The sequence below is a fragment of the Microcaecilia unicolor genome, chromosome 7 (assembly GCF_901765095.1).
Source record: "Microcaecilia unicolor chromosome 7, aMicUni1.1, whole genome shotgun sequence".
Classification (NCBI taxonomy): domain Eukaryota; kingdom Metazoa; phylum Chordata; class Amphibia; order Gymnophiona; family Siphonopidae; genus Microcaecilia; species Microcaecilia unicolor.
The window spans coordinates 18,506,966-18,792,424 of NC_044037.1; the positions used below are offsets into that span (position 1 = coordinate 18,506,966).

Genomic DNA, 285,459 nt, shown 5'->3' on the forward strand with positions numbered 1-285,459 from the left:
CACCAACCAGTAAGAGATCTGGCCCCTACAGACCAGGTAGATGCTCCAAATCAACTCGTTACCTGCATGACAGACAGCTGTCGGCAATGGTCACCTGTATGAAAGACACCTGTCCACAGACTCAGTGAATCAGTCAGACTCTAACCTCTACAAAATGGCCAAGAGCAAGGAGCTGTCTAAGGATGTCAGGGACAAGATCATACACCTGCACAAGGCTGGAATGGGCTACAAAACCATCAGTAAGACGCTGGGCAAGAAGGAGACAACTGTTGGTGCCATAGTAAGAAAATGGAAGAAGTACAAAATGACTGTCAATCGACAAAGATCTGGGGCTCCACGCAAAATCTCACCTCGTGGGGTATCCTTGATCATGAGGAAGGTTAGAAATCAGCCTACAACTACAAGGGGGGAACTTGTCAATGATCTCAAGGCAGCTGGGACCACTGTCACCACGAAAACCATTGGTAACACATTACGACATAACGGATTGCAATCCTGCAGTGCCCGCAAGGTCCCCCTGCTCCGGAAGGCACATGTGACGGCCCGTCTGAAGTTTGCCAGTGAACACCTGGATGATGCCGAGAGTGATTGGGAGAAGGTGCTGTGGTCAGATGAGACAAAAATTGAGCTCTTTGGCATGAACTCAACTCGCCGTGTTTGGAGGAAGAGAAATGCTGCCTATGACCCAAAGAACACCGTCCCCACTGTCAAGCATGGAGGTGGAAATGTTATGTTTTGGGGGTGTTTCTCTGCTAAGGGCACAGGACTACTTCACCGCATCAATGGGAGAATGGATGGGGCCATGTACCGTACAATTCTGAGTGACAACCTCCTTCCCTCCGCCAGGGCCTTAAAAATGGGTCGTGGCTGGGTCTTCCAGCACGACAATGACCCAAAACATACAGCCAAGGCAACAAAGGAGTGGCTCAGGAAGAAGCACATTAGGGTCATGGAGTGGCCTAGCCAGTCACCAGACCTTAATCCCATTGAAAACTTATGGAGGGAGCTGAAGCTGCGAGTTGCCAAGCGACAGCCCAGAACTCTTAATGATTTAGAGATGATCTGCAAAGAGGAGTGGACCAAAATTCCTCCTGACATGTGTGCAAACCTCATCATCAACTACAGAAGACGTCTGACCGCTGTGCTTGCCAACAAGGGTTTTGCCACCAAGTATTAGGTCTTGTTTGCCAGAGGGATCAAATACTTATTTCCCTCTGCAGAATGCAAATAAATTCATATACTTTCCACAATGTGATTTTCCGGATTTAATTTGTGATGTGCTATCTCTCACTGTTACCAATAACCTACCCTTCAATTATGGGCTGCTCATGTCTTTGTCAGTGGGCAAACTTACAAAATCAGCAAGGGATCAAATACTTATTTCCCCCACTGTAGATTAGCCCCTTGACGCAGCCCTATCGTTGGGCGAAACACGGCCTGTGTCGGGCATTTGTCTTACATAAGGTATCTTCAATAAAGTTTTTTGGATATTATATTGATCTGCTAGTTTGTTTTCCTAGTTATAAGTATATCCAGCACAGAGAGCAAGTAGCACTCCCAAAACTGGCTTTCTTGGACCTACCTGCAGTTCGAAGATAAAGTGCTTGGTTTTGTTTTTTCATTGTTGTTTTGCTTCCTTTAACGATAGTGTAATTTAAAAGATTTTTCACGCTCTGATTTTTCATTATAAAAATGTTATGAGTACTTTTAAGGAAGGTTCTTTAGCCTATGATTGAATTAGAACTGATCATATGTTCAGCCAATGTTCTGAGGCTTTTTCCCTTCCTTTACAATATTTATTAGATTGAATTTATTTCTTGTACAGACACTGGTTGGTGTATTTTTTTTTTTTTTAATCCAATTTACCTTTTTTGTTTTGTTTATTGAATGTTGATCATTTCTTAGGTTAGTGAGGGGGAACATTTTTGAACTCAAATACCATGAAGTGCCAAACACACAACTTTATGAACGTCAATAAGGTAGAACTTAATTCAGGCCTTGTGGCTCCTACTGTCTATACAGTGTGCTGAAGTGAATACAGCTCTCTTGGGCCTAAGACACGTAGCTAAACCCTAACATTTACACAAAAACAGGAGTCTTGGGAAGATGGCAAGTTTTATGCATCCAGAATGCACTGTGCTACCATGTTTCGTGACTCCAGACCACAACAATTGAGACCAGAATTTTCAAACACTTAACGCAGGACACCAAGAAACTAACAGGTTAGTCATCAGCCAAATGAATCTACAAAATGTCATAATCAATGGAACCAGCTGTACAAATATATGGCCTCCTACATGCCAACTGCATAGCTCTTGTCATTTTATGGATTCTTCAGTTTTTCACATTTCCATTGAATCTGAAACCAGCCACTAAAAGTGTAGGCAATTTTTAGAAAAACATTCATGGCTGCCATTTCACTACAGTCCTTCAATTAACGGGAATTATAGGTAAAGTTCAGAAAACCTGGCAAAAGTAAATTCATTAAATAATATTTTGTGTATTTTCTTTTTTCAAGGTTATCAATAGAAATCAAACAAAATAAAACATGGAAAAGAAAATAAGATGATACCTTTTTTATTGGACATAACTTAATACATTTCTTGATTAGCTTTCCAAGGTTGCCCTTCTTCCTCAGATCGGAAATAAGCAAATGTGCTAGCTGACAGTGTATATAAGTGAAAACATTCAAGCATTACTATGACAGTAAAATAGATACTATTGGAGATTCTACATGGAATGTTGCTACTATTGGAGATTCTACATGGAATGTTGCTATTCCAGTAGCAACATTCCATGTAGAAGGCTGCGCAGGCTTCTGTTTCTGTGAGTCTGACGTCCTGCACGTACGTGCAGGACGTCAGACTCACAGAAGCAGAAGCCTGCGCGGCCACATTGCTGATCTGCAAGGGCCGACTTCTACATGGAATGTTGCTAGTGGAATAGCAACATTCCATGTAGAATCTATAGAAATCAAACAAAATAAAACATGGAAAAGAAAATAAGATGATACCTTTTTTATTGGACATAACTTAATACATTTCTTGATTAGCTTTCGAAGGTTGCCCTTCTTCCTCAGATCGGAAATAAGCAAATGTGCTGACAGTGTATATAAGTGAAAACATTCAAGCATTACTATGACAGTAAAATAGATACCATTGGAGATTCTACATGGAATGTTGCTACTATTGGAGATTCTACATGGAATGTTGCTATTCCACTAGCAACATTCCATGTAGAAGGCTGACCAGGCTTCTGTTTCTGTGAGTCTGACGTCCTGCACGTACGTGCAGGACGTCATACTCACAGAAGCAGAAGCCTGCGCGGCCACATTGGTGATCCGCAAGAGCCGACTTCTACATGGAATGTTGCTAGTGGAATAGCAACATTCCATGTAGAATCTATAGAAATCAAACAAAATAAAACATGGAAAAGAAAATGAGATGATACCTTTTTTATTGGACATAACTTAATACATTTCTTGATTAGCTTTCGAAGGTTGCCCTTCTTCGTCAGATCGGAAATAAGCAAATGTGCCAGCTGACAGTGTATATAAGTGAAAACATTCAAGCATTACTATGACAGTAAAATAGATACCATTGGAGATTCTACATGGAATGTTGCTACTATTGGAGATTCTACATGGAATGTTGCTATTCCACTAGCAACATTCCATGTAGAAGGCTGCGCAGGCTTCTGTTTCTGTGAGTCTGACGTCCTGCAACATTCCTTGTAGAATCTATAGAAATCAAACAAAATAAAACATGGAAAAGAAAATAAGATGATACCTTTTTTATTGGACATAACTTAATTTCTTGATTAGCTTTCGAAGGTTGCCCTTCGTCAGATCGGAAATAAGCAAATGTGCTAGCTGACAGTGTATATAAGTGAAAACATTCAAGCATTACTATGATAGTCTGACAGGGTGGGAGGATGGGGGTGGGTAGGAGGTATGCTTGATTGTTTTCACTTATATGCACTGTCAGCTAGCACATTTGCTTATTTCCGATCTGACGAAGGGCAACCTTCGAAAGCTAATCAAGAAATTAAGTTATGTCCAATAAAAAAGGTATCATCTTATTTTCTTTTCCATGTTTTATTTTGTTTGATTTCTATTGATAACCTTAAGAGTGGACTAACACGGCTACCACACTCCTCTACTTTTTTTCAAGGCAAATGCTTCTCAGGCCTCACCTGAAAGGAAGAGTTGTCACTGGATTTCTGGCTGTAGGCCGTACTAAGACCAACATTTCCCAGGAACTTCTACAGTTTCCAGAAGTCAACCCAGTAACCACATGCAAAACTTGTCAAAAAAAAAAAAAAAAGCTTGCCTGGAAGATTACACATCCCCTTTCACAGTCTTCATTCCTAAAATCAGGTGAACACATTCATCTTTAACACGACCAAGAAATGTGCCAGAACTTGTGATGGAGGCTGAGAGCCGCTGAGCTAAATTTGTAACCCTCTGAGATCTCGATCTTAGGATGCAAGTTATTTTGGACAGCGATTTCATGACTTGCAGGTCAATATTCCAGCCAGCAGCGATCAGCAGGTCTTTAAACACCGACCATCACTGCCTAAACTTGATCTGGATATTCAGGGGGTCTTTCACAAGGGCACGGTGGCGTTTTTAGTGCGTACTAAACGCTAGAGACGCCCATAGGAATATATGGGCATCTCTAGAGCTTAGCGTACACGTAATTTTAGTGCGCCTTTGTAAAAGGACCCCTCAGTGAGGGTCTTATCTGGTTATGGCTGATATTCAGAGGCAAACCTGTTTGGTTAATCGGGCATAGTTAGGACTGCTTTTTACGTGGTCTAGCATGTCTTGTTGAACGTTGCCAATGTCCATCTAACCCTCGGCTCTTACCCCCAGCCTGGAGATTGCTGTGGCAGTCAAAGATGATATTCAGCTGTACTATTCAGTTAAGTGCAACTGACTACTGGGCCAGCCAGGCAACTTAACTGGCCAGGAATCCCTCCTGCCTGGTTAAATCATTTTGAATACTAACTTCTTTATTTTTTACTTTTTTTTTTTTAAATAACTTTTTCTAAAAAAAAAAAGCCTGTTGAATCCCCTTCCATCGGCAGCTGCATCATTCCCTTCTACACAGAACTGCACTGGGACCCTTGAAAATGCCACTTACACATTGATTTGTTAACAAAATTGTGTGCTTTTGTGTTGGAAGGCTTAAGAGGCTCAGTTTAAAGACATGTACATCTCATCTTGCGAAGTCTTGATTGCGTGCATGGCAACATACCATCCTCAGAGCAGACTAATCAAGGGAACCTTGGTATGGGGAGAAGTTGGAGGAGGGTTTCTTCCTTCCTGAATTTTTTTTTTATTATTATTGTTTGCAAAACAAACAAACAAAAAATATCACACCAAAGCAAAACATCGGAAATAGCTATACAGAAACCAAAATGACAAAATCCACCAAGAGTTACATTTTAGATGCCGCGCTGCACCCATGTGACTTATATTTTCCAATGCACTTTTCTGTGCGTGTGCTGAGGGGCAGAGTGGTACAAGGCTAAGAGCTCTGGGGAGGTTAATAGTTACTGTGCCACTTCCTCGTCTTCAAGATAAAGTCTGTGGTTAGACAATTCCTGAACAAGTTCACGAAATCACAGTTGGAGGAAATTCTTTCCTTACCGAAGTCTCTACTTTAAAATGTACTTTATTCAAAAAGGCAAAGGACCACCTTGAAAAGGGTTTGTGCACCCAGTCATTGGAAAGATTATGCTGGAAACGTTTGGTTAGCTTTGCATTACCTTTCTCTATCTTCAGGACAGTCAGAGGTGACGGCTGGCATCCTACACTCCCAGTTCTGTGTCTGCAGCTAGTCTCAAGGAGTTCGGAGATGCGGGAAGAACTCGTGTTGAGAGACACAGCGCTCTTGGGCTGCTACCATTTGCTGTCCTGTTCTGGTCTGCCCGTCTGCCGCCATGGGCGCTGAGGTTTTACAGAATGTGTTCAGTCTGCGGGTGCTGGAATGAGGTAAGGCTCTCTGTGCTAACGGCTGCTGTTCTTAATCGCTTCCTTTGCGGCGATGATCAAGGGAGTGAGGCTGGAGAGAGGCTTAGCTAATTTTAAAAATGAATGCTGTAGAAGAATTTAAAAAAAAAAAAAAAAAAAAACAGAAAATTAATTTACACACACACACAAAAAAAACCCCATCCAAAAATATGTTTTCATTTCACCAAATTTTCATCAATTGCTATTCTTCAAGAACTGTGCTTCTGAAAAGTTACCCTACTGGGGAGAGGCAGTTTTCTGACTGTCCCAGTTTCAGGTACACACATACTTACATAAGCACATAAGTAATGCCACACCGGGAAAACAAGGGTCCATCGAGCCCAGCATCCTGTCCAAGACCAATCCAGGCCAAGGGCACCTGGCGAGCTTCCCAAACGTACAAACATTCTATACGTTATTTCTGGAATTGTGGATTTTCCCCAAGTCCATTTAGTAGGGGTTTATGGACTTGTCTTTTAGGAAACCGTCTAACCCCTTTTTAAACTCTGCTAAGCTAACCGCCTTCACCATGTTCTCTGGCAACGAATTCCAGAATTTAATTATGCGTTGGGTGAAGAAAGATTTTCTCCGATTTGTTTTAAATTTACTACACTGTAGTTTCATCGCATGCCCCCTAGTCCTAGTATTTTTGGAAACTGTGAACAGACGCTTTAGATCCACCTGTTCCACTCCACTCATTATTTTATATACTTCTATCATGTCTCCCCTCAGCCGTCTCTTCTCCAAGCTGAAAAGCCCTAGCCATAAGTACATAAGTAATGCCACATTGGGAAAAGACCAAGGGTCCATTGAGCCCAGCATCCTGTCCATGACAGTGGCCAATCCAGGCCAAGGGCACCTGGCGAGCTTCTCAAAAGCACAAACTTTCTATACATGTTATTCCTGGAATTGTGGATTTTTACCAAGTCCATTTAGTAGCGGTTTATGGACTTGTCCTTTAGGAAACCGTCTAACCCCTTTTTAAACTCTGCTAAGCTAACCGCTCCTTTCAACCGAGTCGCACACAGAGTCACTTCAACTAAGGTGCTCAGTGGCTGACTGGAGCTGTGTTTGATTATTATGGACCCAGGTTATATCTGCACGAGGAAGAGATTAATATTCAAAGTGTAACGATGGGAGAGCAGTATGGTGTCAACTCATTTTATTGGAAAAAAAAATCATCAACAATCCTGACACAGCCAGGTTTCGGCACACTGCCTGCATCAGGGGTATAAACAAATCCTTCAATGTTACCTTAGCTATTTTTCACTAAAGGAAAAAAAAACAATTCTCTGAGCAGCACTTGGAACTGGTTGATAATTGCTAGCAAAACTTAAAACCTCCCCTAACTCAAAAGAGATAAGACATTTACAGTTTTGGATGGAAGCTTCTTATTACACCAACATTAAATTTTTTTTTTATTTGTACCCCGCACTTTTTCCCACTCATGGCAGGCTCAGTGCGGCAGGCAATGGAGGGTTAAGTGACTTGCTCAGAGTCACAAGGAGCTGCTTGGGCCGGGAATCGAACTCAGTTCCTCAGTTCCCCAGGACCAAAGTCCACCACCCTAACCACTAGGCCACTCCTCCACTGTTGCTACTATTGGAGATTCTACATGGAATGTTGCTATTCCACAGAAGGGTTTAAAAAAGCCAGTCTGAAAACTAGAGAAGAACTGTTGAATACTGGCGCTAAATCCTTTTCTAATCCAGATTTAGTCTGTGCTCTTAGATTTTCATCCTTAAGCCATTCTTTTAAAAAAATTATTTTAAAACACTGGCATATCATTCAGATCCATCCATGTTTCAAAGAAGTCGTTCCAATTTTTGCGCTTTCTAGAAACCCTAATTTAAGAAATCATTTAGTTCCATCTTTCCTTCCAATGATCAGAGATAATTCTATTCATAAATTTGGTGGACACAGGCCATGCAATTCTTGCACTGTCTGTGCCCACTCCCTCCAGTTAGATTTATTTATACATCCCTCTACAGGTAAAAAATATGAACTAAGATTTGATAGTGATTGCAATTCTGATAATGTGATTTACATGATTTTATGTCCTTGCAACATGATCTATATTGGTAAGACTAAAAGGAAAATAAAAACTCGGATAATTGAACATCGTAGTTGCATCAGGAGGCAGGTTAAATCCGCTCCATTAGTTGAACATTGGATCGATGCTGAACACAGCATTGATGATTTAAAATTCTTTGTATTACAGCTTATTAAACAAAATCCCCGTGGTGGAAATATTGACCAGAAACTATTAAGAGCAGAACAACGTGCTATATATCAAGCTGAATGTGTAGCTCCAAAAGGTCTCAATAAAGAAATTGAATATTTACACTTTCTCTGAAAAAATCTTTTCATTAATTCATCAATTATTTTGATCTATTTTTTGCTATTAACTCATATATATACATATTTTGATATTATTTATATGTTTACGTTACGACCAGTATCAATTTTTTATGTCAGTTTTCATTTTTTAATACTTCATAATAGCAATCTTAATATTTCATTATAGTAATTTATTGATAATTCTGTCCATATATATCCAAAATATAAATTTTAATATTATTTTGTAGTAGAAGCATAAAACCACTTTTTATTTTTATTTTCATTTTTGGATTAGATTTATGTTCCTTATAATGAAATTCTATTTGCGATAACAGACCTCTTTTTATTATTAGTATCATTATTTTTATTTTTATTCCATGATAGTAATTTATTGATAGTTCTGTCCATGTGTATCCAATATATTCTATTGCAATATATGACCAAATCATTTTTAAATATTATCTCTTAGCAGAAGCATTAAACTATTCTCTTTCTTGGATTAGATCTATGTTTCTTATAATGAATATTCTACTTTGTTTGTGATGATAGACCTATTTTTATTTTCAATTTTTTCTTTATTACTATTTTGTCATTATAGGATTTTAACAGCCCTATAACCCCTTTGTTTCAATAGAGAAAGATATCTGATGTTATACAAATAGGTACTAATGTGCCTGTCATCACGAATATTCAATTAACAATTGTTTTAACGATTTTTCGTTTTATATATTGATTCCAAGGAGCTAATTTATAGGCTTATTCTTTCTTTTGTTAGCTATTGGTTCAAAATACTATACATTTATTTTTTATCTGATCTTTTTCCAGTACTATTACAATTAATTAAATACCTTGGTTACTACGTCATGATTTTAACCATTTACCACTGCTGCTATATGTACTTACATTTTCTGTCGAGTCCTTCAGAGTTGTACTCATCCCAGTTTAATTTCTTATGACATTTCTTACTAATAGGCTGACACATCGCTTACAAATTTTGGCGTCTTTACATATGTATTGTTTATGTTTAAACTGTTTTATTAACAATTCTCACAATACAAAGTAATGTAGAATATGCATATAACATTGTTTGATATACAAAACAGCATTTTTACAACATATTCAACTTCGCCAAACACTTTTCATCCCCATTTTTTCCCCCTTCCCCCTCCCCTCTTGACAATTCCTTGGCCCATGCTAACAATAGGTTTTGAGTGACTCTTGTTCCTAATATCATACTCATGAATACTTCATTAGGTAAAATAGTGCTTATCACAAAATATCAGTAACTAAACATCAAAGCTCTAGATCACTGCCAAGCTTAGCCATTTACGTCTCACTCAACCCCTCCAACCCCCCACCCAATACCTCCCCCCCTTGCAAGCAGAATTCCACTTTAGATTAAATTAACTACTCCAGGCTATCCGTACTCTCTATTATTCTACTATTTATCAGGCATTAACAAGCAGACTACGTCCCCTTGGACTAAGCATTTGCAGGTATGGTTCCCAAATCTGCAGAAATCGCACTCTACGTTTAGGCGATCGTTTTGAATCCCTAGCCTCCCAAGAGGCCAGGAGATGCACCTGATTGCGCCAATGCCAGTAAGCTGGCCCTTCCGATGAGACCCAGTATTGCATAATGCATTTTCGCGCTACCAAGCTCAGCTTTCTGCATAGCATTATAGCGGGGGCTCCTAATGGGGCAAACGCTCTTGGTTGATCCAACAGAAACTGCCGCTCCGTTCCTTGAACTCTGTTCCCCAATCGAATCAAAAACCCTCTTACCCTCTGCCAAAACATGCGCACCTTGGGGCATTGCCACAATGCATGATATAACGAGCTGGGACCCCCTCCGCATTTAGAGCATCCCGAGTTGTCCGGCCCCAACATATGAGCCAGTTGTGTTCTAGACATATACCCCCGTAAGACCACTCTATAACCACACTCCCTCAGCCTCTCATCTGTTACCAACGCCCGTATGCCCTTCAAGGTAGCTGACACATCCCATGTTGCCAGGGAGATCCCCATATCTTGTTCCCATTTTCGCTTAAGATCAACGTATTGCCTCTGAGGCCTACGCCTAGCCAGTGCCCCATACAGTGCTGATACAGACTGTTTCTCTATCTGCAACTCCTCAATGAAAACCCTTAGCAGCTCTCCCATCCGCCCTCTCAGGGATATTTGGCTCAGGGACTTCACATAGTGTCGGACCTGTGCATAGGCAAATCTATTACCCCAAGCTGATCCCACTTTATCTTGAAGAGCGTCAAATGTTATCATTTCCCCATTGTCCAACAATAGGTGTTCCAATCTTGTGATGCCCAGCCCTTGCCACCTGCCAAATGTCGGGTTATCTATCCCTGCCTCAAAAACAGGATTGCCTACGATTGGGATTTGATCTGTAACGTGTGGTTGGCCCCCCATTTGCCGCATCCACCACTGCCACGCCTCCCGAAGGGGTTGTAGTATGATACTTTTTTTAAGTTTAGAGGGGAGCTGACTTCGAGGTAAGTGGAGCAATGCTAATATATCATAGGGAGCAAAAAAAGCTTCCTCCAAGCCCATAGGTGTATAATACTGCGTGGCATTCACCACATCTACTAAGTGGCGCAGCAAACACGCCTGATTATATAGGAACACATCCGGGATACCCATTCCCCCCTGTCTCCAGCTCCCTATTAACTGATTTTGGCTAACTTTAGGCTTTTTGCCTGCCCAACAAAATCTACTGAAAAGGCGCATCATCCGCTTCAAATCAACTCGCAATAGACGTATGGGTAAAGTTTGAAGAACGTACAACCAGCGCGGAAACAACACCATTTGTACTACATGTATCCGTCCCATTAATGACAGTGGCAGACTCATCCAAGAGTCCAATTTAGTTTTTGTATATTCCAGTAAGATTTTAACATTCAACTGATATAAATCTAATGTATTCATTGTGAGTCGGATTCCTAAGTATTTAAAGGACTCTCTGGCCCATCTCAACGGAAATTCGGGAGCCCAGTCCCTCTGGTTCACCTCTGGCGAAGCCAGCGCTTCTGACTTGTCTAGATTAATACGGAAACCTGAGTAGTCGCCATATTCACGGAAGGTTTCCAATAACGTATCTAAGGATTCCCTTGGGTTTGTGAGATGTACCAAAATGTCATCCGCAAATGCTGCAATCTTAAACATGTGTGTCCCTAAGCCAACTCCCCGGATCAAAGGGTTTGCCATGATGTCTCTAATAAGGGGATCTAAAACCAAAACAAAGAGAAGAGGGGACAATGGGCACCCCTGCCTCGTGCCCCTCCTAATACAGAAACTTTCCGATTCTATCCCGTTTACTCTCAGAGTGGCACATGGGTTGGCATATAAAGCATGTATTGCCTCAACAAATCTCCCTGAAAATCCATATTGTTCCAACGTGTCAAAAAGAAACTTCCAGTGAACCTTATCAAAGGCCTTTTCCGCATCAAAGCTGATCAGCAATGATGCTACCTTCGCCTGCGAGCTGTGTTCTAGTGATGTCAATATTGCTCTCAAGTTCTTACTCACAGCTCTACCTCCCACAAATCCTACTTGACTTTCATGAATCAACCTTGGGAGCAGCCTCGCCAATCTATTAGCCAAGATTTTTGCCAATAACTTGGTATCATAATTTAACAGGGAGATAGGCCGGTACGATGTCGGCTCTAGAGGGTCCCTCCCCGGTTTCAACAAAACTATTATTTGAGCCCTATTCAAGTCTGGGGGTAACCTTTGTCTCTCTATCACTTGGTTCAAAAATCTAGTAATTGCAGGTATAACCCCTCCTTCCATTAATTTATAGAATTCTCCCCTTAACCCATCTGGTCCCGGGGCTTTTAGTCGTGGGCTGTGAGCAATAACCAAACTGACTTCATCTTCAGTAATTAATTGATTGAGACTATCCAGCTCTTGTATTGTAAGCTTTGGTAGAGCCAGATTTTCTAAATACATCTGGTTTAGCAGACCGTCTTCCTCTGGGGAAGCGTACAGCTCTTGATAAAAGGCCCGAAAAGTTTCACATATTGCTTTGTCTGATGTGTGGAGCCCTCCCCCCCTTTGTCTCAGTGCCAAAATATTCTTAGTCCCTCCCCGGGGGCTAATTATTTTTGACATCAACTTGCCTGTTTTATTACCATGTTTATAGAGCATATATCTATAGTATAACTGTGACTTGTGTGCCCTTTCTTGCAAAAGTACATTTAGGGCGGTCTGAAGTTCCAGCACTTGTTGTTTATCACCTATCGCGTGTGTCTCCCCATATCTCTTCCGTGTCTTACAAAGTTGGGTACTCAAACGCAAGATGTTTCTATCTCGTGTCTTCCTCACAAAGTGTGCATGACTTATCACTTCGCCTCTAAGAACCGCCTTAGCCGCTTCCCAAAACAAAACTGGGTCTTCTATGTGTTCTTGATTATGAGTACTATATTCCGCCCAGCAAGCTTGTAACCTGCCTTTAAGCATTGGATCTGAACTGAACTCCAGGGGAAATTGCCATTTGTATTCCTGTGGAGTTGTACCGCTTGGTATCCATTCTATCTTAACCCAGGCATGGTCCGACACCATGTACGGTCCTATCTCCGCTGTTGTCACTTCCCCAAACATCTGACGTGATGTCAGAATATAGTCAATTCTCGACTGAGTGGAGTGGGCCCGCGACAGGTGTGTATAGTCTTTCTCACCTGGGTGCAGCACCCGCCACACATCAACCAGGCCCAACATCTGGCTCAACTGTAAGAGGCCTCTATTATTATAACATGAAGAGGCCGTCTCCGGGGCTGATCTGTCCAGAGAGGGGTCCCAAGTTGCATTTAAATCACCCCCCAGCACTATAGCTGCGTGCAGTTGCCTAAGCAAAAAGTTTATCAAAGTTTGATAAAACTTCCGATCATATCTATTTGGAGCATAAACATTACAGATAAGCAGTTTCTGTCTCCCAACTACCACTTCCAATATAACATAGCGGCCTTCAGTATCAATCAGAAGTGGATTAATTACAGAGGCTATGCCTTTTCTAATTAGTATCGCTACTCCTCCATTTTTACCTTGTGCATTTGCTGCTATACAATCCCCGACCCACCAGGTGCTGAGCTTGGCATGTTCAATCTGGTTCAGATGCGTCTCCTGCAAGAGTGCTATGTCTGCCCTTTGCCTATTTAATTGCTGTAAAATCTTAGAACGTTTGATTGGCGAATTAACTCCGCCTACATTCCACGTTAGTATTCTTACTATTCTTGGATTTGAAAGTGTGTGCCTTTCTCCATAAATGTCCACTGTTGTACTCGAGGGGGACATCCCAGCCTCTGCCCCCCCCCCACTTGCACCTCCACTGTGTCAACTTCATTGTTATGTTCTACATCCTTACTAGTTAAGACTTGTGCCCTGCTTGCATCCCTCTTCCCTCCCCCCCCCCAAACCCTATATCCCTTATTCTCAGGTCCACCAATTAGGACCTTAACTTCCTTACGTCTCTCCCTCCCCCCTCCGCATTATACATTGTTACAATAAACATAAAACATAACTTTCTTGTCAAGCTGAGCAGACACTTACAGGGTCTCCCCCCTTTTACCAGGGGTTCAAATCGGTTCACCCACAGGCCATGTCTGCCATATAGTGTCTTAATTAACAGCAAAAAAAAAAAAAAAATCAACATTCAAGTCTAACTCACAAACCATAGGACCTTAACTTTCCAACTGCAGCCTTCTTGCCAAGCTTTCTGCTACTATAAGTGGTCCATCTTTGTTCTTGGCTGGGAGATTACTGTAGTGTCATATCTTGACCAATCAGGTCTCCGCTGACCTCTCTGTATGACATTACTCAGTGTTCTCAGAGTGTTCTCTTTCTATGCTGTTCAACTTGCATCTGAAGATAATGTTCCCAGCTGTTGTAGAAATTCTTTAGCCGCCCCTGCCGTCTCATATGTCTTAGTAATACCATTATGCGTGACCCGCAATTTGGCAGGGTATTGTAGTGCAAATCTTATTTTCTTTTGGAATAGCGTTGAGCAAACCTCCGAAAACTGTCTCCTCCGTGTTGCTACCCCTGCTGAATAATCTTGGAAACATCTTACTGGGATTCCTTCATACTCCAATGCTTTCCCAGCTCTCAGCAACTTCATCACTTCTTGTTTTTGCGCATAGTTCAAAAATTTTAGAATTACCACTCTTGGCTTATTGGTGCCAGTCATTTTCATCCCGATGCGGTGAGCCCGTTCTATTTGTATCGGCCCCGAGGCTTCTGGGTATTGTAGTTCACTGGCAAACCAGCGTGCCAAAAAAACCTCCAAGCCCCGTTCGGGTAACGTTTCTGGCAGGCCCACCACTCGGATATTATTTCTCCTGGACCTGTTTTCTAAGTCCTCAATCTTTTCCTCCATCGCCTGCAGCTTTTTTTGAGTTATTTCTTGTATTGTCTCCACCTCCGTTACTCTATCCTCAATTTCACTCACACGTGTTTGAAAGCCTGCACAATCCCGAGAAAGATCTGTGAGCTGTTCTTTTACCTTTTCCAGGTTAGTATTTATGGGGGAAAGCCGGCGATCCAACATAGCTTCTAACACTGAGGACATTTCTGAGGTTATTTCGGCGATCCAAGCCGATGACACTGTTGGGCCCGGCGGACTTGCGGGCGGCGCCATCTTGTCTTCTGCTCCTCTACCACGGAGCTTATCTTTATGTACATTTTTCGCTGCCATTACGCCGCCAATTAAGTTAAAGTGTACGTTGCCGGCCTCTCTGCCGTTTCAGGCTGTGGCGAATTTCGTTTTTAGATCGCGGTTTGTGAGCTGATCATGCGGAGGGGGGATTGAAGCCGGAGAGATCTTTTTCCTTCAACCCCTCACGGTCATGACGTCACCGGAAGCCCATATGTATTGTTTAAATGATCGTTTAAGTATTACTTGATTAATTATTTGGTTATTACTCTATCATCCCTTATTTTTGGTTATTTCCTAAATATTAATTCATTAATTTATTATCCTATTGAGCTCTTCAAAATCGTTTTTTCGATTAACTTTTTAATTTCTATGAATTCTTTTAGCTTTTCATCTAATTATCTTTTAAATGATTGTGTGACATATTTATCACCTTATACCTCCATCCATTTCATTCACTTACCCCTACAATGATTGTCTAATGTAATTGTTACCCGTTTTTCATTAGCTAGTATATGTGCCAATCCTTATTTTGAAATTTGAAATACCCTATCCACGGGTTCCACGTTACATCATAGCGTTATTTAAATAATGTCTTTTTTGGCGCCCTTTTCAATACAATTTCAAACTATACCTGTTGGTACGAGGCTACATTTTTTCTTCATTCAAGGTAAGGTATTCTTCTTTTCTGATTCTATTTAGCATAACATCTTTACTCGACACGGAATCACTGATATATATGTAGCTGGCTTTCATTCTGACTACATGATAACTTTACTATCGATATATCTTTTCTGTTAGAACTTTGGGCGTTTTTAAACGTAAGGTACATACTGATATATCTATCTATATCTCACATACTAGCATGGAGTGGATCTTGGCATTTAGTTTTTTATTACCTTACCAAACTGAATTCATATACAAGTTTTTTTATCAAAACACGACGACCGATTGATACAACACCATGAATATATGTATATATTCCTTAGTTGTTGCCCTTTCTGCCAATACCTTCGGTGCTCTTTTCGTTAGGGATGTGCACATATACACATATCTTATGCGCTAGCATAATTTGAAGTATATAATTTGTATTGACATGTAGTCCTCTTTTAGATTTGCTGGAATGTGTAAGTGTAGACCTTTTCTGTCCTCTCAGATTTTGGAGGTTAGGTTTTTTACGTTTGTTGATAAAATTACCGACATTTGGATACACATGTTCAAAACCTTTTATTTTTACTTCATGATTTCATAGATGGTGAATTTTTATATATATTTTCACTTAATATGATAAAAAATTTTTTTGCTATCATGAGTTAGTTATATATCTTTTAAGCATAACAAAATTTTTGTCGTTAAACGTTTTAATACAACATATTATTATAATATTGATTATGATTTTTAATTATTAAAATTTTTTTATAGAGACCACATTTTCACAAGCTCCTTTGTCTGTCAGTATATCTCCTGTGCTACTACTGATTGGTATGTTCAATTGATTTTTTCTTTCCTTTTCATTTAATATATATGCATTAAGAAAATATCTGCTGTAAATCTTCTGTTACTTACCTGTTATTTATTTTTCATTCAGCATATCATTGCTTTTTCTCATTAAGATAATATCTGCTGTAAACTTTTTGTTATTTACCTGTTATTCATCTCTCATTTAGCATATCATTGCCTTTTCTTTAATACATGACATTAATGCCTTCTGTTAAATTCATGACATTTATATATATTTTTTGTTCTTCCATCCATAGACACCAGTTCTGTTATATATCATACATAATTTATACACTATATTATGGGTCATATTTATACTTAATCAAATTATTTTAATACATAATATTTTTGGAAACGGTTTTATAATGTTGGTTTAATTACATATAATCAATTTACCAATTGTCTCATAAATTAATTACTTATAATTGATTTACCATTTGTTCCCTATGACATCCATTTGATAGTAACAATATATATATGGATTCAGTCTACACTTTCGATCAATGAATTTGATTCATAATAGGAAAATTTTTTTAAATTCTTTTTATTTATACATTATGTTTGTTATATGTGGTGTATTTTTACATTTCTATATTTGTTGTAATGTATTTGATTTAATTTGTTTTTATTTAACAATATATATGATTGATTGTTATCTTTTAGACCCCTGATGAAGGTTTTTTTAAAAAACCGAAACACGGACCGTGTTGGGTCCTCAATAAAGTTTTTTTTGGAGCATCTCAACCCTGATCCTGGCTTGATCTCTTGAAACTGTGTTTCCACTTGCTTCTCTCTTGTGTTGAATTTCTGTGGAAACTTTTGGACCTTTCATTGCTACGGCTATTCCACTAGCAACATTCCATGTAGAAGTCGGCCCTTGCAGATCACCAATGTGGCCGCGCAGGCTTCTACATGGAATGTTGCTAGTGGAATAGCAACATTCCATGTAGAATCTCCAATAGTAGCAACATTCCATGTAGAATCTCCAATAGTATCTATTTTATTTTTGTTACATTTGTACCCCGCGCTTTCCCACTCATGGCAGGCTCAATGCGGCTTACATGGGGCAATGGAGGGTTAAGTGACTTGCCCAGAGTCACAAGGAGCTGCCTGTGCCTGAAGTGGGAATCGAACTCAGTTCCTCAGTTCCCCAGGACCAAAGTCCACCACCCCAACCACTAGGCCACTCCTCCACTGTTGCTACTATTGGATATTGGAGATTCTACATGGAATGTTGCTATTCCACTAGCAACATTCCATGTAGAAGTCGGCCCTTGCAGATCACCAATGTGGCCGCGCAGGCTTCTACATGGAATGTTGCTAGTGGAATAGCAACATTCCATGTAGAATCTCCAATAGTAGCAACATTCCATGTAGAATCTCCAATAGTATCTATTTTATTTTTGTTACATTTGTACCCCGCGCTTTCCCACTCATGGCAGGCTCAATGCGGCTTACATGGGGCAATGGAGGGTTAAGTGACTTGCCCAGAGTCACAAGGAGCTGCCTGTGCCTGAAGTGGGAATCGAACTCAGTTCCTCAGTTCCCCAGGACCAAAGTCCACCACCCCAACCACTAGGCCACTCCTCCACTGTTGCTACTATTGGATATTGGAGATTCTACATGGAATGTTGCTATTCCACTAGCAACATTCCATGTAGAAGTCGGCCCTTGCAGATCACCAATGTGGCCGCGCAGGCTTCTGCTTCTGTGAGTCTGACGTCCTGCACGTACGTGCAGGACGTCAGACTCACAGAAACAGAAGCCTGCGCAGCCTTCTACATGGAATGTTGCTAGTGGAATAGCAACATTCCATGTAGAATCTCCAATAGTAGCAACATTCCATGTAGAACCTCCAATAGTAGCAACATTCCATGTAGAATCCAATAGTATCTATTTTATTTTTGTTACATTTGTACCCTGCGCTTTCCCACTCATGGCAGGCTCAATGCGGCTTACATGGGGCAATGAAGGGTTAAGTGACTTGCCCAGAGTCACAAGGAGCTGCCTGTGCCTGAAGTGGGAATCAAACTCAGTTCCTCAGTTCCCCAGGACCAAAGTCCACCACCCCAACCACTAGGCCACTCCTCCACTCCTAATATATAGATAAAAATATTACAGCTGTATCGAACAGCATATTTCACTATTCAGCTGAATACAAATAATGAAAAATATTATGTTGCTGAATACGAACAATGAGCATCGAGCTTTAAAACAATAAATAATAAAAGAAGAAACATTAACTCGGAGATCAAGTGTTTATTTCAATAGGATTTGGCACAGTAGAACCCCAGATTATTCGTATTCAAACTTAAATCACTATCTGGCTGAATGTGAATAATGTATTCGGGGCACTATTCGGGGCCAAATCAAATTGAATACAAATATTTGATACATCCCTAAAAAAATAAACTTTTTTTCTACAGTGAAATACAGCGGAGGCAACATCGAAGGAATTGTTTATACCCCTGCTGCAGGCAATGCGCTGAAACATGGCCACATCAGGGTCCTTGATGCTTTTATTCCCAATAAAATATTCTGTTGACACCATACGGAAATAGCTATACAGAAACCAAAATGACAAAATCCACCAAGAGTTACATTTTAGATGCCGCGCTGCACCCATGTGACATATTTTCCAATGCACTTTTCTATGCGTGTGCTGACGGGCAGAGTGGTACAAGGCTAAGAGCTCTGGGGAGGTTAATAGTTACTGTGCCACTTCCTCGTCTTCAAGATAAAGTCTGTGGTTAGACAATTCCTGAATCACGAAATCACAGTTGGAGGAAATTCTTTCCTTACCGAAGTCTCTACTTTAAAATGCACTTTATTCAAAAAGGCAAAGGACCACCTTGAAAAGGGTTTGTGCACCCAGTCACTGGAAAGATTATGCTAGTGTTGCATGCCATGGCACTCTCATCTTTGTGCCCAGGTTATATCTGACAGAATCAGTATCATCACAGTAATCCGTCCAGTTCACCTTGCTACATTTTTCAACATCTTCATCATCCCAAAGAGTCACCATTTCATTGAGACTAGTATTAACGCTGCTCAAAAACCATCAACTCTGCAGCTCTAACAGAGCCAGCTCTGGAGTAGGTGATGCTCTTAGAAGTAAATTTGGTTTCTAATCTGTGCCTGATCAAGATCGACCCAGCAGTAGATTAACTCATCGCTGGATTACTGACCCTGATGTCATCTTGTTATGGCAGACATGCCTCCAACAGCCGAAGCCCTTTGCCTCGGGAGACAAGTGGAGAGGGTGTAGCAGTGGCGTAGTTACGTGGGGCCTGAGGGGGCCTGGGCCCCCGTAGATTTGTGGGGACCCCCATCCCGGCGAACCCGCCCCCGCCTACCTTCCTTTTTGCTGGCGGGGGACCCCACTCCCCGCCAGCCGACGTCCTCTCCCGTAGAACGCAGCGGCACTGGCAGAGAAAAGTCCTCTTCTTCCTTGCATGCTGACGTCCTGCACGTTGTACGTGCAGGACGTCAGACTCAGAGAACAGAACGTTCTGTTCTCCGAGTCTGACGAACGTGCAGGACGTCAGCATGCAAGGAAGAAGACTTTTCTCTGCCAGACAGTGCTGCTGCGTTCTACGGGAGAGGACGTCGGCTGGCGGGGAGTGGGGTCCCCCGCCAGCAAAACGGAAGGTAGGCGGCGGCGGGGGAGGGTTCGCGGCGGGAGGGGGGTGGCTAAAATGTGCCCCCTCCCCTCGAGCTGTGGACCCCCCTCTCATGCAAGTCTGGCTACGCCCCTGGGGTGTAGGGTGGTAATAAAACTTTACCAAGAGGCGTTATCACTATAATAAGCCTGTGACAGTAAATTTTAATAAAGCCAGTAAAACTGCTCTTGTTAACATGATTTTTCTTTTACTACTTTTATTAGGGAAGTCAGAGTTTCAGGATATCTACAATGAATATTCATGAAAGATTGGCATGCAGTGTAGGCAGTACATGCAATCTCTCTCATGAATATTCATTGTGGATATCCTGAAAACCCGACTGGCTGGGATGCCTCCAGGACTAGGTTTGGGAAACACTGATTTACACTAAGGTATACTCCCACAGCAGGGGCCATGTCATAGCTGGTTTACCCTCACACTGCATTTCCACATAGTGCTGACGACTGAGGTGACCTGAAAGTCTCTCGTACATGATTTTCCCAGAGTTCCTGAAGGACCTCGAACTGTACAAAGGGAAGCCCTTCCATGGTTCTCACCCCCTCCTTTAACTCCATTGATTAAAACATCATTAATCTCAGCCATCCCACCTGCAAAAGATCCTTGGCGGACCCTCGCCTTTCCACATCCATCTCAAGACAGCAGTTCAGGAAGTCTCGGAAAACATCCGACAGTCTCTCAGGATTTTGGAGCTCTGGGGTTCCGTTTGTGGCTATCAGATACAAGGCCTGAGGAAATAAAATAGGGAGGAGATACAGAGGCTTCACCTTTCTCAACATTTTCAGCACCTGCTGGCTCATGGCTGTGTTCAGAGGCTTCTTCCTTTTTAAAAAAAAATCACACTGAGCAGTTCAGAAGGTGATATGCAGTGGCACTTACATGAGCAATGCTGCTGAAGACCCCCTCCGATTGTCACTGCACTCTCCAGTATTTGACAGGGCAGTCCAGGGCGAAATTTCATCAGTGCTGGAAATTATTTGGGCACCAGTGGCAATCAGTACCGGTGCCTGTATAGCTAACTGGACAACAGGACTACCGTTGCCTGGTTACTGATGTGGGCACCAGCACTGAATACTGACTGGGACCCGCTAACATACTACTACTACTTATTTCTATAGCGCTACAAGACGTATGCAGTGCTGTACAATGGACATGAATAGACCGTCCCTGCTCAACAGAGCTTACAATCTAATTAGGACAGACAAACAGGACAAATAAGGGATACGTTATTACTAAGGTAGGTACTGAACAAGTGAGTAGGGTTAGGAGTTAAAAGCAGCATAAAAAAGGTGAGCTTTTAGCCTAGATTTGAAGACGGCCAGAGATGGAGGTTGACGTAGCAGCTCAGGAAGTCTATTCCAGTTATTTGGTGCAGCAAGATAAAAGGAACAGAGTCTGGAGTTAGCAGTGGAGAAGGTTGCAGATAAGAGAGATTTGCCCAGTGAACAGAGTTTCCGGGGAGGAGTGTAGGGAGTGGTAAGAGTGGAGAGGTACTGAGGAGCTGTAGAGTGAATGCACTTATAGTCAATAAGAGGAGTTTGAACTGTATGCAGAAACGGATAGGGCTAATGTGAATATAGCAACACTGGCAAAATATAAGTTGTGTAGCAGAATTTTGAACAGATTGAAGGGGAGAGAGATGGCTTAGTGGGAGATCTGTGAGAAGCAAGAGGAGATAAGAGGATAAGTGAGAGGAGATAAGAGTGTGGATAAGGGTTCTGGTTGTGTGATCAGAAAGGAAAAGGATGAATTTTGGTGATATTATACAGAAAGAAAGAAACAGCAGGTTTTAGGGAAAAATTAATTCTTACCTGATAATTTTCTTTCCATTAGTCCCAAAAAATTAATCCAGAGACTTGTGGGTTGTGTCTCTCTCTACCAGCAGGTGGAGATAGAGAGAACCTCCGAGGTTTGCTATATGTGGACCTGTGCAGCCAACTGAACCTCAGTATGAATGATACCAAAGCAGTGGAATGGAAACAATATAAAACTCTCCTGACATTGTCAGACCAATTGCCCAACATACTTCCACCACTTCTATATTTATTTTTTAATCAAATGAAGGAACATTCAGAACAACGGAACCCGAAAAAAAACTAACCAACCGCAACAAAACCGCAGACAGTAAACCCAGGGGGGGGGGGGGGGCCTCTGGATTGACCTGTTGGGACTAATGGAAAGAAAATTATAAGGTAAGAATTCATTTTTCCTTCCATGGTGTTCCACAGATTAATCCTGAGACTTGTGGGATGCACCCAAGCAGTCCTCAAGTAGGGCGGGACACCCCCAACCCGGCAGAAATCACCGATGAGCCAAACACCGCATCTGGATGAGCTGCCACATACACCCGATAATGACAAGTGAATGTATGGACCGAAGCCCATGTAGCTGCCCTGCAGATACCTTCCAGAGAAACCAAACGGGACTCTGCATAGGAGGAAGCTTGAGCTCGTGTAGAATGAGCACGAACTTGCAAAGGGGCTTGCTTGCCCAATGCCACGTATGCCAAAGAGATGGCCTCCCACAACCAACGGGCTATTGTGACCTTGGACACCATATAACCCTTCTTACTGCCTCCAAAAAGGATAAAGAGATGGTCAGAAAGTTGAAATTCATTCATCACCTCCAAATACCTGAGAAGAGCCCGTCTCACGTCGAGGCAGCAAAGAGCTCAGGGTAATCTTCCCAGTGGAAGGCCGGCAAATGCACGGACTGCCCCAAGTAGAAACGAGAAACCACCTTGGTCAAAAACGAAGGAACTAACAGGTACCCCCGCCTCCGTAAAACACAGGAAAGGGTCTCTGCAAGAAAGGGCCTGCAACTCTGAAATTCTCCGAGCGGAAGTAAAGGCTACATTTGTAGTCAAACTAAGCTAACAAGGCTTGGTTTCAGATATGCACTGGTGAACACAGTTTAATGGCTCATACATTATATCCCAGGTGAGTACTGGAGGGGTATCAACAGTCAGTCTCAGCAAATAAGACACTGTAGCTTGGGACTATTCCTAGCAGAGTCCTCCAAACTGCTTCCTGTTCTTAGGAACAGGCTCCTAAAGACATGTTGTATTAAATTTTCTTCCTGCTCACTTGTACTTATTAAAAAAAAAAAATTCTGTTTTGCTTTGTTCCTAGGAAATGCTCAGAAATAGAATGGTGCATGCTGAATACTCAAATCAAAAACTGAGAAACTTCAGCAAAAACCCTGTAACTAACCAAAAATATATTTATTTATGACGACATTTCTACCCCACATTTTCCCAAGAAAGCTCAGTTCAATAAAGCTTACATAACAAATTAAGAAGAAGAATTACAAGACAATATTAATACAAGAACACAACTATTTAAAAACATATATGATATTGATTACAAAACAATTCAATCAAAATAATGAGGAAAAAAGAACTGAAAAGTCTAGATAATGGTATCTGTCATATCTCATGTGACCAAAATCTGTGAGACTCCATTCTCATCAGTGGTCTTAAAAAACCTCCTTCATATTTTTAATCATATTTGTGCATGAAAATCATTCAAAATAATCATTAAAGGGCCCTGTTTACTACGCCATGCTGTAGGAATGCTAACTTTTTAGCGCGCGCTAACCCTACAGACATCCATAGGAATATAATGGGCGTCTCTATCATTAGCGCGCACTAACGCCTACAGCGTGGCTTAGTAAACAGGGCCCTAAGTGCTTGCTTTAAACATTTAGTGTCCTATGTTCCCATCAATCTGTTCCCATATGGCTTATTACGGGAACATTGGACACTAAAGATTAATTGACTTTTTTGAAATTTTGCTATTTTTCTTCATTATTATTTTGAATTTTGATTGAATTATTTTGTTATCAGTGTGCCAAATAATGACATGAGAGTAAAATGGGTTTTTTTTTTAGATATATGATTGGATTTTTGGATTAATTACATATTGATAATGAATGTGATCGTGCTGCCGCCATAATAATAAAACTCTTTGGACTATCAGAATGGTGAGAACGGCTTATATGTGACAGACACGGTGACAAATTGCTGACTTCCGTAATTGTGACGCCAGCATATCATGAAAGAGTGTAGCCTGCTCGGAGTGGCTCTGGGATTGATCATGCAGGTCTTTACCTTCCGTCACTTACTGTGTTACAGTGTGTTACTGTATTGTTTTAATTAGTCTGCATTTTAATAATAAATATGCGGGTTTACAGTTTTTTCTATTTTTAATTGGGGCTGGAAATGTTTAAGGCCTGTGGCCCTTGTTTGCTAAATATTCTTTATTGTGTTTTTACTGCTGTTACTAAATGAGCTAATACTGAAAAGGTGGGTAATCCATATAAAAATTAATAAAAAAATAAAAAAATAAAAACTTACCCCTTAGCCTAATCCTGCCAGTGCAAAGGGAGTTCATGAAGCAAGTCACCTTTTAGCTGACTGAAATTGAAAGCCTGGTTCCAGTACTCAGCTCTCTTAAGGATTTCTACATACAGTTGATCATGGAAAGCTAAGCACACTGCATACCAGGGCTCGTAAGGTGGCCAAACAGGTAGAAAAGGTGACGGCAAAAGCCAGGATGCTTGGGTGAATAGGAAGAGAGATGGGCAACAGGTAAAAGGCGATAACGGTGCCTTTGCACAAGTCTCTGGTGAGATCTCGTTTAGAATATTGTATACAATTCATAGTACATAAGTATTGCCATACTGGGACAGCCCAGCATTCTGTTTCCAACAGTGGCCAATCCAGGTCACAAGTACCCGGCAAGATCCCAAAACAGTACACTACATTTTATGCTGCTTATCCTAGAAATAAACAGTGGATTTTCCCCAAGTCCATTTTAATAATGGTCTATGGACTTTTCCTTTAGGAAGCCATCTAAACCTTTTTTAAACCCCGCTAAGCTAACAGCTTTTACTACATTCTCTAGCAATGAATTACAGAGTTTAATTACACATTGAATAATAAATTCTGGAGAACATTCCTTCAAAATAATATAAACAGGAGTCAGTCCAGAGGACAGCTATTAAAATGGTCAGTTGTCTTCACCATAAAGCGTATGAGGCCAGCCATAAAAAGATTTCAACTGTATACTCTGGAAGAAAGGTGAGAGAGGGGAGATATGAGAGAAAAATGTAAATACCTTTGTTTGCATAGAATTGAAAGGAAGCTATGGAATGAGATAGCACAGGATGAAGGTGAAAGGGGACAGACTCAGGAGTAATCTAAGGAAATATTTCTTTAGGAAAGGGTGATGGATCTGTGGAACAGCCTCCCAGCCAAGGTGGTAGAGACAAAGACTGCATCTGAATTCAGGGCGGCTTGAAGCAAGGACAGAGGATCTCAGGAGGAGGAAGAGAAAATAGAGCTAATTCATTGGTATGGTTGAGTAGAGGAAAAGGCCATATTATCTTTATCTGCTATCATTTTCTATGTTTCTAAGAGTTGCCTGGGCAATCCTTTCATTTTCTAGGAGACATATGCTACTATCAACATGTGATCCCACATCTCTGACAGCATCTTAAACTGTTCACACTCATCCAAAAATCACCTGGTGATTTACTGGCTACAGTGGTGACTTCAAGTGCAGGAAGCCTTACAGGCGAGATCTATTCATGTCTGCCAAGAGACAAAGCCGGGCCTGGGGCAAACAATGCATCCCCCCCTCCACCCGCTCAATATCTCTCTCAACTTTCCCTCGGCAGTGTTCCTGCGGGCAGACAGGAAGATTAAAAAAAAAAAAAAAAAAAGAAGCAACTTGCTTCTGGCTGGCCTCCGAAATGTTTCCTCTGCCAGGTACTGCCTGCGCAGACACAAGAAGCTGTGTCAGAGGAGGCGGGGCAAAGCAGAGAGAACACTTCCAAGACCAGCCAAAGGCAGGCTGCTTCCTTTTTAGATGCTGCCAGTAGCCTTCAGGAATACTGCCTAAAGGAGGAGGGAAAGAGGAGAGAGATACTGAACAGGGCAGGGGTGGGGAGAAATGCCAGCATGTAAAACTGAGGTGGTGAAGTCATTTGTGCCATCCTATAAACGCTTACTTGGAAGCCGGGCCTGGGGGATCTTGTCCCCGACCCCCCCCCCCCCCCCCCTCGGCTGCCCTGGATCTATTCACTGACAAGTGTCATGCTACATGGAGAATTTTACATTTGGTCATTTATATTCCATTTAAGCCGAGGTTAATACAATAAAAAAAGCCCTCCTTTTTGATGCTGCTTTTAACTCCTAACCCTTAACTCACTTGTTCAGTACCCAATGTTTTATCATTCCCACCTTAGTAATTCCCTTATTTGTCCTGTTTGTCTGTCCTAATTAGATTGTAAGCTCTGTCGAGCAGGGACTGTCTCTTCATGTTCAAGTGTACAGCGCTGCGTACGTCTAGTAGCACTATAGAAATGATACGTAGTAGTCTTTGGGATTCCGGAATCTTGCTACTCTTTGGGATTCCACACAGAATCTTGCTATTCTTTGGGATTCTGCATGGAATCTTGCTACTCTTTGTCATCCCTTATTTGTTCTGTTTGTCTGTCCTAATTAGATTGTAAGCTCTGTCGAGCAGGGACTGTCTCTTCATGTGCAGTGTACAGCCCTGCGTACGTCTAGTAGCGCTATAGAAATGATAAGTAGTCGTCTTTGGGATTCCGGAATCTTGCTACTCTTTGGGATTCCACACAGAATCTTGCTACTATGGGATTCTGGAATCTTCCTACTCTTTGGGATTCCACACAGAATCTTGCTACTATGGGATTCTGGAATCTTGCTATTCTTTGGGATTCTGCATGGAATCTTGCTACTCTTTGTCCTAATTAGATTGTAAGCTCTGTCGAGCAGGGACTCTCTCTTCATGTTCAAGTGCACAGCACTGCGTACGTCTAGTAGCGCTATAGAAATAAGTAGTAGTAGTAATAAAAGCATTAATAAAAATTGTAAAACAAACTGTATATAATCTCTACCTTTATCATGTCACCCATCTCTTTTCCTACAGGCCCAATTGCATGTTCTCAGCTCCATGATCAAATACCCCAGAAAATTAAAAAAAAACCTGCCCAAATCCGTCGCCTTGCATTGACTGCATTTATCTATGCCCAGTAGGCCATGAGTGGCCATTGTTGCAGTTGCACTCACCCTGAGTGGGTTTTCATTAAGGTACGGGGGTTCTCCTTCCACCATTTCTATTGCCATAATCCCCAAGGACCAGATGTCCACCTTGGGACCGTACGCTTTCCTGGTCACCACTTCGGGCGCCATCCAGTAGGGGGTCCCTACCATTGTGCTCCGTTTACTCTGCTCAGGGGTGATCTGAGCACAGAAACCAAAATCAGCTGGAAAGAAGAAAGCACGGTTAGGATGACTTGAACTAGGTAATGACTTAATGTCTCTGCAACTACTAGAAAACAAGAGAACTTTATACAAAGTAATACAAGACAACAATGAAGTGAAATGTCGGCTTTTGTACAATGAACAAAAAATTGGAGCTAACGTTTATAAATGTATATATAGTGCCAGATTCTATGTAGTGCGCCTAGATATCCGATTCCAAAATCCAGGCGTATTCTATAAATGTGCGTAACTTAATTGGCTTAACAAGCTAATCAGCATTGATAACAGCACTTAAGCAATAATGAGCACTAATTGTCAATTAGAATTTACACGCACAACTCGCTAAACGTATTCTGTAATAAACTGCGCCTAAATTCTAATGTGTGCAGTTCAAAAAGGGAGTGGCTATAGGTGGGGAAAGTGAAGATACTTACCCGTAAGCAGGTATTCTCCGAGGACAGCAGGCTGATTGTTCTCACATGTGGGTCGACGTCTGTGTCGGCCCAGGAATGGGCATTTTGCAAGCAAAATATTTTTAAAAAAAAGTTTTGCCAGAGTCTTCTGGTGCGCGTGCAGCACGCATGCACGGACTGATTTCCCGCCCGTCTTGTGAGCACTTCTCTTCAGTTAAATCAAAAAGCATATAGAGAAATAAATAACTCCAAAGGGGAGGTGGGCGTGTTTCAGCTCCCGGTACCGTGTGTCGAAGGGGAACGATGACGGTGCTTCTTAGCCTTTGCTCTACGCCCGTCATCGAGATTCCTCGGTACCGATGAGGAGGACGTGGAATCCTCATGCCTCCTCGGGGCCGGGACGAGGGGCCTGCACAACAGGAGGCCTCGAGGCAGGTGGAGACCCACTCGACGCCTCACTGCTCCCAGCACAGGTTGGTCTCATAGCAGCCGTTACCTCTCTTCGATGTCGAAGGACCGGACTGAGCCCCAAAAAGTTTTGCTCTTTGGGCCTCTCGAGACTCTTGGGTCCGTTTCTTCATACGAAGATACAGACTACAAGCGGCTGGGCTATGCTTGGGCCCAAGGCACTGAATACACCAAGCGTGGGTATCGGTACCTGAGATAGTCCGGTTGCACCGAGTACAACGCTTGAAGCCGCTGGGAGTCTTCGATGACATGAAAGGAAAAACGGCTTCGGCGAAATCAAGAGACGCGATTGTGCCTAAAAACAGAAAAAGGCACAAAAGAGAAAAGGGGAGAACCTGACCGCGAAGCCTAAAGGCCGGCCGCGACGAACAAGAAAGAAAACTAAAAATAGGTGAAAAAACTAAAAGGAACCTACGGAAACCTTTTTTTTTTTTTTAAATCTTGTAAGAAAAAATTAAAGAAATAGAAGCGAACGAACTCGCAATCATCTTCCTGGGCCTGAAGAGGAGCAGAAACGAACGCTGCCGCACCTCAACACTTGAGAAAGAAAAACTGAAGAGAAGTGTTCACGCGACAGGCGGGAAATCGGTGCACGCTGCACGTGCGCCAGAAGACTCTGGTAAAACTTTTTTTTAAAATATTTTGCTTGCAAAATGCCGATTCCTGGGCCGACGTGGACGTCGACCCACACGTGCAAACAAGCAGCCTGCTTGTCCTCGGAGAAATGGGCATTTCGTGGGCATTCTAAAATTTATGAACATAGTTATAGAATAAGGCCCAGTGCGCATAAATCTACACGCAGGGGTTTATACAACGTTTTCATTGGTGTAAATGGAGGCGCGTTGTTTTAGGCACTTGGATATCAACTGTGCGTATTCTATATATCACGCCTAAATCTAGGTGCCGCTTATTGAATGCGCTTAGGCGGAAATGTTTACTGCACATATTTTTTTTTTAAGACGCTCTATACAGAATCTGGCCCATAATGTGTAAATCTCCATTAATTTGTCTCCAATCCCATATAATAATTCTCACCTCCAACGTTCTAATGTAGCTGCCTGTGTCCGTGGCTCCTGGAGTTGCTGAGCTAGGCTCCGTAGCCAGGCTGACCACTCACAGCTGATTCCCAGGCAGGGGGAGGAGTAGGGAAACACTCGGAGCAAGTTGCTCCGCGTGTTTCCCTACTCCTCCACCTGCTTGGTAATCAGCTGTGAGTGCGCCACTCAAACACCCCCTCGGCGCATCACCCAAGCCCCCCCCCCCCCCCCCCGAAGCACATCAACCCCCTCGCCACCCGCAGCTGCCACTGGTAACGCTGTCCGGCCGCTGCTGCTTCTCCTGTTGAGCAGCAGCGGCCGCTATGAAAAGAAAAAAAGCAATAAATGTTTTCAAGCCTCAAACGCGGCACCGTAGACAGCTATCAGGCACTGGCTGTCAGCTCTGCAGCTGCTTCTCCTCTCGTCTCCACGTCACTGTCCCTGGAGTAAGACCCTGGAGGAGTGCAGCGACGTGAGAGGCGAGAGGAGGAGCGGCTGCAGAGCCGACAGCCAATGCCTGTCTACGGTGCCGTGTTTCAGGTTTAAAAACATTTATGGCTTTTTTTTCTTTTTGTAGCGGCTGCTGCTGCTCAACAGGAGAAGCAGCAGGCAGCCGGACAGCGTTACCAATGGCAGCTGCGGGTGGCGAAGGGGTTTGATGCGCTGGGGGGGGGGGGGAAGGGGAGGGTTGCTGTACATGGGTGGCTGGAGGGGGGGGCAGGGGAGAGGGAGGTGGGGAGGGGGTCCTGAGACCAGAGAGGTGGGGGTGGGGAGGAAGGGGGGCCCTGCGAGAGGGGGGGGCACACACTCACTCTCTCACGTACACTCTCTCTGACACACTATCTCTCTGTCACACACACACACAGTCACTCTCACACAAACACACACCACTCTGTCTCTCTCTCTTTCATTCTCTCTCTGACACACACACTCCAAGGAAAACTTTGCTAGCGCCCGTTTCATTTCTGTCAAACGGGCCTTTTTTTACTAGTATTCTATAAGTCCAGATTTTATGTATGAATTTTGCTCACATCTTTTTCAGTAATAGGAATAAAGGGGTCGGAGCAGACACGGTGGTAAGAACACATAAGACTATTGATAAACAAATTTATTTAAAAAGAGCACCTAACACGGATGTGTTTCACCCTGCAGGGGTTTCTTCAGGGGCTAGATATTACTGCCAGCACCATCATTCCTTTTCTTGCTAGTCTGTTTTCTGGCAAATCTTACCTGTTAACAGTATCATTCTCTTTAAAAAAAAAAAAAAAAAGTAGGTGCCCACTTTCCTTTTTACAATAGCCACCTGAAAATAGCGCCCCTTTATAATTCACATTCTAGAAGAAAGTTACCCTGCTTTGAAGAGTAATGCATCAGGCCACAAGGTTTATGCCATTAAGATCATTTTGCACTACAGTAGAAATAGCTGATACCTTATACCATCATTTTGTAATGAACACTGTGCAACACAAGACAGCCACACCGTAGCCTCCTAGCCAGGAATATACCTACTCAATTTGACAGAGCCGTCCATGCCAAGGAGAATGTTATCGCTCTTGATGTCTCTGTGGATCACCTGGTTCGAATGCAAGAAATCTAATGCTTGGAGGCACTTACATAAAGACAGAAAAAAAAAATTTAATTCAGGACATAAAATCACATTGAATAGATTAATTTACTGTACGGTGGTGTTGACAAGTGGATTAAATTGCTGCTCAGACCCCCCAGTTAGAAAGCTTTTTAAATTAAGACCCACCTCCCCGCTCCCCCCGTTTTCTATTTCTGTTGATGGCTCTCTCATTCTCCCTGTCTCCTCAGCTCAAAACCTTGGGGTCATCTTTGACTCTTCTCTCTCCTTCTCTGCTCATATCCAGCAGATTGCCAAGACCTGTCATTTCTTTCTTTACAACATCCGTAAAATCCGCCCCTTTCTTTCCGAGCACTCTACCAAAACCCTCATCCACACCCTTGTCACCTCTCATTTAGACTACTGCAATCTGCTTCTTGCTGGCCTCCCACTTAGTCACCTCTCCCCTCTCCAGTCGGTTCAAAACTCTGCTGCCCGTCTCATCTTCCGCCAGGGTCGCTTTACTCATACTACCCCTCTCCTCAAAACCCTTCACTGGCTCCCTATCCGTTTTCGCATCCTGTTCAAACTTCTTCTACTAACCTATAAATGTACTCACTCTGCTGCTCCCCAGTATCTCTCCACACTCGTCCTTCCCTACACCCCTTCCCGTGCACTCCGCTCCATGGATAAATCCTTCTTATCTGTTCCCTTCTCCACTACTGCCAACTCCAGACTTCGCGCCTTCTGTCTCGCTGCACCCTACGCCTGGAATAAACTTCCTGAGCCCCTACATCTTGCCCCATCCTTGGCCACCTAAATCTAGACTGAAAGCCCACCTCTTTAACATTGCTTTTGACTCGTAACCACTCGCCTCCACCTACCCTCCTCTCTTCCTTCCCGTTCACATTAATTGATTTGATTACTTTATTTATTTTTTGTCTATTAGATTGTAAGCTCTTTGAGCAGGGACTGTCTTTCTTCTATGTTTGTGCAGCGCTGCGTATGCCTTGTAGCGCTATAGAAATGCTAAATAATAGTAGTAGTAGTAGTAATGAAAATATGTATTATTCATAGGGGCTCTGTAGGCACGTTGAGATTTCAGAAGCTGAGCTGAAGCAAACCTGGCCAGTGGTTAATGGGAAACCTCCGAGGCGGACGGCTGTTGCAGGGAATGGTGTTTTTGACTCTGTGGAAGAGTGGAGGTGGTGGTGAGGGGGGTAGGGGGAGTCAAACTGTTCCTTCTATGCCAGTAGGAACCTGTTAACTACACTGTATATCCTACCGAGCTCCACAGTTCTTTCTGCAGATATACTGCATGTTTCATTTACTAGTCACAGCACATACGTTTTTACTTGTTCAACAAGCCCCATGAACGTTATGGGTAGGATAGTATTGACTCCGAGGGGCATAATCGAAGGGCGCCGGCCACCTACCTGGGCGGCCATCTATATGGCCGGCGCCGCAAACAGCGGTCCCAAACCGTATTATCAAAAATATGGTCGGCCATCTTTCATTTCGATAATACGGTTGGGGCCGGCCAAATGTCAGAGATGGCCGGGTTTGAGATGGCCGGCCTCGGTTTTCGCCGATAATGGAAACCGAGGCCGGCCATCTCAAACCCGGCCAAATCCAAGGCATTTGGTCGTGGGAGGGGCCAGCATTTGTAGTGCACTGGTCCCCCTCACATGCCAGGACACCAACCGGGCACTTCTAAAAATTAAAAAAAAAAAAAAAAAAATAGCTCCCAGGTGCATAGCTCCCTTAACCTTGGGTGCTGAGCCCCCCAAATCCCACTCCTCACAACTCTACACCATTACCATAGCCCTTATGGGTGAAGGGGGGCACCTACATGTGAGTACAGTGAGTTTTGGGGGGGGGGGGTTTGGAGTGTAACAGGTAGGGGGGGATGGGCATGGGTCCACCTGCCTGAAGTGCACTGCACCCACTAAAAATTGCTCCAGGGACCTGCAAACTGCTGTCAGGGAGCTGGGTATGACATTTCAGGCTGGCATAGAGGCTGGCAAAAAAGTTTTTTGTTTTTTTTTTTGGGTGGGAGGGGGTTGGTGACCACTGGGGCAGTAAGGGGAGGTGATCCCCGATTCCCTCTGGTGGTCATCTGGTCAACTGGGGCACTTTTTTGAGACTTGGTCCTCAAAAAAATGGACCAAATGAAGCCGGCGAAACGCTCCTCAGAGCAGGCCTTCTTTTTTCCATTATCAGCTGAAGCCGGCCATGTCTTAACAACGCCCCCGTCCCGCCTCCCAAACCCTTCCGAAACGCCCTCTTTAACTTTGGCCGGCTATGCGACGGAAAGCAGTTGGATCCAGCCAAAATCGGCTTTCCACTATACCGATTTCGCCGGCTTCAGGAAATGGCCGGCCATCTCCCGATTTGTGTCGGAAGATGGCCAGCGATCTCCTTCGAAAATAAGCTGGTCCATTACCTAAGGCAACAGACCTGGATTTGTCACTGCCGGCAAGATTTTGTCCATTAGCTAGCATACCACTCTTTACTAAGCTACTTGAAACCTAGGTTAGCAGAAACTTTGCAGAATATTTAAATACTAGTAAAAAAGCCCCGTTTCTGATGCAAATGAAACGGGGGCTAGCAAGGTTTTCTTCTGTGTGCATGTGGGAGTGTGTGTGTCCCTGCCCTCTGTCCTCTCTCCCCTCTGTCCTTCACTGTTACAGAGAGAGCTGTTTGATTCCGTGCTTTGCTGTGTTTTCCTTCACTGTTTGTGTTACAGAGAGAGCGAGGGCGGGGCAGACACTCATGGGGAAACCGGATATCTCTCCCCCTTCACACTTCCGGCTGGAGGCTTCATAGAACGTTGGTGATGTCTTTTATATAGAGAGAAGCTCTCATGTTTATATCTCTTGCAATTTGGTTGCGGTCCACCCACAGTACGGAAGTGCTACTATTGGTTTTAACATCTCGCATTGAGGCGACCGAGATTGGGTCGACTCACCATAATAATAGGACATCTCTGTACTGGTCCCCAGGCTGTGGTGCCACAGGGGTCGCCACTTTCTCCCCTGATTTTTAATTTTTTTCATGTCCTCGTTGGGCTCTATTAAATTGAATATGGACGAGCTGCTTCTGTCTTACGCGGACGACATTTTTAGGTTACTCTCTGTTTTAGACAAGTTGGCCGATACGATTAGTGAATTAGTGTCTGGTGTAGACAGAGTACAAGACTGGGCCGTGAACAACGAATTAAACTTGGAATTCCAGTAAAACAAAACTTTTACGCTTTAAGAACCCTGGAATGGTTGTTGCTAGAACTAGATGTTGGTCATGTCTCATGTGGACCACTGTAATGTGCTGTGTTTGGCTTTGCCCTCTAAACTGTTGACCAACCTTGCAACTTATTCAAAATACCTCAGTTCAGTTGATCTTTAAGATCAAGAAATTTGATAGTGTGTCACCTCATTTGAGATCTCTACATTGGTTTTCCCATATGTCGCAAAATACTGACACATACTCAAAGCATTCTATGTTACATTATAGCTCGTAATATTCTTCTTAATGAATGTAATTGTAATTCTGTTTACTATGTAGGTCGCATTGTACCTGCTTCTGTGGGAAAGTGCGGGGTACAAATGTAGTAATAAAAAAATAAATACATAAATATCTTTCAAAGCTCTGCGTTTATTGTTCCAGGTAGGTTTTTTTTTGTTACATTTGTACCCTGCGCTTTCCCACTCATGGCAGGCTCAATGCGGCTTACATGGGGCAATGGAGGGTTAAGTGACTTGCCCAGAGTCACAAGGAGCTGCCTGTGCCTGAAGTGGGAATCGAACTCAGTTCCCCAGGACCAAAGTCCACCACCCTAACCACTAGGCCACTCCTCCACTGTTGCTACTATTTGAGATTCTACATGGAATGTTGCTATTCCACTAGTATGTGCAGGACGTCAGACTCACAGAAACAGAAGCCTGCGCAGCCTTCTACATGGAATGTTGCTAGTGGAACATTCCATGTAGAATCTCCCATAGTAGCAACATTCCATGTAGAATCTCCCATAGTAGCAACATTCCATGTAGAATCTCCAATAGTAGCAGCAGAATCTCAATAGTAGCAACATTCCATGTAGAATCTCCAATAGTAGCAACATTCCATGTAGAATCTCCAGTAGTAGCAACATTCCATGTAGAATCTCCAATAGTAGCAGCAGAATCTCAATAGTAGCAACATTCCATGTAGAATCTCCAATAGTAGCAACATTCCATGTAGAATCTCCAGTAGTAGCAACATTCCATGTAGAATCTCCAATAGTATCTATTTTATTTTTGTTACATTTGTACCCTGCATTTTCCCACTCATGGCAGGCTCAATGCGGCTTACATGGGGCAATGGAGGGTTAAGTGACTTGCCCAGAGTCACAAGGAGCTGCCTGTGCCTGAAGTGGGAATCGAACTCAGTTCCTCAGGACCAAAGTCCACCACCACTAGCCACTAGGCCACTCCTCCACTCCACTCTTCAGAATTGTTATGCAGCTTACTCAATACCATTTTATTTGGTTACTCGGTTTGTCTACGTCACTTCTTAATCTTTCAATCTCCTTGTTCTCGAGGAGTTCGTTTCTTGCATATTTTTATACTTTGTATTCTTTTTCTATAGTTGCTTTATGAAATGCTTTACATTCTCTGATTAGACTGGAACCTTCTTATTCGTTATTTGGCAAAAAAACTGAACTCTTTTCTATTTGACAAGAGGTGATTTAAGCTGCTTAGGGCTGTTTACACGAGCCACGTATAGACTTAAATCCGATGTACTTTTTCTCTTTCCTCTGGTTTATCTGTTATTAGTTTTAGATTTGCTTTTATATTTTGTATACTGTGGAGCCAGTGCCTCATTTTCATATGAAAGTCTTACTATTGGTCTGTGCTGCCCTCCAAGTACTACTGGACTGTGGACCCCCCCTCCCCCAACCATATCCGGTCTAAATTATCCCCGTGGTATGCAAAAATGAACACTTTACTCTCAATCAATATGATCTGCCATTCTTGGATGACTGTCTGACCAGGTGGGATGGGAACATAACGTAACTGCAGGCTGAGGAGTAGCCTCATAGTTAATGCAGCGCCCCGAGAACCAAGGAACCGGTTTCAATTCCTACTGCAGCTCCTTGTGACTCTGGGTAAGTCACTTAAGCCTCCATTGCCCCAGATAAGAAATAAATACCTGTATATAATTATGTAAATAGCTTTGATTGTAACCACAGAAAGGGGGTACTTCAAATCCCATCCCTTTCCCTCCATTAAAAACAATCCGATACTCAGCGTGTAGCAGTCAGCATCTTGTTAAACTCTGGCTATCGTAGGCCAGAGTTTAAGATATTGACTGCCACACCCAAATACCAGCACGGAATATCCGGATCTTCAGTTAACTGCCAATAGTTATCCTGGTACCACCCAGTACCCGGATAAATAATTAAGTTTATAAATTAGCTATGAAAACTGAGAAAACAGACAAAGGGATGTCCAATCAGAGCGTTTCTAGTTTTCATGTTGCTGCTGTACTTTGTATGACCGAGGCACTTTTTAAAATAAAAATTGAAAACACAAAATATAATGTACCGAACAGTTATTAGTGGCTACAGTGGTATATATTACTGTTTTAAGACTATCCATGTGCTCTGAAATCCTCTCATGATCCCCAGCGTCAAATCTGAATGTGGCAACTCTGTACATCAGGAGCAATACATATGCACTTGTGAAACATCGACTTTCCTGGATGGAAAATACTCATTTGGTGGATCTCTACAAATTTACTTCCTTTTTTTTTAAAATATGCATGGGGTCACCACTTCTCTTAATAAAAGCACACCAGGATGAGATTCAGCATTAAGAAGAGAATCTTCCATCCTGCCCCATCATGCACCCTGCCTCTTACCTCTCTGCAGACAGCTGCTATCTGTCCCTCATCCATACACGTCTCGGTAACAACATCCGTCAAGGAGCCTCCAGCCAGGTATTCCATAACTACCCAAAGTTCATCGCCTACTAGGTAACTGAAAAGAGAGAAATAAATATATTAGCACGGGCCACTTGACTATTCTTCTTTCTAGAGTCTAGCTAAGACCTTCTCTAATCTGTCCTGGTGATTCTACAGCTTCATGCAGAAAATAAGATACCCATAGAAAGAAACAAAGTTTGCCAACGTTGGATGCCTGGTATATGCAAAATTATATCATGCATGTTCAATGAGAATAGCCTGAAAATCCGACTGGTTGTAGAGTCCTCAGGACAGGTCTGGGATGCCCTGGTCTAACTGAATTCTAAACAAACATCTTCCTAAGCCACTATGTACAACAGGAATGCTTGAGCTGGTCAGATTAAGTCATTTGGGATGCGAGTCAGAGGTTCTATGGCAAATGCAGGTTTCTTGCTAAAAATTGACTTAGATCAAAAAGACTGCAAATCGTTGGTGAGGCCCCACTTGGAGTATTGTGTTCAGTTTTGGAGGCCGTATCTTGCTAAAGATGGAAAAAGACTGGACGCGGTGCAAAGAAAAGCTACAAAAAAGAGGAGAGACTTGCTGACTTGAACATGTATACCTTGGAGGAAAGGAGAATCGGGCGACATGATACAGACGTTCAAATATTTGAAAGGTATTAATCCGCAAACAAACCTTTTCTGGAGACGGGAAGGCGGTAGAACTAGAGGACATGAATTGAGGTTGAAGGGGGCAGACTCAGGACTAATGTCAGGAAGTATTTTTTCACGGAGAGGGTTGTGGATATGTGGAATGTCCTTCCACGGGAGGTGGTGGAGATGAAAATGGTAATGGAATTCAAACATGCGTGGGATAAACACAAAGGAATCTTGTTTAGAAGGAATGGTTCCATGGAATCTTGGGTGGTGACGCCGGTAATTGGAAACAAAACAGGAGCTGGGCAGACTTCTACGGTCTACACACGGATCATGACTGATTATATAGGGATGGGCTGGAGTGTAAACTTTAAGGTGCTTCAATGTTAGCTTCAGAACTTAGTACAAGAACAGTACTAGGCAGACTTCTACGGTCTGTGCCCTGAGAATAGCAATGACAAATCATACCCAGGTATACACACAAAGTATCTTGTTGGGCAGACTGGATGAACCGTACAGGTCTTTATCTGCCGTCATTTACTATGTTATATGTAAATCCAGAAATATGTTGCTTGACGCATCACTAACACAAATCTTCCCTATTAATTCCCATTTATTTTATGGGTGTAACAATAATTGTTTGGGCAACTCTTTCCCTTGCAGACGGTTAATTCTTTTGATATCTAGCAAGCTTGTTCAGCTGTTGGAAAACAGTGAGCTGAAAACGAACAAGCAGGGAAAGCATGCAAGAGAATGGCTTCACGAACGCTTTCCAAAGGATCTATATAAGAGGTAGGTGGAAGGTTTGTGGTGGAGGTATGTTTGTGCAAAAATAGAAGAACTGGGTGTTTGTGGGATTTTAGGAGGAGAATGGAAGGGCAGGTATGTGCGTGAATTGTTGAGCTTATTTATGGAGGATGTTATGTGCGCACAATGGGTATCTGGGTATAGGAATGAATGTACAGTTAGGTGCAGTGTATGTATGGGGGTGTATATATAATAGGGGTGCAGAATACGTGAGTGTATGGATTGTACGTATAGGGCAAGTACAGAAACATATATGGATTGGGGGGGGGGGGAGGAGAGCAATATAGGGTTATGAATGTGTGTGGATGTAGGAACGTAGGGGGAATGTGACTTTGGAAGGATGAGGGAGATGTCTGAAGCCCTCTTTGTGCTTCACTTTTTTCTAGTCTGTCTTCCTGTGTTGGAGGGGTGAGTAGAAGGCTGTCTGACATGGAGTATGGTCATGATTTTACGCCTTCTGTTTCCCATCAAAAGCACGGGAGGTTCTACGTGCAGGACATCAGACCCACAGAAACAAAAGCCTGCGCAGCCTTCTACATGGAATGTTGCTAGTGGAATAGCAACATTCTATGTAGAATCTCAATAGTAGCAACATTCCATGTAGAATCTCCAATAGTAGCAACATTCCATGTAGAATCTCCAATAGTATCTATTTCATTTTTGTTACATTTGTACCCCGCGCTTTCCCACTCATGGCAGGCTCAATGCGGCTTACATGGGGCAATGGAGGGTTAAGTGACTTGCCCAGAGTCACAAGGAGCTGCCTGTAGCCTGCAGTGGGAATCGAACCCAGTTCCCCAGGAACAAAGTCCACCACTCTAACCACTAGGCCACTCCTCCACTGTTGCTACTATTTGAGATTCTACATGGAATGTTGCTATTCCACTAGCAACATTCCATGTAGAAGTCGGCCCTTGCAGATCACCAATGTGGCCGCACAGAAACAGAAGCCTGCGCAGCCTTCTACATGGAATGTTGCTAGTGGAATAGCAACATTCCATGTAGAATCTCCAACAGTAGCAACATTCCATGTAGAATCTCCAATAGTATCTATTTTTTTTTAAATTTTCTATTTATTATGTTTTTATTAAAGTTTTTGTCATACAGATAATACAAAGGAAACACAAAAGCAAACAGGAACCCCCCCCCAAAAAAAAAAAAAAAAAAAAAAAAGATCAGCATAACATAATCAGAGTGCCATGGCAATACCTGGAGACAAATAGCAGGAATACACCAGGTCAATGAGTGCTATGTGGCTCCTGACAAAAGAGGTCTAAACGAGCCCAGGTCCTCAGAACAGACTTAATGTTTCAACGCCTATGGGCCAAAATTGTTTCATATTTTCTGATCACACATACATAACTCCACCATTCATTATAATTCAGGTACACACTATTTTTCCAGTTGGAGACAATTAAATGCAAGGCAACAGCGAGCAGTATGTTGTACAATTTCTTATCAGACTCCAAAAGAGAGAGAGTAGGACAAGAAGCTCGTAAGATCACAACCTCATAAGTGAGCGCAGTGGACTCAGGCAAGTGAAAGATAAGACACATTTTTGTCCAAATAAGCTGCCATATGCGCCAGCGAACCATCTCTTTCCTGAGAAGACCAGCAGTTGAAGTTGACATTCTTAGTGATTCTGGCCACTCGAGCAGGAGTCCAATAGGCTTTGTGGAAGATGAAGTATGAGGATTGGGATATTGCCGCTGACTTCGTAGGATGCATGGAGTTAACCCAGAAAGTGGGCCAATCAAACTCAGACGCATCCAAACCAAATTCCGCTTCCCAAGACATCCTCAACCACTAGGCCACTCCTCCTTTGCAAACTTGGGTTTCTGCTTTTCAAACACATTCAAGATAATCCTATTTTTTGGGTGAATTTTGATCCCTGTTTTGGAGAGTTACTGGGCTAAGGGACAGACATTGATCTCCCTTTTATATAACACAGTTTCTTTCCATAATGGACAACGCCAGATGCATTTTCTACGATGATAACGAAGACAAAGCACAATCTCTTACCTGTCTAAATAATTGACGATATTGGGGTTCTTATTTTCCCTCATGACCAGGATTTCATTAATAATTAATTCTTTTTTGGGCTGCTGTTGTAAGTTCATTTGCTTTATTGCCACCTGAAAAAAAAACAAAACAAAACATTTCAAAAGGTTCAAGTGAAAAGTAGAACTTGGGATAAGATTTCAGGAGAGAATACCAGACTGCAAACTGAGACACCTCGATTCTGTTTCCTCTCCCGGTGACCTCTGGTAAGTCCGTAAAATGCTTTCTGCTCTTTTATTTCAGAACGGACAGTTTGTTTAGGAAGAGGCACCAAAGTACAGAACCTGCGTTACCGGCCGACGGGAGGTGATCCCTTCCACCACTGGGAATCGACATCATGGAAACAATTTTACACAGCATGAGCAGAAGGCCTCCACTGCCTGCAAGTCCCAAGTGAATACATAGCCTACATGCAAACCTTTTTAATTCAACATGCTTTCCTAATTTTGAGGCCCTCAAAATTCTAAACAATGAGTCAGGTAAATAAAGTGTTACAGTTTTCTACTATACCAAGGCCGCTGTGGGCAAAAGGTCTGAATAAATTCCTTAGGAAACATCAAGAGAACTTCAGGAGCTTTTAATCCCCAGGTTTCTTTCCTTAACTGTACCAAGCACATTGAGTCCAAAGATTTCCTTTCATGCAATTAAGAACATAAGCACCGCCATACTGGGAAAAGACCAAGGGTCCATCAAGCCCACCATCCTGTCTCCGACAGTGGCCAATCCAGGCCTCAAGAACCCGGCAAAAACCCCAAAACAAAACTGTAAATTAATAATGTTCAATGGACTTTTCCTTCAGGAATCTGTCCAAATCCCCTTTAAACTCAGCAAGGCCAACTGCTGTCACTACATTCTCCGGCAACGAGTTCCAGAGTCTAACTACGCACTGAGTAAAGGAAAAACTTTCTCCTATTTGTTTTAAATCTACCATATTCTAGCTTCATCTTGTGTCCCCTGGTTGTATTATTGTTAGAAAGTGTAAACAAACGCTTCATGTCTGTCCGCTCCATTCCACTCATTATCTTGTAGACTTCTATCATACGAAAGCGGGAAAAGTTCACACAATAAAAAGTTTTAAGAGCGGTTGCGGTCCAATGCTTTTAAAATATAACACTTTTAGAGGCCTAAAGTTCTCCAAGAAGTGCTTCGTGCACAAGTTGAATTTTCTACCCATTATTTTTCCACTTCCCATAGTGCAGGGCATAAAATCTTTGGGTGCAAGCAGTGGCATTTCGAGGGGCGCTGACACCCGGGGCGGATCGCCGATGCGTCCCCCCCCTCCGGGTGTAGCGCCCCCCCCCCCGGCGAAAGAACCCCCCCACCGGGTGCACGCCGCTGGGGGGGTGCCACGCGCCGGTCAGCGTCGTTGGTTTCCATGCTCCCTCTGCCCCGGAACAGGTTACTTCCTGTTCCGGGGCAGAGGGAGCATGGAAACCAACGACGCTAACCGGCGCGTGGCACCCCCCCCCCCCCAGCGGCGTGCACCCAGGGCGGACCGCCCCCCCCCCCCCTTGGTACGCCACTGGATGCAAGACCTGATTTCAAAATGCCAGTAGCAAACTGACTCACAGGCTGTCTCTCTTATTTTTTGCGCCCTACAATCGCTCATTTCTTGCGAGCAGGACGTTCATGTCTTTGAAGACGGGGAACCCTACCACACACTGCCATATGGGAAATGGGGGAAATATGGCAAAATATCTAGCACTTACCTCTTGCCCCGTGGCGATGTCTATTGCCGTGTAAACAGTACCTGATGCCCTGTAACAAAAGCAAAGTCATACATGTAACCATCCCTTCCTCTACCAGAATCAATGAAACCTTCCACACCAAATGGCCAGTTTGGATTCTGACAGCACATTCGTAAAACAGATTTGGCTATTAGTGATAAGTGACAGATTATAAAAGCCAGGCTGAAACAAGACAGGTAGATTTTGGATATAAAAGTAAGTAATTATTTTTTACCCTATAACTGAGCATGACAGTTTGACTTGCTTCAGAAGCAGACTCACAATAATGAACAAAGGCTTGGACTGAAGGGCACCCTCGTTCAGATTATTTATTCAAACAAGATCCCCCAAAATGGCAGGGCCTTTAATCAGGACGCCAGTTCAGAGGAGAGATCTATGAGCATTGCTGGGAGCAGTCTTCCTAAATAAGAAAAGAAGCTGCTTGCTTGAACATTTCAAGCACGTTAAACAAAACCCCTGAGGAAGTCAGAAAGTATGGTGAAATGATGGCCTTTGTTGGGTTTGAAATAAGATGTGCTTAAGCCAGCTCATAGCTCATTCTTTGGTTGACGTCTATAAATGTTGAAATTGATTTGTATGGATCACAAAAAGTTACAAAAGGACTGTTTAAATATATGTCCAGGAGCTTATCCGAGATTGGATAGCAGAGCCGGTAGTGGGAGGCGGGGATAGTGCTGGGCAGACTTATACGGTCTGTGCCAGAGCCAGTGGTGGGAGGCAGGACTGGAGGTTGGGAGGCAGGGATAGCGCTGGGCAGACTTATACGGTCTGTGCCAGAGCCAGTGGTGGGAGGCAGGACTGGAGGTTGGGAGGCAGGGATAGCGCTGGGCAGACTTATACGGTCTGTGCCAGAGCCGCTGGTGGGAGGCGGGGATAGTGCTGGGCAGACTTATACGGTCTGTGCCCTGAAGAGCACAGGTACAAATCAAAGTAGGGTATACACAAAAGTAGCACACATGAGTTGTCTTGTTGGGCAGACTGGATGGACCGTGCAGGTCTTTTTCTGCCGTCATCTACTATGTTACTATGTCACTTAAAGTACTTGGGAAAAAACTTGAATCTCTTTGAGAGACAAAAGGAAAAAAAAAAGTTATACGAAGGTATTTTTGTCTTGCGGTTTCTGAGGTCTTTTCGCTCCCTTAATAACATGATGTAAAGATTCAAATTCAATTATATTGACTCTCAGTCCTTACTATCTATAAACCCCAATCGTACTCTCCATCAGAAGGGGCTGTTGTTAACAATCCCTACTGCAGTCATAGCAAGTGACGCACATTCCTCAATCTCCACTATCCTAACTGTAAAGGGCTAAAATATAAATCCATTTACGCGACCAACTTCTCATACATCTGCACGCAGCTATGGAACGCACTTACCAAAGATCATAAAAACAACGCAAAACTTAACCATTTTCCGAAGGCTACTGAAAGCAAATCTTTTCAAGAAGGCATACCAGAAACATCCATCCTAATTATCAAATAAGAACCATTATACACGATCCATACAACTGTTTTCTCTAAACACTTCTTTAAAAAAAAAAAAAAAAAAAAAAAAATTCTAAATTAATGTATTGTCAATTAGAAGAGGTTTTTTTCTACTTATCTTCACCTGGGAACATTTTTGGTGGCCTTTATAAAACAAAACATGACATAGGCACATTTTTAATATTTAAATGCAAGCTTAAGTAGAGGAGTGTGGTAGCCGTGTTAGTCCACTCTTAAGGTTATCAATAGAAATCATCAAACAAAATAAAACATGGAAAAGAAAATAAGATGATACCTTTTTTATTGGACATAACTTAATACATTTCTTGATTAGCTTTCGAAGGTTGCCCTTCTTCCTCAGATCGGAAATAAGCAAATGTGCTAGCTGACAGTGTATATAAGTGAAAACATTCAAGCATTACTATGACAGTAAAATAGATACTATTGGAGATTCTATATGGAATGTTGCTATTCCACTAGCAACATTCCATGTAGAAGGCTGCGCAGGCTTCTGTTTCTGTGAGTCTGACGTCCTGCACGTACGTGCAGCCACATTGCTGATCTACAAGGGCCGACTTCTACATGGAATGTTGCTAGTGGAATAGCAACATTCCATGTAGAATCTATAGAAATCAAACAAAATAAAACATGGAAAAGAAAATAAGATGATACCTTTTTTATTGGACATAACTTAATACATTTCTTGATTAGCTTTCGAAGGTTGCCCTTCTTCCTCAGATCGGAAATAAGCAAATGTGCTAGCTGACAGTGTATATAAGTGAAAACATTCAAGCATTACTATGACAGTCTGACAGGGTGGGAGGATGGGGGTGGGTAGGAAGTATGCATGGGGACATCAAAGCATATCATTGATATTCTAACAGGGTGGTTGGTCAACATTTTACAGGACCAGGACACTGTACCAGTGATTTCACAGTGAGAATCCTCAAAGGTAACTTTAAAACCATACAAGAACGTAAGACCTTTGAAGTCAGAATGATTGAATATTTTAACACCCAACAGAAAGGGCTTAACAAGGATCTGGGGTTCCTAGCCCATTATAAACCATAAAGCTGTAATTCTCTGTTGATCGCCCCTCCCCTCACCTATCCACACCCACCCTGTTAGAATATCAATGATATGCTTTGATGTCCCCATGCATACCTCCGACCCACCCCCATCCTCCCACCCTGTCAGACTGTCATAGTAATGCTTGAATATTTTCACTTATATACACTGTCAGCTAGCACATTTGCTTATTTCCGATCTGAGGAAGAAGGGCAACCTTCGAAAGCTAATCAAGAAATGGATTAAGTTATGTCCAATAAAAAAGGTATCATCTTATTTTCTTTTCCATGTTTTATTTTGTTTGATTTCTATAGATTCTACATGGAATGTTGCTATTCCACTAGCAACATTCCATGTAGAAGTCGGCCCTTGTAGATCAGCAATGTGGCCGCGCAGGCTTCTGCTTCTGTGAGTCTGACGTGCAGGACGTCAGACTCACAGAAACAGAAGCCTGCGCAGCCTTCTACATGGAATGTTGCTAGTGGAATAGCAACATTCCATGTAGAATCTCCAATAATAGCAACATTCCATGTAGAATCTCCAATAGTATCTATTTTACTGTCATAGTAATGCTTGAATGTTTTCACTTATATACACTGTCAGCTAGCACATTTGCTTATTTCCGATCTGAGGAAGAAGGGCAACCTTCGAAAGCTAATCAAGAAATATATTAAGTTATGTCCAATAAAAAAGGTATCATCTTATTTTCTTTTCCATGTTTTATTTTGTTTGATTTCTATTGATAAATGCAAGCTAAAACTATGTTACTGAATCCAAAACCCAACTGGCACCTGATCAAGTCTTCACGCATGAACCGCTAGCTATTTTCCACCTTTCGGGTTCTCTTTTCCCCTCCTCAACCCCCCCCCTCTCCTCAGTCCAGGCATTACAAGCAGACTGAATGAGTGACTCAGGCCACAGCTGTACCAAGTGCAGCCTTCAATGCCATCTGAGGCTCCCTCTTCCTGCGGATTTAATTTAATTTTAAACAGAACTCATATATTGTCACGGCCATGGGCTCTGTACGGTTTACCATATTGTAAATAAACCACTAATACAGAGAAATAGAAACAATTAAAAAGGCTGCTTAAATAACTACAGGCTGTGATGAAAAGGGCCCTGTGCTAGCGGTGAGGGCCGTTTTTGCCGTGCGCTGCAGGTAAAAAAAAAAGCCTGAAAATAGCTATGGCCATGTGGTAAGAGACCATGCGAGAGGGGGAGCATTTACTACCACCTACATGCGAGAAGGGGAGCATTTACTACCACCTACAGAGGTGACGGTAAGGGCTCCCACACTAACCCAGTGGTAACCGGGTAGCTTGCTGTGCTGTCTGATTACTGCCACGCTAGAAGTTACCTCCCTATTTTCCCTAGGGTGGGAAATGGTGCATGCTGGGGCTCGAATGACCACAGGCGCCCATGCTGGGCCGGCAGTAGTTGCAAATTAGCGTATGGTGAGCTCGCATTTGGGTTTACTGCCACTTTGTAGAAGGGGCTCCTAGGTTTTCTACAATTTTCTAGATCCGAGATAATTACACTGACATCTCAGTGCTAACGGTAGTGAATTCCACATAGCTGCAGCATCAGAAATTTGAGTGTATAATGGCAGAGAAATTTCGAACGACTGTCTCCACAAGAAAACTTTGGTTGCCTGTGGAAAGCTATCTCCAATCTTTTCAGGCAAATTGTTGCCCCAACGGTCGAGACTTATACAGTAGACATATAGAGGCGTATTTTCAAAAGTTCCATAGGTTTCTATGGAACTTTGGAAGGCTAAGTGCTTTGAAAATGAGCCCCACAGTCACTTTTCTCTCCTACCCTCTATATTTCTTTTTAGTTCCTCCTTCCCCTCCTTTACTGTTTTTATGTTACTGTTATATTTGGAAACCTAATAAAATATTTTGAAAAAAAAAAAAAAAGGAAAAACAGCACCAAACAATTTCTTATGGGTAGAAGCCAGATGCGAGACAGAAACTGAAGGAAGAGCAAGCTTGTTTTTTGTGAAGCAACCTTTTAGAAGTTTGACCCAAATTAGTCAGCTGTAATGACATCATATAGGAGGGAGCCTCCCCATAAAAGCAATTTAAACTTGCGAGCACTGCCTCTTAGGGACTCTCAAGTCTGGTAGAGTCTGAGAAACAAAGGCTAGGCCGCAATATAATACTTCAGTCACCTGCCCCGGTATAAGTCAACATCGACACTGTGCTCCTGCCATCTCCTCGACTGACTTACTGCCAAGGACCAGGGCCCACAGCCCACAAAGCAGTCTTTCAATGACATACTAAATAAATCTTTCTTTAAAACACTACACGAGCTAATGCCCGTTCTGACAACCATAACCAAAGCACAGAGGACACAGCAGTGCTTTTGTGCTTCGGACAGCTTTTTCGAATTCTGTTAACGTTTCATTATCGCTTCTGCATGACGAAGAATCATTTCTAATTCTGTATGTCAAACTCGGGAAATATTTGCAATTATGCATGGATCTCAAGGCTCCAGAAAGACTCCTTGCAAGTTCGCATTCGTGACTCCCATACAAGGCTATCGATGGACTACACAATCCTTTGTTTCAGTACAACCAACTTAACTGTATCTTAAAAACACAAATGCTTTTTTTTTTATTATTATTAATGCTAACTTCCAAGATAAGAATTCAGGGATGTTCCGTATGGTCCATAAGAATAATTTTCAAAAGGATTTCCACGGGTATCTGCTCAAAATAAACAGGCAAAGGTGGGAAGGACCAATGTATGTGACTTATATTTCTTTTTAGCTTTAAAATTTGGCTATGAATTCACTCTGCTGTCATTTACTGTGTTACTGTTTGTGTGTGTTACTGCTCTTTTAAATTGAGATTTTTAACAAGCTATATTCCTTTATGAATAACTAGTAAAAAAAAGCCCCGTTTCTGATGCAAATGAAATGGGGGCTAGCAAGGTTTTCTTCTGTGTGCATGTGGGAGTGTGTGTGTCCCTGTCTCCTCCCCCCTCGGAGTAGAGTCCTTCAGTGTTGTTTCCTGCTGTGCTGTGTTTATGTTACAGAGATAGTGAGGGCTTCTGCCCTCTCTCCCCTCCCCCCTCTGAGTCCTTCACTGTTACAGAGAGAGCGATTTGATTTCGTGCTTTGCTGTGTTTTCCTTCACTGTTTGTGTTACAGAGAGAGCGAGGGCGGGGCAGACACTCATGGGGAAACCGGATATCTCTCCCCCTTCACACTTCCGGCTGGAGGCTTCATTTAGAACGTTGGTGGTGCCTTTTATATTATATATAGAGATATGTGCATGTAGTCAGACTTAATCCTATAGGTATTGCTTTTTAAACAGTTGCTCCTCATGTTGCCTTGCTGTCTGCATTTATGGATGGGCACCAAACACCTGCAGCATTGCTCTGATGTACTGGGTAATCTCTTAGTTGGTACTTGCTAATAGAAAAAATCTTTCAAATCTTTCAGAATAAAAGCTAGCAATAGTCTCTTCATGTAATTCTCTCTTTCTTTATTGGAGGAAAAGACTTCAGATTCTCTGCGTTGCGCCCTGATTTGTACAAATTAGGACGCAACGCAGAGAATCTGAAGTCTTTTCCTCAGATGTACTGGGACAATTTTCCCCTGATGTGTCTACAATGAGAAATTCTGGGCATGATTGGGTCCAGAAAGAATGGTTGTCATTTGAACAGTAAAGCAAATCATACCCTATCCAGGTCTTCAAACCTCCAGCTAGTACCTACCCTTGACCGATTTTTTCAAATCTTGTGTATTTTTTCTTAGGGTCGCCAACACTCACAATGCTTCCTGCAAAGAATCAACATGTTAGAAAGTGGCTGAACTGATCATCAAAAAAATACATTTATAAACACATTATAATGTCTGCAGGAAAAACAACAACTACACTGTATCAGCTGACTGAACTTGGGACCCACTAGGTACAATGCAACTGTACTGAGACTGAGGGTCTCTGCTCACAGGGCCTATGAGCACTGCCTCCACAGTACTTTCAATACCCAGATTAGTGCAAGAGCAGAGAACTGACCGGGGAGTTTACGCAATGCCAATGAGCCACCGGGCTAGTGCGCTTTACCATTAAAGTCAACAGTAAGCCTGCCCTGTTCCAATGATAGTACATTTCAGTGGCAGAAAATCACCTGTTAGTGGCATTGGAAACACTTTCTCCATTTGTGAGCACTAGATCCAGAGTCGCCCCTTCCCTCATGGGTTCCGTCACCATTTGTCTGAGCACGACACTTTGACAGGCATCCACGATCTCTCTGCTTCTTTCCGATTCTGTCGACGGGACTTTCCAATCCACAACAGGCAAGTTGAAAATCTCCCAGCAATAGCACCTCCCCTTTCATACCAAGCTTATGGATATCTTCCATCAGATCCTTCAGCTTCTCCATTTGTGCCCGAGGTCTGTAGGTAACACCCATGCGGATACAGGTTCCATCTTCTCTTTCCAGGATGATACATATAGCTTCTTCCTTTCCCCAGGGTCCCTGCATTTCAGCCACTCTGATATTATTTTTCACATACAGTGCCACTCCTCCACCTGTTTGGCCCTTCCTATGTTATAACAATTTTATTGATGACAAACCAAAGTATATACATCCAAAATTGCAGTGATACACTGTTCAGATATGAGAGTGCATGTAACACAAGCAATAATGCCATCTGTCATCAGCCTTTTAAACCATTCCCCCCCCCCACCCCTGTATTGTATTATTCAACCATTTTTATTGATGACACATTCAATACAAACCATACGGTAAATAGCGTAACATCTGATTACATAGAATCAATTTGAGAAACTTCAACAATTATTACCAACTGAAAACAGTCATCAAGTTTTTTTAAACGAACAATTCAAGCCCCCCCCCCCCAAACCCCCCTTCAGCTCACCAGAAAAGGACATAAAAAGGGGAGGGAGGGGTTCCAACCAGGACGGGACCCGCATGACTAAGGCCTACCTGCCAGGCAGGCTCCAACACTCCTGACCCTGTTGTTCGGCCCTTCCTATCCTTTCTAAAAAAAAACATTATAGCCCAATTGTGTGTGTAATTTGACGATACAGAATTTACGTTTACTGTGCATCATTCTGCTACTTAACTGATGGTGACCTGGAGAGAATTACCCCCCCTTGTGTCGCCTTTCGAGGTTGCGTTAAATGTTATGCACCATCGGCTGCGTTAACAGTTAACATGCAATAGGCTTCTGCACCACAGCTGCAAGGTGCAGTCCATGTCCATTCCTCATCCCTTTCAACACAGGAATTAGCAAGTGCTAAGCGTCAGAACCACCACGTTAACTGCTTAATGCATAAAGAAGTCCCCCTAGTCCTTGTTAAGAAACATTTGTCTCCTCTGAAATCTCAAAGGGTCCAACACTAGTAGAAATCAGAACACTTCAGAGCAGCTGGGAAAGCAGAGCAGATAATAAGTTTTTATAAGAAGACATTTACCTCCTGCTGTTCTATGGTGTGATAATATACTGTAATACATATCCACACTTTCAAACAAATAATGACTCTCAGCTGAGCTGAAAAGCTTAAGAGGAAAAAAAAAAAACCTCAGCCCTTTGTGTAATTTGTAGTATTTGAAGCATGAAAAGTGACAGAGTGATACCAACGAAGTACGAATTAGCCTACATGTCGGACCGGAAAGACCTACCACCCAGGAATGCTAAAAGATCATCTCGCACATTCCTTAATCTTCATTTCCCCAACTGTAAAGGCCTAAAATATAAACTAATGCACGCATCAACCTTTTCCTATCTGAGCACGCAATTCTGGAACGCATTGCCACGTAACCTAAAAGCGACCTATGAACTGACCAACTTCCGCAAACTGCTGAAGACCCATCTCTTCGACAAGACATACCACAAAGACCAAAACATGTGAAATCCCCACACATATCTAATAATGTTAAGAATGCCTTATATTATATCACTATCATGTTTTCCATTACCATGAAACCCAAAATACTTCTGTAACACTAAATGTCAATTCTCCTCTCATTTCCACTAGCCATGATATATTGTAAGCCACATTGAGCCTGCAAAGAGGTGGGATAATGTGGGCTACAAATGCAATAAATAAATAAACTCACCACTTCTGGATTGCAAGACCCGTGCTCTAACCACTAGGCCACCCTTCCACTATAGCAACATTCTATGTAGAATCTCAAATAGCAACAGAATTTCAAATTGTAGCAACATTCCATGTAGAATCTCAAATAATTTATTTGGATTTTGCTCACACCTTTTTCAGTAGTAGCTCAAGGTGAGTTACATTCAGGTACTCTGGATATTTCTCTGTCCCAAGAGGGCTCACAATCTAAGTTTGTACCTGAGGCAATGGAGGGTTACGTGACTTGCCCAAGATCACAAGGAGTGGCAGTGGGATTTGAACACTCAAAGAACACATCACGTTCAAAGAATGTACCCTAGTACATAAAATCATCCATGACGAGGCCCCAGCCTACATGTCGGACCGGAAAGACCTACCACCCAGGAATGCTAAAAGATCATCTCGCACATTCCTTAATCTTCATTTCCCCAACTGTAAAGGCCTAAAATATAAACTAATGCACGCATCAACCTTTTCCTATCTGAGCACGCAATTCTGGAACGCATTGCCACGTAACCTAAAAGCGACCTATGAACTGACCAACTTCCGCAAACTGCTGAAGACCCATCTCTTCGACAAGACATACCACAAAGACCAAAACATGTGAAATCCCCACACATATCTAATAATGTTAAGAATGCCTTATATTATATCACTATCATGTTTTCCATTACCATGAAACCCAAAATACTTCTGTAACACTAAATGTCAATTCTCCTCTCATTTCCACTAGCCATGATATATTGTAAGCCACATTGAGCCTGCAAAGAGGTGGGATAATGTGGGCTACAAATGCAATAAATAAATAAACTCACCACTTCTGGATTGCAAGACCCGTGCTCTAACCACTAGGCCACCCTTCCACTATAGCAACATTCTATGTAGAATCTCAAATAGCAACAGAATTTCAAATTGTAGCAACATTCCATGTAGAATCTCAAATAATTTATTTGGATTTTGCTCACACCTTTTTCAGTAGTAGCTCAAGGTGAGTTACATTCAGGTACTCTGGATATTTCTCTGTCCCAAGAGGGCTCACAATCTAAGTTTGTACCTGAGGCAATGGAGGGTTACGTGACTTGCCCAAGATCACAAGGAGTGGCAGTGGGATTTGAACACTCAAAGAACACATCACGTTCAAAGTATGTACCCTAGTACATAAAATCATCCATGGCGAGGCCCCAGCCTACATGTCGGACCGGAAAGACCTACCACCCAGGAATGCTAAAAGATCATCTCGCACATTCCTTAATCTTCATTTCCCCAACTGTAAAGGCCTAAAATATAAACTAATGCACGCATCAACCTTTTCCTATATGAGCACGCAATTCTGGAACGCATTGCCACGTAACCTAAAAGCGACCTATGAACTAACCAACTTCCGCAAACTGCTGCAGACCCATCTCTTCGACAAGATGTACCACAAAGACCAAAACATGTGAAATCCCCACACATATCTAGTAATGTTAAGAATGCCTTACATTATATCATTATCATGTTTTCCATTACCATGAAACCCAAAATACTTCTGTAACACTAAATGTCAATTCTCCTCTCATTTCCACTAGCCATGATATATTGTAAGCCACATTGAGCCTGCAAAGAGGTGGGATAATGTGGGATACAAATGCAATAAATAATAAATAAATAATAAAGAAAAAGAAAAACCAACAACTTTATGGCAAAGTCACTCTCAGGTAACTTAGAAAGGCTTTCCATATGTAAAAGCTACTATTTCATGCAGAAAGCCAGCTATGCACAATTTGCCATAGTGTTCACTTGTAAAAGTAAATTGTGGGGAGCGATCATACATATCCTGGTTGGTTATGGGCTAGATTCTACATACGGCACCTGAAAAATCCACGGGGAACAAATTTCCACCTAAGCATATTCTATAAGTGGAACCTAGATGTAGGCGCGGAACATAGAAAATGCTTCAGTTGATATCCCAGCGCCGAGAACTATACGCATCCAATTACACCAAGGAAAATGTGGCGTGAATCCCGGTAGATTTAAGTGCAGAGGGCCATATTCTGTAACAGTGGGCGCAAATTTTGGAACGCCCACTAAACTCTCATTTCCCCGCCCATAACCATGCCCCTTTTTGACTCCACGCATTATAATTTAGGCGCCGTGAGTTACAGAATACGCTTAGGGAGTTGTGCACGTAAATTCTAATTATTGCCAATTAGTGTTTGTTAAGTGCTGTTAAAAATGGTGATTAGCTTGTTAAGCCATTTAAGTTACGTGTGCTTTTATAGAATACGCTTGGATTTTGGCGCAGAACGCCAGGTGCGATATATATAAAATCCAGTGGTATATGTGTATGAATGAGTCTTCCCCAGGACAGATTTTAGTAGAGTTTGTTGGCTTGCGCAGACATACACATGTGTATTTACTCTGAATCAGGATCATGCGTCTGCCGTCGCTGACTGCACTGTATAAGGACCAAGTTTGTACAGGAAAGTATACCATGTACTTTCCCTTTCTAAAATCACTGGGGTTAAACGGTTAGTACCGCTGAATATCGCATTCAACCAAATAAGTTCTGGCCAGCCACAGACACCCAGATAATCAATGCAGGGGCCTAGATATGAGCCAGCACTGAATATCCGGGCATAACATCAACAGCGGACAAAAAAAACAAAAACAAACACTGACTGCCGCCAGCTGAATATCTACATTACAATTTCTAATGTGTATCTGCAAGTGGTGTAGCCACAGGTGGGCCCAGGTGGGCAGGGGTCCAACGAGTCTCACTTCAGGCCCACCCAGTGGTGACAACACATCGCTGGTGCAGCTGGCAGGGATCTTCGGGCCTCACCAGCTGAAAAGTCCTTTCTACCTGAGTTCCCCGAGCAATCTCAACTCTGCACCAGTCAGCAGCATGCTTCCCAGCTACTGAAACTGGCACTGCCCTCCCCCCACACACATCTCTGAAGCCTATTGAAGTGGTGTACAGTCAGGTACAGTAGGGTATTTTTCTGTTCCTGGAGGACTCAAGTACAAAAAAAAGAGTGGAATTTGGGGGGGGGGGGGGGGGGGGGGGGCTCAGCACACAAGGGAGCTATGTACCTGGGAGCTTTTTCTGAAGTCCACTGCAGTGCCCCCTAGGGTGCCTGGTTGGTGTCCTGGCATGTCAGGGGGACCAGTACACTACGAATGCTGGCTCCTCCCATGACCAAAGGGCTTGTATTTGGTCATTGCTGAGATGGGCGTTGTTAGTTTCCATTATTGCCGAAAATCAGAAACGACCAAGTCTAGGGACAACCATCTCTAAGGACGACTTAAATGTCAAGATTTGGGCGTCCCCGACCGTATTATTGAAACGAAAGATAGATAAAACGGGTTTCCCCGCCCCTCCACCGGGACGTTTTGCGAGGACGTCCTCAGCAAAACTTGGGTGTCCCCTTCGATTATGCCCCTCCATGTTTCCTCAGTCCAGCACAATCCAAAGACACATCTCTTTCATCAATATACCAAAATATTCGTTGATGTACGAGTTCTAAAATTGTCCATCTACGTTTAAATAATCTTAGCTTCGTGCCTAAAAGAGGACACTCATCTTTGCCTTGTGTAGGGATGTCCACGTTTTAAAAATGCAGATATTGTAGAAGTGTTATCCCATTGTTCTGCTTCACACAATATTAATAAAGGCAGAAAGGCAACCGCAGCAAAGATTCCTGTGGCTTACAAAGCACTTTACTAACCAGAAAATAAACTCACTCAGTTTTTCTAAGATCTCTTCATCTGACATTTTGGATTTCTTGCGTTGCCGGTCTGTGTTTCTATACAAAGTGCTTGAATTTTCAGGCTGTGAAGACACTGGGGAGGTTGTGGTCTCTTTCACTGGTGCTGGTAATGTGACGGGTTCAATTACAGAGCGTGTGTAGATCTGAAAAACACAAGTTATTGAAGTTACTGTACGGTTGGAAGACATGAGGGTCTGGGGGTGGGGTGGAGCCTGGAGATCAATATTCTACAAATAAATCCTATCTTTAGAAACAAACATTTTTTTTTTTAATTCTTGAGTTGTGGGCATCTTATTTTGTATCTGTCTTTTAGCAAGGCGGCTGTGAATGCCTCTATGCTCGAGATACACACAAACCCATGCAAGGCAATTCTATAAGACAGACTATTACCATAGGTACCTACTTTCTTTTACAGAACAACATCCGAATCGAGTATATACATGCGTCAAACAGTTAGACGTGAAAAAGTATACCTGTCATAGAGCTGGTGTAAGTGTTCACATCTAACTGCCATAGATAGAAGAAGAACTTAACAGTATTCACTCCCCCCCCCCCCCAATGCAATGCAGAAGGGGAAGGGAAATGGGACTTGATATACCGCCTTTCTGAGGTTTTTGCAACTACATTCAAAGCGGTTTACATATATTCAGGTACTTATTTTGTACCAGGGGCAATGGAGGGTTAAGTGACTTGCCCAGAGTCACAAGGAGCTGCAATGGGAATTGAACCCAGTTCCCCAGGATCAGAGTCCGCTGCACTAACCACTAGGCTACTCCTCCACTAGCAACATTCCATGTAGAAGCCTGCCCTTGCGGATCAGCAACGCGGCCGCGCAGGCTTCTGTTTCTGTGAATCTGAAGTCAGACTCACAGAAACAGAAGCCTGCGCGGCCGCGTTGCTGATCTGCAAGGGCAGGCTTCTACATGGAATGTTGCTAGTGGAATAACAACATTCCATGTACAATCTCAAATAGTAGCAACATTCCATGTAGAATCTCAAATAGTAGCAACATTCCATCTAGAATCTCCAATAGTAGCAACAGAATCTCAATAGTAGCAACATTCCATTTAGAATCTCGAATAGTAGCAACATCATTCCATGTAGAATCTCTAATAGTAGCAACATCAACATTCCATGTAGAATCTCAAATAGTAGCAACATTCCATCTAGAATCTCAAATAGGGAAAGGGAAATGGGACTTGATATACCACCTTTCTGAGGTTTTTGCAACTACATTGAAAGCGGTTTACATATATTCAGGTACTTATTTTGTACCGGAGCAATCATTTAGGCAGAAGTTTGGTATTTATGCACCTGTGTGCACAAAATGCCATTATCCTAAATATTTATGCACATAAAGTGCACATCATTGCTGGCATCCTCATGGGGGCAGTTCTATAACCCTGGATGCAATTTGGTATCTGGGTGCCTCTATTTACAGGGTGAGGAAAAATAAAATAATCCCCTAGAGTTTATTTGCCGTTTTCTCAGCAACCACTCACGTCAACGTGAAATTTTACAGCTGTATTTGTTGTTACAATCTACAACTGCGTGGCACGTGGGATAAGATTATCTTTAAACATGGCAAAGTTACAGACTTTTTAGTGTGACCATCTGATGATTTTCGCGCGTTCAAACATGTTTGCATTGTAAAACTACAATTATTTGAAAAAAAAAAAAAGCTGGGGTACCATGTCACAGTGATGTAGACTTTTGTCTGGGGCGCAGTGTTGGAGGCTTATCACAGGCTGCACCCAAACCAGCAAACAATCGCCAAACTCAAGAAAACATAGCAGATGATCAGGAACAGCCTGCCACAGGGACTGATGGACAAGGCTGTTAAGAACTTCCCAAAGTGACTGAAGGCCTGTGTTAAAAGCTGGGCATGGACACTTTGAGCATTCACAGTGACTGCGAAATTCTGAAGAATTGTTAATGCTGGCCCTTTGAATGACATTTTACTGTGTTTTAGCTCTAACAATTTTAGGAGCATAGAAAGTGGGTGGCAACAGGGGTGGATTTAAGACGCTGTGAGCTGAATTGGTTTAAGATATTCAGTGCCAGATTTAATTCAAATCCTGGCACTAAATATTCAGGTCCAGCTGACATTCAACACTGGGGCCCAGATAACCAGCTGGTCCTGCTTGCTGGGAAGTTCTCTGGACAACAAAAGTGAATATCAGTAGGGCCCTGATGGCTTCCAGGGCCACCCTGACTCCAGCCCAGCTGCTACAGTCAGCGCAGATAATCAGCGGTACTCTCCAGTACAGAATGACACGGGGACACGCGGTAACCACAGGGACGGGACAGAGCCCGCGGAGAGGTGACGGGGACAGGAGGGGATGGAGACAGAGCCCGTGAGGACGGGGACAAACTTTGTCCCCGTTTGAAACCTGTTAGTGAACTGGACCATTATTAGTCCACATACCTGTGGAAAAAAGTGGGATATAAATGTGCAAATAAATAAATAAATTTATGTCTTGAGTAATGCAGAAAACGATATTTTGATTTTTTGGAAAAACAAGCAAACGTGCTGGCCACAACTGGCAAAATTTAAATGGGGATCCTGTACATTCCTGCTACCAGCACATCTTCTGAGAAGACATCTTCTATTGCAGGAGAGCTAGACAGAACCCTGAAGATTGTTGATAACTTATTCATCCATGGATTAAAAAAAAAAATCATAATAGTGTTTCATAGAGTATAATTCTCCACCGCTAGGGCACACTGAACAGGTTTGTATTTTGTACCCCTGGACATTTTAACAGGGTGGATTAGGATTCCTTGGGGTAGTAGAAGTCAGCTATTGTTGGGGTTGAAAGGGTAACATAGTAACATAGTAGATGACGGCAGAAAAAGACCTGCACGGTCCATCTAGTCTGCCCAACAAGATAACTCATATGTGCTACTTTTTGTGTATACCCTACTTTGATTTGTACCTGTGCTCTTCAGGGCACAGACCGCATAAGTCTGCCCAGCACTATCCCCGCCTCCCAACCACCAGCCCCGCCTCCCAACCACCGGCTCCGGCACAGACCGTATAAGTCTGCCCCGCACTATCCCCGCCTCCCAACCACCGGCTCTGGCACAGACCGTATAAGTCTGCCCAGCACTATCCTCACCTCCCAACCACCAGCCCCGCCTCCCACCACCGGTTCTGGCACAGACCGTATAAGTCTGTCCAGCACTATCCCCGCCTCCCAACCACCAGTCCCGCTTCCCACCACCGGTTCTGGCACAGACCGTATAAGTCTGTCCAGCACTATCCCCGCCTCCCAACCACCAGTCCCGCTTCCCACCACCGGCTCTGGCACAGACCGTATAAGTCTGCCCAGCACTATTCCCGCCTCCCAACCACCAGCCCCGCCTCCTGATCTTGACTAAGCTCCTGAGGATCCATTCCTTCTGCATAGGATTCCTTTATGCTTATCCCACGCATGTTTGAATTCCGTTACCGTTTTCATTTCCACCACCTCCCGCGGGAGGGCATTCCAAGCATCCACCACTCTCTCTGTGAAAAAATACTTCCTGACATTTTTCTTGAGTCTGCCCCCCTTCAATCTCATTTCATGTCCTCTTGCTCTACTGCCTTCCCATCTCCGGAAAAGGTTCGTTTGCGTTTGGGTAGAGGGTGGTGGGTTATTATAGCTGCTTGTTGTTATTATTTTCTATTTGTGATTTATAAACAACAGTTGCACAGCATATTGCTCCTTTTTATACTTTAATACAAAGATTTACATATAAAATCATAAGTGTTCGAGGATTATGCAGATGAGGACAGAGCCCGCGGGGATGGGGCAGGGATGGCGACATTATTTTAGTTCCTGAAGTGGCTCTGAACAATGTTCTCATGAGGGGTGAAGTTTACAACAGGGCGTCTATGTGGAAAGTCCAAGAAAATCACCTCTGCTACCCCCTTTTTCACAGAGGGGTCATGGGCACCTGTGTGCTGGAAAATAGATACCCGGAATCAGAAGCAAGAGCCAAATGCACACATGACCCAAATATTTTATAAAACAAACACAAGTTCCCTTCTGCTCAATCCAACCCCCCCCCCCCCCCTTTAAAAAAAAAAAAAAAAGGCCTATTGCATTCAGGGGCCCTTTTACTAAGCCACGCTAAAAAGTGACCTGCAGTAGTTTTAGTTGTGTGGTTTTCATGTGTGCCAAAGCCACTTTTAGTACGGTGGTAAAATAGCCGCATTTTTGCTTTTCCCCTTGATGGCTATACCCTAATTTCACAATTAGCATGTGGCCATTAGTGCAGGTGCCCTTATCTCCATCTATTTTGACGGCGCAGGGGGCTCCCATGCTAATCCGACACTAAGATCCTCCCAAGGACTTTCACTAACTACACCCTCTCCAAAAGACATTACACGATGTGATACCCGCAAGCGAGCCTTCTCCGGAGTAGCCCCCACACTCTGGAATGCATTGCCTGAAAGGCTCCGCTTAACACTTCAGGAAGCAGGTGAAAGCTTGGCTCTTCAATCAATCCTTTAATGGAAGAAGTAACTAACTCGTTAGTCTCACTCACACACACAAGGATAGACTTGGGCTGCACATACTGTAGTGGGACATGTTTGTCCACTCCTACCCTAGCTGAGATGATATTTAACCATCTCTCTGACCTCAAATCAATCACCTTACTTTCTAATTCTTCCTACTTTCTTACTCATCTATATGTTACAACTTTGCCTTACCCTTCAATACCAATTATAATGTTCTAGTACATATTGTGTTGACATTTCAAGTAGTATACCATGCCATACTTTGTATTGTTACTTGAATATTTTCACTGCTGTAATTGCCTACTGCACATGTTTGATTTTTACTGTACACCGCGCCTTGAGTGAATTCCTTCAAAAAGGCGGCAAATAAATCCTAAATAATCAATTAGTGCAGAGAACACCTTCTCTCTGCCCATAAACATGCTCCGTGCTAAAAACGAAAATCTTTTTGTAGCACGTGATTGGTGCGCAGTGATCAGCAATCTACCGCGGGATGCCTCAGTGCATCCTGCGTTTAGTGCCTACCACCCGCTTAGTAAAAGGGTCCCTCAGTGTAACAGGAGACAGTTTTCCAACATGTACACAACCAGCCATACAAGACCTCTCCTACATATAAATCAGACTTTACGCATGAAAACCCTTTTACAAAATTAACCCCGGAATGTACAGCACACCAACACTGGGCTTTCCTTATGACTTTAGGGCTAAGAAATGGCTGCCCATTATTACAAAATCATTTTATGTCATTGGTGTATCAACCTAAACTTCCGGAAATCATTAAAAACCAACCTGTTCAAAAAGGCATACCCTACCGACCCAACTTAAATGCCTGTACCCTGCAACACAACGAAACCAAAGCTCGTAATGGACATATAATAACTCTTCCTCTCTACGATTTCCTAATGTGTCTGTTACACACGAACCTTACTCTACCACAACATTACTGTATTTGTTCATACCAGAATTGGCGAACGCCTTTAAGGTACTATGTAAGCCACAATGAGCCTGCAAATAGGTGGGAAAATGTGGGATACAAATGTAACAAATAAATAAATATCTCACATAGGACCCCTTTTACAAAGCAGCGGAAAGCCCAACACGGCTTATGGCTCGCTAAAAAGGAAGTACCACAGCAGCCCGGCGGTGGGTCCCAACCCCGGTGCACCGTCATATCCGGTGTCTACCCAGCAGTAATTGGGCAGTGCCGCTCGCTGCCCAGTTACCGCCAGGTTAGTGTAGAAGCCCGCTCCCCCCCCCTCCCGAAATGCCTGTCACATTTCCTAAAGAAAATAAAGACCTACCTTTTACCCACTGAGGTAAAAGGGGGCCTCGGGGTTGCGTTGAAAACACGCGACGATGCCAGAACAAGTCCCCCTTTTGCCGCAGCTGGGTAAAAGGGGGCCTTACTTACTCTACTCAACTATCAGCAACAGCTACTACCAACTTACTGATTTCGTGTGCTCAGGTCGAGGTGCAATAACAGGCGGCAGCTCACCGTCATCCTCTTCTTCTTCCTCTTCCTCATCTTCTTCTTCTGAAACTGGGGGAGCCAACGGAGGCTCTGATGCTGTCTTTGTGCTCTGATGGGTGGAGAAAAATATTACAAGTATTAGTCAAGGTTCTCTTTATGATATAAGCAGAGGACTGACTTGAAATTCGAATTATCAGTGCAATCACTGAAACCTGATCGATGTAATTAAACATGCCTCAAAAAGCAGCGAGACGAGAAATACAAAATTTCACAAGTTTTCCAGGTCAAAAAATGTTACAAAAAAACCCATCAATTCAACAACGAAAACGGAAAAAAAAAATAGATTAAAATTCACAATTTCTTACACTAGGAGGTGTGAGAAATTGTTCTTGTTAGCTGAGGATATAAAAACCAACACACACTTTTATTTGGAACTAGTAAAAAAGGCCCGTTTGTGACACAAATGAAACGGGCGCTAGCAAGGTTTTCTCTGGAGTGTGTATGTTTCAGAGAGTGTGTGTGAGAGTGACTGTGTGTGAGAGAGAGAGTGAATGTGCGAGTGTGTGTGTCTGTGAGAGAGAGAGAGTCTGGGTGCAAGCGTGTCTGTGAGAGAGTGTGTGTGTGAGAATGAGAGTGTGTGCAAGTGCGTATGTGAGACACAGTGTGAGAGAGAGAGAGTGTGTTTCACACAGATACAGTGTGTGCGAGAGAGAGAGAGAGCGTGTGTGTGAGACACAGACTCTCTGTGAGACTGAGTGTATGAGACCAAGAGAGTGTGTGTGTGACTGTGTGACACAAAGAGTGAATGTGATACAGTGTGAGTGAGAGAGAGTGTGAGAGTGAGAGAGTGTGTGCGAGTGAGTGAGAGAGAGAGAGAGAAAGATATTGACTGTGAGAGAGAGAGTGTGTGAGAGAGAGTGTGTGTGACAGAAATACCTCCCCCCCCCCCCCCCCTCTGATGTCAGGCCCCCCACTCCCTCCCTCTCTCTGGTGTCTGAGCATTACTGTGCAGGACGCTGAGCTCTGGCTGTGCTTCAAGGAACTGACCAATCCTATTTAATAGAATGCACCTCCAACATTCTGAAGCCGAGAAACCTCGTGTGGTTGGTCACTTCTGCTTGTGACGAACCCAGAAGTAAGTGATGTCAATTCAGGAGATGGATACAGAGAGCAGGAATGCCTCAGCCATGCAGTCAGCTTCAGAATGTTGGAGGTGGGTGTTATTATATAGGATATCTCTTATCAGACTGACTAGAAAGTGCCTATAGTGAAGGGAGTTTTGAGAGCACAGCGCTCCCAGTCTGGAATGCATTCAAACATGCAATACTTTTATTTCCATTACTCCCATCTTTACAATCTGAACTTAAGTTCCAAATAAATGGATAAAAAATGAGACCTCCACAACTTTACACTGCCAGCTAGAATCCCAAGGAACGCACTCTATCATTCCAATCACATCTGTCTTCACAGTTTCATACAAACTTATTATTTATCTTTGTAAAGCTCTTCGCACAGCTTGATTTACTGCCATTTTAACTGGAAAGTGGTTAGAGCGAGCACATTTGGACCTTGGGAAAAAGAAAAAAAAAATTCCTCCTCCTTGAATGTGAGAAATGGGCCAAGTGGGTGTGGGGGAGGGAATGCCGCTAAATAACCAGAAGGCTCCGGGGGGAACAGTCATAGTACCACAGAGATGGATGAGATTTACAGATCAGGAAAGGTAGACATATTTGTGGTTAGAGTGGTGGATTTTGGTCCTGGGGAACTGGGTTCGATTCCCACTGCAGGCACAGGCAGCTCCTTGTGACTCTGGGCAAGTCACTTAACCCTCCATTGCCCCATGTAAGCCGCATTAAGCCTACCATGAGTGGGAAAGCGCAGGGTACAAATGTAACAAAAATAAAATAGATACTATTGGAGATTCTACATGGAATGTTGCTACTATTGGAGATTCTACATGGAATGTTGCTACTGTTGGAGATTCTACATGGAATGTTGCTATTCCACTAGCAACATTCCATGTAGAAGGCTGTGCAGGCTTCTGTGAGTCTGACGTCCTGCACGTACGTGCAGGACGTCAGACTCACAGAAGCAGAAGCCTGCGCGGCCACATTGGTGATCTGCAAGGGCCGACTTCTACATGGAATGTTGCTAGTGGAATCTCAAATAGTGGCAACAGTGGAGGAGTGGCCCAGTGGTTAGGGTGGTGGACTTTGGTCCTGGGAATTGAGGAACTGAGTTCGATTCCCACTTCTGGCACAGGCAGCTCCTTGTGACTCTGGGCAAGTCACTTAACCCTCTATTGCCCCAGGTACAAATAAGTACCTGTATATAATATGCAAGCCGCATTGAGCCTGCCATGAGTGGGAAAGCGTGGGGTACAAATGTAAATAAATAAAATAAATAAATGAAAGGGGAGAGAAGGGGGGAGGGCAAGATTAGTCCAGACTGTACATTTAGGATGAGTAGCTATCATGGTAGGTAGGGACTGACACTTATTAGTTTACTGAGGTATAAATAATTCTGATGCAGTATAAAACACAAAGTCTTCTTTTTTTTTTTTTTTTAAACTCTTGCATTTATTTTATTAAGATTTCACCAAAAAAGTGACCTATCTATTCCACAGAACTAACAGGACCTGATCATAAAAGATTTCGTTCCCTCATGTGCCTTAATAGACCGGGTCTTCGGCAAGACCCAATTTCTTTTATTCATACACGGCTACATAATATTCTATCACTCATTCTACAGCAATATCTGCCTTATTGCAAAAAAGGAAACAGGAGCCTGAAGTACTTCAACGATCATTACCGTGTCGTAAACACAAGGATTAAGCAAGCCAACGGGTCTATCCATATTACCTACTAGCCAACTCAACGTTTGTTCAGAGTTCCCGTTCAACCGGACCCAGTCCAGATCGGTAATTTATTCCATTTCTTTCTTCATTTTTGGTCATTTATATTCCACTTAAACCGAAGCGGATTAAAATAAAAACAAATAATTGTAAAACAAACGAACAATTTATACCCAATTGAGAGTAAAAACCTTGTATTCCAGGCTTTATACAGAAAAAAAACTTGCAACAGGGGTCCTTTAACTAAAGTTTAGTGTGAGCCGACAGAATTAGCATGCACTAAATGTTAAGAAACTCATAGGTATAAAATGGACTTCTTAGCGTGCACTCAGCTAAGTGGAGTGTAGCCTAGTGGTTAGTGCAGTGGACTTTGATCCTGGGGAACTGAGTTCGATTCCCACTGCAGCTCCTTGTGACTCTGGGCAAGTCACTTAACCCTCCATTGCCCCTGGTACAAAATAAGTACCTGTATATATACTCTGTAAACTGCTTTGAATGTAGTTGCAAAAACCATAGAATGGTGGTATATCAAGTCCCATTGACAAGATTCCATGCAGAATCTTAAAAAAGTAGCAACATTCCATGTAGAACCCCCAAGATTCCAGAATCCCAGCCTATTTGAGATTCTACATGGAATGTTGCTACTATTTGAGGTTCTACATGGAATGCTGCTAGTGGAGGAGTAGCCTAGTGGTTAGTAACATAGTAGATGACGGCAGAAAAAGACCTGCATGGTCCATCTAGTCTGCCCAAGATAAACTCATATCTTGAATTTGTACCTGTCTTTTTCAGGGCACAGAACGTATAAGTCTGCCCAGCAGTATTTCCTGCCTCCCAACCACCAGTCGCGCCTCCCATCACCGGCTCTGGCACGGACCGTATAAGTCTGCCCTCCACTATCCTCGCCTCCCAACCACCAACCTCTCTTCCCCCACCTGCTCCGCCACCCAATTTCGGCTAAGCTTCTGAGGATCCATTCCTGCTGCACAGGATTCCTTTATGCACATCCCACTCATGTTTGAATTCCGTTACCGTTTTCATCTCCACCACCTCCCGCGGGAGGGCATTCCAAGCATCCACCACCCTCTCCGTGGAAAAAGTACTTCCTGACATCTTTTTTGAGTCTGCCCCCCTTCAATCTCATTTCATGTCCTCTCGTTCTACCGCCTTCCCATCTCCGGAAAAGATTTTTTTGCGGATTAATACCTTTCAAGTATTTGAACGTCTGTATCATATCACCCCTGTTCCTCCTTTCCTCCAGGGTGTACATGTTCAGGTCAGCAAGTCTTTGGTCATACGTCTTGGAACGCAAATCCCATACCATTCTCGTAGTGCAGTAGACTCTGATTCTGGGGAACTGGGTTTGATTCCCACTGCAGCTCCTTGTGACTCTGGGCAAGTCACTTAACCCTCCATTGCCCCTGGTACAAAATAAGTACCTGAATATAGGTAAACCGCTTTGAAAGTAGTTGCAAAAACCTCAGAAAGGCAGTATATCAAGTCCCATTTCCCTTTAGTAAGAGGGATCCCACAGTCTTAAATGGCCAGGAAGCTGGTTCCACAACCAGCCCTGGAACAGAAAAATCACCAAGTCAATTTTTCTCACTGTGGTACAGCAGCGAAGTAATGAAAAATGAAGCCACAGACCGGGTCTACTTGCTGATGGAATTCTAGATAAGCCTAATCCTAAGACTCTTATTATTTTATTTTAAAATAATTTTAAAAAGCCACGATGCTAAAAAGTGCAAAGCACTCCAAAAACAGCACTGGTGAGGATATTTCTTCCTCAGAATGTTGGCTTCCAGTCTTGTCAAGGGCAACAGTCCCTTGAAGCTTATCTGCCAGCCGGGAGACTCGGAATCACGTTGCACATTGTAATAATAATGTTAGTTTCCATCCTGCTCCTGGAAAATGTTTTAATGTTAGCACTCCACTGTATCAGCACAGCATTATACCAACAACCTGCTGGTAGGACTCAAGTTATGCTCAATGAGGCAATATTTAGTGGGCCTTCCACCATATAAAGATAAGCAGATGACTTATCCACTAATTTTGATGCTATTTTACCAGGACCACAAAAAACCTAAAATGGATAAATTATCTATTTAAATTAGGATTGCTAGTTGTGATGTTCTACTAGATGGCTAAAATGTTATCCAAATAAGCTTTTTCCTCTCCCCATAGCAAGTATACAATCCCACTTCCTCCTAAATACACAGCTTTAAGTCAGACATTGAGTTGGCCACTAAAGGTTTTTGAGGCAACAGGACTTATGCAATTAGCTCCCCGAGCCTGACATCGTAAGACCTTTTAAACTGTTAACCCCGATGCTCTCTTCTGGAGTCACATCATGTTGACAGGCTGGAAAATAGTTTAATCCTCTCGGAATACTTTTTCACCAACCAAACTGCTCATAGCACTTAAGTGCTAGGATTTATTTTAAAAATATATACATAAATATTGAAGAAACATTTTAAATGTATAATTTGTAGGCTACCTTCGAGTCCTGTCTGGGTTCTAGGCCCCATTTCACCATGGGCCGTCCATCTCCTGCAGACAAGGCATCAACTGTTAATAAATGCCCTAACAATCAGAACTCCTACATAATTGCGGTCCCTACTCAAGGGCTAAAGTCCTCTTTCTTTTCCTACTGACACATGCCAAGGTTTTACTGCCTGGAAAAGCTTGAAACGCTGGTTAATCAAGTCTCGATGCACTGCAAACATGCAGCCTTATAAAAGGGCCAATTTGGGGCTCTTATTTTCTGTTAAACCCAATGTAGGTGGACAATGTAGTCTTAGGACAATAAATGCACAAACTATTCGGAGTACCTTCAAAGCGGTGGGAAGTTTGGAAAGGAACTTTGCTATTTTGTTGCAGATGAAGAGGGGGAGAGCAAGTTTCCCACAGGTTCAGGTTTTACCAAAATTTGAACAGCTCAAGCTACAACCTTGCTATAAACACACACCCAACATATACTAGTAAAACAAACCAACATGGCAAAAGCCCTTCAGATGACAGGATTTTAGGATGATAGGCCACAGAGACCTCAAAGTTACTTCAAAGAGCAATTTTTATTCTTTCCAACCCGACAGATGTTGGAAAGCAATTATACATAAGGGCTCAAGAACTTCTGTCTTTCTGAGGGCAAACTAACTCTCCAAATATTTAAGGGAACATATCAAGTTCGAAAACGGGGCAGATCAGACCGGGAGTTCCAGAGAAATAAAGTCCCCCCCCCCCCCCCCCCCAATTCATTTCTATGGGAAAAGCCGTACCAGATTCTACAGCATAGAAACTTTTGATACACTGAAACACAGCAGTTAGGAAATTGTTCCTTTCTAACTGCCTCTCCCCTCTCTCTGGGCTCCTGGTCACCAGCACACACAAGGGTGCCCTGATACATGCATATTCTATAAAGAAAAGTAGCTACCTAATTTCATTTACAGAATACTAGTGTAGCTGCAGGTACTTACACTATGTGTGCACCTAAGCACCAGTGATACACCTGCAACTTATAGTATTCTGTAAGTTAGATGCATACTGTAAATATACGCCCTCACCCACGCTTCACCCATAGCCTGCCCCTACCTATAAAATTCTATTTAAGACACATGTGCATTTATAGAATAGCGCTTAGGCATATATATGGCACGGACGTACTATGTGCTGACATATACTAATATTCTGAAAACAATTACGCGCATAACTGTTAGTGCTTATATATACAACTACCCTCACAGAGCCAACACATCCATACACCAACCAAAAGCAAACATACACTCATACAAGGATTAGAAATAATCCAATGAGACCTGCCCTACATACATTCCCTACTGCAGCTTCCCCTATCCCTGCTGGACCGCCTCTTAATGATTCAGACGGGTATTTCATTTTCTGTGTTATAAGTTCTATAGTGAAACCTAGTGACTGAACTGTATAGCTTTCTTAATGGTTGCTATGTATGGTGATATCTAGTGACTGAACCCCGTAGTATGCTAGTGGTTGAATCCTGCACTACCAACTGGTTTAAGTGAAGCACCTTATCACCTGTTGCCATGGGACAGCGACACCTTGAGGTTAAATTGGAAAAGGGCATCCTTTGAAATTATTGACAATTGCATTTCATGGTTTCCTAACCTATCACACTTGAATTTATTATTCTTTCCAAGCCAAACTGAATGTTTGGGTACTGCTCCATTTAAACCACCTTATCCCTCTTCCTTTCAGGTCCGAGAGACACACATGCATGTGCAAAAGGGTAGGAAAGAATTCCACGAGTCACGCTCCCCATGCTCTTCCCGCTTGTTATACAATGATATTGAAAGAGGGGGTGGTGCAGCAGAAAAGGAAATTCAATCGAAGAGCATTAGGGAGATAATTTTGGAATAGTTTGAGGGGAAGCAGAAAACCTGACCTAAATAACTAGAATCTTCCTTTGCCAAAAGCTGTAAGAAGCTTGACAGCCATGACAGCAATTACTGTATGCGAGTCCAAGCTGCAAAAACAGAGGGTCTTTTCTCTTTCTACGTCAAAACATTCTTACTGCCAGCAGGCCTGGAAAATCTGTTCTCTAGTATGTATTTAATATTTGCAATTGCCTGTAATTATTAACAAAAATCAAGATGATCACGTTGCAAATGTTACACTAGGGTCACATGTAGTGATAAATAATGCACATATGACAATATTTATTATTATTCCTAAGTAGCAGATTTAGATGCACCCAAAGGGTTTAAATTATTTTTAATTGGGTAAAACCCAAGTGTTAAAGTCTGGGTACAGACAAAGATGAGCTGGAAGTTTTATACTGGAGTGTAAAACCTACTTCAATACGCATTCTAAAAATGAAGTCAGATGAGTTTTATTCTCGAGCCTTGAAGATATTTGATTGTTAATTTTTTCCATCATTTCTTGATGTCTCGTCACATGACAAAGAAAAGGTGGTTCTTCACAACATTATCCTAGGCTGCAAGGAAGCTTGTTTTTTTTTTTCACAGCAGTTTCAGATACCAACGTGTGGTATTAGGCTTCAAAGACACCTTGTACTCTACAGTAAGCTTACAAAAGGTTAAGAGTGAGCCGTAAAAATCAAATCTGAAGAAAATGCTGCCAAGCAGCAGATCCAAGTTTGTGATTCCTCCCATGAATCCATCGGTGCTAGGAGAATACCAAAGCACCATGGAGAGAAAGGAGGCTGATGTCTGGTGATGTCAGCTTGATAAATGGGGCTCCCAGTAACCCCACAGACATAGGTGTTTGGAGGCAAGAGAAAATTCAAAGAAAAAACATACATAGTAACATAGTAGATGACGGCAGAAAAAGACCTGCACAGTCCATCCAGTCTGCCCAACAAGATAAACTCATATGTGCTACTTTTTGTGTATATCTTACCTTGATTTGTACCTGTCCTTTTCAGGGCACAGACCATAGAAGTCTGCCCAGCACTATCCCCGCCTCCCAACCACCAGTCCCGCCTCCCACCACCGGCTCTGGCACAGACCGTATAATTCTGCCCAGCACTATCCCCGCCTCCCAACCACCAGCCCCACCTCCCACAGACCGTATAAGTCTGCCCATCACTATCCCCGCCTCCCAACCACCAGCCCCGCCTCCCACCACTGGCTCTGCCACCCAATCTTGGCTAAGCTCCTGAAGATCCATTCCTTCTGAACGGATCCTCAGGAGCTTAGCCAAGAGATTCAGGTGTTATGCATGGAGGATAAAATTTACCCGCAGTTGGTGTATAAGTCTGCCCAGCACTATCCCCGCCTCCCACCACCGGCTCTGGCACAGACTGTATAAGTCTGCCCAGCACTATCCCCGCCTCCCAATCACCAGCCCCGCCTCCCACCACCGGCTCTGGCACAGACCGTATAAGTCTGCCCAGCACTATCCCCGCCTCCCACCACCGGCTCTGGTACAGACCGTATAAGTCTGCCCAGCACTATCCCTGCCTCCCAACCACCAGCCCCGCCTCCCACAGACCATATAAGTCTGCCCAGCACTATCCCCGCCTCCCACCACCGGCTCTGGTACAGACTGTATAAGTCTGCCCAGCACTATCCCCGCCTCCCAACCACCAGCCCCGCCTCCCACAGACCATATAAGTCTGCCCAGCACTATCCCCGCCTCCCAACTACCAGCCCCGCCTCCCACCACAGGCTCTGCCACCCAATCTCGGCTAAGCTCCTGATGATCCATTCCTTCTGAACGGATCCTCAGGAGCTTAGCCGAGAGATTCAGGTGTTATGTATGGAGGATAAAATTTACCCGCAGTTGGTGTTTCTCATCTGGCTGTGTGCTATTTGGGGAGGGGTTGCTGCTAAGAATTCAAAATAGTTCAATTTTGCTCCCCATTTGGTGCTTGCACACCCCTTCTCCCTTATAATGGGCATTATATTGTCATATCTTTATCAAACCTTTTTGAAGGGTTTTTAAAATGACATTTAATGGTGTCATATTTCTTTGTTTTATGACAACTTGTATGTATTAAAGTTGAATAAAGTCTAACCAGCATGGATACCGTTGGGCCACCATGACCCCACATGTTACGAGAATACTCACCAGCGGATGGGCTGCTACATATCCATGTGTGCTTTTATCTGAAAGGTGAGAGATGAAATTAGTCAGGATGGCTAGTGAGTGCATCAAGAGAACCTGGATCAACAAATCCTGAAACCTGAACGATGTGTCTGCCAAGACACATACCCTACCACCACCACCACAGTCCCTTGAAACAGCTTTAGTTAAATGTTGTGTTTCAATGGTCTCCCCTCCCCCCCCCCCCCCAAAAAAAAACAATTTCAGTATGCCCAGATTCAGAAAATATTTGCACGTTTTTGTTAGACAAAGTGACAATAAGCAAAAGCAGGCAATTTTCGGATCAAATATTTCCAGCCTATAAATTATCTGTGGGTTTAAAAGTATTCTTTTGAAGAAAACTACTTTCAAATGACGGACTGGAGTGTGAAACGCTTGGCTTGCTGCAGATGGCAAAATATGAAAGTTCTGCAAAATTAAGCAACAGAGGCTCAGTTGCAGCTCGGCAGGAATAAGTTCACAAGACTGGGACAATGGTGCTTCAATCTGTGCTCCAAACATGACAACAGAAGGTGATCAAAAGATTGAAGGCAGATAAAGGGGCATCAACCATTCTGTAAATGCAACCTGGCAATGATTTTGCATTAAAAATAAACCGGTCGATATTCAAAGCAATTTAAACAGACAGGAGAACTTCCTACCTGTTTAAACCACTTGTGCCCACCCAGCCACCAATATTCAGAGGTGTTACAGGAGGCAGAGCCGGCGTACGCAGATACTGGCATTATTCAAACCTGGCATCCACATAGCTAATCAGGCATGTAGGACCATATAAAAAGCAATGTTATCTTGGCCTTGTTAGCTAGGTGGCACTGAATATCAGTCAATACCCATATAACTTCTGCTACTGGCAAACACAAGTTTCCAATGTCCTTCCTTCCCTCGTACACCCCCGTCCACACCCCCAGAAAGGTCCGATTGCCCCCCTCACCCCTTCCAAGTAAACACCCCTTTCTCCCTCAGACAAGACCTCTCTCCTCCCAGCCCCTTGACAATTCAGAATAGGCCCTCCTCCCTCCCCTCCCCCAGTCCACCTCAACTCCCTACTGATCCAAGCAGAGCAATAGGGGAAGGAATGAAGCCTACTCACAAGAGGTCGAGGCAGCCATTTTTAACATGGAGCTGCAGGGAGTTTAGGTAGGACTGAGGAGGTTTTATTCTGATTGGAGGGGGTGGGGACATGGACACAAAACTTATGTGGGCCCCACCTAAATATCAGCCAGGACCCACATGAGATCCAGCAACTTGACATACTTTGGTCAGCTGCCGATATTCAATGCTGGTACCTAGAGATGGCCCAGCACCGAATATTAGGGCTTAATTCTGCCCATGGCCGTCTGAATTTAAAGAAACCGCCAACTGCCACCAACTGAATATTGACAATACAACAAAAAACATTTTCCAGACAGACTTTTTTCTTCTTAAAAAAATGTAAATACTGCAGATAAGCTGAATACAACAATTAAGGGTGAGGGTAGAGTCAAGCCTTAATATACTGCCTTTCTGTGGTACAACCAAAGTGGTGTACATATTATATACACTCAGGTCTATATATACTATTCAACTTAAACATGCATTAATTCATTGGTTAGCGCATGTCAAATCAATTTATGGGGAGAGTTATCAACATGGGCTACTGTTAAGCCACCACTGGCCCACTCTGTAGCAAGTTCCATAAGCCAAACAATTCAGGAAGGCTAAAATGGCAGCTGGTCCTGATAATTAGAGCTTCTTGGCATTTTTAAATTTAGGGATTTGCATTCATTAGTGCAAATTTGGCTCATTAAAGCACCTTAAAAAGTTTAGTGTGTTTAAGGGGCATAGATATCAATGTGGGCTATTAAGAAGTGTTATTTTGCCACCAACTCATGCTAACTTTATACAACGAGTCCTAGTTATTATTAACAAAGTCTCAACATACATACATAGTAGATGACGGCAGAAAAAGACCTGCACGGTCCATCCAGTCTGCCCAACAAGATAACTCATATTTGCTGCTTTTTGTGTATACCCTACTTTGATTTGTACCTATGCTCTTCAGGGCACAGACCGTATAAGTCTGCCCCGCACTATCCCCGCCTCCCAACCACCAGCCCCACCTCCCACCCACCGGCTCTGGCACAGGCACAGACCGTATAAGTCTGCCCAGCACTATCCTCACCTCCCCAGCCCTGCCTCCCAACCCTGGCTCTGGCACAGACCGTACAAGTCTGTCCTGCCTCCCAACCCCAGCTCTGGCACAGACAAACAAACAAAGTCTCAACAGTAGCTCACATTGATAACTTCCCCCATCCTATATAATAAAATGCACCTCCAACGTTCTGAAAACGAGAAAGTGAAGCCTTCAAGCCTTGAAGCATTCCTGCAACGTTCCGGAACTACGTGTCATCAATTGAGGAGATGGAGCCTTAGAGAGCGCACGAATGCTTCAAGGCTTGAAGGCTTCACTTTCTCTCTCACACACACACACACTCTCTCTCTCACATACACTATCTCTCTCTCTGACACAAACACACACACACTCTGTCACACACACACACACTCTCTCTCTCTCTCTCAAACATACACTCCGAGGAAAACCTTGCTAGCGCCCGTTTCATTTGTGTCAGAAACGAGCCTGTTTTACTAGTAATTAAATAAAAAAAGAAATGTCTCTAGAAATTGAAACTACTGCTATACGTAATAAAAGTGAGTCAAGTATAGGACAATCAAGCCATTGTGACATCACTGCTGAGGTTGGCTCTTAGGCATTGGTGGAATGAGGCATTATGACATCACAATATCAGCTCTGGTTACAAAAGACTGAAACCCTTCCCAATTATAGTGGAAGTTATCAATGTGGGCTACTGTTAAGACACATTATTTTACCACTAACATGTGCAATGAGACCTACCCACCCCCGTTTACTAAGTCATGCTAGCAGCTGATGTGCGCTAATGCCGACTCAGCCTATTCACTCTGAATGGGTCAGCATTACCCCATGGCTTAGTAAACAGGGGAGCTAGTACAACATGTCTTAACAGTAACCCACATTTATATCCCACATTATTCCAAAAAGTCTTGAGTTCAATGTGGCTTACAATATAGATTGAATAAATATAGAATGAAAAATTACATTGGTCCTAAACCGTTGGATTGAGTAACAAGGGATAACAAATTACTAGAAGGTATATAACAATGTACAATTTGATAAAGACATAATACAAGCAGAAGATAAGGTTGTCAACCAGTTAAATAGATTTAAAAAAAAAAGGAAAGAAAAACAAACTGATGTTGAAGAAATTTGAAATGAATAAGTAAAAAGATGAGTTTAACTTTTCGAAATTGATAAATTAGAACAGAATCTAACAGATTTAGGGAGAGTGTTCTAACATTTAGTTCCGATGTAGGAGAAATCTGAGGAAAGTACTGATTTGTAGCAGACATTTAAAAAATTTGGTGGGTGGAGTCTGAGGAAATCTTTTGCTCCAAGGAAGGCATTACGTGAAGGTAGTTCAATTAGATGGTGCATATAATCTGGAGCTAGTCTGTATATTATTTGAAAGATAAAGGTACATATCTTAAACGAAACAAAACATTGATAACTTCCCCTCTAAATTGATTTGACATGTGCTAACCTATGAATTAATCCATGTTAAGTTGAACAGTGCATGCTGAAAGGCTATAGGGGTATTAAAATTCTTCTGTTAAAATGTGTGAAACAAACCAACCACCACCTACAAATTGGGAAAATTAAGAAAAAATACAAAATCGAATCAATTTTTTTTTTGCCTGTGCATACCCCTATGCAAAACTACAGATACAAAACTAGAGATCCCTACACACCACGGGCAACCCCACTATTATCAACACCCCAGATTACACCCTCCCTATCTCAGGCAGCTTGAAAATCCTCGGCGTTACAATGGACCGCAACTTAACACTAGAGAGCCAAGTGACATCCACAACAAAGAAAATGTTCCACTCAATGTGGAAACTCAAACGCGTGAAACAATTCTTCCCGAGGGGAACATTTCGCCAATGGTACTAAGCCATGTAGACTACTGCAATGGAATTTATGTGGGATGCAAAGAACAAACCTTAAAGAAACTTCAGACTGCTCAAAACACAGCAGCTAGGCTTATCTTCGGAAAAAACGCCATTTGAAAGTGCAAAACCCCTTCGCGAAAAACTACACTGGCTCCCAATCAAAGAACGCATTGCTTTCAAAATCTGCACTCTGGTTTACAAAATTATCTACGGTGAAGCTCCGGGATACATGACAGACTTGATCGACCTACCAACTAGAAACACATCTGAATCAACACGAACGTACCTAAATCTGCACTACCCAAGCTGCAAAGGACTCAAATACAAATCAACTTACGTGTCCAGTTTTTCTTACATAAGCACACAACTGTGGAACGCATTACCAAAAGCCTTGTAAACTACGAACGACCACCTAAACTTCCAGAAAACACTAAAAACTAACCTGTTTAAAAAGGCATACCCTACCGATCCAACATAAATGCCTGATCTCTGCAACACAACAAAACTAAAGAACGTAATGGACACAACTCTTCCGCTGTACGATTCCTTAGTGTAGCTGTGCCACATGAATTTTATCTTACCACAACATCACTCCGTGTTTGTTTACACCGGAGTCTGTAACACCTCTCCGGTACTATGTAAGCCACATTGAGCCTACAAATAGGTGGGAAAATGTGGGCTATAAATGTAATAAATAAATAAACTGTGGTTTTGTAGCACTGCTGGCCAGACCAGTCTTCCACTTACCTCCAGATGTAAAGCTCATATACTTCTGGTTGTTTACAGTCTCTTTGGAATCATAGAATTTGAGGACATCAAGAACAGCCTGAGGGTTTTTCTTCTGCTCTAGTTTGGTGATGTTGGAGGTCTGCAATAGCCTCGCCCACTGCTCTGGAATTCCCTACAAATGTCCAAAGGTAAAGGATACTCATTAAGTGAAGCCCAGCATCAACCACCCAGCTCCCACCACTACTGTTCCTTACCAAGCTATTAGTTTTCAAAGCTTGGTCAGGCATCAGATGGATATTACATTAGACACCTACAGAAGTAAATGATTCTCAACTGAAACACACTGTACAGCTGAACCTCAGGATGCAACTTTGAAACATATGAAGATAGATAGATAGATAGATAGATAGATAGATAGATAGATAGATAGATAGATAGATAGATAGATAGATAGATAGATAGATAGATAGATAGAAGAAAGAGTATATGATGTCTTGAAAATCAACTCTGCTCTTCCATGGAACGATGGTGTCCAAGCTTAGGTTCTCTCTCCCTGAGATTCAGTACAGATATAACAAGACTATTCCATTTTGGTGGCCAACACAGTATATTTTATTTGTCTTAAACCGGGCTTTTACTGCTAAATAAAAGGAGAACCAGAGTATTCAAATCAAAATTCTGGTGACAGAAAAAGGACCTCCTCCAAGTACGTCAAGTTGAAAAATGGAAAAAAAAAAACCCAGTAAATGTAGCTGAGAAGCATACATTTAGCAAATGAAACAAAGGTTACAAGTTTTGGTTTTTGCCATTGAGAGATTTCTGTTTTGGGAAACAAGTTGTTTATAACACTGAGTTGTAACACTGCTACCAAGGAAGCCTGTTTCTTGAGCCTCAAGAGCTCTCTCCCCATAGCGCAAGCTGTTATACAAAGAAGGGACAGTGAAAACAGGCTCCAAGGACCAAAGTGCCAAATAAGTAGTCCATTATCTAATGGCTGAGGATGGCGTATCCAATCACTATAAGCTGCCAACCCTGTTCAGGAATACTCTTTATTCTACTTGTGTTCTGGCGTCCTAGGGCGATTTCTTTGGAACTCCACTGCTGACTTACAGAGTGATAGCCAAATAAAGATTGAAGGCATATTTCTGTGCTTAAAGTGTATCTCCAAGTGCCCTTACTACCACCTCAATCTAGATACATCTCTTCATGGTGTCTTCCTAAGGGATGCTTTGCAAAACAACGTCTGACGTAGACACTAGGGTTTGTGACTGAACGATAAAAAAAATGGGATAAGCCAAGCAACAAGTCTGTGGCAGACAAATTAAGTTGCTGCAAATTTCTTTTGGGCCTGTGAGGCATCTCTAGAAGCTTCTCCGTGCCCATCTGTGAACCACAGAGATCTGGCTCCAACCAATGTTAATAAAGGGAAATGGGACTTGATATTCAGCCTTTGTGTTTTTTTGCAACTACATTCAAAGCAGTTTACTTATTTGTACCTGGGGCAGTGGAGGGTTAAGGGACTTGCCCAGAGTCCACTGCACTAACCACTAAGCTACTCCTCCACTCGGCGCTCCAATCAATGTTAATAACGGAAAACAAAGTTAGAACAGGGAGTGGGACAACTTAAGCGGAGGCAAGGAAGTGGAGAGAAGGGGCCAAAATCTGGGAAAAATCTCCCACAGTAAAATGGGACAGTTAGGAATTACCAAAGGAGCAGGTAACGGAGGAACAGAATTTAGAAAACAGACACCACCACTGATCCCCAAGTCTGGAAGTATCTCACGAGTTCACAGATGGCAGGAGGGAAGTCTCCTATTATATAAAAGAGATCAGCTAGAGCTGTTTGGGCAACTGAACCTCAAAAGGAAGCTAGAACATCAACCGGCCCTCATGTAGGTCTTCTCAAACCCATCCTAGAGGCCCCACCGCCAATCAAGGTAGCCGAAATGACTATGCACAAGATCAATTTACATCCATTAGGTTTGTAGTGTTTGCAAATGTCTCATGCATAGTCACTGTGAATATCTTGAAATCAGACTGTTAGGGCGACCTCAAGTTTGGATTTCTACCCTATATCTCCAATAAAACACATTCATTACTCAATGTTTATTAATGCATGAAAGCACCTACAAATATCAAGCTGCTTAAATAACCTTCATTTAACCATAAAAAGAAATCCTTGAAGATGGGATGAAACACTTGCTACTAGTGTAGTAAATAGTGAATAGCAGGAGAGTAGACTATACTGTGACGAGAACAGAGTACTAAATTGTCTTCAGCCATCCAACCTGTAGGTGCATTGGGTCCAATAATAACCCTACTTATCGGTTATAGGCTCTCATCTAGAGGATGATTTGCACCTTTATGTGGCCCAAAAACACAAAGTAAGGTTTCTTACAGACGTTTGCTGTCAATATAAGGGAAGAATGCAAAGTTTAGAAAATATATATATATTACAATTCATTGGTAATTTCAATCTCTCTCATGCAAATTCATTGTGGGTATCCTGAAAACCTGACTGGTTAGGGGTGACCCAAGGACTGGGCTGAGAACCCCTGTTATAGAAGCATAACAGAAAAGTAAATATAAGGTTATAATTACATTTTTCTACCCTATACACAGGGCCTGAAAATATCCCACACTCTAGGACGGTCCACCCTTGGCATCTTTGGATCTGTCCAGCAGGGACCTAGGACACTAGATGTTCAGCCAACAGCATTGCAAGATTTGCAGCTGTCTGGATTAAACAGAGCTTAGTGGTAAGATACCGGGGGCGGGGAAGAAACCAATGCAGGGTTAAATATGGGGATCTTAATCCTTGACAACCCAGGATGGTACAGAAGCAATGATGAAAACACAGCCTGACTTGGATAAGTGGAGGAGTGGCCTAGTGGTTAGGGTGGTGGACTTTGGTCCTGAGGAACTGAGTTTGATTCCTGGCACAGGCAGCTCCTTGTGACTCTGGGCAAGTCACTTAACCCTCCATTGCCCGCCGCATTGAGCCTGCCATGAGTGGGAAAGCGCGGGGTACAAATGTAACAAAAATAAAAAAAAAATAAATAAATAAAATAAGTAATCAATCTTCCATGGCTAGCAGTTACGATACAGCTGGATGTTTTAGATTTATGATTTAGCTTGTCCAAACTCTAGCTCAAGGTGAGTTATAATCAGGTAAACAAAGTTATTTCCCTGCCCTAGAGGACTCACAGTCTAAATGACTTACCCAAGATCACAAACACTAGTCAGTGGGAAGAGTGGGATTTGAACTCTGGACTTCCTGGTTGCTCCCAGTGTACTTAAAATGGGAGAGCCAATCAATTGTTTTGTCATCATCTGCTATGAAAAGTGAAACTGACAGCTGCAAATGGAGTTGGTATCACACCACCAGAGCCAGCTTAACTATTAGGCAGAATACTCCCCTGCCTAGATTGGCAGGTACTGGGGAACAGCAGAGTGCAGCTACAGCCATAGCAAAACAACCACACAAACTCAAAGAACCATCAGTGCCCGCCTTTACCAGTGGGCAGTGTGGGGCAATTTTCAAATAATCCACTTATCAGGGTTAAATGGGTTTTGGAACTTGCCTTCATTATATGCAAATGTCTATAGGAAACTCATGTTTAATATTTAAACCTGCCTTTGCTAGGAGGGGTGGAGGTAGGATGATTATGATTTTACGATTGTTGAGTTTAAGTACCAAAACCTCAGGGGGACGGAGGGGCTGCAATGCCAAAGGTTCATCTAAGACTTGTAATTTAGCCTTGCACACCACTTCCTTCCCAGCTTCCTCTTTCTCTTCCTGTCAACCCATCCTGCACACTTCAGCAATTCAGGATATGAAATGCCTCTCATAGTGTTCTTTATTACCATATTAGTCTACAGAAACAAAGGGCCCAAAATTCAAAGAATTTACGCTCCTAACTATCAGAGTTATGCTCCTAAATTGGCCTCACTGGAAATTTACTAGGGCCAAGTACATATTTTAGTCAACTTTTCACTGACTGGTCAATATTCAGTTCGCAGCAGTCAGAATTAGCCCCGAGGTATGTCTGGGCTCCGGCACTGAATATGCAGAGCTAACTGCAGTTGTGCTGGCCCACTGGAGCTTATACAGGTCCTGGCCATGGGACCCACATAAGACCCTTATGCACCGGATATCAGCTGGGACCTGCATAAGGGATGCAGGTGCCCTCTGCTCTGCTGAACCTGTTCCCTCCCTCCTGTACTCACTCCCTCCCTCCTTCCCCTTCCCCAGAAGGACATCATACTCCCCTCCCATGATTCCAATCCACCCAGATCGACACCCCCCCCCCCCCCCCGATACCCCTGGAGGCATACAACTCCCATTCTGATCTCCTTCCCATCCCACTACAAGGCAAGATGCTCCCTCTCCTAGCTCCCCCCATATCGAAACCCGTTCCAAACACCCCCCCCTCACACATGATAGCTCCCCCCAGGCCTACTTAAAATCCCTGGTGGTCCAGTTGAAGAAGTGGAGGCAGAGGTGAATAGGGTTCACTCCTGCCCCCATCGTCCCCACTAGACCACCAGGGACTTTAGGTAGGTCCGGGGTGGGAGGGAGCCTATTGTGAATGAGGTGGGTGAGAGGGAGGGGACATTAGAAAGGGGGCTATGTGGTTCTGGGAGTAGGAGGGAGGGGTTGGCAACACTTAAGGCTAGAACTCAGAAGTAAATTGGGCACCAGCCAATTTTCAGATCAGTGTTTGGTTAACTCTGCATATAAGACACCCTAACTTTATGCAGTTCCTTAGCTGGGTAGCAGACTTTTTTTTTTTTAAAGCACTGACCATTGCCAGCTAAATTAGACCCTGATATTGAATGACAGATCATGTCCAGGCACAACACTGAACACATGTGCTGGCTGCTAGCACTTATGCGGGTTTTGGCCAATATTCAGTCAGGACCAGTCAAAGACACCTTTGCAGGTCCTGGCAGAATATTGGCGAGCATCTACATAAAAAGGTATTTGTCCATTCCCCCCCCCCCCCCCCCCCCATTCTGATCTCCCTCTTGACTCCCCCTAGAAGTTATGTGGGTGCCAGTCAATATTCAGAACTGGTACTCGCACAGTTAAGTGACCAAAGTTAGGACACTATAATTCTTGGCTCGTCCCCGACTTTGCCCTGGGTTTTGACGACTGGCTTGAGTCAACATTCAAGTTTATTAAGCATCTTGATATAAACCATCAGAGCAGGTTTATATCAAAGTCTATAGTAAGCAATAAGAATAGAAAAACTCCATAAATAGGAAACAGATGAATACAAAACAGGAAGAAGAAAGTAAAGACCACCACGGGTTGTGTAGAAGGCCGGGGTCAATGGCATCAGCAGTCAGCCAAGTACGGGTAGAGCCAAATGCTGCGGCAAATAAGCCTTAAGTTGGGTTTTAAAAGTAGGCAGGGAGGTTTCCAGCCGAAGAGCCAGGGGAGCTGCACTGCCTGGCGAAGCGCCACAGAGTATCAGCAGCCACCCATTCAGCACGGTTTAACCGGGGTTGGAGCCTCCCCTGCCCTAGGGCCCAAACTCAGGAGCTAACAGGAGCTCAGCTTTTGTTGATTATTGGGCCCATACAGACCAAACAGGTCCTGTGCAGGTAAGCAGTGCACCCAAAATAATAAAACAACTTGATGGCAAAGAAAATTTAAAATAAAATGTGAGCATCCTCGGGTATACAAGATACAATCAATAATGCAATTCTAGTTAGACAAAAAAAAAAAAAAAAAGTTAGTTTTGATTTTTTTTTGCCTTATTAGAATTGCATTATTGAGGTGTACATTCTTTTGATATACCCGAGGACTATTCCACTTGATTAATTTATAAGATTGTCCCTCAGTAAAATGTTTCTCTCCTTTCTTGTGGGAAACTGAATTTATATTCCATTACACTCCTGTCTCGCAAGAGGCAGGAATATTCTAGGCCTCTGGAACCTTCATGGCACTCTTGTAATCTGCGAACAAGTAGACCCCATTCTGGGAGACCCTTAAGTGGGTCACTCGATGCTGACTTTGCTGCTGCAGAATTTGGAAGTTCTTTTTCCGACTGCTTAGGATTGTTGAAATCTTATTACTTTATCATACAAAGAGAATTTGTTGTTCTCTCTCAAATCTTTTGGAACATCACAAGACTCCTGAAGCAGGCGCGCAAGCACCGAAACACGGCTGCTGTGTCGAGTCATTTGATTATCATTAATAAAGACTTTGTATCTACATACGTCTACCTGTGTTATCGAAAGAGCCAGACAATCCTACTCCTTTTTTTTGCTGTACTAATTCCACGTAGGTTTTGAGGGCCCCTCCACCTTCTGGTGGTTATACCTCATCTACAGATGTACATGGTACACGCCCTCCAGGCAGGATCTGCATATTTATGTTTCCCCAGGGCTACTGCAAAGATGGGCTTTGAATTCTGAAAACCTGTCCTAGATACACATTACCCAAAGGCCCAACTGAAGCAGTGGTGCACATAAAGCTATCAAAGTGAAAGATGAATTAGCCCTGTAGCTGCTGGTCTCATACATATGTTAATGACAGAAGGATAAAGGAGCTTGTTTACACAGATGCCTCAAACAAAATAACCTACAAACAGAGTCAACCATTTTTCTCTAAGTTTAAGGATCCAAGGCTGGTCCAGTGGCAGTAGGATTTGATTCCTTTCTACTCTGCAGGTCAGATAGAGCTGGAGTAGGGTTACCCTACGTCCGGATTTACCCAGACATGTCCTCTTTTTGAAGACATGTCCGGGCGTCCGGACGGATTTGGCCAGCCTGCCCGTTTGTCCGGATTTCTGGACAAACGGGCTGGCTGGCGGGGGCGGGACTCCTCTCCCCTACTCTACTATCCCTGGTGGTCTAGAGGTACCTCTTCGTCTTCGGGACAGGAAAGAGCCCCCTCTTTCCTGCCCGCCCAGAGCACTGCTGCTAGCTGCCCTGCTTACTGTGAGTCCAGCTCTCGGCGTTTCAAAATGGCCACCGAGAGTTGAATCAGCCTCGCGAGACTTCAACTCTCGGCGGCCATTTTGAAACGCCGAGAGCCAGACTCACAGGATGCGGGGCAGCTGGCAGGAGCTCCGGGCAGGAAAGAGGGGGCTCTTTCCTGCCCCGAAGAGGTACTCTAGACCACGAGGGATAGTAGAGTAAGGGGAGGGGAGGTGATGGGGAGAGGAGGGGGTGACCGGGGGAGGGGTATATGCGTCAGGGGCGGGGGCAAGTGTCCTCTTTTTATGAGGACAAAAAATGGTAACCCTAAGTTGGAGGAGCTGCGGAAGCAACATTCACAACCCCGGGGAGCTGCAGCCATTCTTCAATAGCGACATCTAGCCTGCCTCTGGTGTATGGCATTCTAACTCCTGGCGTACAGACGTTTAGTGTGATGACTGAGCTCAGTGAGTTGGGAGGGGATGTAAAATGGATGAAAATTCCCTACAAACGAAAACTCGTGATACCAGATCCGTGCCCTGGTTCTACCTCAACTGGAAACACAAAAGGAAAAGGAAGAATACTTTATCATTTGATACAGGGCTCAGGAAATCATGTACAAAGCTTACATGGTATTAGAAATTTAGGGGTTGACATTCTGTCCACTCCTGTCCACTTAAACCACGTTGAGCAAGCCGCCTGCCAATATTCAATGGCACTTAACCAGGCAATCCTGCTGAATGTCCCCCCCTCTGATTGCCACAGACTGTCCGGTTAATGCCAGGGGCGGAGTCAGGGAGGAGCCATATTCAGTGCCGGTCCAATTAGCTATGTGGGCATATAGGATCGCATAAAAGGCTGGCACCCATGTCTGTGGCTTAGCCTGATACTCAGTGCTGGTGCCCCTGGACTTAGTCACATCACTGACAATCCAGGTTAGACTCAGCACGCAGGTATCAGCGGCTTTAAAACCTCTATCCACCATGAGTTGAATATCGGGGGGGGGGTTACTTTTCATAACTGGGCCTTATTCTTATCTTGATCCGCATTTAATGTTTCAGAAAAACAATTGAAAGTGATTAAGTGTTAACTAGTTAGCCAGCCCTCCCACCCCAGGGCGGAATCAAGGGGTAAGGGAAAGGGAGGCATTTTCGTATTTATAAATCTTCACCATAGGATATTTTTTTATTTTATGTGAATTCCCATGTTTTCAGACGTTAACAGTAGGTTTGCATCACATCCTTCTAGAACCAGCTTAAAAATCAGCACAAAATGTGTTAGCCTGGAGGAACATTGTTTCGTAAAGCTCTGAAATCTCTTGATACATCCACCTGTGTGAGGCTGGGGGCAGGGTTCAATAGGTACAGCACACAAACCACCTATGCATCAAACAAAGCACATTATCTGAAGAGAGACAATGGAGGTATAAGAGGAAAGAGCATCCTTACCGTGAATTCACCAGTGATAGCATCAAACCCCACGTGAATTGTATGCTCAAAGTCTGAGGGAAGCGAGATCTCTGGGCGCTCTTTCTCCTTCTTCTTATTGGCTAAAGGCAAAAGATTGCACGCTTATTTCTGCGGTTTTGTCAGCTACATGCAACTTCTGCTCAAACGCTTTCATATTTATTGCAACATTTTCAGCTCTACCACACATCTGTATAAATAATTCTCACCTCAAACATTCTGAAGCTCACTCTGTGGCAGGGAAACACTGGAGCTCTGCACTTAGGCTGTCACCACTCACTACTCACTGTCACTGATAGACCCGCCCCCGCAGCCACGCCCCTTCCGCACATAATTCCCTAGCTCAGCGTTCTAATGAAGCTGCAACTTCCGGTTTGTGAGGCGTCAGAGATCGGAATTTATCCCCATTACTGTTTGCCCCGCCCTCGCGTCAAATGTGATGACATCGAGGGCGGAGCAATGACACTTCACCAATCGCACTGCTGCGCCCTCGACGTCATCACGTTTGACGCGAGGGCGGGGCATACATCGATCTACTACGTCAGGACGAACGGAGGGAGTGTGAGGCAGGCAGGCTGTAGGTCACACGCAGCGAGGGAGCCAGCCAGCCACTCTCTACGTCGCGGGGCGAGGCGCCCACGACCACCCTCAAGCACGGAGGGTAAGTCCAGCAACAAGGGGAGGGGAATGGTAACGAAAGCGCCTTGCTAGCGCCCGTTTCATTGGCCTCAAATGGGCCTTTCTTACTAGTCTAATATGATCAACTGACTGCTGGGCCTTTAGATATGCACAAGACCTGAATTTTTCTCTGCTGAAGGTTCCCAGCACCCTGGCAAATTCCTTGCAGGTCCAAAGTTAAGGAAAGTATTTTTACTACAATTTCTCATTAGAAGCTGCTCAAAATGTTTACATTTTCTGAAAAAAAAAAAAAAGGGCAAGGTGGTCATTTTCCGTACCCTGGTACAGTCTATGGTAATAAGTCACCTGGACTACTGTAATGCTCTGTACGCTGGCTGCAAAGAACAGACTATTAAGAAACTCCAAACCGCCCAAAATACCGCAGCCAGACTCATATTTGGAAAACCCAAATACAAAAGTGCGAAACCCTTAAGAGAGAAACTTCACTGGCTACCACTCAAGGAACGCATCGAATTCAAGATCTGCACGATCGTACACAAGATCATTCACGCAGATGCCCCACTTTACATGTTTAACCTAGTGGACCTACCGCCCAGAAACGCCGAGAGATCAGCCCGCAAATGCCTCAATCTGAACTTCCCCAGTAGTAAAGGACTTAAATATAAGCAGGCATACGCCACTACCTTCTCTTACAGAAGTACACAGCTATGGAATGCGTTACCCCCAGCCCTAAAAACTATGGAAAATCTAAGCAACTTTCACAAATCTTTGAAGACACATCTCTTCAATAGAGCCTACAAAAAGACCCCTTAAAGACCCCTTAAAGACAAATCACCACACAACCTACCCAAACAGCTAATTACACCTCCCACATCACCCCCTTCTCTTCATCAAATATCTTTGTCCTACCACCGAATATATCTAAGATCCTCTCATGAATATGTCATAATAACACTCTGTAAGCCACATTGAGCCTGCAAATAGGTGGGAAAATGCGGGGTACAAATGCAATAAATAAATAAATAAATAAATAAATAAACATATAGTAGATGACGGCAGAAAAAGACCTGCATGGTCCATCCAGTCTGCCCAACCAGATAACTCATATTTGCTACTTTTTGTGTATACCCTACTTTGATTTGTATTTCTTGTGAGTTCAACATTGATTTTATATAGTGCAACAGGAATTGCAAATCAAGTCATATTCTGATTTGCGCACGCAACTTAATTTTTTAATTTTATTTTTATTGTTACATTTATATCACACATTTTCCCACCTATTTGTAGGCTCAATGTGGCTTACATAGTACCGGAGAGGCCTTTGCAGGCTCCGGTGTGAACAAATAAAAGGTGATGTTGTGGTAAGATCAAGTTCATGTGGCACAGCCACACTAGGGAATCGTACAACGGAAGAGTTGTGTTATGTCCATTACGTGCTTTAGTTTGGTTGTGTTGCAGAGATTAGGCACTTAAGTTGGATCGGTAGGGTATGCCTTTTTAAACAGGTTGGTTTTTAGTGATTTCCGGATGTTTAGGTGGTCGTACATTGTTTCCAAGGCTTTTGGTAATGTGTTTCACAGTTGTGTTCTTATGTAGGAAAAACTAGATGCGTAAGTTGTTTTGTAGTTAAGTCCTTTGCAGCTTGGGTAGTGCAGATTTAGATAAGATCATGTTGATTCAGATGTATTTCTAATTGGTAAGTCTATCAAGTCTGTCATGTAACTCGGGGCTTCTCCGTAGATGATTTTGTGACAATCAGTGCTGATAATTGCCACTTCAGGCAATTATTGACACTAACTGGCATTAATTAGAATTTACGTACAGAACTTGCTAAGCGTATTCTGTAAAGGTCTGCATGTAAATTCTAAGACGCAGAACTGAAACGGGGTGTGGCCACGGGTGGGTCATGGGCCTTTCTAAAAATCTATGTGCACAGATATAGAATAAACCTGCCCTGTGCCTAACTTAGTCACCGGCATTTACACCTGTAAATACCTGCGACTAAATTTAGTCATGTGGACGGGCACTAGGTGTATTTTATAAACCCTGCCTAACTTTAGGCATAGTCTATAGAATACATTTTTTTAAAATCAGTTCTGATTTTTACGGCACCATATATAGAATCTGGTCGTACCAATTAGAAACGGATCTAAATCTTCTCGAACATACCTCAATCTACACCTTCCCAACTGCAAAGGTCTCAAGTACAAAACCTACTACGCATCCAACTTCTCCGTTATAGGCAGCCAACTCTGGAATGCCTTACCAAGACCCATTTGAACAGTTAGCGACCATCTACCCTGCCGGAAGTTGCTAAAAACGTACCTCTTCAAGCAAGCCTAACCAAATGACCCGACTTAACCTATGAACCCACTCTACACCACTCCTACCTCTACCTGCCTTGCCCATTTCACCTATCTCAACCTATTCTTAACAACCACATCATACCTCTACTATTGCTACAGCTATGTTCTTTTTGTGATACTTTGTAACCCATACTATGTAAGCCGCACTGAACCTGCTATCGAGCGGGAAAGAGCAGGGTATAAATGTAACAAATATATATGCCTTCCGAGGCTAGGAGTCAGTTGCTCTGGCTGCCAGACCTCCCTCACTATCCATTTCCTGGTTTTCTTATGCAGAAGATACTGTGTCGAGTAAGAATTTGAATCTCACAACTTTACCTAATTATGCTACATTATAGCCATCGTCAATTAAACTTTTACCTTCCAACCCATCTTTGAAATTTCATGTCCGTTCCTCAATTCTCCTTTATTTGGATTGGTTATGCATTTTGTTTTTTGTACTTAATATGATGTAATAACTTACGCTTACCCCACATATTATAACGTGCAGTGAATGCTGGTTTTATCAGTACAAAGGCTGAGATTCTCAAACCTACATTCTCTTTCTGCCATTCTAGGGTAGACTAAGAAACTCTCTCTCTGCTCTATGTAATGTAAGTCCCTCTTTGCATAGCACATCAAGGTACGAATAGGAACGTCAAAGTCAGTACATTCACAATTCCCTCGTTATTTCACAAAAGGCTCATCTGAACGCTGAATCTTTTGTAAAATAAGGAAAGCAGTAAATAAATACATTGTCCAGATTGTACAGTGAGAGCAATGATTTCACAAACCTAGGCATGCATAAAAACAGTGGAATCATTTGGCATCTTCCACATAGAGATGCCAGCCATTATGCAACGGACGTGCTCATTTTCAGCACCTCCACGTATAACGGCAACTATGATACAATTGCTGGAAGCAACCATGCTGGTGTAAATGCTTGCACCTAGGTTACAAAATCTTTAAGCCTACCTGTGCTGATTTGCAATCTATATACGTATGTGTCCCGCCTATGCTTCACCCAAACTCCGCCCATGTCAACGCCCACCAGCAAAGCCGGTGACATCACATGTAGGTACATACTTGCAAAATAGCACATAGCCAGAAACTGCCCATCTACACATGGGGATTTACTGTGTCAAATTTGCGAATGTTACAGGCTTTGCAGAATTATTAGGAAGGCCTTAAAAATGAGATCATGTATTCAGTACCGATGCCACCAGCACACTACAGAATCTTATTTAAATTGATGATGCCCGTAGATCATATTATGGGAAAAGTTCCCCAGACACTTGCTGGTGTAACACACCCATATAATCCAACTAGGGCATTGCGTTCTAAGGATCTGTTGTTGACGATCCCTCTGGTGACCTGTACTCGCCTTGCGGCCACTAGGAAGAGTATTTATTTTTATTTAGCGCCATTCTTGTGGAATGGTGCTCCCTTTGATGGTCTGTATGAAAAAAAAATCATTGAAACGATTTAAGCAGTTGCTGAAAGCAACCTATTTTACTCTTGTATTTGATGTGCATCTCTCTGAAGGTTGACAGAGATTGAGCCTTGGGTAAATGTAATGGTGGGTTATATATATATATATATATATAAACAAGTTGTTTTTTTATTTGCTGCACTTGTATCCCACATTTTCCCACCTATTTGCAGGCTCAATGTGGCTTACAAAATGTTATAGCAACATGTACACATTATAGGATAAGAATTTCAGAATATAGATACAGATGGGTTCATAGAATATCATAGCCATCATATTAACGGAATAATAATTTTACAATTGTTACAAATAAGAGTGCATACGTAAATCATATTGGATTGAAAGATCAACATCTAATATAATAAAACGCACCCTCAACGTTCTGAGGACAACGTTCTGAAGTCACTCAGACTCCCAGAACGGTTCGTAAGTTCGTGGTGGTGAAGCCACTGAACGACTTGCTGCCCCGCCCTCGCGTCAAACGTCATGACGTCGAGGGCAGAAAACCAACAGAAAAATGAAAGCAGGGACCGCATCAAGGAAGGGGGAGGAGTAGGGAAACAAGCGGAGCGTGTTTCCCTACTCCTCCCCCTGCCAAGGAAACGCTGGCTACCAACCTAGAAAACCACCCCCGCCAACAGAATGACCGAGGTCCAACACCCCCCGCCCCCCTAGCGCAACGCCCCCCCCCCCCAGGGCCGGTCTTAAGGCGAGGCGGCCGCATAGGGCCTCGCGCTCAGGGGGGCCCCGCGCCACGCGCCTCAGGTAGCCCCGCCCCGACCGCCCAAGCACCACTCTCCCTCCCTCCCAAGTTCAGCGACGGCGACGTGGTGGGGGCGCTCCGCCCCAGATGTCAGCAGGTGGGGGGTGCTCCGAGTCCGCTCCCGGCGCTGTCCTGCCTTTAAAACCCAATTTGAAGCGCTGGAGTAACAGGCAGCAGCGCCTCCCGTCTGCCCTTCTACTAAAAATCTCTTCGACGACGTCATTGGGCCTTCCCACATTGAGTCCCGCCCTCCTCTCAGGTAACTTCCAATTACCGCGAGGGCGGGTGGGACTCAATGTGGGAAGGCCCAATGACGTCGTTGAAGAGATTTTTAGTAGAAGGGCAGACGCGAGGCGCTGCTGCCTGTTACTCCAGTGCTTCAAATTGGGTTTTTTTTTAAGGCAGTGAGGGTGGTGGGCCTGGGCGGCAGGAGAATGGAGCTGGTAGGTGGGGAGGGACTCAGATGGGAGAAGGGTGTGGGGCTCTCAGGTGGGGGGGAGGAGGTTCTCAAATGGGAAGGAGACTGAGGTGGGAGGGGTTCATGGATGGGAGAAGCAGAAGGGGGTGGGGAGGAGGTTCTTGGATAGTTGAAGGGGACGGGTGGGGAGGGGACTGGGGTTCTTGGATGGGAGAGACTGGGGAGGGGGTTCTCGGATGGGAGAAGGGGACGGATGGGGAGAGGACTGGGATTCTTGAATGGGAGAAGGGGACTGAGGTGGGGAGGGGGTTCTTGGATACTTGAAGAGGACGGGTGGGGAGGGGACTGGGGTTTTTGGATGGGAGAGACTGGGGAGGGGGGTCTTGAATGGGAGAAGGAGACTGAGGTGGGGAGGGGGTTCAAGGATGGGAGATGGGGAGGGGGTTCTTGGATGCTTGAAGGGGACGGGTGGGGAGGGCACTGGGGTTTTTGGATGGGAGAGACTGGGGAGGGGGTTCTCGGATTGGAGAAGGGGACGGGTGGGGAGGGGACTGGGGTTTTTGGATGGGAGAGACTTGGGAGGGGGTTCTTGAATGAGAGAAGGGGACTGAGGTGGGGAGGGGGTTCAAGGATGGGAGCGCTTCATGAAACCCCACACACACACACTCACTCTCTCATCTGGCAGCGCTTCCTGTACCCCCTGCCCCCCCCCCCCCCCACACACACTCCCTCACTCTGTCATCTGCCATTGCTTCCTGAACCCCCCCCCCCCACACACACACACACACATACTCACTCTCTTACTTTCATCTGGCAGCGCATCCTGAATCCCCCACACCCCTCTTCTTCCAAGCTGAACCCCTCCAACACATCCCCCCCACCCCACACACACACTCTCTCTTCCTCTCCTCCAGCACACCAATTGCTTAGGTGCAGTGGCAGCAATCTCAGACACCAGAGAAAGAGGGGGGCCTGACACCATAGAGAGAGAGGGAGGGAGGGAGGTATCTCTGTCACACACACACACACTCTCTCTCTCACAGACAATGTGTTTCTGTCTCTCACTCTCATACACTCTATGTCTCACATTGTATCACATTCACTCTCTATGTGTCATACAGTCACTTACATACTCGCTTGGTCTCATACACTCAGTCTCACAGACAATCTGTGCCTCACACACACTCTCATTCTCGCACACACTGTATCTGTGTGAAACACACTCTCTATCACACTGTGTCTCCCATACGCAATTGCACACACTCTCATTCTCACACACACACTCTCTCACAGACACACTCACACCCAGACTCACTCTCTCTCTCACACACACACACTCACACTTTCACTCTCTCTATCACACACAGTCACTCTCACATACACTCTCCAAAACATACACATTATGAGGAAAACCTTGCTAGCGCCCGTTTCATATGTGTCAGAAACGGGCCTTTTTTACTAGTAACATAATGATATCAGGACAAGATATAATATTCAGTCGTGAGGATGTAATTAGGATGAACAGATAGGAGGGTTCCTTAATAGTTGTGATTGGAATAATTAGGAAGTCAGATCGTTATGGGGAATCTTTATTGTACGCCTTTATGAATAAGTAGGTCTTTAATAACTTTCGGAAGGTTGTCAGGTCGTGTGTTGTTTTTATGGCGATCGGTAATTCATTCCACAGTTGTTTGATTCTTTCCTATCCAAACATTGTAGTTTCTTCTAATGTTTTATGTTTTACTTATTTTACCATTATGCACCGCTGTGATCTTTTTCACGTAAAAACGCTAGTGTTAGAGTAAATTTAATTAACTGCAACTGCTTTCATACACACACGTGAATAACTAGAATACCGGCACTTATGCAAGTTCTTACCGCCTGAAACTAGGCGGCACTTTGTAGAGTAAATGGGGACTTAAAACTGCGCATGCAAATTTAGGCACACGTCCGATTTGTGCACGGTTTAATCGAGTAACTAATCTGTTAGCTCCAATAATTGGGAGCAATCAATTATTGCTGTTAACTGGCAACCATTTGCATTTACGCATTCATCTTGCTAAGCGCTATTCTATAAAAACGGATGCATAAATCCTTTAGCACTCAACTGAAAAAGTGGCATTCGCTAAAGATGTGTGCAGTATTTGGGGGATCTGCCCCAGGGTTCAGTTGGTGTAAATCTTTACGCCTCAAAGTTGGGTGCAGATCATGCCACTAAACGTTATTCTATAAACAGTACCCAACTATGACCTATAAGTGCATTCACTCTGCAGCTCCTCAGTACCTCTCCACTCTCATCTCTCCCTACATTCCTACCCGGAAACTCCGTTCACTGGGTAAAACTCGCTTATCTGCACCCTTCTCCTCCACCGCTAACTCCAAACTCCGTTCCTTTTATCTCGCTGCACCATATGCCTGGAATAGACTTCCTGAGCCGGTACGTCAAGCTCCATCTCTGGCCGTCTTCAAATCTAAGCTAAAAGCCCACCTTTTTGATGCTGCTTTTAACTCCTAACCCTTATTCACTTGTTCAGAACCCTTATTTTATCATCCTCACTTTAATATTCCCTTATCTCTTGTTTGTCCTGTTTGTCTGTCCTAATTAGATTGTAAGCTCCGTCAAGCAGGGACTGTCTCTTCATTTTCAAGTGTACAGCGCTGTGTACATCTAGTAGCACTATAGAAATGATACGTAGTAGTCTTTGGGATTCCGGAATCTTGCTACTCTTTGGGATTCCACACAGAATCTTGCTACTATGGGATTCCGGAATCTTGCTATTCTTTGGGATTCTGCATGGAATCTTGCTACTCTTTGTCCTAATTAGGTTGTAAGCTCTGTCGAGCAGGGACTGTCTCTGCATGTTCAAGTGTACAGCGCTGCGTATGTCTAGTAGCACTATAGAAATGATACGTAGTAGTCTTTGGGATTCCGGAATCTTGCTACTCTTTGGGATTCCACACAGAATCTTGCTACTATGGGATTCCGGAATCTTGCTATTCTTTGGGATTCTGCATGGAATCTTGCTACTCTTTGTCCTAATTAGGTTGTAAGCTCTGTCGAGCAGGGACTGTCTCTGCATGTTCAAGTGTACAGCGCTGCGTATGTCTAGTAGCACTATAGAAATGATAAGTAGTAGTAGTAACTCAGAGCAACGTTTATAGAATAACGTTCCGTGTGCAATTTTGGACACACAAATTTGGGTGCAATTTACTGAATTTAGTCCTAAATGTTCATTATAAAGCAAAATCACTGAAGAATACATAGTAGAATCAAGAGAAGTCACATAGGAGGGCATTGTATAAATAGAGCCAAGACTATCGCTGGAAAGGAGCACTATTCTATAAAAGGTACTCTGGGTCGAGCGCAGTTTATCGAATAACTCTTAGAGCCCATTTCCGTGCCAGAAGTTGGGCACCTGCTGAAACCTGCTGTAAATGCCAGCGCTCAACTCTGCATGCAACTTGTAAAAATGCCCACTCCCCTGGCCATGCCCCTTTTTGAGTTGCGCACTAAGGGATTTAGGCACGTGGGGTTATAGAATAGGGCACAGGGAGATGGTTGTGCAAATTTCAATTATTGCTCATTAACTGCAATAACAATTAAACGGAGTTAATTGGCTCATAAGCTAATTCATTTGCACGCAGATATTTTGATTAACGCACAAATATCTGCGCTATATATAGAATCCAAGGGATAGATACAAATCAGTTTGGACAGTCCGTGTCCAATCCGCTCCCCATTTCAGATCAAAAAGGGAATGAATATGAGGGGAAGTTATTAGTGTGAAACATGCAATCCAGGACATTGGGTTTATTGCCCTCAGTGGGCAGATCAATGGCTCTCAATGACTAGACATGAATAGAGGCTTATTCAGTTTAGGATATTCTGAACACAAGACTGGCCCTTTTTTTGGTTTACCCCGATATATAGTGCAATGCTCATTCTCCACTGAACTACTTCAAACTACTTATAGTAAATTAATGCATATCATCAAGAAAAATACAAAATATCTTAATGATTTGTTTGTTTCAACTGCCATTGAATAATTCTGAAAAGTTCTTTGCTGATGTAACTCCTTTAAAATAAGGCTGTCTTCTTGAAATATCTGAACTCTTCATTTCAAATGTGTCAGAGACAGGCTAATGATTAGAATTAAGCTAGAGGCTTTGCAAAAGGCTTTTTACAAGCTACACCATATAACCACTGATATTGCTCAACTTCTGACTTTCAGATCTGAGCTAACACAAGATAGGTGGAAACGTGAGGCAGAAAAGACAAGTCACCAAGAATGTAAGCATTACCAATGCTTTATTTTAAAATGGGCTCCAAAAGCATATCACGGTATACTATGGCTAGGGTTTCCATATGTCCGCCCGTTTGTCCGGATTTCTGGACAAACGGGTGGCGGGCCTATCCTAGCCTCCCCTCCCCTTACTATCTACTGCCCTGGTGGTCTAGTGACCTCTTCGGGGCAGAAAAGAGCCAACTCTTTCCTACCCTGAGCGCTGCCCTTGCCCTGCATCCTGCTGCTGTGATGGTCTCGGGATTCAAAATGGCCACCAAGAGTTGAAGCGGCCTCGCGAGACTTCAACTCTGGATGGCCATTTTGAATCACAGCAACAGGATGCAGGGCAAGGACAGCGCTCCGGGCAGGAAACAGGTTGCTAGACCACCAGGGCAGTAGATAGTAAGTAAGGGGAGGGGAGGAGAGGTGATGGGAGAGGGGAATATGTGACCCGGGGGGAGGGGACTATATGACAGGGGCATGTTGAGGATGCGAAAGGGGCATGGGTGGGGCAAGGGGAGGAACACATTTCCTCTTTTTGAGAGGACAAAATATGATAACCCTAACTATGGCCTAGCTGGAGCACTTCATGGCACGAGGCAAGGGCCATGCATAAAGCTAGACTGACCAAAGCCAAGTACCTGAAAACCACTGCATGTCCGTCTCTCAGTACAAAGCTCAGACCCGTTTACTTACCATGTCCAGCCACTCAGAAAGCAAAGGAAAAAGCAAAAAGCCAACACCCCCCATAATCAATGCATCAGGAACAATACCAAGAAAGCCAGTGCTGATGCATTACTTTTGTCGCCCCCTCCTGGGAAGATGGAGCGTAGCCTGGCCTTCTTATTCTTCTCTTCCGGGGCCATGGGGAGCGGTTTGGAGCCGTGGTTCAGTGCTGAAGAATCTCGATTGTTGCTGTTCATTCTCAGAGGAGGGGCTGGAGGTTTCTCTTCACCATCCACACAATCGGACATCTTCAGCAACTCTCACAACCTCCTGCAAAGGAGAGGGGGGATACATTTATTTTCTCCTCATCTGACACAGACACTGCTTTATTTAAGAGATGTGTAATGACGGTACAGGTTAAGCCCGTGCTTTGTTCAAATTCACTATTCAAAATAAAGAGAAGGCAATAAATACGCCAGCCATAGACAGGATGGCCATTCACATGAAAATTAAGAGTGCCAAGAAGGGGCATGAAAGACCATCCCAAAATTCCTTTGGACAAAGAAGCTAGGGCCATAATAAAAGTGACTAATACCAACTTTAATTGGAACACATAGATTTTCTTGCTGATATCAAAGATTTGCCATCTCCACAGGTACACCGGAGCTCACAAATAAAACACTTGGAAGTGGATTATCTTTCTGATGTCAAACCGAGTGCAAATTTTGAGCGTGCCTGCATTTCTATTATACCAGTAGGGAAATAGCGGAGGGTAATGTGGTTCCTCTAAGGCTGCTAATGGAATTTAATCTGCTGTATGCAGAAGTGCCTTGTTATCAAACAGAGATAAGCAACAAGAGGCAAGGTAGCAGAAATCCATCAATATTTAGAACTCGAATAGGAAGCTGGAGCGCACCAGGGTTTCACAGTATCTGAAAATGGAAAATTCTTACAGTCATTTCATGGCGTCACTTGGGTTCCTGACCCAATCCTCAAACCACCAAGCCAGTTGTATCTCAATGAATATGTGTAAGACAAAGGCAGCATGCAATTTCTCTCATGCATGTTTCATTACACTTGAAAATCAGAGTGTGTTTCAAGGACTAGGCTGAGAACCCAGCAGTGGTGTAGCTAGGTGGGGCCATGGGGGCCTGGCCCGCCCCCCCCCCCCCCCCCAATTTCACCCAGGCCCCTGGTTTTGCTGGTGGGGGTCGCCAGCTGAAGCCTTGTTCAGCCCCAGTCTCCAGCGGCACCACCACGTTCCCTGTCCTTTCTTCCCCCTCACGTCCTACACACTCCTTTAAGTAATACTGAGCACGCTCAGTTTCACTTAAAAGAGCGTGCAGGACGTGAGGAAGATAGAGCAGGGCAGGGAACTGCGGTGGTGGCGCCGGAGACCGGTGCTTCAGCTGGCGGGGATTGGGGACCCCTGCCAGCAAAGGTATTTGCTGCTGTGGGGTACGGCAGGGAAGCGGGGGGGGGGGGGGGAGCGAGGCGGCAGTAGGGCAGCAGACTAAAATGTGTCCCCCCACCTTGGGCTCTGGCCCCCTCCCCACCACAAGATCTGGTACGCCCCTGGAACTCAGGGTCTAATAAAATCAACAGTTTTCAAACCAAAAGCCTCTCTTGTCCTTCCTCCTGCCAGTCATTCCTGCCACAGCCTGGACATTTCTCCAGTAATTCAGAGTCTGAAATGTACATCTCAATATTATCCTTTAGTATCATATCAAATTACCCCTTTGAGTATAGCTTCATAAGTAACTTGAGTGTATAGAAGAGCATTTTACGTGCTGAAGCAGGTACATAAAAAAAATTGGCCAGGGATACAAATGCATAAAAGCAGATGCTCAGAAAACATAGCACCTACCCCGGGCGGTTCTATCATTAGGCAGAGTGAGGCAACCACCCCAGGCAGCAACGGTCCCATGCTTACTTTGCTTTTAGTAGTGCGGCAGACCCAGGAAAAAACATGGCATAATAGCAGTGTGGGAGGTGGTAGATGCTGGACCAGAGAGGGAGATTCTGGAAAACAGGAATGGAGGGGTGGGGGGAGGAGGAGATGAGTGACAGAAAGAGGGGGGAATTAGTGAAGACTGGGGAATAAGAGGCTGGGTGAAAAGAGAGAGAGAGAGAGAGAGAAATGAAAAGCTAAGTAGCTATATGTGGCAAAAAGAGAGGGCTACAGGACTGGATGGTGAGGAGGGTGAAATCTAAGTGAAAAGAGGGGATAAAAAGTAAATAGAAGAAAGTTGAAAGTGAAAGATCAGTATCAGAGATGGAGGTAGGGAGGAAGTGAAGAAGACCGGAGGACAGAAAAGAAATAGCATATGGACAGGAGACCCTGGAAACAGTTAAAAGAAGAGAAGAAACCAGAGACGGTGCGAGACCAACTGAAAAAAAATAAATCACCATACAACAAAGAATTTTATTTTCGATGTAGTGATTGTAATGGGTCCTTTATTTGAATTCTATACCTGCTGTCTTTATATTTTGCACAATAAAGGATGAAATGTGTCTGTTGCTATTACCCTGCATGCAGTCTAGCTTCCTGAGGTTTCAATTTAGTTTTCATTTACATATTTCTATGTTTACCTTGTGTTATTCTGTACTTGTTGAGGGTTTCTGTGAGTTCTGTGTTTGCGACTGATGCCGGATATTCTGTTAGCGTAGAGTTTCTACGTAAAGATCTGTAATAATCTGGCCTGAACAGTTTTCCCAATAGGTGTTCTCCAACATTTACAATACTGCCTATACTCCTCGTTACGTTTCAGATGCACACTTACTGTTATGCTAGAGACAGAGCCCAGCAGATACTCGAAGAATACTTCGACATTAAGGCTACATTGCATGCTGCTTTTCTTTTTACTGCAGAGAGTTGTAGGATCGTGTGGAATAGAAACTTTTTAAATAAATACGAGAAGCCCTATTTACGATTCACACGCATAAAAGTACCTGTATTTACATGTGTTATATTGCATACATCTATAAAAACTCTGTTTTAGAATGCCATTATTCACACATGCAAATCCACATGTGTAGATTAGAAGGGGGCATGGTTTGGGCAGGACTTGGACAGAACCAAAATCTACATGTGTATTCCCCATTTCAAAACAGAATGTACATGTCCCGATATATCAACGACAAAGAAAACAAAAAAGTGAGAAACCAACAGAAATGTGGTAATTGGACTTCCTTCAAACTTGAAAATTGAGCAGTCAACTCAGGAGTGCCACAACGGCAATACACAGAAATGACGCCAATCGTCTGTGTATTGCCGTTGTGGCACTCCTTAGATGACTGCTCAATTTTCAAGTTTGAAGGAAGTCCAATTACCACATTTTCTGTTGGTTTCTAATCGGACGTCAACCAAAAAAGATTTGTTTGACCCCTGATGCAGGCTTTGATGCCGAAACACAGCCGTGTCGGGTCGTTATCCGATTATCATCAAAGTTTCTTGGATCTCCTCTACATTTGTCCTCACTTTTTCGTTTTCTTTGTCCTTGATTTGCGTGAGGATTTTCCTCTCCGCTTTTTTGTCCCAATATATCAACACTACGATCAGCATCTACTCTTTCGCATGTCTAAGTTTTTTTTTTTTTTAAAGTGCTCCTTTGTACCGGCCCTTTACTAGAAGGACTGTAATCCCCCATTGCACGTTAGTTTTGGCTGTTGAAGTGTGGTAAGCAAATAAACAAGCCATACTTTAGTAAAAGAGCCCCACAGTGAGCCTTGGTCACCAATATCTGTTAAAAGTATGTGGGTTTCATAAAAGACCGCCCAAGTGACATGTCCAAAAAAAATCACCTGTTTTATAAATGCAACTGCTTATGTGCCTTTATAAAACAGGCTCTTTCCATAATCTCCAACAATGGACAAATTCTCTTGCACACCATTTACACATGTGCCTGTACAAATGTGTTTGTAAAACAAACATGCACTGCAACTCTGCACCATCTCCACCCAAACCGCATCCCTGGGAACACTGACATATAGGGTTGGATTCCATACATGTCACTCAAAAAGATTGGCGCTATTATACTTCCATACAGTCTGCTGTTGATTTTATCCCTGGGGAACCTTACTTCTGTTTTTCAGAGTTGGGCGAACCGTAGTCAAAGTATTAGGTCAACTAGTTTTTGGTACTACTATTATCCCTTTTGAAGCTCTCCGTGATGAGTTTGGGCTTCGGATTATTTTTATTATTGTCAAGTCCGTGATTTTCTGAGACGGAAGGTGCTTCCCCATTGGGTACAGGAGAATTCTCCTTTACTACAGGTTCTTCGTACAAGGGTTAGAGGGGGCATTTTATCCCATTTTTATAGGGCTCTTGATGTGTACCCTCTTAGCACGCACTTATGAGAACTGGGAGACCTTATTGGGTTCTCGGTTAACTCCTGTCCAGTGGGCGTCAATTTATAAGATCTTATTACAAACCTCTATTTCGGCCAATTTACGAGAACATAGCTATAAGATTTTGTACCAATGGTACAATACACCCCAGTTCACCTCTGGAAAATTTTTGGGTCAGGCACAGGCCTCTATTGGAGAAAGGTGCGGTCAGCCAGGTACTCTGGTGCATATTTGGTAGGAAATTCTTGGGGTCAGTTACATTGGCAAATGGTAATACGGTTGTTAAATGATTATCTTACATGTAGCTGTGCCTATGGATATGTCTATATTATTACTTAATGGGGGCTCCCTGGGAATGGACACTCCAGATCAGCAGTTTGTGGCTTTTCTTGCCACAGCAGCTCATGTGTGCTTGGCATCCTTTTGGAAGAAACCAGCCATTAAAAACTTACCAATCACCTGTGTCCGATGACCAAAATGACTGCTCTGAAACATGCAGATTTGGGTACTTTTCACAGGACCTGAAGTCACTATTATTATTTGTTGCATTTGTATCCCACATTTTCCCACCAATTTGCAGGCTCAATGTGGCTTACATTATGCCGTAATGGCGATCACCATTTCCGGATAGAGAAATACAAGTGGTATTGCATTAAGGTGCATAAATGGTAAAGTAGAATTCACAGTGGCATTGCTTAGAAGTTCCTAAAAGATAAAGTGAATTATAGAATAAGTTAGACAACTAACTATAGAAAGTTCATTTCCGGTATGTGAAATAAAGTGGTAGTGCTTATTGCGTAACTTTCATTAGAAGCACGTAGGTTATCAGTCTAGTGTGGAGATTTCGGTTTTGTCTAGTTCATGTAGAGTCTAGTTGCCAATACTTAGGATGGATCATTATGGTATGCCTTTTTGAACAGGTTGGTTTTCAATAGTTTTCAGAAGATTGCTAGTTCGTGCATTGTTTTTATGGCCTTTGGTAGTGCGTTGCACAGTTGCGCGCTTATGTAGGAGAAGCTGGATGCGTATGTGGATTTATATTTAAGTCCTTTGCAGCTGGGGTAGTGGAGATTCAAGAATTTGCGTGCTGATCTTTTTGTGTTCCTAGCTGGCAAGTCTATGAGGTCTGATATATAGACCGGGGCTTCACTGTAAACGATTTTGTGGGCCAGGGTGCAAACTTTGAACGCAATTTGTTCTTTTAGTGGGAGCCAGTGTAGTTTTTCTCTTAGGGGTTTGGTGCTTTCGTATTGCTGGTTGAGTTTGCAGTGAAGTTGGGTAGATCCTTCGGGGGGGAGGGTACGACTTTGCAGAGGGGGTGGACTGCGCCCTCACCTTTGCTCTTGGTTCCACTTTCTACCTCCTCCCTCCCCCACCCACATTTCAGTCTTTGCATATATGCAAAAACCAAGCATACGTGTGTGGGGAGGGCTGGTGCGGCAGCCCATGGAAAGAGCGACCGACTACTGGCATGTGAGAGTCTGACCACCAGAGGAGGAGCTCTTCTTGGTATAGCATGGGGATCCCTGCCAACCATTTCAATGGTGCCACAACTTTATTTTGGTGGGGGAGGGGCTGAGCCCAAAGCGTGGAGCCTCAGGCTCCCCCAGGCCCATCCCCCCCCCCCCTCATGGCTAAGACACTGATGCAAAAGTCCTTCTTACATTAATTGGTAAAAGTTATGCTTAACCCAGTCTGCCACTTCTCCAGCACTAACCCATGCAATTAAAAAAAATATGGATCCAATTGGAAAAAATATACATTAGGGCATAGGTTTGCATATTTTGGATATTACAGATTTAAAATAGTCATCCATAGCACAGGAACTGTTTGGAAGGTCTGTCATAGCCAAAAAAAATGTATATTAGTGAATTGGATAAAGTCTGAACCGCCCACTTTGTTAAGGATGGAGCGTATGATAGCTACGAGGTCAGGAGAGAAAGCGAGAAAACAATTTTTGGCAATTTAGGGACGATTCATGAAGTCTCTCTGAGAATGCACAGCTGTGAGTTTAACTAAGAAGGGAAAGGAAGGGTAGGGGAGTTCTGAATAGTTTCAAATTGAAAGAAATCTTGGACTGTATTACGAACAATGAATAGGGCGATATACGTTTATGCTGAATGCCTGCACTTTTTGTTTTTGAATTTCTTAATAAAAGATATTTCAAATAAAATCACAGGTGCTGTGATGCTTGCAGCAAAAAGAAGAAACGGGCATTAAATCCTCACAGACGCTACTGCAGAAGATCGTAAATCCTTCTACGCCTCCTCAGAACATTCAAGTACCTGCACTGTGTTCGGTATTCTTCTGCAGAGCCCTCTACATCGGAGTTCAATAGCTAATACCCTCATTACCATTGATTTTAGTATGCTTTGCGCAGGTATCCAAATCAGTGGTGCAGCTACAAGGGGGGGCCATGGCCCTCCAAATTGGATCTGGGGCCCCTGGCTGGCTGGGGTCCCCAACCCCCGCTGGTCTCACATTGCCTGGCACCTTGTCCCGTTTTCAGTCGCTGTGCACGCTCGTTTTAATGAAACCGAGCATGCTTTCTAGCTCATTAAAGGCAGCCTTCCATATAAGAGACTCAAATGTCTACATTAAAAGGCTACCAGCAAGCAAATAATTCAATAATTATGGACAAGATTGAAAAACACCACATTCGAAAAGCTATTTTGTTCAGAATTACAAGGCAGTTGCCAGGGTGCAATACAACCCCTTGCCCTGAGCTTCCAGTAGGTAAAATAACAGCCATGCTGTGGTGCTGATTAAAGAGGCCAAAAACGAACTTACATCAGCACCAGAGTTGATGTTTTCCAACCTCTGGACGAATGCTCCAAGGAAAAGAATCTTTGAGAGTCCACATCTACTTGAACATCAAATGAACCCTGAAGCAAAAAAGAGCCAAGGCAGAGAGCCGACAATACAGTGAGCGATATTTGGACAGCGACACTTCCAGGACTGATGAACCAAATCAAGAGGGGCCACAGAATAAGGTGCCGTGACCTAACCAATACTTTACCTTCAACACAGCATCCTAGAGAACTAGAAGTGGGGTTGGGGGCTAACCCTAGGAGGGGGCCTACTGCTTAGGGCAATGGGGCTGAGCAATGTTTGAATCCTACTTCCTCCACTTGGACTCTTCCTTACGACCTTGGCTGAGTCACTTTACCTTCCATTACCACATGGGTCAATTCCATAACTGGGCACCACAATTTAAGTGCACCGATGCCATGCAGTAAGCACCAATGCTATAAATAGAATCTGGGCACCAAGATGTCTTTATAGAAAACTAATGTAAGCCGGCATCAACACGCCTACATTTAGGCACACCCACCCATGCTCCGTCCACAGCCACATCCCCCTGTGCGTAATGTATAAAATGCAGCGGAGCGTCTGCTAGCACTGAGCCTTCACTAAGTGCTAGTATTCCCTACGTTTAACTGTGCAAGAAGTGCCGTTATAGAATGAGAGGGATGGAGGGTAACTTTATAAATGGGCATATCAAGAGTCCAGAAAGGCTCCTCTTTTATAACAGTATAGCCGGTGATGGGAGGCGGGGCTGGTGGTTGGGAGGCGGGGATAGTACTGAGCAGACTTATACGGTCTGTGCCAAAGCCAGTGGTGGGAGGCGGGGCTGGTGGTTGGGAGGCGGGGATAGTGCTGGGCAGACTTATATGGTCTGTGCCAGAGCCGGTGGTGGGAGGCGGGGCTGGTGGTTGGGAGGTGGGGATAGTGCTGAGCAGACTTATACAGTCTGTGCCAGAGCCAGTGGTGGGAGGCGGGACTGGTGGTTGGGAGGTGGGGATAGTGCTGAGCAGACTTATATGGTCTGTGCCAGAGCTGGTGGTGGGAGGCGGGGCTGCTGGTTGGGAGGCGGGGATACTGCTGGACAGACTTATACGGTCTGAGGCGGGACTGGTGGTTGGGAGGTGGGGATAGTGCTGAGCAGACTTATATGGTCTGTGCCAGAGCCGGTGGTGGGAGGCAGGGCTGGTGGATGGGAGGCGGGGATAGTGCTGGGCAGACTTATACGATCTGTGCCCTGAAGAGGACAGGTACAAATCAAGGTAGGGTATACACAAAAAGTAGCACATATGAGTTTATCTTGTTGGACAGACTGGACGGACCACACAGGTTTTTTGCTGCCGTCATTTACTTTGTTACACTGTAATATAGGTGTCTATGTACCATTTTTAAAGAGGCTCCTACAATGACCCCCCCCCCCCCCTCAACAGCCCAAAACAGCATTTATGTAAGTGTGTTTGTGTAATTCTATATTTAAACACATCATGAATTCATCTCAGCTCCACTTAAACTACACTCCGGAGAATGTCTACACCTGGGGGTAAATTCTACATATGGTGCTGAAAAAAAGTGCTATATGACTTCTGAAGACCTCTCTAAACTGACTCAACTTCAAGTACCATGGACCAAAAATATATCTGGTCAACAGGAAGGAGCCTATTTGCTAGTCTTCAGTAAGGTGTAACAGTTCTCACTTACTAAGTGACAAAATTAAAGAGCAGTAACTACAAAACCTCATGTTATCTACTGAGGGAGTTTCCCCAAACGTGGAGGGTAGCTCTACAACAAGGCGCTGGTTTCATCGCTATTTTAAGCCTAATCTTGAAAGGAGAGCAGGAGTCTACTTTCTTTATAGAATACTAGTGTGTAAACGGCCAAAAACGCATTTCCATAAGCGGCACGTCTCAAATGACAGCATTCTATCATTTACGTGTATACTTGTGCTTTCTGCCCACACTCTACCCATGTACTCGCCCACCATCAAATCATAGCACATACTATTCCACCAATCAGTATTCTGTAAGAGGCATTTACATTCCTTCCTGCTGTTTAAAACTAGGCAGCTCCTTACAGAATTAGCCTCACAGAGAATCAATTTATAAGGGGCCGCCAAGGTTAAAAGGACAAGGCGGCGCTGATCTTATAAATACGCATAGGCGTGTGTCTTAACACAAATCCTGCTGAAATGGTGCCTAGATTGAAGGCAACTGACATTATGTCCTGCTCGAGCTCCAGTGTAAATGTACATGTGTACAACACACGTGATTGAACCTATATAATGCGTGCATAAATTGCGACAGCTGACACTCTGTAGGTAAGCATGCCTACTGAGTATACACTGACTTGCACTCTGTGCGCTTTTAGCCATGGTCTAATTTTGTAAGAACTCATGCTTTATAAAATTATCCTCTAAACAGTGGAGGAGTAGCCTAATAGTTAGTGCAGGGGACTTTCATCCTAGTGACCTGGGTTCGATTCTCACTGCAGCTCTTAAGACCTTTGACAAATCACATAACCCTCCATTGCCCCAGGTACAAAAAAAAAAACAAAAACTTAGATTGTGAGCCCACTAGGGACAGAGAAAGTATTTGTATATAATGTGTATAGCACTGCGTACGTCTAGTAGCACTATAGGAAAGAGGATGGGACTTGATCTATGGCCTTTCTGTGGTTACAATCAAAGCAGTTTACATATTACATTATTATTATTATTACATTTGTACCCCGCGCTTTCCCACTCAAAGCAGGTTCAATGCGGCTTACATAGTAATAGGGATTACAGAGTATTGATGGAGAAAATGTAAGGTAAGAATAGCAGAATAACCAAAGAGATAAGTAGGTAGAGAAGGGCAAGGGTAAAGGGAGTAGGAGAGAAATAAGCAAGGGTAAGTAAGCGTTGGAGGAGGGGTAGAGGAGGCGGGAGGGGGATGGTATACGGGATAAGCATAGAGAATTCAGGTGGGAGGGGTAGTCTAGGTCATTGTCGTCTCCTGGATATGTGTTGGGTAGTCACATTCAGGTACTTACTTTGTATCTTGGGCAATGGAGGGTTAAGTGACTTGCCTAGAGTTACAAGGAACTGCACTGGGACTCAAACCCAGTTCACCAGGATCGAAGACCACGGCACTAACCACTAGGCTACTCCTCCACTGATTAGTGGTAGCAGTTACTGCACTGCAAACAACGTAATGCCATCAGCTTCACTTATTCAGGTGATGTTAGCCGTGCCACAGCACTGCTGCGTTAACATTTAGCTCAGAGGTAGTTAGCTGTGCGACAGCTATACAATCCCTACACATTTATCAGTTACATTTGTATCCCACATTTTCCCACTTATTTGCAGGCTCAATGTGGCTTACATAATACCGTAAAGGCGTTCGCCAAGTCCGGTAGATAACAAATACAAAGTGATGTGGACAAATAAGGTTCATGAGTTTAGGACAGAGTGGGGATAGAAGAGAGGAAGGGTTGTGTGGTGTCCATTACGAGCTGTGGTTTTGCTGTGTTGCGGAGTTCTGGCACTTATGTTGGGTCGGTAGGATATGCCTTTTTAAACAGGTAGGTTTTTAGTGATTTCCTGAAGTTTAGTTGGTCGTAGGTTGTTTTCACAGCTTTTGGCAGTGTGTTAATGAGTTTTAATTCTTATATTAACAGCTGACTGGTAGCACTTAACAGCTAAAGCAGCTTAGTTCTGACAAAATATTTGGGGCCTATTTACTATTACATAAATACATGCTGACTGGATCACAACAAATTAGATTGCAAGTGGATGCATAAGAGTGAACTACTATAAAAAAAATGTGCTATTCACTGCAGCTCCCTTTACTTCAAAAGACACCCATTCGTGAATAATGCAAGTTATCTTCCAGGTCTCCTGAACATTAAAATGGCGTAGCAACAACGGGTGGGCACAGGCCCACCCTTACCTGCCCCCCCCCCCAAAACAGGTCAGCAGTGGCCTCCTCACTCCCCTCTCTCCCTCACATTCAGATCTGCTTCTGCCTACCTGTGGCCCAGCAACTCCCCCCCCCCCCCCCGAACCTCCCTCTTCTCGGTGTACCTCATCACTGTATTTCCAAGGAGAAGGACAAGAGAAGAATGGGTAATAATTGAGGGAGTGAAAGAAGGGCACGGAGAAGCAGACAAGAGGCGGAGCACGAAATTTCCCTTCTTGTCCCAGTCACTATTACCGTCCTCCCCTGCCTTACCTGCTTCATACCTGTCCTTCATCCCACCCCACTCACAAACCTCTAGCAAACATATGAATTCAGGCACCTCTGTCAACACTTTTAATGCTGTGCCAAGCAGAATGCAACAGAGCTTTGGGGTTTCAGCTTGAAATCACCAGGCTCCAAATGAAAATGAGAAGAGTGGAGAGAAGCCATAGAGGGGAAGGAAGATAGGGAGTCAGGGAAGGGAAGAGAGAAAAGAGGAGGGAGGTAGGGGGGAGGGAGGAGGGAGAAAATGTTGACTGTAACCAAGTTGATCTGTTGGTATGTTTCCGCAAATGGTGTAACAATCTTATGACTTATATTGTTATGTAAACTGCACCAATATTTGAAAGTTGAATAAAAAATTTTAAATTAAAAAAAAAAAAAAAAAGAAATTACCAGGCTCCAAAGAATTGCGAATAAGAATTCCGAAGCATTTGGTAACCATCAAACAAAAAAACTACACTAAACTGCCAGCCTGGTTTTAAGGATGCTGAAAGCTGCTGCTGGATATAAATTCAGCAGCTCCCAGGTTGCTCAAGGAGAAATCAATATTTCCCTGAAATTTAGTCTGTTAAAAAAAAGGCAGCGTAGAAAGACCAATCTAGCGCATTCCCTTCAGTCTCTGTGTTATGGCTGAAAACCAGGCATCTGCTCCTCCGCTGAGCTGGCACAGCACAGTCCTGTACTCATTAGCTTTGCTGAACGCATGGAAAAACTGAAAAAATTAAAAGGGGACGTCATGCAATGTGTATCACACGTTGGTGCTGCAAGAGAGATCCAGTGGGATCCGTCATCAGAGTTTAGTTACGCTACCAAGATGTGGAAGTCTCGCCGATCCAAGCGAAATTCAGACACCGATATAAATTTCTTTCAAGAGAGCAGAAGAATGGTTTCTAACTTCACAAGTACACTGAGTCACCTGCACCTTTCCATTCATTGGCCGCTGTTCATAATAAAACATCTGCCACTCTCCCAGAATACTTCTGCTTCCTTACAGACCTACATAAAAGACTTTTTTTTTTTCCATTGGCACAAAAGCAAGGTAACATAATAACATAGTAAATGACGGCAGAGAAAGACCTGTACGGTCCATCCAGTCTGCCCAACAAGATAAACACATTTTACATGGTATGTGATACTTTATATGTATACCCGAGTTTGATTTGTCCTTGCCTTTCTCAGGGCACAGACCATAGAAGTGTGCGTAGCACTGTTCTTGTACTTAAAAGTTCTGAAGATTCTGGAATCCTAAAGTGAGTTACAAGATTCCGGAATCCCAGTTAGTAGCAACATTCCACGTAGAACCCCAAAGAGTAACATAGTAAATGACGGGAAAGAAAGCCAGCAGATCAATGTCACAACAAAAAGATTTTATTGAAGATACCGTGTATGAACAAATCGCTAGGGCTGCGTCAGGGGCTAATTTGAAACCTTCGTAAAGGGGCAAATATGGTGCATAAAAGTCAAGAAAAAAACCAGCTAAAACGGGAATCCTGTGGTCTCTAGCATACACAAATGGACACACCATTATTGAAGCTTCGGGCGATTTGTTCATACACGGTATCTTCAATAAAATCTTTTTGTTGTGACATTGATCTGCTGGCTTTCTTTCCCATATTGGATTTTGCAGATCCTTTGCCTTGTTGTTTTTTTGGGACCCACATAGTAAATGACGGCAGATAAAGACCTGTACGCTCCATCCAGTCTGCCCAATAAGATACTTCATATGTATACCCGAGTTTGATTTGTCCTTGCCTTTCTCAGGGCACAGACCGTAGAAATCTGCCCAGCACTGTTCTTGTACTAAGTTCTGAAGCTAAAGTTGAAGCCCCTTAAAATTTACACTCCAGCCCATCCCTATCTATTCAGTCACAATCAGGGCATAGACTGTAGAAGTCTTCCCAGCTCCCATTTTGTTTCCCAATTACCAGCGTCGCCACCCAATCTCTGCTAAGATTCCATGGAACCATTCCTTCTAAACCGGACTCCTTTGTGTTTATCCCACGCATGTTTGAATTCCATTACCGTTTTCATCTTCACCACCTCCCGTGGGAGGGCATACTCAGAAGGGCCACAGTAAGGGTATCTGATGTTCTAAGTGATCCTTCAGGTGTACATGCCCTGTCCCTTAGGGTGACTCAAAGCCCCAACCTCCACCCTGAAGTCCAGCATCTCCCCTTCTCATGCCTACCCCTATAGTCCAAACTAAAATAAACTGGATCCATAATTGCAAGGTAAGTATTGACATTTTTAAACGTGCTCAGAAAGTGCCAAAGAGGCCAATACGGGTTCACTGACTAAGGCTCTTGACTTTTCAATCATGCACATTTTGTTGCCAAATTTTAAAATCACCACTGTTATGATATCATCTGCCTTCCAAGTGCAGATATCCTCAAGTAGTGATCAAACAACTTGCTTCACATCGCATATGAATAAGCACTTAATCTTTCAAACAAAATGAAGGGTTCTGATAAGTGCTTATACATATGTGATGAGAAGTAAATTTTTTTAAGAGTTGTCTTGATCACTAACTTTTCTTGATTGATAAGTCAAGAGCCTTCAATCTTAGGGTCAGTGAACCCACGCTGGTCTCTTTGGCACTTTCTGAGCACATTTAAAATTTTCAATACTTACTTTGCAATTTATTTTAGCTGAGGGTTTTCTTTCTCCCCCCCCCCCCCCCCCCCCCCCCCCCCCGGTTATAGTGACATCCATTACCCATCAGTGTTTCTTCCAAAGGGCATATACCTGGGCAAAAGGGTTATCTGAAAACTTCCCACCAATTCGCGCAGGTAAATGTACACACTGATGGTTCTCGAGTTCATGAGCCATTGAGACCTATTGCATTGGTTTGAATGCAGCCGCTTTTTGCCACCCTAGGCAAATACCTAATCTGCCTCATGGTGAAGCTGACCACGATCTCCCTTATGAGATACATTGTTCCACTGTGGAAAGAAGCAGTCAGACCCCACAGGAGTAAGAAGATCTACTGCACTGCCTGAGGCTGATGGAGGAGGGGAAGGGATAAGAGCTCCCCATGTGATTAACAAAGGAGGATTTGCCTGGGAATTTTAATTTTGTACTTTTAATAAGCTCTCCTTAGGATATCTCATCATAGACTCAACACCTTTACAGAGTACGAGCTATTAACAGTGGAAATGATCTGATATAGGAAGACCTATAAAAATCGATGAGTAGGAGGGTTACAAGGATCAGACAATAATTCTGCTGCATTTCCTAAATCTGATTTCTAGGATTCTAAAGATTACTGGGCAGCAAACGGAAAGCGCGGAAGTTTGTATGCTAACAAATAGTCGTTAGGTTTAGGCTTTATTTAGGGCACACAACACCACAAACCAAATTGTCTTTTCTTTTCTGTGTTGTTTCCAAACATCAACAAACAATATTTTAAAAAAAGATATTGTTTTAAAGGATTCTACTGAGGGTTCTTTCAGATAACAAGGAAGGTGAACTTGGTTCCTAGTGGTTCAGCCAGCTCAGGATTTCTACATAGCTACAATACACATTCCTAGGGTTTATTTCCACTCCACATCTCCAGTTTATATTCTTTTTTTTTTTCTCTTTCCCTGAAAAAACAGATCAGCGTGTGACCTTTATGCACCAGAATTTGTCATCAAACCCAACAGATCTAGGCATGGGGAAACTGACTTGGATAATTTAGGGGCCCTTTTACTAAAGGTCTGCCATGTGGCAACCCAGAACTACCGCAGGCCCAACGCGGGTGCCGACGGTAGTTCTATCCCCAGCGCACCTCATTTCTAGCACTAGCGTAAATATTGAAAAAAAATTTCCGCAGTGGGTTATCCGGCGGTAACCGGGCAGCGGTTACCGTCGGGTTAGTCTGGGAGCCCTCTGATAAGTGCTCCCCCCCCCTCCCAAAATAGCCGCATGGCAAATGCAAACTTAATGCACAGCCATTTTTGGTATTCGCAGGGCCCCTTTAACTGCAGCTTAGTAAAAAGGCCCTTTAATGGCCAAGCTACCACCACCTCTGCTTATTGCAATAAAACAGGGCATTGCAGGTCCCAAAATTCATTCCAAGCAAGCTTGGTGTGTAAACTGCACATAATTACGTCAGATCGACTCAAAGACATATTGGAACATACAGTTACAAAAATGTCCAGACACACAACACACATACCTGGCAGAGTGCCACAATATTCTTGAACGAGAGTATTTTTAAACTTCTAATTTTAGAGATAATTGCTTACCTGCATTGTTCTCAAATTTAACCTGCTAGTGTTTCACAAAGGCTGTAATTTCATCCTGAGGCTTCCTGTGACTACAACTTTTCAAGCTCTCGCCTCATTAGGATCGAAGAGTCACGCCTCGGTGAATTTGTAACTTTATCACTTCTTTGGATTGGCTCTATCTGCACCACTTGCAAAACAATTTGAATATCGTAATTAGCAGAACAGGAACAGAAAAGTGCATAAAGACAAATCAAAAAGGGGGGGGGGGGGGGGGGAAGAAGGAAAAAACAATATTCCTCCCTACTAGCAAAGAACTCTTGTTAATGCTACCCTGATTAATAGTAGACTTAAAGGGGGGAAATGCTATAAATGGCACTCAAAAATGGGTACAAGGCAAAAAAGCACCAAGAGTTTTCAAATACGGGACAGGTCCTTTATCAGTCATGTAAATCGATGCTGTACACCACTGACCTGACATGGGCTGTGTTTCAACACTCATCAGGGGTCGTACAACAAAGGTTCCAAAATGGAACCACCCCAACATTGAGCTTCTAGTTAACTGACCTATTGAAGAGTTCAATGTTCTAGCGATCCGTTCTCTTTAGAGCAATTAACGGTGGAGTCCCCAAATAAGAAGGTAGAAGGTACTTATGCTTACTTTGGCGCTGGTAGAAATGCCGATGGACACATTTTTAAAATGCATGTGTATCACCAGTGTAATACTAGAAATAACCATATATTTTTGGACTGTCCAAACCATGTTTTCTTTACACCTGTGCAACCATATACACACAGGGCCAGCCCAACCATTAAGCACATTGGCCCAGTTTCCCAGATTACTCTGGGAGCTGATGTTGGGCTGATCGTGACTGGGGGAGGGGAAGAGGTTTAAAAGTTAATTTCAAGGGTGTGCAAAGCTCAAGGTTTGCCAATACCTTGCATTGGCTCTGTTTATATGAGCATGCTATTTCTATATGTAGATGACATGTAAAATAGGCACTTTCTTATCCTCTTAAGCTAGGCGACTTGTTATAAAATTATCCTTTTTGGGTCTGAATGTATTTCTTCTTTTCGGGGTTTAATGGGTGAGAAATTACAGGTAGAAGAAGATAATGCACAGTCATGCTTAGGGGGGGGGGGGGGTGAGGGGGCTACAAAACCCCAAAACAGCAGAATAGCATACAAGTGAAGGAAAACTCGGGAATGAGAGGGCATAGGATGAAGTTAAGCGGTTATAGGCTCAGGAGCAATCTAAGGAAATACTTTTTCAAAGATAGGGTGGTGGACTCGTGGAATAGCCTCCCGGTGGAGACAAGTACTGTGTCTGAATTTAAGAAAGCATGGGACAGGCACCTGGGATCTCTTAGAGAAAAGAGGAGATAGTGACTGCTGAGGATGGGCTGACTGGATTTGATTTTTAATTAATTACTTAATATACTGCTTAATACAGTTACGTTCTAAAGTGGTTTACAATAAAACAAGAACAAGTACAATGAATGTTCTAACAAGTAAAACTAAATAGCCCTTATCTGCCATCAAGTTTCTATGTTTCTATTTATTTATGGATATTTATTAACCACCTTTATGAAGAGATTCACCCAAGGCGGGTGTACAGATGGTACAGCTTAGCATTAAAATTCTTTAAAATTTTGTTAACAGTATAAGCAATAATAGAATGGCCAAATATAAGAATAAATATGATCAATGAGGTAAAACTTGGAGAAGGCAAATTGAATCCTAGTAATAGGACTAACATGAAAGACTATCGAAAATATAAACATTTAACAGCAATGTAGAACAATCATGTAACAGAAATGATGAATGTCAACAAAATAGGCAGAATGGAAGCACATTCAGATAACATGATACTCACAATGTCAGAACAATACAAATGAAACACCTTAGGAGGGATGAATTAGAATATTCAAACAAGAAGATATGATGCTAACGTTGTGTGTTCAATGCAGGACAATGAAACATACTAGACGAGAGGGCAAGTGCAGAAGAGATATACAGACAGCACAAACCGAAGGTAAATTATATGTATAGTTTAATAAGATATGAGGAACTGGTCTAAGTTACAGGGTGTGCACTGCAGTAAGGTAGCCAGGTGCAGAGAGTGGATAGTCAGTCATCCTATGTGAGAAGAGCCAGACTTTCACCTGCTTCCTGAAGTACTACTACTTATCATTTCTATAGCGCTACTAGCGCTGTACACTTGAACATGAAGAGACAGTCTCTGCTCGACAGAGCTTACAATCTAATAAAGACAGACAAAACAGGACAAATAAGGGATGACAAAGAGTAGCAAGATTCTGTGCAGAATCCCAGAGAGTAGCAAGATTCCGGAATCCCAAAGACGACTACTTATCATTTCTATAGTGCTACTAGACGTACGCAGTGCTGTACACTTGAACATGAAGAGACAGTCCCTGCTCAACAGAGCTTACAATCTATCTCTTGTTTGTCCTGTTTGTCTGTCCTAATTAAGGGAATATTAAAGTGAGGATGATAAAATAAGGGTTCTGAACAAGTGAATAAGGGTTAGGAGTTAAAAGCAGCATCAAAAAGGTGGGCTTTTAGCTTAGATTTGAAGACGGCCAGAGATGGAGCTTGACGTACCGGCTCAGGAAGTCTATTCCAGGCATGTGTTACAGCAAGATAAAAGGAACGGAGTCTGGAGTTAGCAGTGGAGGAGAAGGGTGCAGATAAGAGAGATTTACCCAGTGAATGGAGTTCCCGGGGAGGAATGTAGGGAGAGATGAAAGTGGAGAGGTACTGAGGAGCTGCAGAGTGAATGCACTTATAGGTCAATAAGAGAAGTAAAGGTAGTCTCAAGTTAGACGTAGCCCCTCTGGGAGTATGTTCCAGAGTGTGTATAGCCTGGAAGAGACATAGGAAAGGGGAGATTATGAGGCTCATTTCTGAGACCGAAAAAAAGTTCAAAAAGCGGCACAAAGCAGCAGATGGACGTTTTTCTTGCAAAAAGTTCCAAATTGCTATTTTTGAAAAAATTTTTTAAGACTTTCTATGCATTTCGTCTGCAGTGCATCCAAATCACACGGGGGATTTCTCAGGGGCATGATTTGGGTGTTCCCACAACTTGGATGTTTTTCTGTCATAATGGAAACGAGCAAAAATGTTCTGGGCCAAAAATTGGTCTGGATCTGTTTCAATCATACCTAAGTTATAAAAAGGTGCTACTGGAGGGATTAAGACATGACCCCCGCCCCCTTACTCCTCCAGTGATCACTGACCCCCCCCCCTCCCACCCCCCCCACCCCCAAAGATGTGAAAGAAACAGTACATACCAACCTGTAAGACAGCATCAGATGTTATGGCCAGTCCTATTAGAGCACCAAGAAGGTCCCTGGAGTAGCCCAGTGGTCGGTGCAGTGCACTGAAGAGAAGGTGACCCAGGACAATATCCCAACTCTGTTTCACTTGTGGTGGAACACGTTAGCCCTCCAAAATTCACCAAAAAACCCTACTGAACCCACATATAGGTGACACTTGCTGACATAAGGGCTATTGTAGTTGGTACAGTAGGTTTTTGGTGGGTTTTGGAGGGCTGAATATACAATATAAGGGGATAATGGTGAGATGTACACCTGGGTCCTTTTATGGGAAGTCCACTGCAGCATCCCCTAGGCTGCCCCACTGCTCTGCTGGGATGTCTATGTGGCCAGTCTACTAAGAATGTTGGCCCTCCCCCATACATCCTAGCGGCTTGTTTTTGTTTTTCCCTTGGACCATTTTTTTTCCTTCAAAAAAAACAATCACAAAAGAAAAAAACGCACTGAGCATAAAATGTCTAAAAACATCTAACAAATGGCCATTTTCGAAAGTAAAAGACACTTTCCGTTTAGAAAATGGCCATTGTTCGCCACTTGATTTTTGGATGTTTTCAGCAAAAAACATCCCAAGTTGGATTTGGACGTCATATCAAAAATGTTCCTTCGCATATAAGAAAACACAGCAAGATGGATGTGGGGCTGTACCAAGTAACCAAGGCTGACCAAAGGTACAAGGTATCCAAAAGTTTATTTGCCGGTGGTAAAACTGACCCAATAAAAAGTACCCAACACAGGCCGTGTTTCGGCTGGAGAGACTTCCTCAAGGGTTAAGTCCTTCAAATCAATAACTTCACAGAGTTGTATAAACATGAAGTACAATGTGCTCTTGTTAGCAACGGCTTGCCACGCTAGCAGGAGCGCTTTCTCCATAGTGATTCCATCACTACAGGAGTATGTTGTACTACATAGTAACATAGTAGATGACGGCAGAAAAAGACCTACACGGTCCATCCAGTCTGCCCAACAAGATATACTCTTATGTGCTACTTTTTGTGTATACCCTAACTTGATTTGTACCTGTCCTCTTCAGGGCACAGACCGTATAAGTCTGCCCAGCACTATCCCCGCCTCCCAACCACCAGCCCCGCCTCCCACCACCAGCCCCGGCACAGACCGTATAAGTCTGCCCAGCACTATCCCCACCTCCCAACCACCAGTCCCGCCTCCCACCACCGGCTCTGGCACAGACCGTATAAGTCTGCCCAGCACTATCCCCGCCTCCCAACCACCAGCCCTGCCTCCCACCACCAGCTCTGGCACAGACCGTATAAGTCTGCCCAGCACTATCCCCGCCTCCCAACCACCAGCCCCGCCTCCCACCACCAGCCCCGGCACAGACCGTATAAGTCTGCCCAGCACTATCCCCACCGCCCAACCACCAGTCCCGCCTCCCACCACCGGCTCTGGCACAGACCGTATAAGTCTGCCCAGCACTATCCCCGCCTCCCAACCACCAGTCCCGCCTCCCACCATCGGCTCTGGCACAGACCGTTTATACAACTCTGAAGTTATTGATTTGAAGAACTTGACCACTGAGGAAGCACACAATCAGAGCACTATGTTGAACAATAGTCTTTACTTTCAACAAGTGTGAAAAAATACAGTACTGTATTTGTAGTACACATACTACTGTATTTCTATTTTAAAAAAGGAAGTAATATTTAAAAGTAAAGCTCACTACAGTATCTGTTGTACATACTTTTACTGTATTTCTATTTTAAAAAACGAAGACATTCTTAATTGCTTCAAGGCCTATTTTTGTTTCTGTGCTGCAAAATCACACAGCCTAGCCTTTTCAGACAGAGAAGCTGGGTTGAACTGCTTTCTTCCTGCTTTTCTAGTCAAGCCATTGCTGTATTTAAACATTCAAAGGCTTCTGCACGTGTCTGTCCTACATCAGCATTAACCTGGTGATCATCAGTTTCTGATTCTTCGTGTTCCTTTTCCTGTACCGAATCCATCATCTGTTATGATCCGATACCCTGGATCATTAGCATCACTGCATATCCCATTCGCTGATCTTCTCTACATCACAATCAGAGCAGTCAAGAACCTGTAGAACATCCTTAGCAACGTTCTAAATGACATTTTCTTCTTCCTCTCCGTGTCTTTCCGATTTGGTAAGAATGATATTCCATGCATTCTTCAGGTTTTGGTTTTTAACCTGATTCCAAGCATCAGCAACCATGTAGAAACAATCTTTTATGTTCAATTCTCTTATGAATTATATCATGCGACATTCATTTTCAATATCAGCCAAAATAAGTTTTTGTAGCAATCGATTCCGGTAAAGTCGTTTTAGTGAAATTATTTCTTGATCCATTGGTTGCATTTCAGATGTCACATCTGGCAGCAAAAAAGGCACTTTGAATCGATCTTCTTCTCATATAACAGTGGAAGGTCATGTATGTTTTTGGTAAATCAAAAAATCCTTGTGCATTCAATCAGCAATAACTCCAACTTACCGGTCGCATTTCCCCCAACCAACAGTGTGACACATTCTGTGGATGACCTGAAACCAGGAGCAGGTTGCTCCTCGCGACTAACCAGCAATTTACTGGAGAGCGATTTCCAATTCAGACCCGTTTCATCTGCTTTATAAACACAATCGTGGCCATAGTTCTTGACAAGGTCATTAAATTGCACAAGAAAGTTTAACTGCTGGTAAATTCGCAGAAAGCTTTTCACCATGGATTTCTATTTGCCTTATTCCATGGCAATGCTTGAAATTTCAAAGCCACCCAGTGCTGTCTTCTGAATCTCCTCCCCCCCCCCCCCCCCCCCCCGAAGTTGATAACTGGAAAACATGTGCGTATTAAAGAAAGGGGCAGAACGCACGTACTTGGTACCTTTGAAGCATCCAGACAAGGTCTTTTTCAAAGCCAACCCACTGCGCTATTATTCGAAATGTATTCAACACTGGATATTCTCATATATCAGTTTGTTTGTAAGAGACTCCTGAAGCAGGCCTGTGGCCGAAATACAGTACTGTGTTGACTCTCCTATCAATAAACTCTTTTTAAGACTTCAAGATTGCCTCATTTGTCCCTGGAGTGCAAGGTCCACTTCCCTCTGTCTGTTTGCTTTAGCATACCTGTCATGGGACTTCAGCGTTCCTCCGCCTTGGTGGATCTTCTCTGGACGCCTAACTTTGAGCATCATTTATTGCATCTGGCCCTATGTGTACTGCCAATACCAGTTGCCATGGGACAGCAGCACCCTGTATTTTAACTGTAAAATACATCCTTTGAAATCAGCTGACAGTGACATAATGGTTTGATATATCATTACACTTGGTTTTATTTCATTCTTCTTTCCAAACCAACAGTACGTTTTGATACCATTCCATTCTAAATGCTCATTCCCTCTCCTCTCCAGGTCAAGAGATACACACAAATATCTATACATATACACAACAGGTTAGAAAGAATTTTATGACCTATGCTCTGCATGTTTTTCCCACTTGTTTAAATTCTACATAGCCTCAAATTTCCTTGATGCCCAGTTTTCAGTGCCGATATTTAACTCAAGCCTATGTCATCAACTAACGCTGCAGAGTGTCATGATTATTCCGGGTCTCACTATGAGCTAAGTTTGTTTAACGTCATGTTAGCTTCTGAGCCAACACTCTGGAACAAACCAAGGTGAAAAGAAATCCAACTATTTCCACCCTTTCTTGTAGAGGACTACCAGCTTTTCATGCACATTTGATTTCTAAGAGGAGTTTTCCCCGGATCCCTGCCGCTTCGGATCTAGAGAAAGAAATGCCGAGCTCCAGCTCCATGTTCAAGGAACATCTGGGGCTGAATTACTTACCCTAGGGAGAAACCATAGATGCTTTTTGACAGTCAGCTGAAGCCATGATCTGGGACAAAGAAAGCACAATAAAACAGGGGAGGAGGAGAGGGGCCTCACAATCCAGCAATGTGAGCAGGTGCCAAGATCCCCAACAGGAAGGAGGGGGGAGGTGGAGAATCCCTGCACTTCCAACTACCAAATTCAGCACAATACAAGCAAAATGCAAAGACATAACAAACTGAACACTTTCAGTCCTCTCCAAAGCTATATCTCCATCAATCTACTCTAGTATGAGAATGTAAAAACGTTGACCCAGCACACCATATTCCCTATGGAGTGTTTTGCTTTCCCCCTCCATCCACACACCGGGTAACTGCAGAGCAGAGAGAGGCGGTTCCTCTATTCACTGTACTGAGGGGCTCAAGATTCACCAACCACTTGTCAACCAACAATTTCTCCCCACTTGATGCAGATACCTAGAGCTGCTCAGTTCTGGCAGGTTGGAATCACTCATAGGCAGTCGGTGGCCCAACTGTTTGGGGAGGCTAAAGAGGGCGGGGTTAGGGGTGGGGCCGTGGGTGGAGCTTACATCCATAATTACCTTATTTACTTGTGCATCACCATAAATCTACTCTAGGGGAGCGAAGGGTGTCCCATCCCAAATGTGAAAAGTTACAAGCACCACTCTAGTGAGACTGAAGGTTAGCAAGTGAAAGTTTTCTTGCAGTGTATTCGGTATATAAATTTGTCATGGTGGAGAAGAGACTGAGTCCCAAGGAAGGGCTGCTTGTTATTGAAAAGTAATGCTTCTATGTGTGTGTAAAAATGGATTGATATATCATAAATGGCATATCATATTTTAAACTCAATTATTTCAAGCACTTAACCAACATAAAACCACATACACATCTATGGAACAAATCAACACCAGATCCTCCAATACTCTAAAACCAAACAATGTCTGGCGTTATGACAAAGTAAAATTAAAGTATTGATGTTTGTCACCTCAATAAGGCCAACAATCCCTCAACTGCAAAACATAACACTCAGAACCTTACTGTAGTATAAATATTACACTGGGCAGACCCTAATACACCAATATACCACCCATCACAGAGTGTCAACAATATGAAACAAGGGATCATATCACAATTCTCATGTACAGTTACAAAACATCCTTTTAGGGTGGATAGTATTCACAATGAGTTCCTTTTATTAACGACCAGATAGCGATAAGAGTTTTCAAATTTCAATTTTGGCACAGTAAGGGAAATGGGAAAGGGGAAAGGGGAATGTCTATAAGTCATCACAAACAAAATATAAGAAAATCAATGGACTGCATTAGGGGCTTATAGTTTATTTAGTTATGTTTAAATAAAAGATGTGCATGAAACAAAATATTTATTTTTTTATTTTGACTTATAATATAAAACCTGCCTCAGAGTCAGCACCTCTCCTGAAATCCATCGTGCAGCGTGCCACAATTTAGGTCTGGGAACACTAGTATTCAAGCTCAGACAGCCACATTGGGAGGATAGTATTCACACTGTGCTCCTTCTATTAACGACCAGATAGAGATAGATAAGAGTTTTCAAATTTATTTTGGCACAGTATACTGTAAAGTCATCACAAACAAAATATAAGAAAGCCAATGGACGGCATTAGGGGCTTATAGTTATAGCCCATTTAGTTATGTTTAAACAAAAAAAAAGAGACTCTTTTGTTTAAACGTAACTAAATGGGCTGAGATCTGCATGAAACGAAATATTTTTTATTTTGACTTAAAACCTGCCCCAGAATCAGCACCTACCGCTCCTTGCGTGCCACAATTTCCTTTTTTATGAATTTGAGTAGGTCTACCGTCGTGGACCCCCGTCTACTCTGGGAAGGAATACCTCAGACAGCCACTCTTCTTAGCCATCCTTCCCTACTCGGTGGCGGATCCCGCCCGCGCGTTCCCACCTTTGAGGAACAGGAAGTTGCATCAATTGACGGGAGCCCTGTAGGGAAGGCTGACTGGCTGAAGCAGATGACGAGATACAGTGGAGTGCTAATGGAATCGACGATCGCGATTCGCCGCAGTACCGGCGGTAGCGATTAAGGCGGGAGCACTCAGCAGGACTCAATCATGCCAGCAGCCCAGCCCTGAAGTGACGTCGCGCGGGGGAGGAAAAGAGAAGAAACCGCGGGGCACAGGCAGCGCTGCAAAGAAGAGAGGACTGGTCTGGAGGAGTAGCAGAATAAAGACGGAGAATGAGAAACGCTGATCCGGCTGCTGTTTGTTGAGAACTTGTGGCTGGGGAGGCTTAGCCTCCCCAAGCCTCTTATACCGGGCGCCTATGCACCTGGCCTCTGCACTCTCCATGCACTTAGGTAAACAAAATAAAGGCGCCCACTTTTCTTTAGACAATAGGCTTAAAATAAGTGACCCTGTTATAGAATTAACCCTTTATTGGTCAGTACCGAGGGCCAGACAAGAGAACAGCAAGGCAACAAGCACCCTTTTATCAGGGCTATGGAGGCAGTACACCAAACCCTTCAACTCCAGCTCTTACTAAGGGCCCCATTTATTTATTTATTTGTGGTACATTTATACCCCACATTTTCCCACCAGAGCGAGCACAATGTGGCTTACAATGTTACAAAAGGTTACAATGCAATGAGGGTAATGACATGACAAGTCAGAAAGACGGGAAAGAACAGGAGGATTATACCTTTGATGCTGGAGTTGGTTGGAGTAAGAAACGAGTATAGACAATTAGAGATAGTCGGGGATTAAGCGTTAATTGGTAGGATAACCTCTCTCGAATAAAAATGTTTTTAATGATTTCTTGAATAGCTGGTGATCTTAGTAAACTAAGCCGCGATAGCATTTTTAGTGCTCGCTAAACGCTCGAGTTGCCCATATGTTCCTATGGGCGACTTAATGTTTACTGCGTGCTAATCATTAGCGTGCTATAAAAACGCTAACACATCCTTAGCGCTGCTTAGTAGACGGGGCCCTAAGAGTAGTAAATTTGATTAATTACAGAAAAACAGGTTATTTCTTTATGTATAAAATTAGGACTAATACACCACAACAAATATTTATTTGAAGTTTGAACAAAGCACCTAAACAAAAAATATATATATACGTATAAAATGATAATTTTACCAAACGTTATAATGCTGCAAGTTTTTATTTTGAAGCTGGAGTCTGAGTTGGTACATTTTTACCAACTCCAGTTCCACCAAAAATGGTTTCTGACTCTGCAGCCCTGCCTATTATACACTTCTACGGAAGTATCTGAATTGGTAAGTTGTCATAAATTTGAAAATTATTTTTACTACATCAACTAAGAATCAGCTATTTCAGTGTCTAGCTTGCTGAGTCCCTGAGGTTTGTGTGTTAAAGGGTCAAAGGTCACTTGAACATTTTTTTTTATGAGGGGGCAGGGTTGGAAAACAGTCAATACAGAACTGGCAAGAATTTAAATATACTTGCAGGCCTGGAGAATTCCCAGTTATGGAGGAAGCAGACACTATCGGTCGCCTGAATCAGCCCTGCAGTGCCCTCTTGCATCCATATACTTTACAGTACAAAGAACCACCTAGAATGCGCTCTTACATTCCTCTTTATCAGGAGTGCATCATACAAAATAATTATAGCAATAATAATTTTTACTAAAGTGTTTTAATACCCTCTGATATCAATGAATATAAATAACCAGGAGGCACTTTAGCATTTCCATAATTCTTTGCGCAAATAAAGATAAGCCGCTAATAGCCCACAGACCTTCAGCTAAATGTTAATGTGATGATACATTTACGTCTATATCATAATGAATTATTCACTGAAGATTCAGTGATTTCCCTAGGGGGGCATTTTTCCCCTCAGTGCTCAGATTATAAATCAGCCTCCTTTAACCCATGTACCCAATACAGGCATGACGCTGATGGATGCTTCGGTCAGCCCGTCCACCTTCGTATCAAAAGGAAGTCAACACCTCCCCCTACATGGTTTTCCTCCAGATCAGCCCCTCAGAACCAAACAGAAAAAAAAAACCCAACTAATTTAGTGCCTAAAATAAATTTTTAAAAAGCATTCAATTTTTTAAAATGCAATAAACACCACTTGTGCTCAGATGACAGGCACGCTCTGAATTGCCACTTTCACCTGCCTACTTTTGAAAGTGATTAAATAAAAATTATTCCAGATGTTCCCAGGTCTCTTTAAGGGGTACAATGCTATCCTTTTCAGTTAGAGCAAAAGAGAGTAGTCCAGGTTCTGGAGACCTGAGGTAGGTTTCTAATGCGGCATGAGACGATCTTCCATTAACCCCATACACACTTTCATCTCTTAACACAGCCCTGTATGAAGTATACTGCGCGTTTCCTAGATTATCATCAGCCAATCAAATAAAAAGGAAATTGTAACCGAAGGACAACAAGCACCCTGGAGGTAATTTTAGAACCAGCTGCTCATGTGGAGGAGTGGCCTAGTGGTTAGGGCGGTGGACTTTGGTCCTGGGGAACTGAGTCCGATTCCCACTTCAGGCACAGGCAGCTCCTTGTGACTCTGGGCAAGTCACTTAACCCTCCATTGCCCCATGTAAGCCGCATTGAGCCTGCCATGAGTGGGAAAGCACGGGGTACAAATGTAACAAAAATAAAATAGATACTATTGGAGATTCTACATGGAATGTTGCTACTATTGGAGTTTCTACATGGAATGTTGTTATTCCACTAGCAACATTCCATGTAGAAGACTGCGCAGGCTTCTGTTTCTGTGAGTCTGACGTCCTGCAGGACGTCAGACTCACAGATGCAGAAGCCTAGTAGCAACAGTGGAGGAGTGGCCTAGTGGTTAGGGTGGTAGACTTTGGTCCTGGGGAACTGAGGAACTGAGGAACTGAGTGGGAAAGTGCAGGGTACAAATGTAACAAAAATAAAATAGATACTATTGGAGATTCTACATGGAATGTTGCTATTCCACTAGCAACATTCCATGTAGAAGCCTGCGTGGCCACATTGGTGATCTGCAAGGGCCGACTTCTACATGGAATGTAGGTTAGGGTGGTGGACTTTGGTCCTGGGGAACTGAGTTCGATTCCCACTTCAGGCACAGGCAGCTCCTTGTGACTCTGGGCAAGTCACTTAACCCTCCATTGCCCCATGTAAGCCACATTGAGCCTGCCATGAGTGGGAAAGCGCAGGGTACAAATGTAATAAAATAAATAAGTGTGTGAAGGCCATGTAGAGACCTATTTTTAACCTATTTTATACAGGCACAGAGCTCCCCACCAGCAGAAATTGCCTCAGGGCAGGCGTTAATGTTACATGTACAGGGGCAAAAAAAAAAGTACCCCCCCCCCCCCCGAGAGGGGTTTTCTTTGCAGTTTTCTCAGCAACCGGTTTGAATTTCAACAAGGAATGCTGTCATCATACTTACATATTACTATTAAACAACATTTCATCTTAAGCTATGCTGATGTTACTGATATTTTAGCGTTACTACCTAGTGATTTTTTACGTGTCAATGTTAGAAAACACAGTAAAATAATGTCATTCAAATGATACCATTAAAAATCTGTCAGAATTTTGCAGTCTCCGCGAATGCTCAAAGTGTCCACCCCCAGCTTTAACACAGGCCTTCAGTTACCGATTATCGATGCAGCAGGCTTATATATATATATATACAGTTTGAATTGAAAATGTCCTGCACTGCTCCCCGTTTTTATAAACTTTGAAATTGTTTGACTGAATTGAAGTACTTGATCTAGCTAATGTCATAGCTGAACACAGTGCATATGAAGTGAAAATTTGGTATAGATTGGTTGTTAACTTCATACCTTTTTGTGTGGTTTGAGTTTTACAATGCAAACATTTTTGAACGCGCAAAAACCGCCAAAATGTCACGCTAAAAAGTCTAACTTTGCCGTGTTTAAAGATAATCTCATTCCACTCAGCTCATAAATGTAAATAGTAATAACAAATATAGCTTTAAAATTTCACATTGAAATTCCAAACAGTTGCTGAGAAAACAGCAAAAAAAAAAAAACCCAGAACTCTAGGGGTTACTATTTTTTTTTGCCTCATTCTGTGTACGTAAGCATTTTTGTAACCCACTGTTATCCAAAAGCAAGTTTCAATTCAAAGTGGCTTACAATTTACATTTTGGTGAGATTACGATAGTTTTTTTATAGTTATGACATGTGGAAGGCATCGATACTTTATGTAGTTGTCCATGGAGTTTAAAAGATGTAGGTTTGAAGAGGTTGTCCATAGAGTTTGGAAGATGTAGGACGACAGTTCATGTAGTTAAATTGGGAGTTTTAAAGAGATCAGTTTGGATTCATTATTTTTTATTAGTTTTAAATATAACATCCATCCCAGTGCATTACAAAATATAGTATAACTTCCATTCCATTAGAAGAACCATATGAAACAAACATATAACTAGATTACTATCAAAGTTCATAAATTCGAAGTAAGTATACAACAGGTATACAAAAAGGAAGTTGTATAAAAAGAAATGATAACTTAAAGGGAAAGACTAAGGACAGAGGGGGAAATTAAGAAAGGGAAGAAAGGGGAAAGGGAGATCATAATCTGATTGAGCCTGCAATCAGTGGGAAAAAAGAGGGATACAAATGTGATAGATAAATAAATAAAGGAATAATATTGTGCTCAGATGGCTAACTAGTAGAATTTGATTCCAAATATTGCTGCAATGTTAACCAAACTTTGTGATGAGACATCTGGCAATAACCAGTCTTGACCGTACAATATTTATGGATTTGTAAAACATTATTCCATCAAAAATATATATTAAGTTGTGAATTATTCTTCCAGTTGGATAAAATATATTTGAGAGTTATTGCTATCAACGTGTCAAAAAGTCTAGAATCGTATTCATCCAAAGAGTGATCCAATGTTATTGACCCAAAAAATATCTTTGAAGGGGTTAGAGTTTCGGTAAAATTAAATATAGATGAGAGAATCTGCCATACTTTAGACCAAAATCGGTTAGTATCATAGCATTCAAAGATTAAATGGAGAAGAGTCCCTTGATGTTCCTTACAGGACCAACATAAATTATCTTTCAACAATCCTGCAACCTGCATTTTTTGAAGAGTCCATACGACTATGATGTAGAAAAAAAGAGAGATTGAAGGAAGGTTGATGAAGCAATGGGTTTGCTTGTTTTAGCCCAAAAAGTGTTCCATTGATGGTTAGTAAAGAAACATTGTAAGTCAGATTCCCATACTGAACGCAGACCGATCTTTTCCTTGAAAGTTGATTGAATTAGAAATGAATAAAGTTGAGATGCCACCTGCCCTTTTTGGTGAACTGTGATGATAAATTGATATATGGAAGGTTGAATAGTACATAATGAGCTGGGATAACGGTTGGACACCATAAAGTGTTGTAACTGTATCCACCGATATTGTTGATTTGGAGGCAAACCAAATTGCGTTTGTAGCATTGAGAAAGATTTGAATTTATTATCAAGCAAGATCTGATCAAGGGACCAAATTCCTTTATTCATCCATTCCTTCCAAAAAATAGGTTTTTTATTTATTAAAATTGTCGGATTATTCCAGACCATTGAATAAATATTGCGATCATATGGAATGTCCATTAGTTTGTCTAACTGTACAAGACAAATAAAGAGATCCGTTTGAAAGGTAGGCCAACGATAGTTTGTGTAGTCACTGGATTTTTAAGGAGGTACATTTGAGGAGGTAGGACGATTGTAGCTTATGTAGTTAGTTGCAGAATGTTTTTTGAAGAGGTAGGTTTTCATTTCTTTTCTGAATTGAAGGTAGTTGTTGATGCTTCTTGTGGCCCATCAAATATCACAATGTCACCTGCACTCTGCCCCAGAGCATGCTTGTCAGGAATGAAGTATGCACCTTGTTACTGAACCCGTGGTACTTTTACCTCCCCTGTAGCACAGAAACCTCCTCCAAAGAACACCACCTGAAAGCTCACAGGATTTCTTCATCACAAACACCAACCCACATACACCAAAACTGTTTATGAGCGTAGACATCAAGAATCAAGCGCCATCGTTAAACATGGATAAGCATGCTGATGAATAGAAGAAATGAGTGAGAATCCACCAGTGCACACAGGAAAGGAAGCAACAGTCTTTGCATAAGACAAGAGCGAAAACTCTTTAAAGAATTAGGGGGCCCTTTTACTAAACTGCGTTAGCACCTAATGCAGCTTAAAATGGAGTACCACAGGACGTGCTCAGGAGTCCTGTGGTAACTGCCAAATTAGCGCGCGCTAATCCAGGTGCTAAAAAATATTTGTTTTGGGGTCAGGGGGCCTGTCAGGGCAGTGGCGTAGCCAAGGGTGGGCTTGGGTGGGCCCATGCCCACCCACTTTGGGTTCAGGCCCACCCAGTAGCAGCATACCTATGATGTGGCTGGCAGGGATCTCCAAGCCCCACCAGCCAAAAACTCCAAACAAGTGTCCCTCCTGCATACCTTGTAAGTAGCAGATCTTTGCCTGCAGTGAGCAGTGACTGATACATACTGCTCGCATCGGCCCCACAGCCTTCCCTCTGATGTATTTCTGCCTAGGCGGAAACAGGAAGTTGCATCAGAGGGAAGGGTGTGGGGCCAACATGAGCAGTGCGTATTAGTTGCTGCTCGCTGCTGGTGAAAATCTGCTATTTAAAAGGTATACGGGAGAGGGGGGATGTTTGAGAGACCAAATCACCTGTGGGACAGGGCGAGGTTCTTCTGCCCACCCATCTTGGGGTCAGGCCCACCCAAAATTGGGTGTCTGGCTATGCCCGTGTCAGGGGCAGAGAGGGAGCATTCTTGCACTAAGCAGTTAGCGCAGCCACATTAGCCTGTGTTCGTTAGTTCAGGATTACTGCTTGAGCCCTTACGGCCCACAAAATGGGTGGCAGTAAGTGCTCACGTGGTAATTTTTTTTTTTTAATGACAATATTAGCAAATGGCCAATACAAAAAAATAGAAAATCCTCCATTTTAGGGCTGCAGTAAAAATGGAAAGATCCAAGGAAATGCTACAGCCACTTTTTACTGCACCTTAGTAAAAAAGACCCCTAGATTAGCAAATGAGAACAATAAAAAGTGCTAAATGCCCAAATCCAGTGGAAAATAAGTGTTATTTAGCAACATATATTGAGGGCCAGATTCTATATATGGCGCTTAAAAAATCCATGTGGAAAACATTTCGGCCTAAGCATATTCTATAAGATTTAGGCGCGGTACATAGTTGGTATCCCATCGCCTAAACCTACGCACTTCCATTTACACCAACGAAAATGTGACATAAATCCTTGTACGTAGGTTTACATGGACTGGGTCATATTCTATAACACGCATACATTTTGGAACGCCTACAAAACACCATTTCTTCGCCCATGACCATTCCCCTTTTCAACTGTGTGCATTAGAATTCAGGCGCAGTCCATTACAGTATACGCTTAGCAAGTTGTGCATGTAAATTCTAATTATTGCCAATTAGTGCTCATTATTTCTTGTTAGCTGCTAACAACACTGATTAACTTGTTAAGCCAATTAAATTATAGTAACATAGTAGATGACGGCAGAAAAAGACCTGCACGGTCCATCCAGTCTGCCCAACAAGATAACTCATATGTGCTACTTTTTGTGCATACCCTACTTTGATTTGTACCTGTGCTCTTCAGGGCACAGACCGTATAAGTCTGCCCAGCACTATCCCCACCTCCCAACCACCAGACCTGCCTCCCAACCACTGGCTCTGGCACAGACCGTGTAAGTCTGCCCAGCACTATCCCCGCCTCCCAACCACCAGCCCTGCCTCCCGCCACCGGCTCTGGCACAGACCGTATAAAGTCTGCCCAGCACTATCCCTGCCTCCCACCACCGGCTCTGGCACAAACCGTATAAGTCTGCCCAGCACTATCCCTGCCTCCCAACCACCAGTCCCGCTTCCCACCACCGGCTCTGGCACAGACCGTACAAATCTGCCCAGCACTATCCTCGCCCCCCAACCACCAGCCCCGCCCCCCGATCCCGATCAAGCTCCAGAGGATCCACTCCCCCCGCACAGGACTCCCCCATGCCCATCCCACACATGTTTGAATTCCGTTGGATAAGCATATGTGCGTTGTTATGGAATATGTTTAGATTTCAGCGTGGACCGCTATGCGCACCATATAGAATCTGGCCCTGAATGGTTAAGGAGAGGTAAACTGAAGCCTAAGAATTATTTATTTTTATTTGTGACATGTATGTCTCACAATATCCCAAACAAGTTTGAGTTCAATGTGGCTTACAATAAACAGTATAGGATACATAAGAAAGAATAACGCATAAGAAAGTAATTTGTTGTAAGAATCCAATTTTACAATACAGTATCATAAATGTACTTAGGGATGTGCATGTATTTGAAACGGCATGAGAAGTATCAACCCAACATTTCTGATGTTCTGTGCCATTTTTAATTTTTTTGCCTGAAATAAACTCCCAATTTTTTTTTAATCCCGCGTAGTTAAAAAAAAAAAAAAAATTAAATCCCAAACAAAATGAAAATTCCTGTAACTGACACAGGAAACTAAAACAAAATGCACACCCCTGCCAAGAATGAGAGTAGCAGCCTATGGCAGTGGATCATGGATGAGATGGTTCATGGTAGCACAAAAAGACTGGTAAACCAAACATCTATAGATTCTGTAGAAAAAGCTCGAAACACTTACACACTTCATAGCTAGCTGGCTTCGAAATTCTGATGAGACAAAAATCTACAGAAACAGCACAATAAGATGGCAACTCTCATCCACTGGAAACTTTGTAAACATTACAACATTGCTGTATTGGAAAAGACTTGGGATCACGACCCTAAGAAAGTAAGAGAGAATGAAGAGATTGTGATCACCTTGGAGAGTCCATTTCAAGCGATAAAGAAGGTCAACACAAGGGAACCAAAGTGGTAAAGAAGAAAAACAAGAGAAATGCTATCAGCAACAAAAGTGTTCATACCAAGTCATTCTCTGTGCATCATGTGGAAAGAGAAGACCCTCAAATGAGAAATGTAATCAGGAACCAAGAAAATGTGGAAGATACTGAAATTTCTCTCAACAAACTGGGTACCACAAGCTTGATTAAAAGCAATTTTCTAAGCACAGCCCGACAGGTCGCCTATATTTATTACATTTGTACCCCGCGCTTTCCCACATATAGCAGGTTCAATGCGGCTTACAAATGCACTCAGTCTGCGGCTCCTCACTACCTCTCCACCCTCATCTCCCCCTATGTTCCCGCCCGCAACCTCCGCTCACAGGACAAAGCCCTTCTCTCAGTACCCTTCTCCACTACTGCAAACTCCAGGCTCCGCTCATTCTGCCTTGCCTCACCCTATGCCTGGAATAATCTTCCTTTACCCATACGCCATGCCCCCTCCCTCCCCATCTTCAAATCTCTGCTTAAAACTCACCTCTTCAATGCTGCCTTCGGCGCCTAACCGCTCGAGAAATATAAAATACCCCAATCTATCCACCCTATCAGATTAACTGTTCACTCGTCCTCTAGATTGTTCACTTGTCTTTAGTTTGTTCTCTTGTCTTTTAGATTGTAAGCTCTTTGAGCAGGGACTGTCCTTCTATGTTTGAATTGTACAGCGCTGCGTAACCCTAGTAGCGCTTTAGAAATGGTTGTTGTTGTTACATAGTAAAGAAAAGCATTACAAAGTACATGTAAGAAGAATATTATAAAGTGTAGTAAATATAACGGCAACAATGCCCAAGAATAATGAATTAGAATAGGGGAGATAGACAAGGAAAGGATAGGTAAAGGTAAGGAGATTGGGGGGGGATATGGTATAAAAGATGGAGAATAGAAGAGTGGAGATTGAGTATAAGGGGATTTGGAAATTAGGTCAGAGGTGTAATCGGTGCCAAATTTAGTGACATCTTCAGATCAGGAATAGTGTAGGTGGGCTGGTAGAATTAAGTTGGTTGGTTAGGGTAAACTTGCTTGAAGAAATGAGACTAACATTTTCCTGAATGGTAAATAGTTGTTAATTGCTCGGATGGGTCTAGATAGTGCATTCCAAAGTTGACTACCCAGAAAGGAGAAGCTGGATGCATAGTAGGTTTTGTATACATATTATACCTTTGGAATGCCAGAAGGTCACTTTCTTTGGCAAAATGCATTAACAGTAAATTTGAGAGATCGTGATCACACGCCACATACCCTCGCTTAGGTTCAACACATAAGTACATAAGTAATGCCATACTGGGAAAAGACCAAAGGTCCACCGAGCCCAACATCCTGTCCCCGACAGCAGCCAATCCAGGTCAAGGGCACCTGGCAAGCTACCCAAACGTACAAACATTTTATACATGTTATTCCCGAAATTGTGGATTTTTCCCAAGTCCATTTAGTAGCAGTCTATGGACTTGTCCTTTAGGAAACCATCCAACCCCTTTTTAAACTCTGCCTAGCTAACCGCCTTCACTACGTTCTCCGGCAATGAATTCCAGAGTTTAATTACGCGTTGGGTGAAGAAAACTTTTCTCCTATTTGTTTTAAATTTACTACACTGTAGTTCCATCGCATGCCCCCTAGTCCTAGTATTTTTGGAAAGCGTGGACACTTCACATCCACCTGTTCCACTCCACTCATTATTTTATATACCTCTATCATGTCATGTTTTGGTTTTCTATGCACAAAACTAACCCATTTGAAGTCATTGACCTCCAAAAAAATGTAATTAATACCATGTGGCAGGCATGACTGAGATCTTGCAGCTGGTATTAGCATAGGACTGACTTGAGTGGTTTCCTGCAGAAATACTGGAGGAATAGGCAACCTGAGAGGCTTGAAACTACCCCATACTCTAAACATCATCAAAAATGCAGATACAGTAAAAAGAAGCTACTCTACAAGATCTGAAACCTGCGACCGTAGGGAGAGAACCCATGCAACACTTCTTGTCCTGCCTACTGGTGGAGGATGAGATAACCCCCTATACAATGTGGGATTTTACCAAGGCCAACTCAAGTGCGCTGAAATGTGCTGATCAATGCAAAGAAATGGGCCTTTGGTAGACTTGTCCCAGATACAGCAGCTCAAGACCAACCCAAAGCCTCAATAATGTGCAAAGCCATGTAGAAGGTCCTTGGTCTAAATCCTGTATCGAGTTCTCTGCCACTGAGAAAACTGTAGAAGTAGCATTCACAGCACTGGAGGGGAACAGGGAACCATGGTCACTCTTTACATAGTAACTGGATTCTGCAAGATTCCCACAGTATGGATCCCGGGCTCAGGACTGTCACTGCAGTGACCAAGCTATGTGTGCTGGAGATGATAGGGAGATCCCAGGTCAAAGCACTAAATCTAGCAGAAAATAAAAGCACAGAAGCCTATTTGGGATTTTGCTAAAGGAATTCCTTCACGATCATACTGCAAGACGGATCAGATTTAGCCTGCCTGCCAAGAGCGGTGACAAAAGGATAGTTTCAATGCCCTTCATAGCTGGTCTCTCACCTAAAGCCTTAGCACCAGCAATAACCTTACAGCTGTCAAGACTCTGAGCGAGTAATCAACCCCTTAACTACCCCATCCTGACCTGATAAACAGGATTAGAAATGGGACAGACACACACTAGAGACAGATTACTCAGAATCTAATGAAAGCAGCCCTGAAAACCGTTAATCTACTGATCAGAGATTAATGATTTTTTTTTTAAATTTCACAATTATTAGCCAAGAATAGAAGAGACTAACCTTACAGGAAGAAGCATTCACTGCTCGATGTCTTATTTCACTGTTGAATATCATGTTAAGGAAAACAGTAACAGAAGAAAGAGTTGCTTAGAAATACTGCAATAATACTGTATTACTGGCTTTCTCAGCTTTCACCTTCTTTCTACTCACACTGTTCCTCATTGCAGCTTTGTGTGCCGAGCTGAATCACATTATGCAGGAGGCACACATTAGATCTGGAAGAGAATGAAGGTTGCACATTTTTTTTTCTCAACCGGCAGTATTAAAAGAGCAATTCGTGCAAAAGTGCTTCTTCTTTACTTGCATGTATTAAAGAACAAAAAAAACAAAAAAAAAAGGTGACAGAGGAGATGAAAACCAAACCATTGCATGGTCCGGACCATGATGTCATGCTTTCTCAGCTGGCTCAGGATTGGCTGCCTGGTTTGAGCATCTGCCGGATTTGCCGAGAGATAGGGCAGCTTTACGAGGACCGGTTGTCGTGACAACCTCCCCCCCCCTCTCATGTCATCCCCTGATCACTGAATAATGAAGTTGTCACGTAAAGGGAGTCCCACCATCCAACCGGTCAATTCAATGTTTCTTACAAACATGTCCCTGCAGGAAATGGTACAGGGCACATGAATTCTAAATTTCGTGGCTGGGAATACCCGATGCCAGATGCAGCAAAGGGCTTTTCCCATACATACAAAATAAAACATGGAAAAGAAAATAAGATGATACCTTTTTTTATCGGTATCATCTTATTTTCTTTTCCATGTTTTTATTTTATTTCTATTGATTACCTTTAAAAGTGGACTAACACGGCTACCACACCTCTCTACCCATACGGTAGATACAAAGGGAGGAAAAATCTTTCCTGCTAATAAATGTCTTACGGAATAAGTCAAGGCTGTTTTAACAATTGTACATGTAAGAGAGGCTCAGGGTCTGGCTCTTCCAATCTGTACACATTACTGGATCAGACACACACAGGCATCCAGTCCCACCCATGAAATATCCAATGAATTACAAAAGGATTTGCTGGCTTTCTCAAAGCAAGAAGCACGAACAAAGTTTTGCCGTTTCAGAAGAGGCCAGGGACCTGCAAGTGGATTTTCAAAGAGAAAATCCCAAAATCGTTTCCGAGACCGTGGGCTGGTGACAACTGTGGATACAAGACGATTTGCCATATACGCTTTCCAGTCCTGGCTCTAACTGTCTCTCTGATCCCATCCTTGGGGGCTGTCGAACAGTGCCTGCACATTTACCCACACTGGGAGCACAGACAGGTGGGAATTTTCTAATGGCCCCGTTTATCTGCACTGAAGTGTATAAATGTGATAAGGTCCATTTGAAAATCAGTCTCTACATCTACATCAGGAAAAAAAAAGGCTTAGGATCTCTCGCTTATGATGTGCTAGCTAAGTAAGCTATAAGCAAGTTGTGTATTATGTTGCATCACAGAGATGGCATATCTGATCCTGGAACAAGTCCCAAAGGAGTTATTAACCCCATAGGATGACTTCATTAGCTCCTGGGTAGAGCCATCAACGGTTCCCCAGGCTCACAGAGTTCAGATCAATGACGTTGTCACTTGTTCTTCTAAATATTCATACTGCCTATTGTGTTTCACCAAGACAAAATCATGACCTCCAAACTAATAGTAACATAGTAGATGACGGCAGAAAAAGACCTGCACGGTCCTTGCAGTCTGCCCAAGAAGATAACTCATATTTGCTACTTTTTGTGTATACCCTACTTTGATTTGTACCTGTGCTCTTCAGGGCACAGACCGTATAAGTCTGCCCAGCACTATCCCCGCCTCCCAACCACCAGCCCCTCCTCCCAACCACTGGCTCTGGCACAGACCGTATAAGTCTGCCCAGCACTATCCTCACCTCCCAACCATCAGCCCTGCCTCCCAACCACCGGCTCTGGTACAGACCGTACAAGTCTGTCCAGCACTATCCCCGCCTCCCAACCACCAGCCCCTCCTCCCAACCACCGGCTCTGGCACAGACCGTACAAGTCTGCCCAGCACTATCCCCGCCTCCCAACCACCAGCCCCACCTCCCACCACCAGCTCTGGCACAGACCGTACAAGTCTGTCCAGCACTATCCCTGCCTCCCAACCACTAGTCCCGCTTCCCACCACCGGCTCTGGCACAGACCGTATAAGTCTGCCCAGCACTATCCCTGCCTCCCACCACCGGCTGTGGCACAGACCGTATAAGTCTGCCCAGCACTATCCCTGCCTCCCACCACCGGCTGTGGCACAGACCATATAAGTCTGCCCAGCACTATCCCTGCCTCCCACCACCGGCTCTGGCACAGACCGTATAAGTCTGCCCAGCACTATCCCTGCCTCCCACCACCGGCTCTGGCACAGACAGTATAAGTGTACCCCGCCTCCCAATCTCGACTAAGCTCCTGAGGATCCTCTCTTTCGAACTCTGGCACACCTATAATGCACCTTAAGGTATCTTCTGCAAAAGCTGAACCTGCAAGTCCCAAGTCACTCAGTACCCTACAGGAAGGAGCACAAAGCAGAGTAAGAGGAAAAGGGAAAGTCACACAAGTACCCTCCTAGCATAGGCAGTGGCGGAATGGGGTGGGCCACTGGTGCCAATGCGCTACCTATACTTTGCCCATCACAACATCAACAAATGGAGAGCTGAGGGGTTGATTTGGCTCCTGCAACCAAAAAAGTGTGCCATTACTCCTGCAGTACCTAGTGCTTTTTCTCTTTAAGATGGTGGGGGGGGGGGGGGGGGGGTAGAGTACACGTAGGGCAGTCACTGCAAATACTGTACCAGTACTTGCAACACCAGCACACCTCTTACTGGGAAACAAGATCAAGTAGGACTGCTATCGATTCGTATATGAAGCAACACTTGAATATCTTCTCAGTCACAAGAAAAACATAAAATCGACCCTACCACTACTATTTAGCATTTCTATAGCGCTACAAGGCAGAAATGCCACGATTAGGCTAAAAGACTTCAATGACAACGTCAGAGCCAGGACCACAGACCAGTCTGCATAAAGTGGAGAGAGAGAGAGAGAGAGAGAGAGAGAGAGAGAGAGAGAGAGAGAGAGAGAGAACAGAGACTGTTGTGGTACAGTATAGACCAATTTTGTGAGAGGTCAATTCAAGGGCTTCTTTCCAAAACCCGCTAAATCCATTTTAGTTTCACAGAAAAATCAATTTTTCATTTCCCTGCAAGAGATGGAGTAAAATATACATTCAAAAAGCTAAAAACCTAATTATAAGTGCTGTTTAAAACCTTGCATGAGTTATGTGTTATGTATATACCATAAATGTTGAATTTTAGAGAAACCTATGCATTTCATTCTTCACCAGTCTTATTACATAAATCTTGAAATTGAATCATGTGGAGGGGCACTTTCGAGAAACTGTCTAAGTCCGATTTTTGAGGTTTTGCTAAAAATGTCCGAAAATCAGGTGGTGAACATAAACTTTTTTCAGGTTCGAAAATGGCTCTCTTTTTGGCTCAAAAAAAAAAAAATCGCCTTTTCCCTATATGTTTGTGCTCAGTGTGTTTTCTTTTGGGACCATTTTGGACATGACCGTCCAAGAGAAGAACAACCAAAAACCATTCATTAGGATGTAAGGGGGGAGGTGGGGCATCATTCTTAGTAGACTGGCTACACAGACATCCCAGCAGAGCAGTGGGGCAGCCTAGGGGGCACTGCAGTGGACTTAACATAAAAGATCCCAGGTACACATCTCACTATAACCCCCTTGTATTGTATGGCGGGTCCTCCAAAGCCCACCAAAAACCTACCGTACACCACTACAATGACTCTTATGCCCGCAGGTGTCATCTGTATGGAGGTGAGTAGGTATTTAGTGGTTTTTTTGGGAGGGCTCACACATTCTAACCAGGAGCGTAGCCAGACTTCAACGGGAGGGGGGTCCAGAGCACGAGGTAAGGGACACATTTTAGAGCCCCCACCACCAACAACTTCGACTCCCCCCCCCGACGATCCTCTTGACCCCCCTCTTGCCGCCAACCCTCCCCCGCCTACCTTTGCTGGCGGGGGACCCCAACCCCCACCAGCCGAGGTCCTCTTCTTCCGGCGCAAGGCTTCGTTCTGTTTCTGCGAGTCTGACGTCCTGCGCAAGGTTTCGTTCTGTTTCTGCGAGTCTGACGTCCTGCACGTTGTACGTGCAGGACGTCAGACTCACAGAAACAGAATGAAGTCTTGCGCCAGAAGAAGAGGACCTCGGCTGGTGGGGGTTGGGGTCCCCTGCCAGCAAAGGTAGTCGACAGCAACGGCAGGAGGGGAGGGGGGTCGAGAGGGTCATTGGCAAGGGGGTCCAGGGCCAAATCTGCAGGGGCCCAGGCCCCCGTGGCACCACGTAGCTACGCCACTGATTCCAACACAAGCGTACCAGTTAGAGTGGGCTATGGGCCTGGATCCCCTTTACTACAGTCCTCTGCACTGACCACTAGGGCTATTCCTGGGACCTGCTTGCTGCTCTAATAGGAATGGCAATTATACCTAAAGCTGTCATACAGCCTGATATGTACTGTAACATCATAGGGTGCTGGGAGGGGTCAGAGTCCACTGGGGGAGTAAGGAGGTTTATGCCTTAATCCCAACCAGTAGTCATTTGGTCACTTAGTCGTGTTTTGATACAGATCTAGCCAAAAATATCTTAATTTTGACACTAGACATTGTCATTTTGTTTCATTGTTGCAGAAAAACCATCTATCTTTTGGTGCCACCGAGATCGTGTTTCCACAACACACCCCCTTGAAATTTGGACGAACTGTGGAGCAAAACATCTACAATTGGGGTATGACAAGTTCAACGTGGACTTTTTTTGAGAGAAAAAAATATCCTTCTGCCACCTTATGACTTCTTTGGACATTCTTTTGTTTGTTTTAAACATGATCCCCATAGGAAGGGATTCAGTCAGCGCTGAAACCAGTGCTAAGTGTATTCTACAATCTGCACCTAGATTTAGGCACCAATTATAGGACTATGCTTAGTTGATATTTCAACGCCGATATCTGCATGCATCCATTTATGCCCATGAAAACCTGGTGTAATTCTCAGCGCATAGATTTAGGTTCACTGAGCCATATTCTATAACGGGGTGCTTAAATTTTGAAACGCCCATTTCCCTGCCCATATACACACCCCTTTTTACCTCCGTGCATTTAGACGTTCAGCACACAAAGTTACAGAATACGCTAAGCGAGTTGTACGCCTAAATTCTAATCAGTGCCAATCAGCGCTCATGAGCTTGTTAAGCCAAAGTTACATGTGGTGTTATAGAATTCACGCCGATTTTGGCCCCTAAATCTCAAGCATCTTACTGTTACTGCAACAGATTCAGCCATTGTTGCGGACATCAAGGAGCATTTCCAAACGGAGGAGTAGCCTAGTGGTTAGTGCAATGGACTTTGATCCTGGGGAACTGAGTTCAATTCCTACTGCAGCTCCTTGTGACTCTGGGCAAGTCACTTAACCCTCCATTGCCCCTGGTACAAAATAAGTACCTGAATATATGTAAACCGCTTTGAATGTAGTTGCAAAAACCTCAGAAAGGCGGTATATCAAGTCCCATTTCCCTTTCCCTATTTGAGATTCTACGTGGAATGTTGCTACTATTGGAGATTCTGTTGCTACTATCTGAGATTCTACATGGAATGTTGCTACTATTGGAGATTCTGTTGCTACTATTTGAGATTCTACATGGAATGTTGCTATTCCACTAGCAATATTCCATGTAGAAGCCTGCCCTTGCAGATCAGCAACACGGCCACGCAGGCTTCTGTTTCTGTGAGTCTGACGTTCTGCATGTACGTAAAGGACGCCAGACTCACAGAAACAGAAGCCTGAGCGGCCGCATTGCTGATCTGCAAGGGCAAGCTTCTACATGGAATATTGCTAGTGGAGTAGCCTAGTGGTTAGTGCAGCGGACTCTGATTCTGGGGAACTGGGTTCGATTCCCTCTGCAGCTCCTTGTGACTCTGGGCAAGTCACTTAACCCTCCATTGCCCCTGGAACAAAATAAGTGCCTGAATATATGTAAACCGCTTTGAATGTAGTTGCAAAAACCTCAGAAAGGCGGTATATCAAGTCCCATTTCCTTTTCCCTTCCCTTGACACTTATTTTCCTGTTCATCCATTACACAGTGTTGGTTCTTTTCTATACCCATGTGTAAATGACAATCTAATTATCTTCCCAGATGTAAAAACACAAGCAACCGAATCTTTAACATTGTACCAAAACTTGTCACGTCCCTCACCTATTCCGCGATGGGCCTCTGCTGTTCTGCTCTGCCTCGCGCCCCTCGCAGACTCCCGTCACCGCCGCCCAACCCCAGGAGGGGAGAATCGGGCGCCCTACTGTGTGGCAGGGCTGCCGCTCCCACCGTCAGACGCTCCACCGTGGCCCGGGCCCACTGAGTCCGCTCCTGAGCGCGCACTGGGGTCGACGCGGGAGCAGCGGCGCCATCTTGGTGGCCTTGAGCATGGGAGATCTGGCTCCGCCTCCGGCGACAGGGATTAGACCAGGGCCCTGGGCTCCGCCCCCTCTCTTGCTACCCATCAATCCCGGGTTGCTCTTCCCAGCTGATTCTTGTTGCTTCCAAGGGTGGGGGCTATTTAGGAGCATCTCCCTCTGTGCTCAGTGCTTCGGCTTCTACTTTGATAGAGGGGCTGGTGCTTCAGTGTGACTTTTCTTCGACTGTTTCGCCTGACCTGTTCTGACTTTGCTTTGAACCTGACTACTGCTTTGCTAGCCGCCTACCCAGAGACTTTGCTTTGAACCCTGACTACTGCTTTGCTAGCCGCCTGCCCAGAGACTTTGCCTTGAACCTGCCTCCTGCTTGCTTGCTTGGCCAGAGACTTTGCCTTGAACCTGCCTCCTGCTTGCTTGCTTGGCCAGAGACTTTGCCTTGTTCCCGAACTCCTGTGGCCTCAGCCGGCGCTACCCCACGGTTCCGGAAGTCCTGTTGGCTGCCCGCACCTGGAGGCTCAACTTCCAGGGAACGGCGGCCGCCGCAGGTGAAGACTTGGGGTTGTTCAGCTGTCCTTTGGAGGGCCGGTGTCTTCCTCCTTGCCAACCCTCCAGCAGGACCCAAGGGCTCACGAGATTTGCATCCGGGACAAAAACTAGATCAAAATGGAAGGCTCAAGTCCATCAACATCAACAACTCAGGATCCTACACAATCCGTATAGCATCACATCTGTGGAAGAGCCCCTCGCAAAAAGAATGAAAATGAATGTTAGCAGTTTTATGAGCTACTTTTGAGGAACAGTGTCTCCTTTGAAGTCTATTGTTAATGAATTGGACAGTTATTTATGTTTGAGTGATGCAGATATTTTGATTTTTTGGAAAAACAAGCAAGAGTGTTGGCCAAAACTGGCACATCTTCTGGGAGGATATTTTCTATTGCGAGGACTATGGAAGACAGGAGAGCTAGACTGAATCCTGAGATCATAAATAGTTTATTATTCATCCACAGATTTAAAAATCATAACAGTGCTTTATAGGGCATATTTCCTCCCTGCTAGGGCATACAGAGTGGGCTGTATTTTGTACCCATGGACATTTTTTTTTTGTTACATTTGTACCCTGCGCTTTCCCACTCATGCCAGGCTCAATGCGGCTTACATGGGGCAATGGAGGGTTAAATGACTTGCCCAGAGTCACAAGGAGCTGCCTGTGCCTGAAGTGGGAATCGAACTCAGTTCCCCAGGACCAAAGTCCACCACCCTAACCACTAGGCCACTCCTCCACTGTTGCTACTATTTGAGATTCTACATGGAATGTTGCTATTCCACTAGCAACATTCCATGTAGAAGTCGGCCCTTGCAGATCACCAATGTGGCCGCACAGGCTTCTACATGGAATGTTGTTAGTGGAATAGCAACATTCCATGTAGAATCTCCAATAGTAGTAACATTCCATGTAGAATCTCCAATAGTATCTATTTTATTTTTGTTACATTTGTACCCTGCTTGTACCCTGCACTTTCCCACTCATGGCAGGCTCAATGCGGCTTACATGGGGCAATGGAGGGTTAAGTGACTTGCCCAGAGTCACAAGCAACTGCCTGTGCCTGAAGTGGGAATGGAACTCAGTTCCTCAGTTCCCCAGGACCAAAGTCCACCACCCTAACCACTAGGCCACTCCTCCACTATTGCTACTGTTTGAGATTCTACAAGGAATGTTGCTACTATTGGACATTCTACGTGGAATGTTGCTATTCCACTAGCAACATTCCATGTAGAAGCCTGCGCGGCCACATTGGTGATCTGCAAGGGCCGACTTCTACCCTAACACCACTAGGCCACTATTATGGGGTCATGGCCACAAAAGACTTGAAAGGAAGCATATGTATGTTGGGGGACCATGACTCAATGGGGATTGAAGGGTGCAGGCTCTTGGACATCCCCTAGCCTCAGTGTAGCCAGTACTGCTACCTTCATTGAACTTATTGGGAGTGGGATAGGAGTGGGGCATGGGTGCATCAGGTGGTGGGTTTTTCAAAAAGTTGGCAACCCTAGTGGCCCACCCATCCAACCTGTTGGCCCTGCGTAAAATTGCCTTCTGGCCACACCACTGCCACCATGGTATACTGAGAGTAGATCTATGGAAACAAATTGACAACACAAATACGGTTCTTGGAGCATGAATAAAAATAACCAACCCGCAACAGTAACAAATTTGGCAGGAAAAGTGATTTTGCCACAATGACAATAAGCCTGTAACACACTAGGCCACTGCTACATTATAAGCCCACAACAGCTACAATTTCCAATTAGAAATGAAGTACGACGCTGATGTTTATCCTCCCTGAGTAATTCTAGTTTTGAGGCTCTTTTTAAATCACTTAAATGCCTTTTTCCATCCAAACTGAATCTCAATAAGCTTTTAATGATAACCCTACATTGGCAAAGGAGAATGCAGTCCACGGCCAGAGGACAGAGGCCTGAGCAGAAATCAGAATATGTGAAAAGTAATCATTTTCATTGTACGAGTCCGCACCCAAAGTGTTCTTCCAAATTTGCAAATTCACAAAACCATTTGCCCAGGGGAATCCACAGGAAACCACAAGACTGAGCTCTATGTATGCCCTGGACTCAGCTTGTCCAGATGGTTTGTTAAGCCTACACTCAAAACAAAACAGCAGAAAAATCAATAGCTGGAGTACTGTAGCTTTAAATGATTGTACAATCAGCATGAAACTCAAGCCCTTAGCTCCAGTTTTGTCACAAACTGCTTTTATAGTCTGGCAGACGGAAAAACTGTTTCCCAGCTCTGTTCAGACACCAAAAAAACTAATTAAGTAATGAATTCAGAAGACATGCGTCTGCTGAACGTATGTGCACTGTCAACCACCACAGAAAAAAATGTATTATTGATATTGCCAGTGTTATCGGATTACATGGAGGTAAGCTAAACGCCCACCTTTTTGATGCAGCTTTTAACTCCTAACCCTTATTCACTTGTTCAGAACCCTTATTTTATCATCCTCACTTTAATATTCCCTTATCTCTTATTTGTCCTGTTTGTCTGTCCTAATTAGATTGTAAGCTCTGTCGAGCAGGGACTGTCTCTTCATGTTCAAGTGTACAGCGCTGCGTATGTCTAGTAGCGCTTTAGAAATGATAAGTAGTAGTCTTTGGGATTCCGGAATCTTGCTACTCTTTGGGATTCCACACAGAATCTTGCTACTATGGGATTCCGGAATCTTGCTACTCTTTGGGATTCTGCATGGAATCTTGCTACTCTTTGTCCTTATCGCTTATTTGTCCTGTTTGTCTGTCCTAATTAGATTGTAAGCTCTGTCGAGCAGGGACTGTCTCTTCATGTTCAAGTGTACAGCGCTGCGTATGTCTAGTAGCGCTTTAGAAATGATAAGTAGTAGTCTTTGGGATTCCGGAATCTTGCTACTCTTTGGGATTCCACACAGAATCTTGCTACTATGGGATTCCGGAATCTTGCTACTCTTTGGGATTCTGCATGGAATCTTGCTACTCTTTGTCCTTATCGCTTATTTGTCCTGTTTGTCTGTCCTAATTAGATTGTAAGCTCTGTCAAGCAGGGACTCTCTCTTCATGTTCAAGTGTACAGCGCTGCGTACGTCTAGTAGCACTATAGAAATGATAAGTAGTAGTCTTTGGGATTCCATACAGAATCTTGCTACTATGGGATTCCGGAATCTTGCTACTCTTTGTCCTAATTAGATTGTAAGCTCTGTCGAGCAGGGACTGTCTCTTCATGTTCAAGTGTACAGCGCTGCGTACGTCTAGTAGCGCTTTAGAAATGATAAGTAGTAGTAGTAGGTGCTAGAGGTTAAAAGTGCTTCACAGTCCAGCTTCCTGCTGCCGCACACTGGGGGAATGGAATGAAGAATCCCAGAAATGTTGCTTTGCTCCCCTGCTTAAAAGAAAAAAAAAAATACTCATTCCGGGATTAGGACAAGAAGCTCTAGGTTTCTTGCCAGAGAGCACTCAGGCCTCTTCCTGAACCTCAGCAATGAGACTCAATAGTAGATTTTATATCATTCTTTCCACTCTCCACTCTGTTATTAAGCGGTAAGGACAGACAAGTAGTCTAGTTAGCGTCTTATAAAGGACTCCCTGGCCTGGTGATGGAAGAACAGCTTTGTTCCTCTAGCTCTCCTTACGCTACAGTGGAGGAGCAGCCTAATGGTTAGATCAGCGTGCTGAAAACCCAGTGCATCACTGAGATCGCAGGTGAGTCACTTAACCCGCCATTGCCTCAGAGACAAACTCACATTCTGAGCCCTCTAGGGACAGGAGAAATATCTACTGAACATAAACCACCTTGACCTGCGACTGTAACGACAACACAAACAAAATCCAAATCCCTTCACCATCACCCTTTCCTACATCAGATGGTTTACAAGTTCAAATTTTTCTGCCTTAGATGTTCAAATATACCCATCCCTGATTCTGGCAAAAATCATTCTCCGAATGAAAACATCTGTTCACTGAAAACTACTATTTCACCTCCCATCTCTTATTACTAAAGAGCTTTTTCAATAACAATAGCATCATTATATATATATATATTTTTTTTTTTTAATTAGGATTTATTTACTGCCTTTTTGAAGGAATTCACTCAAGGCGGTGTACAGTAAGAATAGATCAAACATAAGCAATAGGCAATTAGAGCAGTAAAAATATTCGAATACAAAGTATGGCATGGTATACTACTTGCAATGACAACACTACTACAAATAATTTCTATAGCGCTACCAGTCAATACATAATAGAACATTTTAATTGGTAGTGAGGAGTAAAACAAAGATGGAACATATAGATAGGTAAGAGAGTATGAAGAGTTAGAGAGTAAGGTGACTGATTTAAAGAAAGTTGCACATGAGGTCAGAAAGATGGTTAAATATCTCAGCTAGGGTAGGAGTGGATAAATCTATCCTGCTGCAGTATGTGCAGCTTGAGTCACTCCTTGTGTGAGTGCGTATTTATATATCAGTTCAGAAGTCTGAGATAAATACCAACTTCTTAGGAAAAGCCTATTTTTCGTTTGAACCCAAATTATTATTTGCACTTGAAACGCTGTCTCCATTATCAGCTGGAGAAAATACTATACATCCAGGACACGTTCAAGCCATAAATATTTTCCAGAACTGTCTGACTAAAAGGGAGAAAGAACACCATTTGTGTTTTCAAATCCTTGTGCCGAAATCCTGACGATAATATACTTAGCTTTTAATATCCTGTAAGCTACGCATTTGTGAGTTCCACTCAGACTCTGCCTACCTGCAAAATGCGTGTATTTATAGAATAGCACTTAGCCTGAATTTTGACTACGTATAAATGCGTTTTCCCCCACGTTTTATAAAAGTTGCTAAAAATTGCATGCAAATTGAATAATGAGCCAATTAGCACTAATTAGATATAACTGGAATATATGTATGTAAATTTGGGCATGGGATCTGCACCTAAATCTTACAGGAGAGTTCAAAAAAAGGGGGTGCAGAAATGGGAAGGTCATGGGTAGAACAGAGGCGTTCCTAAAATTAACATATGTAGTTATAGAATAAGTAACATAGTAGATGACGGCAGAAAAAGACCTGCACGGTCCATCCAGACTGCCCAACAAGACAACTCATGTGTGCTACTTTTGTGTAAACCCTACTTTCATTTGTACCTGTGCTCTTCAGGGCACAGACCGTATAAGTCTGCCCCGCACTATCCCCGCCTCCCAACCTCCAGCCCCGCCTCTCACTACCGGCTCTGCAATCCAACCTCGGTTAAGCTCCTGAGGATCCTTTCCTTCTGAACAGGATTCCTTTATGTTTATCCCACGCATGTTTGAATTCTGTTACCGTTTTCCTCTCCATCACCTCCCGCGGGAGGGCATTCCAAGCATCCACCACTCTCTCCGTGAAGAAATACTTCCCGACATTTTTCTTGAGTCTGCCCCCCTTCAATCTCATTTCATGTCCTCTCGTTCTACCACCTTTGTATCTGCGGAAAAGGTTCGTTTGCGGATTAATACCTCTAATTTAGGTGCAAAGATTTGCACCACGTTTCAGCTCTAACTTCTTTATCTTTCCTTCATACGAGAGTCCCTCCGTCCCTTGATCATTTTTAGTTGCCCTGGTCTGTATCTTTTCTAATTCTGCCATATTTTTTCTGAAATTAGGGACCAGAATTACACACAATACTCAAGGGCACACCATGACGAGACAGAGACATTATGATAGTCTGTTTTATTTTCTATTTCTCTCCTCATAATTCCTAATACTCTATTTGCTTTTAAGGGGTCCTTTCACTAAGGGGTGCTAACGGATTTAGCACGCGCCAATAAATTAGTTCCATTAAGTGCCATGATAAAAAGAAAAATGACAACAAAAAAAAACACACAACCCTAAAAATGAAAACAATTTCCTCCCACCCCACATGTCCCTAGAACAGGGGTAGGCAACTCCGGTCCTCGAGAGCCGCAGGCAGGTCAGGTTTTCAGGATATCTGCAATGAATATGCAGGAGATAGATTTGCATACCATGGAGGCAGTGCTTGCGAACCTATCTCCTGCATATTCACTGTGGATATCCTGAAAACCTGACCTGCCTGCGGCTCTCGAGGACCGGAGTTGCCTACCCCTGGCCTAGTAGTTAGTGCAGTGGAACATGGAATGTTGGCTATTGTTGGAGATTCTGTTGCTACTATTTGAGATTCTACATGGAATGTTGCTATTCCACTAGCAACATTCCATGTAGAAGTCTGCCCTTGCAGACCAGCAACGTGGCCGCGCAGGCTTCTGTTTCTGTGAGTCTGACGTCCTGCATCAGACTCACAGAAACAGAAGCCTGCGCGGCTGCATCGCCTCCACATGGAATGCTGCCAGTAGAGGAGTAGCCTAGAGCAGAGGTAGGCAATTCCAGTCCTCGAGAGCCGCAGGCAGGTCAGGTTTTCAGGATATCCGCAATGAATATGCAGGAGATAGATTTGCATACCATGGAGGCAGTGCTTGCAAATCTATCTCCTGCATATTCATTGCGGATATCCTGAAAACCTGACCTGCCTGCGGCTCTCGAGGACCGGAGTTGCCTACCCCTGCCCTAGAACATAGTGTTTTACTGACGCATTAGACAGAAACAATCCCTGCTTCATAAAGTGTACACTGTACTAACCCAAAGGTCTTCCCCCGACAGGTCTTCTGAGGTAGGGAAAAAAACAAACAAAAAAACAAACAAACCAGAGTCATCCAGCAGAAATCTCTGGGGACAAGGGATGGCTGATGGAAACGCATGTGGAAGACAAACAAGCCAGGGAATGCAGAGAGGGGAAAAAAAAAAAGCAAGAGATGAAAATGCAAAGAGGTACCAGTTCAAACTGAAGTCAGCAGTGATCCAATAGGGCTGACATTAAAATAAAATTCCTCTTTCACCGACACTGTAAACAAAACAAAAAAAATTGTTTTATCTCAGCTTACTGCTTGCATGAACATGTAAAGCCCGATGGTCCCCTAGCAACAGCAAGGCTTCATCCTTTTTGCAAATAAGGCACATCACATTCCCATTTGTAGCTGGTTGCTTGGTACATCTAAAAGAATACCGTGCCAGGCACAGTTTTACAGAGACATTCGCTTACCACTACGCATGTCTGTTAGGAAACACTGGCTTAAGATCTTCTAGAACAATTGATGCTAAAATATGATTTATCTTGTTGGGCAGACTGGATGGACCGTGCAGGTCTTTTTCTGCCGTCATCTACTATGTTACTATGTAAAAGACTAAAAGCAATTCCACCTGCTCAACACAGCTTTAGCCTGTGAAATGACACCAAAACAGGCTAAACATTGCAAAGGTCAATAGAAATCATCTGAGTTGCAGTTACCTTCAATTCAACGTTCCTAATTTATGAAACATTTCTCCCATCGGCAAATGTGGTATATATCATTCAATGTAAAAGTGTGAAGAAGGGTGCTACACTGGAGAAACCAGCCAGATGCTGAAGACGAGAGTCAATTTACATAGCTATCATATTAAACATCGCAATGCCAACCAAGATGTCACCTCTGTGGGACAGCACTTTACAAAACCAGAACACTGCATCAATGATCTTATGGTAAGAACACAAAAGGAAAACTTTAAGATGACACAAGAACGTAAGACCTTTGAAGTCAAAATGAGGAAACATTTTGACAGTAAACAAAATGAACTAAGAGGACCAATTCAATCCCAACACAAGGATCACCTTTAGCTGTGGCAAATCGTAAAATTAGGTCTTACCTGATAATTTTCTTTCCATTCGTCCCAACAGATCAATCCAGAGACTTGTGGGTTATGTTCCTCTGCCAGCAGGTGGAGATAGAGAGAACGTCTGAGGTTCACTATGTGTGGTCATGCGTAGCCACCTAAACCTCAGTATTATCGCTTCCAAAGCGGTGTGGACCAACATCCATTATGACACGAAAAATTCTTGCCTCCATACAACTCGTACAAACTCCTCAACCGCTCCCGGGGGAGAAAGACATGCAGTTCATGGAGAATAAAAAGAACCTGTCCATGTGGATCTGGCAATGCAACAGCAACCTAAAGCTGAAAAGCAGTAACAGTTTACATAACAACCACGATCAGAAAGGGCAGGCCTCTAGATTAATCTGTTCGGAATAATGGAAAGAAAATTATCAGGTAAGACTTAATTTTACCTTCCACAGCATCCCACAGATCAATCCAGAGATTAGTGGGATGTACCAAAGCAGTCCTCAAGTAGAGCGGGATACTGCAACCCCAGTGAACAGGACGGCAGCTCCAAATGCAGCGTCCTCCTGCACCACAACATCCAGATGATAATCCTTAGAAGAAGTGTGGACCGATGACCCAAGTCGCGGACTGACAGATCTCCTCCAGACAGACCAAGCGTGACCCAGCTGCCAATGTCGCTTGTGCACTGGTGGAATGTGCTTGTACCTTCACTGGCAGGTCCTTCCCTGAAGCAATGTACATTGAATAAACGGCCTCCCGCAGCCAATCGGCCACTGTGGCTTTGGAGGCCCGATCCCCTTTCCTGGGTCCAGCAAAGAGAATAAATACATGATCCGAATTGCGAAAGCCATTGGTAACCTCCAGGTAGCGGAGAAGAACACACTGCACATCCAAACACACCACAAAGCCCAGTAGGCAGCCAGATAATCCGAGGAAAAGTTGCCAATTTACATGAAAACGCAAGACTAACTTAGGCAAGGAGGGAACAGTGTGAATAGACACTTCCACTTTGGTGAAGTGGACAAAGGGATCTCTGAGGGACAAGGCCTACAGCTCTGAAACCCGCCTCGCTGACATAATTGCCACCAAAAACACAGTGTTCAGTGTAAGATCTTTCAAGGACAAATCGATCCAAAGGCTCAAAACAAGGACGTTGAAATACACGCAAGACCAGATTAAGATTCCATGCAGGGAGCACTGTTAGGCATGGAGGACACAGGTGATTCACTCCCCACAAAAAAACGTACAAATGTCTGGATGGGATGCCAGCGAGGACCCCTGAAGGCACCCTCTAAAACAGGCCAAAGCCACTATCTGCGCTTCAATGAGATCAAAGACAAATGCTTATCCAGCCTGTCCTACAGAAAAGCGAGGATGGTCAATATGGATGCTGAGAATGCAAATAGGCCTGCTGCCTCACACCAGGACTCAAAGGTCTGCCACACATGAGCGTAAGCCACTGAAGCGGAACTCTTCCGCACCTGCAGAATAGTGGTAATCACCCTATCCGGATAACCCTTCTTCTTTAACCATGCGTTGGTGAGGAGGCCAAATAGGAATATGCAAATAGGCTTCCTTGAGGTGGAGCAAAGTCAGGAACTCCCCCAGTTGCACTGCTGCAATGATCGACAGCAGGGTCTCCATCTGAAAATGCTGGGCTCGCAGTGCCCTGGTTTACACCCTTTAATTCGAATGCAGGATGAAATGTCCCACCCTTTTTTGGCACTACGAAGTACATAAGTACTGCCATACTGAGACAGACTAAAGGTCCGTCAAGCCCAGCATCCTGTTTCCAACAGTGGCCAATTCAGGTCACAAATAAGATCCCAAAAAAGTACAAAACATTTTATACTGCTTACCCCAGAAACAGTGGATGGAGTAACAACCACAATCACTTTCAGCCAATGGAATGGATGCTACCACCCCGCGGGTCCAGCAAGGTCATAAGAGTCTCTGACCACCACCACTTTGGCCATGGATTTGCAAGGGAACTCTACAAACAAATCCGCCAGTGGCATGAAGAATTCTAGCTTGTACCTATCCTAAACAACCTCCAGGACCCAGTCATCTGAAGTTACCCTGGCCCATTCCCCCAGGAAGTGAGACCAACACCCCCCTATCTCCAGCGAGGGATGGGCCAGGGCCCCATCACTGGGATCATGTGGCAGCTGCTGGCCAGGCTAACAGGCGCCTGAGTGACGCTCCCCCCCAAAGGGCTAACCTGGAAACGAGGCCAGAACAGCAAGGGCGATAACATCTTACCTCCCGGAATTGGACCCGAGAGGGTCCTGCATGAAAGCCGGGCTTAGGCTTATCCTTGGGTAAATGGCGCCCTTTAGCATCCCCAAGGTCTTTCACGATCTTCTCCAGGTAATTTCCAAACAGCAGGAGGAGAGATGGAGGTTACTAACGGCTGTCGCAGTTCAGATCATCTGTTGATGTGGGGTAGGTGAAAAAAAACCTATATATTATTTTTTTATATCTCCAGTTGGAGGGGGGGTTATGACATGGAAGGGCCCATCTAAGTTAACTCTAGGCCCATCCAAAATACTGGGTCTGGCTACGCCACAGCACTGGTCTAAGGCCTTAGTGTTTACCGCAGCTTAGTAAAAAAGGACCTCAAAGTTTGTATCTGTGGCAATGAAAGGTTAAGTGTTCTCCCCAACGTCACAAGAAGGGATTAGAACTGGGCTTCCCTTGTTGCCAGCCTGGTGTTCTGACCACTAGGCTGCTCCCTCCACACAGTACGTAGCATGCTTCAGCCTGTAAGGCTCCTAAATGTTAGTGGCACAATAGTAATTCAGGCACAGGCAGCTCCTTGTGACTCTGGGCAAAGTCACTTAACCCTCCATTGCCCCATGTAAGCCGCATTGAGCCTGCCATGAGTGGGAAAGCGCAGGGTACAAATGTAACAAAAATAAAATAGATACTATTGGAGATTCTACATGGAATGTTGCTACTATTGGAGATTCTACATGGAATGTTGCTATTCCACTAGCAACATTCCATGTAGAAGCCTGCGTGGCCACATTGGTGATCTGCAAGGACCGACTTCTACATGGAATGTTGCTACTATTGGAGATTCTACATGGAATGTTCCTACTATTGGAGAGTCTACATGGAATGTTGCTATTCCACTAGCAACATTCCATGTAGAAGGCTGCGCAGGCTTCTGTTTCTGTGAGTCTGACGTCCTGCACGTACGTGCTCAGACTCACAGAAGCAGAAGCCTGCGTGGCCACATTGGTGATCTGCAAGGGCCAACTTCTACATGGAATGTTGCTAGTGGAATAGCAACATTCCATGTAGAATCTCAAATAGTAGCAACAGTGGAGGAGTGGCCTAGTGGTTAGGGTGGTGGACTTTGGTCCTGGGGAACTGAGGAACTGAGTTGGATTCCCACTTCAGGCACAGGCAGCTCCTTGTGACTCTGGGCAAGTCACTTAATCCTCCATTGCCCCATGTAAGCCGCATTGAGCCTGCCATGAGTGGGAAAGCGCAGGGTACAAATTAACAAAAAAAAATAAAATTAGAGGAGAAGTATTTGCCCAAGAACATAGAATCCATGGTAGAGTATAGAGTTTAAATGGCTTCTTAGGGCTCCAGACTTTATAATGCTATGCTGGGACCCCTGAAGAGCACACTTCCTCTGATGTTTAGAATTCACATCAGAACCCACACACACAAAAAAGCAGCACCAAAAGACTTCAAAAACAGGACAAGTCCTTTTATTCCACAGTGGCCATCAATCTTGTACATCAATGACCCGACACGAGCCGTGTTTCCAGGAACTGTTTAATATAAAAAAAATCCAACATAAACCTGCCCATCCTCACAGCTGGAGACCAAAGATAGGGAGAACGCTACTCCAAAGAACCTAGCATGGCGTATCCTTGTGTTGGGTCATTGATGTAGAAGATTGATCGCCGCTGTGCAACAAAAGGACTTGTACCGTTTTTTTGTGTATGTTTTGGATTGAGCTCTGAGCTTTGAACCCTTCTCTGTGTTTTGTAAGAGTCACATTAGGCCACTGCCTCAGTCCAAGCACTGGAATCCAACTGTGTGGAGCCAGAGAGAGTAACTTTTAAATTGGTTTGCTCAGATTTGCATTTCTGTTTCTTGCAACCTGCTCAGTGATTATATTCATTTTAACCTTGGTCTCCCCTTTGGAAGCATCGATGCCCTCCTAATAAATTTTGTGGCTTGGCATGACACCAGGTTGCAATGCGTAATTTAGCAGAAAATAAGATACATAAAATCAAACAACATTAGCCACTAATTTCTTGGCGTCATTTGTACAAAGCATAATGTGCTGTGCTACAAATGGAGGATTTTACCTCTCCATCATTTACCGTTATTAAGATATTAGCAACACAGCACAATTTGCCTGGAGGAAAGAGCTGACAGGCAGTCTGAATAAAGTGATGGAAATAAAAATGAAACCCAAGTGTGATAATACATCTAAACCATTAGATGTCACTGTCAGATTTCAAAGGATGGAATTTACAGTTTAACCACACGGTACCATCGTCCCACGGCAACAGCTATTACTGAGCTAGTATTAGTTGGCACAACAACAACAGAGCTGCTAAGGGGGCCAATCCACTCAGTGGGAGATTTAAGGTCCGCCTCCCAACCCCGCCCATTGCACCACCCAACTCCACCCACAAATCCGCCCCTTTCTCCGCCCCAGCACAGCTGATTCGCAGCCAGTGGCTACAGGAACCGTCTCCCCGTTCAACGGCAGCAGGAAATGCCTTTATAAAACGTCATCTCCTGCTACCATGGGATCAGCGGTAGCAAGATACGGTGCTTTATGATGGCGCTTCCTGCTGTCAGTGAACAGGAGGCCATTCGGTGGGCGATCCCGATTTCACAGCAGGAAATGACCCAAGAAAGCGGGAGACTTGGCAGTTCTGTAACAAATCGGTAGCACACTACGGGGCCCTTGTACAAAGCAGAGATAAAAAGTGTCCTTAGTGTACCCTCACACGGGTTTCTCTCACACACTAAGGCCATTTTTAGCGCTGCAGTGAAAATGGCCGATTTTCTCTTTTTGGCATTAATGGCCATGCACTAAAGGATGCCATTGACGCCACCTATTTTACAGACAGTAAGGGCTCATGTGCTAATCGAAGCATGAAAATGCTGACATCCTAACTGATTAGCATAGACACACCCACTCTCCACCCCCAGACATACCTCCTCAGCAAAAAATTTAAAAATATTTTTAGCACATGGGTAGCATTCACACATTTACCGCAGGACACCTCAGCGTGCCCTGCAGTAAGTTCTTTTAAGCTGGGTCTCGCATTTCAATCACCACGAGGATACTTCGTGTAGCCGTGTTCAGGCACCTGTTTTAGATCAGTATTATGAAGACAAGTAAATATGTGTCTTTATAAAATACTAGTGCAAATGGGAGAAATCACACCTATACTTCAGGTGCAGTCATAAGTACGTAAGTACAAAAGTGGATTTCCCCCAAGTACAATTTAATAATGGTCTATGGACTTTTTCTTTAAGAAGCCATCCAAACCTTTTCTAAACTCTGCTAAGCTAACCGCCTTTACCACATTCTCTGGCAACGAATTCCAGAGTTTAATTACACGTTGAGTGAAGAAAAGGTTTCTCCAATTCGTTTTAAATTTACTACATTGTAGCTTCATCGCATGCCCCCTAGTCCTAGTATTTTTGGAAAGCGTGAACAGACGCTTCACATCTACCCGTTCAACTCCACTCATTATTTTATAGACCTCTATCATATCTCCCCTCAGCCGCCTTTTCTCCAAGCTGAAGAGCCCTAGCCGCTTTAGCCTTTCCTCATAGGGAAGTCGTCCCATTCCCTTTATCATTTTTGTCGCCCTTCTGTGCACCTTTTCTAATTCCACTATATCTTTTTTTGAGATGCAGCGACCACTGGAGCAAGTGTAAATCTATCATTAATATGTATGCTAATCTATGTACATGCATGCTCAGTCCTGTACACACCTACTACTACTACTAATCATTTCTATAGCGCTACTAGACATACGCAGCACTGTACACATTATATGCAGGTACTTTCTCTGTCTCTAGGGGGCTCACAATCTAAATTTTTTGTACCTGGGGCAATGGAGGGTTAAGTGACTTGCCCAAGGTCACAAGGAGCTGCAGTGGGAATCGAACCCAGGTTGCTAGGCTACACCTCTACTCAATGTATGCAGCATCATGTCAAAATGCATACCTTTACATCAGCTGATATAAGGAGCCATATACTTTATAAGGCTAAGGGGCCAATGATCAAAGCAAACGTGGGTACTACAGGCCATTAGCACTGGACTAGAACCCGTGTTTCATTTGTCCTATGATCAGAGCTGGCGTGTGTGTGCAACAAGCTCACTGGCTCTGAGCGCAAGTAGTGTGCAAATGCACACTAAAGAGGGCATTAGGCATCCATGACACAGGCAGAGGACTTGACAGGGGGCTTTTTGTCAAAAGCAAACCTCTCATGAAGCAAACAACTAGAGGCTACAGAGATGGGCTTACCCTCTACACAATAAGCATTAATTGCGGAAGATGAACCCTTACAGAGTTGGTCTTGAGACCAGACTCAGAGAGGTGGTAAGAAGGTATTCAAGCAGGGTCTGTGTAGGGCAAGAGAGGGGATCCAGGGCCTTGCCCTCATACTAGATGGCAAACTTCCTCTATTTGGAAGCCAGAAAGACTTTGGAGACACCCTCAGGAAGATGCAAGGAAGCAAATTCTAAGCGCGGTTGCCAGGTGGGCGGTTTTCCCACCCAATTGGGTGGGTTTCCGCGAGCGGCGGCGGGAAACTTTCGGCGGCCGTGGGGTGCGGGTTTTTGGGCGGTTTTTCCTGTGGCCACTGTGCGGGTTTGGGCGCTTTTTTCCGGGGCTTCAATTGGTCCAATTTGGTCCAATAGAAGCTTTTCAGTGGCGGGGGTGACATCAGGGGCGGGGTTAGTGACGTGGGAGGCGGGGTTAGTGATGTCAGAGGCGGGTTTAGTGACGTGTGAGGCGGGGTTTGGCTTCAGGCGGTTTTTGGGCAGGTTTATGGCTGGTTTGGGGCTCTGGAAAATTTTTCCCATCTGGCAACCCTCTCAACACTCAGGTTGTGAGGGCCAGAGATTGGAGGCTGGGATGTAGAAGAGATCCCTCATTCTGCGTAACAAGGGTTGGAAAATACTCCAATCTCAGTGGTTTTTACCGCAGCTTAGTAAAAGTACCCCTCACTGTTCTGAAACAAGTTTTTTTTTTTTAATTCTTAAAAAAAAAAAAACCATTTAGCACTTTTTTCTTTGCCATCTGAGGCAATTTAAAATTCATGGTTCTTGTACGTGTTTTCCATGCCCACTGCAGTACCTTTTAGTGTGGTAGCTTTACTGCTTCTTTTCCTGTGCTAAAAATTCTTACAGCATCAGCAGAAAGATTAGCACAGAAAAACCATGGTGTAGCCCTAAAAGAGAGCGCAGTTTACATCAGGGGCTTCAGTACTGCAGGTCACAGACCTTGCTAGTACTGCAGACTTCCTCAGGAACCAAAACCCAGCTACTGCAGCACAGGGAGAAGAGCGCTATGGACAGGGGGGTGCCAAGTTAGTCAATTAGTAACTTAGATTAGTTTAGTGTGGAGGGGTGCCAGCTGACAGGACTGGTCCTCTGTAATTTAGTTTTGCTTAAAGCTGCTTGACAGCAAGGTTATTATGTAAGCATTACTTCTCTGTTCTACGTCCTCCTTTCACTTCCTCATAGCTATCCTCACAGAAAAGAGAAATGCATTTGATCACAGCACAAATGCTTTTACCATATAGGGCCTGACACCTATGTGAGAAGTCCAAAAAGGCACCGATTTTAAGAATATTGATAAGACACAAAGTTAAGTGTATTTTTGAGCAGTGATCACCAAAGGAATTATGACAATATTTCAAAATCTAAAATAAGAGAGGGCTTTTATGCCGATGATAGAGTGCAGCAAGAAGAAAGTGCCTCGTATGATTCAGAGACTTAAATTCATAAATATAAAAGTTTTAAAACATTCTATATCTAACACTCTGGCCTTGTTGATAGCGGAGCTTCTGTTCATGTATTTTGATTGATTTTATAAAGGTGCCTATGTGCCTTTGGGGGTCAATACGGCACAAACGCGGATGCTTCTCTACAACAGGCTTGTCCAACTTTTTTCTATCAGGGGCCACATTTTATATTTTGTAACATTTGGGAGGGCCGAAACACGCACCGTCCTATATTGTCGCATGTTTTGTCAAATGGTGGCAAAATACCATACCTGCAAGTCTCCTGCATTCAGCCGGAGATTCTTTATTTATTGCATTTGTATCCCACATTTTCCCACCTATTTGCAGGCTCAATGTGGCTTACAGAGGTCTGTTATGGCATTGCCATTCCAGGGTGTCAGATACAATTGGTGATGCAAAGAGATTAAGGATGTAAAGAATTATTAAGAAAATAGGTATAGAAAAATGAATTTCGGGTTAGAGTGGATTGGTGAGGTGGTGTAGTTAAGCTAGGGGTCCTCTTTGTAGGCCTTATTGAAGAGGTACGTCTTCAGAGATTTACAAAAGTTGGATATTTCGATTGTTTTCAGGTTAGCTGGTAATGCGTTCCACAGCTGCGTACTCATGTAGGAGAAGGAGGTCATGTGTACAAGTTTGTATTTTAGTCCTTTACAGCTGGGGAAGTGTAGATTAAGAAATTTTCGGGATGATCTTTTGGCATTTCTGGGAGGCAGGTCCACGAGGTTTAGCATGTAGGTTGGGGTGTCTCCGTGGATGATTTTGTGTACGATCGTCAGTAAAGCACTCTTGTCATCCCATGCAAGCCCAGTTTTCTGCTGAGCCATCGTGAAGTCTCGTTAATTTGCTTCTTTTTCTCCATTGCCACTACAGTGAACCTTTGTGCCAGGGTACTCTTGCAAGGACTGTGTGTCTGCAGAGAGTCAACCTCCACCGTCTGTTGGCTTCTGCTAATCCAAAGAAGACAAGGTGTTGGGCATGAGCAGAGCTCATAGCCTGATTTCGGCAGCAATTGAAAAGGCTGGCATCTATACAGGCCACATAACCGACAGCCTCTTTCTGGTCTGGTTCCGCAGGATCCAAATTATAGGGAGAAGTCTTTGGGGCAGGGGGTGGGTAACCATAGTGACGGCCATCACCCCAGTTGGGTTTTCAAGATTTCCACAATGAATATGCACAAGATTTTGCACGTACTGCTTCCACTGTATGCAAATAGATCTCATGCATATTCATTGTAGAAGTCTTGAAAACCCAACTAGGTTGTGGCCCTCGAGGATAGTGGCTGCTTTAGGGGCTTGTTGTTTGACACATTTCACATCTGTGAAAATACAGCTCCCTTATACATGTGGAGAACAGGTTTTAAGGCTGGAGGTAACAAATTCTGTGTGTTTCCAATAGCAGTATGGAATCATTATGGATAGAAATTCCCATGTGTGAAGGGAAGGAGTATTCTTGTAGGGCTATACTACCATCCACCGGGACAAAACAGACAGATGAAGAAATACTTACAAAGATTAGAAAAGCTGACAAACTGGGCAACACTATAATAATGGGTGATTTCAATTACCCCAAAACTGACTGGATGTTAAATCAGGAAGTGCCAGGGAAATAAAATTTCTAGATGTAATAAACGACTACTTCTTGGAGCAACTGGTCCAGGAACCGATAAAAGGGGGAGCCATTTTGGATCTGGTCCTTACGTACAGGGCATAGCGCAACAGGTGGCAGTTTTGGGTCCACTGGGGAAACAGTGATCATAACATGATCAAGTCTGAGCTACTATCTGGGATGAACCCGCAAAGGAAATCTACTGTAGCTGCATTTAATTTTTGAAAGGACTGTAATAAAATAAGTACAATGGTTAAAAAGAAGCTAAAAGGATCGGCTGCTAAGGTTAGGACACTAAATCAGACATGGACGTTATTCAAAAATACATCTTGGAAGCCCAGACCAGATGCATTCCACGTATTTGCAAAGGTGGAAAGAAGAGAAAATGACAGCCAGCATGGTTAAAAGGTGAAGTAAAAGAGGCTGTTACAGCCAAAAGATTGTCCTTCAAAGAATGGAAAAAGGACCCAAATGAAGAAAACAAGAAACATAAGCACTGGCAAGTCAGATGAAAAGCATTAATAAAGAAGGCCAAAACAGAATATGAAGAGAAACTTACTGCAGAGGCTAAAACTTAACAACTTTTTCAGGTACACCAGAAGCAGAAAGCCTGTGAGGGAATACGAAGACCATCAGATCACAAAGGAGCAAAAGAGGCACTCAGGGAGGACAAGACCACAGCAGAAAAACTGAATAAATTCTTTGCTTCTATTTTACAGAAGAAGACTATAAGAGATCTGCCTGTACCGGAAATGGTTTTCAAGGGTGATGGTGCGCAGGAACTGAAAGAAATGTTGGTGAACCTGGAAGATGTACTGAGCTAAACTGATGAATTAAAGAGTAGTAAATCATCTGGACCGGATGGCATACATGGCATGAAATTGCTGATCTGCTCTAATATGTAACCTGTTGTTAAAATCATCCGTAGTACTGAAGACTGGCCGATGCGACATCAATTTTTAAAAACAGTTTCGGGGGTGATCCGGGAACGTCTGTGCCGGGCAACATAGTGGAAACTTATATAGAATAAAATTACAGAACACAGACAAACACGGTTTAATGGGACAGAGTCAGCATAGCCAAGGGAAGTGTATCTAGATTTTCAGAAAGCTTTTGATAAATTTCCTCATGAGAACTCCTAAGAAAAATTAAAGAGTCATGGGATAGGAGGCAAGGTTCTGGTGTGGATTAAGAATTTGTTATTGGACAGAAAACAGAGGGTAGGGTTAAATGGTCATTTCTCTCAATGGAGGGTGAACAGTGGAGTGCCGCAAGGATCAGTACAGAGAATGCTGCTATTTAACATATTTATAAACTAGTAAAAAAGGCCCGTTTCCGAAACCAATGAAACGGGCGCTAGCATGTGGCTTTTGTGTGTGTGTGTGTGTGTGTGTGTGTGTGTGTGTGTGTGTGTATGTGTCACAGAGTTATTTTGTGTGTGTGTGTGTGTGAGAGAGTGTGTGAGGGTGCGGTGTGTGTGCAGGTTGTTGATGTGTGTCTTTTGCTTGGGGGTTGGGGGATGTGCTGTGCTGTCCTTGGTCGCTGTTTGCTGCTGGCTGGGTCGCGGGTAATCCTTCCAGCTGGGCCGCAGCTTGTCCTGTTCGCCCACGTCCTAGATGGTGACGGGCACGTTGTTTTCCGGCTCCTCTGACTCCATGTCAAGCGATCCCAAATATAGTCTGTGCTATAGGCCCTCTGGCACTCTTCAGTACTGGCATTAGGCATTTAAAAATTTCTCTTCCCCCCCCCCCCCCCCCATATTCTTCTCTCGTTCCAGCGGTGGTTCTGTGCTCGCCGTGCTGCTCAGATAATGAGCCATTCTGCTGGGGAATGCTCCTCCCTTATTGTCACATAGTTTCCTCTGATTGGTCCGTCTTACGTTGCCTAGTGTTGCCTGGGAACGGTGTTGTGATGTTCCTTTGTGTTTCAGAATGTTGAGGGTGTTTTTTCTGATTGGTCCGTCATGCGAGGGCGGGGCAGAGAGACATGGTCAGTGTTGTGGCTTCACCACCATGAATCCATGAACCCTTCAGGGAGTGACTGAGTGACTTCAGAACATTGTTTTCAGAACATTGAGGGTGAGTTTTATTATAGTAGATGATATGAAAATAAGTACGACTGAGGTGATTAAATTTGCAAATGACACAAAACTATTCAACACTGTTAAAACACGTGTGGACTGTGAAATATTGCAGGAAGACCTTAGGAAATTGGAAGATTGGGCATCCAAATGGTAGATGAAATTTAATGTGGACAAATGCAAGGTGATTCACATTGGAAAGAATAATCCAAATTATAGCTACCTGATGCTAGGGTCCACCCTGGGGGCCAGCACTCAAGATAAAGATCTAGGTGTCGTCATAGATAATACGCCGAAATCTTTTGCTCAGTGTGCAGCGGCAGCCAAAAAAGCAAAAACAGAATGCTAGGAATTATTACATAAGTACAAAAGTATTGCCATACTGGGAAAGACCAAAGGTCCATTAAGCCCAGCATCCTGTTTCCAACAGTGGCCAATCCAAGTCACAAATACCTGGCAAGATCCCAAAAAGAGCAAAACATTTTATACTGCTTATCCCAGAAAGTGGATTTTCCCCAAGTCCATTTAATAATGGTCTATGGACTTTTCCTTTAGGAAGCCGTCCAAACCTTTTTAAAACTCCGCTAAGCTAACCGCCTTTACCACATTCTCTGGAAATGAATTCCAGAGTTTAATTACACATTGAATGAAGAAACATTTTCTCAGATTCATTTTAAATTTACTACATTGTAGCTTCATCACATGCCCCCTAGTCTTAGTATTTTTGGAAAGTGTGAACAGACGCTTCACATCTACCCATTCAACTCAACTCATTATTTTATAGACCTCTATCATATCTCCCCTCAGCCACCCTTTCTCCAAGCTAAAGAGCCCTAGCTGCTTTAACCTTTCCTCATAGGGAAGTCGTCTCATCCCCTTTATCATTTTCATCACCCTTCTCTGTAACTTTTCTAATTCCACTATACCTTTTTGGAGATTACGAAAGGGATGGTGAATAAGACCGAAAATACTATAATGCCTCTATCGCTCCACGGTGCGACCGCACCTTGAGTACTACATTCAGTTCTGGTTGCCATATCTCAAAAAAGATTTAGCGGAATTAGAAATGGTTCAAAGGAGAGCGGCCAAAATGATAAAGAGGATGAACTCCTCTCGTATGAGGAAAGGCTAAAGAGGTAAGGGCACTTCAGCTTGGAAAAGAGACGGATGAGGGGAGATATGATTGAGGTCTACAAAATCCTGAGTGGTGCAGAATGAGTAGAAGTAAATCGATTTTTTACTTGTTCCAAAAGTAAAACGACTAGGAAGTTACATAGAAATACTTTTAGAAACAAACAGGAGAAAATATTTTTTCAGTCAACAACTAGTTAAATTCTGGAACTCTGCCAGAGGATGTGGTAACAGTGGTAGGCATATCTGAGCTTAAAAAAAAAAAAAAAGGTTTGGCCAAGTTACTGAAGGAAAAGTCCATACTCTGTTATTGAGATAGACATGGGAAGCAACTGCTTGCCCTGGGATTTGTAGTATCGAGTGTTGCCACGGTTTGGGTTTCTGCCAGATACTTGTGACTTGGCTTGGCCACTGTTTGGAAACAGGATACTGGGCTATAGATGGACCATTGGTCTAATCTGGTATGGCTACTCATGTTCTTAAACCATTTTAGTTCAGTCAATTTCAGGGGGACCAGGGCATAGAGATGCCACTGAGTGCCAATGCCAAGCATTTCAAAAGTTGTTCTGCTGTCTTAAACAAACAGTCATAACTACATGCAAATTGCTATACCAAAGAAGGAAGGGCAAGCATTCCATGATGTTTACTTATCTTCTTGTCTTCTCTTAAGAATGTATAATGCTAAATTTTAACATGAAACACCCATGAGTATTTCCCTCTTGGCGGCTTTGTATCCAGTAGACTAAAGAAACATCCAGATGCAAATAAGTTATTAATGCATTGATGGTGCAAGATTTGTATTTCAACACTGAATGAGTAAGTGTGTTGCATAGTTCTGGCAGATGGATGAGTTTCTCAATTGTGAATGGTAGTATTTTCACTGCAACTGTATGAAGTGATACAGTCTTATGCGGGCAACACTTTTATCCTGAGAGCGAGGTTTTTTTGGAGGAAGGGGGTTTAACTATTAACATAGTAGTAGATGATGGCCAGGGTCGCTGAGAAGGGGGTGGGACAGGGGGGACAAAATTCCCCGGGCCCGGCGTCGGGGTCAGGCTACCGGTGCTGCAGTTCCCGGTCTCACCTGCCTGCCTCCTCGGCTCCGGACCACCTGCATTCAAAGTGGCAGTCACAGATCGCCTCCCTTCTGGCCTTCCCTCCGTGTCCCGCCCTCGCGGAAACCAGAAGTTACATCAGACGAGGGTGAGACACAGGAAGGGAAGGACAGAAAAGAGGCGATCTGCGACTGCCGCCTTGAATGCAGGGGGCCCGGAGCCATGGAGGCTGGCAGGTGAGACCGCGGACTGCAGCGGCGGGGGGAGCAACTGGGGGCGGCAGCGAAGGGGGGGGCGGGGCGGCCTTGCCCCGGGCCAGAGTCTCTCGGCGACTCTGATGATGGCAGATAAAGACCCATACAGTTCATCCAGTCTGCCTAACAAGATGGACTCATAGCTCTTCAAAGGCCTCAAAATACGCAAACTCTCTGTGGCTGTACAAGACATATCATTATAATCACTTTATTACATGTTTCTCCAACTACAAAGCTCTGTGTAAGTGCCAATAAATCAAAATTCACTGTTCTCTCTCTCTGGGGACTGGAATAAGTTTTGTAATCATATAAAAAAAGAAAAAAAAAAGGGCAGATGAAACTGGCCTGATAAATTTCCAGACAACCAAAGTTTTAAAATGACTACAATGGTGTACTGCTGTAATAAATATGCATAAGAGATCTGCATACAATGGGTCTCTAATGTATGCAAATCCATCTCTTGCATATTCATTGTGGTTAGGTATGCCTCCTGGACTGGGCCAGGAACCGTCAGTCTGTGGCAATGCACCAGAAAATAAAATTGAGCAGACATCACATCCTGTCTTGTTTCTCCGTTCAAAGTCTAGTTTAAAACTTCATCTTAATGATGCACAAAATGAGACTAAAAAAGCACTGAAACGCTTTACAGCTTTCCTGCCCTCACCTCTGTAATTTCCTCGTTGAGCTACAGAATAACTGGCCCTGCTGAGGAGACACCGAGCAGAGAAAAGCACATTGTGTGTCGCTCACAGACTGGAAATCAGAGTTTGGGAAAGGTGTACACAGTGTCACGCCTTGCAGCCGATGCAGCGCCCTTACTAATAATTCACATCATCGAGACCGCTGGGTTTCTCTAAACTCAAGATTTTCCTCTGATGCTGGAAGGAATTCAGTAGACGTGCTGTACTGTAGGCGGTCTTCAACGCTCTATGAATTATTTCAAAGCAATTGAGCTTTATGGTTAACAGGAAAAATATGTGTTGCAGCAGATAGATTGCCCTGAGCAGTCTTCCCTTGCCCTATATATAACCCCGTACGTGAGCTTTTTCTGCAAAGAAGGAGCCTCTAAACTCTCTCCTACACTGGCGGCCTCAGCAAATATTTACAATGAAAGTGTCAGAAATCAAGAAGGAAAATGTCAGAAAAAAAAAATCCACTGTGTGCAAGCTGGAATGTTTTCAATATCAAATAAGGGAATAAAAAGACAAAACTTACCTTGCAGTCTGCAAGTCTCCATGATACTCTACAAAATGGGAGGCATTTAATGGTGCAGCCACTGTTCAGTCAAAGCGCATCTTTATCTGTTCCTCTTTTCTCAAACTAGACTTCTCCTTTCCTGAACACAGCCCTCTCAGCAGTACTTTCCACAGTGTGACCGGTCATCACGACTCCATCATATTACATTTTCATGCAATTATCTACTACTAACTGAGAAAGTCTTCTGCAGAAACCCAGCATCTGGAAAAACAGTCAGTGATTTCAGACACACACAGGTACTCTGGAACTGTCCCAATCTGCAAAAAAATTCAGATTTGGTGCTGTTGTGCTTTAGGGTTTTATACTGCAAATTCCTGTATCGGCTACAGAAGCACGATAGCTCCTGGTGATCTTTGAACAAGTTGAGATATACCTCCCTCCCCTTTTCGATTTTCTCATGATAGAGTATTGAGGTTAGCACAGGAAGAATACATTTTCAGAATAATTTGTGCAGGAAACATGTGGCTTCAGCCACAGATGTGGTTTTTTTTTTTTTTTTTTTTAGCAACTTACGCATAACTTTACCTAGACAGAAACAGCAAGCTCTATTTCCACCAATCACCAACACCCCCACCTTTAATTAGCTGTAAGAAATACTAGAAAATAGCCCCAAGTTCTATGTATAAGGTCATGTTTCCTGATCTTTTCAAGCCCAAGGTGCCATCTATAGCTTCAAAAATGTGCAGCACTGTCAATATTAACACTTAAAACTCCACCAGAGGATGAAATGATTCAAAGGAGGAAGTCGAAGAAGTGCTGTGTGTGTAACGTGTGTACTGCAAAAAGCAGGGCTCCACCCAGCTCCTACGCCCAGGTCTCATGCTGTATACTAGGAAAAGGCGACACGTGTGAACGTCCAAGTACTCGGAAAAGAGATTCCTGCATGATTAAGAGACACTGCTGGCATCTCCTGCTGAAACATGCTAAGAGCAGAGCCCGTATGTTCAATGAAATAAATAAAATAAATAAATAAAACTGAATATGAGCCATCAGGCGCTGGGGACTTCATTTGTAGCAATCCTGATCAGGTCTGAAGGCAACTGGTTGGGAAATGTTGACACAAAGAAACCCCTCCCTTACTTTCGAGTCAGTTTCAACCAGCTAGTAAACCTAGGATTACATTTCTCTACAGCATCATTCATGTGATTTCTTTATAGACAGTCTGGAGTCCATGGAGGATGGGAAGGAATATCAATATAAACCCCTTCACCCTCAGTTCTGTAATATACTCCATGTCCCCAACAAAGGAGCTAGGCCATTTACTACTACTACTACTATTTAGCATTTCTATAGCGCTACAAGGCATACGCAGCGCTGCACAAACATAGAAGAAAGACAGTCCCTGCTCAAAGAGCTTACAATCTAATAGACAAAAAATAAATAAAGTAAGCAAATCAAATCAATTAATGTGAACGGGAAGGAGGAGAGGAGGGTACTACTACTACTACTACTACTATTTAGCATTTCTATAGCGCTACAAGGCATACGCAGCGCTGCACAAACATAGAAGAAAGACAGTCCCTGCTCAAAGAGCTTACAATCTAATAGACAAAAAAATAAATAAAGTAAGCAAATCAAATCAATTAATGTGTACAGGAAGGAGGAGAGGAGGGTAGGTGGAGGCGAGTGGTTACGAGTCAAAAGCAATGTTAAAGAGGTGGGCTTTCAGTCTAGATTTAAAGGTGGCCAAGGATGGGGCAAGACGTAGGGGCTCAGGAAGTTTATTCCAGGCGTAGGGTGCAGCGACACAGAAGGCGCGAAGTCTGGAGTTGGCAGTAGTGGAGAAGGGATCAGATAAGAAGGATTTACTACTACTACTACTACTATTTAGCATTTCTATAGCGCTACAAGGCGTACGCAGCGCTGCACAAACATAGAAGAAAGACAGTCCCTGCTCAAAGAGCTTACAATCTAATAGACAAAAAATAAATAAAGTAAGCAAATCAAATCAATTAATGTGAACGGGAAGGAAGAGAGGAGGGTAGGTGGAGGCGAGTGGTTACGAGTCAAAAGCAATGTTAAAGAGGTGGGCTTTCAGTCTAGGTTTAAAGGTGGCCAAGGATGGGGCAAGACGTAGGGGCTCAGGAAGTTTATTCCAGGCGTAGGGTGCAGCGAGACGGAAGGCGCGAAGTCTGGAGTTGGCAGTAGTGGAGAAGGGAACAGATAAGAAGGATTTATCCATGGAGCGGAGTGCACGGGAAGGGGTGTAGGGAAGGACGTACAAAAATATATGACTATTGAAACTGTGGTGTCACCTCAGGAATAACTACTCTGATCCAATGTTACTTCAAAGATCAATAAGTATTGCCAACACAGTGATTAAACTACGCAGCCAATTTGCACAGCTGAAAAACGCTGCCAAGACTCTCCAAACAACAAACCATTTATCTTACAGAATGGAGAGTCTTGGCAGCGTTTTTTTAGCTGCACAAATTGACTACTTAGTTTTAACCACTGTATGCACTGATAATACTTATCTTAGAAGAAACACAGGATCAGAACACGATTATCAAAGTAAACATTAATGACCTCTGACGCAGGTGCTTTGCTGAACCACGGCCAATGTGGTGTCCTTTAATAAATTTTAGATGCCAACCCATCCTTGGGAGGCCCATTGTGCTTTCTCCATTTGGCTTGCTTTCCTGTGCTTTGGATTCCCTCTCTTCTGTCCAATCACAGGAATAATAGCACACTCATGACTCATGTCACGCTGTATGAGAGGAAGACGAATGCTTGCAAACACGCAGAACCTTTATAGCAAACATCATGCAAAAACAGCACTAGAGAATGACACGAGGACAAAGTTTGTCCCCATTCCCATCCCGGCACAGGCAGCTCCTTGTGACTCTGGGCAAGTCACTTAACCCTCCATTGCCCCATGGAAGCCGCATTGAGCCTGCCATGAGTGGGAAAGCGCAGGGTACAAATGTAACAAAAATAAAATAGATACTATTGGAGATTCTACATGGAATGTTGCTATTCCACTAACAACATTCCATGTAGAAGGCTGCGCAGGCTTCTGTTTCTGTGAGTCTGACGTCCTGCACGTACGTGCAGGACGTCAGACTCACAGAAGCAGAAGCCTGCGCGGCCACATTGGTGATCTGCAAGGGCCGACTTCTAGTGGAATAGCAACATTCCATGTAGAATCTCAAATAGTAGCAACAGTGGAGGAGTGGCCTAGTGGTTAGGGTGGTGGACTTTGGTCCTGGGGAACTGAGGAACTGAGTTCGATTCCCGGCACAGGAAGCTCCTTGTGACTCTGGGCAAGTCACTTAACCCTCCATTGCCCGCCGCATTGAGCCTGCCATGAGTGGGAAAGCGCGGGGTACAAATGTAAAAAAAAAATAAATAAATAAAAATCCCTGCAAGCTTTGACCCTATCCACACTCCATCCCCGCAGGGACAGGATGGGGCTGGGGATAGAGAAATTAGGACTTACATGATCATTTTCTTTCCATTAGTCCTTTACACTATTCTAGAACTCGTGGGTTAGTCATCTCTATCTCTACCCGCTGGTCGATGGACAACACAGAAGTGAGCTGAAGCATATAACCCTAGCCAGGTAGCACAGCCCTTCAGTATTTGCCTAACCAAGCAGTACGAATACTAGATGCGTCTCAGGCAACAATTCAAAACCAAAAATTCCCCCCCCCCCCCCCCATCTCCTCCAAAAAACAACCTGCAGAACTGGTGCAACGCTTCAACAGCAGATAAAGAAGCAAGAAGGAAGTGTAGACCTCCACCTCAGCTGAATCAAAAGCATTGGAAGGACTAATGGAAAGAACATTATCAGTTAAAACCTAAAATTTCTCCTTCCATATCATCATCTTTACAATATTCCAGAACTTGTGGATGTCCCAAAGCAGTCCTCACTGAGGGTGGGCTCCTGAAAGCTCCGAAACACGGCAAACAAGAGGTAATAGCTACCAAGAAAAAGTCTTCAGTGTCAGGTCCCTTTAGAGAAATTTTCTTTAGAGGCTCAAATGGGGGCTTCTCCAATACTCAAAGAACTAGGTTGAAATTCCAGTCTGGGCAGACTGGACAGAAAGGAGGCCATAGATGGCTCGCCCCTTTCAAAAGTCTGACCATGTTTGGGTACGCTACTGAGGAAAAATGCTGCAGTGTGCTCCGGAATCATACCAAGGCTGCCATCTGCACCTTCAGTGGCCCCAGTGCCAAATCCTTCTCCAACCCTGACTGAAGACAGACTAAGATTGGAACCAGAGAAGGAGCGAAAGAGGAACTAGATCTGTCTGCACAACAACTCTCTAAAACCCTGCTTAGGCCACCAAAGTACAGTGCCTCCTAGCCTGCAGAAGCATTGTGATAACAGGGTCTACATAACCCTTGCACCTCAATCGTTTACTCTCAATGGCCAAGCCATAAGACCAAGGGGGACGGATCCTCCATTAATATCAGACACTAACGCAGCAACCTTCGCTCACAAGGGAGGGGAAGGGCCTGCCTGTCCAGAAGCCAAATCAGATCCACGTATCACGGGCATCTCAGACAGTTCAGAGCCACCAGAATGACCTAAGATGAGACAATTCTCCGGAGCACCCAGCCCACCATCGGCCATGGAGGAAAAACAAATCAGGCTGCCAATCAGCTACAGCAAGAGAAAAGGGGGGGGGGGGATGGGACTTGATATACCGCCTTTATGAGGTTTTTGCAACTACATTCAAAGCGGTTTAAATATATTCAGGTACTTATTTTGTAACAGGGGCAATGCAGGGTTAAGTGACTTGCCCAGAGTCACAAGGAGCTGCAGTGGGAATTGAACTCAGTTCCCCAGGATCAAAGTTTACTGCACTAACCACTAGGCTACTCCTCCAGAGCATCAAGACCCTGAATACCTGACTCCTTCCTGCGGAAGAAATTGGCCACCTTGGCATTGTTCCTGATGGCCATCAAGTCGAGCAACAGAAGACCCCAGTATCTCGTTTGGCCTCCTCGGACAACTCCCATTCTCTCAGATCCAAGGAGTTCCTGCTGAGAAAATCTGCTTAAACATTCAATGATCCTGCAATGTGCGCTGCTGGAAGGCAGAGCAAATGCTTCTTTGCTCAACTCATCAGGAGAATGGCTTCTGTTGTCAGCTGCGAGTACTTCCCTGCTCGTTGACATAAGCTACTGCCATGGCGTTGTCAGAAAACATTCTGACTGGGGACAATTTCAGAAGTGGGGCAAATGCCTCCAAGGAGTAGCAAATCATCTGAAGTTCCAGCCAATTGATGGACCAGGTTGCCTCTACTTGAGAAGATGTGCCCTGAGCAAGATGACCGAGGTAGTGTGCACCTCATCCAGAAAGGCTGGCATCTGTCATTACTATCTCCCAATAAAGGAAGGATAGCAAAGGGCACACCCCTGGCCAAGTTCCACTCCGACAATCACCACTGCATGCTTCGTTGGGTTGACTGCATCCCCCAGAGTCATACATTGTAGTCTTCAGATATACTGCTGAAGAGGGCAAACGTAACCCCGCACCCATGGCACAACCTCCATCGCTGCCAGCATGAACCCCAACACCCAGGTATAGTCCCAAGTCCGAGGCCTGCTCTGATGTAGAACTTCTTGCACTATCTTCTGCCTCCTGCGCTGGATGAGGAAGACCCTCTCCTGTTTTGTGTCGAAGAGTACTCCTAAATACTCCCAACGACAGAGGGAATCAGTCTGCTCTTCTAAAAACTGATTACCCAGCCTGACTGAAGATGGATTATGGTAGTTATCGCAGACTCGCTGTCGGAGAAGACAAGGCCCGAATGAGCCAATCGAAGTACAGGTGAATTCGTATCCCCTGAGGATGCAGGTGAGCCACTACCACCTCCATAATCTTGGAAAATGTCCTTGGGGATGTAGCGGGGCTGAAGGGCATCGCCTTGAACTGAAAATGACAGCCAAGCACTGCAAACCTCAGAAACCTTTGGCGAGGAGGCTAGATAGGAATATGAATACACACCTCCGAGGTCCAGGGCTGTAAAGAATTCTCCCAGGTGCATTGAAACTACCACCAAGTGCAAGATTCGCAGACAACAATTCAGGCTTTTGAGGTCCAATGCTGGTCAAAAGGTGCCCTCCTTTTTAGGAATGATAAATTAAATAGAGTACATTCCCTGGTGCTGCTCTTCACAAGGGACCGAAATGACCTTCTTTAAAGCAACTAAGGAATCCACAATTGCTTGAACTGCCAAGGCTTTATCACTCTTTCAGAAGGGAGACTCCAAAAAGAGCGGGGTAACTGGGCAAGAGCTCTAGCTTGTAGCCTTCCTCTGAAAATTTCTAAGGCTCACTGGTCTGTTGTGAGCAAGGTCCACTCCTCCATGAAGCCTTGAAGACAACCTTCCATAGGGAGGGGAGAGATGTGGGCTTGCATCGCCTCATTGTGTATTACAGGAAGCAATACAGGACCTCCCAGACTGGGGAGTGGACTTCTTGTCTGAGTGAAAGAAAACTGCCTGCCCAAAAAATGCACCTGTTGACCAAATTGATGATGGCCTGATCTGTAGCGCCTACTCTCCCGAACTCGCCTTATCCGCAGGCAGGCATTGTGGCCCAGAGCATGTCATAAATAGTATCCGCTAAGTAAGCCACTCCAACCTCCAACTAGACAGATTAATGCGTCCCCTGTACCACTGACTGCTGGTGCCACTTCACGCATGCTGGTGCTACAAACAAGCTGCAGATAGTCATCTAGAGATCCAGGAAGGTCCCCTTAAAGGACTGCTTCAGAGAGAGGTTTCTATTTTTCTATCCTGAAGATCCTTCAAGGAATTACCCCCTTCCACCAGAAGGGTGGTCTTTATGACTGCTATCACTAACGACATGACTAACCTACAAGTTCTGGAATAGTGTAAGGATGATATGGAAGAGGACAAACTTTGTTCCCGTGTCATTATTATCAGCAATCGTTGTCTAGGTTTGGTCCCGGGGTCCAGTTCACAGAGGCAGTGGGTTCCCAAAGAATACACAATCCACACGAGTTTGGATATATAAAGTATATTATATTTGCATATATGTATAGGCTCACAGCACTTAGTACAGGTAAATAGTACAAGGCTGTCTCTGGGTGTGTGTTTAAAGAGAGAAAGAAAGGATAGGGTGTTTGTTCAGAGGAAGAGAGAAGCCTTGAGGTTGTGCTGAAAGAGGTATATGTGTGCAGAGAGAAAGGAAGAGAGAAAAGGGCCTAAGAAAGCTAAGCCATGGGCTCTGGGAGAGGCGGCTTTGCGGAAGAAAGGGGGCCAGAGCCAGAGCTCTGGTGGCTGGAGATGGGTAGGTGCAGGGGGAAAGACAGAGAGAGAAGTAGTGCAAGACCATTTTCTTTTTCCTGCGGCATTTTACTTTATCGTACACACTACAGAGACTCCTGAGGCAGGCCTGTGGCCGAAACGCAGATCTGTGTCGAGTCTGTAATAAAATCTCCCGCATTTGATCCAGCTTTCCCAGTCTCTAGAGTCATTGGTCCACTTCCCACTTCCCTTTGCCATTACTTCCACTACCATAGGACTCGCAGCCAGACTCGGCAGGCTGATCGGGTCAATGTCCTCTACTGGTCTGTCTTTCTTCTTCTGATTAAATCTATCCTCTCTGTTCTTTTAACAGTTGGAGTTCTTTTTGCTTTCTTTTAACCACTGATTTTATTTGGTTAACCACTTTGATTTTATAAAAAGGCGGTATATTAAGCCAACAACAAACTAAACTTCTGAGGCTCTCTCTTCCTTCTTGCTGGAGAACCCTGGAAACAGGCTAATACCAACTTTCAAAGACAGGAAACAGACCCTCCTCACTTCCAACCTTCTGCTGTCACAGTCTCCTGTGGACTGAATGATGAATCCCTGGGCTGTACCAGTGTGGTCACTCCCATCACTCTCTCCTAGCCACATATGTCAGGAGCTGTCACGTCTGTGGCCGAGCCCCCTCTCAGACTCACCTTATTTCCTGTGGTCAGATTTCAGCCCAGTCCAGTCCGGATCTTCCAGGCTGCCAGATCTGCTTGTTTTGTTTGAGCCTGCACAGCACCCTTAGTTGCCTGGTGATTGTTGCAGCTGAGTCTCACAGCTGCTGCTGGGCTTATTAGCCATTTTGAAACTCTCTGCTTTGCCTTGCATCTAAGGCCCTGGTATGTTGGTGCTTTTGCACTTCAGCCTGAGTTGTTTCCTTGCTCTAGTTCTTTCCTGAAGTCTTGCCTGTTCTAGTTAGTCTTTGTTTAGTTTAGGGTATTGCTTGTTTCCCAGTCTTGTGTCTTGTTTGTATGTCTTTGCCTAGTTCTGGGTTTATCTGTGTTTGTTCCCTGCTTCAGTGGCTGCTCGCAGCTTTTCAGTCCTGTCCTTTAGCCTATCCTTTCCCTGCCTTGCTGTCCCTGTGCTGCCTAGCTGTTAGCCAGTCCTGCCCTGTCCAGTAAGTCCTGCCGGCCACCTGAAGCCTTGAGCTCAACTCTTGGTGGAAAGTGGCCAGGTGCAGGTGAAGCCTAACTGTTTGTCAGAGATCTGCCCTGTCTCTAGCATGGGGTGGTTTTGCCTGCCACTGCCGCTCCTTGGCAGTGGCCCAAGGGCTCACAAACTCAGTTTCCAGCTTTGAAAACGTGAGAGGAGCACAGGCATTAGTAAAGAGTGCAATAAAAAGGCTCATTTACATTTAAATATTACATTTTAAAATACCCTCACAATTTTTAGTCTCCTTTAAGAGCTGATGCTAATTAATCTTAAGCACATTTTTTAAACTGCTTTTGAAATAACTGACAGCTGTGAAAATAGCTGTTGGGTATTTCCCTGATGTTATCTTGCTCATCAGGATGTTAGTCAATTTATTAGAACAGCAGTGCCCAAACCTGTCCTGGGAGACTTCAAGCTAGGTCAGGTTTCAGGATATTCACAATGAATATACATGAGATAAATTTGCATTCAATGATGGCAGACTATATAAATCTCTCTCAGGCTGAGGGTCTCCCAGGACACGTTTGGGAGCCACTTAATTAGAACATTAGTTAAGGGAGAGCCAATGACATGAGAAAGTAGAGCTAATGTCATTATTTGGTTAATGATTCCAAGGCCTGAAAGCTTTGGGGGAATCACTAAGATACCGCTGGGGTTTTTTTCCATTCTGGTTTCTCAGATAACACAATTTATGCCAAATGACTGTTTGCAGAATACTGAGCATGTAGGGAAGAAATGTTCCAGACTGAGACATAATTCATGAAATGAAATGTCAATGAAAGAAAAATGCTTAGTAAATAGGACCCTTACAAGTCTACTTCCACACCAATTGAATGGGAGTCGAGTCAGTCAACTCCAAAGCACCACTGAAATAAAGAGGTAACCTCATGGCTGCCGCACCGGACGATTGTTGAAGCGCTCTGGATGTTATGAGCTGAAAACACTCTTTTTTCCTTGGTAAAATGCCTCATACTAAACGTAAGGGAGTGTTGAGATTAGTGCCTCTACCTACCTCAACCCCCTCCACGGCTCAAACATCGCTGGACCGTTTCCTCTCCGGTGCCTCCAGAACTATACGGGGAGAGGATCCCATTGCGGGAAGGACTGGAGAAGCAGCCCCCCTGCCGGGAGAGGAAGTCTCCCTGTCTCCACCATCTCTTTCACAGATCCCTCTCAGCCCGGCGTCGAGAGCAGCCCTGGAGGGAAACCCCATCGACTCTGACGATGTGTCGATAGAGGCTTCCAGTGAGGACCCAGGCATGCAGGCTACGACTCGGGGAGCTGGAGGAAGCATTGCTTCTGTAACACAGACCTCAGAGGTGACTCTACAAACACTAAAGGTGATGTTAGACCGGATTGCTACCATGTTGCAGAAGACTTCAGGTGATGTGCTTAATCTTAATACTAAGTTTGAAGACTTGAAAAACACCGTAGACTCTGTTAAAAATGATTTAACAACAAAAGTGCAATCTTTACAACAAGAGGTAGATACTTTAAATGCCTTTAAAAATGTTTCCACTAAGGACTCTATAGACCTTAGACGTAAGATTGAACAGATTGAGAACTTTAACAGACGCCTAAATCTCCGTCTCTTAAATTTTCCTATAATTGCGGGGGTAACTTTGATAGATACCTTTAAGAAATACCTGATAGAAATTTTGAATTTCTCTGTTGAGACAATACCCCCATTAAATAAAATATATTATATTCCTAAAACAAGAGAAGGAGGGCAAGGCTCTGAGAAAAGTATTCCTGACTTACAAAATATTTCTGATATTCTGGAACAATCCTCGGACATTATAATGAACAGAGCTACATTGGTTGTTTCTATGGTTTTTGAGCAGGACTACAATGCTATTCTAAGACTCTATTTTAGAAATTTGAAAGCTCAATTCTATGGCTCAAAAGTGTGGATATACCCAGACGTCACCAAGTCCACTCAACAAAAAAGGAAATTATTTCTTGCTTTAAAACAAAAGACAATAGATATTGGCGCTTCCTTTTTTCTTGCTTACCCGTGTAAATGTGTAGTTAAATTGGGTCAAACTAAATATATTTTCTTTTCACCGGAACAACTTAAATCATTTGTAGAATTGAAACAAGTGAAATGAAATTGTTTTTTTTTCTGGAGAAAAAGCAGCTTTTTCCTTAATTTGAATATAAGTTTATAAAAACTTCTCTTACTCTTTTCCCCCCTCATTTAAATTGGGGTCTAAGAAAGGTTTATTTGTTATATAGTTCCTAAAGATAATTAACCAGTCTAAGTACATAAGTATGTATATATATGTATATGTATACGTGTATGTGCAAATGTGTATATAAGTTATTATAATGCTTGAGAAATATGAATGACTGGATATTATTTTATTTCTTCCTGTATTTCTGTACAAGGTTATCCTTGAATAATGTAATTTAAAACTATAAATAAAGAAATAAAAAAAAAAAGAGGTAACCTGACTTGGGCAGTAGCACCCTACAAACCCACTCATCGATCTCTTATGGCTCAAATTTAAAAAAATTAGTACATCTAGGTCCACAGGGTTCTTTCCAACCACAACTTCACAAAGCTGGCGCTTCTCAGTGATTTGACTTCCAACTTCTTCCTCCTTTAAGTTTATATGTATTTTTCTACTTCATCTGCTTCAATAGGGTCTCTTATTCCCTTCTCTTTAATAGGGACAGGAGGAGGAAGTGACATCACTGAGCCAAATGGAGGTTTGAGCTTACGGCTCATCACCAGAGTAAGGATAATCTCTTTCCATCCATTGCCCAAATAGCTACTTTTTGTTATTTACTGTGGAGAGTCTCTTATTCAGCTGGTGAACTCCACTATTTTGATAGCTAACAAGAAAAAAAAACTGATGGATCGTCAAGAGTTTGCTTATCAAGGGGGCATCCGGCCACAACAAAAGCTGGAAAACATGGCGGTGGCTCAAGAACTAAACAGCAACTCTGCAGCAGCAACATTGCTATCTGAGTGAAGGGCACTTTCAGAGTCGAGCTTGGATGAATTGCGCGGCTGGTTCCTTTCAGAGTCGAGCTTGGAAGAACTGCACGGCTGGTTCCAAGAACTTAAAAGTCAAAATGGCCACCATGCATGCTGAGTTGACTGCGCTAGGTTCAGATATCACCCAAGCTGCAAAGGCCTCAAATACAAATCAACCTATGCGTCCAGCTTCTCCTATATAAGCACACAACTATGGAACGCATTACCAAGCGCCTTGAAAACAACATATGACCACCTAAACTTCCGGAAACTACTAAAAACTAACTTGTTCAAAAAGGCATACCCTAACGATCCAAATTAAATGCCTGAACCCTGCGACATAAAGAAACCAAAGCTAGAACTGGACATAACTTAACTCTTCCTCCTCACAATTCCCCATGTGTTTGTCACACATGAACTTTACTCTATCACAACCTCACTAGGTATTTGTTCAAACCGGTACTGGCGATCGCCTCTACGGTACTATGTAAGCCACATTGAGCCTGCAAATAGGTGGGAAAATGTGGGATACAAATAAATAAAGATATGTGAGCCAACATGATGTATCTTGGGCATGACATTGAGCAGTCGGAGACTCAGATGAGCAACCACCTCAGAGCAAAAACAATCCAAACTGTTGAAGCCACAAACTGAACTCTGATAAAATGGTAGAGAAATGTATTTATTTACTTACTGCGTTTGTACCCTACATTTTCCAATCAAATTGTCAGTTCAATGTTGCTTACAGTTTACAACAATTAAAGCATTTACATTGTCATTAAAAGTCAACATGGGCTTGGTTCAGTTTTGTTAGTGATTAGAGTTTCGTGGTATGTTGGTTAATGTTCAGTTTTACTGTGCAGGATCATCTAGTAGAAATTTTCTGAAGAAGTGGGCTTTCAGGTATTTTCGGAAATTATTTTTGAGAATGGTGAATCGCTTTGATTTTCCTTTGGAAAGGTGATATATCAAGAAATTTAATAAACATATATGCCAGTATTCTAATCATTTAGATTCGCATTAGGCACATGTTAGCGTACACTTTATGGAATTTATTTATTTATTGCATTTGTATCCCACATTTTCCCACCTTTTTGCGGGCTCAGTGTGGCTTACAATACATTATGAATAGTGGAAATACCTCTATGGTGCAATTCTGTAAGGAAGGTGACAGCATTAGGTGCCAAGAATGCATATAAATAACCAGAATACAGGCATGTGTGTGTACCAATGCCAGCATTCCAGCTATGCACTTCCAAATGCCATAAAAACAATGCACGACTTGATAGCCTTCCGGAAATTACTAAAGACCAACCTGTTCAAAAAGACATCATAATGATCCTTCATAAATGACCTGACTTCAAACTTCTACCAGAACAAGATAACATTGAACTCTTTATACTTGTTTACTTCAATTACTTTGTCACTAAGTGAACGTTATGCATTACCCCCTTATCTCTTCACCTGTTATGAACTGTTTATACACTTTATTTTATTACTGCTTGTACCCTAAACCTTATAATACCTAGTATTTCTCATTCCGTAAATGGCGATAGCCACTACGGCTTTATGTAAGCCACATTGAGCCTGCAAAAAGGTGGGAAAATGTGGGACACAAATGCAATAAATAAATAAACAAACGATAACATGGTGCCTACATGCAATGGCGTGCACTTTGAAGGTGGGTTATGCACGAGTAGAGTCTGGGTGATGCACTGGCAGGACACACGAATACACCCAGATTATAGAATATTATCATTTATGTACATTTTTAAGCTATCTAGGTGCAACCATTTACACCGGCTCTATGGCTGGCGTACAGTAAGTGTTTGTGCCTAAAATACAAGCAACATATTTGACCTGTTATGCTAAGTACATAAGTAATGCCATACTGGGAAAAGACCAAGGGTTCATCGAGCCCAGCATCTTGTCCACGACAGCGGCCAATCCAGGCCAAGGGCACCTGGCAAGCTTCCCAAACGTACAAACATTCTATACATGTTATTCCTGGGATTTTGGATTTTTCCAAGTCCGTTTAGTAGCGGTTTATGGACTTGTCCTTTAGGAAACCGTCCAACCCCTTTTTAAACTCTGCTAAGCTAACCGCCTTCACCACATTTTCCGGCAATGAATTCCAGAGTTTAATTACACGTTGGGTGAAGAAACATTTTCTCCGATTTGTTTTAAATTTACTACACTGTAGTTTAATCGCATGCCCCCTAGTCCTAGTATTTTTGGAAAGTGTGAACAGACGCTTCACACATCCACCTGTTCCACTCCACTCATTATTTTATATACCTCTATCATGTCTCCCCTCAGCCGTCTCTTCTCCAAGCTGAATAGCCCTAGCCTCCTTAGTCTTTCTTCATAGGGAAGTCGTCCCATCCCCGCTATCATTTTAGTCGCCCTTCGCTGCACCTTTTCCAATTCTACTATATCTTTCTTGAGATGCGGCGACCAGAATTGAACACAATACTCAAGGTGCGGAATAAGCTCCAAATAGTCGCCTTCTTGTGGAAGGATTATGTTCACTCTTTGCCCCTCGAGGATGCAAAGTAATATTTCGAACATAATGAAGGAATGAAGGAGTGGGGGTTGGTAAAGGTATGGTAGAAAACTTAGGAATCTAGAAGATGAAGTTTAGGGGGCTGGCTCTTGGGAGGGGGGGAGGGAAGGAGTGAGTTTTAAGAGCCCAAACCTCTAATGTCAATGCAGAGGGTAAATATAAGACAGAGTGGTTGGTAGGGTGGAAGGTTATAAAGAGAAAACTAAAGTCTTGGTGATTTTAATAGTGGGTGTTGTAGAATGATAAGCTATCCATGAAGTCTGAGCTTTTGTATTACATTTTGTTGCGAGGGAAATCACCAATAAGAGATTCAATATAAAAGCACTAGTGATGAATTTGTTATGAACTTGCGAGATCGACATCAAACCCAAAGTTTCCTGACTTAGTGAAGTTCATTGCTGCCATCGTATGCACACACCAACCCTTTTGGAGACTGTAGTCTTTCTGTATACCTCAGGAATTAAAATTTAGCACGTCAAAAGAGAAATTTGTTTTTTTGTTTTCAATGCTCCTCCCAAGTAAAATCAAAATCTGTTTCCTAGCACTGCTCTTTCTAGACACATGGCAACTCACTCCAAGGTGGCTGTATTTCAGACTACCACATGGAAGCCGTCTGAATGGATGAATCCCTAGAGTTTGTTCCAACAGCCATATGTTAGTAATAACTGACTGTACTTTCCAAACAGAGGCCGTTTCCTATATTTATTTCATAAGCAAGATGCCAATAACCTCAATGCCCCTTCTCCCAGTAGAATCTCTTCTCCCCATCTCACTCTTAGTCTGTGTGTTTCCAGTGGATGTCATGGGCTGACTCACCTTAAGAGGGGGAATGGGTACAAACATCACCCAATCAGAGGGTTCTAAACTGATTAAAATTTGTGCTTCTGTTTTTTCATGGTTCTGGGATTATACAGTTGCAAATGCCTTTTCTGTGCCATCAGTCTCCTAGTCTTTATTATTTTGCAAAGGTGCAGCAACCCCACGGTTAGTAAATAGACCCCACTGAAAATAGCAGGACCTGCATTATTTAACACGCATTGCTTGTTAATGCATGTCAGTAAATGATGCTGCAAAACTGAACGCTAAGTTCAACACCAACATGAACATACAGGGTGAAAGCTAAAATGCTGACCCTATGTGCTTACACGTCTGTATTTTTGAAGCCTATCCATTTCATTTGAAAAGGGGAAGAGTAAAGGGAAATCATCTTGGACCTTCCCCAAGTGGGTTGATTGGCCACTTTCGTCATCTGAAGTGCCTTGACCAAGGCATCAGAGAAACGTGCTGCTGGTAGCAGTTTAGGGGCAGCTGCCAAGTAAGAGTTGCATGGGATAGTAAGCCCTGGTGCAAGAGAAGCAACCCTTCTCCTTTGTCTCACTGAAGACAAGGATGGCAGCCAGAGAAACTGAAGAAGTGAATGTGCTGGGATTAGCTACAATGGAGGTTGGTACCATGGAGGAGACGAACTGAAGTTGAAACCAAGCACACGGAGTGCTGGAGCAGGAAAAGAATGAGTGTCCTGGACTCCGATGACTGACCGCATTATAGGCTGCCATAGAACGTTAAGAGCTCACCAGTACTTCCAGCTATAATCACCCTGCAATCATCCTAAAAAGTCCTTGTTTAAAGTTTCATAGGACAGACCTCTGACCGCTAGTGCTTTCCAGGAGGAGGGGACTCTCCATACTGAGAAATCCAGAGCTGTGGAGTCTGAGTGGGGAGCAATTTTGGGTAGAGTTGCAGTCTGTAAAAATGTACCGACTAGACTCCCGCTTCAAAATGTAAACAAAAAAAATAAAATAAATATGGTAAATTTGTGAGCTGGTCACCCTTCCAGGACCCAGCCCGGGCGGACCCTGCTTAGCTTCCTTCACACCGGGCTCTATCCTTCTCAGAAACTCTCCTAAGAGAAATATGCAGAAAAGTTTGTATCAAAAAATGTGCTGCACGAAGCTTCACTATGGATCGAAGGCTTTCATGAAAAAGACTTGAGACTTTGAGAGCGCTCTTGACAGCATTTAGAATTGAAATAGGAGGAAGGAAAATTCCTTCTTAGGAACTAGGTTCTTGTGATAAAGATTTGAGACATTGAGAGTCATTAAATCTTTGTCCTGGTACAAGTAAGTTATATTTACCAGTACTTTAGATCCTGAACAAAAAATGCAAAACCCATTATCAGTAGGAGTCGGAGTCAAAGCTGGACAGTAAAAAAAAAAAGAGAGAGAGTAGGAGCAGAAAGTTTGATGTACCGACTCCTCAACCCTGGAGAAATCCATGATTTTGTGCCTGTTCTACATATATAATAAAACTCACCCTAAACGTTCTGAGGACACCGACGTCACTGTCAGGTCCTCCGGGCACTTCCTTCCAGTTTGAAGCCTTCGTGGTGGTGAAGCCACCGAAAACACTGTGCTGGGGCCCCGCCCTCGCGTCAAACGTGATGACGTCGAGGGTGGAGCTATGTCAGCACATTGAAGGTGGTGCCGAGGTCCACAACAATGGCGGACGAACGCCATCGCCAACGGGGTGAGTAGCGATGGGGGGGGGGGGAGGTCCGGAAGGAAACCGTGCTAGCGCCCGTTTCATTGCCGCAAGAAACGGGCATGTTTTACTAGTATGAAATAATATTGTACAAAAAAAAAAATACTATAAAACGTTTTCACCTGAACTCCTTTGGTTCCTGAAAAGTATCTGAACTTCTATGTGAATTTAGTTAATATCAAAATTATAGATTTTTACTCATTTAAAATTAGGGCTGCATTTTGATTAAAATGTGTAATTGTAATTAATTGCACAATTAAAAAGTTATGACATTATGTAGGGATCCTTTTATATTCAATTCCTATGGGCTTCATCGCATTTGCTGTGCCTGAATTGCAAGAGCGGCTTTGCAAAGGGAGCCCTTAATATTTTTGTGCAGCTTCTTGCGACTCTGGGCAACGAAGGGTAAGGTGACTTGCCCAGAGTCACAAGGAGCTGCAGTGAGAAAAAATTAAACATACCTTTAATTGTTCTATTAATCCAGATCACAAATTTTAATCAAAATGCAGCCCTAAAAAAATAAAAATAAAAAAAAAATAAAAAGTAATAAAAAGATAAAAAATTAAAGACTCTAAAAACAGCATGCAAAATAGCTATAAAACAACCTTACAGTTTCCACAGCCTACTTCAGAAAAGCAAGTCTATTTAAAACGTGTTCATTGATTCTGAAAGGGAGGAACGATGGGAAATAGGCAATCTCCATGAGGATGCACTCCTGTAGAAGTGTTTAGAAATGTTTGTCTTCCAGGGTTACAATATTTGATCCATCATAATTCTTCTTATGCTCCTATATTACTATATATGATCTCTTGAATTCCCCACCACCTTTTATAGAGCTCATTGAAGTTTTATTGATACGACATGAGGACTTGTACTTAAACTCTCTCACTGTATACCTTTCCTATTATTCATGATTATCACTCTAATATTTTTCTAGGCCTATATACTTAAATTCATTTTTACTGCGTCAATAAAAGATATTGGAAGGGGATTGACAGTTTTTCAAAACACCTCACCTAGGTGCAAAGTCCCTTCAGACCTTGCATTGTACCTGTTTTCAAAGGGGAAGAGCCCATGGATTGTATACCTGCATTTTCTGCAGGTGAACCTTTTCTAGCAAACAAGTGTGCATAGATTTGAAAACCCACCCCCACCATGCCCTCTGGCTGAAAAGTACACGCTATGGAAACCTACCTCTACCAGATCACGTGACACCAATGTTTAGCCAGTTTATCAGGGTAAATAGCTTTAAAAATCATCATCTGTCTTCTGGATTTCCAGCCCATTTTAAAAAGTTAACAGTGGGTGCTAAAGTTTGCTTTTCCGATGATAGTTTGTGCCAGCAGGCATGCTAGCAACTTGCCCATTGGGGGTGATGGCAGGAGAGTGACTGCCTTTCTAGGAAGAGAGGTTAGAGATTGAGTATATTTGTGGTAATTTTATAAAATGTTTTTCTGTGTCTAAAATTGGTTTTGTGTACGGAAAACGGCCCTCTATAAAACTGAGTGGCTTTTTACGCGTGCGTGCGCGTGTGTGTGTAGGGCGCCTACAAGTCCACACACAGGTGTTCAGGGTATAGTGTGGGCGGAGTAGGTGTACACACACATACATACTCCAATTTTTGTGCTGTTTGGGCTAGCCTGTGTTGCCTTTATGACACAGACACCTATTTGCCACTTGGACATAAGAACCCTGTTATATAATTACCCCCATTGTAAAGAGGCTGGTAATATATTATGCCAGTATTTACCAAACTGTGCACCACATGGAGGCACGTGCAGCATGTCTTCAGCACCCGGTGGACACAGCATAACTCCAGCACACTCTGCTTCCAGAGAGGCACAGTGCCCCCTTGGGTGCACGGAGCCGAAGATAACATGGCGCCGTGCACCGAGGGGGCATGCGCGTTTGGGCCAGCGGGGTGCCCAGGTCAGGTACAAGGTGGTCGCGTGAAAGGGGCACCCCGCTGGGAGAGGGAGGAGAGAAAACGGGGCATAAAAGCCCCGGGGAGGAGCCCGGAAGCCCTCTTTCGCGTCACGGAGGCACGTGCAGCATGTCTTCAGCACCCGGTGGACACAGCATAACTCCAGCACGCTCTGCTTCCAGAGAGGCGCCGTGCCCCCTTGGGTGCACGGAGCTGAAGATAACATGGCGCCGTGCACCGAGGGGGCATACGCGTTCGGGCCAGCGGGGTGCCCAGGTCAGGTACAAGGTGGTCACGTGAAAGGGGCACCCCGCTGGGAGAGGGAGGAGAGAAAACGGGGCATAAAAGCCCCGGGAAGGAGCCCGGAAGCCCTCTTTCACGTCACGGAGGCACGTGCAGCATGTCTTCAGCACCCGGTGGACACAGCATAACTCCAGCACGCTCTGCTTCCAAAGCAACCACTTTCTCCCTTACATCAAGTAGCAAATTGAAGTGCAGAGGGGCTCAAGCTTCGGGCTTTTACAGGCTGCTCACATCTTGGGCTTCCTGACAGTTCCTCCCACTTTTCCCATAAATGGGGCAGGAAGGCGAGGGCAGTTTGCTGCTCACTTCTCAATGCCTCCTGAGGGCCCAGCACAGGCTAAAGGCCAGACACAGAGGAGAAGGCTTGGCTGTCAGTGGAGCCACAAGGGAAGTGAGATGCTTTGTCCCTAGACAAGGTAGGACTGCATGCTGTTTGGAGGGGGGGGGGGGGGCGGAAGGGAAGAAATATGAGGCTGAGGGAGTTGGTTGGAGGGGGAAGAAATATGTGGCCGGGTGGTGGGGGCACCGTGAAAAATTGCTTTGACACTAAGGGTGCCATGAACTGAAAACATTTGGGAACCACTGCATTATAAAAGTTCAGTGACGAGACCCGTCTCTTAAAAAATAAAAACCAACGTAAAGGAAATTTATTAATTTTCCCCCCAAACCACACAGGACCTTTGAATCACATTTTCAATGTGGAGTTTGATTTTTAATTTTATTCACCGGAGCTGTTCATTAACTTTCTGACAGAGTTCTATGTCACGGTTTTTGGGTAAATTAACACCTCCGACTAACACATATACAGCAAACTGTGGAGAGGTAACTATGTCTAGAACAGCCCAAATGCATTCCACAGGTATGTGTGTTTTCTTACTACTGGGCCACACAAGCAGTTATAAGGAAGTGGGTCAATGTAATGCTGCCGCTTGTTATGCGAGGGAGCCAAAGAGGTCTGCTAGTCTGGGATGCAGCCAGCACACAGCGCGCGAAAGACATGAAGAAATTTCTTCACGAAAGAAAAATAGATCAAATAATGATTCCCGCAGGAATGACAGCCTATCTCCAGACTCTTGATATTGCAATAAACAAGCCATTCAAAGACAATTTGCGCATGGAAATTAATGACTACATTGAAAATAGAATGGAGAGAAATCAGCGTGGGAACTTTGTGAAGCCTAAACTGCAAGAGGTTGTGACTTGGGTGAAGAATTCATGGGAGAAAATCACTGACAGTTGCATTGCAAATGCACTACGAGCAGGCTACCTTGACAAGAAGTACTCATTTAAGGACAGTGCTATTGCTAGACATGAGAGATTTGGGCCAATGATTCTGAAAGAAATGGAGTCACAAGAAATTCACCAGGAAATTCAGGGTTTGTATTGTGATGATGACGTTCCAGAAGATGATGACATCATTGTCATTGAATAAATCTTGCTTTGTGTTCATAACTATCGGGATCGATAAATGTACCATAGATTGTTGTACATGGAAATAAATGGTACCGTAGTAACAAGAAATTCTTGATAGGATTCACAGTTTGTCTGGTTATGCTGGTTTGTGATGACAACTACTGTATAGTATACAATAAATGTTCATTTTTTTTGTTCAACAATAAATGTGAATTCTTCTTCATGAAAAAATAAGACATCCCCTGAAAATAAGACCTAGCGCATCTTTGGGAGCAAAAATTAATATAAGACACTGTCTTATTTTCGGGGAAGCAGGGTACTATAAATCATTTCTATAGCACTACCAGTCGTACGCAGCGCTTTACAATTGAACATGAAGAAAAGACAGACCCTAGACTAATAACGATGAAACCAACAGCAGTACAACTTTACAAGCGTAAAAGAGCTCAAGAAACTATTGTTTACTTTTGGGACAATTTTCAAACCACCTGTCGCCCCCCAACAGATATCTGCATAGATTGTACATGCAAACTCCCTCCAGGAAGTATGTGCATAAGTTCAAGAAAATACTGCCTGAATGCACTTTGCCAAAATCCCACCACCTTGGCCCCTGCAATTTTCAAAAGGAAAAAGTAAACCCGTTTGCAAGCCAAAAACCTTTCTGACCATTGATTCCTTTATGTATCTTCCTGGTAAAGTTTCAGAAAGTACAGCCTTTTCTACAAAGTCACGGATATAACGATCACAGCATCTACGTCTTCAGAAATGACAATTTCTTCCCTCAAAAAATTTCCAAGCAGAAGTCATACTTGTGTTCTACAAGAACTGATTACGCGTGAAAGCCTGGTTAATAAGGTTTTACTCCGATTCGGTTTCTATAGGGAAAAGCTTACTAAATCAGGCTCCGTGTCTGCTAAATAATTCACCGGGATCTGCCAACGTGACCATACAGTGCCGTAATGAACACCCAGGCTGAGAGCAAGCACTGCCGCACTTGTCTGTAATGAGAGGATATGAATATTCATGAATCCATTAGGAGATACAGTTTATAATTCCAGTCAACGCTGAAAATGTGTTTGATCGTGAACGTGTTGAACAGCAGACTTTCGTGGAAGACTAAATGCTTTTTGTTCTTGGTGCAGAAGCTCCTTCTATGAATGCTCGTGGTTGGGATGCAGATAGTGAGTGCTAGGAACAGGAATTAGCAGACCATTTCTACAATGCAACTAGAACTTGAATTCTGTGATGTCAGAAGAGGCATAAGCAGAACCAATTAAAAAAAAAAAAAAAAAAATGATAAAGCTCAATAAGGAAAGTCAAAAGATCTTCATGTACATTCCTAAATTTCCACTTCCCTAGCTGCAAAGGACTAAAATATAAATTAATACATTCATCCAGTTTTTCTTACATAGGAACGCAGCTTTGGAATGCTTTACCACTTGATCTGAAAAAAAAAATAAGTGACCTAATCAATTTTCGGAAATCACTGAAGACCCATCTCTTCAATAGAACATATCATAATCATCCAGCACCTGAACTTTAGTACATTACTGTTTTTAATTATTTCATTACCAATCTTGTTATACCTAACATTTTATTCCACTATGTTACTCTTATTCGTGTATTTCTATTTTATTTTGTTACATTTGTACCCCGCACTTTCCCACTCATGGCAGGCTCAATGCGGCTTACATGGGGCAATGAAGGGTTCAGTGACTTGCCCAGAGTCACAAGGAGCTGCAGTGGGAATCGAACCCAGTTCCCCAGAATCGGAGTCCGCTGCACTAACCACTAGGCTACTCCTCCACTAGCAACATTCCATGTAGAAGTCGGCCCTTGCAGGTCACCAATGTGGCCACGCAGGCTTTTGCTTCTGCGACGTCAGACTCACAGAAACAGAAGCCTGCGCAGCCTTCTACATGGAATGTTGCTAGTGGAATAGCAACATTCCATGTAGAATCTCCAATAGTAGCAACATTCCATGTAGAATCTCCAATAGTATCTATTTTATTTTTGTTACATTTGTACCCTGCGCTTTCCGACTCATGGCAGGCTCAATGAGCTTACATGGGGCAATGAAGGGTTAAGTGACTTGCCCAGAGTCACAAGGAGCTGCCTGTGCCTGAAGTGGGAATCAAACTCAGTTCCTCAGTTCCCCAGGACCAAAGTCCACCACCCTAACCACTAGGCCACTCCTCCAGATTTCTATTCAGCTATGGCAATAGCCAGGGCAGAACAATGTAAGCCACACTGACCCTGCAAATAGGTGGGAAAATGCGGGATACAAATGCAATAAATAAAATATGCACTAGGAATTGAAGATAGCGCTCTTAAGCACACACACACTGGTACACGCAACCTCCCCCTTCCAAGCACACACACATACACATGCAAGGGGCTACACAACTTGTTTACATTCTGTCTTGGAATCTTTGCACCTGTTATTGAGACAACATGAAAGTTGCTGTAGGACAAGACCTTTAAGAAAAGGTGGGGGGTGGTTTATATTTATTATGAGCAGGTACCACCTACCCCCTAATTCTGTAATCTTGTGTGCTCATTTCTGACTTAGAACGTAAACTTGCACAAGCAGGTTATACGTAATTAAATGGAAAGCTTAATTGTAGGTACTAATTGGCATTGAGTACCAATAGGCTATAATTGGAGTTATTTGCTGCTAATTGGAACTAATTTGCAGTTACATGCATAACTGCCTTTAGTTGTAATTCTATAATATGAGCGCTTAATTCCTTTAGCGTGCAACTGTTATGGAATGTGGATGTGGGAGGGGCTTGGACAGATCATATTATAGAATACCAACAGCAGTATTGACATGGTGCAAGAGCTTGCAAATAAAGCTAAATGTTAAAATACAGACTTAGGCTGGTATTCTAGAAAGCCAATTATGCGTGTAATTGAAAATATAGAATTTGTACTTAGCACCCAGCATTTTAGCGGCTAACTTTAGGAAACCTTTATAGAGTTAGGGAATGGGACTTATATACCGCCTTTCTGTGGTTTTTCCAACTATATTCAAAGCAATTTACATATTATATACAGGTACTTATTTGTACCTGGGACAATGGAGGGTTAAGTGACTTGCCCAGAATCACAAGGAGCTGATCAGTTCCCCAGAATCAGAGTCCGCTACACTAACCACTAGGCTACTCCTCCACTATCACATTCCATGTAGAAATCTGCCCTTGCAGATCAGCAATGCGGCCGCGCAGGCTTCTGTTTCTGCGAGTCTGATGTTGAAATTCTAAATGGAATGTTGCTACTATTTGAGATTCTACATGGAATGTTGCTATTCCACTAGCAACATTCCATGTAGAAGCCTGCCCTTGCAGATCAGCAACGCGACCGCGCAGGCTTCCGTTTCTGTGAGTCTGACGTCCTGTGCTCTTAACAGCCTTGTCGCCTTTGCTTTGAAACGTTGTTTACATAGTGTCTGGATTCTCATTTTGTCCACTACCTTGCCCATGATTGCCATTCCGATCTGAAATGCTTAAAAAAAAAAATCACTGGTAAATCATCATCAAATACAAATTGTTGTTTACAAAAATCATCACTGTGTCATCACTAACAGTAATCTGGTATTTTTCAAATAGTAGTTTTCAAAATATTTGAAAGCACAAATATCACTGGGTGGACAGGCTAAGTCGTCTAACTTCACCGTGTTCAAAGATAATCTCATCCAACTCAGCACATAAACATAGACAGTAACAACAAATAAAGCTGTATAATTTCACACTGAAATTCCAAGTGGTTGCTGAGAAAACGGCAAAAAAAAAAAAAAACTCAAGGTGGCTACTTTTTTTTTTGCCTCATTCTGTAAATGGGATAAAGTAGTCTTATTATATACATTTGTTCACTTTGTATAATGAAGAGGTAGTGCCTTATTGTTTATTGAACTTTTTTTCTAAGATTTTGTAAAGACATTGATATAAAATCCTGCTAATATGAATTAGATTGTCCTGTGATAGTATTGCTGACAACACGCCTTCCTTTGATTTAAGCCTAATGAAACTGTACCATGTTCTGCTCTTCAATCTTTGATCCCTTGAGCTGTTAAATGTCAGAGGTTCACAGGTGTAAAAGCTTCTCTTTCATCCTAAAGTAAGGTGTAATATGTTATTGACGTCCATGCTATTCAGCTCTTTTTAATGGTTTCAAGACCCTGCATTTAAAACGTTGCCAGCTCAGACTCAGAACAAGATAGATTTGGCCAGACTTTTCACTGAGCCTCACAGACTGGCTCCTGCTGTTCATCGGATGTGAAAGAATGAGGGAATATCTCCCACACACTGAATGCGTCCATCGCATCAATAAAATGCTAAGTAAACTTTGTGTGAGATTACTAAAGAAAACCCCCCTTTCTTCTGTTCAATGTTTACTGTATTTAATTCATGTGACAAGGTGTTTGATTTTGCTTGTTTTATTTTTGGAAGGCCTTCTGATTTTCTACAGCTATAAAAGAACACAAGAGTGGATATGTGCAGATCGCCACCACCAATGCATACTTAACCTCATCTTTCTACATCCCAGGAATGCAGTATAAAGCTGGCGAATAATTTCAGAAAGTAAACAGGGGTGGTCTGGTGGCTATGCAATCCCATGTAAAAAGCTCCTAGTTCAGCCTCAAGTTGTCTTCCACTCCCTAGACTGGATGGAGCCAGAGATGTTGTAGACTACTATTCCAGAACCCGTGAGGATAATTGTGTCCACCAACCAGCAGGTGGAGATAGAGAACTGAACACGGAGCTGAAGAATCTCACTTGGAATCCAGTCCAGCTCCTCAATATTTACGTAGACAAGAAGTAAGGAGAAACTCACAATAAACACAACCAACCATAAACTCGCCAACCTAACACTAACCAGACAAGCAGACATGTGAACCTCTCACCTCTGGACAACTTGTAGAGAACAAGAGATGTGCAAGAAGCAACATGCAAGGTAGCAGTTGTTATTTAGTCTATTACTTCACGCCGACTAAACATCTCGAAACCTCGGGTGGGCCTCGAATAGTGGGAAGGACAAATTGGAAAGAAAATTATCAGGTAAGACCTAAATTTCTCCTTTCAGAACCTGTGAGGATAATTGTGTCCATCAACCAGCAGGTGGAGACAGAGAACTGAAAACGGAGCTGAAGAATCTCTCTCTTGGAATCCAGTCCAGCTCCTCAATATTTACGTAGACAAGAAGTAAGGAGAAACTCACAATAAACACAACCAACCATAAACTCGCCAACCTAACACTAACCAGACAAGCAAACATGTGAACCTCTCACCTCTGGACAACTTGTAGAGAACAAGAGATGTGCAAGAAGCAACATGCAAGGTAGCAGTTGTTATTTAGTCTATTACTTCACGCCGACTAAACATCTCGAAACCTCGGGTGGGCCTCGAATAGTGGGAAGGACAAATTGGAAAGAAAATTATCAGGTAAGACCTAAATTTCTCCTTTCAGAACCTGTGAGGATAATTGTGTCCATCAACCAGCAGGTGGAGACAGAGAACTGAAAACGGAGCTGAAGAATCTCTCTCTTGGAATCCAGTCCAGCTCCTCAATATTTACGTAGACAAGAAGTAAGGAGAAACTCAGAATAAACACACTCAATGTGGAAACTCAAACATGTAAAACCTTTCTTCCCGAAGGAAATATTCCGTAACCTAATACAATCAATGGTACTAAGTCACGCAGATTACTGCAATGGAATCTATGCAGGATGCAAACAACTCACAAAGAAACTCCACACAGCCCAAAACACAGCAGCCAGGTTGATATTCGGCAAAACAAGATTCGAAAGTGCCAAACCCCTCCAAGAAAAACTGCACTGGCTCCCACTCAAAGAACGCATCACCTTCAAAATCTGCACCCTGGTCCACAAGATTATCTACGGTGTAGTCCCAGGATACATGACAGACCTCATAGATCTACCAACCAGAAACAGAACCAGATCATCACGATCATGCCTGAACCTCCACTACCCAAACTGCAAAGGACTCAAATACAAAACAATCCATGCATCCAACTTCTCCTATATAAGCACGCAACTATGGAACGCACTACCAAAGCCATGAAAACAATTTACGACCATCTAAACTTCAGAAAATCACTAAACACCTGATTAATAAGGCGTACCCTACCGACCCAACATAAATGCCTCAACTCAGCAACATAGCAAAACCAAAGATCGTACTGGACACTATATATATAACCTCCCCAATCTTCGACCCCCAACATGCCTGAAACATACCTACCTTATCCGCCCTTAACATCACATTGTATTTGTCTACCTCATTCGACCTTATCACCACACTGTATTTGTTCTTCTACCGGACTTGGCGAACACCTTTACGGTACTATGTAAGCCACATTGAGCCTGCAAATAGGTGGGAAAATGTGGGATACAAATGTAACAAATAAAAATAAAATATTAGATAGCTTCCCACTATTCCAGAACCTGTGGGATGTCCAAAAGCAATACCACAGAGTGGGTGGGATCCTGGTAATGGCACCATCCTGAGTATCGAAGCCCCAAAACTGACTTCCAACCACTCCATAATGTCAACCCTGCAGTGCTTGGCAAAGTTATGCAGCATCAACTACATCACCACCTTACAAATATCTCCACCCAGGATGTCGCTGTACGCCTCATAGAATGAGCCCACAAGGCCTGAGGAGCCTACTTCCCCACAAGCAAATAAACTGACGCGATAGTCTCCTTGAGTCATCTAGCAATTGTGGCTTGGAAGCCATGAGGCCAACCCTCCGTTTAGCAGAAAGCACAGTCTGTCTGATTTGCAAAACTCATTCGTGACTTCAAGATATGTAACGAGGGCTCTATGCACATCGAGAAGCTTCAAGTAAGAATACCGAGCCTCTTCATCCTCTCTGTGAAAGGACAGAAGCTCCACAGATAAGCTGAGATGAAATGTTGACACCGTTTTCAGAAGGAAGGAAGGAACCTGCACAAGGAGTCCCCCGCCTCTGAAAAGCAAAGCAAAGTATCCTGACATGAGAGCCTGAAGCTCTAAAACCCTATGTAAAGACGCAACAGTCACCAAGGAAGATTTCAAGAGTAGCTAAAAGGAGGCTTCTGAAGATCCCGAAGGACTAAATTAAGGTTCCATTCTTGAATCATATGAAAGGGAGGCTGCAAGTGGCCCGCTACCCACAAGAAATCACACAATATCAGGGTGAGCTGCATGAGATGTCTTCTGTAGTTGGCCATTGAAACAAGAAAAATCCACAAACAGAACTTTTAGAGAACCCAACACCAATCCTTTCTGAAGGCCTGCCTGCAGAAACACTAGGATTTGCATGATCTGAGCAGAGAAGGGAGAAATTCTGCGCTCAGAACACCAATCCACAAACGTCTGCCACACCCTCGTATACGCTATAGATGTAGAGTGTTTCCAAGCCTGAAACAAAATAGCAATGACCGAATCAGAACAACCTTTTTGTTTCAACACAAAAAGGTTATTCTGGGATAAACATAAAGGAATCCTGTTCCGAAGGAATGGATCCTAAGGAGCTTAGCCGAGATTGGGTGGCAGAGCCAGTGGCGGGAGGCGGGGATAGTGCTGGGCAGACTTACACGGTCTGTGCCCTGAAAAGGACAGGTACAAATCAAGGTAAGGTATACACAAAAAGTAGCACATATGAATTTATCTTGTTGGGCAGACTGGATGGACCATGCAGGTCTTTTTCTGCCGTTATCTACTATGTTACTTTCAATGGCCAAGCCATAAGACCAAAGGGGCAAAGATCTTCCATGAGCACCGGACTTTGCTTCAGTAGGCCGTGTACCTGCAGAAGATGCCTTCCTTCTTTGGAACAATGAACTAGAGAGAGTATCTGCCTTGTTCCTATTTGGCCTGGGAAGCGGGAACAATGGCCTGGAGTGCCAGCAAGGAATCTATGGTGGCCTGAACCTTGACCTCCTTGGTTCCCTTTCGACAAGGAGACTGCAAAAGAGAAGCATGACCGTGCAGGAGAACTCCAACCTTGTAAGAATATCCAGAACCCACTGGTCTGACAAGATTTTGGCCCACTCCTCCCGAAACTGAAGATGTCCACCCATCAGAGGAAAAGAAGAGTGGACCAGCCTCACATCATGGTTAATTTCTGTAGGCACTGGGCACTCTAGCTGACTGAAGAGGACTGCATGAAAGGAAGATTGGCATGTCTGAAAGCAGGACTTCTGACCATATTGCTGACAACTAGACCAGTACCATCTGCCGTCTCAAAATCGAGAAAAAAAGAGTGCCCCCGGAAGACAGACAACCAGAGGCTTTCAGCTTATCCTACAGAAACAACTGTGGCTTAGTTTTCCCCAGCTCTTTCACCAAGTTACTGAGATCTTCTCCAAAGAGCCATGTGCCCCAAAAGGACAGTTTACCTAGATGTGACTTGGGCAGCAGATGCAGCTTCAAACGCCACAACCAGAGTTGCCGACATACCATGACAACTAAAAGCATATTGCAAGCCATAACCCATGTCATAAACAGCATCCACCAAGGCGGCCAACTCCGCTTCCAGCTGAGTGTTATGGTGCCTGTCTTGTGTTGCCGAACGCTGATACCACTTCAGACATGCTATTTCCATGAACAAGCTGCACATCGACACTCGAAGGCCCAAAGAGACCATTTCAAAGGCTTGTTTTAAGCGAGCCTTCTAGCTTCCTATCCTGTAGGTCTTTTAGGGCAATATCCCCTTCCACTGGCAAGGTGGTCTTCTTAGTCACCGCCATAACCAGGGAGTCCACTCTGGTAAGCAGCAATTTATCTTTCTTCTCAGGAGCCAATGGATAGCGGTGAGCTAGGGCTCTTCCCACTCTCAGCCCCGTGTCTGTCAAGACCCATTCTGCTGTAATGAGGTCCTGAATGTCTGGATGCATCAGGAAGGCCTTAAGAAGGACCTCTATGCTCCCTCATTATTAACGAAGATGGGACTCCTGTATGCCAAAGCAGAAGACTCCTAAATGGAGAGCACTGCCAGTGCCTCAGAAATAACAGTACCGAGCTTCTCTTTAAAGAACCTCCTCTAACAGTTCCTTCAAAGATGGTTCCTCTGAACAGAACGAGGCCACATCAGATGAGGGAGAAGTGGAGATATAGCCTCATTCACCCACTCCTGGAAGACTAAATGAGATCTTTTAAGAGCCAGAGGAGCAGCAGGGTGAGAAACTGAAGCACCTTGCAACAACTCTGGCTGTCCTTACTTCAGTAAATAGGCCTGGTATTAAGTATGATATAAACTTCAGAGAAAACAAAGATCCCAATGCAGCAGACTGCTCTGTCGGGCCCTGAGGCAGTAAAATGGTGGCTGTGCTCTGGGCATGATTAGACAGAGGTTGCTCCTCACTGCCAGTTGACCCTGACAAAATGGTGCCTATTCCTGCACTCTCCTGCATCAAACAGAGCACCAGCCCTGCTGGAGAACCCAAACACCCTGACATAGTCAGATGCCAGTCGACCCTGACAAAATGGTGCCCGTTCCTGCACTCTCCTGCATCAAACAGAGCACCAGCCCTGCTGGAGAACCCAAACACCCTGGCATAGTCAGATGCTGTGCCAAACCCAAACATGTGCTGCCACCGAACGCTTCCTGGCTTGCATGCAGTGCAATGCCCTGATGATGGCCAGTGGGTCCTGCAGGATAAGGTACTTAAAGACTGGCAGAAAATTACTAATACCGTGTTTCCCCGAAAATAAGACCTACCGGGGTTTTGCTGCAAATTTGTATTATAAGGCCTCCCCCGAAAGTAAGACCTACCTGAAGCAGTGCCGCAGAGAGCCGGACAAAGGCCGCCGCCGCCCCCGATGATCAAGAAATGTATTAAGTTATGTCCAATAAAAAAGGTATCATCTTATTTTCTTTTCCATGTTTTATTTTGTTTGATTTCTATGTAATTACCTGAAAACCAAAATTCTTCACAGATCCACGTTCCATGAGTTCTGTCTTGTCTCATACTGTCCTGCTGTCTCTATTGTTTTATGGTAGTCATATTCCCTGGCTACGTGACTATACTGTGGACATGCCCTACCATTTCCCTTCACCACTGTATATATTCTGTATATTTATCTGCATAGTCCTATGTATAATGGAATTGATTCAGAATGCCGCAGCATGATTGATAAAAGATATACATCACATTTCTGCAAAAACTTCACTGGCTACCAGTACAAATCAGAGCTAAATTTAAAACCCTAAGTCTACTCTTTAATACCCTTAAAGGAAATAGTAACATAGTAGATGACGGCAGAAAAAGACATGCACGGTCCATCCAGTCTGCCCAACGAGATAAATTCATATGTGATACTTTTTATTTGTACCTGTCCTCTTCAGGGCACAGACAGTATAAGTCTGCCCAGCACTTTCCCCTCCTCCCAACTACCAGTCCCGCCTCCCACCACCAGCTCTGGCACAGACCGTATAAGTCTGCCCAGCGCTTTCCCCGCCTCCCAACTACCAGTCCCGCCTCCCACCACCAGCTCTGGCATAGACCGTATAAGTCTGGCCAGCACTATCCACGCCTCCCACCACCAGCTCTGGCACAGACTGTATAAGTCTGTCCAGCGCTTTCCCCGCCTCCCAACTACCAGTCCCACCTCCCACCACCAGCTCTGGCACAGACCGTATAAGTCTGCCCAGCGCTTTCCCCGCCTCCCAACTAGCAGTCCCGCCTCCCACCACCAGCTCTGGGCCCAAGTATCTTGAGGTGCATAGAAGAGCCTGTTCTTCAAGGTTACTAAGGTCCTGACAAGGAATATCCCTAATCACACCAAAGGGCATGTCACAATGTGACACCCATCAAAAAACCTTCTCCGGAGTACCCCCAGACTCTGAAACAATCTCCCTGAAAGGCGTCCCTTAACACAACACTATCCCTACTTCAGGAAGCAGCAGGTGAAAGCCTTGCTCTTCTTCAAAGCTCATGGAAAAAGCAACTAGTCACAGACACAAGGACTAGCCCAGCTGCACATACTGTAGTAGGATTTGCTTATCTACTCCTACTCTAACCGAGATCATTTTCATGCACCTTTACCAATTTCAGTTTTTCCTTAAGTTAGAGTAACAGGAGTTAGATAGAAATAAAGGTGACTTATCCGTCTACCTTCCACCTCCGCTTACACCCTATGCTGTCTATTAAAACGTTCTACGTGTATTGTGTTGGCACTGTAAGTAACAGACTATGCCATGGTGCTTTCTGTTATCTGAATATATTTACTGCTGACATTTCTGTTGCCTGCGTTTGGCTTATTCTTGCTGTACACCGCCTTGGGTGAATTCCTTAAAAAAAGGAAGTAAATAAATAAGTCGTTCTTCAATGAACAAATAGCATTTGTTTGGCATTTCCATTTTAACGTCACTAGTGACTTTGCCATCCTGCTTTCCTGAATAAGGTTCGACCAATTAATCCAAAAGGGAGAGATTCTTGATCAGATCAAAACGTGCACGTTTATTGATCAAAAGTCTCTAAAGCACTTGCTTTAAGAAAAAAAAAACTGCACCGAAACAAAGACTCAAAAATGATATTTCTGCTTAGCAAATCAAACTGCATAGCTTCTGCGAGCACATTCACGTTTTAGATATCTCTATATATATAAAAGGCACCTCCAACATTCTAATGAAGCCTCCATAAGTCCCAACATTCTAAATCGGTGGTGGTGTAGATCAAAGTTTGCCCATGAGTGTTTGCCCTGCCCTCGCGTCCTGCAGGCACGCAGGCAGACAGGCGGCCAGCCTGAACGTCGGAGGGAGCCAGCCAGCCAGCCAACCAACCAACCAGCCAGCCAGCCAACACACTCTCATACAGACAGCCTCACTCTATGTCACACACTTGCACATTCACTCTGTCTCTCTCTCTCTCTCTCTCTCACACAGTCACTATCACACACACTCTCTCTCAAACATACACACTATGAGGAAAACCTTGCTAGCGCCCATTTCATTGGTCTCAGAAACGGGCCTTTTTTACTAGCATCTCTATATATAAAACACACCTCCAACAGTCTAATGAAGCCTCCATAAGTCCCCAACATTCTAAATCTGTAGTGGTGTAGATCAAAGTTTGCCCATGAGTGTTTGCCCTGCCCTCGCCTGTAAGGGAAGGGATGCTACTTTAGCTATCATAAGAGGGAGGGAGAGAGGGTGGTGCAAAGGGGAAGAGAGGAGTAGGAGGGGGGGAACACACTCACTCTCTCACACTCACTGTGTCTCACATACGCACTCGCACACAGTCATTCTGAAACATACACACTCACTCACAGATACACAACCACACAGACACAATCTCTCTCTGACACACAATCACACAGTCACTCTCTCTCTCACACACACAGTCACTCTCACACACACACTCAATCAAACATACACACTAGGAGGAAAACCTGGCTAGCTCCCGCTTCATTTGTTTTGGAAACGGGCCTTTTTTACTAGTAAATAATAAGAATGGAAAAGACAAAAGCGAGGTATTAAAAGACATTTATAAACAAAGTATAATCTGCTTGTACTTTGAAGTCAGCATGAACGTAAATGGAAATAATCCTTTAAAATCCTGTCTCATGTTAGCACTTGACAAAAAAGGTGCACTGAACGGAAACATAACAAACGGGATAAGAAAGCATTTCTTTTCTTCCGCGGTTCCGCCTAAGGAGTTTTGAGCAATTGCATCTATCAGCTCAAATGAAGCTTTTGCAAATTAGTTGCTTTATGTACAAGATGGAAATGCAAACTAACTGCGTTTCCACAGATAATAAAGTGGTCAGGGTAGATAGACTGGAGCGGTAGGATAACTGTAAATTGATTCAGCTGAGTAAGATAAGCCATCGATCAGAAAATAGGAAAGGGAGCCACAGGATTTTGGTACAGCAGTGGGGCAGAATACAGTTCAAAAGCCAGGATCAGCTCACTAATGGCGAAATGGTAGTGTCAGTAAGCAGGATTCAGTGGCCTCCAGTGACACAGTTCAGAACTGCAGCGAGGAAAAAAAAAATAGAATGGAATTAAGTTTTTGAGCAAAATTTCCAAGGTTGTTGCTTACCAATTCTTTTACCCTAGGCTAGAGAAGAACATGGGGACAAAATGTGCCCCCATCTCCACAACCCCAAACTCCAACGAAACAATTCCATCATCATCATCTCTCTATATAAAAAGCAACACCAACGTTCTATGAAGCCTCCAGCCGGAAGTGTGAAGGGGGCGAGATATCCGGTTTCCCTATGAGTGTCTGCCCCGCCCTCTCTGTAACACAGTCAGTGAAGGAAAACAGCAGAGCACGAAATCAAATCGCTGGCTCTGTAACAGTGAAGGACTCAGAGGGGGGAGGGGAGAGAGGCCAGAGGGCAGGGACACACACACTCCCACATGCACACAGAAGAAAACATTGCTAGCCCCAGAGGGGGGAGGGGAGAGAGGGCAGGGACACACACACTCCCACATGCACACAGAAGAAAACATTGCTAGCCCCAGAGGGGAGAGAGGGCAGAGGGCAGGGACACACACACTCCCACATGCACACAGAAGAAAACATTGCTAGCCCCCGTTTCATTTGCATCAGAAATGGGGCTTTTTTACTATCTCTCTATATAAAAGGCAACACCAACGTTCTATGAAGCCTCCAGCCGGAAGTGTGAAGGGGGCGAGATATCCGGTTTCCCTATGAGTGTCTGCCCCGCCCTCTCTGTAACACAGTCAGTGAAGGAAAACAGCAGAGCACGAAATCAAATCGCTGGCTCTGTAACAGTGAAGGACTCAGAGGGGGGAGGGGAGAGAGGCCAGAGGGCAGGGACACACACACTCCCACATGCACACAGAAGAAAACATTGCTAGCCCCCGTTTCATTTGCATCAGAAATGGGGCTTTTTTACTATCTCTCTATATAAAAGGCAACACCAACGTTCTATGAAGCCTCCAGCCGGAAGTGTGAAGGGGGCGAGATATCCGGTTTCCCTATGAGTGTCTGCCCCGCCCTCTCTGTAACACAGTCAGTGAAGGAAAACAGCAGAGTACGAAATCAAATCGCTGGCTCTGTAACAGTGAAGGACTCAGAGGGGGGAAGGGAGAGAGGCCAGAGGGCAGGGACACACACACTCCCACATGCACACAGAAGAAAACATTGCTAGCCCCCGTTTCATTTGCATCAGAAACGGGGCTTTTTTACTAGTTTTCAATAAAAGACAAAATCGCTCGCTTTTTGTACAAATGAGGTTTTGTTCTGCTGCAGGGATGGGGTGGGGGGGAAAAAAACTTTGTGTCCCTGTCACTCCCTACCCTAGGTTATTCCATTCCAAGGAGGAACACAGCACAACCTTCATTCATTCATATTCCAGATAGTCCACAGTTCCCAGCAGATTACAATATGACATACATAATCAAAATCTCTTAGGCTGAGGGAGCTCAGTTATCACCCACAGGCTTATGTGGCTTCTCAATGGCAATATCCATTTAAACACAGCCTTGGGTGAATCTATATAAATAATTCTCACTTCACCTCCAACGTTCTGAACCTCACTGTGTGGCAGGGAAACACTGAAGCCCTGTAGTCTTCTAGGCTGTCAGCACCACTCACTCTCACTCATAGACCCGCCCTCAGCCACGCCCCATCCACACATAATTCACAACCCCAACATTCTAAATGTAAATTTGTAGTTGCAAGATCCCATGAGTGTCTGCCCCGCCCTCGCGTCACAACGTGATGACGTAGAGGGCGGGGCTATGACAGCCAGTCGCCAGTTCCACCGCCCTCCGACGCTCCCCCCCCGACGCACTTCGAGAAACAGCGGCCCACGCAGGGCCCCCCCCCCCCCCCCCCCCCCCCCGACGCACAGCGACAAACACCGAGCTACGCAGGGGGAGGAGTGCCATCCGAACACCTGATCCGCCGGGACTCCGAAGCTGCCGCCCTCCAAAGAAAAAAAAAACCCCACCTGCACCCTGCCGACGCTGCCGTCCTGCGCCCTCCCGATGCTGCCGCAGGTAAACCTTGCTAGCACCCGTTTCATTGCTCAGAGAAATGGGCCTTTTTTACTAGTCTCTTCATAAAGATGCTTAATAAATCCCAATGCTGCCAATTCACGGATAACGTTAAATGGATGAGACAGCCATTTAAATTTCTACCTATTTGTGTAGCATTACTTCAATGGACACGTTATTGACCAGATTCTATAAATGATGTGCAAATTTTTGCATGCAACTAAACAGGCTGAGCCAATTAGCACTAATTGGGTGGTAAAAATTATTGGCGTTAACTGGCAACATTTTTAAATTTGCACATGCATCTTGCTAAGTGCTATTCTAGAAAGATCTGCATGCAAATTATGGCACACAACTCAAAAGGGGGGCTTTCACTAAAGACGTGTGCAGTATTAATGAATGCCGGGGATCCACATCTAACTCACGTGCTAGGATTTACATCAGGTTTCAGTTGATGTTAAGTCCTCGCGCTCGGCGCTATGCACTATTCTATAAAAGGGAGCTGATCTCAGAACGCCCGTTATAAAATGCCGTTCAGTGCCGATTCCTTCTGGTGCCAAACTTTGAGCGCTACTGAATCCAGCCCTATCGGTTTACAGGGCAGTTCTAAACACGGAAGCACATTCGTTTGCACACGTTATTACGCACGTAAATGTTTAGAATACTGGCACTTACACATGCGTGTTGCGTGCATATCTGTGTGCGTGCTACCAGGGTACCTAAGCAATATTTTGCAAACTCCTGCGCACCTTATGGCATGGGAATTGCAAGGGGATATATGTGTGGGCAGGACCGCCGCTTACTCATGTAGGTTACAGAATACTTTATTAAATTTGCTAGACCGCTCTAGCTGCCTGGGCACAGCAGAGCTATGTACGTAACTAAAGCAAAGAAAAAGGAAAGGAACTCCAATTATTGACAGCAAAGATATATAATCGCACAGAAGAAAACAGAGGAGAAATACATTCACACAAAGAAAAATCATTATACTTTCCTTCGCACGAATGTATTAAGCACACAGCCAAGAACAAGGGTCAGTTCACCTAACCACCTGGCAGCCACGTGTCCGATTGTTTTTAGCTGGGCAAGTTTAGGACCTGGCAGGATGAGACGATGATCGTTTAAAGAACAGAGGACTCTTGCTGGTGAGTTGGGAATAATAAGAGATGAGAGAGAGTCTGGTGTACCCCATCTAAAAGCGTTGAATATCAACAGAGCTATTTCGTAAGTAATTCGAAATTGTACAGGAAGCCGGTGATGTTTAAGTAAGGGGGATGTCCGATTAAAGCAACCAGCATGACAGAGTAATCTGATAGCCGTGCTCTGTAATATTTGAAGGTCCTTAAAAGCAGAACAAGGTAAACCTGAATAGATGATGTTGCAATAGTCAAGAAGTGAAGTAATAAATGCAAGAATAAGTGTGTGGAAATCCTTGTGATTAAAAAGGTGACAGATTCTAGGCACATCTCTGCTGATACCATTTATAATTTGCACCTTAATGCAATACCATTTGTAATTCTGTTACCTGGAAATGGCAATCGCCATTACGGCAAATGTAAGCCACATTGAGCCTGCAAATTGGTGGGAAAATGTGCGATACAAATGCTACAAATAAAATAAAAAAATACCAGGTTATACCTATATTCTGTAACAGAATCTAGGTTCTACTGTAGACCAGGCACCTAGCAGGCGGGTCTTGGGGAGCCAAAATGGAGACACCCAGCTGTAGGAGTGCAAACTAATCTTTTTCAGAGATGTGGGAGGCAGTAAAACTAGAGGTCATGAGTTGAGGTTGCAGGATGGGAGACTTAGGAACCATATCAGAAAATACTTTTTTGCAGAAAGGGTGGTTGATGCCTGGAATGCCCTCCAGAATTCAAGAATAAAAACACAGAGGATCATTATGTAGGAAAAAAAAGGACGGAATCCAAATAAAACAAATGACCTCATAACTGGAGTGAGATTTGACGGCAGCTTCAGAGGTTGGAAAATACGACCAGTGCCGGGTAGACTTCTATGTTCTGGGTCCCGTAAAGAGCAAAAAAAAAAAAAAAATCAGGGTCAAGGCTAGATTAGGCCTCACAGCAATTCCAGTGGTTGGGAAGCCAGACCGGTGCCAGGCAGAGTTCCATGGTCTGAGCTCCATAATTAGCAGGGAGAGATAGAGATTAAGAGATTAAGTATACCAGTGTTTAATCATTATGAAGTGGAACCTGTGCAGAGTGTCACATTTAACTCTGGCCACCTTGTTGGGCAAACTGGATGGACCGTGCAAAGCAGGGTGGCTCATTTTACAAATTAAACCCAGACCCATACTAACTAAAGGCTCTACAAAGCTCAGGCCCGTTTCAAATCACCCCATCCACCGGCCTGCATGCTGAACTACTACTACTACTACTATTTAGCATTTCTATAGCGCTACAAGGCGTGCACAGCGCTGCACAAACATAGAAGAAAGATAGTCCCTGCTCAAAGAGCTTACAATCTAATAGACAAAAAATAAATAAAGTAAGCAAATCAAATCAATTAATGTGAACGGGAAGGAAGAGAGGAGGGTAGGTGGAGGCGAGTGGTTACAAGTGGTTACGAGTCAAAAGCAGTGTTAAAGAGGTGGGCTTTCAGTCTAGATTTAAAGGTGGCCAAGGATGGGCAAGACGTAGGGGCTCAGGAAGTTTATTCCAGGATGCTACTATTGAGATTCTGTTGCTACTATTTGTAGATTCTACATGGAATGTTGCTACTATTTGAGATTCTACATGGAATGTTGCTACTACTACTACTACTATTTAGGATTTCTATAGCGCTACAAGGCGTACGCAGCACTGCACAAACATAGAAGACAGACAGTCCCTGCTCAAAGAGCTTACAATCTAATAGACAAAAAATAAATAAAGTAAGCAAGTCAAATCAATTAATGTGAACGGGAAGGAAGAGAGGAGGGTAGGTGGAGGCAAGTGGTTACGAGTCAAAAGCAGTGTTAAAGAGGTGGGCTTTCAGTCTAGATTTAAAGGTGGCCAAGGATGGGGCAAGACGTAGGGGCTCAGGAAGTTTATTCCAGGATGCTACTATTGAGATTCTGTTGCTACTATTTGTAGATTCTACATGGAATGTTGCTACTATTTGAGATTCTACATGGAATGTTGCTACTACTACTACTACTATTTAGGATTTCTATAGCGCTACAAGGCGTACGCAGCACTGCACAAACATAGAAGACAGACAGTCCCTGCTCAAAGAGCTTACAATCTAATAGACAAAAAATAAATAAAGTAAGCAAGTCAAATCAATTAATGTGAACGGGAAGGAAGAGAGGAGGGTAGGTGGAGGCGAGTGGTTACAGTTTTCACTGAAAACTAGTGAAATTTAGCAGGGATTTCAATTAAAATGGAAGGTTAAATTATCAGCCACAATGTTGGACAGGAAAATTTTCAGAGCCATTTACACAGCCAAACAGCTATATTCAAAGGGAAAACTGAACATCTGGAAATTGAGCTCCTTCAATACGACTCCAAATACAATTTTTTTAATTGCATTGAGAGAAAGTACTCCCGGGGGCATGGTTTGGGCATAGTCAGAAAACAGACAGGACTGTTTCCAGGTCCGCATATGTCATTTCTCATAGTAAATTTACCCGTACAGCAAGCAGGTGCCGAATTGCCACAGCAAGTTTCAAAAGGAAAAACTACACACCTACTTTCTCTTTCAAACCTGTGCGCCAGCTCCACAGAGTATCTGAAAATGGCTCTCCAAAACATTTTTATTCTGTTTTATTCTTGCTATTTCATGTCATTTGCAACTTCTGCACTGCCTCATGTCGCAAACCTCAGTTTGAAGTGTAAATCTGAACCCGGAAGCCATAGTTCATTTTCTAGCAATGACGTTGTGAGATTAATCTGGTCACCAGGCTTAAATCGTGTTTCCAAAGCCATTCAGATGTGTAATTACATTGAAACCAGATGCTTGGGAGACTTTAGACAAGGGAGGGAGCCAGCAGCACACAGGAATTACAATGTGTGCTACTGGATAAAACCATAAACGGAGTTATATGAACATACATAATTATAGCCAAGGAAAAGGATGCAATACACACACAGCTCAGGCCTATAAAGCAGGTCCCCCACCCTCCGATTCCGTAGCCATGGGAAGGGTAACAATTTATGCCTGCCCATGGTTCCTTGTTCCCCCTGGCATCACTGTGGGAGATGTAGGACCAAGTGGTGGCTCTGTCTTACTCTGGGTTTTGGGGGGGGGGGGGGGGGGGGGGGGAAGGGAGGAGAATAACTCAATCCCGGCTGCTGCCCAGTGTCTCTCCAGGGAAGCAGTGTGGTGGAAGTGCTACATTGTGGGCTGCATCCTTTCCCTCTGTTTCAGGCCGGATAACTGGGTTTGAACCATGTGTGTCAAAGAACCACCTCATCTCGGTCTATCCAGAACGGGGGGGGGGGGGGGGGGGGGGGGCAGAGACAGACAGGGCCTAAGATGGCACATTGCTGGTGGCCGCCTCCTCCTGTGGCCAAAAGGCTGAGTGAAAGATAGGGGGTAGGGTTGGCAACTGGAGCCAAATTCACCTGACAGGGTTGATGCAGTCGTGGGTTTACCCCATGGTATGCAGAGACTGGTAATCCTGCTTTTCTTAGGGAACGTAATGGGAAAATCAGGACTACAAGACAATGCATGCAATGGGGTAAACCCATAACTGGATCGATCCTGTCGGGTGAACCTGGATCCAGTCGGCAAATCTAACAGAGTGCAATGGAGAGCTTTAGATTGTAATCTCCTTCAAGCAGGGACTGTCCTTCTTTGTTAAACTGTACAGCACTGCGTAACCCTAGTAGCGCTCTAGAAATGTTAAGTAGTAGTAGCTTGTCCAAGGAAGGAGAGGAGGGGGACAAGGAGTAAGCTAGTGAGGGGAAGTGAGGCATTATGTAGTTTAAGAGGATGGGGGGGGGGGGCGTGAATGAGGATATGGACTGGAAGGCCTGTGGAAACAGAATGGACAGTTGTATTAAACTGAAGGGGTGTGGCACGTGAATCAGAAGGGATTGTTGTAAGGAAGAGGACGGGTGCGAGAGGATTGTCCCTTCCTCCCTCTCTCATCCTCCTCCTGTTCTCGATTCTCTCTTCCTTACCTTCCCTGCAATCACCCCTCTATTTCCTCCGCTGAAATCCACCCCCTCTTCCCAATCCCTATCCCTCTCTCTTCCCAGTACCAATCACTAAGATCCCTTCCTTAAAAAAATTTTTAAAAGGGAGGGTCAAATGTAACTGGGCAAACAAATATAAATTTATGAAAAATGTTACATAACTGCAGCATATTTAAATCTGTCACGGAATTTGCAAACTCATGTTTCCGAATCTTGAAACATCTGCCACAAGAAACGGTCTGTGCCAGAGCTGGTGGTTGGGAGGTGGGGATAGTGCTGGGCAGACTTATATGGTCTGTGCCAGAGCCGGTGGTTGGGAGGTGGGGATAGTGCTGGGCAGACTTATATGGTCTGTGCCAGAGCCGGTGGTTGGGAGGCGGGGCTGGTGGTTGGGAGGCGGGGATAGTGCTGGGCAGACTTATATGGTCTGTGCCAGAGCCGGTGGTTGGGAGGCGAGGATAGTGCTGGGCAGACTTATACGGTCTGTGCCAGAGCCGGTGGTTGGGAGGCGGGGCTGGTGGTTGGGAGGCGGGGATAGTGCTGGGCAGACTTATATGGTCTGTGCCAGAGCCGGTGGTTGGGAGGCGGGGCTGGTGGTTGGGAAGCGGGGATAGTGCTGGGCAGACTTATACAGTCTGTGCCAGAGCTGGTGGTTGGGAGGCGGGGATAGTGCTGGGCAGACTTATACGGTCTGTGCCCTGAAGAGGACAGGTACAAATCAAAGTAGGGTATACACAAAAAGTAGCACACATGAGTTGTCTTGTTGGGCAGACTGGATGGACCGTGCAGGTCTTTTTCTGCCGTCATCTACTAAGAAACTGAGGGCTGTGCCTATAAGGAGGAGTGAAGCTACAGCAGCATTAACTGAGCAACCCTTAAAAAAAAAAAAACCTAAGAGATGGAACTCCTCACAAGCATACAATACTGAAACGTAGTATGACATGGTCTCACGCTACCATTTCAGGGTTAGTTTGTGCATTCCCTTCCCTCTGAGGAACCCCATAAGCTGCTCCATAAAAAAAAAAAAAAAAAAAACTTATTCGGAAAGAGGGTGGCAGATTAGCTTCTAGAGGCAGAGCAGGACCCCGAACAGGATAACAAAACCAGCATTTGGGATTGCAACCTGTGTGGGAACTCCATCGGATGTCACCGTCCTGTGCCGCCCAAGGGTTGCATGCTTTGTACTGCTGTGTGAATTGATGTCACAGACTTCCAAAAATTCCATGAAAAAAAAAATGTTTCTTCCCCTTCTGCCCCCAATAAAGTATACCATAGCACCAAGTCAGATCCTAGGTAGCGTATGGTGAAATTTGACTTTTGAGTTTGGATAAGCAGAAATGCTCACGTCACTTTCAGAGGGAAACAGCTGAGTTTTAGCTGCAATGTTCCCTTTGAGCTTGAATCATGCTGGCCTACAATCCCTTTCCAACAATACTGTGAGTGGCAGCCCTCAAGTCTTTCATGACTACGGTACCCCTCTCAAAGAGTTTTATGTCTTATGCAGCCACGGTATACCTAGGGTTCTACGCACTAAGATGAGCTAAAATTGGCATGGCTTGGTGGCTGAGCAGCGGTGCTGTGCATTGCCAGGCAGAGGGATCAGGGTCCAATTCTGGTTCAAGTCTTCTGTTCTCAAAGTCAACTGGCTTCCTCACTCCTGTAGCAATACACCAGTAGATAAGGACCAGTAGATAAGGCCTACTCTTCCATTAGGACACAGTAGTCTTCCCATTATATGAGCTTCTCCTGACCAATTTACTATCATCTCCAGAAGAGAACAGACACCAATTTCTCATTCATTCTGCCCATTGAAATAGCTCACCTATGCGTTACAGATAGAATTCAATAGCTGCCGCTCTAGAAAAAGGGCAAGGTTTACCCAATTCTTCATTGCATTAGTTTGTGCCAGTACAGCGAACGTTTGAGACTTGCAGGCCAGCGGTGGATTGAAAGTTAGCAATCAACCCAGCCAACTGGCTGGCACAAACATTTCAGCGACCAGAAGAATGAGCTCTACTAACCGCCAGAGGCCACCGTCACATTTTGACAACACACCCTCTAAGAAACCCCCAGCAAGCCTTGCTCAGTGCACAGGGAAATGTCACACTGCAACAGCTCAGCAAGAGAAAAGAATAGTAAAGTCTGAGACTGAAGGGCTCACCACCTTCCACTTGCTGGAGACTGAGATTACTGGATCTTTCTCTAGCTGGCAAGGGCTCTTATTGGCTGGCTAGAGTCACAGTTTTTTTTCTCAGTCTCCACCTGCTGGAAGGCGTACACAACCCATCAGTCACATTCTGGGCCAGGCAGGAGGGATGCTAAGGAAATGGATGTTACAGCGGCTCCCATTGTTCCTAATGGACCTTCTTCACTGTGACTTACCACATCACAGGTGACAAAATAGACCTCTTACATTCCCAATTCTAGGCAAATGAAACTGTAGGCCTATATTTTGGCACCAAATTTATGTTACCAAAATATGAGAACCTTAAATAAACCACTGAGCAACCACTGAGCACCTATGACCTCTCAGCACAGATTGCCCCCTATAGGGTAATTGGAGTGGAGTTGAGGATGAGATGCAAAATGGTCTCCAAGTTCAAACCTCTGTCTCATTTCTCCAAAACCCAGGGCTAGTCATGGCATTATATGTGCATCACAAGTAAACAGACTCCTAAGTTTTTGCCTGGCCTTAAACTCCCCTGCTATAGTTGCCCAATTTTTAGGGCTAGCTCTCTAGAGAAAAATAGGCTCCTACAGTTAGATGTTCAGTCCTAGTCTGTTTTCAAAAGGGGCTGATTCAGTATACTAACCTCCTCCATAAAGGTCCTAAACCCCTATGAAAATTCATCCACAAATCACCTTGAGTGAATGAGAACATGTAGTAAAATACACCACTGTGTATATTCCATGTTCTTCCAAGGTGGGGGGGGGGGGGGGGGGAAGAGTATGAGCATGTATACGCCAAGTTTGTCTCCACCACCTCCACTGGGAGGCCGTTCCACAAATTCACCACCCTTTATTTCTGAGTCTATCCCCCCTCACGGAAATGGTGGTGAATTCGTGGAACGGCCTTCTTCGTGAAAAGTGGTGAAGACGAAAACTGTATCTGAATTCAAGAGAACTTGGGACAAGTACATAGTATCTCTAAGGAAGAGGAAGGGACAGTAGATGGCATGGATGAGCAGACTGGATAGGACGTATAGTCATAAGTTCTTAAGTACATAAGTATTGCCATACTGGGAAAGACCAAAGGTCCATCGAGCCCAGCATCCTGTTTCCAACAGTGGCCAATCCAGGTCACAAATACCCGGCAAGATCCCAAAGATCTACAAAACATTTTATACTGCTTATCCCAGAAATAGTGGGTTTTCCTCAAGTCCATTTAATAACGGTCTATGGACTTTTAGTTTAGGAAGCCGTCCAAAACCTTTTTTAAACCTTTGTCTTCATTTTTCTCTGTTTCTTCCAAGGTGGGGGAGGGAGAGAGTCTGAATGTAAATATACTGAGTTCTTCAAAGTAACCATATCGGTCACGTCAGAGACAGGATGCAGCACCCGATGAATCACTGGTCCGACCAAGAAGAAAATTCTGTCTACCACCAACCCACACCTACATTTCCAGCAGTGGAAGTGTGCACTAATCTCTCTCATTCATATTCATTTGTGGATTTTCTGACCAAGTGCGTCTTGAGGATGGAGCTGAAAACCACCGATGTAGAGTAATTAAATACAGTACAATTTGGTTGCTATATTTAGCTGCTCTGCCTAAGCCAACGCGTACTCCAGGGAATCTAACTAGATCTCTCTTTAGTTAGCCAGCTACACCCCTCTGAAAAATTATCCTTTTAATGATACAATTGTGAATGATGTTCTGTCCCTACCAAAGCCAGAGTCATCTGGAATGGAAATATAATATGGAGTTAGTCCCAGCAAATTAATTGTTAGCTGCATTGCTAGATTGTTTAAGATAAACTGACTATCTCCTTTGTGCTTCCGGAATGGTGATGCTCAGCAATGAGTAACTCTCCAGCTACTTCTGCAGAATACAAATCATTTATTTGCTCCTCAAAGTGTAAAGCGGCTGGAGGATGCAACAAATTAATAAAAACGCTAAGCGATACATCCCCTCTCTTAAATGCAACCTGCAAGGAGTGAAAGGAAACCTTCCCACTGGAGGAATTTTCAAGCCTTTCCTTTTACTTTAAACATCTCTAATTCATACACAATTATTAGCAAAAGAAAATGGAATACTGGTTCATACTAAACCGCTACTAAACGGACTTGGAAAAATCCACAATTCCGGGAATAACATGTATAGAATGTTTGTACGTTTGGGAAGCTTGCCAGGTGCCCTTGACCTGGATTGGCCGCTGTCGTGGACAAGATGCTGGGCTCTATGGACCCTTGGTCTTTTCCCAGTATGGCATTACTTATGTACTTATATTATACTAGCTGTTAAGCCCGTTAAAATGGGCAAGATTTCCGACTACCCTCCTCGCCACCGCTCCCTCCTCCCTCCGTGCCGGGCCCCCTGCACTGACCTGACAGTGCCTCTCACCTCCGTGTGGAAGCGCTGCAGGCAGCAGCAGGAGGGGAGTGGGAGCGGCGGCGGGGATGGGGGGGGGGGGGAGGGTGGAGGTTGGTGCGCGCGATGTTCGTTTCCAGGCTCCAGCGGCAGCGTCCGACAATCTGACTCAGTTTCCCTCTCTGTTCTGCCCTCTGACCTCATGACATCTTGACGCGAGGGCGGGACAGAGAGGGAAGTCTCTACTGCGCATTTGCAGGTGAGTTAGTCACTTGCCATTTATATGTTTCATTACAGTTTTTTATAAGTAGAGGTGGGCAACAATTAATGTTAATTGCGATTTATCATTCAATTAAAAATTTGAAGTCGCACACATTTATCATGCTTAATCAAGGTATGCATTTTGGGCATATGCTTTTCAGGGGGGTTTTTTTTTAATGTTGGCCCAAACATCCTTTTGAAGAAATGCTCAGCAAGGCCGATTATCTTGCATAGCATGCTATTCAATTAGGGGTAGGAAACAATAAAAAAATTTAACCAAATTTAATTGTGGCATTAAAAATGTTAATCATATGACTAATCGCACCTCTGGGCTGGATGGCTTAGTAGTAGTAAATTTCCACTGCATGGAAATTTTTTTAAACCTGCTGAATGAAAAATTGCATACACACAATTCCTTCACACAGTTTCTCCTCCCCTCCATACAGATACCTACCTACCTTCCTTCCTCCTCTCCTGCTGCATCCTTACATACACCCAAAAGTCTCACCTTCTGCTGCTAAACCTGTTACACCTGGACACAAACCCATTTCTCTGCTGTCTACCCCCCCCCCCCCCCCCCCCCCCGCCCCAGCACACAGGTCCAGCATCTCTTCCCTCCCTGCGTTTATCTTAATATTTATCTGGCTCTTCATCTCTCATCTCACACAAACTTTCAACAGACCAAAACTTAACAATAACTGATACAAATGGACAGAAACACCATGGACCGACCATTGCAAACTAAACCAGAAGAAGGGTTCACAACGAACACAAGAACAGACAACCTACAGCACAAGAGGTCAAGTAGACACGAAAACATTCTGGCAACTGATATACAATAACGAATGGTCAACACAAACTGACTCCAACTACCTCATAGAATGGGATAAAAGATGCAAAAGCATACTAGACGAAATAGCACCCTTACGAACTAGAACCTCACGTAAACACAAATCGATACCATAGTTCAATGATGAATTGAAAAAACTAAAAACACACACCAGGAAACTCGAACGAGCATGGAGGAAAACAAAAGATGAGCATACACTTAACACATGGAAACAAATACAAAGAAAATACAAATATGCAATAAGACAGACCAAAAGATCTCTCTCTAAAACTAAAATAGGGACAGATTACAAAGACCCAAAGTAGAGGAGTGTGGTAGCCATGTTAGTCTACTCTTAAGGTTATCCGATCTGACGAAGAAGGGCAACCTTCGAAAGCTAATCAAGAAATGTATTAAGTTATGTCCAATAAAAAAGGTATCATCTTATTTTCTTTTCCATGTTTTATTTTGTTTGATTTCCAAAGACACAAAGAAACTATACCAACCGGTGAACAAGCTCCTAAACACCAAGTCACTACAATGAACACAGACATCACTTCTGCAGATGAACTTGCAAATTATTTCAACGAAAAAATCGTAAACCTACGCAACACGCTACCTCAGAACACCACTGACATCGAAAACTTCCTTAATGAGCTAGACCCAACCACTGGAGAATACCCGGCTGATCAGACTTGGTTAAACTTCGCCCCCCTCACCGTCGAAACAGTCACCCAGGCGATCAGCAGGTTCTCCAACACACACTGTAAACTAGATATCTGTCCCAGGTACCTAATGAAATCCACCCCTAACCGCTTCATTGGAGACCTCACATCCCACCTAAATTTCATGCTCCAGCAAGGTCTCTTCCCTAAGGAAAATGGCAATATTCTACTCACGCCGATACCAAAAGATATCAAGAAAAAAACTAAATGAAATCACTAACTACCGTCCAGTAGCATCGATCCCACTGGCAGTCAAACTGATGGAAAGCATGGTAACCAAACAACTTACAAATTACATAAACAAACACTCAATACTACACGAATCACAGTCAGGGTTTTGTCCCCTCCACTCTCCCAGCCAAATTCAAACAGTAAATAGCAACAGGCAAAAACATCCTTCTCCTCCAATTCGATATGTCTAGTGCATTCGACATGGTAAACCACAACATATTAATAAGATTACTGGATAAATTCGGGATTGGTGGAAACATACTCAGCTGGATTAAGGGCATCCTAACCACAAGAACATACCAAGTAAAATCAAACTCAAGCATATCACCACCATGGCAAGCAGACTGTGGAGTACCGCAAGAATCACCGCTATCACTAACCAAGTCCTTATCCCTTCCATATATGCAGACGTCATAATACACATTCCATACAATACCATCTGACAGAAATCGCCAACGAAATCAAGCTCAGCTTGAACCTTGAACATCATGGACTCATGGGCAAATGCATTTCAACTAAAACTCAACAAAGAAAAAAAAAAAACTCACTGTCTTATCCTCTCATCCCAACACAGCGAGGACAACCCCGCAAACATCAACACCCTGACTACACCCTTCCTATATCAGACAGCTTGAAAATCCTCGGAGTTACAACAGACCGCAACTTAACACTAGACAGCCAAGCGGCATCCTCAACAAAGAAAATGTTCCACTCAATGTGAAAACTCAAACTCCTGAAAAAATTCTTCCCGAGGGATACATTCAGCAACCTGATACATGGTGCTAAGCCACATAGACTACTGCAATGGAATTTATGCGGGATGCAAAGAACAAACATTAAAGAAACTCCAGACAACTGAAAACACGGCAGCTAGGCTTATATTCGGAAAAACGTAATTTGAACCCCTCCACGAAAAAACTACATTGGCTCCCGATCAAAGAACGCATTGCCTTCAAAATCTGCACCCTGGTCCACAAAATTATCTATGGTGAAGCCCCGGGATGCATGACAGACTTGATCGACTTACCAACTAGAAACATCAGAATCAACACGATCATATCTAAACCTGCACTACCCCCAAGCTGCAAAGGACTTAAATGCAAATCAACTTACACATCCAGCTTTTCCTGCATAAGCACACAATTATGGAACGCACTACCAAAAGCCTTGAAAACGATGTACGACCACCTAAACTTGCGGAAATCACTAAAAACTAACCTGCTCAAAAAGGCATACCCCACCGATCCAACATAAATGCCTGATCCCTGCAACACAACAAAACTAAAGTAAGTAATGGACTATACTTAACTCTTCCAATGTACATTTCCCCAATGTGGCCATGCCACATGAACTTTATCTTACCATAACATCACTTTGTATTTGTTCTCACTGGAGTCTGCAAAGGCCTCTCTGGTACTATGTAAGCCACATTGAGCCTACAAATAGGTGGGAAAATGTGGGATACAAATGTAACAAATAAATAAACATGGTCTCCGGCAGCAATTCCCACATGCTAATTGCAACTAATGCCCATGCCTTCCCCTCTGCTACAATATGCCAAGATGAAATAGGATAGGCAGGGGAGAGAACGCAATAGCGGACAACAGAGGAGAGTTAAAAATTTTGATCAGGTTTAAAATATCTCTCTATATAAAAGGCAACACCAACGTTCTATGAAGCCTCCAGCCGGAAGTGTGAAGGGGGAGAGATATCCGGTTTCCCCATGAGTGTCTGCCCCGCCCTCTCTGTAACACAAACAGTCAGTGAAGGAAAACACAGCAAAGCAGTGAAGGACTCAGAGGGGGGAGGGGAGAGAGGGCAGAGACACACACACTCCCACATGCACACAGAAGAAAACCTTGCTAGCCCCCGTTTCATTTGCATCAGAAACGGGGCTTTTTTACTAGTATATATATATAATCATAGTTATCAAATTAAGAGTGCACTAAGTCTCCAACCCTAGAACTAACATTAATTTCTTTCCACTCTGTGCCTAAACATTTGTGATGACAATATTACGTGTTGGAGAACACACCTGAGGTTTTAGAATGTCACAAGGGGGGTGTGCCAAGGGTGGGATCTGGGCGTTACTAACACCTGGATGTTTTTCCGCCATAATGGAACAAAACAAAAATGTCCAGCAGTACAATCTAAACGTTTTGGTTTACATCTGTTCTTAGAACAATTCAGGCATAAAAAGGTGCCCTAAATGACCAGATGACCACTGAAGGGATTAAGGCATGACACCCCCCTTACGCCCCCAGTGGACAATGACCCCCTCCCACCCCAGCAAAGAAATGAAAGGAACAGTACACATCAGCCCACCCAGTGGCAATTCTAGGTCAGCTGCCACCCGGGGCGGATCGCCACCGCTGCGCACCCCCCCCCCCACCCCCTGGGTGCAGCGGCATCCGTCCCCCCAGGTTGCAGCACACCACCTCCTCCCTGGCGCAATGACACCTCCCTCCCCGGCGCATCAAGCCCCCACCGGGTGCAGAGAGCAGCCATGGCGCCTGTCGGCTCCACTGGCTCCCTCTTCCCCAGAACAGGAAATAACCTGGGGAGCGCCCCCACCGCCCTTCCTACGCCGCGGCATCAGCCTCTATGACAGCTTCAAATATCATGATCGGTCCCATTAGAGCAGCAAGCAGGTCCCTGGACTAGTTTAATGGTCAATGCAGTGCATCGAAGGGGACCCAGGCCCCTCTCTCACTAACCGAAGCAGCTTGATTTTTGGTTTGTATTTTCTTTTTAGTCTTTAGGCAGGTGTTTTGCAGTCAATATAAGTTTATCCTCAGTCCTGTATATTCTTTGAATACCAGTAAGGTAACTTTACTCTTAGGGTGCAGAAAAGGTTTTTCCTTGATGTGGGCTAGAAATAACTAACTGTGCACTTTTAAGATACTGTTTTCTTGTTTTTTTCTTCAATGTATTGTCAAATGCATTTTTAAAATTTATCATAATTTAAAAAACAAACAAACAAACCGTTCAGTGAATCCAGACTGCCCCTATCGGACCGACCGTTCACTTGTCTATTAGATTGTAAGCTCTTTGAGCAGGGACTGTCTCTCTTTGTTAAATTGTACAGCGCTGCGTAACCCTAGTAGCGCTCTAGAAATGTTAAGTAGTAGTAGTAGTATTACATATAGCAGTGATTTAACCAGAGCTGAGATTGTGATGTCATAATGCCTCATTCCACCAATGCCTAAGAGCCAACCTCATCAGTGATGTCACAATGGCTTGATTGTCCTATATTTGTCTCACTCTTATCTATTAGATTGTAAGCTCTTTGAGCAGGGACTGTCTCTCTTTGTTAAATTGTACAGCGCTGCGTAACCCTAGTAGCGCTCTAGAAATGTTAAGTAGTAGTAGTAGTATTACATATAGCAGTGATTTAACCAGAGCTGAGATTGTGATGTCATAATGCCTCATTCCACCAATGCCTAAGAGCCAACCTCATCAGTGATGTCACAATGGCTTGATTGTCCTATATTTGTCTCACTCTTATCTATTAGATTGTAAGCTCTTTGAGCAGGGACTGTCTCTCTTTGTAAAATTGTACAGCGCTGCGTAACCCTAGTAGCGCTCTAGAAATGTTAAGTAGTAGTAGTAGTATTACATATAGCAGTGATTTAACCAGAGCTGAGATTGTGATGTCATAATGCCTCATTCCACCAATGCCTAAGAGCCAACCTCATCAGTGATGTCACAATGGCTTGATTGTCCTATATTTGTCTCACTCTTATCTATTAGATTGTAAGCTCTTTGAGCAGGGACTGTCTCTCTTTGTTAAATTGTACAGCGCTGCGTAACCCTAGTAGCGCTCTAGAAATGTTAAGTAGTAGTAGTAGATATTCTGAAAACCCGAGTGGCTGGGGAGCCTCCAGGACAGGGTTGGGAAGCAGTGCCTTGAACCTAATCAGTTAGTTACTTTCTTCCGAGATGAAATACATTCTGCAGTGCAAAATCTTAGAAACCTTCCTCTTTAACCATTTTTTTTAAGCCCTGCAGGTTATCAGCTCCGTTTTGTGAGGCAAGGTCAGTTCATGCATATCAAAACAGGTTATTAAAAGCAACATTCATCTCATTAGAGTACTGATTGCATATAAAGGGGAAGGGGGTGTAACGCTGCTGTTTTGCATAGCCCGATATGGATGCCCGAGGCCTGAGCCCTAGGACAGCAGATGGTGCCAAACTAGCCAGCCACATTAGCATAAGAATGATGGCAAGCGGGTCACAGATTGCCCAGTAGCACATCTTACTGGTCCTTCTGGTCTTGCTTTGCCAGTCAAATGGGGCGACATCATTCCTATTGTTTTCAACATTTTACCATTACCCATAAATGGTTTTTCGTAAACACACTGCAAACGCTGAACTCATATTCAAAAGACTGTTGACATGTTGCCCAATATAAAAATTAATGACACACTAATATTTTTATTTAACCATCTATACTTCTGGGTGCTTAACCCCCCAGGCTTCCACATGCCAGAAAAAAAAAACCTGAATATTTTAGTGCTGTTCAGCACATTAACCCAGGAAGACTCTTGTAGATTAAAAATATACAGATGCTCACAAGCTATTAGGCCAGAAATCTCAGAGCAGAAGCGGGTACAGGGGCCTTCATTGTTAAAGGATATTTCGGGTTTAACTTTTCCCCCTCAAGATTTTACCAGTCTCTGAAAATCACTGAAGAGGTAAGATTGCAGGAGATGCTGCTTAGGTCTGCGGCTCATCACTACCTCTCCACCCTCATCTCCCCCTATGTTCCCGCCCGTAACCTCCGCTCACAGGACAAATCCCTCCTTTCAGTACCCTTCTCCACCACTGCCAACTCCAGGCTCCGCTCATTCTGCCTTGCCTCACCCTATGCCTGGAACAATCTTCCTCAACCCCTACGCCAAGACCCCTCCCTACCCATCTTCAAATCTCTGCTTAAAACTCACCTCTTCAATGCTGCTTTCGGCACCTAACCTTTCGAGAAATATAGTATGCCCCCCAATCTATCTGCCCTGTCAGATTGACTCTACACCTGTCTTTTAGATTGTAAGCTCCTTGAGCAGGGACTGTCCTTCCATATTAAATTGTACAGCGCTGCGTAACTCTAGTAGCGCTTTAGAAATGTTAAGTAGTAGTAGTAGTATTCACTTGTCAGAGTGAAAGGTCCAGAGGGGCCACTAGACCCTATGAGAAACTGTCCTTTTGACCGTTCTAAAGGTCAACGCTAAGAGAAAATTTTCAGGTACATTTCAACTGTGAAAATATATTTCAGGCTTCAACACACGTTTACTGTGATGGAAACAGAGCAGTCAGTCATTCACTAGTGTATTCCACCTCTCCCCGCTGCTTCTGCCGCTCCCCTTTAGCATGACTATTGCCTCTCTACCAAGCCATGCAGAAAAGGCAGCTCTGACTCTCTGGACCAGGGGCGTAGCCAGACACCCAATTCTGGGTGGGCCAGGGCCCAAGATGGGTGGGCAGAAGAACTCTGCCTTGTGCCACAAGTGATTTGGTTTCTCCCTCTCTCGCCTGCCATATGGTCTCTCAAATATCCCCCCTCCCCCCGCCTACATTTTAAATAGCAGATTTTCACCGGCAGCGAGCAGCAACTAATACACACTGCGGAAACAGGAAGTTGCACCAGAGGGAAGGCTATGGGACCAACATTATTATTATTATTATTTGTACAGCGCTACCAGACGCACGCAGCGCTGAACACCTGACATAGAGAGACAGTCCATGCTCAATAGAGCTTACAATCTTAAAAAAACTATTTATGCAGGTAACTCCAAAAGTTAAACTGTTTTGAATATCAGCCTCAAAGTGTACTAGGATCCCTTTTGAAAGGAGGTCACTATGCGCATCTAATTTATAGATGCCCATTGAATTTTGCTTCACCATGGGTTACAACAGAGGAAGCTTTAGACCAGTTGTCTTCACTAGTTTTTTTTTTATAACAATTTTTACAATTATAATCAAGCAAAGCTTGTTTTGAAAAGCAATACATTTCACTAAGAATGAAAAAAAGTACCAAATAGTACAATAAAAGGAAAGAAAAAGAAAATTTTTGAAACTTCTTGCTCAAGTCCACATAGTTAGGGCAAGATGTTAAAAAAAATGGAATATATTTCATAACAGAAAATTTTTTTTTCCATATTAGAGCTGAAAGAACGTCAACAGGATAACATTACACAGTGTTATTATCTAAATAACAGGGAAATTGATATTTAAAAACCCTCATTTCGCCTTGATGCTAAGAATACTGTTAACTGAGCCGGGTCAAAGAAAACATATTTGTTTGATTAATATCTCACCACACACTTACACGGATATCTCAAATAAAAGGCAGCACCCAGTTGAGTTACCCCTGGCTTCATTAGAAGAAATTGTTTTTTTTGTTACATTTGTACCCTGCGCTTTCCCACTCATGGCAGGCTCAATGCGGCTTACATGGGGCAATGGAGGGTTAAGTGACTTGCCCAGAGTCACAAGGAGCTGCCTGTGCCTGAAGTGGGAATGGAACTCAGTTCCTCAGGACCAAAGTCCACCACCCTAACCACTAGGCCACTCCTCCACTGTTGCTACTATTTGAGATTCTACATGGAATGTTGCGAATAGCAACATTCCATGTAGAAGTTGGCCCTTGCAGATCACCAGTGTGGCCGCGCAGGCTTCTGCTTCTGTGAGTCTGACGTCCTGCACAGACTCACAGAAACAGAAGCCTGCGCAGCCTTCTACATGGAATGTTGCTAGTGGAATAGCAACATTCCATATAGAATCTCCAATAGTATCTATTTTATTTTTGTTACATTTGTACCCTGCGCTTTCCCACTCATGGCAGGCTCAATGCGGCTTACATGGGGCAATGGAGGGTTAAAGTGACTTGCCCAGAGTCACAAGGAGCTGCTTGTGCCGGGAATCGAACTCAGTTCCTCAGGACTGAAGTCCACCACCCTAACCACTAGACCACTCCTCCACTGTTGCTACTATTTGAGATTCCACTAGCAACATTCCATGTAAAAGTCGGCCCTTGCAGATCACCAATGTGGCCGCGCAGGCTTCTGCTTCTGTGAGTCTGACGTCCTGCACGTACGTGCAGGACGTCAGACTCACAGAAACAGAAGCCTGCGCAGCCTTCTACATGGAATGTTGCTAGTGGAATAGCAACATTCCATGTAGAATCTCCAATAGTATCTATTTTATTTTTGTTACATTTGTACCCTGCGCTTTCCCACTCATGGCAGGCTCAATGCGACTTACATGGGGCAATGGAGGGTTAAGTGACTTGCCCAGAGTCACAAGGAGCTGCCTGTGCCTGAAGTGGGAATCGAACTCAGTTCCTCAGGACCAAAGTCCACCACCCTAACCACTAGGCCACTCCGACGCTTTTGCGTCTCTCTAGAGACGTCAGGAAATATCTGTACTTTCTGACCAAGAAACAACTTATCTTTGTTTTTAAAATAGACATTAACCATAACTTATCTGGTGACAAAGCCACCATCACAATTATATTTGTTGGAATAATCTTCACTAGTTTTTAAGTCGGGGACATTTTGGATCCAAATGAGCTGAAGGAGAGCCGCCAAATATCTACCAAGGTGAGGCCGCAACACTGCTGACCAGTATGTGTTAATGATATCGACCCCACCACCCAACCTTTAAACTTTTTTATTAAGGGTATTCTCAAAGAGGTGGGCAATTGCAAATATACCGTCCTGGAGGGGAGAAAAAGCTGCATGCATGAAGGACATCCGGTAAGAAAAGAGAGAGGGTTCAAAAGTACACAAACAACAAAAGAAAAAAAAAAAAGTACAAAACGGTCTACAAGACTGGAAACAAACGAGAGTACTTTATTCATAAAGAACAGACATGTTTTGGAATATTTTAAAAAAAAGCCTGCCTCAGGGGCCCAATAATCCTGATCCTCTCAAAAGTGAAACAAAAAGGCAAGCAGCGGAGCTTGAGCAGTCCTAACACCCGTTTTGAAAGTGCTTTAGCGTTTCTTATTAATCAAACCGTCCACGATAAGTAAAACTTGAGCGCTAGTAAAACTCTGCTGCCCGTCTCGTCTTCCGCCAGGGTCGGTTTACTCATACTACCCCTCTCCTCAAGACCCTTCACTGGCTCCCTATCCGTTTTCGCATCCTGTTCAAACTTCTTCTACTAACCTATAAATGTACTCACTCTGCTGCTCCCCAGTATCTCTCCACACTCGTCCTTCCCTACACCCCTTCCCGTGCACTCCGCTCCATGGATAAATCCTTCGTATCTGTTCCCTTCTCCACTACTGCCAACTCCAGACTTCGCGCCTTCTGTCTCGCTGCACCCTACGCCTGGAATAAACTTCCTGAGCCCCTACGTCTTGCCCCATCCTTGGCCACCTTTAAATCTAGACTGAAAGCCCACCTCTTTAACATTGCTTTTGACTCGTAACCACTTGTAACCACTCGCCTCCACCTACCCTCCTCTCCTCCTTCCTGTACACATTAATTGATTTGATTACTTTATTTTTTGTCTATTAGATTGTAAGCTCTTTGAGCAGGGACTGTCTCTTCTTCTATGTTTGTGCAGCACTGCGTAAGCCTTGTAGCGCATGATGAAAACCTCCGTAGTAGACAGGCTTTATATTATGCACTACTAGCGCTCAAGTTTCGAGAGCATCAGGATTGTTGGACCCCCAAGGCAGGCGTTTTTACACCGAAACAGAGCCCATGTCAGGTCTTTATGAATAAAGGACTCATTTGTTTCCAGTCTTGAAGGCCCTTTTGCACTTTCTTCCCTTGCTGCTTGAAGGACATGGCATTTCTCAGTAGGCGCTTTCTCCTTTCACGTCATGAGCTTGGGTATTGTGGCAAAGAGTAGCAGAAAAAAAAAAAAACACAGAAAGATGAAGAGGGCCTCCCCAGAAGTCTCCAGGGGCCGCCACTGGCCACCGGACCTTGCATTACACCATCAAGGTTGTTTTTCACCCTAACCAGCTACCTTTCTGTGTAAATGCGGAGCACTGAAGTCCATATTTACCTTCTAGTTCCTGAAAAGCACAGCCATTCATCTCTGCACTCACTGCGTCTATTCTACACTGTTGATTAATACCCTATTAAAGATTGAAACCAGAATATATATTATTATCGATTGAAGTACTCTGTCATGGGCTTTTCAGTACAAGTCACCAGAGACTCCGACTAATTACAGAGTGTAATATTTTCAACATTAAAGACTATATGAATTGCTCCCCCTTCGAGAAGTGCCAGCTGTCCACTCCTGATTTGGAAGTGCCGAGCTGTGCTAATTCAACATTTCCCCTTTATAAAAATTCCAGCGCCATAACACGTCCTTCTAAATGTACACACAGAATCAAATTTATTAATAACTTGTTGGAAGTCTGTGAAATTCACAGGTTAGAAATCCTTTTACTAACCCATGGTATATATTGGCTAAAGTGTGACCTTACTCGGGTTTTTCCTGCACACTAAGGTCATTTTTACCACAGCAGTAAAAACCCCAATTTTAATAGTCACGCCCTAATGTTGCTATTAGCGCACAGCAACTTTAAAGATTATTGCTATTAGTACACGGCCTGTTAAATATTAGGCACCGGACCTTAAAAACTATTTTACCTCGTTTCAAGATTTAAAAGCACAAAATATAGGTAGAATTAGCCGACTGCATCTCTGAGTCTCACAATTCAGCTTTTGCACTTCCTCCTGACACTAAAATATCTAAAAAAATAAAAATAAAAAAAGGCTTGTCCTCCCATTTTACCCTATTGGCTATTTTTTCTTCCATTTGCATCTTTGCTTTCCTGACTGCTCTACCAGCTTCTCTTAGCTTTTCCAGATATTGTTACCTGTCTTCCTCTTTCTGTGGTCTCTTGTAGTTTATAAAAGCAAACGTCTGTACCATACTTTGTAAGCCGCACTGAACCTGCTAACAACGGGAAAGAGCGGGGTATAAATGCTACAAATAAATAAATAATTTTAAACAAGAAGTCTTTATTGAAGCAAATAACAGAGCTCCTCTTCCTAAGGGAACCAGACCCTCACCAAGCCTGCGCAGCCTTCTACCTGGAATGTTGCTAGTGGAATAGCAACATTCCATGTAGAATCTCCAATAGTGGCAACATTCCATGTAGAATCTCCAATAGTAGCAACATTCCATGTAGAATCTCCAATAGTATCTATTTTATTTTTGTTACATTTGTACCCTGCGCTTTCCCACTCATGGCAGGCTCAATGCGGCTTACACGGGGCAATGGAAGCCACTCCTCCACTGACAGCTGATTCCCAGGAAGCTGTCAGGGCACACACCGTAGAAGTCTTGCCCAGCACTAGCCCCACCTCCCCCCATCGGCTCTGCCACCCAATCTCGGCTAAGCCTCTGAGGATCCCTTCCTTCTGAAAAGGATTCCTTTATGTTTATCCCACGCACGTTTGAATTCCGTTACCGTTTTCATCTCCACCACCTTCCGTGGGCGGACATATGTTGTTCTAACTTACTGAAGAACAAGTCGTAGCAAAAAATATGAAGTTGTACTTTTACTGTATTTTACTTTTTTACATTTATTTATATGCTGCAAATCTACAATTCTAAACAGCATACAATAAAACATAGGCAGGTCAATATTTACACTCACTGGTCACGTTCTTTTAAACCACTGGCCGTGGAGCTTAAACATATATCAGGTTTATTCAGCACCAGCCACTATCCGGATAATAGCGACAGTCAATGCCACTACCCAGACAGCTTTGGACAACTGTTTTCTGCCATAAGATACCTGGATGAGTGGATAGTTCCACTATTCAGACAGTGCTGGGGTGACCTGAGGGTAGAGCCTGAGCAGAACCAGAAAATATGCAGAGAGAACCAGGGCAGTCTATAATAATCATCAATGGCATTATTTAGACCAGGGAAGGGCAACCTCAGTCCTCAAGGGCTATAACCCAGTCGGGTTTTCAGGATTCCCCCAATAAATGTGCATCAGATGTATTTGCATAAAACAAGTAATATATATTTATTGGGGAAATCCTGAACACAAATCTGGATTGCAGCCTTCGAAGGTCGAGATTACCCACCCTGATCCAACAATGCCACTGAAAATCAGTGAATGGCCCCGGTCAGTGGCATTTACCCATCCTTGGCCACCTTTAAATCTAGACTGAAAGCCCACCTCTTTAACATTGCTTTTGACTCGTAACCACCTACCCTCCTCTCTTCCTTCCCGTCCACATTAATTGATTTGATTTGCTTACTTTATTTATTTTTTGTCTATTAGATTGTAAGCTCTTTGAGCAGGGACTGTCTTTCTTCTATGTTTGTGCAGCGCTGCGTACGCCTTGTAGCGCTATAGAAATGCTAAATAGTAGTAGTAGTAGTCTCTTGTAACCAGAGCTAATATTGTGATGTCATAATGCCTCAGGCCACCAATAAGAGCCAACCTCATCAGTGATGTCACAATGGCTTGATTGTCCTATACTTGGCTCACTTTTATTACATAGCTCTTTGAGCAGGGACTGTCTTTCTTCTATGTTTGTGCAGCGCTGCTTACGCCTTGTAGCGCTATAGAAATGCTAAATAGTAGTAGTAGTAGTAGTAGTAGGTGTTGCATCCCGGATAATCGGTCCAAGGGTTCTCATCCTGTTACAACCTATTAGGAAGCTAGAAATCTCCACAATGAAAGATCACCTGATGGTCATACAAGTAGGCTGCAGTCTTCAATATAGTAGAATTTAACATATGGTCACGAACAACTCAACATCTGGAACCTGTCCAAACATCTCTGTACTAAAGGCTTCCTCCAAACTCCAGGCTACTTTGTTGCTTCCAGACTATTTATTAGGCTGATTAAAAGTGGAGGACTTCGCAGGAGAATAGACCACTAGTAACAGATTTCATACAGACAAGCAGAAGTGACTGCATTACACGTGAGACTACATTACCCACAATACATCACTCATATCTTTGCAGTGAGGACTTGATCTCTGTACCTCTGCTTAACTGTTTGTTTCAAGATGCTTAAACCACTGGAAATTAAGAATTCTGACAGCCTCAACCATTGCTCAATTCCGACATCTACTGGCCAGAGTGTATATGTACCAGGTGTGGTCCATGGCAGAGATTATTATCACAGTATTTCAAAATTAGGCACAACTCTGCATACTACATTTATCAAAACAAAATATAACCAATATCTCAAGCAATAATTCATTTTAACTTCGACAGTAAAGTTCTCTCTCAAAGATGCAAAATTTAAATATATTTTGATGCAGATTTTCCCCAGGAATGCAGCTATATAGTGCACCCTTCTGGCCTTCAGCAATTTTTGTGTCAGCAATCACTGCGACCAAGGCTCTGAGCTGTCAGCAGTACCAAATTTCTCATAGCTGCCACTATCATGTTTTATCATTATCATGTTACCCAAAATCCTTCCGTTAATACTAAATGTATACTTTCTCATGTATTTCCGCTATCCATGATGTATTGTAAGCCACATTGAGCCTGCAAAGAGGTAGGAAAATGTGGGATACAAACGCAATAATAATAATTGTGGCAACCGAACAGTGTTCGTGGTTTATATTTCTTAATAGGTGTCAGTAGTTGAGGGGGTGGGTGGGTGCTGCCCCAGGGTCCTCTTGGACTCCAAACTTACCAAATGAGAATCCCTGAAAGCAAAAGCCCTAAAAGGCAATAGATCACTCTTCCCCTATTAACGCACACACTGTCTCCCTACCGCAGCTCACCACCCCTTCAACACATTCTCCTCCTCCCCCCCAGCTCATCTCGTCACCACCAAATATGTCTCCTTATTCCATCTCCCCCAACACATGCCTCCTTTTATTCCAATTCTCTCCAGCTCATTCTTACCCACATACATCCTCTTACCTCATCTGCATCAGTTTACCTCCCTCACTAAATGTGTCCCCAGTCCCCAAAATGTCTTCCCTTAACTCCCGTATCCCTCAGCTCATCCCTCCCCACACATCCCCTCCCCAACTTTCTGCCCCTCATCTCCCCATATTTGCCCTCTACACTCATCCATTAACTCATGTCTTCCCCCTGCATCCCCCTACCCCCATTAGCTGAAATTGTTTCCCCCACACACGTATCTCCCCCTGCTCATGACTCCTTCAGACATCCTCTCGCGGCTGTTCTTCTCCCTATGTGAATTTTAAAGCGTGAAGCTACTATGAGTTTGGTCAGAAACTGTACCATGATGAACACTAACGGCCAGTAAATAAAATAAATTTGGGGGTCCCTAAGCTAACCCAGCCACAATGATGATGCCTGGTAATATCACTACTTCATGTTTTTTCTGAGCACTGTTTCACTTTTGAAAGGGTGTCTCAACTGTTTGACATTAAGCTATCGCTAACTCAGTTCTTTTTAACCCGGGGCAGATTCTCTGTGGCTGAGCAGTAATCCTTACAGCTTCAATAGACCCCTACACTATGCAGCTCAGAACATCACTCCCTCAAGGTCCTATGGGCCACTGCCTCCTGAATGGCAGAGAACCTCCCTATCAAGCACAGTGTAAAAAAAAAATATATATATATATATATATATACACACCATAAGCTTCAATAAAAAGAGCTCTGATGTACTGACTCGAGACCCCTGCTCCTCTGCTTTTTTTTTTTTTTTTTTTTTTTTTAACTCAAGCAGCACAACGTACAGGTGCTAAGTTCCCTTTACAGTTTTCTCTTGGTACAAATATGTTTTCATTTTATTTTTGTTCCAGAATACTGGGAGTAGAGTTAGTTTTCTCAACATGTTAAATCTCTTAACTAAAAACTTTTTTTACGTATTAAGGAAACAATTCAAAAAAAAAATTTTTTTTTGACTGCGATAAATTTAGGCTGTTAGTTCAGGTCTTAACCTTGTCAAGATTAGATTACTGTAATGTTATATTCAGTGGTTGCTCTAAAACATCAGTAGGACGACTGTAGCTTATCCAAAATACAGCAGCGCGTCCAATTTTCTCAGCTGGCAAATTTACGCCGGCTATCCCTTTGTTGATTGAGCTGCACTAGCTTCCGGTAGAGGCAAAGATTAAGTTTAAGTTAATTACAACAGTGTTCAAAATTACTTCTTTATTTGTTGCATTTGTATCCCACATTTTATGGTGAGGCTCCACAATATCTATCTGATCTTGTGCAGCTACTACATGGCAGTTCGTCTACAAGCATGATAACTACCGTGTTTCCCCGAAAATAAGACACTGTCTTATATTAATTTTTGCCCCCCAAAATGCACTAGGTCTTATTTTCAGGGGCTGTCTTATTTTTCGGGGAAACATCGGGGTTGGCCCACCCGCCCTCCGTCGCTCCCGGAACTAACCTTAAACGCCTCCTTTCACCTTCGCAGCAAGCAGCAGCAGGGCAGGCCACTCCTTCCTTCCATGGCCTGCCCTCGCCTGACGTAACGTCCGCGAGGGCGGGGCACGGATGGAAGGAGAGGTCTGCCCTGCTGCTGCAAAGGTGAAAGGAGGCATTTAAGGTTAGTTCCGGGAGCGACGGAGGGCGGGTGGAGGGGGGGCCGGCGACCTCGGGTGGGGAGCCGCCCGGGGCGGCCTTGTCCGGCTCTCGGCGGCCCTGCTTTCAAACAAAAATTTGCTAGGTCTTCCTTTCGGGGGAGGCCTTATATCTAGCAATTCAGAAAAACTTCTACTAGGTCTTATTTTCGGGGAAACAGGATAGCGTTATCATGCTAGTAGACAAACTGATGTAGTAGCTAATTTTTAAGTTTCCAACAATTAGCTCAATAAGATTTAAAAAGCTATTTAACTCCTCCTTCTTTTTAGTTGCATCTTTGTGGAATTCCCTATAAGTCCGTTTGCTCAGGAATTATCAACTACTTCGTAAAGTTCTCAAAACTATGTTATGAATATGTTATTATATGGTTTTGTCTCACCTTCTTTTTTCAATCTGCAATGAACGTATAGGTATTGCGGACAACGTGTCCTGTGTAACAACATAACATCAGTGCTCCCAGACACACGAATTCCAGAGTTTAATTACACATTGAGTAAAGACATATTTTCTCCGGTTCCTTTGTATTTCGTGCCCCCTAGTCCTAGTATTTTTGGAAAGAGTAAACAAGCGATTCACATCTACCCATTCCACTCCACTCATCCTATATAATAATTTACACCTCCAACGTTCCATGTCTGGCTGCCTGGGTTCGTAACATCTCCTGGCTGCCTGGGTTCGTAAGATCTCCTGACATCAGCCAGCCTCCAGTGTTCCATTCCCCTTCACTGTCCCAACTCGCGTCAAGACGTCAGAGGGTGGAACAGCGAGAGAGAAGGAAACGCTGGAGGCAAGCTGACGTCAGGAGGGATGTTACAAACGGAAGCCAGCACCAGCCAGCGAACATTCAGGTACAAATCAAGGGGAGATGGCTTTTCCTACCATCTCTATGCTGATGACTCCCAAATCTACCTTTCTACCCCTGATATCTCACCTTGCATCCAAACCAAAGTTTCAGCGTGCTTGTCTGACATTGCTGTCTGGATGTCTCAACGCCACCTGAAATTAAATATGACCAAAACCGAGCTTCTCATTTTCCCCCCCAAACCCACCTTCCCGCTCCCCCCGTTTTCTATTTCTGTTGATGGCTCTCTCATTCTCCCTGTCTCCTCAGCTCGAAACCTTGGGGTCATCTTTGACTCTTCTCTCTCCTTCTCTGCTCATATCCAGCAGATCGCCAAGACCTGTCGTTTCTTTCTTTACAACATCCGTAAAATCCGCCCCTTTCTTTCCGAGCACTCTACCAAAACCCTCATCCACACCCTTGTCACCTCTCGTTTAGACTACTGCAATCTGCTTCTTGCTGGCCTCCCACTTAGTCACCTCTCCCCTCTCCAGTCGGTTCAAAACTCTGCTGCCCGTCTCGTCTTCCGCCAGGGTCGCTTTACTCATACTACCCCTCTCCTCAAGACCCTTCACTGGCTCCCTATCCGTTTTCGCATCCTGTTCAAACTTCTTCTACTAACCTATAAATGTACTCACTCTGCTGCTCCCCAGTATCTCTCCACACTCGTCCTTCCCTACACCCCTTCCCGTGCACTCCGCTCCATGGATAAATCCTTCTTATCTGTTCCCTTCTCCACTACTGCCAACTCCAGACTTCGCGCCTTCTGTCTCGCTGCACCCTACGCCTGGAATAAACTTCCTGAGCCCCTACGTCTTGCCCCATCCTTGGCCACCTTTAAATCTAGACTGAAAGCCCACCTCTTTAACATTGCTTTTAACTCTTAACCACTCGCCTCCACCTACCCTCCTCTCTTCTTTCCCATTCACATTAATTGATTTACTTTATTTATTTTTTGTCTATTAGATTGTAAGCTCTTTGAGCAGGGACTGTCTTTCTTCTATGTTTGTGCAGCGCTGTGTATGCCTTGTAGCGCTATAGAAATGCTAAATAGTAGTAGTAGTAGTAGGGAGGACAGAAGGGAAGGAAGGGAAGGGCAGGGCAGAGAAGAATTGCTGGACATGGGAGGGGAGGGGAGAGAGAGAGAGAAGAAAAAACCTTACATGACAGCTTTCCTAGGGCCAGTTTCATTGTTGAGGAAACGGGCATGGTTCCACTAGTTATTTTATATTTTTATCCGGTTTCGCTTATGCAGTTAAGCGCTGAATATCACACTTAACCGGATAAGGGATATCGGGCATACAAAACCATTTTCAATGCTGGTGCCCGGACGTGGCCTGGCTTAACACTGCCAGCGACCAAAAAACCCTCCAACCGCCACTGTCTGAATATTTACTATAAGGTCCCTCAAAGAGGGTTATTCAGACAGTACGTACTGGGAAAACATCCACTATTCTTGCTTGATTTTCCAGTCATGTGTAGCCTGCGTCTTGCCAGGTGCCTCTCGTCAGTTTTTCTCCACTCCGTGAAACCCTTTTGGGTTGAACAAGACAAGGCGAGGTGCTCCTGGGCCTCCAGCACCTCCCTTCTCTTTGCTGGCCCCATGGCGGCTCAGGGTAACAGCATCCGAGGGCTCTAGAAGGGATGCTGTATTGCTTTCGCCTCTGCTTTCTAGTTGTTTCACATAGGTGAGTTCTTTGGAGAATGTTCTGTCTCCCCTGGGTGCTGTGCCGAGGCATGGCAACTGCTTGTTAGCATAGTTACACATCGCCCCTGGAGAGCTAGGAATTAAACTAATACTGTTCCGAGTGCAGCATTGTTTTCCTTGTAGGCCAGAGCTGCTCAAATGCTCATAGCTTTCCTGTGGCAGGTTAGTAAGCTAGCAGGATGAAGGCATGTATTTCACTCGGATCTCAGCTGCAGCCCCACAACACTGCTTTTATCATGGATTTCCAGCACGGTGACTGATGAAATTACAGTACTGCAGACTTTTGTTTTTTGGGGGGGTTTTTTTGTGCCAGTAGATCCTTTGCTTTATGCTTGCAGCTTAGTCAGAGCCAGCCTCCACTGAGTTCTTTTACATTATTTTACAGTCTAAGTGGAGTATAATGCTATGTGCTCACGTAATTCACATCGAAATACGATACAACACAAAATCATCTATATATATATAAAAGGCACCGCCAACATTCCAATGAAGCCTCAAGCCGGAAACTTGAGGCGCCAGAGATATCCGGTTTGGCCTGCAGTCAGTGTAGCTCCGCCCTCGCGTCTAAACGCAATGACGTAGAGGGCGGGGCGGGCCTGCAGTCACTGTACCTCCGCCCTCGCGTCAAAACGCGATGACGTAGAGGGCGGGGAAGGCACAACGCACGAGTTCCACAGATTCTGCGACTGCAGCGGGGAGAGCGCTGCGAACTTTAATCACAAACTCGCAACCAAGTGACTAAGGGACGGAGGGAGGGAGAGGGGGGTGTGGAAATCGGAAGGGAGGGACGGAGGGGGGGGTCTGGAACTCGGGAGGGCATTTCTCACTAGTCATATAATACAAAAAGATGGTAAAAGCAAACTCTTAAAACACAGTGTAGCACATTTATGATCCTCGTACTTGTACTGCTTTAGAGCAACGTCCCCCAGCAATCTCCAAGATTAATATTCCCATTAATTAAATAGCAATCAACAAATCTGATCAGGATGAGGTTGCTGAAATAATTAGGCCCTCGACTTTCCCCTAAACACTACTACTACTACTTAACATTTCTAGAGCGCTACTAGGGTTACGCAGCGCTGTACAAATTAATGAATAAGGACGGTCCCTGCGCAGAAGAGCTTACAATCTAAAGGACGAAATGTCAAGTCGGGGTAGATGAGATTTCCTGAGAAGAGATGTAGTGATTAGGTGCCGAAGGCGACATTGAAGAGGTGGGCTTTGAGCAATGATTTGAAGATGGGCAGGCAGGGGGCCCGGCGTATGGGCTCGGGGAGTTTGTTCCAAGCATGGGGTGAGACGAGGCAGAAAGGGCGAAGCCTAGAGTTGGCGGTGGTGAAGGGTACTGAAAGGAGGGATTTGTCTTGAGAGCGGAGGTTACGGGTAGGGACGTAAGGGGAGATGAGGGTAGAGAGGTAAGGAGGGGCTGCAGATCGAGTGCATTTGTAGGTGAGTAGGAGAAGCTTGACTTTCCCCTAAATGCAACAGTCTTATAAATAAACCTCAAATCCCACTACTGAGAGGGCAATGCTGATGAGTCCTGTCCTCAAAGTGGCATGCCCCTGCCACTTTATGCACAGCTGGGTTCTGCAGAGATTGGAGAGCTGCATTATTCAGGCTCCCATATAATTGGTTACAAAAATGTAAGGGCCCTGTTTACTAAGGCACATCAGTGTTTTTAATGCTAGTACAGGACACTAATGTGCCTATAACATGGCTTAGTAAATGGTAAAATTATGTCTTACCTGATAATTTTCTTTCCTTTAACGTAGCAGATGAATCCAGGAACTAGTGGGTTAAGTCTGCCTACCAGCAGGTGGAGACAGAGATAAACAAACTAAAAGGCAGTGATGCCAGACGGACAGCTCCTTCCTCAGTTAGTATGTCATTCGTAAGCATTTGCTAAAGCCAAAAATTTGAAACCAAACAACCAGAAACCATCCTCACCATGAAAAACAGAGAACCAAATAAGAACACCGAAATAACTGTAACTTGATCGAGAAATCAGAATCCTTTCCGTGTTCCCATATGTCTGAACTCTGCAAAAAAGAGAACCCAGAAGGAAAAAATAGCCACACTGCGCGGAAAATGTAAAAAACGTCAGCTGAACTAGGGAGGGATCATGGATTCATCTGCTGCAATAAAGGAAAGAAAGTTATCAGGTAAGACATAATTTTACCTTCCTTGTCACTTGCAGCAGATGAATCCAGGAACTAGTGGGATGTACCAAAGCATTCTTAAGTAGGGTGGGAAGCCGACGCTCCCCGTGCCAACACTCCCGCCCCAAAACTCACATCCTCCCAAGCAGACACGTTGCCCCTACAGTCTCACAGCAGAAACACAGTTTAACTGCCTCCATGGGAGCTGCCATTCACCCCGACTACCACCAGCACAGCACAACGTGTCCCAAGTGGCGAGATAGACGGAATGGAGTCTGGAGTTAGCGATGGAGGAGAAGGGTGCAATTAGGAGAGATTTGCCTAGTGAACGGAGTTCTAGGGAAGGAGTGTAGGGAGAGATGAGGGTGGAGAGGTAGTGAAGGGCTGCAGAGTGAATGCACTTATAGGTCAACAAGAGGATAAATATTTATATTCTGCACATTCCATAGGTCATGGATCATGAGACAATTCATAGTTTTAGATTTACATTCATAATTCCCTCTGTACATCAGGCCTTAATTTAAAAAACCATCATGAGAAGCTAGCATAACAAACCTACTCAGGTGTTTATTATCTTTATAGAGGGACACACAAAAGTCAGATAACATCCCGTAACCCTATGACATCACAATGTTCAGGGATTCTCTTGTGGCTGTGTAAACAAAAGGTCTCAGTAGAATTCAAGCTTCCATAAAAACAAAGAATCAACATTAAGGGGCCTATTTATCAAACAGCGGTAAAACTGAGGAACTGAGTTCGATTCCCACTTCAGGCACAGGCAGTTCCTTCTGACTCTGGGCAAGTCACTTAACCCTCCATTGCCCCATGTAAGCCGCATTGAGCCTGCAATGAGTGGGAAAGCGCGGGGTACAAATGTAACAAAAATAAAATAGATACTATTGGAGATTCTACATGGAATGTTGCTATTCCACTAGCAACATTCCATAAGCTGCGCAGGCTTCTGTTTCTGTGAGTCTGACGTCCTGCACATATGTGCAGGACGTCAGACTCTCAGAAGCAGAAGCCTGCGCGGCCACATTGGTGATCTGCAAGGGCCGACTTCTACATGGAATGTTGCTACTATTGGAGATTCTACATGGAATGTTCCTATTCCACTAGCAACATTCCATGTAGAAGGCTGCGCAGGCTTCTGTTTCTGTGAGTCTGACGTCCTGCACGTACGTGCAGGACGTTAAGACTCACAGAAGCAGAAGCCTGCGCGGCCACATTGGTGATCTGCAAGGGCCGACTTCTACATGGAATGTTGCTAGTGGAATCTCAAATAGTAGCAACAGTGGAGGAGTGGCCTAGTGGTTAGGGTGGTGGACTTTGGTCCTGAGGAACTGAGTTTGATTCCTACTTCAGGCACAGGCAGCTCCTTGTGACTCTGGGCAAGTCACTTAACCCTCCATTGCCCCATGTAAGCCGCATTGAGCCTGCCATGAGTGGGAAAGCGCGGGGTACAAATGTAACAAAAAAAAAAAGGGGGGGGGCCTATTTACCAAACAGCGGTAAAATGTGGCCAAAAAATGCCCTTTTTCTTTTTTTAAAGGGCCAGTAAATGGCCGTGTGGTAATTACAAAATTGCTGTGTGGCTATTTACTGCCAGTAAGAGCTCCAGCGGTAACCCGCTGGAGTTACCGCCAGGCACGCCCTCAGCGCTAGACAATAAAAAGGAATCTTCTAGAGCCAGAAGTGGCGAGCAGGAGATCCGAACTACCACCAGGCTTCTAGGCGAGCCTGGTGGTAGGGCTGATTCTCCACGTGCTAAGCTGGCGGTAGCCCCCTACCGCCCTTTAATAAAAGGGCCCCTAAATGTTGCCGTTTTAAAAGGCAAGCAAAATAAATCTCTATTGCTATCAGACTATATATAGGTTTGTTATAAAAGGGAGAAGAGGAAAGAACATTGGTGTGCAGCAGCTTCTGAGGTGAGCATGTCATTTGACTGAATGCAGAGTTATATAAATGCACACCACATGCAAAAGCATAAGATGGGATCCACGCTGCTCAGACGCATCTGACCATTTGAAAAGAGGCAACAACAGAGAACGCAGCAGGAGCGCGTCCTCAGAAAGCAGCAGCAGAAACTTCCGAGCACCTGGTGCACAGCGCTGTGGTTCAGATGTCAGAGCTATGGGCTGAGATGGGACCTGTAACAAGCAGTGATGAGTGATAGAAAATAAAAGCCGCAAAGGGCACAGCAAGGACAAGTGTGACTAATTCGGTGCAGGAGGGACCTGCTGTAAAAGGGACAGATGGGGAGGAGGTCCTACAGTATGGGAACGAGCATTTGGGCAATGGAAAAAAAAATCTAGCCCTCAAGAGACTTGTTATTCATAAACTTAGACCCCCGTCTACCTGCTTGAAAGCACCCTGTGTGCATCTGCCTGCCTACAGGTGAATAATTCAAAAAGGTCCTCTTGACTAAATACAAATGCTCTGAATACAGGCAGATTAACACAGTTAACACACCATTTTATCCAAAATGTTCTAATAAACCAGTCTGGATATCAACCTTCCATGAATTAGGCTGTTTATCCAAGCTCTTAAAGCAACTTGGCATCTATACGTTTATGTTTATTTGATATGCCACAGTTACTTATGCGGATTACGCTAAAATATAACAAAACACAGGAAAGGAACTCCATGGCCAACATTAGAAAGTTATAACATGCAATACAGTTATAGATACAGCAGTAGCACAACAACACACACATTTGTTAAGTTCCACCATTTTATTCTCATGATCCATGCAGGATACAACTAGGGCTTTTTTTTTTTTGAGGGGGTACTGAGTACCGGCACCTTTTCCATTGCCTGCTAAAATTGACCCATGGACCCCAAGTTTGAATGAAAGAGCTCAGGTTCCACATACCAATTCAGTCTTGTCATAGATTCTGTGACTGGTTGCAGGGGGCCTAGCTATTGTGAGGTGGGTTCCTCAGTGATTACAGAAGGCAAAAGTAGAGACTAATAGACGATATAATAAAGACTGTTGGACTCGCGTCTCGTGGTGAATCGTCTATTAGTCTCTACTTTTGCCTTCTGTGATTCCTCATCGTAGAGAACTTTTCCTGTTCTATACTTTGGTCCTCAGTGATTACCCCACCTCTGAAGGGTGGCCTGGCATTTGAGTACCGGCACCTTTTTTGCTAGCAAAAACGCACTGGATACAACTAACCAAAAACCAATGTGATCAATGCCAGCAGGGCAATATTCAACTAAATCTCATTGGTTTTGGTAGCTATTTAGAACGTTCCAAAGCCTAGTACCAAGACAGTTAGTGGGGCGGTGGATGCTAGATTACATTCGGAGTGCAGAAGTGGCTTAACTGTTAAGAGCAGTGGGGCTGAGAAACAGAGGAACCCAGTTCAAATCCCACTACTGCTGCTCTATATGATGTTAAGGAAGTCAATTACTCCTCCCATTTCTTCAACTACACCCAGACTGCGAGCCCTCCAGGAACAGGGAAACCCTAATGTACCATTGCTTTCAGCTCTCCCTGTCTCATCCACCCAGCCCCTCCCCACCCTGTTCCGATGAGACTGTCATTAGAATGCTTTTGTGTTTCACTTACATATCCTGATATTTGTCAACATTTGCTTATTTCTGAACTGAAGAAGGGTTACCTTAGTACATAAGTACATAAGCACCGCCATGCTGGGAAAAGACCAAGGGTCCATCAAGCCCAGCATCCTGTCTCCGACAGTGGCCAATCCAGGCTTCAAGAACCCGGCAACCCCTCCCCCAAAATCTGTCCAAACCCCCTTTAAATTCCGTAAGGCCAGCTGCTGTCACTACATTCTCCGGCAACGAGTTCCAGAGTCTAACTACACGCTAAGAAAAACTTTCTCCTATTTGTTTTAAATCTACCATATTCTAGCTTCATCTTGTGTCCCCTGCTTTTGTTGTTGTTTGAAAGTGTAAACAAACGCTTCACATCAGTCCGCTCTACTCCGCTCATTATCTTGTAGGCTTCTATCATCTCACCCCTCAGCCGCCTTTTATCCAAGTTGAAGAGCCCTAACCTTCTCAGCCTTTCCTCATAGGGAAGTCGTTCCATTCCCTATATCATTTTCGTTTCCCTTCTCTGCACCTTCTCTAATTCCTTTATATCTTTTTTGAGATGCGGCGACCAGAATTGGACACAATACTCGAGGTGCGGTCGCACCATGGAGCGATACAATGGCATTCTAACATCCTCATGTTTGTTTTCCATCCCTTTCCTAATAATGCTCAACATTCTGTGTGCTTTCTTAGCCGCGGCAGCACACTGGGCAGACGTTTTTAACATCTTATCAACGATGACTCCCAGATCCCTTTCTAGGTCTGTAACTCCTAACGCGGAACCTTGCATGACATAGCTGTAATTTGGGTTCCTCTCAACCACATGCATCGCTTTGCACTTGTCAACATTGAACTTCATTTGCCACTTGGATGCCCAATCCCCCAGTCTCGCGAGGTCCTCCTGTAACCTTTCATACTCCTCCTGCGACTTGACGACCCTGAATAATTTTGTGTCATCTGCGAATTTAATTACCTCACTAGTTAATCCCATCTCTAGGTCATTTATAAATATGTTAAAAAGCAGCGGTCCCAACACAGACCCCTGCGGGACCCCACTAACTACCCTTCTCCACTGAGAATACTGACCATTCAACCCTACTCTTTGCTTCCTATCTTTCAACCAGTTCTTAATCCATAGAAATACCCTACCTCCGATCCTATGACTCTCCAGTTTCCTCAGGAGTCTTTCATGAGGCACTTTGTCAAACGCCTTTTGAAAATCCAGATACACAATATCCACCGGCTCCCCATTGTCCACATGTTTGTTCACCCCCTCAAAAAAATGCAGTAGATTGGTGAGGCAAGACTTCACTAAATCCGTGCTGACTTTGTCTCATCAGCCCATGTTTTTGTACGTGCTCTGTAATTTTATTCTTGATAATAGCCTCTTCAAAGGATAATAAAAAATGAATTAAGTTAGTTCAATAAAAAAAAGGTTCTCTTATTTCCTATTCTATGTTTTGTTTTATTTCTATTTATTACCTTTAAAGATGGACTAACAGGGTGACCACCTCACTTTAGTTACAATTGAAAAAGGCCTGAGCTAAATCCAAAATTCCCCCTATGGCAACTCGTACACTCATCTACCAGGATGGTAGAGAACAGGCACAAAACCTGACTGGAATAAGGAGTGATAACCTACCTTGCAGTCCACCTTTTACAGCCAGCAGCTGCGAGATCTCCTCGTTAGTGCAGACAGGAATAAATAAGCAGATGGGGAAAAAGTCAATTGGCTCTTATCTGCCATCACCTACTCACTTGTTATTGCACAGTCTATTACAATCCCAGCAACAATGAAAGAGAAGCAGGTCCACAGCGTTTCCTGCCAAGTTAACAGAACCTGTGTGGTCTCTGGATAATTTTATATTGTCACAATGAACGGAGTCACAGCTTGCTAAGAATATTTAATTCTTCGACCAGTACGGCTATGAGAAACCTACACCACAGATAAAAAGGCACCAAGTCGCAAAGAAAGACAGTATTTTGGGATGCTTGAAGGAGGCAAATTACCAAAGAATATATATACAATGACAATCAAATTATATATAATATCTTACTAGCATTTATATATGTCTAAGCAGCCAATTCTATATTTTAATAAAATCAGACCAGAAGCTTGTCTGATGTTAGTATAACCACTGTGCCATACCTTCTGATACAAATGTCCACTAGACAAAATAAATTCAACATAAATTGTCTAACGTACTTACAAAAAAATAGAAAGTTTTGAATAAAAAAAACTATAGTTCTAAATGAAGACAACAAAACCAACCTTCATGCAAATGGTAGACTAAACCTTAAAAACGAACGCAAAAGCATCAGAGTTCACTTTAGGTCAACTGACATATTGTCTATAAGTAGTTCAAGAGTAGCCTTAGAATGTCTTGGGAAAGCATCTGTCTCTACATAGTTTCATTCTCAAGCTGGCCAGTGACCACGCTACATACAGAGAGATCGCGGTTCAATTCTTGGGTCAAGCCCTCCACTCCTCAATCGGCTAAAGACGTAGCAGAGGAAACACATTCCCAGCCCAGAGTCGGGAGGGCCACGATTATCACCAGGTTAAATAGCGACCTGAACAGTCAGTGGATGGATGTGCAACAATGGCCCATATTTTATCATCTCCACTTTAATATTCCCTTATCTCTTGTTTGTCCTGTTTGTCCTAATTAGATTGAAAGCTCTGTTGAGCAGGGACTGTCTCTTCATGTCCAATGTACAGAGCTGCGTACGTCTAGTAGCACTATAGAAATGATAAGTAGTAGTCTTTGGGATTCCGGAATCTTGCTACTCTTTGGGATTCCACACAGAATCTTGCTACTATGGGATTCCGGAATCTTGCTACTCTTTGGGATTCTGCATGGAATCTTGCTACTCTTTGTCCTTATCGCTTATTTGTCCTGCTTGTCTGTCCTAATTAGATTGTAAGCACTGTTGAGCAGGACTGTCTCTTCATGTTCAAGTGTACAGTGCTGCGTACGTCTAGAAATGATAAGTAGTAAGTAGCAGTAATATGTACATTTTTGTACACTGCCTCTAAAGAAGACAGATGCAGGAGATCAGCAGTACATCTTATCTGCCAGTCAGAGAATAAAAGGGATAAGATCACGCAGAAAATCTTTTTAAATACTTAGAGATAAGCATGAACCAAGAGTAAAGCCCTTATGGCCCGGCCATTTGGTCCATCCACATCAACTGTTAAGTTCTACAATCCCTTCCTCTCCCTTAAAGATCCTCTACGCTTGTTCCAGGCTTTTGTAAATTCAGATACAGTCCTCATCTTCACTAATATTCCGTAAAGGAATATTTCCTTAGACTACTCCTGAATGTATCGGTTTAATAATAATTAATATGTAAATATGAATACTCTGGAGGAAAGGAGAAACAGGGGTGATATGATACAGACATTCAAATATTTGAAAGGTATTAATCCGCAAACGAATCTTTTCTGGAGATGGGAAGGTGGTTGAACGAGAGGACATGAAATGAGATTGAAGGGGGGGCAGACTCAAGAAAAATGTCAGGAAGTATTTTTTCACGGAGAGAGTAGTGGATGCTTGGAATGCCCTCCCGTGGGAGGTGGTGGAAATGAAAACGGTAACGGAATTCAAACATGCGTGGGATAAGCATAAAGGAATCCTGTGCCGAAGGAATGGATCCTCAGGAGCTTAGTCAAGATCGGGAGGCGGGGCTGGTGGTTGGGAGGCGGGGATAGGGCTGGGCAGACTATATGGTCTGTGCCAGAGCCGGTGGTGGGAGGTGGGGCTGGTGGTTGGGAGGCGGGGATAGTGCTGGGCAGACTTATACGGTCTGTGCCAGAGCCAGTGGTTGGGAGGCGGGGATAATGCTGGACAGACTTATACGGTCTGTGCCCTGAAGAGCACAGGTACAAATCAAAGTAGGGTGTACACAAAAAGCAGCAAATATGAGTTATCTTGTTGGGCAGACTGGATGGACCGTGCAGGTCTTTTTCTGCCGTCATCTACTATGTTACTATGTAATAAACAGAATATATATCGTCCTAACCATTTGGCTCCAGAACGGTTTACAGCGTAATGCCTTCTTGTTCCACAGCTTCCTTTCAACTAAAACAGACACTTCCTGTATTAAAATTAGTCTTTAAGGGGTCGTTTTATTAAGCTGCAATAAGCACTAGCATGAGCTTACTGCAGCTTAAAATGGTGTATCATGGGATCCTGCGGCATAAGCAGGATAGCCACAATGAATATGCATGAGATTTTATGCATATGCATACACACTGTGGGTATCCTGAAAGCTGACTGGCTTGATGTCCTGAGAACGAGGTTGAGAAGCAGAGAAACCAGTATTGAAATCCTAGCTCTCACTCTGATGCTCCTCGTGGCCTTGGGCAAGTCTGTAGCTCTTACTTACTCAGATATCCATTTAAAGAGAGTAAGAGGGTCTTTTTAGTAACAGAAACAGATCCAGCTCCTCCTGATCTTATTTAAACTTACACTATCTGGACTGTTTTGGCCTTAAATACAAATCTACATATGCCTCCAACTTTCCTTTCTTGGGAACTGAATTGTGGATTGCGTTACCCAAATTAGTAAAATCTACTCAGAACTACTCAGAAAAGTTTTGAGAATTATTAAAGTCCATCCTATTCAAAAAGGTTTATTCTATAGATGCAACTTAATCAGATTATTTTCTCTGGTTTCAAATAATTCTAAATCACTTAAATCTATTATTTTCCTTACTATTCCGAGCACTGATTATAATGTCAACCTTTAACACTTTACTGTTTGTACTGTTTAAATATACTATTTGTACTGTAGTCCTACTACAGCTTATGTAAACCACATTGTGCCTACAACTAGTGAGAAAATGTGGGATATAAATGTATTAAATAAATAAAAAAAATTAGCACATGTTATCTGCAGCAGGGCCCATAGGTATAAAAAGCTATCCTGTGGCAGATAACAAATGCTAATCTCTAGTAAAAGGCCAAAGGCAAGGACTGACTGTCCCTTAATTCTATTAATGCTGCAGCCTACCTTTTAGAAACTAGTATTTAAAAAAGTAGGCTAAGATTACAAAAAATGGTAAGTGAAGAGGTGGTTCCAAAAACCTTCTAAAGTACATTTTTATTTTTCACAAATGAGTTCATACCAGAAACAGATTGTCTCTATAGATAGCCAAAGAACGTGTGAAATTTGTACTGAAAAGCAAAAAAAAAAAAAAAAAAAGTTTGCTCGTGTTGGATAGAATTCTTGAAAATAAAACAAAAACTTGCCATTTATCCGACTTTTCCTATTTTACCAGGTTTTGGAACTCACCTCTTCAACTCCTGATTCCATTAAGAACAGCTGCATTCCCGCAGGCTGCCTCTGTGGCCACTTCTTGATTAGGCCACTGATCAATGGACTCATGTAATCCTAAGGGCTATCACTTTGTACAACTCTCCCCAGCATTTAAGGGGGTGCAGCCAAAAAAGGCCACAAACCAGAAAGTAACAGCTAAAAAAATCCCCCCCCTTAATTCAAGAGGTTCTACTATGGTACACACTTACTGCACCTGCGATGTACCAAGGGCCACAGAAACGCACTTCCTGGTAACTCTGTTTATGCCACGGAACCTCAGCCCACACTCAGTGCGTCTAGCACCTGGGTGCTTGGGTTTGAGGGGGGGGGGGGTCCCTTGAACTTCCGGTGCGGTAGTTTTTACCATTTCCGGTCTCCTGGGCCATGATTGAAGCACGTGGGACAAAGGAGCTCAGAAATGTCATTAAAGAAAGGTTGCAATGGAATTAGTTCAATTACACAGAAATTTGCTCGTATTTTGAAAGAAATTATCTTAAATAGAAGGGCCTTTTTAAAAAAAAAAAAATGATCATTGTCCTTAAAAAATGGAGATGGGGGGGGGGGGGGGAAGAGAAAATGAGAAATCTGTTTTTGCCTGTTCTGCACAACGCCAAGCTTGATGGTTGTGTTAAAAGGTAAATGGCTCATTATTGTTTTATATCATTCGCTCATTCATTCATCCTACAGAAGAGTGAGTATAAAATAATCACTCTTAATCACTGCTGTTAATAGACACTTCCCAGACAACACTGAGCTGGAACGTTTTCTTTCAAGCTTTTTCACGACCCACACGGCAGAAAAGTGCCACCATCAGTACAAAGCTCGAGCCAGAACACGGATTTTTTTTTTTTTTTATTGCGAGCAGAAACAAAGAAGCAATGTACGAGGGTACGGCTGGCACACTCCTCTGGTACCCCTGGCATAGCACAGCGTGACAAGCAGCTAGCAAGCGGGAGCCGGCTGCTGACTTGGATGCCAAAGGTTTTGGTTATTTAAAAAAAAAAAAAGGAAAAGCCCTCGCCTGGGGGGGGGGGGACTCCGGGGGTACCTTCCACCCTATGAAATCAGAGGCAACATTACTGATCAATTCCAGGTGCAGAGGAGACGGAGACTGCAGAACGTGACCCGGCTGATTCACCGCAATATTACCTACCACCCCCGAGCAACAAGCCTCAGACTCGCTCCCTGATCAGACTGCCAATGCTGTACCCAACAGGGACCCTACAAAGGGCGTTAGAAAGACAGAAACGAGAGGCTGCGGTGTTTGAAATAACGCAAAGCCCAGCCAGAACCAGCTTGTGTGGCTGCAAAGCCAATGAAGCCCAGCCTTATGCTGAGCTTGCCACAGAATCTTAGTGCAAAATGCAATACACTGTCTTTTTGCAAGAAGAAGGGGTGAGACGGGCAGGGGTTAAAAAGCCTGGTACCTACCTTGCCGGGTGGCACCTCGTCCACGCCACCTCTTTTGTTCAGGGATGGAGAGGGGGGCCGGCAGGATGCTCCGGGCTTTTAGGATGATGCTAGATCCAGACTCGCTCCTCGGCTCTGCATTGCTCTCCCCCCGGAGACGGGGAATGGGGAGGGGGGGAAAAGATTGTATTCTAATATATCCGTCGGTTCTTTCTTGTTCCTGCAGCAAGACGGAAGTGAACCTTTCCTGCAGTCAATAGAGCCGAGCTGAGCAGCGAGACCTAGAGTCCGGGCTGGCCGTGCACACCGGGGATCGGCTGCCCTAGTGCTGCTGTCAGCCAGCTGCTCACGAGGAAGCTCTGCCTGTCTGCAGCTTAATTGCACTTAATGGGACACGACCAATGGTAACACTGCATTATATCCTTATGACCTGCACCTTTGTTTTTCTCCCAAGCGGCTGTTTTCATGTCAGCATGCAAAAGTTTTGTAAAATAACAGATCAGGACCTTCAGGGAACATTTCCCCTTCTCGATATACTGGGGGGGGGGGGGGTCACATGCCAGGATTTGTTGTGAGCATAGTTCCAACCTCCCAGCTCTGACCTAACATCTTAGAAGAAAGAGACTGTGGTCTACTCTGGTCTCACCTGAGCCGAATGTGGGGTGGGTGAACTTATGTAACACAACACAAAAGTGGGAGAGCGACCAAGGCTACCAGAAACTGGAACTTATGTAACACACCATATTAGCGGACAGTTGAACCAGGAGCTGGGGGGTCCCCTTGGGTCTTGGGAGAGGGTTCCTTTGGAGCTCCAGTTGGAAAGCCCAGGGGGGGAGGTGGAGAGATCGCTTGCAGCAATAGAGAAAAAGTCATAGGCCGCTGAAGGGAGTGGGCAACTAAGCGCAGGGTTGCCAGATTTAAATAATTTTTCTGACCCAAACCAGCCTCTAAACCCACCCAAAAACCGCACACCCCGCCCCCGCCATCACCAACCCCGCCCCTGCTGCCATCAGCTCCACCCCTGACGTCAACAGCTCCACCCCGATGTTAACAGCTCCGCCCCCGACGTCAACAGCTCCAACCCCAACGTCAACAGCTCCACCCCGACGTTAACAGCTCCGCCCCCGACGTCAACAGCTCCACCCCAACGTTAACAGCTCCACCCCGACGTTAACAGCTCCGCCCCCGACGTCAACAGCTTCAACCCCGACGTCAACAGCTCCACCCCCGACGTCATTAACCACGCCCCCGCATGGCGAAAAAAACCACCTGCCCAACGGAAAAGAAAGCCACCCAAAAAACCGCGACCCGCAGCGGGCAAAAATTTCCCGGAGCGGGTCACGGAAAGCCACCCAATTGGGCGGGAAAACCACCCATCTGGCATCTTTGAACTAAGGTCATAACCCTAATAGATCTACCAACCAGAAACAGTATCAGATCATCAAGATCATACCTAAACCTACATTATCCAAACTGTAACAGACTAAAATACAAAACAACCTACGCATCCAACTTCTACATAAGCACACAACTATGGAATGGACTCCCAAATACAGTGAGAACAATCCATGACCACTTAAACTTCAGAAAATCACTCAAGACTCACCTATTCAAAGAAGCCTATCCCAACGATCCAACATAAAAATTCATAGCAACCAGCGACACAGCATAACTGATTATCATACTGGACAATTTATCATTTTCACCTCTTTCGACCCCTTGATACCTGATCCAAACCTACCTCACCTGATCACAATATAACTTTGTATCAGTTACCAACCGTACTTGCAACAGCCTGTACGGTACCACGTAAGCCACATTGAGCCTGCAAATAGGTGGGAAAATGGGTACAAACGTAACAAATAAATAAAATAAATAATTAACTTTTTGCTTCACAGGGCAATTGGTTTGTTCCCCCCCCCCCCCCCCCTGAGCTGCCAAGTTACCCATTTCAGGAAGGAGACTTCCTGGTCTGAACTGGTTTTAAACTTACATCCCAAATCAGTGAAGTATTTGTAGTCCATGATTCTATCCATTGAAATCAATGCAGCAGGATAAGGCTGACAGACATCCAGGTTCTTCCAAAAGGTCTGGGTGACTTGGCAACTCTGCCCCCAACCAAGAAGAACATATAGAGGCAGTGGCATTCCTAGGGGGGGCTGACACCCGGGGTGGATCGCCGATGCGCCCCCCCCCCCCGGGTGCAGCGGCCCCCCCCCCCCCCCGGAACAGCGAGACCCCCCCACCCCCGGTGAAAGAATCCCGATCCCCCGACAAAAGAACCCCCCCCCGGGTGCACGCCACTGGGGGGGGTGCCGCGGCGCCTGCCGGCTCTTCGTTTTCATGCTCCCTCTGCCCCGGAACAGGAAGTAACCTGTTCTGAGGCAAAGGGAGCATGAAAATAAAGAGCCAGCAGGCGCGCGGCACCCCCCCCCCCAGTGGCGTGCACCCGGGGCGGACCGCCCCCACCGCCCTCCCCTTGGTACGCCACTGTATAGAGGTAAATCATGCTGTCTTAAAAATACGTGCATATATAGAGGACGATAATTAAAGATTCATGGAGTATTACATGGACACATTTTCATATATTTCAGTATATATATGTTTCCATATAATGCCCCATGGATTTTTATTTATTGTCCTTCACATATGCATGTATTTTAAGAGAGTATGATTTACTTTTAGATGTTTTGAATGTTTAGTCCCTCCTATAATTATTGATCTATACGATCATTTTATGTAATGTTTTTGTGATATTACAACATCGCATATACGCATAATTTGCGTATACGTTATTAAAAGATTTTACGTTCATTATTATTTTTATCGTTGTACTTTAACATATGTTGATCTCTCATTGTATATTCATTATTTGTTTGAATGATTTATTTGATTCATGTATGTTTTTATAGACTCCTGATGCAGGCCTGTAGGCCGAAACACAACAGTTGTGTCGAGTCTTTTCATCAATAAAGAAGTTTTTAAGATATTGTCTCCAGGATTTGTATTTCCGTGGTCAAACATCCCACTTTTTACCTGTATTTGTGTTTTCCCGTGGGGCGTTCGAGTTCTCCGCTTGATTGCGGGTTTTTCTGAACGGATACAAATACTGCAAATGAATAAATACACTTGTCCTGCTGCAGTATGTGCAGCCTGTGTCACTCTTTCTGTGTGTGAGTGAGACTAACAAGTTAGTTACGTCTTCCACTAAAGGCCTGGTTGAAGAGCCAAGCTTTCACCTGCTTCCTTAAGTAGAGGTAGTCTTGTGTTAAGTGGAGCCTTGCAGGGAGTGCATTCCAGAGTGTCACGATTTAGGCCAAGTTTCATGCTTTTATTCATCTCGCCACCTGGTGGTCAGACCTGGTGGCTGCGATGGACTGTCTGGTTGCTGGTTTCCATGTTCCAGAAGTCATGCTGATCCGGTCCGGATCTTCCAGCCTTCCAGATTGTCTTAGGGATGTTTTGGAACTTAGCAGCACCCTTACCTGGTGAACTCCCTTGTATGCTGCCTTTATTAACCACCGGGGAATATTCTGCTTTGCCTTGCAACAGAGGTCCTCAGAGGAGTTTCCTTTGGTGAGAGTTAGTTGCATTGCTGCTGTGTTTCTCCCGGTTGCGGCGTTGACCCTGCCTGTCTCCTGGTTTATTCTTCTGTCTGCTGCCTGCCCAAGACCCGTCCTGTCTCCTGGTTTATTCTTCTGTCTGCTGCCTGCCCAAGACCCAGCTTGTTTCCTGGTTTCTCCCTCCGGCTGTTTCCTGTGGTTCAGCCTTCCTGCCCTGTCCGGTAAGTCCTGCTAGCCGCCTGCACCCGGGGGCTCAACCCCCGAGGAACGGCGGTCAAGTGCAGTTGAAGTTTGGGCTGATTTCCTGTCTTGCTTGTTCCTGTTTGAGTTGCCTCGGCTGCAGTCTCCGTCTGGGAGTTCCGGTCCTGGGTTTGCCGGTACGTCTGGTCTGTCTTGTCTTGTGTTTGGGTGATTCTCCTGCCGCTGCCGCTCCTCGGCAGTGGTCCAAGGGCTCACTAACCCACAGTAATCCAATCTTGACGATATCATGGCATGCACAGCTGGGATAAGATTTACCTTTTCGATATAAGAAGAGAGTTAGCATAGCTGTCGCAAATAGTAGAAGTAGCTCTTGAAGGTTGCTTTGATTTGAGGAATCGGAGTAAGTGTTGAATCTAACTGTATTCCAAGGTTTCCTGACTTATGATTTGAGGGGACGTTTGTACTTCCCAAAAGAGATTTTGATGTCAGGTATGTATCCACTTGTGCTAGGGACCCAAAGAAGCTCAGTTTTACTTGGGTTCAGGCAAAGTTTGTTGTATTTAGCCCATTCTTGAATTGATTTTAGACAGGTAATCAGTTTATTCAGGGCTGTAAGTCAGGTTCAGTGGGTATGGGTAGTTGTACATTATCCACGTAGATGTAGAACTGAGTGTCCATTGACTGAATCTTCTCAGCTAGTAGTTTGAAGTAGATATTGAACAGAATAGGTGACAGTAGTGATCCTTGTGGTACCCCACAGGTCAGTGCCCGTGGTGGCAATGAGTTGCTGCCAAACATTATGGATTGTTGCCTAGGATCGGAACCAAGCAAGTACTGTTCCATTGATACCTGTTTTTGTCAGTCATGCTAGCATGACATCATGATCCACGGCGTCAAAAGCTGTTGAGAAATCTAGCAGTATTAATACCAAGGCGAATCCCCTGTCTCGGTTTCTGTGGACATCATCTATTATTGATACGAGGACCGTTTCTGCCATTTTTTTTCTACATGCGGAAGCAAGTTCACAGATGGGAACCTCTTCCCTGATGAAGAAATTCGAAACCTGGCCATGTTGGCAGGGGTTTGACTCGGGAGAAAAATCGCTGCTTAAAACCGCCTAAAGCTAAGTGTTATGATTATAATACATTTCAATGTTAAGATTTAAGGAAGACTTATTGGAAGATGTTGATTTATGAAGAGAGTTTTATGAAAAAGAGAACTTTAAATTCTTGAAAAAATAGATCGTTATAAAAAAAAGCAAACGTGTGAGATCAATGACGATGTGAACAACACCACTAAAAATGCTAGAATAAGCTCCCTGGAAAGTGTCTGTTGTCAAACGAAATTCTGAGGATCCCTGTTTATCAAATAACGATGAACTTGAAGGTACATTGTAGTTAGAATAGTGATAGCACTGGCCTTCCCTAAAGACAAAACTGACATGTGGCCATTGATTCTGAAACTAAGAAAACTGGCCAATTTCCAGATGCGGTAAAAATGGCCCTAGCGTGCGACACAGACCCGCAAAGGCCACATTTTACTGCAGCTTAGTAAAAGGAACCCTAACTGTATTCTGTAAAGTTCAGGTTTTGTATCAAATGGTTTCTGAGAGTTATCTTGGCAGACTTGAGTGTTCAGACATTCCTGGATGATGAAAGCAGAGTTATAGTCTTTCTGGTAAAAACTGATAAGAGTTGCCTGCAGGTTAAATATATATCTATTTTATTTTTGTTACATTTGTACCCTGCGCTTTCCCACTCATGGCAGGCTCAATGCGGTTTACATGGGGCAATGGAGGGTTAAGTGACTTGCCCAGAGTCACAAGGAGCTGCCAGTGCCTGAAGTGGGAATCCAACTCAGTTCCTCAGTTCCCCAGGACCAAAGTCCACCACCCTACCCACTAGGCCACTCCTCCACTGTTGCTACTATTTGAGATTCTACATGGAATGTTGCTATTCCACTAGCAACGTTCCATGTAGAAGTCGGCCCTTGCAGATAACCAATGTGGCCGCGCAGGCTTCTGCGAGTCTGACGTCCTGCACGTACTTGCAGGACGTCAGACTCACAGAAACAGAAGCCTGCGCAGCCTTCTACATGGAATGTTGCTAGTGGAATAGCAACATGCCATGTAGAATCTCCAATAGTAGCAACATTCCATGTAGAATCTCCAATAGTATCTATTTTATTTTTGTTACATTTGTACCCTGCGCTTTCCCACTCATGGCAGACATGGGGCAATGGAGGGTTAAGTGACTTGCCCAGAGTCACAAGGAGCTGCCTGTGCCTGAAGTGGGAATTGAACTCAGTTCCTCAGTTCCCCAGGACCAAAGTCCACCACCCTAACCACTAGGCCACTTAACCTGCAAAAAATATAATGCAAACATCCTTGTGTTTGAAACAAATTCGTTACCGATAATTAGATCCCTAGTGACCTCCTGTGGTTCAAGGTGTAGTAGCTCCAAGGACCTTGTATTTCTCATACAGTTAAGTTAATCAGAACTGCCAAAAGGCATTTTATTTATTTATTGGAATTTATTAACTACCTTTATGAAGAGATTCGCCAAGGTGATGTACAGTAGGTAGAGTATTGCCATACTGGGAAAGACCAAAGGTCCATCAAGCCCAGCATCCTGTTCCAACAGTGGCCAACCCAGGTCACAAATACCTGGCAATATCCCAAAAATGTATAAAACATTTTATACTGAGTGGAGTTGAACGGGTAGATAGTAGATGATGACGGCAGAAAAAAGACCTGCACGGTCCATCCAGTCTGCCCAACAAGACAACTCATGTGTGCTACTTTTTGTGTAAACCCTACTTTGATTTGTACCTGTGCTCTTCAGGGCACAGACCATATAAGTCTGCCCAGCACTATCCCTGCCTCCCAACCTCCAGTCCTGCCTTCCACCACCGGCTCTGGCACAGACCGTATAAGTCTGCCCAGCACTATCCCCGCCTCCCAACCTCCAGCCCCGCCTCCCACTCCCGGCTCTGCTATCCAATCTCGGTTAAGCTCCTGAGGATCCATTCCTTCTGAACAGGATTCCTTTATGTTTATCCCACGCATGTTTGAATTCCGTTACCATTTTCATCTCCACCACCTCCCGGGGGAGGGCATTCCAAGCATCCACCACTCTCTCCGTGAAGAAATACTTCCTGACATTTTTCTCGAGTCTGCCCCCCTTCAATCTCATTTCATGTCCTCTCGTTCTACCGCCTTCGTATCTCCGGAAAAGGTTCATTTGTGGATTAATACCTTTCAAATATTTGAACGTCTGTATCATATCACCCCTGTTTCTCCTTTCCTCCAGGGTATACATGTTCAGGTCAGCAAGTCTCTCCTCATACGTCTTGTAATGCAAATCCCATACCATTCTCGTAGCTTTTCTTTGCACCGCTTCGATTCTTTTTACATCCTTAGCAAGATACGGCCTCCAAAACTGAACACAATACTCCAGATGGGGCCTCACCAACAACTTATACAGGGGCATCAACACTCCCTTTCTTCTGCTGGTCACACCTCTCTCTATACAGCCCAACAACCTTCTAGATACAGCCACCGCCTTGTCACACTGTTTCGTCGCCCTCAAATCCTCAGATACTATCACCCCAAGATCCCTCTCCCCGTCTGTACCTATCAGACTCTCGCCGCCTAACACATACGTCTCCCGTGGATTCCTGTTCCCTAGATGTGAAGCGTCTGTTCACGCTTTCCAAAAATACTAGGACTAGGGGGCATGCGATGAAGCTACAATGTAGTAAATTTAAAACGAATTGGAGAAAATGTTTCTTCACTCAACGTGTAATTAAACTCTGGAATTCATTGCCAGAGAATGTTGTCACCTCCATAGCACCCCCCCCCCCCCGGAGCCTACCTGGAAAAGTCCCTGGTGGTCTATGCCTATGTCAGTTCCAATCTCCAGTGGCGTAGCAAAGGCGGGGCGATGGGGGCGCTCCGTCCCAGGTGTCAACGGGTGGGGGGGTGCTCCGTTCCCCCCCCCCCGGTGCAGTGCCTCTCACTCCCCCCGACAGTCCCCACCTGCCTACCAGCTGAGCTCCGGCCAGCACCTCCAATCTGCAGCGCTGCTGACTTTAAATGAAGAAAACTGTCTCGGCCATTCACTACTGAGTCCCGCCCTCGAGGAAATAGGAAGTTATATCAGAGGGCAGGACTCAGTCGTGAAGGGCCAACGACGAGACAGTTTTCTTCATTTAAAGTCAGCAGCGCTGCAGATTGGAGGTGCCGGCCGGAGTTCAGCTGGTAGGCAGGTGGGGACTGTCGGGGGGGAGTGAGAGGCGCTGCGCCGGGGGGGGGGGGCGGGGGTTAGGGTCCAAGCCAGGGGGGGTGCCATTCCATGCCGGGGGGGCGCAGTGTTGCACTGCACCCGGGGGGGGGGGTGCACGCAGCGGCGATCCGCCCCGGGTGTCAGCCAAGCACGGAATACCACTGGCTAAGCTAACCGCCTTTACCACATTCTCTGGCAATGAATTCCAGAATTTAATTACACGTTGAGTGAAGAAACATTTTCTCTGATTTGTTTTAAATTTACTACATTGTAGCTTCATCGCATGCCCCCTAGTCCTAGTATTTTTGGAAAGCGTGAACAGACGCTTCACATCTACCCATTCAACTCCACTCATTATTTTATAGGCCTCTATCATATTACTACTACTACTACTACTTAACATTTCTAGAGCGCTACTAGGGTTACGCAGCGCTGTACAAAATAAACAAAGAAGGACGGTCCCTGCTCAAAGGAGCTTACAATCTAAAGAACGAAATGTCAAGTTGGGCAGTCTAGATTTCCTGGGTAGAGGTGTAGAGGTTAGGTGCCGAAGGCGACGTTGAAGAGGTGGGCTTTAAGCAGAGATTTGAAGATGGGCAGGGAGGGGGCCTGGTGTATGGGCTCGGGGAGTTTGTTCCACGCGTTGGGTGAGGCGAGACAGAAAGGGCGGAGCCTGGAGTTGGCTGTGGTGGAGAAGGGTACTGAAAGGAGGGATTTGTCTTGAGAGCAGACGTTACGGGTAGGAACGTAAGGGGAGATGAGGGTTGAGAGGTAAGGAGGGGCTGCAGATCGAGTACATTTGTAGGTTAGTAGCAGAAGCTTGAATTGAATGCGGTACCTGATCGGAAGCCAATGAAGTGACTTGAGGAGAGGGGTGATATGAGTGTATCGGTTCAGGCGGAAGATAAGACGTGCAGCAGAGTTCTGAACGGACTGAAGGGGGGATAGGTGGCTAATTGGGAGACCAGTGAGGAGTAGGTTGCAGTAGTCAAGGCCTTTTCTCCAAGCTGAAGAGCCCTAGCCGCTTTAGCCTTTCCTCATAGAGAATTACTTTCTCAGAATTCCTTACTCACTGGAAGCCCAAATAGTTGTTGAATTAGCTACCCAGAAATAAACATATAGTTATAATGGTTTCCTGACCGATGTTCCCTCTAAGCTGAGTGCATGTGCATATATACACACAGACCATGAACCTTGCAGACACAGCGAAATATTTCATGCACAAAAAAATATAATAGTTTAGCTATTAGAAAACAGCACAGAGAACCAGTGGCGTACCAAGGGTGGGGGCGGTCTGCCCAGGGTGCACGCCGCTGGGGGGCTGCCGCGCGCCTGTCGGCTCCACTCGTTCCGTGCTCCCTCTGCCCCGGAACAGGTTACTTCCTGTTCCGGGGCAGAGGGAGCATGGAACGAGCGAAGCCGAGAGGCGCGCAGCACCCCCCTTCCCCAGCAGGTAAAAATGCACCCGGGGGGTGTCCTTTCACCAGGGGAGAGGTGTCCTTTTGCCGGGGGTGGCACTTTTTTTAGGCTTGGTCCTAAAAATAAATGGACCAAGTGAAGCCGGCCAAGTGCTCGTTAGAGCCGGCCTTCTTTTTTCCATTATCGGCCGAAGTCGGCCATCTGTTAACCACACTCCCGTCCCGCCTTCCGTATCCTTCCAAAACGCCCCCTTTAACTTTGGCCAGCTCTGCGACGGAAAGCAGTTGGAGCCGGCCAAAATCGGCTTTCAATTATACCGATTTGGCCGGGTTTAGGAGATGGCCGGCCATCTCCTGATTTGTGTCGGAAGATGGCCGGCCTTCTCCTTCGAAAATAAGCAGGACAGCCAGTTAAGTGTGATAGTCAGCATTTAACTGGCTATGGGTTACTGCATAAAGGTAGGACTGACTTTTAGGTGGTCATATTTATGTGGTTAACCTGGCCGGTTAAGTGCTGAATAACAGCACTTAACCAGCCAAATGCTGATTCTGCCCCCAGAAGACCCCCAAAATAGCTGGTTTTCAGTTGAGCACTAACTAGTTAAGTGCGGCTGAAAATTAGAGGTTAGCCCTGAACAGGAATTTAACTGGACAGCAGCCATTTCTGACCAGATAAATCACTTTGAATATCGACCCCTATAAATATATTATATTTTTTTTCTCAAATGTTGCACCTTCCTATAATTCCGATTTTTAACCAATCTTCTGCTGCATAAAATTGGTCATTAATTTAGTCAGTGGAAATTTTTGCCTATGGGCTGAAAACGTTACAAGCAAACCATCAGTCCTTAGAGAGAACATTGCTCTGGACTACCATCCTTACTTTCACCTCTGAAAGTTCCTCTCAGACTATTCCTGGCTAGTTCTCCTGGCCCCAGTGGCGTACCAAGGGGGGGGGCGGTGGGGGCGGTCCGCCCCAGGTGCACGCTGCTGGGGGGGTGTCGCGCGCCTGTCGGCTCCGCTCGGTCTGTGCTCCCTCTGCCCCAGAACAGGTTACTTCCTGTTCTGGGGCAAAGGGAGCATGGAACGAGCGAAGCCAACAGGCGCGCGGCACCCCCCCCCCCCCAGCAGGTAAAAATGCACCCGGGGGGGGGGTGTCCTTTTGCCGGGGGTGGAGGGGGTCGTGCTGCACCCAGGGGGGGCGCATCGGCGATCCGCCCCAGGTGTCAGCCACCCTAGGAACGCCACTGCCTGACCCCATACCAGGATAAACCTTCTTCACTCTCACAAGCATCAGTTCTATACAGACATAGTTAGAAAGCCTACTGAATAAAAATTCAGCTCTGGAGATATCAAATCATGGTCAACACCTTCACATCAACGCTAGCATTTCTGTTTTTACAGAAACAGCCCATTTCTGTTCAGTTAGCTGCTGCACCTCAAGCAGAACAGAGGACAGCTCAGCCAGAGCACGTACTTCAGCGCATCTTAAATTTTCTTTAGAGACAGTTATTAATAAGCTTTCAGCATAAATGGGTTTTCTTGTCTGGTTTGCTTTTCCCCAGACTGCAATCACACCAGTTTTTAAACAAGCACACTTGTCACAGCCCTTGTAAAGAAATTCTCCAATATACTTTTTCTTCTCATTCACACCATCCATGGGAATTTTTTTTTCCCCTTCCAGGTTAAGATAGAGTTTATCAAACAACTACTTTAAAGCAGCTTAGATGACCCAGACCAAACAAGAATTAAATAAAATCAATAAACCACAGATTACTGCAGGTTGGGAAACACAGGGGTCCCTTTACTAAGCTGCAGGAAAAAGTGCCCTGCGGAAGCGGAGGCTGCCGATTTTCTGGTGTGCCAGGGCCCTTTTTACTGCAGCAGGTAAAAGTCCCTAAAAAAAATTGGCCATGCAGTAAGATTATATTTATTTATTTATTGCATTTGTATCCCACCTCTTTGCAGGCTCAAAGTGGCTTACAATACATCATGAGTAGTGGAAGAATGTTAGTTAATAAACATTTAGTATTGCAGGGTTTTGGTCAGCATGATGATAATAAGACAGAATCATAGTGTATAAGCAGATATTAAGAGACAATTCTAAATATAGATGGGCGATTTGTACATATTCACATTGGTTGATCTTTGTGATAGGCTTTATTAAAGAGGTGGGTCTTCCGTAATGAGCGGAAGTTCGTTCTCTCGTAAACCGATTTCCAGCTGCGTGGTAGTGCATTCCATAACTGCGTGCTCAGGTAGGTGAAGTTTGACGCGTGCATTAGTTTGTATTTCATTCCTTTGCAGCTGGGGAAGTGCAGATCAAGGAATGTGTGGGGTGATCTTTTGGTATTCCTAGGTGGTAAGTCGATCAGGTCTGACATGTAAGCTGGTGCGTCTCCATGGATAATTTTATGAACTAATGAGCATACCTTGAAAGCGATACGTTCCTTAAGTGGGAGCCAGTGTAGTTTTTCTCGTAAGGCCTTGGCACTTTCAAATTTTGGTTTGCCGAATATAAGTCTAGCTGCAGTGTTCTGGGCTGTTTGGAGTTTTTTGATTATTTGTTCTTTGCAGCCGGCATATAGTGCATTGCAATAGTCTAGATGACTGAGCACCATTGATTGTACCAGGTTGCAGAAAGCACTCCTGGGGAAGAAAGGTCATATTCTTTTCAGTTTCCACATTGAGTGGAACATCTTCTTGGTTGTGTTTCTCGCGTGGTTCTCTAGTGTTAGGTGTTGATCAATGGTCATTCCAAGAATTTTTAGGGTTTCTGAGACAGGAAGGTTTAGGGTTGGTGTATTAATGGCGGTGAATTCTTTCTTGTTGTGTTGGGAGATGAGTATTAGGCATTGGGTTTTTATAAGACCATAGACCAAGAACATTTGAATATTTAGAACTGTTTTTATGCAAGCAGGACCAGATTGAATAATGTGGAAAGAGAGGTACAGCCACGGTTGGGGTACATGGCCCAGATTGCAAAACCACGTCATAAAGGTGATAATTCACTCTGCAGCTCCTCAGTACCTCTCCACTCTCATCTCTCCCTACATTCCTCCCCGGGAACTTCGTTCACTGGGTAAATCTCTCTTATCTGCACCCTTCTCCTCCACCGCTAACTCCAGACTCCGTTCCTTTTATCTTGCTGCACCATATGCCTGGAATAGACTTCCTGAGCCAGTACGTCAAGCTCCATCTCTGGCCGTCTTCAAATCTAAGCTAAAAGCCCACCTTTTTTATGCTGCTTTTAACTCCTAACCCTTATTCACTTGTTCAGAACCCTTATGTTATCATCCTCACTTTAATATTCCCTTATCTCTTGTTTGTCTTGTTTGTCCTAATTAGATTGTAAGCTCTGTCGAGCAGGGACTGTCTCTTCATGTTCAAGTGTACAGCGCTGCGTACGTCTAGCAGCGCTATAGAAATGATAAGTAGTAGTCTTTGGGATTCCGGAATCTTGCTACTCTTTGGGATTCCACACAGAATCTTGCTACTATGGGATTCCGGAATCTTGCTATTCTTTGGGATTCTGCATGGAATCTTGCTACTCTTTGTCCTAATTAGATTGTAAGCTCTTCATGTTCAAGTGTACAGCGCTGCGTACGTCTAGTAGCGCTTTAGAAATGATAAGTAGTAGTCGTAGTATAAGAGACAAGAAAGAAGCATCTGTTCCCATTGTTCTGTTACAGCTGGGCTGTCTGAAATGCCAACAGAATAACTTGTCTAGTCAATCAGAGAGACACTAGGGGAAAGAAGGGATTTGAACTTAATCTTCCATAGCTTCCCAACCACAAAATTCCAGTTCCATAATGTGAGAGCACCTAGTGATTCCCAAAACAACCTCCAACCAGTCAGGTTTTCAGGTTATCAACAATGAAATTTGCTTCTGTCTCGTGAATTTTCATTATGTATTTTCTGAAACTCAGACTGGCTGGAGATCCCTCAGGATAAGTTTGGGTACCGCTGCCTTAGGGATTTTTTTGGGCTAGAGTATAGAAATGGTTGCACTGCATGGCTTCGTTACTGGTTTTATGCTTCTGATGTTTCATTGGCTGTTTATTTTCTGCCTATCAGTTTGCTGTGCTACGTGGAAGACCTGAGGGAGGCTGAATGGATGTGGAACTGAGAACTGATGGTCAAACTCTCATCGCTCATGACTTAGACGCATCTACTTGTTTATCATTCCAAAGATCTATTCGTAGTACATTGGATCTACAGACTTATAGTGTATTTGGACTCCTGATGCAGGCATACTAGCCAAAAGACAGCCTTGTAGAGTCCATTTCTCCAGGTGCATTTCATTCCTTCTTAATAACTGGTTTTATCTGCAATTGAAATAAATATTAGTGCTTATTGGACTTGCATGTTACATTTCCTCTGGTGGATATCATTGTACACAGTAGCTATAATTAGAGACGGTAAATGTTATCAGATAAAGGCAGTGCGTTTTTCTAGCGAAAAAGGTGCCAGTACTCAAATGCCAGGCCACACTTCAGGGGTGGGGTGATCACTGAGGGACCCACCCCACAATAGCCAGGACCCTTGAAACCAGTCACAGAATCTATGACAAGGCAGAATTGGTGTGTTGAGCCTGAGATCTTTCATTAAAACTTGGGGACCGTGGGTCAATTTTAGCAGACAATGGAAAAGGTGCCGGTACTCAGTACCCACAAGTACCCCCTCAAAAAAAGCCCTGGATATAAGGGATATAACTGGGTATGGGAGGAGAAATGTTTAGATATGGTACATCTTATTAATGCAGGCTAAACTCACCAGGAATATCGCCCAAATATAATGAATTTTGTTAAAGAAACACCTGTCAGTGCTCTGGAAGACCCAAACTCAGTCTTCACAAAAATGCATTTCTAAAATTTCTGGAGTGATCTCAATCCCCAGCCCAGCAAAGTAGATACCAGTAAAACACCAGTGGAATGGAAAGTCATTACTCCCTGTGGAAACAATTCTGGTTGACTTGCAGGCTTCTTTTCGAAAGAGAAGGGCGCCCATCTTTCGACACAAATCGGGAGATGGGCGTCCTTCTCCCAGGGTCGCCCAAATCAGCATAATCGAAAGCCGATTTTGGGCATCCTCAACTGCTTTCCATCGTGGGGACGACCAAAGTTCACGGGGGCTTCTCGGAAGCATAGTGAAGGCGGGACTGGGGCGTGCCTAACACATGGGCGTCCTCGACCGATAATGGAAAAAAGAAGGGTGTCCCTGACGAGCGTTTGGCCGACTTTACTTGGTCCATTTTTTTCTTACGACCAAGCCTCAAAAAGGTGCCCGAACTGACCAGATGACCACCGGAGGGGATCAGGGATGACCTCCCCTTACTCCTCCAGTGGTCACTAATCCCCTCCCACCCTAAAAAAAAAACTTTACAAATATTTTTTGCCAGCCTCTATGCCGGCCTCAAATGTCATACCCAGCTCCCTGACAGCAGTATGCAGGTCCCTGGAGCAGTTTTAGTGGGTGCAGTGCAACTCAGGCAGGCGGACCCAGGCCCATCCCTCCCCCCACCTGTTACACTTGTGGTAGTAAATGTGAGCCCTTAAAAACCCACCAGAAACCCATTGTACCCACATGTAGGTGCCCCCCTTCACCCCTTAGGGCTATGGTAGTATTGTACAGTTGTGGGGAGTGGTTTTGGGAGGCTCAGCACCCAAGGTAAGGGAGCTATGTACCTGGGAGCAATTTATGAAGTCCACTGCAGTGCCCCCTAGGATGCCCGGTTGGTGTCTTGGCATGTCAGGGGGACCAGTGCACTACGAATGCTGGCTCCTCCCACGACCAAATGGCTTGCATTTGGTCGTTTCTGAGATGGGCGTCCTTGGTTTCCATTATCGCCGAATATTGGGGACGACCATCTCTAAGGTCAACCTAAATTTTGCAATTTGGGAGTCCACAACCGTATTATTGAAATGAAAGATGGACGGCCGTCTTGTTTCGATAATAGTGGTTTCCCCGCCCCTTCGCCGAGACGTCCTGCGAGGACATCCTCAGGAAAACTTGGGTGCCCCTTTCGATTATGCCCCTCATAGCCAACCAAAGATTGTGGGATGTGTTAAGAGTCTTGTGGGATGTTCCAGTTCAATGCATCAACATAGCAGATCCCAGTTTTTTCAGATGCTCCATTGCAATGGGTAGCATCAGCATGTTCTTCTATCTGACCTGCAGAGGGCACTGTTGAGCAACATATATGTTGAATGCCTTGCTCAGTTATGCCAAGCAGTAGGTTCTGGCGTTGTAAAAAAAGAAATATATATATATATCATCTTCTTTTCTTTTTTGGTTTTGTTTTATTTCTATTTATTAAGCAATAGATTGGGAGGGTGAAGGGTGTGTTTGCTGAGCAGCAGCAAGAATCTTTTGTGCTGTTTCCATTAGAGTGTGATTTGGGGGCAGAGAAAAAGATAAGCCAAAGCTGGACAAGAAAACAAGAAACTTAGTGAAATTATAAAACCTCATTTTCAAATACTTGTTCAGGTAATCAATCAGAATCTTGGATAAGCAAATTAACCCTATAGTGTCCAATGTTCTCGTAATAAAACATATGGGAACATATGAGAGTGCTAAACCCCACGAGAAAAGCTGCATTGGCTCCCTCTTAAAGAACGCATCACGTTCAAAATATGAACCCTGGTCCACAAAATCATTCACGGAGATGCCCCAGCCTACATGTCAGACCTGATAGACTTACCACCTAGGAATGCTAAGATATCATCCCGCACATTCCTCAACCTTCATTTCCCCAACTGCAAAGGGCTAAAATACAAACTGATGCACGCGTCAACCTTTTCCTACTTGAGCACACAATTCTGGAATGCGCTGCCGCGCAACTTAAAATCGATCTATGAACTAACTAACCCATCTCTTTAACAAGACATACCACAAAGACCAACAATTATGAACTCCTCCACATATACCCAGACAGTGGCGTTCCTAGGGGGGGGGGGCGGTGGGGGCGGTCTGCCCTGGGTGCACGCCGCTGGGGGGTGCCACGCACGCCTGTCCGTCGTTCGTTCCAAGCTCCCTCTGCCCCGGAACAGGCGCGCGCGGCACCCCCCTCCCCAGCGGCGTGCACCCGGGCGGGGGGTTCTTTCACGGGGGGGGGTGTCCTTTTGCCGGGAGGGGGGAGGCGCTGTACCCAGGGGGCGGGGAGCATCGGCGATCTGCCCCGGGTGTCAGGCCCCCTAGGAACGCCACTGTACCCAGAATCGTCTTTACTGTTTGCTTGTTATATTAATATCATGCTTTATCATTATCATGTTACCCAAGATCCTTCTATAATACTAAATGTTTATTTCTTATTTATCTCCACGATTCATGATGTATTGTAAGCCACATTGAGCCTGCAAAGAGGTGGGAAAATGTGGGATACAAATGCAATTAATAAATAAATAAATTGATGGGAACACTGGACACTAAAGGGTTTTTAATGTTTGAAACATTCAGCCCCTTGCTGGTATGATCGGGCATTTTCTGCCACTCTTGGCAGTTATCTATGGGGAATGCCCCAGAGTGAGTGACCATTGGTTTCCTATGGTCACTCTTTCTGTATAAGGCTTTTCCTAATGGCTATTCCTCACCCTATGGACACAAACATCCTTCTGGCTAATGAGGTCACCTTTTCTTCATAGGACTAGGGGGCACACCACGAATCTACTAAGTAGTAAATTAAAACAAATCGTAGAAAATATTTCTTCACTCAATGTGTAATTAAACTCTGGAATTCGTTGTCAGAGAATGTGGTAAAAGAGGTTAGCGTACCAGGGATTAAAAAAGGTTTGGACAGGTTCCTAAAAGTCCATAAGACATTATTAAGGTGGACATGGAAAATCCACTGCTTATTTCAGCATAAAATGTATTGAACTTTTTGGGGATCTTGTCAGGTATTTGTGACCTAGATTGGCTACTATTGGAAACAGGATACTGGGCTTGATGGACCTTCGGTCTGTCCCAGTATGGCAATGCTTATATATACTCACATACCTGTTTGGCCATCTTAAGATCATTAGATACAATCACCCCCTCTCCCCAATCTAGCTTTTGTTTGGTGCACAAAAGAACTTCACCCTTGGAATGGAGGAGGGAGCTGGGGTGGGGAGGGGCAGGTCAATGTGTTCTAACTCTGTATTTTCTACCTTGTGGCACTTACCCAGTGGTAAGCGGCAGTGGATGTGTACTGCATGCCTACTGCCCAGGTAGCATGTGAGACCTAACTGCTAAGTCAATGGGTGGTGGTAAGGTCTCAGGCCAAAAATGGACGTACACTGGTTTTTATGTTGCCACACGTCCATTTTCCTGCCCCTTTAAAAAAGGCCCTTTTTCCAGGATGTGGCAAAAACTAGCCCAGCGCGCACCAAAAGATGCGCTCGCACTGCCGCGGGCCACGTTTTGCCGTGGCTTAATAAAGGGGCCCCTAAATTAGCTGCTAATTGCCATTAATAACCAATCATTGGTGTTACTTGGCATTAATTTGCAGTTACACACATAACTGTCCTTAGCTAGGATTCTAGAAATTGTGCGTGTAAAATCCAAAGTGCGCAGCTGTGAGTGGTTGGGGACCTGGGAGTGGCATGGGTGGGTCATGACTAGCTCTTATTTGTGCAGGTTATGGAATAGAGAAGTTACACACCTGACAGCTGTTAGGCAGGTAACTGTGGACTTTACACTAATACTGCCTGATATTCAGCACTATTTAACCAGCCAGGAATGGCTCCTGGCTGGTTACATACTACTAATCATTTCATTAGCACAACGAGATGTATGCAGCGCTGTACACATTATATGAAGGTACTTTCTCTGTCCCTAGAGGGCTCATAATCTAAGTTTTTGTACCTGAGGCAATGGAAGGTTAAGTGATTTGCCTAAGGTCACAAGAAGCCGAAGTGGGGAATTGAACCCAGTTCCCCATGATCAAAGCCTGTGTCCTAACCACTAGGCTACTCCTCCAGTAGCAAAATTCCATGTAGAATCTCAAATAGGGAAAGGGAAATGGGACTTGATATACCGCCTTTCTATGGATTTTGCAACTACATTCAAAGGGGTTTACATAGTATATACATCTGGTCACCGGATATGGCCTGGCATTGAATTTCTGGGTTTGCTGCCGACCGCAGGAGGCAGCCCGGCTAACTCCTGCGGTCTGAATATCAGCCCTGCAGTCTATAATGGCAATTACACATGAACTTGTCAATACAGAATTTGCGCTTAGCCCATGTTAACCCACCAAAGATTTTAACTACACTCCTGCAGGAATCCCATGGCCAACTTCTTTCATACCTATGGGAATCCTGCAGGTTCCATGGGATTCCCGCAATCCCCATTTCCATGCAGCTCTCTGGTTTGAACACTGCTGAAAGGCTGCAGATACGTCTCCCTCAGGAAGACTCTTTACTCCTCTCAAGCAGGATAACAACGGGAGAGAAAGAGCAGGAAGCACAAGACAAGTGCAGAAATCATGGCTGCGACCTTTGAAGTGTTTTGCTTTCCTACAATCCATTCATGCCAGACATTGTTCGTGGCAGAAAGCACAAATTATCCACTAGTAAAAAGGAGAAAACAAAATGAGCCTCGACATTCAAATTCTGACCGTGGCCGCTCTGTCCTAGTTTTTCTTAGCCCCTGAAAAATAAATAATCTGTTTTCAGATGAAAGGGCTTGAGACTGGGAAAATGGTGGATTGTTTGTTTTGAAAATGCCATGAAATGTTTGAATATGAAGCACAAACTCATGGATTAAAATGCATGCTGCCTGTCCCTAAGGATATTTGGAAGGAATGAATTACAGTCGGAAAAATGCTAGCGAAGAAACAAATGCGAACTTAGAATCCCTTCATTAATGAGAATATATTATTTATAAGAGAGGGAAAGACCTCACAAGCAATAAAATACCTCACAGGTCTTATTTCTAGTTATTGGACCACGATCGCATTCAAATTAGAAACCTAACAGTGGAAGTATTGTCCAGATTTTTAACATTTTCCCCAATAGAATGTCAGTAGAGGAGTAGCCTAATGGTTAGAGCAGTGGTCTGAGAATAAGGGAAGCCAGGATCCAAATCCCTTTGCATCTCTTTGGGCAAGTCACTTAACCCTCTATTGCACCAAGGGCAGACGTAGACAGGGAAGCATTTGCTGTACCTGAATATAAAACTCACCTTGTGCAATGCCCAAATCCCCCTTCAGCAAAATGGTAGTCAGACAGGGCTGGTGTTAAACGTGCTGAATCCCAGGGCAGACATTTGGAAAGGGACCCCAAAGCCCACCAACAGCCTGTATCTCCTACAAATTAAAGGTACAATTGGGGGGCCTAGGGCAACTGCCCTGTTTGCACCTTCCTAACATCTGCCCTGTGGCACAAGCAGATGAATTTATCTGTGTTGTATCTATTTTAAATCCTCATGAGACTGAACTGAATTATTGGATATAAGATGCTACTAGCCTAAATTAGGTGTTAATTAAGGTGTGAGGCAGGTAGAATGGCTGCAAAGATGAGTTACTAGGGCATAAAAATTTAACACATCTATGACTGGAGACTTATGGTCTGGCTAGAAGTTTTGGAAAAATAATCAAGACCTATGGGTTTTAAAGTGCTTGTGAGATCTTTCCTCTCTTGTGGTATTCTGAAACAAACATCGTAACACTATCAGTCTACTTACAACTAGAGCTGCCAGCTTACCCAGTTCCAGTAGCACATTGTAGGCACATTGTAGGCCTGCATTTCTAGAAACTTCATTCTGGTGCATTAGACCAGCAGCACTGATTTCAATGGGCAAAATCAGGGACAACAAGATATGCCAAGTCACACGCATTCAGCATGTGACACACGCATCTGGGTCCCTTCTCCAGCTCACATGCTTAAGGGACCCAATCTCACACCTTGGGCTCCCTGTGCCAACTGGCCAGTATTTTACTGGTCTAGTAGGCTCCCTGCCCCCACAGTCTGGCAACTCTCCCTCCCTCCCCTTCCACAGCATACAGCATTAACAGATAACCTCTAGAAAGCACAACAGGGCCTAGTTCAGTCTTTATTCCCTCCCACCATCCCCAGCTCCTGCCCACCACTAGCACATCTCTTCATTTATAGTCTTAACTAATAGTCAATAATTAGCACAACAATAGGAGAATTTCCATTAGAGTTTTAGTTACAATTACTTTCTGAGAAGCAAACACTAAATAAAATCACACAATGTACCATATAATCTTGAGGTTCTTTATATTAATCTAATATCCCTAATAACTTAAGAAGTTTAAACAACACAATAATACTAAAATGCAGACAGCAGTCCAACAGCAAGAGGGGTGCTATGCAGTCTTGCGTTGAGTGTCACGTGTATGATTATCTCCCAGTTGGCTTGGTGGTTACTGACTTTTGGAATTGGATCAGAGCTTTTTCTATGCCGTATTGCAAAACCCCAGGGGTCTCTCATGTGCTGAGGACCCTCTTGTAGTTCCTGTCCAGCTTCCCCTGTCCTCAGCCAGAGTTCGCTAGCACTCTGCTTCAAACAAGGCTCCTCTGTGATTCCTGTAAATCTGGTCTCTGTTTGGGGCTCCTGTTTCACTCGGGGTGACCTCTTCATTAACACCCATTCGTGGACCTGCCTCCCAGCTGTATCCCCTGGTAACAGGCCACCTTACCGGTTCCTCTGATGGGCCCCCTAGTCACCCTTCTTTGGAATATAACTCGGGTTTCTCAGCTTTCAGCCATATGCAAATTAACTCCACACCAGATGCAAATTAACAATAACTCTTTATTAGCACCCGGTTCCTGGGAGTGGACATAGTTTCCAGCATATCCTTCAACTTTCAATAATACACAGTTTCATTTCTACCCAAAAGGCCTACCAGGTCAGTACCTTCTAGGCTTTTAGAGGTATCCTTCTCTCCCATCTTCCAGGAATCTCCTCCAACTAGTTCCAGGCTTCAGGTCCCCCTCTCCTCTCTCTAGCTCCTCGGGAGGTGCTGTTTATATAGGGCTGCTAATAGCCTACCACGCCCTTTCTGGGCCCCTCCTCCTAGTTCTGGAAGAGTCCAGAGCCTTCTGTGTGCCTTTTCTCTTCAAGGGGAATCCTCTGCTATGGGTACTCCCTGGTCCCCATGTTCAGGCCTTGGCTGGAGCTCCCTCTACTGGCCCCTTCAGGTCATTACCCTGATGTCCCATTGGAGCTCCCTCTAGGGACCATATCATGTCATTTTCCATGCTTTCTGTAAGAGAGCGCCCTCTGGTGGCCTCCTCAGGGTAGGGCAGTCCTGTGTTTATCACAACATGCATTGAATCTGTGAATGTATTCTGGAAACCTATGTGACCCCTGACAAAGGTTTTTCCAAAACTTGGCAGGGTTGGATCCTGTTTCCATTAAAGTTGATATTTGGATAAACTCTTGCTGTGTTTGTCCTTCCTTGGATCGGTGCTGCTGTTTGGTTGTCTGTCAGTGACCTGTAACCTGTTGTTAAAATCATTCATAGTACCTGAAGATTAGAGGGTGGCCAATGTAAACCCGATTTTTTTAAATGGTTCCAGGGGTGCTCTGGGAAACTACAGACCGGTAAGCCTGACTTCAGTGCCGGGGAAAATAGTGGAAACTATTATAAAGAATACAATTACAGAACACGTAAACAAACATGGTTTAATGGGACAGAGTCAGCATGGGTTCAGCCTAGGGAAGTCTTGCCTCACCAATTTGCTTCATTTCTTTTGAAAGCATAAATAAACATGTGGATAAAGGTGAGCCGATTGATGTAGTTTATTGGATTTTCCGAAAACTTTTGACAAAATTCCTCACGAGAGACTCCTGAGAAAATTAAAAAGTTACAGGATAGCAGGCAATCTCCTTCTGTGAATTAGGAATTGGTTACTGAACAGAAAACAGAGGGTAGGATTAAATAGCCATTTTTCTCGTTGGAGGAGGATGAATAGTGGAGTGCCCCAGGGATCTGTACTGGGACCGGTGCTATTTAATATATTTATAAATTATCTGGACAATGGAATGATGAGTGAGGTGATTAAATTTGCAGATGACACAAAACTATTCAAAGTTGTCAAAGCACATGTGATTGTGAAGACCTCTGGAAACTGAAAGACTGGGCATCCAAATTTGCAGATGAAATTTAATGTGGACAGGTGCAAAGTGAAAGAATAATCCGAATCATAGTTGCCTGTTGCTAGGGTCCACCTTGGGGGTCAGCACCCAAGAAAAAGATCTAGGTGTCATTGCAGACAGCACACTGAAATCTTTTGGCCAGTGTGTGTGGTAGCCAAAAAGCAAACATGATGCTAGGACGTATTGGGAAAGGGATGCAAAATAATACCAAGAACATTGCAATGCCTCTGTATCGCTCCATGGTGCGACCTCACCTTGAGTATTGCATTCAATTCTGGATGCTGTATCTCAAATAAGATATAGAGGAATTGGAAAAGGTTCAAAGAAGAGTGACCAAAATGATAAAGGGGACGGAACAACTCCCTTATGAGGAAAGGCTAAAGAGGTTAGGGCTCTTTAGCTTGGAAAAGCGATGGCTGAGGGGGGATATGATTGAAGTCTATAAAATTCTGAGTGGTGTAGAATGGGTAAAAGTAGTGGTGTTCCAAGGGGCGCTGACACCCGTGGCGGATTGCCGATGTGCCCCCCCCCGGGTGCAGCGCCCCACCCCGTGCAGCGTGACCCCCCCCCCCCGGTGAAGGGACACCCCCAGCCCCGGCGAAAGACCCCCCCGGGTGCACGACACTGACCGGCGCACGGCACCCCCCCCAGCGGCGTGCACCCGGGGCGGACCGCCCCCCCCCTTGGTATGCCACTGGGTAAAAGTGAATCAATTTTTCACTCTCAAAAAGTACAAAGACCAGGGAACACTCAATGAAGTTACATGGAAATACTTTCAAAACTAATAGGAAGAAATATTTTTTCACTCAACAAATAGTTAAGCTCTGGAACTCACAGCCCGAGGATGTGGTATCATTGGTTAGTGTATCTGGGTTTTAAAAAGGTTTGGACAAGTTCATGGAGGAAAAGTCCATAGTCTGTTACTGCTTGGACCGGGATTGGTAGTATGGAATCTTGCTGCTCTTTGGGATTCTGCCAGGTACTTGTGACCTGGGTTGGTCATTGTTGGTCATGATTTGGGTGTCTTCATCATACCCAATAGAGCCTTGAAATTCTTTAGAATCACCCAAATCGTATCCAAGTCAGAATATATATAATTAGGAAAGACCATATTTTACCTCCAAACAAAATAGTCTCTATTAGGGGCATAGCCAGACCTCGAGGTGGGAAGGGGCCAGAGCCCAAGGTGGGGGGGGCACATTGGTCCGCCACCCCCCTCTGCTGCCTCGCCGCCCTGCCACTCCCCACCCACTGCCGCAGTTGTACATCTTGGCTGGTGGGGGTCCCCAAACACCACCAGCTGAAGCACCACCGCTGCAAATACGTTGGCTGGCAGGGGTCCCCAACTTCTGACAGCTGAAGCCTTCATCCAGCGCTGGTCTCCGGCGCCGCCGCATTGCCTGCCCTGCTCTCTCTTCCCCTCACATCCAGCATGCTCCTTTTACTGAAACCCCCACCAGCCAAACCAGGAGCCCAGAGCAAATTTGGGGGGGGGGCAGGCCCCTGTAGCCCCATGTAGCTATGCCACTGGTCTCTGCACACAAACATCTCAGCTAATGAAAACTGAAACTAAAAGCCACTGTGCTTTTACAAGGGTTGACTTTGCTCCAGTGGTGTTCCTAGGGGGGCTGACACCCGGGGCGGATCGCTGATGCACCCGCCCCCTGCGAAAGGACACCCCCCGGCAAAAGAACCCCCCCGGGTGCACGCTGCTGGGGGGGGGGTGCCGTGCGCCTGTCCGCTTCGTTCGTTCCATGCTCCCTCTGCCCCGGAACAGGAAGTAACCTAGTAACCTGTTCCAGGGCAGGGGGAGCACAGAACGAACGTAATGGACAGGCGCTCAACACCCCCCCAGCGGCGTGCACCCGGGGCAGACCCCCCCCACCGCCCCCCCCCCCCCCCTTGGTACGCCACTGCTTTTCTCCACATTTGGAGTGACAGCAGATGTCATATCTCCACAGAGAGACTAATTCCTATCGTCCCAAATTTACAGACTTAAATTCTTGTATCAAAAGCATTTATTTGGAGCACTCTATTTACCATATAAACTACTATGCAAGATCATAACTGCATTACTTGCAATCACATTACAAAACAAAAAAGAAAAATGCAAAGATTAGCTCCTCACCCCCCCCCCCCCCCCCAGACTACCTTACAATCCTCTGTGATCTAGTGGTGTAGTCAGGGCAGGAGTGCTCCCCAGTCACTCTTGCCCATGTCAGCTGTACTCTCAAAATAGCTGCCATGACCTATTGTGGCAGTCTCATGAGATTGCCTCTAGAGGTCATGGCAGCCATTTTGAGAGCAGTACCAGCATGGACAGGAATGACTGCAGATCACTCCTGCCCTAACTACACTCCTAGACTGTCAGGGATTGTAAGATAGGCCCAAGGGGAGCACCTGCAGGTGGGCAGGGGTAAAAAAGCAACTCTAGTTTGAAAGGGAGGTGAGGGAGGGAAACAAACAGGACAAAGAACACATTTTTGGCCTCCACCGAAAACACATGGTCAATTTTGGCCAAAACTGAAACTATGGCCATAGCATTTTGGCCAAAACTGGGCAGAAAAAGGATCTTGAGCCAGTTTTGGCACCATAACCGAAACCAAAACCAAAATTTGGTCAGACTCTAGATCACTATCCTACAGACTCAATGAAAACAAGCAATGGAGATAGAACAACATTAAAAAGCAAGGGATCCAAAACTGACCCTAGAGGGATACCACAAGTTAAAGTATAAGGTCTAGAAAACCATTGTGCAAAGAAATAGAATAAGACCTAACAATCAGGTAAGAATGAAACCAATCCAGAGCTGCCTCCTGGATACCCAAAAAATAAAGGTGGGAGAGACATAGAGCATGGTCAATCATATCAAAAGCGACAGTAAGATCAAGAGAAATAAGAACTATACATTTTCACTGATCAATGTGTTGGAGAATCATTGTAACCATTCCCAAAAGAGCAGTTTCTGTACTTGGAGACCTTCTGAACTCTGACTGGTGGGGTTGACAGGCTTGCTTAGTCTTCAGATAAACCTCGAACTGCTGGTGAGCAATCTGTTCTGTTGGTTTGTAAACAAATGGCAGTTGTACAATTGGTCAATAATTATTTGACAGTAAGGAACCTAAAGTTGGATCATTCAGTGAAGTATTTCTTCACGGAGAGAGTGGTGGATGCTTGGAATGCCCTCCCGCGGGAGGTGGTGGAGAGGAAAACGGTAACGGAATTAAAAAATGCGTGGGATAAACATAAAGGAATCCTGTTCAGAAGGAATGGATCCTCAGAAGCTTAGCGGAGATTTGGTGGCAGAGCTGGTGGGGGGGCGGGGCTAGTGCTTGGCAGACTTCTACGGTCTGTGCCGTGAAAATGGCAGATACAAATCAAGGTCAGGTATACACATAAAGTAGCACATATGAGTTTATCTTGTTGGGCAGACTGGATGGACCATGCAGGTCTTTTTCTGCCGTCATCTACTATGTTACTGTGTTATTTAACAAAGGGCATTGTAGTAAGAGGGCAAACAATATTGAAACGTTTTCCAGAAGTAGGAGCCCACATGACTTGGGCTGAATCATATGACTTTTTTGCAGTAGTAACAGCCATTTTGTGTTGAGAAGATAAACAGTTGTATCTATACAGAAAGTATGAAGATTTAGATGTTCTCCAACTTTGCTCAACCTGATGATGTTGGCGACAAAAGAGAGCAAGATCTGTTATATACCATGGTTCAGTAGATTGACAGGCTACCGAAAAGGAAACATTACAGAGGAACCAGGCAATTATAAGTATCTGAAATAGCCTGATTCCAGGCAACAGCCAAGAAGTGCTTGGTTCTTGCAGCTGTCCCAATGGTACCAATGTCAAGGAGTAGGGGTGAAACAAGGAAGCCCTTTCAGCCAAAACGATGAGCAAAATAGGTCTTTGTTGAGCACCACAACAATAAAAGACTCTTTCACTGTTGTAGTGCTCAATAAAGACCTTTCATGCTCATCATTTTGGCTGAACAGGCTTCTTTGGGTCACCCCTATTCCTTGACATTGGTTTTACCTGTTCGTAGGGGTACTTTTCCTGTTTGGATTGTTTCTTCTAGCTGTCCCAGTGGTGCCATGTCTGACTTTGCTTGACTGATGTTTCAGCCATCTTGCTGTGGCTTTTTTCAGGATGATGCTGAGGAAAACCACAGCAAGATGGCTGAAACTCTAGTCAAGCAACCTCAGATGCAGCACTACCTGTACAGTTATAAGAACCATGACACCAGTTGGGGAAGCTGAAGAGAACAAAAACAAATGGGATTTTCAGTTCAGTCAGGCCCCACAGCCATTCATTAAGTTCTGTTGTGTCTGACCACCTGCTTCAAAACAAATGTACATCTCTAGTATGGTTTGTAATTGCAGGTCATATGGTCTGAAGCTTTTGGCCCACCTCCAGCATGCAACTGGAAATTATATTCTGAGCTGATCGGATGTTGAAATGTAACTGTGAAGGTTGCTGGAGATTGTTTACAGGAACTCCATTTCAACTCTGTTTCAAAGAAAACTTGTTGGGGGCTGGGGGGATGGCAGAGAGGGAAAAGGTCATCTGGATTATACAAATAACATCGGAGAGATATGCACTAATACTGCCATTTGGAAATGAAGAGCAGGTTTCACTTTGCTGTAGGTTTACCTGCTGTAGGGTGATTCCGTATTCTGAAAGCAAGTCTTTCTTCGCCCAAGGTATCTGTAACCCTGAAAGCTTTTTATACGCAGAGACACCTCAGTCACGGAGGTTTAGAAAAACACCATAATTTACTATATTAAGCTCTGCAAAGATACCCTGCTAAGCAGTCAGAGTTAAAGAGGTGCAACTCAGTCGTTTCTGGAAACCTTCCTTAAGGGCTGCCAACTAAGCATCTGGTTTGCCTATGAATGCCACCTTCTTTATAAATATTAAATTCTCAATAAATATCAGTGCGACTGGCAGTTAACTACAGGCAGTTTGCAGTGCAAAGTCAGAGGAAAAACTTTGACTCACAGACTCTTTTCAACCCTGAAAAACAACCCCAAATCCCCAATAACATTCACTTGCTTCTTTCTCTCTTAGCAGTTCTGCCTTCTTCAGTGTTTAACCCAAGTCTCACTGAACTAGTTCAGTTCCAAGGTCTGACCCAAGCCACATCAAATGACTTTACTCACACCCCAGCACTCTCTTACTCCACTCTCTCCACGCAGTGCAGTCTCTCCTGTTCAAGCTTCAGGATAGGTCAAGGGCCGGAACAGAGATCCAGCAAGCAATGGGGAATACAGTTGGGCTTCACAGAGGTTCTCTGCCAATCTGGGGAACAGGGCCGGTGAAACCCAGTAAGCGGGGTAAGCACCGCAGGGGGGCGCCTGCCTTCAAGGGTGCTGCTGCGGCGCTGCGCTGCCATACCATGCCGCCCTTGGTGCTTTAAATCTTTAATTTACCTCCGTTCCAGCAGCCACATCATTTGAAAGCCCTGCCCGTCTCTAGCCTTCCCTCCCTTCGTGAGTTCGTTCCATAGTCCCGCCTTCTGACATCATTTCCTCGAGGGCGGGACTGCAGAACGAACTCACAAAGGGAGGGAAGGCTAGAGACGGGGCAGGGCTTTCAAATGATGTGGCTGCTGGAACGGAGGTAAATTAAAGATTTAAAGCACCAAGGGCGGCGGGGGATGGGGGCAAAGGAGAATCGCTGGACAGGGGCAGGGTGGGAGAAGAGAGAAAGAAGATGCTGGGGGGGTGGGGGCGCGCGGGCGCCGGAGGGGGGGGGCACGCGGGTGCCAACTCATAGTCTGCAGGGGGCGCCAGAGACCCTAGGGGAACCAGAGTCCTCATTCCCGCTCCGAACAACCAAACAGCACTCCAAGGATATTGTCTTAATGCAAACTCAACTTTACTGAACTTTCAGCAACTGGCAGGTAAACCATTTTATAACTCCATCTGTACAGTCAACATTTGGTTTCATCGACTCTCCTGTCCCTTCAAGTTTGTATATTACATCCTCGATCACTTCTCAGCTTGTTTCATTCAAACAGCTCAAAGTATTTACACATTTACAGCTCCACCTGCCCTTTATCCATCCTTTTGAGTTAACAATAATCAATGGCTGCTCCCAATACTCCTGCTCACAGTCCAGCAGTGCTGTAGCGAGGGCAGCTGACACCCGGGGCGGGTCGCTGCTGCGCACCCCCCGGGTGCAGCACGGCGCACCCTCCCCTCTCCGGAGCGCACCCCCCCGGAGCGTGTACTTACATGGGAAAGCGGCGAGGGACGGGCGGGAGGGCCGAACCGCCCCAAGTGCATGTCGCTGGGAGCTGCGTCAGCTCCGTTGGTTCCCTGCTCTCTCTGCCCCAGCGGTGTGCACCCGGGGCGGACCGCCCCCCCCCCTTCCTATGCCACTGCAGTCCAGTTCTCCTTCAGGCACAGACCCTTTTGTCTGTCCTCCTTCCAGTGACACACTTCTCGAGCTGCACCCTGGCCTTGAACAGGTTTCCTCTGCTCTGGTTCCTGCTCTTGGGCTGGATTCCTCTCATGGGTGTAGTTTGGGGAGCATTGCCCACCCCCCACCCCCAAACAAGCTGCCTTTACTTGGATTGAAGAAGCTCCCAAAAATCTGACTTGCCATCCCCCCAAGTGGTGTGGCATCTCTCTTTTATTTCTTCCACCCTCGCAAGACTTGGTATCGCTCTCCATCCACCCCCACACATAATTCTTCAATCTTCCGGCCACCAGTAGCCTCACCAATGAAAACACACTACCTTCAACCTGCCCCAGAAGTCCTTCTCTCTGCAACTTCCTGCCTACGTGGGAACAGAAGGGCTTCTGGGGCAAGCTGAGGGCAGTGTGTTTGCATTGGTGAGGCTACTGGTGGCCGGAAGATTGAAGAATTCCAAGCCAGCAAAGAGCAATACCAGGCACTACAGGGGTGGAAGAAGAGAGAAAGAGATGCTGTACCCATAGATAGGGAAGGACGAGGGAGGGAAGGTTTAAAAAGATGCTATATTGGGGGGGGGGGGGAGGGAGTATGAGAGATGTCAGACCCCAGGGAAGGTGGAGAAGGAAGCAAGAACACAGACATGGATGAGGGGAAGACAAGATGGACTGGGGGAGGGAAAAGAATGACAGATGCTGGGCTGGGCTGGGGAGATTGGGAAAGATGCTGGATCCATGGAGGAGGGGGGAAAGGAGGGGAGACAGAGATATGCAGTACCATAGGGAGGGGGGGAGGGGGAGGGAGAGAGATAAGGAAGAGATTCTGGCCCTGGGGTGGGGATGTAGGAGGAAGGGGAAGAAGCTGTACAGGGGGAGGAACATGGACAGAGGGGTAGGGATGAGGACACAGAGGGCAGATAATCAACATAGGGGGAATAGGGACAGGAACACAGAGGGGAGGTGCTGGACTGGACAGATAGGGACACAAAGGGAATTACACTGAACATTGAGAGAGAAGAAAAGTTAAATGAACAGGAGATACTGGAAGACAGAAGATGGGTGGGGCTAGGGGAAGTAGGGAAGTGGAAGAGGAAGGAGCAGAAGATGGATGGGGCTAGGGTGTGTGGGGGAGGGGAATGGAGAAGATGGGTGGGGCTAGGGTATGGGTAGAGAGGAACAGAGTGGGTGGGGAAGGCAAACAGAGTAGAAGATGGATGACACTAAGGAGTGTGGGTGGGTGGGCGGGGGAGTGGAACAGAGTGGAAGATGGATAGTGCTAGGAGGTGTGTGTAGGGGAAGGGGAACAGAGTAGATGATGGATGGGTCTTGGAGGTGTATGGGAGGAAGGGGATGGATCTCTGAAGGAGTTCAGTGAAAGTAGATGTGAGGTTAACAATATTGGGCATTTATGTTGTGTGGTGCATTTTGTTTAAGAGATAATTATATATTTTGATGAATCCTCTAGCTCATACTTAATCAAAGTTATTCACAATTAGTACCCGGTCTGATGCAGGCAGGGCGTTAACTGGCAGTAGATGTCCTACCTAGGGGGCATTATTTTAAAGAATATAATTTATAGTATTTATATATTTATCATGTACATTAAGTAGAAGTAAAAATTCAAAGGGAATCATTTTCAGGCTGTCTGTTCTGGAAAAGAATCTGCAGGCAAATTTTTCTATGGAAAACAACAAAGGGGCTGGTTGCCTAAAAGACGTTAAGCCCGTAGCATGTGGTTAGTGAATGCCAACAAGCTACTGCAGTGGGAATGAGGAAGAAGAATCCGAATCAGTGGCATACCTAGACCCAACATTTTGGGTGGGCCCAGAACTACTCGTAATGGACATTATATAACCCCTCCTCTCTTCGATCCCCATTGTGCCTGAACCTTAATCAACCACAACATCACCATGTATTTGTTTCTCTACCGGACTTGGCGAATGCCTTTACGGTACTATGTAAGCCACGTTGAGCCTGCAAATAGGTGGGAAAATGTGGGATACAAATGTAACAAATAAATAAATAAATAAATATTGGTGGGCACTGTGCATATGAGTAGTGTTTCTTGGGACACTACAAAATAATGCCTTAGAATACACTTGATGATGGATTTGTAAGTAGTCTGCATCAATATAAACCACATACATACATAATGGAAAAAGCAACCAGTTACATTATCCCATATCTTAAACTTGACCAGACTTAAGTCTGCAATAATGGAAAACATCTCATGACAGGATCCTGCAATAGAAGAGCAATGGCATATATCCTTGAAACAAAACATTTCAAAATATAGAACTGAGAGCTGCCTGTTGCTTGGACTGGAACCAAGACTACGCCGAATCCAGCATCAAGAGAAACTGGGTGGGCCTGAACTGTGATGGGGAGGGCCTGAGCCCACCCAGGCCCACCTGTAGCTAAGCCCCTGATCCGAATACCAAAAACAATGTTTACTATCCTCAAACAATTCAAACAGCGTTAGATTAAACAGCTTTAAGGTGGGAGGAAAAGCCTCAAAGAACTCCAGGCAAAAACACCCTCCGAGCTAAAGGACTCTACATCATGGGCAGAAAAATTTCTCCACCTCTTCTACAAATTATTCTTTATATTTAAAATTGGTTTTTAATTATTTAAACAGCTATCTGTAAATAATCATTTCTTAAGAAAGACAATGCTTCCAATTCAGTCAAGCATATTGCATCTTAACAACTCAATCCGCTGCTAAAAAAATCATAATGCACTTATCTGGCTGTTTTTTGCCGTCCACATAGCACCTTAGGTCCGGGTACTACGTGGACGGCAAAAGAAAGCCAGATAAGTGCATTATGATTTAATTAACAGCAGATAGAGTTGTTAAGGTGACATATTCTTGACCCGCAGCTGCTCCACCTGAGTCCACAGTAGCAATAGATAGATATATTGACCTAACAACAGGGGGCAAATTAGACTCAGGCATACCACCAAGAAACTGCGTAAAATATTTTCTCAACATATCAATTGCAGAGATCAAGGGAGACTTTAGAAATTTTTTAAAAATGCAAATTGTACTTCCTATTTTCATTTTCTAAATATTCTAATCTCTTCTGCAAAAGCGCTTCTCCCTTTGATCTGAATAGATCTAAATTCCTGAATCTCACATAATTGGGACTCTAAAGGAATCCAATCTAGCAGCATTGCTCTGTCTGATTTTGAACCTCTTCCATAAACAGAATCTGATCCAGTTGTCCAGTCTCTTAGAAATTTGAGCAGTTTGTACCTGAAGAGAGTTACCTACTTGCTGTAACACCATCCATAAGTTGTCCACGGTGACCATCGCGGGTTTCGGAATAGTACTACTACTACTTATCATTTCTATAGCGCTACTAGACGTACGCAGCGCTGTACACTTGAACATGAAGAGACAGTCCCTGCTCGACAGAGCTTACAATCTAATTAAAGACAGACAAACAGGACAAATAAGCGATAAGGACAAAGAGTAGCAAGATTCCAAGCAGAATCCCAAAGAATAGCAAGAGTCCGGAATCCCATAGTAGCAAGATTCTGTGTGGAATCCCAAAGAGTAGCAAGATTCCGGAATCCCAAAGACTACTACTTATCATTTCTATAGCGCTACTAGATGTACGCAGCGCTGTACACTTGAACATGAAGAGACAGCCCCTGCTCAACAGAGCTTACAATCTAATTAGGACAGACAAACAGGACAAATAAGGGATAAGGACAAAGAGTTTCAAGATTCCGGAATCCCAAAGTGTAGCAACATTCTGTGCAGAATCCCAAGGAGTAGCAAGATTCCAGAATCCCAAAGACTCCTATTACTACTTATCATTTCTATAGCGCTACTAGACGTACGCACCACTGTACACTTGAACATGAAGAGACAGTCCCTGCTCGACAGAGCTTACAATCTAATAACAATCTTCTTGATTCTCACTGGCTGTATTTCATTATCTCTCTCTTTCCTTGCAGAGTGGACCTTATAAATTGTACTGGACTGTATTAATACTGTGTTCTTTAAAAATTCAACAGTAGTGCACTACAGGATTTGACTATGATCGGGGGTAGAACTTCAACTTTGCTAAATTCATGAATCAGCCTACTCAAAATACATCTTTGGACACAAAATGTAGACAGTAGGACAAATATTTGCACCCTCCACTTCCATATTAAAGAATTTCAGGGCACTTATCTTCTCTCACTCTGAGATCATTTTCACACACTTTTTCTGACTCCGGAGCCAATGCAGAAGGCTTATTTTTAAATCCTATTTTATTGTCTGGTTGTTTGTATTTTATAAACGGTTTAGTTTTAAGCAGTATAAAAGTCTGGAAAATAAATCAATAAAATAAATAATTGTGGGCTTAGCCGTGGAGTTCCTGTGGGCTGAATGGGGGGTTGTACATGCCAAAACCACGCACAGAGGAATTCTGCGCAGGAAGAAGGTATTCTGTGCAATTCTGAGAGTGTGCCGCCCACTTTTGATGCATGCACAACACGAGAATTTTTCCACAAGGGTCAGAGGTAGCACAGGTGGTTTTGCAGGGAGAATTTTTTTTTCTGATTTATAAGTTTTTATTAATCAAAACATTACAACCACAATGAAGGCTTCTATCTCTTCAACTTGATACAACAAGTCTAACCAAGTGGCTTTTAACATTTCAAAACATTTTCTCCCCCCCTCCTCATAACTCCTATAACTCCCCCCTCTTATCCCAACCAGGGAGAATTTCTTATCAATCTTTAATAGAAACACTGCTTGTATCCGGTGGTGTGCTGGTAAATGTTTAACAACAGGCTCTCTCCCCGGTCCACTTCTGTGCCCCCTCCCCATCCACCTCTGTGCCCACTCGTCCCCCTTCTCCCCTGTCCACCTCTGCGCCCCCCCCCCCAAATTGCAGAGCTGGCTATAGCCAGGGAGAGAGCCTGGGGAGGGGGGGAGCGGCAATGCATTACTCTCTCCAGGAAAAAAAAAATTTAAATGCTCCCAGGCTCCAATCTAATTCATGTTTAATGTGGGATAAAATGCCATAAATAAGTAAATAAATATAAACTTTTAACGTTCAGAACCTGATTCTTATAACATGATGTCTGTTTTAGAAGCCCTTTACCAGGAAAAAAAAAATCTCTGCAGTATACCCAAAATGACACAAACCAAATTAGCATACAGACCAGGAATTAGGAGAACAGACAGTCTTGCCAACTCTGAAAAACAATGTGTTATCAAAACCTCAGAACCTAACAAACAGATCCCTATTCAGATACTTGGCCTTGCAGTCATACATGCAGAATAGAGACAGCCCCTATTCAAATTCTTCAAAAATTAACCTGAAATCCTAAGAAGCACAATACCAGACAAACAGAAAGAAACATGTTGCTATACACTGCAAAATATGATAGCAGATGTAAATTCTCAAAGTGGACATATTCCAAACACTAAAATGAAAATAATTTTTCTACTTTTGTTGTCTGGTGACTTTGTTTTTCTCATCATGCTGGCCAGTATCTGATTCTGCTGGTCTCTATCTATTCCCTTGACTCCATTTCCAGGGCTTCCTTTCCATTTATTTCTTTACTTTCCTCCTTTCTTCTTCATTTCTTGCTCTATATCCATAAGTAAAAGCTGGATCCTCCGCAGACTTGACTGTCCAGTGGATCCAGCTTCTTCCTATTTTCTCCATCCATGTGCAGTTTTTCACCTCTCTTCCTTTTCCCTCATCTCATCACCTTCCTCTCTCTTCCCTCCATGTCCAGCATTTCTTCTCTCTCCCTTCCCTCTCCTCCATCCATGTCCAGCATTTCTCCTTTCTCCCCTCCATTCATGTTCATCTCACTTCCTCTCACTTCCCTCCCCTCCATCGATGTCCAGCATTTCTTCTCTCTCTCCCTTCCCCTCCATCCATGTGCATCTCCTTCCTGTCTTCCCTCCCCTCCATCCATGTCCAGAATTTCTCCAGCCTCTCCTCCATCCATGTCCTGAAACTCTCCTCTCTCCCTTGCCTTCCCCTCCATCCATCCATGTCCAGCAACCCTCCTCTCCCCTGCCCTCCCCTCCATCCACCCATGTCCAGCAACACTCCTCTCCCCTCCTCTCCATCCACCCATGTCCAGCAACTCTCCTCACCCCTCCCCTCCATCCACCCATGTCCAGCAACTGTCCTCTCCCCTGCCCTCCATCCATCCATCCATATCCAGCAATTCTCTTCTCTCCCCTGCCCCCTCTATCCATCCATACCCAGTGATTCTCTTCTCTCCCCTGCCCCCTCCTCCAGCCATCCATACCCAGCGATTCTCTTCTCTCCCATGCCCCCCCTCCAGCCATCCATACCCCTTAATTCCCTTCTCTCCCCTGCCCCGCTTCAGCCATCCATACCCAGTAATTCTGCTCTCTCCCCTGCCCCCTCCATCCATCCATATCCAGCAGCTGTCCTCTCTCCCCTGCCCTCCCCTCCCCTCCATGTCCAGCAATTTCTCCTCTCTCCCTGGGCCCTGCCTTCTAATCCACATCCATCGATGGCTTTGATGCTCCTCTCTCCCCTGCCCTCCCACTCCAATGTCCACCTGCCCACCCTCTTCTCCCCCCCAACATCCCTCTTTTTGCTCCTGCCATCCTGGGGGGGTTTAAATCATTGATTTACCTCTGTCATAGCAGCCGCAGTGAAAGCTCGTCTCTAGCCTTCCCTTCATTTCCTGTCAGTGTCCCGCCCTTGCGGAAAGAGGAAATGACATCAGAAGAAGGCGGGACACTGACGGGAATGAAGGGAAGACTAGAGATGGGCTTTCACTGCGGCTGCTGCGATGAAGGTAAATCAATGATTTAACCCCCCCCCCCCCCAGAGCGGCGGGAGGTGAGGTAAGCATGGCTTGTGGCGCCCTCCTGCCTTGCTTACCTCTCTTACTGCTGGGTTGCGCCGCCCCTGGGAGATTTCTCAGCAACGTTTGACACTGTGGCTCATGATATTATGCTAGCATGACTGGCAGAAACAGGTATCAGTGGAACAGTATTTGCCTGGTTCAAATCCTTTCTATCAGACAGGCAACAGTCCATAGTGTTTGGCAGCACCTCATCACCACCATGGGCACTGACCTGTGGGGAACCACAAGGATCAATACTGTCACTTATTCTATTCAATATCTACCTCAAACCACTAGCCAAGGTTCCTCAGTCAATGAACACTTGGTTCTACATCTATGCAGATGACATGCAGCTACTCATACCCATTGAACCTGACTTACCCACAGCCCTGAATAAACTGACTACCTAACATCAGTTCAAGAATGGGCTAAAAACAACAAACTTTGTCTGAACCTAAGTAAAACTGAGCTTCTATGTCCCTAATAGAAGTGGGGACATACCTGACATCAAAATCTCTCTTGGGAAATATGAACTCCACCTCAAATCACAAGTCAGAACCTTGGAATACAGCTCAATTCAACACTTAACTCTGATACCCCAAATTCAAGCAACCTTCAAAAGCAGCTTCTATCACGTGCGACAACTACGCTGCCTATCTCCTTACAGTAAGAAGGCAAGCCTTGTCTCAGTTGTGCATGCCAGGATAACATCAAGACTGGATTAGTGTAATACACTCTACACCGGTCTGACTACAAAGGGTTTGCACCAGCAAGACTCATAGAAGGTTGCAAGCGACGTGACCACATCACACCATTTTTGCAAAACCTTCACTGGCTACCAGTACAATACAGGGCTAAATTTAAAACTCTATGCTTGACCTTCAAGACCCTTAAAGAAAATGGTCCAGAGTACTTGAAGAACAGGATCTCCCTCTACACACCTTCAAGGTCACTAAGGTTCTCCCAAGGAGGTTCCCTAACCACACCCTCTACAGAGGACATCACACGATGTGGTACCCCCAAGTGATCCTTCTCTGGAGTAGCCCCCACGCTCTGGAATGGACCCTGAAGGGCTTCGCTTAACACGAGACTATGTCCACTTCAGGAAGCAGGTGAAAGCTTGGCTCTTCAACCAGGCCTTTAACGGAAGAAGTAAATGACACCGGCTACACATATTATAGCAGGACATGCTTATCCACTCCTACCCTAGCCAAGAATACTGGTCAAGCACCTTTCTGACCTCGTTTGCAGCTCTCATTAACTAGTCCCTTATTTTCTTACTCCTGTTACTCTGTTATCTACCTATACGTTCCATCTTTGCTTACACCTTATGCTGTCTATTAAAATATTTTATTGTGTATTGTGTTGGCATTATAATGTAGCATACTATGCCATCCTTTATATTGTTTGAATATATTTACTGTTGTAATTGTTTTTTGCTTATGTTTGACTTATTCTTGCTGTACACTATCTTGAATGAATTCCTTCAAAAAGGTGGTAAATAAATCCTAAGAAATAAATAAATTGCAAAGTATTTTGAAACTATGTAACGGGTCCCAGTTTTTCTGGGCACCATGAGGGTTTCTGCCAGGTACTTGTGACCTGGCTTGGCCACTGTTACTGAGAGACCAATGGTCCACCTAGCCCAAGTGGACTAGGTGGACCATTGGTCTGACTCAGTATGGCTATTCTTATGTTCTTATCCATAGTGGCTGAATATTGCCTCTGTAATGAAAGGCCCGAGAGCTTGTCTCGACGGGCCCAGTTAAACGAGGGCTGGGCCCGTTCGAGAAGGCTCTGAGGGCAGTGGGGTGAAGAGCATGTGGTTATGGGGGGGGGGGGTTGTGTTCGGCTGGTGAGCACGTGGGCAGCTGGGATTGGTCAGATCAACAGAAGCTGACAGCACAGAAGCAACACAGGCAGCTGATTGGAGGATAGGTTGCTGGGGGGCGGGGCTGTGGGAAGGGAAGAGGGGCTCTGCTTCCTCCAAGGCTCAGGGCGTTGTCTGATCCTCGGAGGCAGTTTTGCAAAGGAGCTGTGCAGCTTTTCAAGAATGATTGAGGCTTTAAGAGATAGAAAACTTACAGACTAACAGCTGCAGTGGCTTGGAGGAAAGGTTCCTGCCTTCACAGAGAGGTTAGAAACTTTGTTGGATCGAGTCCAACTTCAGGAGGTCAAAAGGACAAAGTTCCCAGGCAGGCAGGAAGGAACTGGGGAGACCTGCACCATGGTGTTGGGAGCAGGCAGAGGAGAATCAAGGTGTGGAGCTCATTTTGCGCCAGTGACTCCAGGCAGCCCAGCACATGTGAGTACCAGGGGGGGGGGGGAGGCAGATCTAAGGAGCTCAGCGGGGGTCACAGAAAAAGGGGCAGTGGAGGCATCGACCTTCACTAACAGGCTGGAGCTGGCGGTGAGTGAGAAAGGGTCAGAGTAGGGGGGCTGGTGCAGGGAATCAGTGAGGGATTCCTACCCCCTCCCTGCTGCTTGCATGGCAGAGGTGGCAACGGCTGGGGTTTTAAGGGGAGCACACATGGCCTGGGCAGAGTGCTTATGGAGGGGGGGTCTGCTGCCTGCGGGTAGACGGCGGGTGGAGAGAGCAGCGGCGGTTGGTGGGCACGCACAGCCTTCTGGTCCTGTATCGAGGAGCTATGGGGGAGGGTTTCCTACAAACATAAGCGACTCTTCGACAGGCTGGGGTCCATACCCATGGGTTTTGAGTCTCCCTGTGCTATGCCCCTATGGGCAGCGGCCATGGCTCTTTCCCAGGTGGTCACATGGGCTGGGATACCTCCGAGGGCGGATATGCATTGGGCATTTCCGGGGTTCCATGGGGTCTTGCCGGAAGCGTCCTGGGGGGGGGGGCTGGGGCAAGTGTGGGAGTCCGAGGGGGCTGGTTTTGCTGCCGCTTCCTTTTGTCATTACAGGTACAGAGTGCAACGGAGGGAGTGGAGCCGGCGACTGGCGGGTCCAGCCAGATCGAGCAGGGGACGGCGGAACGCCCTTCTACAGTGCAGCAGGAGGAACCAGTGGTGAGACAGAGACAGGGCAGGAGAGGACCCCGTTCATCCAGGACACGGCGGAGCAGCTGGACTGGGCGTCAGGACACAGCCCTGCTGCAGTCTCGGGATCGTCCATGGCAGGTGCTGGAGCTTCTGGATCGGGTAATGGGTCGTCCTCTAAGCGAGCACAGGGGGGAGTGGGTGACAAAAAGGGAGGGGCAGGGGGGAAGCGGATTAGGGCTTCCTCTTATTCCTCTTCCGCATCCTCCTCTTCTCGGTCAGTGGGCATCTCCAGGGCGGCAGAATTGGCAAAGGGTGCTGGAGAGAGGACGAGGGGCCCGCCTGCCTGGGTAGCCCTGTCTGGGAGTGGGTCCTGCGCTCGTTACGTAGGAAGATCAGGCGGAGAAAGTGCATAGCTACAGTGGGGGAAATAAGTATTTGATCCCTTGCTGATTTTGTAAGTTTGCCCACTGACAAAGACATGAGCAGCCCATAATTGAAGGGTAGGTTATTGGTAACAGTGAGAGATAGCACATCACAAATTAAATCCGGAAAATCACATTGTGGAAAGTATATGAATTTATTTGCATTCTGCAGAGGGAAATAAGTATTTGATCCCCCACCAACCAGTAAGAGATCTGGCCCCTACAGACCAGGTAGATGCTCCAAATCAACTCGTTACCTGCATGACAGACAGCTGTCGGCAATGGTCACCTGTATGAAAGACACCTGTCCACAGACTCAGTGAATCAGTCAGACTCTAACCTCTACAAAATGGCCAAGAGCAAGGAGCTGTCTAAGGATGTCAGGGACAAGATCATACACCTGCACAAGGCTGAAATGGGCTACAAAACCATCAGTAAGACGCTGGGCGAGAAGGAGACAACTGTTGGTGCCATAGTAAGAAAATGGAAGAAGTACAAAATGACTGTCAATCGACAAAGATCTGGGGCTCCACGCAAAATCTCACCTCGTGGGGTATCCTTGATCATGAGGAAGGTTAGAAATCAGCCTACAACTACAAGGGGGGAACTTGTCAATGATCTCAAGGCAGCTGGGACCACTGTCACCACGAAAACCATTGGTAACACATTACGACATAACGGATTGCAATCCTGCAGTGCCCGCAAGGTCCCCCTGCTCCGGAAGGCACATGTGACGGCCCGTCTGAAGTTTGCCAGTGAACACCTGGATGATGCCGAGAGTGATTGGGAGAAGGTGCTGTGGTCAGATGAGACAAAAATTGAGCTCTTTGGCATGAACTCAACTCGCCGTGTTTGGAGGAAGAGAAATACTGCCTATGACCCAAAGAACACCGTCCCCACTGTCAAGCATGGAGGTGGAAATGTTATGTTTTGGGGGTGTTTCTCTGCTAAGGGCACAGGACTACTTCACCGCATCAATGGGAGAATGGATGGGGCCATGTACCGTACAATTCTGAGTGACAACCTCCTTCCCTCCGCCAGGGCCTTAAAAATGGGTCGTGGCTGGGTCTTCCAGCACGACAATGACCCAAAACATACAGCCAAGGCAACAAAGGAGTGGCTCAGGAAGAAGCACATTAGGGTCATGGAGTGGCCTAGCCAGTCACCAGACCTTAATCCCATTGAAAACTTATGGAGGGAGCTGAAGCTGCGAGTTGCCAAGCGACAGCCCAGAACTCTTAATGATTTAGAGATGATCTGCAAAGAGGAGTGGACCAAAATTCCTCCTGACATGTGTGCAAACCTCATCATCAACTACAGAAGACGTCTGACCGCTGTGCTTGCCAACAAGGGTTTTGCCACCAAGTATTAGGTCTTGTTTGCCAGAGGGATTAAATACTTATTTCCCTCTGCAGAATGCAAATAAATTTATATACTTTCCACAATGTGATTTTCCGGATTTAATTTGTGATGTGCTATCTCTCACTGTTACCAATAACCTACCCTTCAATTATGGGCTGCTCATGTCTTTGTCAGTGGGCAAACTTACAAAATCAGCAAGGGATCAAATACTTATTTCCCCCACTGTATATGTTAGTAGCGGGAGGCTGGGGGGCGCCGGAAGGTTGCGAAGGAGAAGACATAGGCAGAGGGTACGAGGGAGCGTGAGAGCGCCAAACCGGTGGTAATTCGGTTCGGTCTTGTCTGCGCATGACAGTGAATGGGGGCGTTGCCGACACAGGATCAATTTATGGTGGTTCACATGGCTCCCAGGGCAGCACTGGTAGAGGTTGGGGGATGGGTAAATGGGGGTTGGCCCAGGCGGCTCTGGGTCGGTCCTTCGGGCCATGAGTGCAGGGGGGGGGGGGCGGTGTCCCGGGAGCCGGATCTGGGCCATACTCCGAGGTCTATTGGTGGTTCAGTAGAGCTTCCTGTCCATTTATGGACTGCAAGTTGCGACGCATCCGTTCCGCCTGCGGCCAGAGGCATGTAGCGGCAGAATGTCAGGAAGGGACCGGGGGGACCGTCCGCAGCAAAGCCATAATTGATTAGCCGTGCCCTTATACCGGTGAGGGTCGATGCGATGCTGCCATGGCTCCATCGATATCCGGTCAGGGACGCTGCAGAGGCATTAGGGTGGGATCTCGTGGAGGGGGTTGTCATTCTGTTTCAAGGTCAGCTGGGCAGTAATTGGGGGCAGAACTTGGGTCCATCGAGTGGCTGCGGGAGGTGGTGAGGAATAAGTTGACGGAGGGGATTGTGTTCGGCAGGATTGCCGGTCCATTTCCGTCCTTTGCGATATCTCCTGGTGCGGTTATACCTAAAAGACAGCGCTGGGGTAATTCCAGCTCAGGCGCAACCTCTCGGACCCAGCGGGTGGGTACGTAAATGAGAGCATTCCCAGAGACTTCTGCTCAGTGCAGTACACGTCATTTGACGGTGTGGTACGGTTGATATGCCCGGGGGGGTAGGGGCGCAGATGGCTGAGGTCGATATTGAGGCGGCGTTCAGGCTGTTACCTGTTCACCCTTCTGCGTTTCTGTTGCTGGGCTTCCACTTTGAAGGGTCTTTTTTACGGGGGCTGGAATGCCGATGGGTGGTTCAGTCGCCTGTACGTACGGGGAACAGTCAGCTCATACGTACACTGGGTGATGGGCAGGGGTCCAGGCTCGAAAGTATAGTGCGCTATTTAGACAATTTCTCTCTATTGGGGCAGTTGAGGTCGGGGACCGTGGGCATATGCTGAGAGTCTTTAGGGCGGTTGCGGAGGACTTTGGCATCCCCTGGGCTACCGACAAAATGGAGGGCCCAGCCGCGGTCCTCACAGACCTCGGCACTGAAATTGACACAATACGGACAGTTTACCCATTTGCTGCGGAAGAAGGTGATTCAGTCGGAAGAGCAGATTCTGGCAGTGTTACAGGCCCGTAAGGTTACATTGTGTACCATTTCAGTCCCGGGTGCGGAGCCTTAATTTGGCATGTCACGTCATCCCGACGGGTCGGGCCTTGTCTTGGCGGCTGGCATTTGCGAAGTCAGGGGTCACGGAGCCTTTTCATCATGTGTGCTTGTCAGCGGGAGTTCGTTGTGATGTGGTTGGAGTTTTGTGTGCGTGTAAAGGTACATTAGCGTGGCAGAGCACGGTGGTGTCTAATGCGGATCTCGACTTCTGTACGGATGCAGCAGAAGGCTTGGGTTTGGGGTGTACTGTGAGGGCGCGTGGTGCACTGAACTGTGGCCGGACAGCTGGATAGCGGCGGGAGTTACAAAGACCATTACCTTCAGGGAGCTGTTCCCGTTTGTAGGGGCATGTGAGTGGCAGCCAGGGAAGTGGCAAAGTACAAGCATCCTGGTGTGGTGCGACAATCAGGGGGTGGTAGAGGTGGTGAATAAGGAGGTTGCACGTGCTTGCTGGTGAGCTCCGTGATCAGGGAATTGGTCCTGCGCTGTGTGCAACAAAATGTGCACGTACGGGCTAGGCACATGCCGGGGAATGTCCAATCGTATGGATGATGCACTTTCTCGTTTCAATTTCAGACTTTCCAGGCTTTGGCACAGGCGGCAGAGGCGGAAGGGCAGCCAATGCCAGGGCATTTTGGCGGCTAGGAGGCCTGAGGTGTGGGAGCGGCCGAGAATCTCGATTGCACCTGCCACACAGTCAGCGTATACCTGTGGATAGGACAGAGTGACTAGTTAGTTTCGGGACTAAGGCTGGACAGCGAGTCGGGCATCAGGTGAGCTGTTAGTAGCCTACATTGTTCTCACACAGGCATGGGGTATTTCTCGAAATGCAGCCGCGCATCATCTGGCTGGGTTCTCCTTTTCCAGCAACGTGTGTGGGTGAGGCCTGCCGAGCTTTAGTTTTCAGGTGAGCAGTGCCTTGAATGGTCAGAGCCGCTCATCTTCCTTGGTGCTGGACGTGCGCTGGCGGATTACTCACGACTTTGGGTGTGCTTTTTGCGGGCTGTTGAGTGTGCGACTTATCCAACATTCGAGATACGCCTCTTCCGAGTGGCCTCCGCATTGGCATCTTATGGGACCTTTTGGGCAGGCGAGCTTGTAGCGAGCCGCAGGTCGGTTGCTGTGTTATCTGGGTTGTTACGGGAGACTGTTGGTATCCAGACTGGAGTATGGCGCAGTAAGATCTTGCGCACAAAAAATGGAGTTCCGGGCAGGATTTCATACCCAGTGTCCTTGTTGGAGGCCTACCTGGGGGGTCCGCCCACATGGCCCTCTTTCCTTATTAGTACATGCGAATGGCGTGGTCTCCCGGGGCGTACCGTGGGTATATTAGGCCCTCCTGAGGGAGCCTAGTACAGGGCCGGTACATAATGGTGGGGTGTGCTCTGTCGTGGTTATTTCTATGCTTTAGCCGGTGGCCTGATATGCCGGCGGTTTAGTTTATTGAAGGGGCTGCCGGTGTGGGTGCTCGCTTTCCCCTTGTGTGGTTGCCCCTTCCCCTTTGAGATGCTGTTGGTTCGATCTACTCAGTCTGGATGGTTGGACACGCCTTCATTCATTGGGCTGGTAGCAGAGCAGCGAGACATCCTGGGGGGATTCACCGGGGATTGGCGCGGCGCGGGGCCTAGATAGCCTGGCTAGGAGAGTGGGGCATGCTGAGGAGTCAACGAGGGCCACTGTTGTATCGGCTGCGCAACAGACCGCGACACCTTCAGGGGTTACTGGTTCGGGGTGGGGGAACGAGGTGGATGGTTGGACGGGTAAGAGACTCAGTGACACTAAAAAGGGGGAGACTCACGATTGGTATTGGCCTGGTTTCCTGGTACAAAATTGGTGGTCGGATATTATACCCAGACCTGCCCGCCTACTGGCGCGCAAGGGGCACAGGGGTTGCGCAAGGTCAATCGGCAGGTCACAGTATGGGTAAGAATGATGGGAGGTTTCCAACTTCAACACAACTGGGTGGCCTGCTCAATGAGCGGGGCTTTTGCACGGGACAGGGTACACCTGTCTGATGGGGGTCTGGATCTATTCTAAAATGATGTGCAGGTATTCTTGGAGCAGCATGGTATTGCGGGGTCTCAGTAGGCCGCAGCTTGCTTTGGGGGGTGGGAGGGGGCCTTTGCAGGTGCACGGACCCCTCCCCCCCTGCGGCAAAAAACCCGAGCAACAGAAGCAATGGCTCATGGGGGGGCTGAACCAGGTCATTAAGATGGGTCAGGTGACCCGGAATAATGTGTGGAGGTCCACACGGGCCAGGCCTCTTGCTGTGAAGGCGGAGTCGAAAGGGTGAAGAGTTGCGGTGACAGCCGGAAGTGGAAGTTGCTGCTTTGCTATCATGGCGAGCGGCGGAGGGGGCAATTGTGGGTGCTTTTGTTATGACAACTGTAGCTCGGGGGTGGGGGTTATCCTATACGGATGTTAATTGGAAGTTTAAATGTTAATAAATCAAGCTGCGGCCTATGGTTATTCCACAATTGTGTGCAGAGAGTTATTGAGTGAAAGCGTACGGGGGGGGGGGGGGGGGATGTGGGGACATGCCTGGTAGAACGGGTCCCAGCTCCAAGGTTTATATAGCTGCCATACGTTCAGTGCTGCTGTCTATACATATAAGTGGCAGTGAGCAAAGGCATTTTTAAGCACTTCAGATGTTATTTGAAAAGAATGCTGAGTACCTGGGCTTCATAACAACCCCAATGATTTCCCCCATTTCATACCACCCTCAAGGCAGACAGCTGAAAGAGTACTGGTACCTGCAAGAGAGTGGCCAGTGTTCTGTCTGTTTACCTGTCTTATCTAGATTGTAAGCTCTTTGAGCAGGGACTGTCTTCTATGTATGGTGTACAGCGCTGCGTATGCCTTGTAGCGCTATAGAAATGAAAAGTAGTAGTAGTGTTCAGTGCTCTGCTGTTCAGGCATTCGATAAGATGGTGGTTTGACACCTCTTGACCTTTTGGAGACATTGTTTTGAATTCTTCATAATAATGAGTTACTGTATCTCATGTGAGGATAGTTTGAAACTGGGCTACAGTGAAAGTCACAGATCGAAAGAACAAAGATGCTTCACTGACCTAAGATGTTTTTCATTTATTTATTTGTGACATTTATATCCCACATTATCCCAAACAAGTTTGCGTTCAATGTGGCTTACAATAAACAGTAAAGGATACATAACAAAGAATAATGCATAAGAAAGTAATTTGTTGTAAGAATCCAATTTTACAATACAGTATCATAAACATACTGGGATAACTATGGATGTTTAACATTTAGAAAATCTATTATGAATGAGAAATTGTACGTGAAGCAAAGAGAAAGTTAATGGTAAATAGAGTAATAACCAATTCAGGTAATAATTAATTGTTTGAGATATGGTCATTCTTTGTGAGGGTTTGAATACGAACAATTTGAGGATTTTGCGGAATCCAGTATATTCCTGTATATTTCTTATTTTGGGTGGTCAGGAGTTCCACCTTTTGGTTCCTAAGTAAGTGAAGTCTGCAGAGTGGACAGTTTTGTAGATCACTTTTTTGCAATTTGGGAGGTGTAGTCTGAGATAGTTTTTTGCCTCGTGAACTTTTTAGTGCATAATTAAAAAGCAAAAAAAAAAAACTGTCTTGTAAGACTGGGGAGTTACACAAAGGATATGATCACAATTTGGATGGAGCAAAATATTTAAAGGAGTCCTACGGATTGAAAATACTCACCTGACTGATGCCCAGTGCAGTGCAAATGACAGTAATAGTAACAGTATACAGAATAAGAGAATCAAATATAAAATGTTACCTATAAACAACCCTCCTCCATTCACCACTGCACTGTACCTTCCTCTTAAAAATGTTGCCTCTTTTCAAGCTGCATTAAATATTCTGTAGACTGTTCGAGAATTCTGTGGCAATTTTCATCAGTTAGGCTACAGCCCCTGGGCACTTATGTAGCTGCCTATCTGGTTGCTAATTTTGAAAAAGATCTAGGTGTGCTTTTCTGTGTGAGGAAGGGATCCTCAGAAGTTTAGCAGAGATTGGGTGGCGGGGCTGGTGGGGGGGTGGGGCTTGTGGTTTGGAGGCGGGGCTAGTGCTGGGCAGACTTCTACGGTCTGTGTGAGGATGGCAGATACTAATCAAGGTCAGGTATACACAAAAGGTAGCACATATGAGTTTATCTTGTTGGGCAGACTGGATGGACCGTGCAGGTCTTTCTCTGCCGTCATCTACTATGTTACTACCTATGAGGGGCATAATCGAACGCGAACGGCCATCTCCATGGACGTCTATGTCCGAAAACGGGTATGTGAAGAGGCGGGACAGACCGTATTATCGAAAAAGATGGGCGTCCATCTTTCGTTGTGAAAATACGGTTTGGACGGACCAAATGCCATGGATTTGGTCCCTTCTGAGATGGGCGGTTTTTTTTTTTTAGCGATAATGGAAACTAAAAGGGCCCAGCTCAGAAACGTAAGAATAGATCAAACATGAGTAATAGGCAATTACAGCAGTAAAAATATTCAACTAACAATACAAAGTATGGCATAGAGGGGCATAATTGAACGCGAACGCCCATCTCCATGGGCGTCTATGTCCGAAAATGGGTACGCAAAGAAGCGGGACAGACCGTATTTTCGAAAAAAATGGGCGTCCATCTTTTGTTTCGAAAATACGGTTTGAACGGACCAAATGCCCATGGATTTGGTCCTTTCTGAGCTGGGCGTTTTTTGTTTTTTTTTGCGATAATGGAAACTAAAAACGCCCAGCTCAAAAACGTCTCAATCCAAGCCATTTGGTCATGGGAGGGGCCAGGATTTGTAGTACACTCGCCCCCCTGACATGCCAGGACACCAACTGGACACCCTAGAGGTCAGTGCGGTGGACTTCAGACAATGCTCCCAATGCATAGGTCCCTTACCACGGGTACTGAGCCCCCAACCCCCTCCCCCAAAACCCACTACCCACAAATGTACAATACTACCGTAGCTCTTAGGGGTGAAGGGGGCAACTACATGTGGGTACAGTGGGTTTTAGAGGCCTCCCATTTACCACCACAAGTGTTATGGGTGGGGGGGATGGGCCTGGGTCTGCCTGCCTGAAGTGCACTGCAGTACCCACTAAAAGTGCTCCAGGGACAGGACTTGTTGCTGGTGTATAACCTTGGCACAGCAGTTCACACTTGAAGACTAATCTCGCTGAAAACGTCCTTTATTTGAATAAGCACGTTTACTCACAGCTGTAGATCAGAGGTTGTGCCCCACTGGCAACGAGTCTCGCTGGTACTGAGATTAGCAGTAGGTCCAAGCTGGCAGAATGGTGTACAATGCCCTCTTTCAGCAACATTCAAGGTAAGAACTAAGTGCTGTAACGTGGCTAACACATGAAAGGGATCTAAAAGTGTCTTACACAAATGGCCACTACCTCATGGACTACCAGAAACAAAACAGGGCACACTCTGACCCAGTAAGCAGAGGGAAAAGCACCATGGGAGTAGAGCCTACCAACTACCAACATCGTGAGCATTTAACACAAGCTAGTGGAATCAAGGAGCCCAATACCCTACACCCACCACAATGCATTGCTGATGTGACTCTGCAGTGCCCTTAACAGAAAAGGTGTCACACTCACCCGAGACCCACATCAGAACCAGGGAAAGGCTGTCAGAGGATAGAACACATTCTGCTGTCATGGAGGTGGGTACGGCATTTGAGGCTGGCATACAGGCTGGGAAAAAAAGTTTGTAAAGTGGGTTTTTGTTGGTGGGAGGGGGTTAGTGACCACAGGGGGAGTCAGGGGAGGTCATCCCCGATTCCCTCTGGTGGTCATCTGGTCAGTTGGGACACTTTTTTGGGACTTGGACCTGAAAAAAAGGGTCCAAATAAAGCAGACCAAATTCTCGTCAAAAACGCCCTTCTTGTTTCGATTATCAGCTAAAGATGCCCATCTCTCCTCGGCCGATAACCACGCCCCAGTCCCGCCTTCGCCACGCCTCCGACACGCCCCCGTGATCTTTGTTAGTCTCCGTGACGGACTGCAGTTGAGGACGCCAAAAATCGGGTTTCGATTATACCGATTTGGGCGCCCACGGGAAACGGACGCCCATCTCCCGATTTGGGTCGAAATATGGGCGTCTTTCTCTTTCGAAAATAAGCTGGTATGTGTGCAGGGGAATAAGATTCAGTTCAGTGTTACATATGTGGTTTACTCCCCAACATAAACATCAGAACAGTAGAAGTTTCTTTTGAACATCTAATTTCTGGCATCTTATCAAAGTCTTTGCCAGTCTGCCTTCCTGTGGGTGGCCAAGGGCAGAAGTTAAGCTGTTATCTGTAGGGTTTAGAAGCACCATGAAGCTGGGAATCCTTTGGGAAGAAGGAAGAGGCA

General features: G+C 44.4%; 1 protein-coding gene across 8 annotated transcripts; it reads right to left on the reverse strand.

Annotated features, from left to right (window-relative positions):
• Window positions 1-5,201: 5,201 nt before the first annotated feature.
• Window positions 5,202-237,188, reverse strand: PAK3 (p21 (RAC1) activated kinase 3). Of its 8 annotated transcripts, XM_030209915.1 has the most exons (16): window positions 160,408-160,427; window positions 109,418-109,586; window positions 93,950-94,146; window positions 83,190-83,290; window positions 74,827-74,980; window positions 70,015-70,052; window positions 60,571-60,702; window positions 54,587-54,755; window positions 48,468-48,531; window positions 42,152-42,200; window positions 40,404-40,516; window positions 36,877-36,994; window positions 30,921-31,020; window positions 27,299-27,495; window positions 20,790-20,927; window positions 5,202-6,106 (listed from the first exon to the last, which is right to left on the reverse strand). In XM_030209915.1, the coding sequence occupies exons 3-16, from the start codon at window positions 94,122-94,124 to the stop codon at window positions 6,017-6,019; spliced, it is 1,638 nt and encodes a 545-aa protein (XP_030065775.1). In that variant the 5' UTR covers window positions 94,125-94,146; window positions 109,418-109,586; window positions 160,408-160,427; the 3' UTR covers window positions 5,202-6,016. The 8 variants fall into 8 exon arrangements, with proteins under 8 accessions (XP_030065775.1, XP_030065773.1, XP_030065776.1 ...); XM_030209913.1 differs by lacking the exons at window positions 109,418-109,586; window positions 160,408-160,427 and adding an exon at window positions 236,876-237,188; XM_030209916.1 differs by lacking the exons at window positions 109,418-109,586; window positions 160,408-160,427 and adding an exon at window positions 235,659-235,708.
• Between the last annotated feature and the right edge of the window lie 48,271 nt (window positions 237,189-285,459).

Coding starts and splice junctions, on each gene's coding strand:
- PAK3 (XM_030209913.1), bottom strand. CDS start 94,124: ATGTCCGATTGTGTGGATGGTGAAGAGAAACCTCCAGCCCCTCCTCTG. Junction 40,517..42,151: donor ACATCGCCACGGGGCAAGAG/GTAAGTGCTAGA, acceptor TTTTTTTTTCAG/GTGGCAATAAAGCAAATGAA. Junction 36,995..40,403: donor ATCGTCAATTATTTAGACAG/GTAAGAGATTGT, acceptor CTCTCTTTTCAG/TTACCTAGTAGGCGATGAAC.